At 49.2% G+C, this 220,514-nt stretch overlaps 4 protein-coding genes and 2 non-coding genes across 9 annotated transcripts in view; 3 read left to right on the plus strand and 3 right to left on the minus strand.

Annotated features, from left to right (window-relative positions):
* HAPLN3 (hyaluronan and proteoglycan link protein 3) overlaps positions 1 to 2,703 on the minus strand; it is a 9,418-nt gene extending 6,715 nt beyond the window's left edge. For 2 of the 3 annotated variants that reach the window (XM_001521584.5, XM_029064680.2), the window contains exon 1: positions 2,495 to 2,703. The gene's annotated coding sequence lies outside the window, so the exon portion shown is untranslated. The remainder of the gene's footprint in view (positions 1 to 2,494) is intronic. The other variant, XM_029064679.2, reaches the window with a different exon arrangement.
* A 6,791-nt stretch (positions 2,704 to 9,494) lies between these two features.
* MFGE8 (milk fat globule EGF and factor V/VIII domain containing) lies at positions 9,495 to 30,032 on the minus strand. 2 transcript variants are annotated; one of them, XM_029065839.1, is made up of 10 exons: positions 29,748 to 30,032; positions 27,089 to 27,211; positions 26,382 to 26,513; positions 23,071 to 23,184; positions 22,675 to 22,856; positions 19,482 to 19,637; positions 18,086 to 18,230; positions 12,071 to 12,273; positions 11,278 to 11,433; positions 9,495 to 11,135 (listed from the first exon to the last, which is right to left on the minus strand). In XM_029065839.1, the coding sequence occupies exons 1-10, from the start codon at positions 29,860 to 29,862 to the stop codon at positions 10,992 to 10,994; spliced, it is 1,470 nt and encodes a 489-aa protein (XP_028921672.1). In that variant the 5' UTR covers positions 29,863 to 30,032; the 3' UTR covers positions 9,495 to 10,991. The 2 variants fall into 2 exon arrangements, with proteins under 2 accessions (XP_028921672.1, XP_028921673.1); XM_029065840.1 differs by having other exon boundaries at positions 12,071 to 12,255; positions 29,748 to 30,031.
* A 51,025-nt stretch (positions 30,033 to 81,057) lies between these two features.
* On the plus strand, positions 81,058 to 191,035 carry ABHD2 (abhydrolase domain containing 2, acylglycerol lipase). Its single transcript, XM_029064839.2, has 11 exons — positions 81,058 to 81,158; positions 107,654 to 107,735; positions 111,895 to 112,095; positions 154,999 to 155,174; positions 159,087 to 159,254; positions 169,665 to 169,848; positions 177,438 to 177,530; positions 180,224 to 180,334; positions 182,014 to 182,083; positions 183,446 to 183,530; positions 185,371 to 191,035. Exons 3-11 carry the CDS (start codon positions 111,902 to 111,904, stop codon positions 185,565 to 185,567), a joined length of 1,278 nt encoding a protein of 425 aa, XP_028920672.1. The 5' UTR covers positions 81,058 to 81,158; positions 107,654 to 107,735; positions 111,895 to 111,901; the 3' UTR covers positions 185,568 to 191,035.
* LOC114812361 lies at positions 98,643 to 98,780 on the plus strand. The gene has a single exon (XR_003760017.1). It is a non-coding gene; the product is annotated as a small nucleolar RNA SNORA7 (small nucleolar RNA).
* Positions 191,036 to 196,825: 5,790 nt separating the features above from the next.
* RLBP1 (retinaldehyde binding protein 1) lies at positions 196,826 to 209,037 on the minus strand. Its single transcript, XM_029066469.2, has 7 exons — positions 209,026 to 209,037; positions 208,365 to 208,493; positions 207,816 to 208,020; positions 203,515 to 203,693; positions 201,637 to 201,795; positions 197,862 to 197,972; positions 196,826 to 197,293 (listed from the first exon to the last, which is right to left on the minus strand). Exons 1-7 carry the CDS (start codon positions 209,035 to 209,037, stop codon positions 197,135 to 197,137), a joined length of 954 nt encoding a protein of 317 aa, XP_028922302.1. The 3' UTR covers positions 196,826 to 197,134.
* Positions 200,771 to 200,908, plus strand: LOC114812518. Its single transcript, XR_003760168.1, has one exon. It is a non-coding gene; the product is annotated as a small nucleolar RNA SNORA7 (small nucleolar RNA).
* Positions 209,038 to 220,514: the final 11,477 nt, after the last annotated feature.

A 220,514-nucleotide genomic window follows, 5' to 3' on the forward strand; every position in this document is an offset into this window, starting at 1 on the left:
GTGCTGAGGGGAGGGGAAGGGAGAGGGGGAGAAGCGGTATTAAGCGCTTGGAAGAGTACAACACAACAGAGGCGGTAGACCCGTCCACCGCCCACTGGGAAGCAGCGTGCCCGAGTGGATAGCGCACGGGCCCGGGTGTCAGAAGGTCATGGGTTCTAATCCCGACGCCACCACTTGTCTGCCGTGTGACCTTGGACGAGTGTCTGGTCCCTCATCTGTAAACCGCGGGTTAAGACTGTGAGTCGATGAGGGACAGGGACTGTGTCCAACCCGAGTCGCTTCTATTCCCCCCACCACCCCCCCCGCAGCGTTTAATACAGTGGCTGGCACGCGGTAAGCGCTGAATATACGCGGATATAATAATAATAATAATGTTGGTACTTGTTAAGCGCTTACTATGTGCAGACCACTGTTCTAAGCGCTGGGGTAGACACGGGGGAATCAGGTTGTCCCACGTGGGGCTCCCAGTCTTCATCCCCATTTTACAGATGAGGGAACTGAGGCACAGAGAAGTAATACTGTTGGTATTTGTTAAGCGCTTACTATGTGCCGAGCACTGTTCTAAGCGCTGGGGGAGATGCAGGGTCATCAGGTTGTCCCACGTGAGGCTCACAGTGAATCCCCATTTTACAGATGAGGGAAGTGAAGCCCAGAGGAAGTGCAGTGACTCGCCCACAGTCACACAGCTGACAAGTGGCAGAGGCGGGATTCGAACTCATGACCTCTGCCTCCCCAGCCCGCGGCTCTTTCCACTGGGCCACGCTGCTTCTCCGTGGCCCGGGCGTGGCAGGCTAGAGGTGCCACGGGGTTGCCCCGGGTTTCCAGGATGGATTCGGGCTTGGGGACCCGGGCCCCAAAGGGGATCCCCGAGGGGCGCTCGCTGCCCCCGGGGACCCCCGGACCCCGAAGCAGCGGCCGTCCGGGTCCCCCTTGGCACCAGCAGAGGGCGCTGTGCCCCCGCCGTGCCTCGCCCCCTCCTCCTGCCAACCCCGGGCTTCCTTAGGGATTTTTGCCCCTGCTCAGACCAGGTTCACGAGCTCTTTGTGCAGCCCCTCCGCCCGGGGGAGCTGGGGAAGTTCGTTGGGGTTATTGATGAGGGTTCTATCGTGCTCGCCCCAGCGCTTAGTCCAGTGCTCTGCACGCAGTAAGCGCTCCCTAAATGGAATGACTGGGGTTGGAGAGCCGCCCGGGCTGTGGTCCGGCTGCAGGCAGGGGTCCCGGGCTGCAGACCCCAGCCGGGGGCCGCAAAGGGACTCCTTTCGTCCGCTGGAGTAATAATAATAATAATGATGTCGGTATTTGTTAAGCGCTTACTATGTGCAGAGCGCTGTTCCAAGAGCTGGGGGAGATACAGGGTCATCAGGTTGTCCCACGTGAGGCTCACGGTTAATCCCCATTTTACAGATGAGGGAACCGAGGCACAGAGAAGTGAAGTGACTTGCCCACAGTCACACAGCTGACAAAGGGCAGAGCCGGGAGTAGCCGAACCCGCGCCCACGCCTGCCTGAAGATGGTCGTTTTAGCGCTGGAGTGCCAGTCCTGCTCCGTGCCCTCCCACCCGGGCACCTGGAGGGCACCTGACGGGGGGGAGGGGGGGTCGAGGTCTGTCCAGTCAGACCGGGCCTCCTCGAGCTCCCTGTCCAGCCTGGCTCAGGAGCCGAGGTAACCCAAGCTCTGAGGTGGTCTCCAGGCGTCCTCTCCCCACCCCGGTGGGGAGAAAACAAGGCTGAGGTTGGCACGGGAGAGCCTCGCCCGACTCTGTGCCCTAGATCCTGCTCAGGGCACCCTCCTGGATAGCAGAGGCCCCCGACCCCCTCCCCCAAGCCAAAACCCCCAGCCCCCTGGCCCAGCCTCCAGACCTCTGACCCTCTGCCCAGAACCCAGAATACCGATAATAAGAATAATCGCGTGCTTACTATGTGCCAGGCACTGTACTAAGCGCTGGAGTGGTACCAGCAGATCGGATGGGGCACAGTCCCTGTCCCTCGTGGGGCTCACGCTCTCAGACCCCGTTTTACAGTTGAGGCGACTGAGGCCCGGAGAAGTGAAGTGGCTTGCCTAAGGTCATACAGCGGACAAGGTACAGAGCTGGGATTAGAATCCAGGCCCTTGTGGCTTTTCCCGGACCCCAGATCCCTACCCTGTCCCTCTGCTCAGCCCCTCACCTCAGACCCCAGACCCCTGTCCGGACCTTAGACCCTGTCCTTCTGCCCGACGCCCAGACCTCCATCCCAGACCCTAAACGCCCTGTCCCTCTGCCCGGTCCCCAGCCCCCGCACCCCCAACTTCAGAGCCCGGCCCTCTGACTGACCCCCAGCTTCCAGTCCCCTTTGACCTTTATCCCAGCTTCAGCAAGCTCCGGATCCCTGTGCCCGAATACCCTCCGTCTGTCTTAATCCCCCCCAGCCCCTCGCCTGGAACTGGCCCCTGTCCAGGGTCCCAGACCAGAATGGGGAGCCCCCAAAAGTCCAGCGGGACCCAGCCCCCTTCTTACCAGGCCGGCGGGCAGGCTGGTGTGCGAGCCGGATGCTCCGAGGCTCGACCCGGCTCAGTGGATGAGGCTGGACCGCTACTCGGAGATGTGTTTTGGGCTCTCGAATGACCAGAGAGGAAACAGCCCGGGACAAACGACGGCCCTCCTGGGCCAGCCTCTTAAAGGGACACACGCCCCTTTCCCAGACCCTGCACAGAGCCACAGAGCCACCCGTGGGAAAGTTTCGGGGAGCCTGGAGTCTGGAGGAGCCTGAGGGTCCCACTGAGACTTCCCCCTTGAGGGGGGGGTGAGGGGGGAGAACCATCCTCTGCTACCTGAGCTAGAACTGGTTGGTTGTGGGGGGAGTGAGGGGGGCTTGGTCGAGACCCCTCGGAGCCAGGGAGTCTGAAGGATAGGTTACCTTGGAGGTTGGGTCTTGGGAGGCCCAAACCCCTGCATTTCTCCTCTGACCGAGTTATTTTAGGGCTTTATATCGGGGGAGATCTGGGACCTCGGGCAAGGGTCCAGGGTCAGGGTGAGGGTTGGGGGTCCTGGAGAAAGTCAGAGAGGAGGGGGGCAAAAGGGGCCGATATGAAGCGAGGGGCCGTGAAGCATTTAAATAATAATAATAATGTTGGTATTTGTTAAGTGCTTACTATGTGCAGAGCACTGTTCTAAGTGCTGGGGTAGATGCAGGGTAATCAGGTTGTCCCGTGTGAGGCTCACACTATTAATCCCCATTTTACAGATGAATGTGTGGTGGGGCAAAGAGGGTGGGGTTCGGGGTGGGGGTATTCATGCCCTCTTGGATGGCTCCGGTGATCCCCGGGACGGGAGTCTCTATCCACCCCCGGTTCTCTGTCCCCTGCCTATTTCCAAGGGCAGGAGGAGGAGAGTGAGGAGAGACTGTGTGTTTCCTGACCTTCTGACCCTTCCCCTCTGGCCCCAGGGTTGGGGTGGGGGGTGGAAGGGGGCTGGTAAAAGAAGCAACCTGGGTAGGATTTGTTGTTCCCGGCTAAGGAAATGAGCCAGCCCAGAGCAGGGCCTGGCTCCAGGGGAGACGGGAAAGCAAACATGTCTGTCAAAATAGAGTCATCCTGCAGGCCTCTGGGCCCTGTGGGCCCGGGCGCTGGGGCTGGGGGAGGCAGGGGACACGCATGCTACTTGTCATGGGCAACCACATCTTTGGGGATGTGATCACCGCTTCCCCTGCTGCTATAACGACAGCAGGCACAGAAGGGAGGGGGAACTGGGGTGGTATCGGGCATCACTTAATTTCTCAATCACCTTATCTGGAAAATGGAGATTAAGAATGTGAGCCCCATGTGGGACATGGACTGTGTCCAATGAGATAAACTTGTATTTACTCCAGCGCTTAGAACAGTGCCTAGGACATTGTAAGCGCTTAACAAATATCAATTTTTTTTAAAAAACCCTCCTTCCTTTAACAGTCCCCTGGCCACTGCTGGTGCTGCTGTTACGCATTTGGGTTGGAGAGTCGGGTGAGAAAGGGCACTGGAAACAAAAAAAAGACCTCATGCACTTTCCAATAATAAATCAATCAGTGGTATTTACTTTCTGCTTACTATGTGCAGAGCACTGTACTAAACACTTTGAAGAGTGCAGTAGGACAGAATTAACAGAATGTTCCGGTCCATAACAACAAGTCCCATCGCCCACCACCTAATCCCTGTCTCCCCCCTGGGCTGGGGACACCGAGGGAGTACCACTAGGACCCCTTCCGATTCAGCCCGAAATATAGGTAGAAGACCAGATCTCAAAGTGGCATCGGTGCTTTTGACACTAAAGAAATATGCTTTACAACCCTGGCTTCCCTGACGCCGTCTTTTCCTGGTTCTCACTGACTGTTCATTCTCGATCTCTTTCGTGGACTCCTCTTCGGCCTCCCAGCCCATAACTGTGGGTCTCCCTCAAAGTTCAGCTCTCCATCTACATCCACTCCCTTGGAGAACCCTTTCACTCCCTCGGCTTCAACTACCATCTCTAGGCAGACGATTTCCAAATTAACCTCTCCAGCCGTGATCTCTCTCCTTCTCTGCGGTCTCGTATTTCCTCCTGCCTTTAGGACATCTCTACTTGGATGTCCTACCAACTCCTCAAACTTGTCCTGTCTTGTGCTGTTGAGTCATCCCCTACCCATAGCGACACCATGGACACATCTCTCCCAGAACACCCCACCTCCATCTGCAATTGTTCTGGTACTCTTTCCGTAGAGTTTTCTTGGAAACAATATGGAAGTCGTTTACCACTGTCTCCTTCCACGCCGTAAACTTGAGTCTCCGCCCTCAACTCTCTCCCATGCCACCTCTGCCCGGCACAGGGGAATCTTGACTTGCAGCAGATTGCCTTCCACTCTCAAGCCACTGCCCGAGCTAGGAATGGAATGGGTATGCTTCTGTTTGACTCTCCTTCCCATAATCGAGAATGATAAGAGTACTGAAAACTCTCCAGGTGTGACTCTGAGAGGGAAACACCTCACATTACTCTTGTCCAAAAGAGAACTCCTCATGTTCCTACTCAAATCCTGTCCTCTCGCTACCTTAGCCATTTAATGTAGATGAGAACTTCCTCTCTATCTCACAAACCTTGGCATTTTCCTTGACTCGTCTCTCTCTCATTCAACCCATATATTCAATTTGCCTTGAAATCCTGCCAGTTCTACCTTCCTAATATCGCCAAAATCTGCCCTTTCCATTCCATCCGAACTGCTACCATGCTGATCCAAACACTTATTCTATCCCTTCATTGACCTCCCTGCCTTCCATCTTTCCCCACTCTAATCCATACTTCACTCTGCTGCCCAGATCATTTTTCTAAAAAAAATATTAAGTCCATATCTCCCCGCCTTAAGAATCTCCAGTCCACTCATTCAAGAATTCAATTCACGCCTCAAGAAGCTCCAGTGGTTACCCATCCACCTCCGTTTCCCACAGGAACTCCTTTCTATCCACTTGAGATTAATCATTCAGCTCGCACTCTCCTCCCTAACCTTGCTGATTTCCTACTATAACTTCGCTCCTCTAGCACCAGTTTGCTCACTGTGCCTTGATCTTTTCTATCTCACTGCAGACCCTTTTCTCACATCCTCCCATATACACCAGACCACCACAGTCCCCACCTGTAAAGCCTTATTAAAATCACATCTCCTTCAAGAGTCCTTTCCAATGAAACCCTCTTTTCCCTAACTTCCTTTCTTTTCCGCATCGACTATTCACTAGGATCTGTACACTCTGAGCACTTGATATTCACCCTATCTTCAGCTCCACAGCACTTATTTACGTACCTGGAATTCATTTATTTATATTCACATCTGTCTCGCCTTCTAGACTGTAGGCTGCTTGTGTGCAGGGAACATGTCTAAACATGTCTACCAACTCTGCTGCATTGTACTCTCCTAAGGGTTTAGTACGGCGCTCTGAACAAAGTTAGCGTTCAATAAATACCACTGATTAATTGCCACCGATATGCAAGTAACGTGCAGTAAGAGTTTAGGGAGGTTGAATCCCACAGTGGCGGGGTGGGTGGTTTATGGTATCTGTTAAGCGCTTACTATGTGCCAGGCACTTTACTAAGCACTGGGATAGATACAAGTTAATCCCATTGGACAAAGTCCATGTCCCACATGGGGCTCACAGTCTCAATTCCCATTTTACAGAGGAGGTAAATTAGATACTGAGAAGTTAGGGGACTTGTCCAAGGTCCCAATGCAGGCAAGTTCAGGAGGCAGGATTAATAATAACAGTAATAGTAATTATTATTATGGTATTTGTTAAGCACTTACTGTATGCCAGGCACTGTGCTAAGTGGCGGAGTGGATACAAGCAAATTGGGTTAGACACAATCCCTGTCCCATGTGAGGCTCACAGTCTCAATCCCCATTTTACAGATGAGGTAACTGAGGTAAAGAGAAGTGAAGTGACTTGGCCAAGGTCAGCTGGCAGACAAGTGGCAGAGCCAGATTTAGAACCCAGGTCCTCTGACTCCCAGGTCTGTGTTCTTTCCACTAGGCCACGCTGTAGGCCTGGGGGTGGGATATCAAAGTTCTGAAGGGTTACCTGGGAATTCTCAGGTTCCTATGTTAGAGGGACCTCTCAGTTGCCAAGTCCACTACCCATAATGTTCTGCTTTTATGTCATACACATCCCCATTGATGAATTTCACCAATGGTGGCATCTTCTTGGAGGGTGAAGAACAGTCCTATGTGACACCCTGTGATCTCCCAGTTCTTCTTCACCTTGGCTGCTGACCCACCAAATCATAATAATAATAATAATAATAATGTTGGTATTTGTTAAGCGCTTACTATGTGCCGAGCACTGTTCTAAGCGCTGGGGTAGACATAGGGGAATCAGGTTGTCCCACGTGGGGCTCACAGTCTTAATCCCCATTTTACAGATGAGGGAACTGAGGCACAGAGAAGTTAAGTGACTTGCCCACAGTCACACAGCCGGCAAGTGGCAGAGCTGGGATTCGAACTCATGAGCCCTGACTCCAAAGCCCGTGCTCTTTCCACTGAGCCACGCTGCTTCTCAAAGCCTTTACTGGTTCAGCCCAGGCCAGGACTCTCTCAGACAGCGGCACCAGGATGCTCTGTTACGTTGTACTCTCCCAAGCACTTACTACAGTCCTCTGCACATGGGAAGTGCTCAGTAAATACCACTGATGGATTGTCTGAACACCCATCCTCACGGCTAAGAATGAGCTATCCAACACCATAACTTTGCTCTCTCCATCCCTGACTCTGTTTCTAGCAACCCATCAGGAAGCGTTCATCTGCGGATCTAGTTAAGCCACTTGCTTTAACCGCTCGTTTAAGGGTAAGTCACTTAACTGTCTGTGACTCAATTTCCTCATTCAATCTATGGTATTTATTGAGCACTTACTGTGTGCAGAGCACGGTACTAAGAGTTTGGGAGACTACAGTGCAATAGAGTAGGTAGATGGACCCCTTTCCACAAGGAGTTTACAGACTAGAGATTTCCACATCTGTAAAATGGCTACTCAGTACCTGTTCTTCCTCCTAGTTAGGCTGTGAGCCCTGTCTGGGATACAGATTGGGTCTGATCTGATTCTCTTGCATCTACCCCTGTGCTCAGCACAGTGCCTGGCACACAGTAAGCACTAAACACCACTTATTATTATTATTATAGCATTATGTAAATACCTTTATACTCCACCACTTCTCCTATCTGTAATTTATTTTAATGCCTGCCTCCCAGCTCTAGTCGTAAGTTCGCTGTCTGTACTGGTACTCTCTCAAGCCCTTAGTACATACAGTGCACAGTTTAAGCATTTAATAAATATCACTGCTTGCTTGATTGATTAACTGATTAAAGAGACAGGAAGTTTGATCTCCCACTCCTTCCCAACCTCCTACCTTCTTCTCACCCTCCACCAGCCAGAGGGGACCCAGGAGGCTACAGCTGGGAGGGAGAGATGCCGACAAAAGCCAGAGGGATGGAGAGACTCCGACAGAGGCTGGAGAGATGGAGAGATGCCAACAGAGGCCGGGAGGGTGGAGACACGTGGCAGAGAATGGAAGGGTGGAGAGACATTGAGGCTGGAGGGATGGAGAGATGTTGGCAGAGACCGGAGGGGTGGAGAAACGTCGGCAGAAGCCAGAGGGGTGGAGAGACACCGACAAAGCCGGAGGGATGGAGAGGCGGAATGACCTGCGGCCTAGTGGGAGCTGGAATTCTTACATCGCCTCACCCCAGGCATTGGGAGGAAAAAGCTGGACCAGCCTCAGCTCAGAGAGGGTGCCCGGGGGCAAAGCTCCTGCTTCCCTGCCCTCACCCCCACACCAGCTGGTCTCTGGGGCAGGAAGCCTCGAGGGGGGCTTCGCTGGGTGGCCCCTCCTTACGTGGGAGCCGAGAGGTCAAACACCAGGCTCTTCCTGGAACCACTTCCAACTCCCTCCAGTTCTCACACCACATCCCTCCATAAAATCACCATTCTCCCAGCCCCCCTTGGGTCTCTCAGATCCCTCAACCCAATAAAATGGGAAGGCAACTGGAGAGTGATTCTGGGGACGTTCATTCATTCATTCAGGGAGGAATGGTTATCCTTAGACCAGACAGCCATTTTCTCGGGGAAATTTGGCCATTCTGAATGTGGGGAAAGCGGCCTGGCCTGTTCCACTTGGGGTCTAATCTGCATCCGGCCCCAGCCCCAGTGTGTGACCCACATGGAAATCTTTCCGGGTGACCACCCTGAGCACATAAAAGGAACCATCCACCCTACATTTCTCACCTGCCCCAAGACACCCTCCTCACACCCTCCTCCACACCCTCCCAACTCCACCTGTTTCCAGCCTGAATCCTGTGTGTGTATGTGGGGTCGACCAGGGGAAGGGGAGAGAAATAAGGCAGCAGGAGCATCTGACCCCAACCCTTCACCCCCAGATCTCCAGCAGAGGGAAAACCAAGCAGCTTTGCCCTCACTTCACTCTCCTTTCACCCCTGTTCTGCTGGCCATTCCTTTTCCTGAGGGTGTTCCCCAGAAGCAGTAGGGCCCTAGGATGGAGGTGTTGAGTGAGAGAATAATCGCTGTGAGCTCTGATGGAAGCAAACATCTCCAATGGGATGATGGGTCTGCAGCGTGTAAGCTGACCCCTAGGACTCTGCCCTCTCCTCTCCCGCAGCCTCCTTTAGCTTCTCCACAATGCAAATAACGAGGCGGCAGCTGGGACAGCACCTGGACCGGATTCTTCGAGGGCCGAAAGAAGAGCAAAGGTCTGCGGACTACAGTTGCCCTCCCCGACTACCCTTCGGTTGGCAGTTCCTCCCTTTCGCTTACCCCAACCCACCTCTAGACTGGAAGCACCATATTGGCAGGGAACGTGTTCAACCAGCTCTGAAACCTTTCCAAGAGCTCAGTACAGTGCTATGCGCACAGTAAGGACTCCAAAAATACAACTGATTGACTAAATGACCCTGAAGCAGTGTGGGAGCTAGGGCCCCTCCTCCAGCTCCTCCTGAAAAAAACATGACCACAGGACTCAAAGTCAATAGTATAAATATATTTGAGAAGCCGCCTCCTCCACCTTCCAGCCCCTGGTGCTAGGGTGGCCAGGCAGACCAGCAGGGAGCTGCGGGGATGGTGATGGTGGTGCGGGGGGGTCCTCAAGAACCTTCCCCGCCACCTGCAGCCTGCGGCGTAGGAGAGGACTCGGACCCAGCTGTCCAAGGGGATGGGGTCTCTGCCTCCTTTACTGAGCCCGAGGGGTCCCTCACAACCCTCCTTGCTCTGCTCCAGGGCCTCCCCCCAGGACACCACAAGTGGCCGGGCCTTGGCGTCTCCCCGTTGCGGGGAGGGCGGGAGCCCCATCCACTCAGGCGACAGTCAGGGTCTCCCGGAGCAATGGTGGCCAGCAGCCAGCTGCGCTGACCCCTCCCCTTCCCGCTCCTGCCCATCCCACTTCACCCCGTGCAGCGGACAGGTCCGGAGAGGGCCTGGCTGGCACCTATCAGCACTGACAGCTACTACACATTCTTTCCAGGGTTGAGGAGGGGGCGAGGCATTAAGTGGCGGCGGAGGGGGGAGAACAGAGGGCCTCCCACTCCAATGCAGAAACTGACCATCTCACCCCCCTGATTCTAGTTTGAGGAATTCAGGGGGTGTCAGTGGGAGGGGCAGAAGGGAAGCAGGCTGTGTGTAGCGGGGGGTGATGGGCACCAGAGTTTACTACCTATTTCCCACTGCCACCCTCCTCTGTCTCCCAAATCTGGGAAGCAATAGGGCTTAATGGATAGGGACAGGCGTTGGGAGTCAGAAGGACCCGGGTTCTAATCCCCCTCTGCCACTTGTCTATTGTGTGACTTTGGGTATTTCACTTGTCTCTGCCTCAGTTGTCTCATCTGTAAAAAGGGGATTAAGACTGTGAACCGCAGGTGGGACTCAGACTGTGTCCAACCTGATTACCTTCTACTACACCAGCGCCTAGAATGGTGCCTGGCACATAGGCACTTAACAAATTCCACTCATTATCAAGCCCAATCTCCTGGCACCTGCCTTCCTCCTCCGACTCTTCAGCTGCACGGGTACAGGCTCTCCTCTTCCGGACCCCTGCGGCCCTTGGAAGTGATGGTCGGAGGGCCTCCCCGTGGCTGAGAGTAAGCAGGGGGTGAAGGGGAAGGGCTATAAAGGCCCCCAACTAGAGGGGCAGCCTAAAGTAAGACTGCTGTGTGAGCGGGCTCGGAGACTAAGCAGGGCCGGGGGGTGGGGGAGACTCCTCTTCTATGGGAAAGTGGGGGGATAGGGCTGAGCCCCCGCCTTCTCTACAACCAGGCATCACCCCTCCGGTCCCGATCTGTCCCCTGCCTCTCTCTGAGCAGCAGGGCGGGTGCGTGGCAACAGCGGGTATGCAGTGGCGGGGCGGGGGGAAGGATGCGTGAGAAGGGCAGCTGTGACCGAGGTCCCTCCCGCCGTCTCTTCCCGACGGTGCAGCCCGGCGGTCTGTCTTTCCCACGGCGGTGGGCGGGCGGGGGGGTGGCGTCTACTCGTCGCAGCCCAGTAACTCCACCCGGAGGGTGATGCGATCGTGCCAGGCGGTGGGCAGGATGCGGACAAACCGGGCATAGAAGGGCTGGTCGAACACATTCTTCTTGTGCGAGTTGTTGTCTGAGTTTCCGTGGAAAATCTACGGGGGAGATGGATGGTTAGGGCAGCTCCCAGACGCCCCCACCCAGGCCTGGGCAGCAGCTATCCCCACCCATCCGCACTCCCTCTGGTGGGGGGGGTGGTCCCGGCTCGGGGCACGGGGCAAGGGGAGCACAAACAACCTTAGTGTCTTTGGTGATGCTGTCCTGGTACTCGGTCCAGGTCTTCCCATCGTCACTGTGAGCCACACGATACGCCGCCACGTACTGGATGTGGCCAAAGTCACGGGCCCCCTGGGTGATGATGCCCGTCACCTGCTTCCGGGTGCCCAAGTCAATCTGCAAGAGAAACCAAGGTAAATCCCTCTGCTGCTCGCGTGGGTGTGTCCTGTCTCTCTCTTCCTTCCTCCCTAGACTAGGGCGGCCTCCAATACCTCCCCAAAAATGTCAGAGACCGTATCAGCAGTAGTATTCCAGAAGCTGCAGGGTGGGATGCCAGCCCCTCTCCCAGTGGACAACCCTGCTCCCCTAAAGAGCCGGGTCCATGAGGCATCCGCTTAAAAGTCCCCTGACCCTCAGGCTACTGCCGTCACTAGGCACCCCAACTCACAGTCCCCATGGCAACGCAATGGCAAAAACACGTCCTCCCCATCTCCATGGGGATGTGTCTTTCTCCTGGCAGTCCCCCTCTGTCCTGCCCCCCAATCCTCCCTGTATGATCTCGGGCCCCATCCTGTTTGGATCACAAATTAACGGGTTCTGGCTGGATGCTTCCCGCCTCCCCCAGGGAGTCCCCACCGACTCTCTGTCCACATCTGCGGTTCTGCATCCCCTGCAACGGGAGCAGGGAACCAGGCATCCCCATCCCCTGGGATCCCTGGACGGAGCGGAGGACGCAGGGGCCGGGGGAGCCCCTGACCCCCGCTCTGGAGTCGGGCGGACTCCGGGTTGGAGGAGGGGGCGGGCCACGACACACCTGCAACCATTCCGTGGCCTCGTTGCCCTTGGCTGCCCAGGCATTGGATTTGCCCTTCTTGTCCAGGCGTGCAAAGTAGGGGTGCCAGCTGAAAGCATCCAGGCCCCATGTCTTATAGGTGCTGGAGGCCGTGATCTGCTTGTCACGGATGAGGTGGGACTTCATGCCCAGCGGCTCAGAGCAACCTGCCGTGTTGAAATAGGCTGTAACACAATGGGGGACACACACACACAGAGGTAGTAGGAGAGAAACCCCCTGCAGGAACAACTGGGCCAAGGATGGTGGGGGGCAGCAGAAGCACTGACCACCCCCCTGCCCGGTTTTCCAGCCGGAGGCCTCCAGTTCACTCATTCATTCAAACGTATTTATTGAGCACTTACTGTGTGCAGACCACTGTACTTAGCGCTTGGGAGACTACAATCCAACAATAAACAGACACACAAAGCGCTTACAGTCTAGAAGGGGGGAAACGGGCATTAATATAAATAAATTAATTACAGATACGAATATAAACGCTGTGGGGCTGGGAGGGGGAGAAGAACAAAGGAGCAAGTCAGGGCGAAACAGAAGGGAGTGGGAGAAGAGAAAAGGGAGGGCCTAGGGAAGGCCTCCCGGAGGAGATATGCCTTCAATGAGGCCTTGAAGCGGGAGAGAGTAATTTTCTGTCGGATTTGAGGAGGGAGGGCATTCCAGGCCAGAGGCAGGATGTGGGCGAGGGGTCGGCAGTGAGATAGATGAGGTTGAGGCATAGTGAGAAGCTTAGCATTAGAAGAGTGAGGTGTGCGGGCTGGGCTGTAGTAGGAGAGTAGCGGCCCCTTTGGGGCCAGAGCCCTTATTCAAAAATAAAAACATGCTGCCCCAAAATAAAAACAGGCTGTTCAAAGGTACAGACACATTCATTCATTCAATCGTATTTATTGAGTGCTTACTGTGTGCAGAGCTCTATACTAAGCGCTTGGAAAGTACAGTTCAGCAACAGATAGAAACAATCCCTACCCAACGACGGGCTCACACATGCACACATACACTTAAGCACACACTCACCTCCTCACCACCCAGACACCAACATATACATAGGTCCAAGAACAAACACCCAACCTCTCACACTCTCACCCTCTTTCTCTCTCTCTGTCTCTCTGTCGGTCTCTCTCTCATAACTGTGGCATTTGTTAAGGGCTTACTCTGTGCCAGGCACTGTTCTAAGTGCTGGGGTGGATACAAGCATATCGTGTTTGGATACCATCCCTGTCCCAAGAGGGCCTCAAAATCTCAATCCCCATTTTACAGATGAGGTAACTGAGGACCGAAGAAGTGAAGCGACCTGCCCAAAGTCACAGAGCGGACAAGCGGCGAACTGGGATTAGAACCCACGATCTCTCTCTCTTTTTCTCTCTCTCTCTCTCTCTTATCCACCCAGCCACACAGAGATCGGAAGAGGAATGCTAAGGATGAGGCATCTGCCGGGCCCATTCCACTGGGCAGGGGAATCCAGTTCACGATTCCAACCATCCCTTCTGCTGTGAGATTTTCCAGGACTCTGGCCTCCTCTAGGATCCTCCTCTCCTTCTCCAACCCTACCACCCTCCATTTCCATTCCCCTGCCAAAGCCCAATGATTACCTGTTAGGGGTACAGGATATCAAACACTCAGAGACCACAGATCCTCATGTGGAAATGTAGCTAGGACTGGGCTGGAGCTGATCACCCCAGAGCAACAATGGCTGAGGACTGGCGCCTTGTACCCTGTTGACACCCTGTAGAGGCCTACCCAGATTGAGCCCCCCCTTTTCCTCTCCTCTTCCTCCCCTCCGCATCGCCCCTACTCCCTCCCTCTGCTCTGCCCCCCTCGCCGCCCCACAGCTCTGGTGTATATATGTACGTTTTTATTATTCTATTCATTTTATCAATGATAAGTATATATGTATTTATTTATATTGATGATATTGATGCCTATCTATTTGTTTTGTTGTCTGTCTCCCCCCTTCTAAACTGTGAGTCCATTGTTGGGTAGGGATAGTCCCTATCTGTTGCCAAATTGTACATTCCAAGCGTTTAGTAATAATAATAATAATAATGTTGGTATTTGTTAAGCGCTTACTATGTGCAGGGCACTGTTCTAAGCGCTGGGGTAGATACAGGGTAATCAGGTTGTCCCACGTGAGGTTCACAGTTAATCCCCATTTTACAGATGAGGTAACTGAGGCACAGAGAAGTGAAGTGACTCGCCCACAGTCGCACAGCTGACAAGTGGCAGAGCCGGGAGTTGAACCCATGACCTCTGACTCCGAAGCCCAGGCTCTTTCCACTGAGCCACGCTGCTTCCCCAGTGCTCTGTACACAGTGCTCTGCACACAGTAAGCACTCAATAAATATGATTGAATGAAGGAAGGAAGGAAGGAATGACAGTGCTGGGGAAGTCAGCAGAGGCGCAGAGACTCCAGGCAGGAGAACAAGAAGAACATCTGTTTCTGGGCTAGGCCCAGTTATGATGAGATTTCCCAGGGGAGGCTCTGAAAAACTGGACTGATAAGGAAGTAGTGTGGCCTAGTGGAGAAAGCATGGGCCTGGGAGTCAGAGGACCGTTTTTTAATGGTATTTTTTAATTTATTCAAGTCAGTCTTATTTAATGAGCGCTTACTGTGCACAGAGCACTGTACTAAGCGCTTGGAAAAGTACACTACAACAATAAATGGCTTTACTAAGTACCCGGCACTGTAGATACAAGATAATCAGGTTGGACACAGTCCGTGTCCCACGTGGGGCTCGCAGTCTTAGTCCCCACTTTACAGATGAGGTAACTGAGGCACAAAGAAGTGAAGGGACTTGCCTAAGGTCACACAGCATTCAAGTGGAGGAGCCCGGATTAAAACTCAGGTCCTTCTGACTCACAGGCCTGTGCTCTGTCATCTAGGCCATGCTGTTTCTCACACCTGGGTGACTAAAATCCCAGCTCTGCCAGTTGCCTGCTGCGTGACCTTGAGCAAGTCACTTCACTTCTCTGGGCCTCAGTATTTTCACCTGTAAAATGGGGATTCAAAACCTGTTGTCCCTGCTACTTAGATTGTAACATGGGTCAGGAACTGTGTCCAATCCGATTAACTTGTGAGAAGCGGCATGGCTTAGTGGAAAGAGCACGGGCTTCAGAGTCAGAGGATGTGGGTTCTAATCCTGACTCCGCCACTTGTCTGCTGTGTGACCTTGGGCAAGCCACCTAACTTCTCTGGGCCTGAGTTATGTGAGCCCCACGAAAGACAACCTTGTATCAACCCTAGCGCTTAGAATAGTGCTTGGCACTGTTAGTAAGCTCTTGACAAATACAATTATTATTGTTATTAACAGTTCTCGACATGTAGTAAGCACTTAAGAAACATAATTAAAAAAAAACACCGGCAGGCAAGGACCCAGCCTACAATCGCCACTTCTCTGCTGCGTGACCTTGGGGAACTCACTTAATTTTCTCTGGGCCTCAATCATCTCATCTGTAAAACGGCACTTAGGACAGTACTCGGTGCTTAGATCAGTGCTTGGCACATAGTAAGCGCTTAACAAATACTCTCATTATTATAAAATGGGGATTAAATCCTCCCTCCAGTTTAGACTGTGAGCCCTGTGTAATAATGTTGGTATTTGTTGGTATTTGTTAAGCGCTTACTATGTGCAGAGCACTGTTCTAAGCGCTGGGGTAGACAGGGGAACCAGGTTGTCCCACGTGGGGCTCACAGTCTTCATCCTCATTTTACAGATGAGGGAACTGAGGCACAGAGGAAGTGAAGTGACTTGCCCACAGTCACACAGCTGACAAGTGGCAGAGCTGGGATTCGAACCTATGACCTCTGACTCCAAAGCCCGTGCTCTTTCCACTGAGCCACGCTGCTTCTCAAAACTGTGCCCACCTGATTATCTTGTATCTAGCCCCGTGCTGAATACAGTGCCCGGCACATAGAAGCAGCATGGTTCGGTGCAGAGAGCCCGGGCTCGGGAGTCAGAGGTCATGGGTTCTAATCCCGACTCCACCGCTAGTCAGCTGTGTGACCCCGGGCAAGATACTTAACTTCTCTGTTTCTCAGTGACCTCATCTGTAAAATGGAGATGAAGACTGTGAGTCTTATGTGGGACAACCTGATGACCTTGTATCTACCCCAGCGCTTAGAACAGTGCTTGGCACATAGTAAGCGCTTAACAAATACTAACATCATTATTATTATTACTATTATAATTATTATTGTCAAGCGCCTAACAAATACCATTAAAAAAACAAGTCCCTGAGCGGGGCCCGCAGGGACAATGCTGCGGTGCCCCTGCTAGCCAGACGGTGGCGCTGTAGACACCGGCGGAGGGAAAAGGCCCAGAAAAGGGCAAAGAGGGAATTCTCGGGCAGAGGTTTTTCCCTAGATAATAATAATAATAATGTTGGTATTTATTAAGCGCTTACTATGTGCAGGGCACTGTTCTAAGATGATGATGATGATGGTATTCGTTAAGAGACCCAAGGCTGTGTGGGCGAGGTGGGACTCTGGCCAGATGACCAGATGTCCCTCACCAAAACAATGGTGGTGGCATAGTCTCCGGGGTGGGGGCCGGTGGAGGGAAAGATTTTCTGACCCAAGATCCCGCAGTTCTAAGAATCATGGCAGATGGCAAGGGGCTGGGTGTGGGTGGAGTTCACTGCTCCATTATTATTTTATTCTGTTAATGAGATGTACATCGCCTTGATTCTATTTATTTGCTATTGTTTTAATGAGATGTTCATCCCCTTGATTCTGTTTATTGCTATTGTTCTTGTCTGTCCGTCTCCTCCGTTTAGACTGTAAGCCCGTCAAAGGGCAGGGACTGTATCCATTACCGATGTGTACATTCCAAGCGCTTAGTACAGTGCTCTGCACCTAGTAGGCGCTCAATAAATACTATTGAATGAATAAATACTATTGAATGAATTGCTGGGAGGGAACCTGTCTGTCTACCAACCCTGGAGCATCATACTCTCCCGAGCGCTGTGTACTATGTTCTGCACACAGTAAGTGCTCGATAAATACCACCGATTGATTGGAGGAAGAGGAGCACAGGCCTGGGAGTCAGAAGGACCCTGGTTCTAGTCCTGTCTCTGCCACTTGTCTGTTGGGTGACCCTGGGCGAGCCACTTCACTCCTCTGGGTCTCAGTCACCTCATCTGTAAAACGAGGGTTGACCGTGGGACATGGCTACGTCCAACCTAATTGACTTGTTTCTACCCCAGCGCTTAGTAGTGTTTGGCACATAGGAAGCGCTTAATGAGTACCATGTATTAAAAAAAAAAAAGAAAAGGGCAGAGATGCAGGTCTGCTTTAAACCCCCAAGCTCACTGATATTCTGTGGCAGCGCCAGATGTCACGTGTGCACACCCCCAACCCGGCCACCCACCCCGTTTCGAATCCCAGCCCTGCCACTTGTCAGCTGTGTGACTGTGGGCGAGTCACTGCACTTCCTCTGGGCCTCACTTCCCTCGTCTGTAAAATGGGGATTAACTGTGAGCCTCACGTGGGACATCCTGATTCCCGTGTCTACCCCAGTGCTTAGAACAGTGCTCGGCACATAGTAAGCGCTTAACAAATACCAACATTATTATTATTGCCCCACAGGAGGGAAATTCCTAATAATCGCTGTTTCTTCCTTTGCTTCTTAGAAAGCTCGGGGCACTGCGAAGGTGCAAACAGCATGGCCTGGTGGACATAGCACGGGCCTGGGAGTAGGAGGACCTGAGTTCTTATCCCAGATCTGCCACTTGCCTGCTGTGTGACCTTGGGCAAGTCACTTCACTTCTCTGAGCCTCAGTTACTTCATCTGTAAAATGAGGATTGACCATGAGCCCCACGTGGGACGGGGACTGTGTCCAACCCGATTACCTTGTATATTACCCCAGTGCTTAATACAGTGCCTGGCACCAAGAGAGCAGCTAACAAATAACCAACTGAAGCAGCGGACTCGAGCCAGTCCCCTTCCCCGTGCTTCCCCTTGCCCCGCCCCATCCGGTGAAACTCACCGTTCATCTCGCAGCCATAGAGCTCAAAGCGGAGGGTGCAGCCCCGGCGGCAGGCCAGGGGATGAATCCGCACGTATTGCGCCACGATGGGTGGCTCGAACAGGTTTTGCTTCCACCCATTGTTGTCCACATTCCCCACAAAGACCTGGAGGGCCACAAGCAAGGTCGATAAGGTCGGGGAGAGGGGCCGGGGCAGTGACGGCACTAGGCCTTGCCGGGAAACACGTCCAGAGGTGACTGAGACCCTGGAGTCCAGGAGAGCCGGGGGCTCCCATGAGGGGAAAGGAAATCCAGTGGGGAGGCCCTGTCTACCATTTTTCAGCTCTTTGTTAAGCGCTTACTATGTGCCGGGCCCTGTACTAAGCGCTGGGGTAGATACAAGCTAATCGCGTAGGACAATGTCCCTGTCCCATATAGGGCTCACAATCTTAATCCTCATTTTACAGATGAGGTAACTGAGGCACAGAAAATTTAAGTGATGTCTACCTTGGTGCCTCTCTCCCTCAGACCCCCTGAACTTCAAGATCCATTGTGGCATTTCTTTTGTTTGGACACATCTTCTGTGCTTTACTACTCCCTCCACCTGTAATATATTTTACGTCTGTCCCTCCAACCAGGCTGTAAAGCTGTCTGAGGGCAGGGATCAGGTCTTCAACTTCTGTACTCTCCCGAGGGCTTTACAGAGTGCTCCACACCCAGTTCGCCCACAACCGGTTCGCACTCAATAAAAGCTACTGATTGTCTCCAACTTCCACAAGGTCTGAATGTGCCTTGAGGATCAGAGGTCAAGAAAGCAACAAGCCACTCATTACTGAACTGGCCTCCTCACTAGCTGCCCCGCTGATCCCAAAATGTATTTAGCCCTCTTCCCTGGGCAGTTGCCCCTCTAATAATATTGGTATTTGTTAAGCGCTTACTATATGCAGAGCACTGTTCTAAGCGCTGGGGTAGATACAGGGTAATAAGGTTGCCCCACGTGAGGCTCATAGTTAATCCCCATTTTACAGATGGTGTAACTGAGGCACAGAGCAGTTAAGCGACTTGCCCACAGTCACACAGCTGACAAGTGGCAGAGCCGGGATTCGGACCCATGACCTCTGACTCCCAAGCCCGGGCTCTTTCCACTGAGCCATGCTGCTTCTCTAGACTGTAAGCTCATTTATGGACATGGAATGTGACTGCTAATTCTCTTATATTGCACTCTCCCAAGCGCTTAGAACGGTGGTCTGCACAGAGTAAGTGCTCAATAAATACCAGTGATTGATTAATTGCCTCTCTTGTGCCCTCCTCCTCCTCAGGGCAGGAAACCGACTCAACCCCATAGCAGTGACCCAGTGTCCCCCCAAAGTCCCACCTTCCTCCACCAGTCATCCCACCATCCCTCCCCCGTACTCACCTTGTCTCTCTTCTCCTCTGGGTCCCGGATGAAGGCAAAGTCATGTCCATCCAAGCTATACGCCACCCTGAAGGTCCGCAGATACTCGGCGCTGCCCGCCCGGCTGGCACCCTGGGTCACGATGCCTGTCACCCGGGTCTTCCTCAGTAGGTTCACCTAGAGTTGGCGGGGAGGGCGGGGGCAATGCTGAGCTGGGAGAGGGTCTCAAAGGGGATCCCTCTCCCTCCAGGTAGCCCACTGCATGGCACCCTCCACTGCGGGGACTTTGGGCATTGGGAACTGAGGCCAAAGTGCCGCCCACCCGTGCCGTTGCATATCGGGTCGGCAACCATCTGAAACAGCCCATATGGTCTAATGGTTAGAGCACGGGCCTGGAAGTCAGAAGGTCCTGGGTTTTAATCCCAGCTCCTCCACTTGTCTGTCTTGGTAAATCACTTCTCTGGGCCTCAGTTACCTCATCTGTAAAATGGGGATTAAGACTGTGAGCCCTAAGTGGGACAGCCTGATTACTCTGTATCTATCCCAGTGCTTAGAACAGCGCTTGGCACATAGGAAGCACTTAACAAATACTATTATTATTATTTGGAATGTGGACTATGTCCAACATGATTGCCTTGTATCTACCCTAGCGTTTAGTATAGTGCCTGATACAGAGTAAGCGCTTAACAAATATTTTTTAAAAAATTACATGCTTCCTGTGTCATGGTTTGCCCCTTCATTGGCCACCATCCCGATTCAAATTCCTAGCCTTGACTACCTCATCAGCCTAGTCACAAGTCTCCTTTCTCCCACTGGGCCTCTCTTCAGTCTATACCCTTTCCAGATCATCTTTCTAAAACCCGGTTTGGCCAAATCACCCCAGTTGCACATAAAAAGCAGCGAACAAATAGCCAAGGGAAGCAGCAGCCCCAAGCCAAGTCCCTTCCCCGGGCCTCCCCTCGGCCCATCCCGTTCGGAAAACTCACCGTTCATCTCGCAGCCTTAGCCCTCACTCCACTCCTGAAAACCTTTCCCGTCTACCCACTCCTCTCTGTGACACACCAAGCTTCCAGACCACTGCTTTCAGGGCTCTCTGCTAGTCTCTCCTCCTTAGCTTTTGGCGCTCTTCAACCACTACCTCTCTGCTCATGCTCTTGGCTCCCCCCAGACCCACTGTTTTGTTGCATCCCCTTTAATAATAATAATAATAATAATAATCATAATGGTATTTGTAAAGTGCTTACTATTTGACAGGCACTGTACTAAGCAATGGGGTGGATACAAGCAAATTGTGTTGGACACAGTCCCCGTCTCACTTGGGGCTCACAGTCTCAATCCTCATTTTACAGATGAGGTAACTGAGGCCCTGAGAAACGAAGTGAACTTGTCCAAGTTCACCCAAAAGACAAGTGGAGGTCACCAGGATTAGAACCCGTGACCTGCTGACTCCCAGGCCCATGCTCTATCCACTCCATCATGCTCGTTTTGTACTCTCCCTAGCTCTTACTACAGTGCTCGGCACAGAGCAAGTGCTCAATAAATACCACTGAATGATCGATTGACCCTCCCATCTCCAGTAATTGCTCATGCTCTTCTCTCTGTCCAGAATTCCTTTCCACCTTCACATCAACCAGAACCCAGCTCTCCCTACCGCCCAGTGCTTAGAACAGTGCTTGGCACATAGTAAGCGCTCAACAAATACCATCATTACTATCCAACACCTCCTGAAACCCTACCTTCTGCAGGTGACAATCCCCACTAATTTCCACCGCCCCGATAATGTCATTCCAAAGGCCAGCCTTAATAATAATGTAATAATAATTATTATTATTTATTAAGCTCTCACCATGCGTCAAGCACTGTTCTAAGTTAATCAGATCGGACAGTGTCGCTGTCCACATGGGATTCACAGTCTAAGTAGGAGGGAGACCAGGCCTTCAAACCCTATTTTACACAGAGGCAGAGAGAAGCGAATTGACTTGCCCAAGTTAAGTGGCAAATTGGAAAGCCAGGATTAGAAATCAGGTCCTCTGACTCGCAGGCTCGTGCTCTTTCCACTAAGCTACACTGCTTCCCTTAACCCCTAATATCACTGTACATAGATTGTAAGCTTCCCCCACTGGATTATAAACTCCTTGAGGGAGCAACTCTACTGTATTTTTCCCTTCCAACCATTTGGTACAGTGCTCGGCACACAGTCAGCACTCAATAAATTCCATTGATTCCTCGATTGCTTTGTGCTTTGTTTATTCAATCATTTGTTCATTTGCCCATATTCTTTCTATATTCTCACATCAGCCCCTACTCTCTGTTTACAATCTGTCTGCCTGTCCCTCTCATTAGCTTGCAGGCTTTTCAGACAAAGGAAGGACTGAGACTTTCGCTTCTATTGTACTCGGCCAAGTCCTTAGCACACTGCTTTGCACACAGGAGGTTGATCTGTCCACATTAATGAATTAGGGATTCAGAATTGGCTGGCTGATCCATGGATCTGACCCAGGATGACACTGCTCCCGGTCGGAAAGTACAAGGCTGGCAGAGCGCACTTCCATCCTTCTGGCCCATCCAGACTGGAGGGTAAACTGGATTAAGCCTAGTTTTTCCTAGTTTTCCCCAGGACCTTCCCCATGGTCTTCCATATGGGGCCCCCGGTCCCACGGTTCATCTCCATGGCTGATCTTCACCTTTCCCAGCCCCAGGCCCGATGGTTCACCTCCATGGTCGATTCTGACCTTCCCCAGCCCCGGGCCCCACAGTTCATTTCCAGGGTTGATCCTCTAGACTGTGAGCTCGTTTGGGGAAGAAATGTGTCTGTTTGTTGTTATATCTTACTCTCCCAAGAGGTTAGTACAGTGTTTTGTACACAGTAAGCGCTCAATAAATACGATTGAATGAATGAATGAATGAATCCGACCTTCCCTAGCCCCGGGCCCCCGAGTTTATCACCATGGCTGATCCTGACCTTCCCCAGCCCCAGGCCCCACAGTTGACCTCCAGGGTCCATCCTGCCCTTCCCCAGCGCCAGGTCCCATGGTTCATCTTCATGGCCGATCCTGACCACTCTGGAAGTCTCCCTGAGCTTCCTTAGCCCAAACCTCATGACTGATACGTTTGCAGTTCCCCCGATCCAGCTTTCCTTCCACTTTCACCCCACTAACCCAACACAAACCACATGCCCGAGAGACCAGGTGACATCCACCGCCCTGCCCGCTACCTGGATCCAGGACTTCTTGTCGTAGTTGCCAGCGGTCCAGGCGTTGACGATGCCCTTGCCGTTGAGCCGAGCCAGCTCTGGGCCCCAGCGCTGCAGCCCCAGGAACCCGAAGTGCACGGACGAAGCCGAGATCTGGGCATCCGCGATGGCCCCTGTCTCCATGCCCAGTGGTGCAGCACAGCCTGGGCAGGGAGGAAGAGGACAGCGAGATGACAGGTGGTGAGGGGAGCCAAGGGCATAGGGGTTCACCCATCCCAGGCCCCTCCCACCAACCCAGCCTTACTTCAGCCCCGCCTTCCCTGCCCCACCAACCCACCAAGACCAGGGGGTCTGCCAGGACAGTGTAGGCCTTGTGGTGGCGGGGGGCGGGGAGGGGCACACTAGCCTGGCACTCACGGAACTTGCAGGTCTTGCCCAAGAACGGAGAGCGGCACTTGCAGGCGTAGTCACCTTCCAGGTCGAGGCAGGTGCCGCCGTTCAGGCAGGGCTTCGACGAGCACTCGTTCTCATCTGGGGAGACAGGTGGGTGGGAGAGGAGAGGATGGGCCACTCTCCTGGCCCCGACGATGCAGAGCCGGGCCCTGCTGCCTGCAGGCTTGCCACCTCAAGCCTAACTGGACCCATGGCATCGCCAACAGAGTCTGGGCCTTTATCCCCAGTGGACAGTCTAGTCCCAGACCAGGCCAAGGTCAGCATCAGAGCCACTCCGTAAGCGTAGGGAACCGTGCACCCGAAGGGTGGGCAGGGAACCTATCTTCCAACTCTGTTGTATTGTACCGTCCCAAGTGCTTACTCCGCACACAGTAAGCGCTCAATAAATAGCATTGATTGATTGACTAAAGAAGAGCCCCCATTTGCAGTCCTGGGCTGGCCCAGATTTCAGCCAACTTCCTGTGGGGACTGCTTTTCAACCTTGTTTGCTGCCTGGCCAGCTCAGTGGGAAGAATGCCAGTGGCCCAGACCAGGGTCAGCTGACGTGAAATCCATGTTTTCCTCTTCCCCCTGGGAGGGCCAGGGAGCTGATGTTCCTGGGGGAAGGGGATGGAAGGAAATTGCCTCGAAGCTTGGGGCACTAAGGGACTGGCTTGGAGGGATCTGGGGGTAGGGGGCAATCAGGCCCTACTCTGCGGGAGACAGGGCAGGAACAGAAATCAGACTGAATGATCAAAGGTCTGAGAAACTCTGGAAAGCCATTGGCTGGAAGGGGAAAATCCTGTTCACCTGACCTGAGAACAGAGAGCTTGAGTCCCCAAATCTTAGGGATGTGTTAGAGGGAGGAAGGACCAGGAAAGCTTAAAGCACAGAAAACTGTGAAGGGGTGGAATCCGTGGGATCAGAGACAACTTGGGAAAACGATTGTTATGTTTGACAATGGCCAAGTCTTCTTTCCAGAAATAGAGCCATAACTGGCCATTAGCAGTAATTTATGTAAAATATCCCTCAGGGATGTCAAGGCAAATGTCACCAGAAACCTCAGTTTACATCCGGCACGCTATCTCTCTAGGGCATGTGGTCAGGACTAGGGCTGACCCCTCTATGGAGAAAAATCCAAAAGCATCCAGGGAAGGGAGAGAGAACAGGAAGGGAGAGAGAACGGACAACACTGCTTAGTGGAGAGGGCACGGACCTGGGATTCAGGAGACCTGGGTTCTAATCTCTTCTCCGCCAGTTGCCTGAGGCATTCCTTAGGAAATGTCACTTAATTTAGCTGTGCCTCAATTTCCTTGTTGGTAAAATGGGGATTAAATACCAGTTCTCCCTCTCTCTTACTCTGCTGAGCCTCAAATGGGGCAGGGACTGTGGTCGACCTATTATCTTGTGCTTAGCATATACTAAACGCTTAACAAATACCATGGTGAGTATAGAGATGGTCTCCTCTTTGTTCTGAACGGGAGGTGGGGGAGTGGGCCGGTGGATCCTTATGGGAAGCAGCATGGCCTAGTGGATAGAGCCCGGGCCTGGGAGTCAGAAGGACCTGGGCTCTCATCCTCCATCATTTGTCTGCTGTGACCTTGGGCAAGTCTCTTCACTTATCTGTGCCTCAATTCCCTCATCTGTAAAACGGGGTTAAGACTGTAAACCTATGGGAGATAGGGACTGTGACCAGCCCGATTAGTTTATGTCTACCCCAATGCTTAGTACAGTGCCTGGCACATAGTAAGCACTTAACAAATACCACATTAGTTATTATTATTCTGGTGGCACAGTCTTTATCTACAGAGCCTGAATGAAGTACATCACTTTACTGATTGGGAGAACATCTGTGTATTCTAGCTCACGGATTAGTCACTTGGCTTACTTTAAGGTTTTTCTTTTACACGATCTGTGGTTTATAATGTTTTCTTGGCACGCTAGCATGCTAACCTCTCTGAAAGCTCCTGGAGAGCCAGGGCTATATTTTTTACTTCTAGCATACTCTCCCATGTACCAAGCGTAATGAACACTCAATAAACACTATTAAAAATGTATTGTTATTCTTTCCCATTGTTACATCACCCCATTTTAGTGATTATAGAACTGAACACATTTCCTGGATTTTTTAGGTGCTTATCCTCACACACCAAAATGCCCTCAGGCAGGGTTCTGGGCGGGAGGGGCGTTGGGGGGAAAAGGGGGAGTGGTGCTTGCCTAGGGGGAGATGAAGGATCTTTCTAAAACTCATTTTCTCCTCAGTTGATAGCATTTATTGAGATCTTACTGTGTAAGATCTTACTATGTAGAGAAATGATCTGTGCTCACAAAACAATCCCACTGAATGTTTTTAGTGGTATTTAAGTGCTTACTATATACCAGTGTACCAGGCACTGTACTAAGCATTAGAGTAGATACAAAATAATCAAGTTGGACATAGACCCCGTCTCACATGGGACTCAGAGTCTTAATCCCCATTTTACAGATGAGGTAACTGAGGCCCAGAGAAGTGAAATGACTTGCCCAAGGTCACACAGCAGACAAGTGGAGGAGCCAGGCTTAGAACCCAAGTCTTTCTGACTTCCAGACCCGTGCCCTATTATTCACTAGGCCAAGCTGCTTCTCAAGCTGGATCTTACATATGGGCCCTGGGACTTTATCATGGCCTGGCCCCGGGCGGACCAGACTCTAGGCTGGGGCCAGCCTGGGACAGAATGTCCGTCCACCATGAGGGCAAGGAGAACTCATCTCCAAGCTAGCACTCCCTTCCCCTCCCCACCTTGGCCCAGGCTTCTCCTCCCACAAAGCTGCGCTTGGAGCAGCCCGGAGCTCTGCCAGGCCCCGGTCCTTGACCTGGATTTATGACCCTCTTGGGACCTGCGAGGGCTAGAATTTGTTTTCTGTTCCCCCTCCCGGTAGAAAAAATTCCAGGAAGATTAACCCCTAACGTGTGTCTTCTAGCCTCCCACAGGAGGTTTGGGTTGAGCTACACTTGCCGGCCATCTGCATTACCATGGCGATCCACCTGGACGGTGGGCCCGGGACCCCGGCCTTGGGTCTTGGGGAAAATTAAGCTCGGGGGGTGGGGGGTGATCATGGGGAATGGGGCTAGGCGGAGACCCTGGGGCTGCAGCTCCTCAGAGAGCTAAGGGGTGTTAAAATAATTCTGCGGGCTTTGTGTCTCCACCATCCACTCCTAAGGGCAGGGCGAAGACCTCAGCCTCACCACCCTCAAACCCGCGCCATGCCTGGGGCCCCTGTAGTCTTGCTGCCCCCTTCCCGCCCTGAGTACTCACTCTCCTGGCAATGAATTCCCTTGTAGCCAACCGGGCACTTGCAGAAATACTGGGCAAAGACATCCCCACGGTGGGAGTCGGTCAGCACTTCGCACTCGCCGTTGTTGAGACACGGGTTCGGAAAGCAGGGTCCTGCCCAGGGGCACGGAGGAGATGGGGAGAGAACAGAGAAAGCATGCATGGTTATGGGGGAGCCGGGGAGCAGCTCAGGGGATCTCCTCCACCCTCCTCCACGGACCCCATCCGTCGATACAGGGGTCGAATTCGACGGGCCCCCAGGAACCGGCTAACAGCCCAGCTTAGAGCGAGGTCAGCCGGGATAGAGGCCCAGAGCAGAACAGCAGCTGGAGCGGAGATTTCCTGGGGTGAGGGGCAGGATCGGAACCCAGCACCACTCACGGCTCCCCCTAGCCCCGGCCACCCCGGAGGACACTGCCCGGAGCTGGGCCGGGCATTCTCGGTATCCAAGAGCGCCCCTCCCCAGCTGACCGCTCATGCTCCTGCCGCTCATCTGGGCTCCAGAAGGAGAGACTTCTGGCCTCCTCCCTCACTCCCAATGGCCTCTTCGGGGTTCAGCTGAGAGGGGCTACCGCGGGGGGCAAGGAGGACATCGGCTCCCCACCCACCCCCCAACCCAGAACAGATCAGCCTGCCTCCTTAGCGGAGAGCTCAGCTCCCGGAGTGCCCAGCTGCCCGCGGCAGACTACCTCTCTCCGTCTCGTTGCAGACTGTGCCGGTGAAGCCTTCGGGGCAGATGCAGAAGAACGGGGAGCCGTTGACTTCCGAGAGGCAGGTGCCGCCATTCTGACACAAGTTGGACTCGCAAACATCTAAATCAGTGGTAATCAATCAATCAGCGGTATTTACTGAGCGCTTAGTCTGTGCCGAGCCCTGTTCTAAGCCCTTGAGAGAATTAGCTGCCACGTTCCCTGGTCATAATGAACTTCAAGTCTACAGGGGGAGATAGACATTAATATGAATAAAACAGACATAAATATGAGTAAAGAGGGAGGGCGGCAAGGGGCACAAAACCCAAACTTCCCCAGAAAGCAAAGGTTCTTCCCTTCCCCCTCAATCCAAGGAAAAGATTTCCCCCCATGCTAGGGGGTCTTCACCTCTCCCCCTCCCATCTCCAAAGCCCCCTGCCCCTTTCCACCGCACTAGCAAACATGGGACTCCCTGTAGCTAATGTGACTAAGCAGATAAGGAGACCAATTGCAGTTCCTGGGTAATAACGATAACAGTAATCATAATAATAATTGTGGCACTTACTATGTGCCAAGCACTGAGGCAGGTACAACATAATCAGGTCGGTCCCTGCCCCACTTGAGCTCCCATCTAAGGGGGAGGGAGTACAGGTAATTCATCCCCATTTGACAGATGAGAAACCCTGAGGCATAGATCAGCTAAGTAACACCCCCCTCCAAGGCCTGGCAGCTCTGGATCGAACCCACTCCAGGCGGCCCTACTTAAACAGTGCTTGGTCTGGGGATGTTGAGGGAGGGGGGTCGGGGGGCCAGGGAAGCCCACCCCATCTGTGTCTCCAAAGCCTTGGGCTCCTCCCAACACATGTTCAGGCCATGTCACCCTGCTCTGAGCTGCTGAGCCACAAGGGAATCTGAGGAGCCAACCCTGGCAGTGCCAAGGTGCCGGGTAGAGCACGGGGCTCACCACGTCGCTTTAGTTTAATAAGACATTAGTCACCGGTCTTTAAATAGCAGGGCTGCCCATGGCTAATCCCATTTTCCAACTCTCCAGAAGTCTAGGGAGGCCGGGCCAGCAGATGGACTGGGTGAAACAGAGGCTTCTGGGATGAAGCCTGTGTCTGAACCTGCCCTGACATGAACACCTCTTCCTGACGAACCTTGTCCCGGAGCCAAAGACCTGCCCGGGCAGACTCTCCTGCACCTTCTCGGAGAGGAAGGAAAGAAAGTGAAAGCAAGTGAAGCTTCCTGAGCGAGGCCTTTAGGGTCGCCCACCTACAAGGGGTTGCCAGGGGTCACCTGGGACAGACCCCTGCCTCCAGCCGGCCTCCTGGGTCTCAGATCCTCGGTGAAGGATGGGACCCAGTCCCGCAGCCCCGCCTGAGTGCAGGCCGCCTTCTCTGACCGGGCCACACATGGTCGAGGTTTCATCTCTCCCCAAGGGTGAAGTCTTCGGGAGTTCCAGAGGGACCAAGGATGGCCCATATATGCCTAAAAACTGTCCTAGGTTCATACTCTGATTTAGCTCAGTCTCTGGAAGGAAGGGAGGGGAGGGTGGGAGAGGGATCCCCTTCTTCCCCTCACCTCCATCTCATCGTGCTTCTTCCCAGGCACCTGAGCTGAGACAAAAACCAAGTCTCCGGGCTAAGGGAAGATGGACCGTGCCCTTGCAAGGAAAGGGGACACCTGCCCACAGGCCTGACCCGAGTCTCTACCCCATTCTTGCTCGGTCAGTGCCGGTCATTTCCTGAAGAGTTTGGGCCAGCAGCCATGGTGAGGCCAAGTGGCTTCACGGTCACCCTGTTTCCCGTGGCCAGTGCCCTTTGAGATCCCATCCCTCTCTGCCCCACCCTGTGCCTGTCTACCAACTTTATTACATTCCCAAGTGCTTAGTTCATTCATTCATTCATTCGTTCATATTTACTGAGCGCTTACTGTGCACAGAGCACTGTACTAAGCGCTTGGGAGAGTACAACCCAGCAACAGTCACTTTCCCTGCCCACAACGGGCTTACAGTCTAGACTGGAGGAGACAGACATCAACACAAATAAATAAAATCCCAGGTATGTACATAAGTGCTGTGGGGCTGGGAGGTGGGAAGAGCAAAGACAGCAAGTCAGGGCGACGCATACACTGCTCTGCACACAGTAAGCGCTCAGTTAAGTAGGGATGACGGACTGATTGACCCTCTTGGCCCCAGACCTCTCCCCTTGCCCCACACTGTTCCCATACCCAGAGAGGGAAGTGGGATCCCTACAATCCGGGAATCGGTTCTCCCGCCTGCCAGCCGTGCACGGAGTTCCTGTCTTCTCGGAGGGGAAATAGGGCGGAGGAGGAGCAGCAGTAGCAGCAATTGTGCAGTTACTCCCCAAGTAATAATAATAATAATAATAATAGTATTTGATAAAAGTTTACTATATGCAAAGCAAAATCCCTCTGCTGCCTACGGACGGGATCGGGGAAAGACAGGAGGAAGTAGAGAAGTGGGTGACAGGAGGGGGTCCTTATCCTCTGGTGGGTAGCAGCTGGGACAGATCCCAACAGGAGAGCAGGAGGGGGCCCCTGGAGAGCTCCAAAAGGCCCCAAAGCAGAAGACCTCAGGGTCTGGGGGGAGAAGAGAGGTCTGAAAAGGACAGTGGGTGAAGGGAGCAGGCAAACTCACCTGGGGAAGCAAGGGCCACCGCCAGACAAGCAGCCAAGGTCCAGGCCCGGGCCCAGGCCCAGGTCCAGCCTGAGGTCCAGCCCCCGAGCGCCTGGCCTAGGCTGTGGTCCTTCATGCTGCCAGTCCCAGAGAGCACCACTCTCGCCTGGACTCTAGTGGGATGCAGCCAGGTCCGGTGGTAGGCTAGCCCTGGGCGCCCGTGCCCTGTTTTGACTCCTCCGGAGTCGGAATGAGTCAGACGGCTGCTACCGCCCTGGGTCCTGAATGCTCCCTCCTTTTCCTTCTCCTTCTCCTCCTCCCTCCGGCCCGGCCCCTGCCTCCGCCCACCCCTTCTCCTCCCTCCTCCCTGAGTCCCTCCCCGCTGGCCAAGCTGGGCAGCTGGATCCCCACGTGCTCGGGGAGGGGGTGGCCAATGGCTGCCCGGAGCTCAGGGGGCTGCACTGTCGGGGGAAGGGGTTGCAGCGGGTGCCAAGGGCTACAGCGTGCACCCGGCTACTGTGTTCACTGGGCTGCATGCCCTGAGCTGCATCACGCCCTGAACTGCACTGTACTGGGAGCTGTAATGAGAGCTGGAACTGCAGCATACTCTGGGCTGCAGTGCGCACTGGGGCCAAACCATGCTGGGGCCTGCTACGTACCTTGAGCCACAGCTCTGCACTTTGCACCGGCCCTACGACAGGCACAGGGTTGCCCCGGGCGCTGGGCCGCAGCGTGAGTGGGTACCGGCTGGCAATGACTCCGTCCCCGAGGCTAAGGTGCAGGCAAGGAGGAAGGTCTGACGGGGGGAAATCTAGCTGTTCTCCAAGAAATAGGGTTGGGAAACTCTTTGCCACTCTTCGGTCCGAACCTGGGCCGCAGCCCCCTGCCCGCTGCCTCTCTGTCCTGGGCCTCTCCCTAAACTAACCTTGCTGGTAGCCTGGATCCCTCTCTGCCCTGCTTCTCTTTGCCACCCACAACCGCACCCCCTGACAACCCAGCCCCAACACCTTGCCCTGACTCATTCTCTGTCCCGAGTGGCTATTTCTGGTCCACCCCCATCCTAGAGAAGTAGCATAGCGTAGTGGATAGAGCACGGGGCTGGGAGTCAGAAAGTCATGGCTTCTAATCCCCGCTCGGCCACTTGTCTGCTGTGTGAACCTGGGCAAATCACTTCATTTCTCTGTGCCTAAGCTACCTCATCTGTAAAATGGGAAAATGGGAATTGAGACTGTGAGCCCCACATGGGACAGGGACTGTGTCCAAGTTGATTACCTTCTATCCATCCCAGTGCTCGGTACAGTGCCTGACACATAGTAATTGCTTAACAAATACCATTATTATTATTATGTGATATCACTTGCTGACATTGGGCATCATCTTATGGTAATGGTGTCACACATGCTATCTGAAATTTCCCCTGTATTCCCCCTATCCATAATCTATTTTCAAGTTGTCTCCCGCTGGAGACTGTAAGCCCCTTGCGAGCAGGGAATCTGCCTACCAACTCTTTTGTATTGCCCGCTCCCACACTCTTAGTACAGTGCTCAGCACACACTCAAATACCATTGATTGATTGATTCATACACCTAATTTTGCAGAAGTAAGCCGGAGGCCACTGGTACCAATATTGGTTCCCCAGTGACCCTCCAATTTTTTCTAAAGCCTTTGTGTTCCCTTCCCAGATCCCTCCAGAAGCAAGGACCACTTCACTTCAGTGCTGCAGGATTCACAGGCAGAATTTGGGGTGGAGGGAAACTGAAAAGCCTGTAAAATAAAAGTACCAGACAGAAAGACATTCTGTATCCCATCCAGACTGGGAACAGAGCAGTTGAAAACTTGGCAACTGGCCACCCTAAAATAAAAATAGCGGACATAAAGGCATTCAGTACCCCATCCAGACTGGGGACAGACCATTTGAAAACTGAGCAACTTGCCACCCTAACAATATACCAGAATCTTCCACTTCTGAGAGATTACTAACTGGGTGAAAGTTGTAATTTAGACTGTGAGTCCATTGTTGGGTAGGGATTGTCTCTATCTGTTGCCGAATTGTACTTTCCAAGTGCTTTGTACAGTGTTCTGCACACAAATAAATTCAATACAATTGAATGAAATGAATACATTTTAATGTCTGTATCCCCCATACACTCCTTATGGACAAGGATCATGTCTACCAACTCTATTGAACTTTCTCAAGTGCTTAGTACAGTGCTCCGCACGTATGTAAGCTCACTGTGGGCAGGGAACGTGTCTGTTTATTGTTATATTGTACTCTCCCAAGCGCTTAGTATAGCACTCTGCACACAGTTAGTGCTCAATAAATACGATTCAATGAATTAAATGAATAAGCGCTCAATAAATACCATTGACTGAACAAAGCAGAATCATTCGCTCCCGTGGCTTCAACTACCACCTCTATGCAGATGATACCCAAATCTACCTCTCCACCTCTGATCTCTCTCTTTCTCTGTAGTCTCTCATTTTCTCCTGCCTTCAAGACATCTCTACGTGGATGTCCTCCCGTCACATCAAGCTTAACATGTCCAAAACAGAACTCCTTATCTTCCCACCCAAACCCTGCCCTACCCCTGACTTTTCCCTTCACTATAGATGGCACCACCATCCTTCCTGTCTCACAAACCCCATACCTGGATGTTATCCTTGACTCCTCTCTCTCATTCAACCCACATATTCAATCCATCGCTAAATCCCGCCGGTCCCAGCTTCACAACATCGCTTCGATCCGCCCTTTCCGCTCCAACTAAACTGCTACCATGCTAATACAATCATTTAGCTATTCCCCCCTGAATTACTGCATCAGTCGCCCAGCCTCCTATCTCTCCCCACTCCAGTCCATAGTTCACTTGGCTGCCCGGATCATTTTTCTACAAAAACATTCAGGACAAGCCACCCCACTCCTCAAAAAACTTTCAGTGGTTGCCCATCCACCTCAACACCCTTGTCTTTAAAGCATTCAGTCATCTTGCCTCCTCCTACTGCACCTTGCTACTCTCCTACCAAAACCCAGACTGCACACTTCGCTCCCCTAATGCTAACCTTCTCACTGTGCCTCTATCTCATCTATCTCACCGCCAACCCCTCGACCATGTCTTGCCGCTGGCCTGGAACACAATCCCTCCTCAAATCTAACAGACAATTACTCTTTCCCCACCTTCAAAGCCTTATTGAGGGCACATCCCTTCCAAGAGGCCTTCCTGACTAAGCCCACCTTTCCTCTTCCCCCTCTCCCTTTTGTGTCACCCTGACTTGCTCCCTCTGTTCAACCTCCCTCCTAGCCCCACAGCACTTTTGTACATATCTGTAATTTATTCATTTATATAACTATCTGTCTCCCCGCCTGTACTGTAAGCTCGTTGTGGGCAGGGAGCATATCTGTTTATTGTTGTTTTATACTCTCCCAAGCTCTTAATACAATACTCTGCTCACAGTAAGCACTCAATAAATACCATTGAGTGAATGGATGAATGAATAAATACCACTGATTGATTGATACACCACAATACAGTGCAGATTATAGTTGTCATACCTGCCCACAAAGAGCTTACCATCTACGGTAAACTAAACTGCCTTCAGTTTACAGGATGCCACTTGGTCAGGCACGCTTGAATGCTGACCACTGGGACATTGAGAAAGTCATTCATTCATTCAATCATATTTATTGAGTGCTTACTCTGCACAGAGCACTAAACTAGGTGCTTGGGAAAGTACAGTATAACAATAAGTGCCAAGAGACAGCACCTATAGGGGCTATCTGGATTTAGAGAAGCTTCTGCTCCTCAACCCACCTCCCCAAAGTCTGTCCTCAAGCCTCTGGCCCAGGAATTTTCTGATAAGTTGTTCAGTATAAGTGTAAGATGTTAAGGTGTTCGGTCTGGCTTTTTTCATTTTTAAGTAGTATTTGTTAAATCCTTACTATGTTCTAGGCACTCTTCTGAGCATTGGGGTAGATATAAAATAATTGTATTGAACATCTTCCCTGCCCCACATAGGACTCCCAGCCTTAATCAGTATTTTCCAGATGTAGCAGCTGAGGCCCAGAGGAAGTGCAGTGACTTGCCCAAGGTCACACAGTCTACAAGTGGCAGAACTAGGATTAGAACTCAGCTCCTTCTGATTCTATCATGGTGGGAGATGGGTTAAGGGCTGGGTCTTGAAGCTCAGAGCAACTCAGCTGCAATGCCTGAGATTAAATGATTAAAACTCAAAAGCTGCAGCTTCAAAGCCCAGGAAGGGACAGAGACAGAATGGGGGTTGGGGTAGGGAAGAGAGGAAAGGAGGTTGCAAAATTAAACTCTGGAAGGAATGGAGCCTGTGCTCTATCCACCAGACCATACTCCCTCTCAGTTGTCATGCTTGTTCCATTAACATCCTCCATGCCCGTGATCATTAGATGGTTAAAGTCCTTGGGGAACAGGGTTGGTGTTGTGTACTTGTGTGTGTCCCAGGCCCAGACCCACAGTACACACTGACTCTGTTGACAGTGATCTGTCTTCCTCTTCCTCAAGATCCTGGGTCAGCCCAGCCTCATCACCCCTCTGGAAGGGTAAGGGCCACCCACCTAGAGGCAGGATCCAGGTCCTGTCTGGACTGCAGTTGCCATACAAGGTTGATCTAGAAGTCCCCTTGTTCCAGGGTTCAGCTCAGAAGGGGGAAGCCACAGGAATGTCCAGTCTGAGTCAGGCTCTGGGCGGATCCCCCAGGACACCAAGCAGTACCTGAAGAATGTGATGTTCGGGGGCAAATAATAATAATAATAATGTTGGTATTTGTTAAGCGCTTCCTATGTGCAGAACACTGTTCTAAGCGCTGGGGTAGATACAAGGTAATCAGGTTGTCCCACGTGAGGCTCACAGTCTTAATGCCCATTTTACAGATGAGGTCACTGAGGCACAGAGAAGTGAAGTGACTTGCCCACAGTCACATAGCTGCCAAGTGGCAGAGCCGGGATTCGAACCCATGAACTCTGACTCCCAAGCCCGGCCTCTTTCCACTGAACCACACTGCTTCTCAAACACTTGGGATGTACAACAGAAGCACATATCAAACAAGTCCCCAGCCGACAAGGAGCCTCCGCTTTAGTGAAAAAGCTGACACTGGAATGGAATTCATTCATCCAATCATATTTATTCAGAGCTTACGGTGTGCAGATCACTGTACTAACAGCTTGGAATGCAAGCTCTTTATATCCCTGCCTCCAACAGCTCATGCCAGATTTTGCTCCTGCTTGCCATTCAATCGATGGTAGCAGAGGCCCCGGGAAAAAGCAGCCTGGCCATGAAAATGCGCTTTCAGCCCATGTCTGCCAGGGCCAAAGGGAAAGCCAGTCCCAGACCCTAGGGAGGTTGGTCTGCAGCTAAAAACAACTTGGGAAGAAACACAGCTTTTCTGTTTACTTCAGCTATGCACAGGGAGGACTAGAAGTGGCTGGGGGAAGGGATACCTTAGTGGCTCAGTTGGATCCCGACTCTGTCACTTGCCTGCTCTATGACCTTGGGCAAGTCACTTAACTTATCTGTGCCTCAGTTACCTCATCTACAAAATGGGGAGTAAGACTGTGAGTCCCATGTGGGACCAGGACTTTTTGTCCAACCTGGTTACCTTGTATCTACCCCAGTCCTTAGAACAGTGCTTGGCATGTAGTAAGCGCTTAACAAACACCATAATCCAGTGCTTAAAACAGTGCTCAGAACTTAGAACAGTGTTTGGCACATAGTAAGTGCTTAACAAATACCATCATCATCAAAAACAATAATAATAACGATGATAATAATAATAGTATTTGTTCAGGTCTTACTAAACACTGGGGTAGATACAAGATAACCACATTCCTCATGGGGCTCACAGTCTGTTTTGAGGAAACTAAGGCCCAGAGAAGTTAAGTAACTTGCTCAAGGTCAAACAGCAGACAAGTGGCAAAGCCAGGACTAGAACCCAGGTCCTCTGACTCCCAGGCCTGTGCTCTTATCCACTAAACCACCCACCGCTTCTCTATAAATCCCTCTTCTGGGGCTTCACCACAACAAATATTTGGCACCTATTTCTTGAACCCCATTCCTTCCAGAGTTCAATCTTGTAACCTTCTTTCCTCTCTTCCCTACCCCAACCCCCATTCTGTCTGTGTCCCTTCCTGGGCTTTGAAGCTGCAGCTTTTGAGTTTTAATCATTTAATCTCAGGCATTGCGCCTGAGTTGCTCTGAGCTTCAGGACCCAGCCCTTAACCCCTCTCCCACCATGAGGACTCAGACAGCCCATCTGCAAAATGGGCCAAGCAGGACCTGTTTATTCCAGCAGGTAGAAGGGGAGAATAAATCGCGGAAATGCTTTTTGCAAATATAAGGCCCATCTCACCCAGAGTCTGATTTGAAAACTCTTAACAAGGTGGGAGTCTGGAGAGGGGAGGGTTAATAAAAGCGGTCAGCGGGACATCTGCTGGTGGGAGGAAGGGGAGAATTTGGGTTGGGGGGAGGGGGGAGCGGGGGGAGCCCGGATTCTCTGTCAACATGAAAGGAAGGGGCCGGGCAGGCTGAGGAATGTCACAGCCGGCAGCTGAGAAGGTGGGGATGCAGGGGGGAGGGTGAAAAAGAAAAATATTTTCCAGGTGAGTGGAAAAGACTGGAGGTAACACCCTCTGGCTACTCTGTACTCTGCAAACAGTGAGTGTTCAATAAGTTCAAGTGATTGATTGATGGATGGTTGGTCCCCAGCTCTCTCCCCTCTTTCTCTCCCTTCCATTCCCTCTAGCTGGAATGGGATGGAATTAAGTATGTTGACTGACTGACTGCAACTGCAAAGAAGGATCTCAATCGTTCAAATTTATTGAGCACCTACAGTGTGCACAGCACTATACTAAGCGCTTGGAAGAGGACAAGAGAACAGAGTTGGTAGATACATTCCCAATCCACAAGATGTTTACAGTCTAGAGCTGCAGACAGACTTTAATATGTCTTATCTTCCCACCCAATCCCTGTCCTCCCCCTAACTTTCCCATTAATGTAGATGACTCCACCATCCTTCCTGCCTCATAAAGCCATAACCTTGGTGTTATCCTTGACTCCTCTCTCTCATTCAATCGACATATTCAATCCATCGCTAAATCCTGTCGGTCCCACCTTCACAACATCGCTTCGATCCGCCCTTTCCACTCCAACTGAACTGCTACCATGTTAATACAATCACTCATCCTATCCCCCCGGATTAACTGCATCATTCTCCTTGCTGACCTCCCAGCCTCCTGCCTCTCCCCACTCCAGGCCATACTTCATTCGGCTGCCCGGATTATTTTTCTACAGAAACATTCCGGACATGTCACCCCACTCCTCAAAAACCTCCACACCATTGTCTTTAAAGCATTCAATCACCTTGCCTCCTCCTACTAAACCTTGCTACTCTCCTACCACCACCCAGCCCACACACTTCACTCCTCTAAGGCTAACCTTCTCGCTGTGCCTCAATCTCATCTATCTTGCTGCCATACCCTCACCTGTGTCCTGCCTCTGGCCTGGAACAACCTCCCTCCTCAAATCTGCCAGACAATTAGTCACCCTAGCTTCAAAGCCTTATTGAAGGCACATCTCCAGGAGACTTTCCCTGGCTAAGCGGGCCCCCCATTCCTCTTCTCCCACTCCCTTCTGCCTCGCCCTGACTTGCTCCCTCTGTTCTTCCCCCTCCCAGCCCCACAGCACTTATGTACACATCTGTAATTTATTTATTTGTATTGCTGTCTCTCTCCCCATCTGTAGATTGTAAACTCATTGTGGGCAGGGAATGAGTCTGTTTATTGTTGTAATGTACTCTCCCAAGCGCTTAGTACAGTGCTCTGTGCACAGTATTCACTCAATAAATGTGATTGATTGAACTGAGTGAAAGAATGAATAATAATAAGTATTATTATGGTATTTGTTAAGCACTTACTATGTGCCAAGCACTGCTCTAAGCACTGAGGAATGTACAAGATAATCAGGTTGTCCCATATGGGGCTCACAGTCTTAATCACCATTTTACAGATGGGGTAACTGAGGCCCAGAAAAGTGAAGTTGACTTCCCCAAGCTCACACAGCAGACAAGTGGCAGAGCCGGGACTAGAACCCATGACCTTCTGACTCCCAGGCCTGTGTTCTATCCACTAGGCCAGGCTGCTTCTCAGCATATGTAAATAAATTAGGGATAGGTACACAATTGTTGGGGGGATGGCTAAGGGAGGGGTCATTAATGGGTGCAAATCCAAGTGCAAGGGTCACATAGAAGGGAGTGGGAGAAGAGGAAATGAGAGCTTAGTCAGGGAAGGTCTTTTGGGGGAAATGTACTTTTAATAAGGCTTTGAAAGTGGGGAGGGTGGTTGTCTACCCAATAAGAAGGGGAAGAAAGTTCCAGGCCAGAGACAGGATGTGGGCTAGGAGTCCGTGGCAAGATAGAGGAAATCGAGGTACAGTGAGTATGTTGGCAGAAGAGGAGCAAATTGTATAGGCTGGGTTGTAGTAGGAAATCAGGGTGGTAAGGTAGGAAGGGGCAAACTGATTGAGTGCTTTAAAGTCTATGGTAATAATAATAATGTTGGTATTTGTTAAGCGCTTACTATGTGCCGAGCACTGTTCTAAGCGCTGGGGTAGACATAGGGGAATCAGGTTGTCCCAGGTGGGGCTCACAGTCTTAATCCCCATTTTACAGATGAGGGAACTGAGGCACAGAGAAGTTAAGTGACTTGCCCACAGTCACACAGCTGACAAGTGGCAGAGCTGGGATTCGAACTCATGAGCCCTGACTCCAAAGCCCGTGCTCTTTCCACTGAGCCACGCTGCTTCTCTAAAGGAGTTTCCGTTTGATGCGTTAGTGGATGGGCAACACTGGAAGTTCTTGAGGAGTGGGGAAAGATGGACTGAAGAGATCAATAGAAAAAATGATCCAGGAAGCAGAGCGAAGAATGGACTGAAGTGGGGAGAGACAGGAAGAGGGGAGGTCAGGAAGGGGGCTGATGCAATACTCAAAGTGGGATAGGACAAGTGTTTAGATTAACGTGGTAGCATTTTGGATGGAGAGGAAAAGGCAGATTTTAGCGATGTGGTAAAAGTAGAACAGACAGGGTTTGGTGACAGATTGAATATGTGAGTAGAATGAAAGAGATAAGTCGAGGATAATGTCAGGCTTGTGAGACAGGGAGGATGGCGGTGCTGTTTACAGAGATGGGGAAAGTCAGTGGGGAGGACAGGGCCTGGATGGGAACATGAGGAGTTCTGTTTTGGACATGTTGAGCTGTCGGCAGAAAGACTTGCCAAGTAGTGATGTCCTCAAGGCAGAAGGAAATGCGAGACTACAGAGAATGAGAGGGATCAGGGCTGGAGTTGGAGATTTGGGAATCCTCTGCATAAAGTTGGTAGTTAGAGCATGGGAGGGAATTATTAGACTGTAAGCCCGTCAAACGGCAGGGACTGTCTCTATCTGTTGCCGACTTGTTCATTCCAAGCGCTTAGTACAGTGCTCTGCACATAGTAAGCGCTCAATAAATACTATTGAATGAATGGATGAACCAGGAGAGAAGAGTGAGAGAAGTTAAAGTTTCCAGGAGAAGGACGTGGTCAATGGTGTCAAGCATCTAAGCATCAAGTACTAAGCATCAAGCGCTTAGTACAGTGCTCAGCACATGATAAGCGCTCAATAAATACTATTGAATGAATGAATTAATATGAGAGTGGATAGGCGGGAGCGAGTGCCTATTTTCAAGTGCCACCTCCTCGAAGCTCCACCCCCTCTCCCACCTTGGGATTGGAATCCAGCTCTTCTGAGTCTCAGATCTGAATTCTGGGCTAGGTGCTGTTCTGTGCTTTTCCTCATTAGCATATAGTGGTGAATATCCCCATCTGTCACGTAGGAGATGGGCATTCAATTCCCTGATGGGAAGTAGCAATTATTTCCCTCTAGACTCTAAGCTCATTGTGGGCAGCGAATGTGTCTGTCAACTCTGTTAAATTGTACTCTCTCAAGTGCTAAATGCAGTGCTGTGCACATAGTAAGCATTCGATAAATACCACTGATGGATTGATTGGGGTGCTAAAACACTGAGAAAGACAGGACAAGGTAAATAGCACTTTGCTTGAGCCATTCCCAGCCCCTCTCAGACCCCCCAAGCCACGTTCCGGCCTACCCCTTTATAGGGCTATTTAAGGTGCAGCTTGTTAATCCACAGATGCAGGGGTTTGGGGGCTTTTTTTTAATGGTATTTGTTAAGCGCTTAGTATATACTAGGCTCTGTACTAAGCATTGGCGTACATACAAGCTAATCAAGTTGGACACAATCCATGTCCCACCTGGGGCTCACAGTCTTAACTCCGATTTTACAATTGAGGTATCTGAGGCACAGAGAAGTGACTTGCTCAAGGTCACACAACAGGCAAGGGATGGAGCTGGGATTAGAACCCAGGTCCTCCTGACTCCCAAACTTGTGCTCTACCCACTAGGCCAAACTGCTTCTCAGATGGATGGATACTTCACCCAACCATAATAGCATCCTCTGCAAATTAAGTCAAGTCCCGTCTAGCCCAATATGGGCCTGACCCAGATGCCCTGTCTTGGGGGGGTAGCAGAGGGAGAGGCAGCAGGGGAGGGACTGTGACCAGGCAACCTGGGCCAGGATGAGCCTTGAACCTAGAGTCAGAAAGGGGCTCAGCTCTACAGGAGACCAGTATCTACCCCAGTGCCTGGCACCTAGTGAGCATTTAACAAATATTACCTAAAAAAAATGTCGGGCTTGCAAACTAACCCTCCCAAGTGCAGACTGGGGACTAATCCCATCACATAATCCCCAAACTGATCAGAAGCATGGGGAGGCAAATGGGAAAGGAGAACCCAATAGGGTGTTGTGGCTAGAGCACGGGTTTGAGAGTCGAAAGGTCATGGGTTCTAATCCCAGCTCTGCCACTTGTCTGCTATGTGACCCTGGGCAAGTCACTTCACTTCCCTGTGCCTCAGTCGCCTCATTGGTAAAATGGGGATTGAGATGGTGAGCCCCACATGGGACAGGGACTGGGTCCAACCTGATTTGCTTGTATCCACCCCAGCGCTTAGTACAGCGCCTGGAACAAAGTAAGCGCTGAAGAAATACCATAAAAAAAAACACTGGCCAGAAGACTTGGATTGCCCACCTCCCCCACGACCCCAATCCACAGTGTTCACTAAGCGCTTACTGTTCGCAGGGCAGTGCCGGCTGTGTAAGGGTGCTGAAAGGGTGCCAGCTTCCCAGGAGATCTTTCCCTCTGAACCACTAATGAGAGTGAGTAAATGAGTGTGAGAGAGGCAGCAACGGGGCCCTTCGGGAGGGAAAACGAGAAATGAAATTTCCTAATTAATCGGGCTGGTTGGCCCCAGAGCACTAACGGATCACTGTGGGAGCCCCAGAAAGGCCGGGAATCCCAGGCCTGGCCATAGAAGGTCTCTTCCAGGCCAGCAATTAGCTCCAGGCTGGGAGTGGAGGTCCATTCAAACAGGAGGGGTAGCTGTTCCCCCTGGCAGGGGCCAGCAACAACTGCCCACCTCCTGTCAGGGGCACAGAAAGGAGCCCTGAAAGCAAGGACTTGAGAGGGAAATGCCAACTGGATGGAATTGGATGGGCTGGCTTCTGGACTTGGCATGACCAGAGGCCTTTGTTTCCCTTGTTTCAAAAGGAGAGACCAAGCTGCCCAGCTTCTGCCAGTCATGGGGGAGCGGAACAAAGTTCTCTTTCTCCAGGGTCCCAAACGGGTGCCAGTCTCAGGCTTTACTGCCTAGCCAGCTTTGGGCCACCTTTCCCGGGCACTGGGTGACCCATGACCAAATCTTACCCTGGGCCACTCTAAGAGCAGAGGCCCAAATCCCACCCTTTGCCAGTCCCACTCGCCTGCACTACTGATTTAAATGGAAGCTTTGGGGCGTCTCCTCCCATCCTCCCCCTGCATCCCCCATCTCCGGATCTCAGTTTCCCCCTCTGAAAAGCAAAGGGGATGAATACTACCCCCATTCCCAGGGAACTGGGAATGGTGGGGAAATGGGCAAGGAATCGTTCAGAGGAAGCGAGCACAGAACGAAAAGCATCCAGAGCTCCAAGAGAAGTGTCAAATGAGGTTGTTTGTCTGGAATCACCCAACGGCTGAGAACCTACGGCCTGGGCAGGAGGGACCTACCAGGTCTAGTTTTCTTGTCCCTAACACCAGGGCTACCCAAGGCCCTCGGGAGCCCAGTCAGCAGCAGATCCAGGGTTCCCCGTTCAATCTCCTCCTTCCACACTCCAGGGCCACCTTTCCAAAGCCCACCACCAGCTCCAGACCCAGCCCTTACCCCACTCAAGCAGTCGAAAGGGCCCTGTCATTCTTCCCAAGACCCAACCTCTTCAGAGTTTTTGACTGGGGTCTAGAGCTGGAGCAGACAAGGCTGCCTATTTCCAAGACCTGCTGGAGCCACCCGGTTTTGAGGATTATTATTATTAATAAGAATATTGTACTCATTAAATGATCCCTATGTGTCAAGCACTGCTCTAAGCCCTGGGGTAGATACAAGTTAATCAGATTGGACAAATTCCCCACCCCACAGGGGCTCACAGTCTAAGTAGGAGGGAGAAAGGGCATGGAATCTGTTCATTCATTCATTCAGTTGTATTTATTGAGTGCTTACAATGCCTGAATCTTTATGGAAGTGTATCTTATCTTCATCTCAGTCAAAAGCAAGAGAGACAGGTCTGGGAAGGCTGTGGTTGATTGCAGTGTAAAGAAAATCCATTAGAACAAAATAATTGGGTGCAGATCACTTCATTGAGCACTTGGGAAAGTACAATGCAATACTACAATACTATTATAAACACACATTCCCTGCCCACAGCAAGCTTACACTCTAAAAGGGGGAGACAGGAATTAATATAAATAAAGAAATTATAGATATGTACATAAGTGAAATGGGGCTGGGAGGGTGGATGAATGAAAGGAGCAAGTCAAGGCGATGCAGAAGGGAGAGGGAGAAGAGGAAAGGAGGGCTTAGCCAGGAAAGGCCTCCTGGAAGAGATGTGCCTTCAGTAAGCCTTTGAAGCTGGGGACAGTAATTGTCTGCCAAATTAGAGGAGGAGGGATGTTCTAAGCCAGAGACAAGACATGGGCAAGAGGTCAGTGGTAAGGTAGACAAGACTGAGGTACAGTGAAAAGGCTAGTTTTAGAGGCACAAAGTGTGTGGGCTGGGTTGTAGTAGAAGAGTAGCGAGGTGAGGTAGGAGACAATAATGACTGAGTGCTTTAAAGCCAATGGTGAGGAGTTTTTGTTTGATGCGGAGGTAGATGAGCAACAATTGGGAGTTGTCTGAGGTGTGGGGAAAGAAGAAAATGAATGTAGAAAAACATCTGGGCAACAAAGTGAAGAATGGACTGAAATAATAATGCTGGTATTTGTTAAGCGCTTACTATGTGCTGAGCACTGTTCTAAGCGCTGGGGTAGACACAGGGGAATCAGGTTGTCCCACGTGGGGCTCACAGTCTTAATCCCCATTTTACAGATGAGGGAACTGAGGCACAGAGAAGTTAAGTGACTCGCCCACAGTCACACAGCCGACAAGTGGCAGAGCTGGGATTCGAACTCATGAGCCTTGACTCCAAAGCCCGTGCTCTTTCCACTGAGCCACGCTGCTTCTCAGTGTGAAATGGAGTGAGACAGCAGACAAGGAGGTCAACAAGAAGACTGGTACAGTAATCAAGGCAGGATATGATAAGTGATTGGATTGGTGTGGAAGCAGTTTGGATGAAGAGAAAAGGATGGATTTTAACGGCCATGAAGGTGGAACTGACAGGATTTAGTGATGGATTGAATTTGTGGGCTGAATGAGAGAGAGTCAAGGATAACGCCAAGTTTACAGGCTTGTGAGAGAGGAAGAATGGTGGGGCCATCTACAATGATGGGAAAGTTAGAGGGAGGACAGGGTTTTAGTGGGAAGATAAGAAGTTCAGCTTTAGACACATTTAGTTTGAGGTGACGGGAGGACATCCAAATAGAGATGTTTTGAAGGCAAGAGGAAATGCGAGACTGCAGAGAGGGAGTGAGATCAGTGCTGGAGATGTAGATTTGGGTATCATCCACAGAGAGGTGGTAGTTGAAGCGATGGGACCAAATGAGTTCTCCAAGGAAGTGGGTGTAGATGAAGAATAGAAGGTGACCCAGTACTGAACCTTGAGGAACTCCTCCCCTCCCCTGGTTAGGAAGTGGGAGACAGAGGAGGAACCAGTGAAAGAGACTGAGAATAAGCTGCCAGAGAGATAAGAGGGAAACCAGGAAAGGATAGTGTCAGTGAAGTCAAGGTTGGATAATGTTTCCAGGAGAAGGGGCTGGTTGACAGTGTCAAAGGCAGCTGAGTGGTCAAGGAGGATTAGAATGGAGTAGAGGCCATTGGATTTCGCAAGAAGGAGATCATTGGTGATCTTTGAGAGGGTGATTTCTGTGGAGCGAAGGGGACAAAAACCAGATTAGAGGGGGTCAAGGAGAGAAATGGAGGAGAGGAACTTGAGACAGCAGATGTAGACGACTTGCTCAAGGAGTTTGGAGAGGAATGGTAGGAGGGAGATCCGGCGATAACTAAAGGGAGCCGTTGGGCCAAGAGAGTGGTGGTTTTTTTAGGATGGGGAGATGTGGGCCTGTTTGAAAGCACTGAGGAAGAAGCCACTAGAGAGTGAACAGCTGAAGATGGCAGTTAGGGAGGGAAAAAGAGAGGGAGCAAGTGTTTTGATAAGGTGTGAAGGAATGGAGTTGGATGCACAAGAGGAAGAAGTGGATTTTGAGAGAAGGCAGGAGATCTCCTCTAGTGATATTGCTGGGAAAGATGGGAAAGTTGAAGAAAGGGCAGGATACGGGAGGGACTGGTGAGAAGTCATCAGAGATTTTAGGAGATCATGCCTAATAATGTCAATTTTCTCAATAAAATAGGTGGCCGGGTCACTGGGGCAAGGGATGGGAGAGGCAGGGAGTTTGAGGAGGGAGCTAAATGTCTGGAACAACTGGCAAGGGCATTGGGTATGGGTGTCAGTAAGGATGGAGAAATAATTTTGCTAGGCAGAGGAGAGGGCAGAGTTAAAGCATGCAAGGATAAACTAGAAGTGGATAAAGTCAGTCTGATATCTAGATTTCCTCCAGCAGTACTCTGAAGCTAGTGCACTAGAGGAAAGGAGGCAGGCTGTGGAGGTGATCCAGGGCTGAGAGTTAATGGTACAAGGTAGATGAAGGGTTAAGGGAGCGAGTGAGTTGAATTCTATAGAGAGGGTAGTGAGAGTGTCTATTTGGTCATCAAGGGAAGGTAGTTTGGGTATGGAGGCTAAATAGGGCATGATGGGTTGACAAATTGGATACAGTCAAAAGATCACAGATCTTTGTAGAGGAACAGCACAGATTTGTGGGGAGGAGGTGAAGAAGAGAGAAGGCAGGTGAGAAGGTTGTGGTCAGAAAAAGATTTCAGTGAGACTTCCGAGATGTGCAGTGGCTAGAGATGATGAGATCGAGTGTGTGTCCAAGTTGATGAGTAGGTGAGGTGGGGAGGAGTAGGAGGTCAGTGGAGTTGAGTGATACAAGGCGGGCGACGGAAGGGTCATTAGGCACATCTATGTGGATCAATGTAGGCATGTTAGAAAGAGAGAAGGAATGTGAAAAAGTGATCAAAATGGTTAAAAAAGTTGGAGTTGGGACCTGGGAGCCAGCAGAATCCACGTTTTCCAGATTTATGGTATTTTTTTAAACAGTATTTGTTAAGTGCTTACTATGTATCAGGCACTGTACTAAGTGCTTGGGTAGATACAAGATAATGAGGTTGGATCCAGTCCCTGTTCTACATGGGACTCACAGTCTTAATCCTCATTTTACAGATGGGGTAACTGAGGCACTGAGAAGTGAATTGACTTGCCCAAGGTCACACAGCGGACAAGTGACAGGGCCAGGATTAGAATCCAGGTCCTCTGACTACCAGGTCCATGCGCTTTGCAATAGGCCACGCTGCGTCTCAGGCGGCATCCAGATTCTCCACAAAGGATGTTTAGATACTCCTGGATAAGGCTGTGACCAAGAAGAGCGACTGCAGGCACCCTGCCCAGGTCTTGGCTAGCTCACTGACCAAAATCCCCCCAGAAATTCCCCTCCTGGGGTCTGGCTATCCATTTTCCCATGCTGTCCCTTCTCCAGACCTCATAGACTTGGACTCAGATCTTTGTTGCCCAGGACATCCTGATATGGGAGAGGACTTGGAGATGGGTGTGAGGATCTGGGACCTGGACCGGGAACCCCCCAACCCTCTGGGGGTCCTGGGCCTCATCAGAATTCATGTTTCTTCCCCTCTCCAACCACAAAGAAGGGAATATGTAGAGATCTAGACGGTTACTCAACACACTGGCAACTTTATCCTTGGGACAGGCCTGACTCTTTCTTTCCCCCCTGGGGTTACGTGTGTGAGTGTGCTATTCACTCAAACACAAAAAGACCCTCTTTGCCGGTTTTAAAAAATCCATTGTAATTGAATTCACAGTTTCCTCCCTTGGGTCAAAAATACCTGGAATCGCACATCCACTCTCTCTCCCTCTCCCCCCGCAACATCCCAAAACCGGGTTTTCTGGGGCCTTGAGGACAATGGCACTCTTTCTCATACTGCCCACAGGGCAGGGAAGGGAAAACTTGCTTTCTCCATGATGGTAAATGTGGTGGTGGGGCTTCAGTGGTTGTAACCCCACTTCCAGCCGTTCAGTTTGATTCCAGAGTACTTTGTCTTTGACTCAAGGACAGAGAAGCGTCAGCAGGGATTTTGTTTTGTTTTTTAATTGTATTTGTTAAGCACTTTCTAAGTGCAGGAAATGTACTAAGTGCTGGGATAGATACAAAGTACTCCCACTCCCTTATTCCCTCTCATTTGAGGCCTGCCAGGTGGGAGGTTTCAGGGAATAAAGGGACACCAAAATTTCTTCCAAATTTTCTAAGATTCCCAGTCTTAAACCCCTTTTTTCTTGGGTGGCACTGGCTTCACTCTGGTTTTACTTTAATTCCAGTTAGGGAAGTAGTGTGTCCTAGTGGAAAGATCCCGGACCTGGGAATCAGAGGACATGGATTCTAACCCTGGCAAATCACCTTGGACAAGTAACTTAACTTCTCTGTGCCTCAGTTACCTCCTCTGTAAAATGGGGATTAAGATTCGGAGTCCCATGTGAGATGTGGACTGTGTTCAACTGGATTAGCTTGTATATATCTCAGCGCTTAGTACAGTGCTTGGTATATTCATTCATTCATTCAATCATATTTATTGAGTGCTTTCTATGTGCAAAGCACTGCACTAAGTGAATGGGAGAATACAATGTAACAACAAACAGACACATTCCCTGCCCACAACGAATATACGGTAAGCACTTTACAACTACCATTAAAAAAAAAACCCAAAAATCTCAGTAAGAGAACTAAGGTTCTGACTATTTTCCTCATATGATGTCCACATTTCTACCAGCTATTTGTGAATCAATCAACTGTGTTTATTGAGTACTTACTGTGTGTGGGCAGAGCACTTGGGAGAGTACAGCATAACAGATTTGGTAGACATGTCCACTGCCCAAACCCAGGATGGACCAAGCCCAGTTTCCCTCAGGGTAGCCTCTCCATCCTTCTAGGTCTCTGCCCATTAGGAGAACAAAGTACAATGGGAAATGGAACAGAAAAGGCAGCAGGAATTTTCTGTCTGGGGCTCACTGGCACCTTGGCACAAGGCAAGCATAAACCTTTTGTAACAGGGCAGTCCTGCCACCTCCTCTGCTTACTCCTGGTCCCTTTTTGTTTGTTTGTTTGTTTACATGGCATTTGTTAAGCTCTTACTATGTGCCAGGCACTGTACTAAGTATTGGGGTAGATACAAAGTTGTAGGTTGGACACAGTCCCTGCCCTGCTTGGGACTCACAGCCTTAATCCCCATTTTACAGATGAGGTAACTGAGGCCCAGAGAAGGGAAATGATTTGCCCAAGGTCACACAGCAGACACGTGGCAGAGCGGGGATTAGAACCCAGGTCATTTTGACTCCCAGGCTGCTTCCGCACACTAGCCAGAAAAGAGACCCTGTTTATTTTCTGCAGTTCATCCCAAGCACCTCCAGAGAGTCAGTTCATTTTGAAGAAGATTTAGAGGGAGATGGAGGGTGGCCTGGCTTAGCCGAAAGAGTGGGAGTCAGAGGAACTGGGTTCTAATTCTGCCTCCACTAATAATAATGTTGGTATTTGTTAAGCGCTTACTATGTGCAGAGCACTGTTCTAAGCGCTGGGGTAGACACAGGGGAATCAGGTTGTCCCACGTGGGGCTCACAGTCTTAATCCCCATTTTACAGATGAGGGAACTGAGGCACAGAGAAGTTAAGTGACTTGCCCACAGTCACACAGCTGACAAGTGGCAGAGCTGGGATTCGAACTCATGAGCCCTGACTCCAAAGCCCGTGCTCTTTCCACTGCGCCGCACTCCTTACCTGCTCTGTGACCTTGGGCAAGTCACTTCATTTCTCTTCCTCTGAAGAATGGGGATTAAATGGCTATCCTCCCTCCTCCTTAGACTCTGTGCCCATAGGGAACAGGGACTGTGCCCAATCTGGTTATCTAGTGTCTAACCCAGTGTCTTGTACAGTGCTTGGCACATAGCAAGTACTTAACAAATCATTAGTATTATTACTGTTGTTGGGTGGGTACCAAGGACCCAGTAGTGACCAATTCCAGGGGGATGGGTTACAGCCTCCCAATTTCCAGTGGGATCCAGTAATGACTATAAACTTGCTGTGGGCAGGGAACTTGTCTACCAATTCTGGGTTTTGTTATTCTTAATGGTATCTGTTAAGCACTTGTTATGTGTCAGGCACTGTACTACACGCTGGGGTTGATACAAGCTAGTCAGGTTGGACACAGTCTCTGTGCCACATAGAGCGTACAGTCTTAATCCCCATTTTACAACTGAGGTAAGTGAGGCACAGAGAAACCAAGTGAGTTGCCCAAAGTCACATAAAAGACTAGTGACGGAGCTGGGATTAGAACCCAGGTTCCTTCTGACTCCCAGGCCGGTGCTCTATCCACTAGGCCATGCCACTTCTCTAATCGTAATATTGTTAAGCACTTACTATGTGCCAGGCACTGTACTAAGCTCTGGGGTGGAAATATGTAAATTGGGTTGGACACAATCCCTGTCCCACGTGGGGCTCACAGTCTCAATTCCCATTTTCCAGATGAGGTAACTGAGGTCCAGAAAAGTGAAGTGATTTGCCCAAGGCCACACAGTAGACAAGTGGCAGAGCCAGCATTAGAACCCATGACCTTCTGACTCCCAGACCCGTGCTCTATCCACTACGCCATGCTCCAAGCTGCTTCTCTACATGGTTATATTGAACTCTCCCAAGTACTTAGTAGAAAAGCAGTGTGGCTTAGTGGGACGAGCACGGGCTTGGGAGTCAGAAGGTCATGGGTTCTAATGCTGGCTCTGCCACTTATCAGCTGTGTGACTTTGGGCAAGTCACTTCACTTCTCTGTGCCTCAGTTACCTCATCTGGAAAATGGGGATTAAGACTGTGAACTCCATGTGGAACAGGGACTGGGTCCAACCTCAGGTGGGACAACCTGATTATCTTATATGTACCCAGTGCTTAGAACAGTGCTTGGAAATAGTAAGCACTTTACAAATTCCATCATTTTTTTTGCAGTGCTCTGCACAGAGTAAGCACTCAATTGATATGATTGATGAGGAAACTCTAGAGCATCCGAGGATACCGAGTACATCGTGGTGACACTAGAATGTGTGGCATTGGGGAGCCAGGATAATGCTAAGAGGTTCTAACTGGAGTTGAGACGGTGCAGTAACAGCCTCCCTCCAAAACACATTCTGTGGAGCCCTAAAGGAGAGGCTGCCATGACTTCTGGCTTGTTTGCAAGAATGTCCCTCCCAGGGGATTTTCTCCCTGGGGCAGAACGTCCTCCGCTCACCTCCCTCCGCTTCCATCTGGCTTTGTCTCCTCCTACAACAGTAGCAGGAGAACTTTGTGAAGAATAACAAGCAGTGGGGCTCCCAGCATGGACTTGGGAGTCAGATGACCTGTGTTCTAATCCCAGCTCCTTCAAATGTTTGCTGTGTGACCTTAAGCAAGTCACTTAACTTCTTTGTGCTTCAGTTCCTCAACTACAAAATACAACAATTTTGTTTACTACTACCACTAATTTTAAAAACAAAATATCCTCCCCTCCCAGTGTACTTATTTTTCTTATGGTATTTGTTAATCACTTGTCTTGTCTTATGCCATCTGGTCATCTCCGACCCATAGCGATGCCGTGGACACATCTCTTCCAGGACACCCCACCTCCACCTGCAATAGTTCTGGTAGTGTATACATAGAGTTTTCTTGGTCAAAATCCAGAAATGGTTTACCGTTGCCTCGTTCCGCACAGTAAACTTGAGTCTCTGCCCTCGATTCTCTCCCATGCTGCTGCTGCCCAGCACGGGTGAGTTTTGACTTGTAGCAGATTGCCTTCCACTTGCTAGCCACTGCCCAAGCTAGGAATCGAATGGATAGGCCTCTACTTGACTCTACCTCCCATAGTCAAGACTCATAGAGTACCGGAAACTCTCCACGTGCAATCCTGAGAGGGGGTTGAGCACTTACTATGCATCAAACACTGTTCTAAGCGCTGGGGCCGATACAAGTTAATCAGGTTGGACACGGTCGCAGCCAGACAAGGCTCATGGTCTAAGTAGGAGGGAGAACAGGTATTGAATCCCCATTTTCCAGATGAGGGAACTGAGGTACAGAGAAGCCAAGTGACTTGCCCAGGATCACATAGCAGGCAAGGAACAAGTTCAGGATTAGTATTCAAGTCCTCTGACTCCCAGGTTTGTGTTCTTTCCGCTAGACCACACCATTTCCCAGTACAATACTTTGATGCTAGATTCCCAGCAAGGACTGAGCAAGGTGCTTCTGAAAGGGGCTTTAAAGACCCCCAAATTGCATCTTTGTGACCTGTTAGCTCTTCAACATCCATCTTCCCATCCCAAGCCATCCCCCTGCAAGGCCCCCACCCCCTTTGGGAGCCACTCCCCATCATCATCAATCAGTTGTATTTATCGAGGGCTCACTCTGTGCAGAGCACTTTTCAGGAGAGACAGGAGGCAGGGAAGTCACCAAGGACCTCCCTCTTTAGACTGTAAACTCGTTAGGAGCAGAGAACATGTCTACCGACTGTTGTAGTGTACTCTCCCAAGTGCATAGTACAGTGCTCTGACACAGTAGGTGCTTAATAGATACCATTGGTGATGATGATGAAGAAGGCTAATGCATAAATTGAGGGGAGATAGAATAAGTGCATTTGGCTACTGTGTCCTGGCAGCAGCACTCTCAATCAATCAATCAATTGTATTTATTAAGCATTTATTGCAGAGCACTGTACTAAGCACTTAGGAGAGTGCACTCTAGCAGTATAACAGACACATTCTCTGCCCCCAACGAGCTTAGAGCTTTGGCCAGGTGGACACACTAAGGCCTAGCCTGGGGCCTTGCTCGGGGCCAGTCTGCCTACCTATCAACTGGGGGAAAAACTCAGGAGTCCTGAATCCTTGACAGCAGTCTCCAGCAGCCAAAGCTGCCAGCCTCTCACCAAAAGCACCAGAGCAGGGGACTGAAAGGAGTGATCCAGACTCTTTTGCATATTGTTGCCCTTCCACTTTATAGGTTTTTCATTAAGCCACATAATCCCCAGAACTCTCCCCACCCCAGCAGACTGTTCAGTGTCCTACTAGGCCAGTCCAGCTGAGTAAACCTCTGGTGCCATTCTGCCTGGATGCTCAAGGTCTGGAACTCCTATAATTCTCTCCCCATCCCTCCCAGATGGTAAAACCAGGGAGGTCTCTCGAGGTCTCATGGCCCCTGCTCAGATGTCTCTCCAAGTTATTCTTCCTCAAAGAAAAGGGCTGGGCTCCCATCCCCCACCAGGGGCAACAGGATAAATGAAATTCCTAATCTGCGTGACCTCTGACCTGGCTCTTAACCCTTCATACTCTAATTGAGACCAAGCTCTCTCCTCCAGAATGAGAATTTCCAGAAACCCTACTGCAGGGAGGGGAGGGGAAGGGAAAAGAGGAAGTCGGGGGTCAGGGAAGAGACCTGGGAAAGATTAGATGAAACTCCAGATGGGATTGTCATTGGCAGGGCAGTGGCCTTAAAGGAGAAACTGCACTGGGAATGGTCTGGCCAGACCCTGTCCCACCCCCTACCCCACCCCCTATTCCAGCCCCAGCCCCAAGACCCTTCCGATCGGGATGAGGCTGCGGCCTTGGAATCCAAGTTCAAGTCCTTTCTGTCAGCAACAGCTCAGGACTCAGAGGGGAAGGGAGGAATGACCAACAGTCCCAGAGAGAGTTAGGGTATTTCTGAAACAGCTCAGCACAGGCTGAATCCAGACCACGCCCGCTCAATCCTGGCTACAGATCCTCATCAGATGGTCAGTCAGTCAGTCAGTCTGTCAGATAATAGTATTTGCTGAGTGCTTACTGTGTACAGAGCACTGTACTAAGTGCTTGGGAGAGTATAATATGACAATATAGCAAACATATTCCTAACAGTCTAGAGCTGACAGTCTAGAGGTCAATAATATAAATAAAATTACAGATATGTACTTAAGTGTTGTGGGGCTGGGAGCGGGGACTTGTCTGCTCTGTGACCTTGGGAAAGTCAATTCACTTCTCTGGGCCTCAGTTTCCTCATCCGTAAAATGGGGATCAAAACTGTGAGCCCCATGTGGGACAGGGACTGTGTCCAACCAGATTTGCTTGTATCTACTCCAGAGCTTAGTTCAGTGCCTGGCACACAGTAAGCACTTCACAAATACCAGAAGTATTATTATTATTATTATTATAAAGGGAGCAAGTCAAGGTGATGCAGAAGTGAATGGGAGAAGAGGAAAGGAGGGCTTGGTCAGAGAAGGCCACTTGGAGGTGATGTACCTTTAATAAGGCTTCAGTAATGCCATCTGTGGTCACCCGGCCCCGGCTACAAATCCAGTTCTACAAATCCTCAAACGGTGTGGCCTAGTAGAAAGAGTACAGGCCTGGGAGTCAGAGGACCTAGTTTCTAATCCTGTTTCTGTCAGTTACCTGTCTTCCTGTTTGCGTTTATATCCCCAGCCAAGTCTATCCAGGGACTGGATCCTCGTGGACCAGGAGAGTGTCTATCAACTGTTATTCTGTACTCTTCCAAGCATTTAGTTCAGTGCTCTACACACAGTAAGCCCTCAAGAAATGCTGATGGATTAGTTCTCCTTCTGAGGAGATGCCCATATGCACAGTTATCCTGGAGCTGTCGGGAATGGTAACCCTAACAGCCCTGCTGGATGAAACTTCCACGTATGTGAGGTTGGCAACTCTAGTCAATGTGATATGGCCCTCCTGGCCTGGATCCCCAAAGGGAGAAAATGATGGGATGAGGGGATGATGGCAGTAGCCAAAGATTAGGGGGCTTTTCATGCCCAACCAAACCCAATCGTTTGGTTTGGAACCAGCTCAACATGGCTTGGACCCCTGGGACCCAGCCCCGACAAAACACCAGCTTGGGGAAGAGTGAGTAACTTGCAGTGGGGAAGAGGGACAACACCAGTTTCCTTCAAATTTATGGGTTCTCCTTTCCTCACCACACTGCTAGCAGTGCCTCTGGGTCACTAGATATTTGCAACAAGCAAAAACCACAGTATTTCCTAGCTCAACGGACCACGCTAGGGACCGGAAGGAGAAGAGTCATCCCTGTGGTTCAGATTCCTGCCCCCGGGATTCCTTTGGTCCCAAAAGTTTCCGAACAACAGGCAGGCCAAGCATGGGATCACGAGAGCTGCCACCTCATTGCGTGGGTACTGGTCTAAAACTGCTGTGAACCACACGAAGAAGATACATCTTTCGAAGAGACCAGTAGATCTCGCTGTTCTCCAGCAGGTCGACCAAAGTGATTCGATTCTGGAATGCCACCCCCTGGGCAGGTATTCCTAGATTCCCCCATGGCCCCCCATGAGAAGCAGCACGGTCTAGTGGATAGAGCACAGACCTGGGTCAGAAAGACCTGGGTTCTAATCACAGTTCTGACACCTGCTAGCTGGGTGGCCTTGGCCAAGTCTTCATTTCACTTCTTTGAGCCTCCGTTACTTCATCTGTAAAATGGGGATTAAGACATGAGCACCATACAAGACAGAGACTGTGCCCAACCTGATTAGCTTGTATCTGCCCCAGTGCTTAGTACAGTGCCTGGTGCATATAAGCGCTTAACGAAAATCATTTTTAAAAAAATGACCTTCCCTTCTGGCTCTTAGGATTCCCCGCCTTTCATGCCCTGTTCCTGGCTATTCCCACCTATTCTGCTCCCACCCACCCCCCTTTTAAGCCCCCCCAGGATGTCTGTATGGGTCCCAACAAATGTTGCACCCATAAATTCCCTGCCCCCTTAGACAACATCCCGCTAACACTTCCTCCCCACTTCCCCGGAGGACTGTAGACAATCCTGGCTCTGGGCCGTAGAAGTAGTCATAGTTATCAAGTGTTTACTGTGTGAAAATTACTGTACTAAGCATTAGGAGAAAATATACACATGGGAATTAAATGTGTTCTCTGTCCCTCGAGGGGCTCACAATCTCCCAGGAAGACTGTTTTTCTCTAAGAGAGTTAAGTAAGTCTATGGTGGGCTGTGGAGAAGGGAGAAACATTCTGCTGTGATACAGGCAGCCAACTGCCCCCACCCTCCCTTTCTTATCCCATGGGGTGTCACACACACCAGAATGATCCTCTAGGGTGCAGGGCCTGGGACAACTGCCCCTTTGGTCCTGCCCTAGGGCTGGTTCTGTTGCCACCCTGTGCATTCTCTCCAGGGTTCTGATCACAGCCTCCCACGAAGTCATTTGAAGAACAGGCATCAGGCCTGGCTACTCCTGCTCTCCTTCACAAGCCATGTCTGTTTGCCAGCTGCTACCTCAGGCCACGGGCAAATGCCACTGCTGGGTCAGACACAGCTAAGTATTCCGTCTGGGACGCTTGGCAGAGTCGTGGAAATAGAGTTCGTTCAAGTTCCTCTGAGACAAACATCCTGAGCATTAAGACCTTGACCTCTCAGCCGCCTGCGACATTATTGACCACCCCCTTCTCCTCGGAATGCAGCCAGCCCTTGGTTTTGCAGACACAGTACTCTCTTGGTTCTCCTCCTAGTTTTCTTTGTCTATCTCATTCGCCGGCTCTTCCTCCTCTCACTCCCTAACAGTGGGCATTCCACAAGGCTATTATAGCTTCCCTCCTTTTTTTACTTTATCCTCACTTTTTTGGGGAGTTCATCCATTCACGTGGTTTCAGCTACATTCTCTAAATGGACAGCTCTAAATTCTCCCCTCTAGTGCCTGTTATTCCATTTCGCATTTCCTCTTGCCCCAAGGATATCACTGCTCAACACAGACAAAACTGAACTTCTCTTATTCCCTCAAAAACCCTCCCCTCATCCAACTTTCCCTTCTTCATAAAATACCTGTTCTCCCTCCTTCTTAGACTGGGGTCCCCAGGTGGGACAGGGACTATGTCCTACCTGATTATTTTGTATCTAACTCAGCATTTAGTACAGTGCTTGACATATAGTAAATGTGCTTGGCACATAGTAAGCGCTTAACAAATACCATCATTATTATTTTAGTAAATGCTAGCAGATAGCACCAGAGGTATAACAGATCTGTGTGTGTGTGTGTGTGTGTGTGTGTGCGCGTGTGTGTGTGTGTGTGTGTGTATAAATAACACCATCTCCTCCCTGTCTCAGAAGTCTATAGATGGTGTGTTCCTCAGCTCCTCACTGTCTTTCAGCTTCCACATTCAGTAATCTGCTAAACCATGTTGGTTCTCCCTCCAAGATTTTTCCTGGATCCACCCCTTCTCAAACGGGTACCACACTGATTTAAGCACTCAATTTGTAATGATTCTCCCTCCCCTTTAGGCTGTGTCAGGGACTATGTCTGACCTGATTTTCTTGAATCTACTCCAGTGCTTAGTACAATGTTTGGCACTTAGCAAGGGCTTAACAAGTACCAATATTATTATTAATCAGACCACCTTACCAACTTCCTCAGGCTTCAGGTCTCTTCCACCTCACTACAGATCATACTCCACACTGCTGCCCAGATCATCTTTCTGAAATGTCACTCCACACACTTAACAATAATAATATTAATTATGGTATTTGCTAAGAGCTTTCTATGTTGGGGTGAACACAAGCAAATTGGGTTGGACATAGTCCTACTTGAAGCTCACAGTCTCAATCCCTATTTTACAGATGGAAGTTACTCATGTCTCTTCACTCCTCAAAAGCCTCCAAATGGCTGCTCATCTCTCTCCACAGCAGACAAAAATTATTTCCCATTGACTTCCAGGCCTTCCACTGACGTTGTCCGTTTTACGTATCAGCTCTCTTCATCCACTGCTCGCTAGGTTGCTCTCTGCTGCTACTAAGCTCATTTCCTAACTGAAATAATAATAATAACAATTATAATAATAAATCAACCAGTGATATATATCGAGTGCTTATTGTACCGAGAACTTGAGAGAGTACAATACAACAGAATTGGAAGACACATTCCCTATTTTTATTCAGTGCTTATTATGTGCCGAGTCCCGTATTAATAAAAGTAGATACAGGTTAATCAGGCCAGACACAGTCCCCGTCCCACAGGAGGCTAGCAGCTTAAGTAGGTAGGAGAACAGGTACTTAATCTCCATTAAGTAAGAAAAGCTGGGACATCTTCAGCACTTGGATGTAATAATGATAACAGTTATAATAATAATCATCATTTTTGGTAAGGTCCTTGTGTGCTGGGATCATTTCTACTAACTCTGTTGAATTGTACTTTTCTAAATACAGAGTTAGTGCTCAGTATATACCACTGATCGATGGATTGATTAAGCACTCACTATATGCCAAACACTGTACTGCACACTGGGATGGATAGAAGATAATCAGGTGGGATGCAGTCCATATCCCACATGAGGCTCACAGTCTAAGGTATATGTTTCTTCAATTGTGCATTTATTTATTAGGATTCCACTTCTTGAATTTTTATTTCTGCTTACTCCATTAGAGAGTATAAGCTCCATGTGGGCAGGGGTACACGGGATATACTTTCCCCAGAGTTTAATACAATCCATTTCACTCAGTGGGGCTCTATAAATATCATTATAACATCTCTTGCTGTTTCTTCTGCTACTACTACCACCAATAGCCCGATTGGAGATTTGAGTCCATTATCTGATTCAGAGTCCCGTCTCTCTTATGACTGTCTGGGGGTCAATTCCCTTTGCCCCTTTCCACGGAGACACTGAGACCAGCCCGTCTCTTTTTCACTCCCAAATGGATCAGGGGCGCCCCTGGAAACCCAGAGTAGCAGATCCCTCCCCCTGGGGCCAGGGACATTTCACTGTCCACAGGGCCAACCAGTCCAGCAAGGGGAGGAAGGAAGCAAATCGATTGACCTTCTAGAATGCAGAATTTCAGCCTCGTCAATAAAACTCACTGGGGTTTTTTACCGATTTCAAGAAGTGCCCACAGAAAGCCAGTTTAGCAGATTCCTCCCCCTGGTGCCCAGTCATTTCACTGTCCAAAGGACCAACCAATGTAGCCGGGGGGAGGAAAGAAGCAAATGGATAGACTTTCTAGAATGCGGAATTTCAGCCTGGTCAGTAAAGCTCGGAGGGGATTTTTACTGTTTTCAAGAGGTCAGTATTTACTGCAACCGTACTAGGATCCAATGCTCCAAACTTCAATAATGCATTCCTCGGGTCTCTTCTGACTTACCAAAGCCTTAGAAGTGGAGGCATACAACAGTTTAAGCATGCTGGGCCTTGATTTACACCATCTGTGAAGCAGTATGACTTAGTGATTAGAGCACGGACCTGGGATTCAGAAGGACCTGCGTTCTAATACCAGCTCCGCCAATTTGAACCGTAGGCAAGTCTCTTCCCTTCTCTGGGCCTCAGTTCCCATCTGTAAAATGGGGATTAAGACTATGAGCCCCATGTGGGACATGGATTGTGCCCAACCTGATTAGCTTGTATCTACCCCAGTGCTTACTACAGTCCCTGGCCTACGAAAGAGCTTAACAAATTTCGTAAAAAGGGCTTCCCTCCTTCTGGGCTTAGAGACCCCCTAAGGAAAAAATCGTTGCTCATTGGTGTAACTTGGTGATTTCCTGATGGGGAGCTCCCTCTAGTGCCCTGCTAGGACTTTGTCTTGGCTCTCACCTGAGAAAAACCTTGTCGTCCAGTAAGTAAGTCACCATCCCACTTCCTTGACCCAACTTGACCATGGCCAACTCTCAACCTAGGTCTGACCAGCTCCTACCCGGTTTAGGTAAAAGATCCCTGGAGAAGTTGGATCATCTTCATGCCCATTGGTCTCAAGCTCCTAGGTTTAGACATTTGGGACATTTCTGGGGGTGTTGCTTTAGAGTGCTTGGAAAAGGAGGGGATAGACCTGTTGTCATCATCAGCGTGGCTTAGTGGAAAGAGCAGGGGCTTGGGAGTGAGAAGTCGTGGATCCTGGCTCCGCTACTTATCAGCTTTGTGATTTGGGGCAAGACACTTGACTTCTCTGTGCCTCAGTTCCCTCATCTGTAAAATGGGGATTAAACTGTAAGCCCCATTTGGGACAACCTGATTAGCTTGTATCAACCCCAGCGCTTAGAACAGTGCTTGGCACATAAGTAAGAACTTAACAAATACCATCAACATCGTCATCATCATTATTATTATTATTATCATCAATGGTAAATATTAAGTACTTACTGTGTGCTGGGCACTGTACTAGGCACTTGGGAGAGTACAATACCAAAGAGTTGGTAGGTGTATTCCCTATCTACAAGTTTAAAGTCTAGACTCCTTTCAGAAGGTGCAGGATTCAGAATATGCCAGGTTCTTTGCCAATCAGATAGAAGTTGCAGCCCCTTCACTCCTCTCCCCTGGAAGAGAATCTTGGGAGGCCACATGTACCCACCCCCCCAGTGGGCCCTGGCTTCCCTTTGGGAGTGGCCTGAAGCAGCGTGGCTTAGTGGAAAGAGCAGGGGCTTGGGAGTCAGAGCTCATGGTTTCTAATCCCGATTCTGCCACTTGTCTGCTGTGTGACCTTGGGCAAGTCACTTAACTTCTCTGTGCCTCAGTTCCCTTATCTGTAAAATGGGGATGAAGACGGTGAAGCTCATGTGGGACAACCTGATTACCCTGTATCTACTCCAGTGCTTAGAACAGTGCTCTGCAAAGAGTAAGTGCTTAACAAATACCAACATTGTTATTATTATTATTGTTACCTGGACACCTGACACCAATGCCCAGTGCCTCTCCTGTTGATCTCTGCCTAGGTTGTAAGCTTGTTTTGGGCAGGTGTTGTGTTTGCTAATTCTGTTGCACTGTTCTCTCACAAGCATTTAGTAATAATGATAGTATAGGCATTTGTTAAGCGCTTACTATGAGCAAAGCACTGTTCTAAGCACTGGGCAGGATACAAGGTGATCAGGTTGTCCCACGTGGGGCTCACAGTTTTAATCCCCATTTTACAGATGAGGTAACTGAGGTACAGAGAAGTTAAGTGACTTGCCCAAAGTCACACAGCTGACAGGTGGCAGAGATGGGATTTGAACCCATGATCTCAGACTCCCCAGCCCATTCTCTTTCCACTGAGCCATGCTGCTTCTCTACTACAATGCGCTGCACATAATAATAATAATGATAATGATTATGGTATGTGTAAGCAGTTACTAGGTGCCAAGCACTGTTCTAAGCTTTGGAATAGATAAAAGTTAAATAGGTTGGACACAGTCCCTGTCCCACATGAGGCTCACACATTTTCCAGATGAGGTAACTGAGGCTCAGAGAAGTGAAATGACTTGCCCAAGGTCATACAGCAGACATGTGGTGCAGTCGGAATTAGAACTCAGGTTCTTCTGACTCCCAGGCCCATCCAATAAAATACCATTGATTGACTGATTAACTGACTAATTTCACTGGAGACATCCTCATCCATGACACATTCCAATCTTCTACAAAAAGAGCAATGAAGAGATCCTCTAAAAATTTGATCAGCCAATCAGTCAATCCGTCAATGTTATTGCTTGAGCACTTACTGTGTGGAGATTACTGTATTAAGTGCTTTTTTGAAGGACAGTACAACAGAGTTAGTAGACACATTCCTTGACCACCAAGAGCTTAGAGTCTAGAGCAGGAGACAGACATTGAAGTGAATTATGAATACACATAAAAGTGGTGTAGGACTGAGCATGGGGCAAATATCAAGTGCTTGAAGGGTGTAGATCCAAGTGCATAGGCGAAGCAGAAATGAGAGGGGAAAAGGGAAATGAGGGATTAGTTGTAGAGGGCTTCATGGAGATGTGATCTGAGAATGGCTTTAAGGGTGGGAGAGTGGTGGTTTTGTCATATATGAAGGAGGAAGGAGTTCCAGGCCAAAGGGAGCATGTGGGCAAAGGATCAGCAGGGAGATAAATAAGCTAGAGGTACAAAGAGTAGGTTGGCATTAGAGGAATGAAGTCTGTGGACTGAATTGTAGGAGGAAATCAGTGAGGTAAGGTAGGAGGGGAAGAAGTGATTGAGCACTTTAAAGTGGATGGTAAGGAGTTTTTGTTTGATGAGGAGGTGGGTGGGCAATCATTAGAGGTTCTTGAGAATGGGGAGATGTGGATTGAATGGTTTTAAAGAAATATGATTCAGGCAGCAGAATGAAGTATGGTTGGGAGTGGGGAGAGACAGGAGGGAGGGAAGCTGATGCAGTAATTAAGGTAGGGTGTAAGTGCTTAGATCAGCCTTGTGGATGTTTGGATAGAGAGGAAAGGGAGATTTAAGCAATGTTGTGAAGGGAGAACTGACAGGATTTAGAAATAGATAGAATAGGTGGGTTCAGTAAGAGAGATGAGTTGAGGATTATTCCAAGATTATAGGCTTGTGGGATGGGGATGATGGTGGTGTTGTCTAGTGATGGGAAAGACAGATGGAGGACAAGATTTGTGGGAAAAGATGAGGGGTTTTGTTTTGGACATTATTATTATTATGGAACTTAAGTGCTTACTATGCACCAAGCCCTGTACTAAGCACTGGAGTAGAAACAAGATAAATCATTTGGCCAGGAACCTTGGTTCCTGTTCCCCATGGAGCTCACAGTCTAAGTAGAAAGGAGTAGGATATAATCCCCATTTTATATATGGGGAAACTGAGGCACAGAGAAGTGAAGTGACTTGCCCAAGTCCACACAACAGACAAGTGGTGGAGCTGAGACTAGAACCCAGGTCCTCTGACTTCCAGGTCTGTGTTCTTTCCACTAGACATCTTGCCTGGCTAAGCCCTCTCCTCCTCTTTTCCCACTCCCTTTCGTGTCACCCTGAGTTGCTCCCTTCATTCATCCTCCCTCCCATCCCCACAGCACAAATGTATATATCTGTTATTTATTTATTTATTCATGCATTTACTCATTATGTATTTTAATATCTATCTCCCCCCAGACTGTGAGCTCACTGAGGGCAGGGAACCTGTCTGTTTGTTGTTGCATTGTACTCTCCCAAGAGCTTAGTACAATGCTTTGTACAAAGTAAGTACTCAATGAATACCATCGAATGAATGAATGCTTCTCTGACCTTTTAGATCTGATGTGTTAGCAGGACATCCAAGTAGAGATGTCCTGAAAGCAGGAGGCTGCAGAGAAGGAGAGAGGTCGGGCCTGGAGAGATAGATTTGGGAATCATCAGCATAGAGTTGAGACCATGGGAGTAAAAGAGTTCTTCAAGGAGGTAGGTGTAGATGGGGAACTGAGCCTTGAGGAACTCCTACTGTTAGAGGGTGGGAGGCAGAGGAGAAGTCTGAAAAAGAGGCTAAGATAGAAGGAGCACCAGGAGAGGACAGTGCCAGTGAAGCCAAGCTTAGATAATGTTCCCAGGAGAAGGGGGTGGTCCATAGTGTCAAAGGCAGCTAAGAGGTTAAGGAGAATTAGGATGGTGTAGAGACCAATGAAGTTGGCAAGAAAGAGGTCACTGGTGACCTAAGAAAGGGTAGTTTCCATGGAGCAAAGGGGGCAGAAAACATATTGGAGATGGTCAAGATAAAAATTGGATGAAAAGAAGTGGAGGCAGCAGATTTCAACTCACTCAAAGAGTTTGGAGGGAAATAGTAGGAGGGAACAATGGAGTGTCTTTAGAATTGAGGATAAATGACCATGTTTGAAAGCACTGAGAAAGAAGCCTTTGGTAAGGGAATGGTTGAAGATGACAGTCAAGGAGAGGAGAAGGGAAGGGCCAAGTGTTCTGGTAAGATGAGAAGGCATGGGGTCAGAGGTGCAGATGGAGGGAGTAGATTTTGAATGGTGGAGAGAGATCTCTTGAGATTCTGCCGGGAAAGATGGAGAGTAGAAGAGAGAACAGGAGGAGGGTGGGACTGGAGGAGGGGGAGACTGGAGAGAAGCAGGGGAGGTTTTAGGGAGGTCGCGCCAGATGATTTCAATTTTATCAATAAAGTACATGGCCAGGTCAGTAGGAGCAACAGATCGGGGAGGCCAGAGGACAGGGGTTTGAGGAGGGATTTAAACTTTTGAAACAACTGGCATAGGCAGTGGACATGGGTTTCAGTAAGGATGGAGAAATAATGCTGGGTGGAGGAGAAGCCAGAGTTAAAGCAGGTGAGGATAAGTCTGAAACTGAACGAGGTTGGCCTGGTGTTTAGATTTCTGACAACTGGGTTCTGCGGTTCCTGAAGAGGAGGGGAGGAAGCCGACTTGGAGAAGCAGCGCGGAAAGTGGAAAGTGCGCGGGCTTTGGAGTCAGAGGTCATGGGTTCGAATCCTGACTCTGCCACTTGTCAGCTGTGTGACTGTGGGTGAGTCACTTCACTTCTCCGTGCCTCAGTTACCTCATCTGGAAAATGGGGATTAAGACTGTGAGCCCCGTGTGGGACAACCTGATTCCCCTGTGTCTACCCCAGTGCTTAGAACAGTGCTCGGCACATAGTAAGCGCTTAACAAATACCAACATTATTATCATTATTACTTGTGCAGTTGATACAGGGCTGTGGGTATGTGGTACGAATGGGAAGAGGGACAGGAGAGTGAGGGACCTGGGTGGTTATTAATGTTCAATTACTGAGACCAGAACAAGCCGCAGGTCCTGGAAATGTTCAGGAAATTGAATAAATTGATTCAAATGAAGAGCTACTGGGGTGACTGCCCCCTGGTGGCCCCAAAAGGAACAGCTCAAGGGGAAAAGTGGCTAATCAAAAACAATTGCCCCTATTTGGGGGCGGTTTTCAGGGTACATAAAGAGAGGAAATCAATCTAGATCCTAGGGAGAGTATGGAAAACTGTGATCTTGGCTCCAAAATCTCCTTCCTGCGAAGCAGAAATAAGTTCTAAGGCAAGCAAGACCTTCACGCCTTAGAATGGATTAGTCCTAGGATGGCCTTGTTTTAAAAAATGGAATTTATAAAGCGCTAGTACTGTGTGCCAGGCACTGTACTAACTTCTGATTATGAATTATGAATATATATATAAAAGTGCTGTAGGCCTGAAGGTAATCATATGGGGCTCGGAGGTTTAATCCTCATTTTACAGAGGAGGTGACTGAGGCACACAGATGTTAAGTGACTTGCCTAACGTCACACTGCAGACAAGAGGCAGAGCAGGGATTAGAACCCAGGTCCTTCTGCCTTGCGAGCCCGCGTTCTATCCACCAGTCCATTCGGCTAGTTTCTAGGTGGGCTGGTCCCTGTTTGGGATATATAACTTTATTTCCGGGATTTTATTTTTTTAAATCCCAGACATCCTCCATCTTGGTCTCTGCCATCAAGTTTCAGTGTTCAAAAGTGGTGCCCATGTTTCCAGGAAGCAAGAGGAAAAGGCAATAATAATAAATAATGTTGGTATTTGTTAAGCGCTTACTATGTGCAGAGCACTGTTCTAAGCGCTGGGGTAGACACAGGGGAATCAGGTTGCCCCATGTGGGGCTCACAGTCTTAATCCCCATTTTACAGATGAGGGAACTGAGGCACAGAGAAGTTAAGTGACTTGCCCACAGTCACACAGCTGACAAGTGGCAGAGCTGGGATTCGAACTCATGAGCCCTGACTCCAAAGCCCGTGCTCTTTCCACTGCGCCACGCTGCTTCTCCAAGTAAGTAACTGCGATACTGGTAAGTACTTATCATGTGTCAAGATCAGACAACGTGGGGCTCCCAGTTTTAATCCCCACTTTCTAGATGAAGAAACTGAGGCACCATCTAAGAAGGTACTGGAGCAGGCTGTGGGAAATAGATGTAAAGTCCCCAGGAGAAATGCTCTAGGTTCAAGTGGCTTTGGGTAGACTTCTGCTAAATGATGAGTACGACACCATTTTGCTGCACTGTGCGTTGTGACACGTATGACCTCCCATGTCTGTATAAGACATGGGTATCACATGTCTGGCACAATACATGTGATAGCATGCTCCTCACCTTGCCCAGCACCTGCAAGAGCCATCAGTGGTCATCTTGATGAGTCCCTGCTCTCAGATTGTCCCTGATTCTAATCCAGAAGCAAAAGTTAATGAGGGAAAGTTATGGGGGTGACCTCAAACTTGACACGTCTAAAACAAAACTCCTTATCTTCCCACCCAAACCCTGTCCTCCCCCTCACTTTTCCATCACTGTAGACGGCACCACCATCCTTCCTGTCTCACAAACCCTAACCTTGGCATTATCCCTAACTCCTCTCTCTCATTCAACCCACATACTCAATCCATCACTAAATCCTGTCCAATTTTCACAGCATCACTAAAATCCAGCCTTTCCTCTCCATCCAAACTGCTACCTAGTTAATCCAAACACTTACTCTATCCCATCTTGATTACTGTATCAGCCCCCTTGCTGATCTCCCAGTCTCCTGTCTCTCTCCGCTCCAGTCCATACTTTGCTCTTCTGCCCAGATCATTTTCCTACAAAAGCATAGCGGCCATGTTTCCCCCCTCCTCAAGATCCTCCAGGGGTTGCCCATCCACCTCGGCATCAGACAGAAACTCCTCACCATTGGCTTTAAAGAGCTCGATCTCCTTGTCCCCTCCTACCTCCCCTCACTTTGCTCCTCTAATGCCAACCTTCTATCCCGCCCATGTCCCGCCTCTGGCCTAGAATGTCCTTCCTCCTCAAATCTGACAGGCAATTACTCTCCCCTGCTAGAGTGCTTTCCTGACGAAGCCCTCTTTTCCTTTTCTTCGGCTCCCTTCTGCGTTGCTCTGACTTGCTCTCTTTATTCATCCCCACTCCCAGACACACAGCACTATTGTACATATCTGTAATTTATTTATTTATATTAATGTGTGTCTCCCCTCTAGACTGCAAGCACATTGTGGGCAGGGAATATGTCTGCTTTTTTGTTATACTGTACCTTCCCAAGCGCTTAGTACAATGCTCTTCACACAGCAAGTGCTCAATAAATACAACTGACTGATTGACAGAACTCTCAAATCAATCAATCAAACAATGGAATTTATTGAGCCCTTTTTTAATGATATTTTGTAAGTGCTTACTCTATGCCAGGCAACATACCAAGCTCTGGGATAACTTTAAAATAATCCATTTGAACACAGTCCATTTCCCACATAGGGCTCACGGTCTTAATCCCCATTGTACAGATGAGGTAACTGAGGCATAGAGAAGTTAAGTGATTTGTCCAAGGTCACACAGCAGTCAAGTAGCAGAGCCTGTGATGGAGACAGGATTAGAACACAGGTCCTCTGATTCCCCGGTTCATACTCTGGCCGACAGGCTACTAGGCCATGTTGCTTCTCAAGTATCGGCTGGGGAGGGGAGAGACTGAAAGCAGGCAGGTCAGCAAGGACCCTGTATTCCCTACAACCCAGTCAAATCTCTGAGCCCTAGACAATACTGAGAGCGATGGGAAGCCAAAGGGAAATTTTCTTTCCATCTGTGACTGCATCCAGAGGCTGAGTCTCCCTTGGGCTCCCTGTTTCCGGATCTTGCAGCAGTGTGGCACAGTGGAAAGAGCACAGGTCTAGGAGTTATAGGACCTGCGTTCTAATCCTGCCTCTGCCACTTGTCAGCCATGTGACTTTGGATAAGTTATTTCACTTCTTCGTGCCTCAGTTTCTTCATCTGAAAAATGGGGATTCAATACCTGTTCTCCCTTCTATTTAGACGGAGACCCCCATATGGGACTTAATTATCAGTGCTTAGTACAGTGCTTGGCACATGGTAAGTGCTTTACAAATACCCCTATTATTATCATCTTGACAGTTTCCTTATGTCAATCATCACCAGGGAAGCTGAAAACCCAAAGCAGCAACAGAAGGTTTTCAAAAGCTGTTTCTATTAGACTGTAAACTACTTGGGGGCAGGGATCATGTCTACTCATTCTGTCTTACGCTCCTAATCGTTTAGGTCAGTGCTCCCAACACAGGTAGGAGCTCAGTAAATACCATCAATTTTCTGCACCGCCTTCACATAGCCACAGACAATCACTATGAGAAGCGGCGTAGCCGAGTGGAAAGAGCTCAGGCCTGTGAGTCAGAGGAATTGGATTCTAATCCCGCCTCTGCCAACTGCTTGCTGTGCGACCTTGGGCAAGACACTTTATTTATCTGTGCCTTGGTTTCCTCATCTGTAAAAAGGGAATTTGATACCTGTTCTCCTGCCTACTTAGACTGTGAGCCCCTTGTGAGACAGGGGCCATGTCCAGCCTGATTATCTTGTATCTATTCCAGTGCTAAGAACAGTCCTTGATAGTGCCTAACAAATGCTACAATAATAATAATACTAACAGTAATGATCACTAGATTATAACACCCCTCTCAGGATCGCCCCTGGAGAGTTTCCATTACTCCACCACTCTTGATTACGGGAGGGAGAGTCAAGCAGAGGCCTACCCATTCCATTCCTACCTCGGGTAGTGGCTAACAAGTGGAAGTCAAAACTCACCTGGGCTGGGCAGCAGTGGCGTGGGAGAGAGTCGAGGGCCGAGACTCAAGTTTACTGAGCAGGAGAGGGCAATGGTAAACCACTTCCATTTTTTACCAAGAAAACTCAGTGGATACACTACCTGAGCGACTGCAGGTGGAGAGTGAGGTGTTCCGGGAGAGGTGTGTCCATGGAGTTGCTATGGGTCAGAGATGACTTGACAGCATAAGACAAGACAAGATTGGAATATCCTCAAGGGAGATATAGTAGGACCTAACTTCTAATCACAACTCTGCCACTTCTCTGCTGAATGACCTTGCATGGCCTAGTGGAGAGAGCAATGGGAGTCAGAGGACCTGGGTTCTAATCCTGGCCCCGCCACTTGTTAGCTCCACCACCTTGGGCAAGTCACTAACTTTTCTGTGCCTCAGTTACCTTCCCTGTAAAATGGGGTTTAAGATTGTGAGCCCCAGTTGGGGCAGGGACAGTGCCCAACTCGATTTGCTTGTATTCAACCCAGCGCTTAGTACAGTGCCTGGCACGTAGTATGTGCTTAACAAACACCATTATTAGTATTATTAAGGTACTTAGCTTCTCTGTGTTTCAGTTGCCTCAGCTGTAAAATGGGATTAAGACTGTGAGCTCCACACGGGACAGGGACTGTGTCCAACCGGATTATCGTGTATCCACCCCAGTGCTTAGTACAGTATCTGGCACAGAGTAAGCACTTAACAAATACCAAGAAAGAAAAGACATAATCTCACAGACACAGCTGCTCAGTGGTTAGTTAGTGGGACTTGCCAGAATCCCCGGACGTGGGTCAGGGGTCCCCAGACGCTGCTCTCCTTACGCCAACAGACCAGTGTGGCATAAGCTCTCAGAGCAGGCCTGAATCTGGTTGGAGGATGTTCTGGCTTAGGTGGGGACACTTTAGACGAGGTGGCCGAGACATGAGATGTGTCAAGCTCTGTGCTGAGTGCTGGTATAGATACAAGCTAATCAAGTCGGACACAGTCCCCGTCCCACATGAGGCTCACAGTCTAAATATGAGGAAGCGCAGGTATTGAATCCCCATTTTACAGTTGAGAAAACTGAAACACAGAGAAGTGAACTGACTTGTCAGCTGTGTGACTTTGGGCAAGTCACTTCACTTCTCGGTGCCTCAGTTCCCTCATCTGTAAAATGGGGATGAAGACTGTGAGCCCCACGTGGGACAACCTGATTCCCCTGTGTCTACCCCAGCGCTTAGAACAGTGCTCGGCACATAGTAAGCGCTTAACAAATACCAACATTATTATTATTATTATTAACTGACTTGCCCAAGATCCCCCAACGGACGAGTGGTGGAGCTAGGATTAGAACCCGGGTCCTCTGACTCCCAGGCCATGCTCTTTCCATTAGGCCATGCTGCTTCCTATGTGAAAAGCCCGAACTGTTGTCCTTTGTGTATGGTTTGGTGTGTGTCCCTTGGTGTGGTTGCCAGGAGAACGTCCCCTTCGCCCTCCCTCCCTCCCTTACTCGACCGCCTCACGTGAAGCCTCACTTTGATCATCCTCGTCGATGGTATTTAGTGAGTGCTTACTGTGTGCAGAACACTGTACTGAGTGCTTAGGGGAATACAATGCAACGACATTAGTAGACACTTTCCTTGGCCACAGCAAGCTTAGAGTCAAGAGAGACCCCTCTCCTGGGCTGAAGAGGAGACCTGTGAGGTGATGCAGGTTGGGGAAACAACAAGGCAGCTTCGATTCAGGTGAGGGTCTTGCAAGGAGGGACTCTGACCTGATGATCTTGTATCTACCCTAGCATTTAGCCCAGTGCTTGGCACGGCGTAAGCCCTTGATGGATGCTACCGTTCTTATTCCATTTATCATTAGACTGCTTTCCCCACATCCACCTGTCTGACCTAAATATTTTCCTTCTGCTCCAACCCACTCAACCACCCTGCCCCTCCCCCCTCCCCCTGCCTTCCAGTTGCTCCCTCCTCAGGCCAGCATAGAGCGTGGAGTCCCTTCCCAGAGAAGCAGCGTGGCATAGACCACGAGCCTGGGAGTCAGTAGGTCCTGGGTTCTAATTCCATCTCCGCCACTTGCCTGCTGTGTGACAGGCAAATCACTTCACTTCTCTGGGCCTCAGTTACCTCATGGGTAAAATGGGGATCAAGACTGTTGCCCCATGTGGGACAGGGACTGTGTCTAACCTCATTTGCTTCTATCCACCCCAGTGCTTAGTACAGTGTGTGGCACAGCGTCAACGCTTAAAAAATACTATAATTGTTATTGTTATTATTTTTATTATTCTGGCCGAAGAGCCAGGCTCAGACCCCTCCCAAGGAATCCAAGACTTCTATGGAAAGAACCGCTTAATTCCTGGCACTGAGAGCCCTCAGTACCCAAAGATTGAGGGCAGGAATGTGAAGCTTGTTTTTAATTCTGAGGCTTTTCAGTTTATCATTTCGCTTCTGTGTCCGCACACCGAGTTCCCGTTCTCATGGTGACCCAGACCGTCTGAATTAGTCATCTGTCCAGAGCGGCTGTACTTTGGAAAATGCAGCTGGATTCTTTGGAGATTACAGCACTTGGGGAGTTTTCCCGACAAATAAACAGAGTGAGGAATGGGCTTGAGATCTGAGAGGGGATTTTTCTGCTGTGATTTACCAGGACAATGTGCAGTAGGATAAACAATATTAGGGGGTCTCTGATGTCTTTCAGGATCACCCCGCCTTTCCACCCACCTATGGGGCGTAGGTTATTCCCCATAGAGTATGTCTAGACATGGCAACAAGCTTTGGCTACATGGGCTCTATGAAGAGTCTATTTCTTTGGATAAGTAGGACCCCAGACTGAATTTTGATTAGAGCAAATGGCTGGGACTGAGAAGAAGGGGCATGGGATGAGTTGGGTTCAACTTTAACTTATCCCCATCTCTCGCATTTCCCACCGCATCAGTTTCTCAGATTGGAGCTGCTATCTACTTTGTCCGTCGGAGGGAGGTTTCCAGGGCCTGTTTTGAGAGGCTTAGATGATCCGCACGCCCAACTTGAAGGGTCAGGAGTAGTCTTTTATCCTGGGGTTTGAATGCCGGAAGAGCCAAGCTCAGAAGTGATCACTGTCCAAGAGCGTTTTGGCTACCCATTTTCAAATAGCAAAGAGCACAAGAAGCAGCATGGTGTAGTGGATAGAGCACAGGCCTGGGAGTCAGAAAGACCTGGGTTCAAATCCTGGCTCTGCCACTTTCTCTGCTATATGACCTTGGGCAAGTCACTTCACTTCTCTGGGCCTCAGTTACCTCGTCTGTAAAATGGGGATGAAGACTGCAAGCCCCATGTGAGCCCATTGTGGGCAGGGGTCACCTCTATTTGTTGGTGAATTGAACTTCCCAAGCACTTAGTACAGTGCTCTGCACAAAGTAAGCGCTCAATAAATATGATTGAATGAATGAAAGACAGGAACTATGTCCAACTCGATTAGTTAGTATCTGCCCTGGTGATTAGCAAAATGCCTGGCTCATAGTAAGCACTTACCAATACCATTAAAAAAAAGGAACAAAGCTTGCCCAGGAGACACCATACAGGGATGTGCATTCTCCCCATTTTTAGTGCTTACTATGTATCAAGAACTATTCTGAGCCCCGGGATAGATACAATTTAATCAGGTTAGACATAATGCCTATCCCACATAGGGTACACAGTCTAAGTAGAGGGGAGAATTGGTATTGAATACCCATTTTACAGTTGAAGAAAGTGAGACACAGAGAAGTAAAGTGACGTGCCCATGGTCACACAGAAGGCAAATGGTGTAACTAGGATTAGAACTCAAAATGTCTAATTCCCAGCCCCTTGTTGCACCTCCTTGTCAACAAGAAGCTGGTTTATCTGGAGACATAATAATAATAATTAGGGAATTTGTTAAGTTCTTACTATGTGCTAAACGCTCTGATGTACTAAGCTCTGGAGGTAGATATAGAATTATCAGGCCAGACACAGTCCCTGTCCCACATGGGGCTCAGAGTCTAATAAGGGGGAGAGAGAACAGGTATCAAATCTCCATTTTACAAATGAAGGAACTGAGCCACGGAGACTTGCCCAAGGTCACACAGCAGACAAGTATCGGTGCCGGGATTAGAACCCAAGTCCTCTGACTCCCAGTTCCGTGCTGTATCCTCTAGGCCACGCATGAAGCAGAATCTGTCAACATCTTTAAGGCCCATAAAGAGGTCAGAAACTTGCCACTGTGGAAACTGCAACGTGAGACTAGAGGATCAAGGGTTGCCAAGTCATGAGTTGGGAGGGGCCACTAGGAAGTTAAGTGGCTTGCCCAAGGTCACTCAGCAGCTAAGTGGCCAGAGCTGGGTTTAGAATCCAGGTCTTCTGCCTCCCAACCCTGTGCTCTTTCCACTAGGCCATGCTGCTTTCAGGTTGGTAACGAGCTTAGGCATCAAATCTTTAGACCTTGCTCATTCCTGGATAGCTCTATGGTACATTCCATTTTGCTCTGAATTATCATCCTATACATTTCTTTAGTATTTTCTATGTTTTCCAAACACTAACTTGGAAATCGCTGCGGCCAACAATGTTTAAGTATGGGTGGAACATAGAAAAATGCTATTTCAACTATACTGCTAGAAAATTTTTCTAAAACATCTTTCTGGACATGTCTCCCCCCAGTGAAAAACCCCCAAGGTACTGCCCATTTCTCTCCACCTCAAGCAGAAACTCCTGACAACTGGCTTCAGGTCATTCTATTAGCAATTTCCCGACTAACGGATCTAATTTTTTTCTCCCATTACAACCCAGCTCACACTCTTTGTTTCCCTCAAAATGAACTCCTAGGTGTGCCTTGTCCTTGCCCCTCCTATAGCTGATCTATTTCTCACCCCCTTCTCCCTGCCTGGAAGTCCCCTTCCTCCCCACCCCCCCACCCCACCCAGCCCCTCTTCATATCAGCCAGTCCACAGCTCTTCCCATCTTCAAAGTCCTTCTGAAATCTCCAGGAGGCCTTCCCCAATTATTCCCAGGTCATAGCCCTTTGTCCTTCTGTCTGTAAGTTATTTTGTCTGGCTTCCCTGCTAGTTTGTAAGTTCCTCATGGGCAGGGAATATGTCTACTTGCTCTATTTTACTCTCCCAAGGAGCACTGTGACCTAGCGGAAAGACCATGGGCCTGGGAGTCAGAGGACCTGGATTCTAATCCCAGTTCTCCCACTTGTCTGCTATGTGACCTTGGGAAAGTCACTTAACTTCTTTGCCGATTCCCTCATCTGCAAAATGGGAGTTCAATACCTTTTCTCCCTTCCCCTTAGACTGTGAGCCCCACGTGGGACCTGATTATCTTATATTTATTCCAGTGCTTAGTACAGTGTTTGGCACATAATAAGCATTTAACAAATACCATTATTATTATTCCCAAGCATTTAATACAGTGTTGTAAACACTGTAGATGCTTAATATTATTGATAAATAGAAAATATTTCTAGTAAAAACTCATGAAGGCCGAGATAGTAGCAGGATAGGCACCTAAGAAGTTTTGGTTTTTTTAATGGTATTTCATAAGCATATTCCAGACACTGTGCTAAGCACTGGGATGGATACGAGATCATCAGGCTGAAGACAGCCCATGTTCCGCATTCCACATGGGGCTCACAATCTTAATCCCCATTTTACAGTTAAGGGAACTGAGGCACAGAGAAATGAAATGAAATTCACACAGGAGACAAGGGGTGGTGCCAGGATTAGAACCCAAGTCCTCTGACTCCCAGGTCCATGCTCTATCCACTAGGTCATGCATGAAGAAGAATCTGTCAACATCTTTAAGGCCCATAAAGTGGTCAGAAACTTGCCACTGTGGAAATTGCAACGTGAGACTAGAGGATCAAGGGTTGCCAAATCATGAGTCAGGAGGGGCCCCTAAATAGTAAGCTCCTTGAGGGCAAGGATCAAATCTACGATTTGATTGCATTATATTCTCCCAAGCGCTCAGTACAGTGAGCACTGAATGACTATCATCATTTGAGCCAAACTGGAGGTTATCTCTTAGCTCTGTACCTCCCTTGCCTCCCAGCAATGCCCAGTAAGGCCAGAAGGAATTTCAGATGAGTCTGCCAATTCTGCTTCAGGAATCAGCTAGAGTTAGAATTATCCCAGGATGTGAAGCAGGTTGAAATGAGGATTCAATCCCTGTTCTCCCTCTCACTTAGGCTGTGGGCCTGATTATCTTGTATCTACTCCAGGGCTTAGTACAGTGCTTGGCACATAGTAAGCTTTTAGAAAATACCACAATAATAATTATGATTATTACCGTCATCATCATCATGGGGAAAAATTAGAGGGGGACTGATAGAGACCGCTTGGAGAAAGAAACCTCTCTTGCTTTCAGTTTCCTCCTCGTTTATTTTTATGGTATTTATTAAGCGCTTACTACATGCCAGGAACTGTACGAAGCGCTGGGGTACATATAACTTTATTAGGTTTGACCGAGTCCTTGTCTCACACGGGGCTCACGGTCTTAACTCCCATTTTACAGAGGTGGTAACTGAGGCCCAGAGAAGCAAAATGACTTGCCCAAGGTCACAGAGAAGATAAGTGGCAAGCTGGGATTAGAAGCCAGGCTCTTCTGAGTCCCAGGCCTGTGCTCTAGCCATTAGACCATGCTGCTACTCATTCTGGGTCTTTGGCACTACTAGGTTTTGGGTGACAGAGCATCCTCCCGTGTCCCTGTCCGGGATGCCTAGGTAAAATTCCCTTCAGTGGGAAGAAGGATTCTTGGAATGGCGAGATCCTCTGGATTCCACTGCCCCACAACCCCTTCCATGGCTCTGAGTCAGGTTTGCAAGCTGCTCTCCACCCATCCTCACTTATCCGGCTCCCTCTGTCTCCCAACACAAACAGTGGAAGTCCTGACTGAGATTGGGCCGGAGCTGTTTTCAAAGCATCTGTTCAGCCATGAGTAAGGCAAAGAAGCAGCCCCATTTAAAGTCCCAGTGACAAGGAAATTACAGCTCAGGATCCAAAGGACAAAACAAAACAAAAAACCCCAGATAAATACAAACTCTGGGAAACCGCAACCCATTTTAAAAAATCAAAGTTTCGGAGTCATTTGAGTTTTCTCTGAGTTCTGGAGAAGTGTCTTCTCTAGCAGAAGCTGAAATCTCAGCAGAGACAAGGAAAAAAGATGCACAGGTCTTTTTGAATTAGAAGAGCAAGTTTTTAATGACAGGTTTGTAAAAAACCAGACAGGCAAACCCAGATCTGCTGCGGACCCCACCCCTAACAGTAGGAGCAAGGCTGGGCTACCAGCTCACTCCCTATTATGTTTCCACTCTTTTCTCCCAATAATCAATCATTCAGTTGTACCAATTGAGAAGCAGGATAGGCTAGTGGATAGAACAGGGGCCCAGGAGTCAGAAGGACCTGGGTTCTAATCCCGCTGGGTCACTTGTCTGCTGTGTGGCCTTTGGCAACTCACTTCACTTCTCTGGGCCTCATTTACCTCATCTGTAAAATGGGGATTAAGACTATGAACCCCATAAGGGACATGGGCTGTGTTCAACCTGATTAATTTGTGACTACCCTAGCCCTTAATAACAGTCCCTGGCACATAGTAAGCTCTTAGCAAATACCATTAAAAAAAGAACTTATCAAGTGTTTATGGTGTGCAGAGCACTGTACTAAACTCTTAGGAAAGTTCAGAACAATGCAGTGCATGGACATGTTCCTTGTCCCCAGGGTGCTTATAGTCTAGAGGGAGAGACAAACATGAAAATGAATTATGGATAGGTACATAAGTGCTGGGGGCCCGAGGGAGGGGTGAAGAAAGGTTGCGAATCCAAGTACAAGAGTGCCGCAGAAGGGAGAGGGAATAGGGGAAACGAGAGCTTAGTCAGGGAAGGCCTCGTGGGGGAGATGGGATTTTAATAAGGCTTTGAAGGTAAGGCGTGTCACAGTCTGTCGGTTATGAAGAGCGAGAGAGTTCCAGGCCAGAGGCAGGATGTGGGCGAGGAGTCAGCGGCGAGATAGACGAGTTACGGCTCCGCCACTTGTCAGCTGTGTGACTTTGGACAAGTCACTTAACTTCTCGGTCCCTTAATTACCTCATCTGTAAAATGAGGATTAAGACTGTGAGCCCTCTGCGTGGGATGAGCTGATTACCTGGTATCTACCCCAGCGCTTAGAGCAGTGCTTGGCACATAGTAAGCGCTTAACAGATAGCATCATTGTTATTATTATTTTTATTGAAACGAGTTTCTCTTTGATGAGGAGGTGGATGGACAATCGCTGGAGGTTCTTGAGGAGTGGGGAAGGATGGACTGAATTTTTTTACAGAAAAATGATCCGAGCAGCAGAGTGAAGTATGGACTAGACTGGGGAGAGACAAGAGGCGGGGAAATCAGGAAGGAGGCTGATGAGGTAGTCAAGGCAGGGTAGGATAAGTGCTTGATTCAGAGGGGTAGCCGTTTGAATGGAGAGGAAAGCGTGGATTTTAGTGATGTGATTTGGTGACAGATTCATTCATTCATTCATTCATTCATTCAATAGTATTTATTGAGCGCTTTCTATGTGCACAGCACTGTACTAAGCACTTGGAATATACAATTCGGCAACAGATAGAGACAATCCCTGCCCAATGACGGGCTCACAGTCTAAATGGGGGAGACAGACAGCAAAGCAAAACAGAACAAAACAAAAACAAGCAACAGCATCAAGATAAATAGAATCAAGGGGATGTACACCTCATTAACAAAATAAGTAGCGTAATAAATAATATATACAAATGAGTACAGTGCTGAGGGGGGAAAGGGAGAGCAGCAGAGGGTGGGGGGATATGGAATGAAGGGCACCGGGGATGTTTGGGCTGTCTCTCCCTCTAGACTATAAGCTCATCATGGGCAGGGAAACTGTCTTACTAATTCTGTTGCACTGGACCCTCCCAAGCGCCTAGTATGGTGCTCTGCACATAATAAGAGTTCAATAAAGATGACTGATTGATTGACTGATTGGGTGGGACCACTCCATGGATTTGGCTTGTTCTGAGACTGCACTAGACCTGGGATATGTCTCTACGGCAAGAGGGGGTAGAATCTGGTCCCCTTACAGGAGGGAAGGTGGCAGTCAAGTCGTCAGGTGCTGGGGTAACCAAGGAATGGTCAGAGATGGGGAGGGGAGCAGAGAAGCCACCACGGCTGTCACTGTCCTCTGCTGCTACAACCAGCAGGACTCCACCAGCACCAGTGGACGTGGCGGTCAACAGCGGAGTGGTGGAAGAGTAGGGGAGAGGGTATTCCATGGCGTAGTGAGAAGCGACGTGGCCGTAAGTGGACAGAGCACTGATCTGGGAGTCAGAAGATCACGGGTTCTAGTCCTAGCTCTGCCACCTGTCTGTTGTGTGACCTTGGGCAAGTCTCTTCACTTCTCCGGGCCTCAGTTACCTCAACTGTAAAATGGGGTGTGAGATTGTGAGCCCCAGGTGGGAAGCGACTGTGCCCAACCCGATCTGCTTATATCCACCCCAATGCTTAGTACAGTGCCTGGCACATGGAAAGCACTGAACAAATATCACAATTACTACTCCTTTTCTTTTTTCTTCTGCAACAGCAGCCACCACTGTCAATTCCTTCTCCAGTTCAAACTGGCCCTACAAAGGGGCTGGGTTTTTGGGGTTTTTATGGTACTTGTTAAGCACTTACTATGTGCCGGGCACTGTCCTAAGCGCTGGGGTAGATAAAAGGTAATGAGAGTGACACAGTTCATGTGCTTCCAGTGCTAATCCCCATTTTACAGATGAAGTTCTGTTCTTGGGAGTTTCCAGTCGAGCGGGAAACGCATTATTGTAGCCCGGCCAGAAGCTGTTGCGAAACCAAGGAAGTCGCCGTGTCAATGGCGGGGTAAGAGACGGACAGGGAACGTGTCTGCTACCTCTATTGTACTGTACTCTCCCAAGTGCTTGGCATAGTGTTCTGCACGTAGTGAGTGCTCAGTAAATACCACTGATTGATTAGATGAGGGAAAAGGCTGGGCACCCTCTCCACCTCCTCTTTCCCTGTGGCTGTCGTTGCCACGGTCTGAAGTGAATGGTGGGAAGGAACTTGCAAAGTCATGACCATGTTGTCTCTTTGGTGATCTCTGATCACTTTACACCAAGGGCAGAATAAAGGGAGAAGATCAGTGCAACCCCAACTCCCCCCCCAAACATAAATAGCCCCCGGAAAGGGGGGCTATTTATACATTCAGTATATTTATTGAGCCCTGACTGTGTGCAGAGCTTGGGAGAGTACAATAGAACAATAAACAGCACATTCTCTGCCACAACACAATGAGCTTACAGTCTAGGGAGAGAGACAGACATTATTATAAATAAATTATGGATAAGTACATAATGTAGTGGCTTTTGTATCTCCACTGCCTAACCCCTAAAGGCTGGCATCTTCTCAAACTAAGGCCAACCTAGGACAAGTCTGCACTTGGACAGATGAAGGGCCAAATACGCTGGCATCCCTGGCCTCCTCCCATCTCACCTGGCTGGGATCCCCAACCCTAATTCATCCATTCGGTGGTCTGTATTAAGCGTTTTTCTATGTGCATAGCACTGGTATGAAGCACTTGGGGGGACTACAAGCGTGGCTCAGTGGAAAGAGCACGGGCTTGGGAGTTGGAGGTCATGGGTTCTAATCCCGGCTCCGCCGCTTGTCAGCTGTGTGACTTTGGGCAAGTCACTTCACTTCTCTGTGGATCAGTTCCCTCATCTGTAAAATGGGGATTAAGACTGTGAGCCCCACGTGGGACAACCTGCTCAGAACAGTGCTTAGAACAGTGCTTTGGACATAGTAAGTGCTTAAAGAATACCGTCATTATTACTACACTACAACAGAGTTGGCAGACACATTCCCTGTCTGAAATGAGTTTAGTCACCCCTTATCTCCCTTCTGCCCCCACCATTTTTTTAGAATCTCTGGCCCTTCCCTTACCTTTTGTCGTCTCTGCCCCTACCTGCCCCATCTAGATCCTAACAATCGTAATACCTGTGGAATTTGTTGAGTGCTCACTATATGCAAACCCAAGCACTGAGAGAGATACAAAATAACGAGGTTGAACACAGTCCCTGTCACATGTGGCGCTCAACAGCCTTAAGAGGAAAGGAGAGCAGATATTTAACACTCAATTTACAGAAGAGGAAACTGAGGCACACAGCTGGCAACAGGGGCAGCTGGGATTTGAAGCTAGGACTCTCAGGCCTGGGCTCTTTTCCTTAGGTTATGCTGTAGTCCCTTCTCCTCCTTTTATTTTTTCTTTTTTAATGGTATTTGTTAAGCACTTACTATGTGCTCATTCATTCATTCATTCGTTCGTATTTATTGAGCAGTTTATGCAGAGCACTGTACTAAGCACTTGGAAAGTACAATTCAGCAATAAGGAGAGACAGCCCCTGCCCACACCGGGTTTACAGTCTAGAAGGGGAAAGACAGACATCAAAACAAGTAAACAGACAGTATAAATAAATAGAATTATAGATATATACACGTCAAAACAAATAAAGAGCCTGTGCCGGTCCCTGTCCCACATGGGGCTCACAGACTTAATCCCCATATTACAGATGAGGTAACTGAGGCCCAGATAAGTGAAGTGACTTGCCCAAGGTCACACAGCAGACAAGCAGCAGAGCGGGGATTAGAACCCACAACCTGTGACTCCCAATTCCAGGCTCTTTCCAACAAGCCTCGCTGCATTTTACAGATGAGGTTAGTGAGGTACAGAGAAGTTCAGTGACTTAATAATAATGATAATTATGGTATTTGCTAAGCGCTTCCTACGTGCCGAGCACTGCTCTAAGCGCTGGGGTAGATGCATGGTCTCTCTATCACCCACCCGACACGTGGCAGTGAGGTTGTCCCCCGTGGGGCCCACAGTCTTAATCCCCATTTTACAGAGGAGGGAAGTGAGGCCCAGAGCCACGCCCATTATTGGGTTAGAGCAGCAGCGTGGCTCAGTGGAAAGAGTCCGGGCTTGGGAGTCAGAGGTCATGGGTTCAAATCCCGGGTCTGCTACTTGTCAGCTGGGGGACCGTGGGCAAGTAAAATGGTGATTAAGACTGTGAACCTCACATGGGGCAACCCCATTACCCTGTATCTATCCCAGCGCTTAGAACAGTGCTCTGCACATAGAAAACGCTTAACAAATATCAACATTATTATTGTCTCTATCTGTTGCCGAATTGTACATTGCAAGCGCTTAGTACAGTGCTCTGCACATGGTAAACGCTTAACAAATATCAACATTATTATTGTCTCCATCTGTTGCCAAATTGCCACTTGTCAGCTGTGTGACTGTGGGAAAAGTCACTTAACTTCTCTGTGCCTCAGTTACCTCATCTGTAAAATGGGGATTAACTGGGAGCCTCACGTGGGACAACCTGATGACCCTGTATCTACCCCAGTGCTTAGAACAGTGCTCTGCACATAGTAAGCGCTTAACAAATACCAGCATTATTATTATTATTATTATTAAGCACTTAACAAATACCAAGATTATTATTATTGTCTCTGTTGCCAAATTGTTTATTCCAAGCACTTAGTACAGTGCTCTGCATATAGTAAGTGCTTAACAAATACCAACATTATTATTACTATTATTGTCTCTGTTGCCGAATTGTCCATTCCAAGCACTTAGTACAGTGCTCTGCACATAGTAAGCGCTTAACAAATAGGCAACTTCTCTGTGCCTCAGTTACCTCATCTGTCAAATGGGTATTAACTGTGAGCCTCACGTGGGACATCCTGATTACCTTGTATCTACCCCAGCACTTAGAACAGTGCTCTGCACATAGTAAGTGCTTAACAAATTATTATTCCAAGCGCTTAGTACAGTGCTCTGCACATAGTAAGTGCTTTACAAATGCCAACATTATTATTATTATTGTCTCTATCTGTTGCCAAATTGTACATTCCAAGCGCTTAGTACAGTGTTCTGCACATAGTAAGCGCTTTACCAATATCAACATTATTATTATTATTGTCTCTATCTGTTGCCGAATTGTCCATTCCAAGCGCTTAGTACACTGCTCTGCACATAGTAAGCGCTTAACAAATACCACCATTATTATTACTATTATTGTCTCTGTTGCCGAATTGTCCACTGCTCTGCATAGAGTAAGAGCTTAACAAATATCAACATTATTATTGTCTCTATCTGTTGCCGAATTGTACATTCCAAGCGCTTAGTACAGTGCTGTGCACATAGTAAGCGCTCAATAAAAACGAATGAATGAATGAATGAATAGTAAGCGCTCAACAAAAACGAACGAATGAATAGTAAGCGCTCAATAAAAAGGAATGAATGAATGAATAGTAAGCGCTTAATAAAAACGAATGAATGAATAGCAAGCGCTCAATAAATACGAACGAACGAATGAATGAATGAATAGTAAGCGCTCAATAAAAACGAACGAATGAATGAATGAATAGCAAGCGCTCAATAAAAAGGAATGAATGAATGAATAGTAAGTGCTCAATAAAAAGCAAGGAAGGAAGGAAGGAATAGTTAGCGCTCAATAAAAGGAATGAATGAATGAATAGTTAGCGCTCAATAAAAAGGAATGAATGAATGAATAGTAAGCGCTCAATAAAAACGAACGAATGAATAGTAAGCGCTCAATAAATACGAACGAACGAATGAATGAATGAATAGTAAGCGCTCAATAAAAACGAACGAATGAATGAATGAATAGCAAGCGCTCAATAAAAAGGAATGAATGAATGAATGAATAGTAAGTGCTCAATAAAAAGGAAGGAAGGAAGGAAGGAAGGAAGGAAGGAAGGAAGGAAGGAAGGAAGGAAGGAAGGAAGGAAGGAAGGAAGGAAGGAATAGTTAGCGCTCAATAAAAGGAATGAATAGTTAGCGCTCAATAAAAAGGAATGAATGAATGAATGAATAGTAAGCGCTCAATAAAAAGGAATGAATGAATAGTAAGCACTCGATAAAAGGGATGAATGAATGACTAGTAAGCGCTCAGTAAACATGATTGACTGAACGAAGCGGCTGGCCCGAGGTGTCAGAGCAGACCAGCGGGTGGGTCGGGATTCGAACCCAGATCCTGGGCCTCCCCAGCGGGCGCCGCGGGGCCTTCTGGGGCCGCTGTGTCCCGGCCGCCCCCCCCCCCCCCCCCCCCCCGCGGGCCCCGCCCCCCCCCCCGCCGCGGCGCAGCTGTCAATCAGGCCTCCCGGGCGCCCCGCCCCCCCAGAGGTCCGGAGCGACGGGCGGCTGCGTCGGCCAATCGGAAGGCGCGGACCAGCGGGAGGCGGCCAATGGGCGGGCGCGCGGCGGTCGCTAGGGGCGTGTCGTCCGTTGCCAGGGAGGGGCCGGCGGCGGGAGCGGGAGCGGGACCGGCTCGGGGTTCCGGCGGCCAGTGCCAACGGAGTCGCCGGCCGCGGCGGAGGAGCCGCATTCGCACCCAGAGCCCGAGCCGGGGGAAGGAGCGGGTAAGGCCGGCCGCATCCCAGCCCCACCACGCCCAGCGTCCCGCTCCCCGGCCTCCTCCTCCTCCCGCCGGCCTCCCGGCTTGACACCTCCCCCCGGCTACGGGAGACCCACGGTGTCCGGGTTTTGGGGCGGGGGTCAGGGCGAACCCCTTCCCAGCCGGCCCACCGAGAGCCTCTTTCTAATAATCGTGATGCGAATGCTGTTTAGCGCTTACTACGTGCCAGGCGCTGTGATAAGCGCTGGGGGAGAGACGGGGTCATCAGGCCGGACGCAGCCCCCGTCCCACGTGGGGCTCCCGGTCTCCATCCCCATTCTACAGATGAGGGAGCGCAGAGAGGTGAAGTGACTGGCCCCAGGTCACCCAGCAGAGGGGGGTCGGACGCGGCATTCGAACCCACGACCCCCGACTCCCGGGCCCCGGGCTCTTGCCACTAGGCCCTGGGGCGGTGGGGGATGCATCTGGGCAGGGGGTGAATCGGATGGGGGCTCCCTTGCCGGGCAGGGGTGCAGCCTGCCCGGGCCCGGCAGTCAAAGAGTCTGGGTTCGAATCCCGCCTTTGTGACCTTGGACAAGTGGCTTCGCTTCCCTGGGGCTCGGTGACCTCGTCTGTCCAATGGGGATGAAGACCGCCCGCCCCGTGTGGGACAGGGACTAGACCCAAGCTGACAACCTTGCACCTTCCCCAGCCCTCAGTCCAGTGCCTGGCGCGTAGTCGGTGCTTAATAAATACCATGAAAAGAAAAAGGGGTGATGGCCGCGGATTCGGATTGCACTCCCCAAATAGGGGTGCCTTAGCCATTAGGACGTGTCTTCTATTATTTCCACCCCCCGCACACACACCAGTCTCCATCTTTCCATGGGGGGGGGGGGGTGGCCCTTCCCTCCTCCCTTCTAGTGAAGCACCCTAGGGCCTCCAGGTGAATCCTAACCCAGGTTCCCCCCCTCGGATCTCTAGAGATGTATTTTACAGCCCTGAGGTTGTCGGGTTTAATACGATGTGCCCACTGGGGCCCTCTGAGCTCTTGTGCCATTTCATTTAAACTAAATTAAAGATCCAAGGGTTCAGAAGACAAACCAGATTCTCTCCCGCCCCCCACCCCTCCACCCTTAAACCCTGTCTTCTCTCTGAGCGCAGGGAGATGCCTCATACTGTCCTGTGTTGTGAAGGTCAGCGGGCTTTGGGACTGTCAGACAGAGCGAGGGCGTGAATCTTGAAGCATCTGTTGTCTGTTCTTCCTCTCTGCTGCTTCAGGATGAATGACCCTGCAGAAAACCAACCCCGATTTACATTGTGAACTTTTTCGCGGGTGCTGGCTAGAAGACATCCCATTTTCTGCCCGTTAATCCCCTAACTCTCCCCCCATTCACTTCAGCAAGGGGGTTTTGTTGTTGTTGTTGTTGTTCCCATCCTTTGGCGTCCCTCTCCATCCTCCGTAACCTCCTTCTCTTTCCGTCAGTGCCTCTTCCCTGGTTTTCTCCACACGTTAAACGTTTTCTGGTTGTATTTCTGCTTTTGATTTTGGATGTGTCAGCGTCCTTCCGAGGCAGATTTAATCTTTCGTATAAATGGGATTCTTTATTCACTTGGATCATACCCCAGATTCCATCTAATTTAGAACCAAAAGCAAATGTAGAGGGTGGTGGGAAGAACAAGGCCTATTCAAACCCCTCTAAGTTCACCTTGGCCCTGAACCTTTTTTATGGTATTTGTCAGTGCTTACCATGTGCCAGGCACTGTGCTAAGGGCTGGGGTAGTTGCAAGGTTGCCAGGTGGGACACCGAGTCCCTGGCCCACGTGGTCTTAATCCCCATTTTACAGATGAGATAACTGAGGCACCCAGAAGTGAAGTGACCTGCCCAAGGTCACACGGCAGACAAGTGGTAGAGCCAGGATTAGAACCCAGGTCCTTCCGACTCCCAGGCCCCTGGCTCTATCCATTAGGTCATGCTGCTTCACTGATGCTGCCGTTTATGGAGACTTCTTGTCGGTTGTCAATATGATGCCATTCGAATCTAAATCGATGAGACTTTTGAGATTAATTCCGTTCACTCGGTCGTAAATATTGAGGGCTTGCTGTGTGCAAAGCACTGTACTAAGCGCTTGGATTTCATGAGGTGTTTAGTGCAGTGTCTGGCCCACAGTAAGCCCTGAACAAGTACCACGGTTATTATTATGAGACCTGTACTGAATGCTTTCCAGAAGACCACTGCATTCAAAGGTCACACGCGCAGGGGTGAAATAAGCCATTCTCTGTGTGCCTGACTCAGAGGGTGATTGACCTGATGATTACTGCTCCGTCGAGGTCTGAGCATTCAGATACTTCTCGGTATTTGTCCCTTTGCTTTACAAGGGATCGGTATGCTAGATCAGATAGCTGGGGCAGCCAAATTTTATTTCCCTATTTTTCAAGGGGGTGAAACGTTCCTTCCCTTCCCCTTTTCTAGCGTCGGTACTTTGCTTTTGCAAGCATAGCTGCTTGAGATTCATTGCGTTCATCGGTTTCCTTTAAACAGGATGAAGCCTGTTGTTTTTTTGACTTCCTACCGCACCCCCTGTCAGATGGGGTTTTTTCCATGCATTGAGATACCTGCATTTGAGCAACAGCTAAACGTTATCATTTTCCCCGGATCGGCACGCTCCTTTGCTCCGGCTCTTAGAGGCTGGTTTTCGTTTATCATTCCTTGCCTCAGCCATTTTGGGATCTTTATAGCTTTTAGCGTCCTTCACCTGTTAACGAGCTGACTTCCAGCTGATGTCTTAGTGAACATCTTCCCCTTTTCATTTACTCTTTTGGCTTTTCGGCCCGGTCCGCCCCACCCCACCTTCCACCTGTGCGTTCCGGCAAGGCCCAGAAACAACCTCTCGGTCGAACCAAGGCTGTCCTACTCTCTCTCATCCAAGGTAAAGGCAGATTCCATCTTCAATCCATCAGTCAGTGGTAATGAGCGTTTACCCCGTGCAGAGCCCTATACTAAGCGCTTGGGAGAGTGCGTTACAACAGAGTTAGCCGACATGCTCCTTTTGGCAGTCCTGTGGGGCGAGGATGTTGAGAATTTCACCCTTGCAAAGTTTCCTCTGTGGTTTATTGCAGGACTACCTGGTCCTTTTCGTATTGTGCTGTCCGGTCTCAGCCATCCTTGAGCATTTGGGTGTGTCGGAGACGACAGGTGTCCTCCTGTTGGTTCCTCTCATCCGTAGTCTTTGCCAACTTCAGGGCGAGGTGCGGAATTTAGAGCAATCTCTAAAAAGGTTGCTCTTTGGAGAATCATCCTATCTAGTGCGAGAAGCTGCGTGTCCTTTTGGATAAAGCACAGGGCTGGAAAGCAGAAGGACCTGGGTTCGTTCATTCATTCATTCAACTGTATTTATTGAGCGCTTGCTTATGTGCAGAACACCGTCCTAAGCGCTTGGAACGTACAGTTCGGCAACAGACAGAGAGAATCCCTGCCCAACAACGGGCTCATAGTCTAAACAGGGGAGACAGACAACAAAACAAAACAGAACAAAACAAAACAAGTAGTCTGGCATCAATATTATCAAAATAAATAGAATCATGGATATATAAACATGACAAATAAATAGAGCAATAAATAATATATACAAATATGCACAAGTGCTGTAGGGGGGAAAGGGGAAAGAACAGAGGGAGGGATGAGGGGGAATGGGGAGGGGAGGAGAGGGAAAGGGAGGGCTCAGTCTGGGATGGCCTCCAGGAGGAGGTGAGCTCTCGTAGGGCTTTAAAAAGGAGGAGAGAGTTCGGCGGATGTCCGCTGCTTATCTGATGTAGGACCTTGGGCAAGTCACTTCCCTTCTCTGGCCTCAGTTACCTCATCTGTAAAATGGGAATTAAGACTGTGAGCCTAATGTGGGATAGGGACTGTGTCCCACCCAATTACCTTGTATCTACCAGTGCCTAGTACAGTGCCTGACACATAGTAAGTGCTTAATTACCATTTAAAAAAAAAAGTCTATCCCAATCTAATCTTGGAGCTAATGGATGTGGTGTAGCCCTTTCATTTTCATTTTGGTTATTGACTCGTGACCTGAACCTGCTTGATGTACAATTTTAGGAAAGTTACCCCTGCCTCAGTTTCCCTAATAGCGAGGTCCTTATGGCTCATTTATGACGCCCTGAGCATTTTCACATCTTAGACTTTAAGGCGCAGTGTTTCAAAGAAAGCATAGGGATGGACCAAGCTGACTCACAGCCTCCGCTCAGGTTCTGGGCTAGCTGGCTAGCATGACCCAGCTGGGTGCAGTGTTTGCATAAAATAGCAGCTGGCAGGGTGCTCATTATATCTTCTGCCTCCCTGGTAAAACAGCTGAGAGGTAAACAACTCGTTAGGGATGGGCACCTCAGGCTTTTATCCCCCTGCGTGTGGGTTTTCTTTTCTTGACCCTGAGTGAAGGCTAACTCCAAAGGTAGCTTTTGTCTGGTGGCATTGATGTTTATGAAACTGATAACCCTAGAGGTGTCTGTTCAACGGATCCGGGCGTCCACTGAATCCATGTCCTGTGGGCTGGGCTGCCTATTTTGGGGTGAGCGTCATCTCGACGCCCTCCCCCGCAACCCATTGCATTTAGGGAGCCTCTTCCAGTTGAGGGTCCCGAAGTGCTTTGATATACAGTGACAGGTGTTTTTCCCTCTTGAATTGAAGGGAAGCTTGAAAAAAAATTCAGCCGCCAGTTTCAAGAAGCCACTCCGCCAGTGGTTGTGGGTAAGCCAGCTGCCAACAGTTATCAATCAGTTAATCACCAGTATTTATCCAGAGCTTTCTTTGTGCAGAACACTGTACTAAGTGCCCGGGAGAGTCCAGTAGAACAGAGTTGGTAGACCTGTTCCCTGCTCACAAATGAGCTTCCAGTCTAGAGGGAGAGAGTCTACCTGGGAGTTATTGAGGATCCTTCCTCAACCCCAAAGCGATGTTGACGTGCTCCAGCATCATTTGAGGACTTGGGGCAACCTTAGGTCAACTTGTTCATGCCTGTAGAATTCCTCCCCTTGGAGCAGAGAGGTGATGTGCCCAGGGACATGTGGTAATTGGGAGTCAAAGACCAATCCATCCCCCAGAACTCCCAACTGCTTCAGAAAGGATTGCCACCCTTTGTCTCTGGAAAATGTCCAGAACTCTCATCCTCTCTCTCCTCTCCCCTCCACTCCCCAAACATATACACCTTGGGTCATCTCCCAGTCCTTATCAGCCAGGATGTTCTTTTCGGTGTGTAGCCCAAATCCCCATTCCCCCTTGACCTGATTTCAGCGACCCACGTGTCTTTTTCTGCTGTGCTTTCCTCTGCCCATTCTTTAACTTAATTTTCCAGCCATTAAGTGGAGAGATGGATGTACCCCCTGGACCGTGAGTTCATTATGGGCAGGGAACATGTCCGCTAATTGTGTTGTAGCCTCCTAAGCGCTTAGTACAGTGCTGTGAACATAGTATGCACTCAAATACCATCGATCGATGGATGTACCACTCGTGTGCTTATCCCAGTTATTTCACATGTCATCCCGTTGCCCAAGAACGCAGAGCTGAATAGCCTGCCAACTGCTCACCTCTACAGCTGCTTTCGGCGATGGTCTGTGCTTCCTTACAGGACAGAACATCCTCTCTTCCTCCGAAGTGATTCCCCTACTGTGTAATATCTGAGACTCCAGGCCCCCAGGGGTGGGGGGTGGGGGACAGGCAGGGGCAGAGATTTGGGGGTTGATTCTGAATCCACTGGAATTAAGCCAGGCCCCTTCAGGCACTGTTCTTGCTTTGATTCCTTTGATGTGTACTTCAGTTTATTAAATGAGCTTCCTGGTTCAGTAATGCTATGTCACAGTTTAAACTGTTCAAAAGAGACTATATTTTGATAGAGGTGAAACCTGGGCAACTGCATCATTTGATTTTATAAATTAAAATGGTTTCCCACTGTTCCTCCTTTATGCTGCCGGTAGAGCCTCTTCGATCAATCGGTTGGTGATATTTATTGAGCGCTTACTGTGTGCGAAGCATTGGACTAAGCACTAACTAGGGAGAGTACAGTATAATATAGAGAAGCAGCATGGCTCAGTGGAAAGAGCACGGGCTTGGGAGTCAGAGGTCATGAGTTCAAATCCCGGATCTGCCACGTCAGCTGTGTGACTGTGGGCAAGTCACTTAACTTCTCTGTGCCTCAGTTACCTCATCTGTAAAATGGGGATTAACTGGGAGCCTCACGTGGGACAACCTGATGACCCTGTATCTACCCCAGCGCTTAGAACAGTGCTCAGCACATAGTAAGCACTTAACAAATACCAACATTATTATTATTATTACTATAATGGAGTTGGACCTGATCCCTGCCCTCAAGAAGGGTACAGTCTAGCGGATGAGTTTACCATCTCTTCCTTTTCCCTTACGCACTGAATTGCATTTTCCTGGCTTTGAATCGGCAGTCTGAGCTCAGTATCATCACTGTATAATAACGGAGAAGGTGTATATTTGGGGTCATAGAATGTCACAGATTTTAACCCTGCCCAAAGCAAAATGTGGTGGTCCCAGCTCAAGGAAGATGTGGATTGTTTCCAAACTGTTAACAGCACCGGGAGTAAGATGTGAAGATATTGGCTAGTTGTAAATGAGGATTTTCAAGCCCTCACATCTCCTTGTTCCATGGCAGTTTGGGGCAAAGAATTCATTGCTTCTCGGTCTACAAGTACACAAGCTTACTACCAGTCTTTTAGCAGTACGGGCACACGGGCTTGGGAGTTAGAGGTTGTGAGTTCTAATGCCAGCTCCGCCCCTTGTCAGCTGGGTGACTGCGCAAGTCCCTTAACTTTTCAATGCCTCAGTTACCTCATCTGTAAAATGGGGATTAAGACTGTGAGCCCCACATGGGACAACCCGATAACCTTGTATCTAACAAAGTGCTTGGCACATAGTAAGAGCTTAACAAATAACATCATTATTAATTATTTAGATCCTACCGGCTAAATTAAGGGCCTGGTCATGCTACTTAAGTTGAAGATTTTTCCCTTGCCAAATAAGGGATAGCATGGAAGAAGTCTCCAAATAAGGGGATAACATTCTTGACAATTTTCTGTTTTGAAAATATTTTCCCTATCGATTAACACTTTTTTTAATTGTTTCCTTGATGAGCAAAGTTCAGAACATCTGAGAGACATCATCTTTGCCTGCAAAGAGCTTTTGCATCTTGCCTTCTTCGATAAAAGATAATTATTTCTGGATGGCTGTCAGAGTTGGCCTTTTCCACATATGGGGGAGTCTGGTTTGCCAGTAGTAGTTGGGGTAGGTAGAAATTCACATGTCAAGAGATCGACCCACCTTCTCTCAAAATCTGTTCCCTCCACCTGCACCTCTGACCCCATCCCTTTGCACCTAATCGAAGCACTTGCCTCCTCTCTTCTTCCCTCCCTGACTGCCGTCTTCACCCATTCACTTTCCAATGGCTTCTTACCCACTGTTTTCAAATACACTCATGTTTCCCCCATCCTAAAAAACACTCTCCTTTGACTACTCGGCTTCCTCCCTTTTTGCTCCATCTTCCTCCTCCCATTCCTCTCCAAAGGCCTTGAGTGAGTTGTCTGCGCCCGCTGCCCCCACTGCCTTTCCTCCAATTCTATTCTTGAGCCTGTCTGGTTTCCACCCACTTCATTCCACAGAAACTACTCTCTCTAAGATCACCAGTGACCATCTCCTTGCCAAATCCTGCAGCCTCTACTATGTCCTAATCCTCCTCGACCTCTCAGCTGCCTTCCGTACTGCGGACCTCGCCCTTCTCTTTGAAACACTATCCACCTTGACTTGACTGACACCTTGACTGACACTGTCCTCTCCTGGTTCTCCTCCTGTCTCTCTGGTTGCTTCTTGGCGGTCTCTTTTTCCGACTTGTCTTCTGCCTGCCCTCCTCTAACAGTGGGTGTCCCTCAGTGCTCAATCCTTCTATTCTCTGTCTACACCCACTTCCTTGGAAAACTAATGCCCTCCCACAGCTTCAACCACCATCTCTACACTGAGTCTTCATTTTACCTCTGCAGTTCTGACCTCTTCCTGCCTTCAGGACATCTCTACCGGGATGTCCCGCTGACATTTCAAAACTAAACATGTTCAAAACAGAATCCCTCATCTTCCCACTCAAACTCTGTCCTCCCTCTGACTTTGCCATCACTGTAGGCAGCAAAATTACCTTCCCTATCTCACAAGTCCGTAACCTTGGCATTATCCTCGACTCATCTCTTTCATTCAGCCCACATATCCAATCTGTCACCATCACAACATCGGTAAAATCCAGCCTTTCCTTTCCATCCAAACTGCCACCTCCCTGATCCGAGCACTTATCACATGCCGCTTTGACTGCTGTATCAGCCTCCTGGTTGACCTCCCTGCCTCCTGTCTCTCCCCTCTCTATTCCACGCTTCACTCTGTTGCTTTGATCATTTCTCTAAAAAAAAAAAAAACATTCAGTCCAAGTCTCTCCACTCCTTAAGAACCTCCAGTTTTTGCCCATCTGCCTCCGTATCAAACAAAAACTCCTTACCATCGGCTTTCAAGCACTCAATCAGCTCGCCCCCTCCTGCGTCACCTCACTACTCTCCTACTAAAGCCCAGCCACTTCTCTAACAGCATCTTACTCACCGTGCCTTAATCTAGTCTCTCACCTCCAATTCCTTGCCCGCATTTCCTTCGGGCCTGGAACTCTCCCACCCCCTATTTTATATGACAGACCCCCCACTCTCCCCACCTCCAAACCCTTATTAAAATCACATCTCCTCCAAGAGGGCTTCCCTGATTATGCCCTCTTTTCTCCTACTCTCTCTCCCTTGGATCTGTACCCTTTAAGTTCACGATATTCACCGTCCCCCACCACCATTAGCCCCACAGCACTTAAGTACATATCCATAATTTATTTATATTAATGTCTGACTCCCGCTTTGGACTGTAAGCTCCTAATGGGCCGGGAACGTGTTGATCTACTCTTTTGTACCCTTGGCCCCCCCACCCCCCGCCAAACACTTAGTACAGCACTCTCCACACAGTAAGCGCTCAACTACTGATTGATTGACGTCTGTGCTGGAGTCCTCTAGTTATTCACTGAGATCTACTCCATACCCTTTTATATTCAGAAATGTGAGTGTTATTTTTACATTTTTGTTCTGTGACGGCTCCGTCTTTGAGATCAGGCTGACATTTTAGAACTATCTGATCCGTGGGTCCCCTTCTGCTCAGCTGTATTTTTCCTTCTTCCAGGGAAAGCCGTTGCGATCAACCAGAGATGCAGTATCTTTGCTTAGTCGGGCAGATAAACAACTCTGCTTGATTTGGCCTGTGAACTCAAATGATGTTCCAAACACTGGGATTTCAAAAAAAGTCCTTCCAACCACACATTTTGTGTTCTGTTAAATTTTTGTTAATTGCTGCCATGCAAGCCTAGCACTAACTGATTTCCAACATGTGTCTTCTCGCCTCTACAAGAGCTGCCATATGCCAGTGCATCAATCCTTCTATCTGGACGGCTTGGGGCTTGGGAGGAGATGTCAGTTCTCTTGATCCTTACCTCAATCCCACTTCCCGTGACCTTGGACGGTCACATGCTCTAGATGATCCATCCGAAAACGGAAAATGCATTCTGATTTTACTAATCCCTGGAACCACCATTTAACCTGCCTGCAAAGCTGTCTGTACGCTGTGTTCTTAAGGTTTCAGCATGTTATTAGACTATGTTTATGGTATTCCCCCTTTTTTTCTTAATCCTCTCCGCTGGTTCAGACCAGATGGCTAGAATTTTCTGCTTAGGCAATAGGCACTGCTCTTCCATGGGTAAATTTTAGATAGGGGAGTCAGTTGGCAGGCATAGGGAAGTATCCCTATTGATGCCCAGTGTCAGAGGACTGTTCAGGGCTGTATTTTGCTTTCTGTAATACTGCCTTTGGTTAGATGGCTGATGCCTATTAGCCACAGACGGCCTCAGAAGGAAATGAGCTTTAAGCCTCCCAGTCAGTCCACAGATATTTGAGGTCCATTGCCTGGAGGGTGAAGTACTAAGCCCTTGAGGTAAAGATTAGATACAGTCTCTGCCCTTGATATGTTTTCAGGGTGCATTAATAAGGGGAGCAAGACCGATAAACATACAATCAACCTAAACTGTGTCTGGTTGAACAGAATAGTTGCAAGGGCTTTGTGGCATTTTGAGAGGACAGTGGTGCTAGCTTTAAGATCTTCTCCCTCGCCCTCCTTCCCAGCCTCTCCAAAGGTAGGGTTGAGGAGAGTGGGTAGTCAGGTGATGAGGACGAAGCCCCGGGTGAGAAATACAAAGTAAGCAGCAGAATTCAGAAGGGTTGGTAAGGGCTAGAAGGAATTCTGAGTCTTCCTCCTGCATCCCCACCAAACTATCTGTGTAATCAGCTGAAGTGTCATGGGGTTTCCTAGTGATATACTTGGGTGTGTCTCCTAATCTTGTGCCCTCATTGGCTTCTGCTGCCCAAGACAGTCAATCTTTTTAACCTCCTGGGGGGGAGGAGAGTTCCTTGGCCTTTAGGTGAGCCTCTGAAGCAAATTCATTACCAGGGTGAAAGAGCTGTTGAAAAATTCTCATCTCCATCTCTTCTGGAAGAGGTCTTTCTTTGCAGCAACAGGATGCAGAGGTCTCAGGTTCTCTGTAAGGGACTCTTCTGGGACAACATAACTCAAGAATCCCGATATTGGCCTCATGGGAAGCAACATGGCCTAGTGGATAGAGCACAGACCTGGGAGTCAGAAGGACCTGGTTTCTAATCCCGGCTCTGCCACTTGTTTGCTGTATGAATTTGGGAAAGTCATTTCACTTCTCTGGGCCTCAGTTCCCTCATCTGTAAATTGAGGATCAATCCTGTGAGCCCCGTAAGGGACAGGGACTGTGTCCAATCTGATTATCTTGTATCTACCCCAGCGCTTAGTACAGTGCCTGGCAAATAGTGCCAACAACTACCATTAAAAAAAAATCAGACTTCCACCAGGGTTTTGAAAATTATTCAGTGTGGTCACATTCCACGCAGGGTTTAACACAACCTAAAGAGTTGCTTTTCAAGTAGTATCAATCAGTCATATTTGCTGAGCACCTACTGTGTGTAGAGCTTTTGGGAGAATACGGTAAAAACAGTAGACAAGATCATGGCCATCAAAAGGCTTTCCATCTAAAGGAGTTGGGCACTAAAATTATAGAAAGGTGAAGGTAATAGAGTGTAAAGAGAGGTACAGAAGTGCTGCAGGAGTGGTGGAGGGTGGGGGAGGTGAGTACTCAAGTGCTTAGGTGGTATGGAAGTGCTGAAGTGGCATTTAGAGAGATGAGAAGTGAATCGGAAAAGGCCCCCTGGAGATGTCATTTCAGAAGGACTTTGAAAGGAGTTGGGGAGCATTGAAAGGGCGGGGGGAGCAGTGATCTGCCGGATGTGATGGGGGATGAAGTTCAAGATGGTCACAGAGGGTGTGAGCAAGAGGTGGGCAGCCGGAGAGATGGGAATGAGGCCCGAATTGTGCAAGCTGGGAGGCAGTAGGACAAGAGTGGATAAGTAGACGGGAGAGACCTTATATGAGGCCCTTAAATCCAGTATTCAGGAGTTTCTGCTGCTTTGGAGCGGAAGATTTGAGGATTGGGGAAACATTTGCAGAAAAAAAAAACACTGTGGACAGCAATGTGAAGTATGGACTTGAGAGGGGAAAGACCGGAGGCGGGGTGGTCTGAAAGAAGGCCGAGGCAATAATCAGGCCCGACTAGGACACGTGCTCAGACCAGCGTGTGGAAAGTTTGGATAGAGGGGAAGGGAAGGATTCTGGGAGTGTTGTAGAGGAGGAGCCAACCAGATTTGGTGACGAGTGAATGTGAGATTTGAAAGAGAGGGAGAATGCAAGGATAATGCTGAGTTTTGGGGCTTGAGAGACAGTGAAGATGGTGGGGTCGTCAACCATTCATTCATTCAATCGACTTTATTGAGTGCTTTCTGTGTGCAAAGTGCTGTACTGAGCGTTTGGGAAAATCCTGTCTCTCCCATTTCAGTCTGTACTCTGCTGCCCGGATTATCTTTCTACAGAAACGCTCTGGGCATGTCACCCCCCTCCTCAAAAATCTCCAATGGTTGCCTATCAATTTTCTTATCAAGCAAAAACTCTGCACTGTTGGCTTCAAAGCTCTCCCTCCCCTTGCCCCCTCCTACTTCACCTCCCTTCTCTCCGTCTGCAGCCCAACCCGCACACTCCACTCCTCTGCCGCTAACCTCCTCCCTGTGCCTCGTTCTCGCCTGCCCCGCCGTCGACCCCTGGCCACGTCCTACCTCTGGCCTGGAATGCCCTCCCTCCTCACATCTGCCAAACTAGCTCATTTTTCCCCTTCAAAGCCCTGTGAAAGCTCACCTCCTCCAAGAGGCCTTCCCAGGCTGAATCCCCTTTTCCTCTGCTCCTCCTCCCCTCCCATCTTCCCTACTCCCTCCCTCTGCTCTACCCCTTTCCCTGCCCCACAGCACTTGTGTATATATGTACGTATTTATTATTCCATTTATTAATGATGTGTCTGTATCTATAATTCTATTTATTTTGATGCTACTGATGCCTGTCTGTTTTGTTGTCTGTCTCCCCCTTTCTAGACTGTGAGCCCATTGTTGGGTAGGGATTGTCTCTGTTGCCGAATTGTTCTTTCCAAGCACTTACTACAGTGCTCTGCACTCAGTAAGTGCTCAATAAATATGATTGAATGAATGACAAATAGACAACAAATAGACACATTCCCCGCCCACAACGAGCTTAGAGTCTAGAGGTGAGCAATGGTGCGAGAAGTAGGTGGAGTGGATTTAGGAGGGAAAGTGAGGAGTTTACTTTTGGGCAAATTGAGCCTGAGATGCCAGCAGGATATCCCGAGAAGCAGTGTGGCCTCGTGGATAGACCCCGGAAGTTGGAATCAGGAAGACCTCTGATCTATTCCTGGCTCCACCACTTGTCCGCTGCTTGGGCAAGTCACTTCACTTCTCTCATCTGTCAGTTCCCTCTTCTGTAAAATGGGGATTAAGACTGTGAGCCCTGTGAGATCGGGACTGTACCCACCCTGGTTAGCGTGTATCTGCCCCAGCACTTAATACAGTGACCGACACATAGTAAGCACTTAACAAATACCATTAAAGAATGTAAGGATAGCCTGGATGCAGGAGGAAATAGGGTGAAACGCACTTGGATCTTTATTGCTGAATTGTACTTTCCAAGCGCTCAGTACAGTGCTCTGCACGCAGTAAGCGCTCAATAAATATGAATGAATGAATGGACTTGGATCTGTATCGTTGAAGCACTTGGTATTTGCCCCACCCTCAGCTCCACAGAACTTATGTACACATCAATAATTTATACATATTAATGTTTGTTGCTATTGTTCTTGTCTGTCCGTCTCCCCCGTTTAGACCGTAAGCCCGTCAAAGGGCAGGGACTGTCTCTGTTACCGATTTGTACATTCCAAGCCCTTAGTACAGTGCTCTGCACATAGTAAGCGCTCAATAAATACTATTGAATGAATGAATGAATAAGCTCGTGGTGGGCAGCAAACAAACATGTCTACCAACACTGTTGTATTCCCCTTAGCCCTTAGTAGTACAGCGCTCTGGTCACAAGAAGCGCTCAGTAAATAGCATTGATTGATGTGAGATTTGCAGAAAAAGATAGCGGGTGGGGTGAGCAAGGGAGATTTGAGAGCCATTGCTGTAGAAGGGGTGGTTGAAGCTGAGGGAGCAGACGACCTCCCCAAGAGGTTGGATGTAGATTGAAAAGAGAAGGGGACAGGGAACAAAACTCTAAGGGACATCCACAAGCAGAGAAAGTAGTAGTCATGCTCCTTCTCCTACTGTTCCCCTCACAATATACATAATAGCTGTGGTATTTGTCCAACGCTTACTATGTGCCACGCACTGTACTGAGCGCTGAGGTAGATAAAAGATAATCCGGTCTCACATGGGGCTCACAGTCTGAGTAGGAGGGAGAAAAGGTGTTAAATACCGATTTTTCAGATGAGAGAGCTGAGGCACAGAGAAGTGAAGTGACTTGCCCAGCAGATATGTGGCAGAGTCAGGATGAGAATCCAGGTCCTCTGACTCCCAGGCCTGGGCGTCTTTCCATTAGGCCACACTGCTTCCCTGGGACTTTGCCACTTCTTCCTCTTGGACTTTGGTGCATTTTGACTTCACTGCTGGGAGTAGGGTAGCTGAAATGAAGCATGAAGATAAGGGACTTAATCCCCGAGATCCTGGCCGGGGTCACCACCAGTGCTTTTAAGAGCTCGTGTGTAGGGCGCTAAACCTTATGTTTAATTAGTAGTGGGTTTGATTTAGAGGAATTTCTGCCCCGAGAGTGGTGCTAAAATAGGAAAATGGGAATATTTCTGGGTTTTAGGACCCTGGAGGGGCTGGGCAGCTGGTGGTGAAATGCATTTTCTTCAGCCTGAGTTTAGAACAGATTGTATGTGCTTCTTTGAACGCTGTCGGTGTGATGTGAAAATGGCAGATGTCAAAGCACGTCTGACATCGCTTAAGATGGGCCGCGGGGATTCAAGTGGCAAAACTCATGCTTCCCATATTCTCAGTCTTGCAACAGCCTGTTAGATGGATTAGCCTTACTAACCTGGAACAGGTCCCCTTCTGGGTATAAATCAGTGGTATTTGAGGGCCTACTGTGTGCACCAAGGACAATAGAATTAGTAGGCATGATCCCTGTCCTCCAAGGAGTTTACAGTGTAGCAGGGAAGAGTTGGCTGGAAAGAGGAACTTAAAATTACAGAGAGGAAGAACTAATCAAGTATAAAGATATGTACCTATGTGCTTAGGGCTTGATGCATTCTTAAGGGTTAGGTGGTGTGGCAAGTCTGATGGGGCACTTGGGGAGATAAAGTGGGGAAGATTAGAGATTAATTAGGGAAGGCTTCTTGGAGGTGGTGTGATTTCAGAAAGACTTTAAAGATAAGGGGAGCTGTTGTCTGTGGGGACATATAGGGGAAGAGTGTGAGCAAGAAGTCAGCTGCAGGAGAAATGAGCGTAAACACGATGACTAGGTAAGCTCGGAGAGGACCAAAGATACAAGCAGGGGTGTAGCGAGAGAAGAGAGTGGTTGTGAGACACAGCATGGCCGTCATGTTTTTGGCCACAGACTGAATATGGAGGCCTGAAAGAGAGGGAGAGGTCAAGAATCATGCCAGGGTTTCGGGGTTTGTGGTAGTGCTGTCAACTGAGGTGGGAAAGATAGGTGGAGAGGATTTGGCAGAGAAGATGAGTTCAGATTTGATTCACTCTGTCTCATTTTTATAAATGATGTTTGTAAAGCACTACCCGAGTGCCAGGCACTATACTAGGCACTGGGTAGATACAAGCTAATCAGTTTGGATGCAGGCCCTGTCCCACATGGGACTCATGGCTTCCATTTTACAGATGAGGTGACTGTTAACAGAGAAGTTAACCGACACTTGCCCAAGATCATACAGCAGACAAGTGGCAGAGCCGGGATGAGAACCCATGTCCTTCTGACACCAGGCCTGGGCTCCAGCCACTAGGTTCTGCTGCTTCTCATTTTCTAAGATCCTCAGAGATAAGGAATTTAAAGCCCTGTATCAGTTCTCTCGAGCACCACCACGTTCTGGACTATGATGATTTCATGTTTATCGAGCTTCTGGAGTGGGTTGTACAGATTTAACTATTAGAGCCCACGGTCCAGAGCCTTCTCTAGAATGAAAACTCATTACGGGCGTTGAATGTGTCTACCGACTCTTGTATTCTCCCAAGTGCTGTGTAGAGTGCTCTGCACACAGCGCTCTATAAATGCCATTAATGATGATGTGTCATAGAGCAGTGGTGGAAATATACTGTAGGTGACAGGATGTGGTCTTGGTGCTTCTGGAGCTTAAAGAGAGCTTAGAATAAGCTTCCAGGCAAAGGAAGTCTTGTGGCAAGTTCTGAAGGAAAGAAGGGAAGGAGGTGACTTCATGGTTTGTTGGAACCGTGGAACGAGAGGAAAATTTGCCTTCAGGGAGGAGTTTTTGTTTTTCTTTACTTTGGAAGAGATCATCATTTAGCAGTGAACAAAGACAAAAATCATGTGCGGTGTTGATTTTGTGGCACAACCTTAGAGCTCTTGAAACTTATGGGAAGCATTCCTCTATGCCCTGCCCTTCAGGACTTGGGAAAAATCTATCCCGAGAGCATTCCTAAGAGGAACTGACAAACGTTTAGGACCAAATCCCATGTTCTTAACGTTGTAAAGTTCTCAACAAATGAGCCATGTGGTATCGAAATGTTGATTTAACTGAGTAATCTCAAACCCTTTACAGAAGCATCAAGTCAGAGCTGGCATTGTTCTCATTTCTGAGGCCGAGCCAGTGATGTAGCCCTCCCTCCCCTGGTCCTCGTGTTCCATACACGGCCTCCCCAGCAGTTTTCCTACTCGCTGCCCAACTGGCTGCCGTAAACAAATAACACTTCCGATCAGGCTGGAGTCAGGGACTCGGATTGAGCTCCCCTGGATGTTCCAAAGGGTGCCAGCCGTAGTGCGGTAATAACAATAATTAATAATGGTAATTGTGGTATTTAAGTGCTTACTATGTGCCAGGCACTGTACTAAGAGCTGGAGTGGACACAAGTAAATCATGTTGGACCAGGCCCGGTCCCACATGGGGCCCACAGTGTCAATCCCCAGTTTATAGATGAGGTAACTGAGACCCAGAGAAGTAAATAAGCTTGCCCAAGGCCACACAGCAGACAAATGGCAGAGCTGGGAGTAGAACCCATGACCCTCCAAATCCCAGGCCCACGCTGTATCCACTGTGCCATCAGTGCAGTCAGACTGTCCGAGAGTGAGAAAGGGGCTAGTCTGGAAGGATTCCGGGACCCTCACCCATCCCCACCATCACTACCCTCAGCTCCCTTGAAAATGCCACTGGCCCTGCCCACCTGGTCATCCCAGTTGCTGATTTTTTGTGAAGTCAAGAGAGGGGACTTCTGGAAGCACCAACTTTCAGAATTGGCAGGAAGAACACCCACATACCTTTGTCCTCATAAATAATATACATTCTGCTTCTTTCTACTTTACCTACAAGTCATTTGAGGAGCCGAACTGTTTCTAGCCATCTGATTCTATTTGGAAATTTGGTTCCATTAAATGTCCTTTTTCTCTTAATGGTATTTGTTAAGTGCTTACTATGTGCCAGGCACTGTACTAATCACTGGGGGTAGATACAGGATAATCAGGTTGGACACAGTCCCTGTCCTACATAGGGCTCACAAGTCTTAATTCCCTTTTTGCAGGCGAAGGAACTGAGGCCCAGAGAAGTGAAGTGATTTGCCCAAGGTCACACTGCAGACAAGTGTCAGAGCCCATATTAGAACCCAGGTTCTACTGACTCCCAGACCTGTGCTCTTTCCATTAGACCACACTGCTTCTCTTCTGACAATTTGTGCCAGTGCAACAGCTCTCTATAACAGTTTTTTGGGAGACTACTGCCTTAAGAGCCCCTCTCAGGGTCACACCTGGAGAGTTTCCAGTACCCTACCAGTCTTGGCTATGGGAGAGAGAGTCAAGCGGAGGCCTACCCATTCCATTCCTAGCTTGGGCAGTGGCTAGCGAGTGGAAGGCAATCTGCTACAAGTCAAAACTCACCCGTGCTGGGCAGCAGTGGCATGGGAGAGAGTCGAGGTCGGAGACTCGAGTTTACTGTGCGGAAGGCAGCAATGGTAAACCACTTCCATATTTATACCAAAAAGACTCTACGGATCCACTACCGGAATGATTACAGATGGAGAGCGGGGCATTCTGGGAGAGATGTGTCTGGGGTGTTGCTATGGGTCGGAAACAACTGGACGGGATAAGACAAGGCAACACTTCCTTAAGATGGTGGTTCAGACTGAAAACTTGTTCTCCAATTCTTGTGCAGGCTCAGAAGGGAAGTGCAAAACAGATGATGACTGCTTTTTGAACACTTCCTCATCTTAGCCCCAAGATCAAAGTAACCTTGTTGGGGTTCATTCAATAGTATTTATTGAGCGCTTACTATGTGCAGAGCACTGTACTAAGCGCTTGGAATGAACAAGTCGGCAACAGATAGAGACAGTCCCTGCCGTTTGACGGGCTTAGAGTCTAACAGTGTTGTCAGTGGAAAGTAAAATTTGAAATTGATCAGGCCAGCCTCATGTAGGCATTGGACAAAGGCGGTAAATAGCCTTAGCCTGTTCAACTTTGCCAGCTGGTCTTATCTCCAGAAATCTAGTGGCTTGAGTGTTTTCTGGTTGGGCATTGATGGTATCTTAAAATGGTGGCAAAATTTTTAGGAGCTAGTGGTGCCTTGCTCTCTGTGAAAACTGTACTCCTTTAGTGGTTAGAGAAAATCGGTTACGTTGGATCAGGAATATTTTTGTGTGTGAATTGGTATGTAAATGTACACTGACCAGTTACCAACTTCGAGTAAAGACATTGCAGTTCTTAATATGATTTACCAAGAGACCATTTTTTTCCTAAGCTGTGCTGTGGTCCTTATCATTCTAGAAACCAGTTACCTGCTTAGAAAATTACAGATATTTTTGGAAGAAAACACTGATTCTCTTTTTCCACCCAAGGAGAAGGAATGGTTTCCTTGTGGTAGAGAACAAATTCGCTTAAATGTAGAAGATGACAGGCGCTCTCTCTCCTCTCCAAGGCACTTGGTCTGTGGTAAGATTGTCAGCCTGAGAAGCTTCGTCCTCTATTTCGGTTGTGATGTGTAAGAGTGCTCAATTAAGTGCATTTTTTAGACCAGTGACTCAGTTTTCAAGATATATTTTTAGGTTGCTGTCTTTCCCAGGCAAGTTTGTGGGTTAGTGATAATTCTGGTCACTTAAATGTGGGGACACCACTGCCCTGAAGAAGCTACGTCCCGTCTTTGACCGTGTATGGGATGTCGAGTGACAGATCGAGCGCTTGTTGGGTGTGAGTGTGAGCCTTCATGGCTGCAGGGATGAACACAGTTAAATCAGATTGTTACTCCGTGGGTAAATTTGCACAACTCATACAAGTTCTTGCCCAGGTCAGAGTTACCACACTTTGTAAAGCTGAAAAGGAAGCAAAAGCAACTCCAGGTTATTTTTCTCAGTAAATTAATTCTTCATGCTTCTCCCCTCTCCTTCACTCCCCCATACCACCCCCTCACCGCCCAACTTCAGTATCCTCATTTCAAAACTGAGCTTGCTTCACATTGAAAGTTGAAAAACAGTTTATTCTCTAAAGGTTTTCATTTTTCAAACTGCTCTTTGGAAGTTTTCCACCAGTTGGAGCCCCATCTTTATATGTAGTGAACTGCTGAACAGAAACTGTCCACCGAATAATAGCAATAGCCTTCTCTCCTGACCCAGGTATATTGGAAGCAGGGCTGGCCCTGTCGTTGGCAGGTTATTCCCGAACAAACCGTTCCCATCGCAGTTGTTTCCATTTCCCAGATCGTGTGTATTTTGTTTCATTGGACTGCTTTGAAGAAATTAGTCAAGCAGACATTGCATTGGTAGGAGGAACCTCTGGCCTAAACCAACAAAGAGGAAGGGGTTGGGGGTGGGGGTGTTAGGTAAAAACGGTACAAGGAAATACTGTCAGGTTTTGGCAGAGCGTCTGCCGGAGAATCAAATCCTTTCAACACTGTGCGTGAGGTACGAATGGGCCAAAAAGAAATCTAATTAATGGCACTGGGCACACAGTTCTTGACAGGCAGGTACACACCCTGGAACGTATTCTGTCAGCAAGTATGGAGGCACTCCCAACCCCAAAGGCAGTGACTCAGAAAAGAGAAAAACCGGGAGCTGTGGGACTCTCTGAGCAGTCTTCTTCCGGTCTTCATTCGCCACCCCTTTTTTCATGGGGACGTTCGCCTGCTGTAATAATCGTGGTATTTGTTAAGTGCTTACTATGTGCCAGGGCCTGTACTAAGTGTTGGGGTGGGTACAAGCAAATCACAGTCCCTGTCCCACGTGGCGCTCACAAATCTTAATTACCGTTTTGCAGGTGAAATAACTGAGGCCCAGAGAAGTGGAGTAATTTGCCCAAGGTCACACAGCAAAGAGGCGGGGCCACGATGAGAACTCATGACCTTCTGACTCTCAGGCCCGTGCTCTATTTACTCTGCCATGCTGCTTCTCTGTGTTAGCGTCCACAATCCCGTAGCCGCAGCGGCCTCCTCACCCAGGGGGTAGTACCTCCCCAGCTCCCAAAAGGGAAAGGAGCAAGATTTGATTCCATTTCCCCTATCCGTGAGTATCCTTCCTCTCTCTAGGATTTTGCCTCTAGACTGTAAGCTTGTTGTGAGCAGGGAACGTATCTATCAACTGTTACGTTGAACTCTCCCAAGCGCTCTGGACACAGCAAGGGCTCAATGAATACCACTGATTGAGTAAATACGATTGATTGGTCTAGGGCAAAGCACTTTTGGTTCAAGTCATAACCGAGCAGATTGTGGGAGTAGTTCAGGAAAACAGAGAGGAGAGAGTGGCCTGCTGTTCCCCTTCGAACCCCTCCCTTTCCCCCCTGTTTGATCAGGACTGAAAGGAAGGGTTAGTGGTCAGATGGACTCCCAAAGCCAGGGATACAATGGCACCAGCTTCAATAGCAACTGTTAGATGATCGGACTGTGTTATAGGCAGGTTCCCTCTGTGGGGTTCGGGCAAGCTGTCAGTAGGAGTGAAGGACACTGAGGCATGCTTCTCCCAGAATCCTCTTGTCAAGGTCAGTCTGGCTCTGTTCCGATCTCACAGTAGATACATCACTGCCCAGAGCCAACAGTAACTGCCTGGATGGAAGAAAAAATAGGTTCCTTGACTATTACCACGGGTGTTTTCTAGATTAATAATACACCTAGTGGATGTGTATTTCAGGATTAGTTTTGGCTGGAGCTGGCGCTGGAATTGAAGACTGTATTAACTGATCTGCGCTGGTCAGAGAGATGATCTGCCATGTTGGTTTATATCTATTTTAGAATCGAGGGGAGTTGAGTGCAACCTAATTGAAAAGTGTGTTGAAGGAAGAAGTCTCCATTTTTCTGAGACGTAGCGAATTTGACTTGTAACCCTACAGAAGAGTTTTCAGTTGGGGTTCCCAGTTTTGTGGTACAAATGATTAAAAATACAATTTTTTAGCACCAATCAATCAATGGTATCTATTCACTGCTTACTGAGTGCAGAGCACTGTACTAAGCGCTTGGGAGAGTGCAGTGCAACCGAATTGGTAGTCACGTTCCCTGCGCCGCTAGGAGTTTATGTAATGTCGAGTGGAGGACATGTCAGAAGAAATTATGGCAATGTACACAAGGAGCTGAGGGTGGGGTGAATATCAAGTGCTTACAGGGAGCAGCTCCAAGTGCATAGGTAAGGCAGAGGAAGAGGGAGATGGGGAAATGAGAGCTTAGTTGGAGAGGACCTTTCAAAGGAGAAGAAATTTTCGTAGGGCTTTGATAGTGGGGAGGGTGGTGGTCTGTCAGATGTGAAAGGGAAGGAAGTTCTTGACCAGAGGGGCACCTGGGCAAGGAGTTAGCGGCGAGATAGATGAGACCCAGGTACAGTGAATAGATTGTCATTAGAGGAGCAAAGTGTGTGGGCTGGGTTGTAGTAGGAAATCAGCATGCAATACATTAAAACAAATTACTAATCCAGGCAAACACCCCTCTGAAGAGGGAAGTAAATGACTAGGTAAACTTAGTGGTAGTAAAATTAAGTCAGTATTGCTGTCTGTTCACATACACTCTTGTTTCCCCTGACTGTGTAGGTCAGCGGCTGTTTTCCGATGTTGATTTTGGAGAATTTTCTAGGACTCTGTGTTTGCAGATGGCTGCTCGGAGAGCTAGGTACCTGGGAGACCTGGGCCATTTGTGGGAGACCAGTCATAAAGACCACTGACCTTTATTTTCTTCTCGTGAACTTAAGGCTGTATGGCTTTCCTGAAGGTGGAGAAGTGAAGGGAAGCATCGTAAGCTGAAAAATGTGACGAGATGACGTTAAAAAATGGTAGTAATAGTGTTTATTAAATGCTTCTTGTCTGCAGAGCGCAGTACTAAGTGCTGGGAAAGAGTACATAGGTGGGAATTAGACAAACCCTGTCCCTTGTGGGCCTCACAGTCCAGTCAAAGGCTGGAAAAATAAGGATCCTTAGTAAAGGAGATCAATCAATCAGTGGTATTTATTGAGTGCTTACTATGTGCAGAGCGCTATACTAAATTCATTCAGTCATATTAATTGAGCACTTACTGTGTGCAGGGTGCTTGGAAAGTACAATTCAGCAACAAATAAAGACAATCTCTACCCAGCAATGGACTCACAATCTAGAAGAGAGTACAGTGCAACAGAGTGAGCAGACATGTTCCCTGCCCATAATGAGCTTACAGTCTAGAGGTGAGAGCAACCGAATCTAAAAGGGAAGGGACACAAAAGAAAGATGTAGCCAATAATGGGGGAAGATACCCCAATCCTCACACCTCCGGTTGCATTCCAGGAAAGAGATGTGGGCCATGTATATCCTGGTTTTTCTAGGGAATTGGTGGAGCACGTACTGATTGGCAGGTGATGAGTCTTGAAACGGACGATCGTGGATGTCAAGAGCAATGGTCACACTGTTCCTCCGAACATCTTTAGGCATCATTGTGGGAAACAAAATATAGATCTGGTGAGCCAGTGGTCTGACTCACCAAGGTCAATTCCTGCAGACTTGTAGTCTAAACCTCATCTGGTCAGTATCACCTCCAGATCAGTTGTGCAGTGGGCTGATTGGGAAAATCTGTAGGAATTTGAGGATATGAGAGCCAAGTACAATAAGCAGCAGCATTAAAGGCAGAGTGTTTATTATGACCAAAACAAAACAAAATAAACTGAGGACCAAGGAAACAAATTCAACTCATCTGTGCTTCAGAATCTTATCCAGAACAGATATGTAAATAGCTTTCAAACTGATGTAGATGTTCACACCATTGGATTGAAATTACAAACTGGATAAGTTGTCATAGTATTTATTATTGTAATTATCATTATTATTATTACTGGATAAAGGATCATAAGCACAGAAAAAGAACCAGCAATCAGTTTGGATGTAATTCAAGGGAATTTGGTTTTACCTCCATTAAAATTGGGCCATTGGCATACAGGCGTGAAGGGTCGGATGGTGTTTTTATGTGTTTTTGACAGCTAAATTAGGTGGCGAAAGCAGCAGTGAAGACAGAAATAATCGGGAAGTCGTTAGGTTAGGAAAAAAGTAACCAATCAATAGTATTTGAGAGCTTACTGTGTGCAGAGCACTGTGTGCTTGGGAGAGTGTAATACAACAGAGTTGGTAGTCATAATCCATGCCCAGAATGAGCTTGCGGTTCAGAGGGTGAAGCCAAATGCAAAGGTAATTCATCTGGGTCAGTGTCCAGAGCACTAATATTTGGTGGCAGGGAGAATTTGAAATAAAGTGGAGGCCCAAAGCTTCCAAAAGCTCTCCAGTGCCAAGGAGCTAATGTGACTTTGGGTCTGAGTACAGAGACCTCACAGATAAAAGCAGACACTTATGATTCCTGGCACTTTGGCCACTCAGGTTTTTTAAAAATGTTGAAGGAGATCCCTTTGGAGGTTTTCAGACTCCACAGTGACAGCCTGACTAGCAGACTATGAGATCCGTCAAGTTCCAAGTGTTCCCAAACCCTTCCCGCATCTGCCCGTGGTGTTGTCATGTGGCATCTGTCGACAGTGAGGATTAGGAGGCCGAAGAAAGTACGATGCCAATGCGGAGAGTGTGCTAAGGGTCAAATTTTCAATCTTAAAGACACCATAGTCCTTCAGCCTGATGGACATATTTTTTCCAGGCCCTGCCACGTTTCTCTCCTTTTCTCAGCTTAGTCCATGCTAGTTTGTGTGCCTGGCTTTTTAAAAAAGAGGCAAAATCTTGTTGGGTTTTTTTAATGGTGTTTTAAGTACTTAGTTCTGGAGTAGATAACAAGATTATTAGTTTGAACACAGTCCATGCCCCACATGGCACTTAGTCTTAATTCCCATTTTACAGATGAGGGAAATGAGGCCCAGAGAAGTGAAGTGGTTTGCCCAAGGTCACAAACTAGACAAGTCTCAGAGCTGGGATTAGGACCCAGGTCATTCTGGCTCCCAGCCCCATGCTCTCTCCTCTAGACCAAGCTGCTTCCCAGTCTTACCACATATTCATCCCTCTGACCTCAGTACCAATTCCAAATAGTCAAACAGTTGCAGATGCAGTATCCCATTTCTCTTCCTCAGTTTAGCAGCAATACAGTACAGAGTTCATAGGTGGATGATTTGGGGCCCACAGGCAGGTTCTATTACATATTATAGCATCTTTATATTTATTATTGTCCATCTCCTCCTCTAGACTCTAAGCTTATTGTGGACAGGGAAAGTGACCACCAACTCCATTGTATCGTACTCTCCCAAGCATGTAGTTCAGTGCTCTGCACCCAGAAAGTGCTCAATAAATACCTTTGATTGATTGATTGATTGATAGACTTTAAGCTCATCGTGAGCAGGGAACGTGTCTACCAACTCTGCTGTACTCTCTCAAATGCACAGCGCTGTGCTCCGCACACAGAAAGCCCTCGGTAAATACCATTGATGATGATCCCTAGGTGCCTTGCCAGTGTAATTCTTCCTGAGCGTGATGAAAATTATAGGGAGTACACGGGGTGGTTAGTAAGGGTACCCTTTCTAGGAGTCCCCCTAGCTGCTCACTCGGCTGATACATGGAATGATTAAAGACCTGAATTGTATATGTCATTGACGCTCACTAAAGTGAGCACCATAGTTTTTAAGTCCATCTTCCAGTGTGTATATGGGCGAGAGGGCTCATTGTGTATATGAAAGCGTCAAGGATATTGATAGAATTGGGAGACGCTGGCGCACGCATCAGGAATTTTGGCCAGTTCACCTTGCTGCTCCCTCCTGAGAAATAGCAAATGAGTCCCGTGAGAGTGACAGGTCAGGAGAGCATTGGGGAGGAGCGGCCAAGGGTCTCCGGAGAAACTGGACGAGGGAAGCCAGCGGGGAAGACCGGCAGAGCTGGACTCCGCACTCTGGGACGTCTCACCCAACTTCTGAGCTCTCCTGGGACCTGCTCTCTTCAGTTGGTTGTCCACAGCCTTGACTCTCGGGGTCCTCCCTTTCATCATCGGTCAGGGTCTTTAAACTCTTTTAGAAAATGCTTTTCAGTTTCTGAACCCCGGGGATCTCCAGATTTTAGAAGTGCAACTGAGAGTAGCAGCAGCAGCATCTAGGACATTAACGCTTGTTCTTATCTGATCCCTTGCCCTGGGAGGTGCCCAAGCAAGCTTAGCATCGGTAGTCATTAAGATAAGGTTAATCATAACAAGAAGAGTAACTTGTGTTATGCAGTCCTTCCTAATAAGCACCTCAAGGCACTTCAAGGTCCTCTTAACATCCTTGAGTAATCCAAAATGGGCAAGGAGCAGTATTATTCCAAGTTCTTTCCCCCCTTCCACCCACCCGTGCAAAATGAGTTAATTGAGCCTCAATTAATTCAAGGGACTTGTCCAAGATCACCTAACAGCTATGTGGTTGGAGCTTGATTCCCTCTTCAGAACTCTGTCTCCTATCGGAAATGTCTCATTCATTCTGTTTCTCTCAATATTGTGGAGGACCAAATATGGCTCTTAGGTTGCCTCCTACCACTGGTCTAGCAAAGTAAAAAAAAAAAAATGAAATCTTTTGAATGCCATCATGGCGTCACAACCAGTGTGTCCTAGTGGAAAGAGCATGGGCTGGAGTCAGAGAGCCTCGGTTCTAGACCCAGCTCTGCCACTTACCTGCTGTTTGACCTTGGACAAGTCACTTAACTTCTTTCTGCCTCAGTTCCCTCATCTGCAAAATGGGGAGTCAATGCCCGTTTTCCCTTCTACATAGATTATGAGCCCATGTGGGACCTGATTATCTCTTATCTACCCCAGTGCTTAGTACAGTGCCGGGCACATAGAGCTAACAAATGCCACAATTATTATTATTATTCTCTGTTTATTAGCATGTATATGGGTTGTAATTTTTTGCGGAAATAACATGTATATGATAACCGTCATAATGATTTAATTTGGGGTATTGAAGACACTACATAGTTTATGTGTGCAGTCCTCAATGGCTTCCTAAAACTCGCTAAGTGACCCCAGCATAAATAATCGCCCAGCCCTGCTCAAGATGGTGTTGGGTTGTATTAGGGGGGAACTTGGCAGTTTCTGAACTGAAGATTCCTCCTTCTTTATCAGGATAGGTGTGACGGGCTGGATCAGGAACTGTTGCCCATCGGCAATCAATCGCGCAGCGATGCCTATCAGTGAATTCACAAAGGCTTTGATGGAGGAGATCTATTAGAGCTGGCTATGTCTCGTCGGGGCTACAAGCAAGCTAATCGACACCATTTTCCTCTCCCCTCCAGGATCTCGGGTGTGGATTGATGATGCTGCATGTCTCCTTTCCTGGGTCCATCTTAATGCCATCTCTCTGCCTTTTAGGAGCGTCTGACCAGGAAGCTTGACCTGGACCGCCCTTTGGACCTGACTGAGTGTTTTCGGTAGCAGGAAACCGGTGACACAGGTGAGCTGGGAAAATATTTTTCTTTTCCTTTCATTCCCAGGTTAGTGAGGCAGAAAGGAAGGGACTGTAACCCCCTATGATTGTCTGTTATTTCGCACTGAAAGTAGAGCAAGGTCATCAAGACCTGGCAGAAGCCTGGACTTTGTCCAGGTGGTTTCATTCATTCAGTCATATTTATTGAGCACTTACCATGTGCAGAGCACTGTACTAAGTGCTTGGGAGAGTACAGTACAACAGTAAAACATGTTCCCTTCCCACAATGAGCTTACAGTCTAGAGGAGCTTGTGTTCAGGGCAAACCTGGTTTATATTGATTTTTATAGGAGACAAGTGCTGTTCGTAGGCAGGAGCTTCTAGGTGCTAAGCTCTCTGTGGGCAGGGAACATGTCTACCAACTCTTTTGTACTCTTCCAAGCACTTAGTACAGTGCTCCGCACGCAGTAAGCGCTCAGTAAAAATCGATGATTTTAAGACAGAAGTGTTTTGACAAGTATACTTGTTTCACTCCAGCTCCAAGACAAGGATTGCTTCTCCCAAAACTGTTATGTGAGTCATATTTACTGGGTACTTAATGTGTGCAGAGCACTGTACTAAGCACTTGGGAGAGTACAGTAGAACAATATAGCACACATTCCCTGCCCACACTGAGCTTACAGTCTAGGGGGAAAACAGACATTAATATGAATAAATAAAATTACAGATATGTACATAGGTGCTGTGGGGCTGGAAGGGGAGCTGAATAAAGGGAGCAAGTCCGGGTGACGCAGAAGGGAGTGGGAGAAGAGGAAAGGAGGGTTAGTCAAGGAAGGCCTCTTGGAGGAGATATGCCACATTTGGACCCCCTCTCTGCTTTCCATAGAGCTTTAACCCAACTTCTCAGACTCTTTCCCTGTGTCTCCACACAACCGGCTTCCTCCTCCTTCCCAGGCTAGAGAGGAGAACAAGGTCTCTTTCAACAATCATTCTTAGCCTTGTTCCACCAATCTCATTTCTCCAATTTGACTTTTGGTTATCGCAACCTTTTCTGGTTTTCGAAGCGTTGACCCACAGCAAACCCCCAGAGTGAAGCTCACCCCCAGCTTCCTTTATGAATCCAAACGTTTCAATTTCTCCTAATGGACATGCTTCCTATCTTTCATTACCAATACAGAGGTACATTTCTGAGGCCCAAACCCCTCACTTCCCTCTGACCCTCTGCCTTCTTTGTGGGCCACAGACAAAGTGCTTTTTACAAAAAGTTAAAGCCTGTTAAAAACCTCTGCTCTTCAAACAGAGGGACAGAGGTGGGAGCTCTATTAACTCACCACAAACCTTCCTACTATCTCTGCTGCCGAGAGGGATCTCTGAATGATCTTTTTCTCCAGCCATCTAAACATAAAAATCTTCGTTTTGCACAACATCTTCAGTACAGGCTCATTGCGGGCAGGGAACGTGTCTACCAACTCTGTCATTTTGTACTCTCCCAAGTGCTTAGTACAGTGCTCTGCACATATCAGTCCCTCCATAAATACCACTGATTGATCGATGTTGTTAAATCTTTCCTAACTACCTGGCTTGGGTGGACCGGTTACTGTTCGTATTTTTCACTGGAGAGCCAACACAAGTGAGAAATCCAGCTTGAAATCTTATCAACTTTTAAGTAAACTCCTAAAAGGAATGGGATCAAATAACTCGGTTATCTTATAACAGTCACTAGATAGCCAGAGCCCTGATGGGATCAGTCTTGTCTCTGGGACATAATACCCACTGAAGTGTGAAGCAGTTTCAAGTCCTAAGCATTTTCACTGGGAAAGCCATTTCCCTTTTAAGAAGCCGAGGTAACAGAAAATAATAGTAATAATAATATTTTTTGGTATTTGTTAAGCACTTACTATGTATCTGTCGCTGTTCTAAGCATTAGGGTTGATACAAGTCAGGTCAGACATGGGGATCCCTACTCCACATGGGGATCACAGTCAAAGTAGGAGGGAGAATAGGGATTGAATCCCCATTTTACAGATGAGGTAACCGAGGAACATAGAAGTTAATTGACTTGTCCAGATTCACACAACAGGCACGTGGTGGAGCCAAGATTAGAACCCAGATCGTCTGACTCCCAGGACCTTGCCCTTTCCTCTAGACTATGCTGCTCTTTGAACCTCACTTCAGATGGAGAGGTTTGGAACAGAAGGAGAGTCTCTTGTATTATTCTCCAATCATTGGGAGGGAGTTAAGATTTGATTTGCAGACAGAAAGACATCCTGAGAGTCTCCATTCAGGAGGGTTGAACAAGGCTTGTATTCTGAATATAGTTGACAGCTTTTACCTTGCCAATTCAGTTCTGCCCCAAGACTATTTGTTTAGTTGTTTTGACTGATTTTCCTGGCTGTTCTGGAAGCCTCTGAGTGAAAACACATCTTGTTTTTGGTTTGTTTCTTTGTTTTTATGATATTTAAGTGCTTACAATGTGCCAGGCATTGTACTAAGCACTGGGGTAGATACAAGCTAATTAGGATGGACACAGTCTATGTCCCAAATGGGGTTCAGAGTCTTAATCCCCATTTTACAGATGAGGGAACTGAGGACCAAAGAAGTGAAGTGATTTGTTCAAGGTCACACAGCAGACAAATGGCAGAGCCAGGATTAGAACCCAAGTCCTTCTGACTTCCAGGCCCGTGTCCTTTGCACTAGGCCATGCTACTTCTCTTTTTTGAGGGAAACTCACATGTATTATTGTTGCTGCAACCCGATTTCTATCTGGAACAGCGTGGTATTGAAATCTTGAAATCCTACATCCTCCTGTTCATTACCCAGTGTTCTCATCATCAGTTCTTTGAAAGGATGAACTCTCCCCTAGACCTAGACTGATAGAGAAGGTCACTAAACCCAGGGACCTAACTGCTTCAGCTCTGAGTCATGCCAGACTCCCTCCCTCTGTTGGCCGACCGGTGGGTGGGCTTTCTTCCCCTGCAGTCCTCGGGTATGGCGTGACATTCTTTTCTTTCTGACCACCAGGAAGAAAGATGTCATCTTTTCAGATAGGGCAAACACCGCTTCAGAAAACCAGGTTGTTGAGGGATTACTAATGGCAGGGTTGCAGGCTTCTGTTTTTATGGTCTCCTAGCTCTCGGGTTTCATTCTACCAATCATTAATAGCCTTGATTAATGCTTACAATATGCCACTCCCGGTAGGAAGCACTGAAAAGAATAGTGATTCAGACCCAGTCTTTGGCCCATAGTTGGGCTCACAGTCTAGTAGAGGAGGAGGACAGACACTTAAGGGGACAAAATGGCAGGCTACCTGTTGGCCCAGATTCACAGACACCAGTCACCAGTGTCTTTTGATGGAGAGTGCCTTCCCCCTTGTCCTCCACTTCCAGAAAAACCCGCCTCAGCTTCACCCTACCTTCTCAAATCCCAGAGTTAGGACACAAAATGACCCAGGGAGTCTGAACATCTCCCAAAAGAGCAAGAAGAACCACCGGTAGAGGAAATGACCAGGGAATGAATTTCCTCAGCCTGTTTCTCCGGTTCCTCTGGGAAACGGAGGATTTGCTGCGTTTTGGGGAATATGTCTCTTACATTGTACTCCCCCAAGCACTTAGTACAGCCCTCTGCTTGATAAATACGATTGATTGATTGATTGATTGACTGAATTCAGCCTTTGCAAATGGCAGTGTAGCTGGGAAAATGGAAGTGTACACATCCATGCATTTGGGGTGAGAAGTGTTTGTATTTTGCCGACTGTGAGTGAGAACCAAATTGCTCCTTCTGCCTGCTACCCTTCTAGATGTGTTCACCTTCTCTAAAATGCGCTTGTAATGTTCCTGGCGGGACAGCTGCCCAGGCGATGACGTCCGGGGCGTGCTCAGGAGAAAAAAACCCCTTCATGGCTCATCCGGCAGAACTCAGGGCTGTTGGGAAAGCTGACTGCAGAGCAGGTGGTTGAGGCTCTTGGAATTCCAACTGTGCTTTGGCCAAGCTCTGATTCTTCTGCGGGGGCGATGGTCTCGTATTGCCTCGCTGGCACTACTCTTAGTCACTAGAAATTCTCCCCCACCCTCCCGCCCCAGCCCCCATGCTCCCGTCACGGGAATGGAAGCAGATCTCCTCCCCGACAGGCTGGGAACTCTACATTTGTTCTCATCCACTCTTGTACTCGTCTCCCTTATCTCCTTCAGGGGCAAGATGGATCAAGTGCTGGAGACCACCGAGCTGCCTGCCGTGTTCGATGGGGTGAAGCTAGCGGCTGTTGCTGCTGTCCTCTACGTGATCGTCCGCTGCCTGAATCTGAAGAGCCCAACGGCCCCGCCGGACCTCTATTTCCAGGACTCGGGGCTCTCCCGCTTCCTGCTCAAATCCTGTCCTCTGCTGACCAAAGAGTGAGTTGACCGTCGTCCTCTGTTGTTAAACTGTTTGGCTTTTTCCTGCCACAAAGGGTCGTGTTTTGTATTTAAATGAGTGAATATGGCCCGCCGATCAGGCGACCATGTTAAGTTGAGGGCCCTTTTGGTGATATCTGCTCTGATCCTGTTGGGTGAGAGGGCCGCAATGAGCTGGATGTGACAGATAAACATTTTCACAGCCCAGTCCTCTGCCATGGCATGGTAGTAGAAGTCCCATCAGGAAAGGGTTTATTCATTCACCGAGGGCCGTTTCGGTAGTAGGATGGGGGAGGTCAGTGCCTTGGGAATGAGAGAATCCAGAATGACCCTTCCCGAAAGGCACCCGGCAATACTTTGAGAAGCCGCAGTAAAACCCTGCCAGGTTTCGAGCCATTTGTCAAATGTCCCATTTCCATTTCCCTTCAGGTGAAGCCATCATAAATATTGAGCGGAGACGTATTTTAATGAGGAGAAAGCAGGGGCTTGATAAGTGTTGGCCAGCTATTTTATGGGAGAATGCATCACACTTCCTCCATTAGTTAATAAAGGCATTTCTTTCAATTCAGGAAGGGTTGGTAGCCCATCAAACTGTGACCAGCTTCTGTGGCGGGGCCAAGAGGAAATGCTCTCATGTTGTTTCGCAATGGGAGCGTGAGGTTTAAGGAGAGCTGCAGTTGCTCCAAGGCTAAGCCCTGGGAACCACCAGCGCATTCCAGAGAATTTTGGGGGCCCTTCCAGCGTCACATTTCAGAGAGTTTTGAAGACCCTTCCAGCTTCCCACGCCTCTGGCCACGCTCCCCTGCTCACCCCCACCTCAGCTCAGAAGCGGTGACATTGTGGTGAGAGACCGGAACAAGTGAAAGCACTGTGGATCCCAGCAGCCCCAGAGGCAGTACGCACTTGGCTTCTCTCCTCTGTGACCTTTTTTTTTTTTAATGGTATTTGTTAAGTGCTTACAATGTGCCAGGCACTGTACTAAGTGGTGGCATTAGGTACAAGGTAATCAGGTAAGACACAGTCTATGTTCCATATGGGGCTCACAGTATTGTCATTTCACAGATGAGGTGAAGTGATTTGTCCAAGGTCACACAGATAAGTGGCCAGAGGCGGGATTAGAACTCAGATCTCCTGCCTCCCAGGTCCATACTCTATCCATTAGGCCATGCTGCTTCTCCCAACTGTAACAAGACAAAGAAAAGTTCAGAAAGCAAGGCAGCCTAAACTCTCACTGCCATGTCAAGGTTTCAGGAAGTGAGCAGTGAAAATAGCTTAGAAAAGAAGTGCTAGAAGGCTCCTTTCCCAAGGGCCAAACTTCTATTCTGGCCCTGTGTCTCCCTATTTTGTATTTCCTGGCTGTCAGGAATCGGAGGCATGGAGAATGAGAATAGCCTGGTGGTTAAGCCCCAAAGCAGTCAGCTGGGCAATGAGGGCTATTTTCTACTTTCCCGTGCGGTGAAAGAAGATGTGAGCATGTTGCCTCGATGCCCTTATGGCTTTGTAATTGGCTTATGGGATGGTTTCATTCCTGGAAGATTTTCTTAATCTGTTTCTGCCGATGGCAGCCTCGTTAATTTTCTCTCCGGCAGAAAGCAGGAGGAGTTGAGCAGTTGGGTCAAAAAAAATTCAGACAGTGCTTCTGGCTCCAGACCTCTGTGCCTTCTCTTTTTGGAGAGTGTATATTTAAAGCACATGTTTGAACAGCCAACTGAATACACATTGGCCTCTGCCTTGTCTCTACAGGATTCCCTCCGCTAATGCTTAGCAAAGTAAATGGTGAAAATATTCCTCTAGAAAATTAGTTTTGAGGGACAAGACTCAAGCTCTCCAGGGCCGCTAGGACTGGTACGAGGAAGTCAGCGAGCTGACCATGAGATTCCGAGAGGGAAAGAGATTGTGTATATGTGCACGGGCTTGTGTCGGTGGTTCCTTCTCAGAAATAATAGCCCCTCTCGGGGGTTTCTTTCTCCCGAAGCATCGACAGATCACAATGTAGAGATCGCCAATTACTGGTTTCACTATGCACTATGGTCAGAGCTGTTTCTTTTACTTGCAGTTCCCACTCAGGCGAAACTTATATCTGATTAAGCTAGCCCGTTTTTCTTTCAGTCCACGCTTTCTGCCTGTGGGATTTCTGTGCCCCTAGAACATCAGGGTTAGAGGTTCATGGTCAGTCCCTGCACTCAGCACCTTAGTTCCAGGCCTTGTCTTCTCATGGAGAGACTCCAGGACCTTCACCCTCCAAAATGACTTCCGGGGAGCGATAGAGCCAGGAATTATTCAATACCCGTTCTCCTTCCTACTTTGACTGCGAGCCCTGTGTGGGACGGTAACGGTCTGACCTGATTGTCTTGTATCTACCCCTGCTCCCCAGCTAAAGTGCTTGGCACAGTAGCGTCGTGGATAGAGCATGGGCCTGGGAGTCAGAAGGTCATGGATTCTGATCCTGGCTCTGCCACTTGATTGCGGTGTGGCCTTGGGCAAGTCACTTGATTTCCCTGTGCCTCAGTTACCTCATCTGTGAAAGGGGGATTGAGACCATGAACCCCATGTGGGACAGGGATGTGTCTGACCTGATTTGCTTGTATCCACCCCAGTGCTTAGTACAGTGCCCGGTGCATAATAAGCACTTAATAAATGCCACAATTATTATTACTACAGGACTAGACAAGTGCTGAACAAATAGCACAGTTATTCTTACCATCTATCCCCCTAGACTGTAAGATCATTTTGAGCAGGGAGCTTGTCTACTATCTCAGCTATGTTGTACTCTCCCAAGCACTTAGTACAGTGTTCTGCGCACGGTAAGCGCTCGATAAATACGATTGATCGATTGATCTAATGTCAGCGGTGTCATTGAGACTATGGGACTCTGCTCTATGGGACGTAAGACAAGTGCCTAGTGGAATGACTCTCAGAACTGGCAAGGCTAGTCAGATCTGGGTTGGGAGATGGGCAAGAATTCGGACTTCCAATGCTGAGCAGAGCATATATCTGGGAAATTGGAGCCTGGATTTACACAGCAGCCTGACTTGGGCCGAGTGTCAAGTGTTTCCTGTTGAACATGGGGCCTGTTGCCTCCTCTCCTACCACAGAAATGATCCAGAGCCAGAACACCCACAGTGCTAACATTTTGAGCACTCGCTCAAGTCCCCACCTCATCTTACTTGCAAGGGAGAGCAGGGGGGGGCTGAAGAAACCCAGCTTCCTTCCACCCACGTGACTCCCCTTTCCAAAGAAAAGCCTCAGAAACAAATGTATTTAACGCTCTGCAAATTGATATGCAGATCAATGCAGATTTCCAACAAAGTATTCACTCATGACTAATTAGAGGAGGCTGTTGGGAAGCTGCTGGTGCCCAAACTCCAGGGAAACATTGCATGAGGTTACTAATTGTTCTGAGTGTATAGGAAGCTGATTAGGACACTCTCTTTTTAAGGATTTCTCCTTCTTTCTTTCCTCTCTTAAAAACACAAAGCATTAAGGGCCACCATTTCTTCCCTTTCCCGCGGCACATTGGCATAAGGACTGGCAACTGAAATTAGCCCTGGATGATGCGGGGTGGCGTTGACCTTCACCTGCCCAACCACCCGCTCCCCTCACCCTGACTTTCCCTTCTCAGTAGACAACCCCAAGCCATCCTCCCTTTCTCCCAAGTCCGAAACCATGGCAGGATCCACTCTCATTCAGTCACCCTGACTTTCCCATCATTGTAGACAACGCTGCCATCCTCTCTGTCTCCCAAGCCCATAATCGTGGCATAATCGTCAACTCATGAATCTTTCAACCACCTTGGCTTTTCCTTCACTTTAGACAGCACCATCACTCTCCCTGTCTTACAAGTCCATAACCGTGGCATTTTCCTCTACTCAGCTCTCTGATTCTCTTTCACCCGATTCAGTCTGTCATCAGATTCTCTCAGTTCTCCCTTCACAGCATCCCTAGAATCTGTTTTTTCCTCTTCTTCCAATTTGCTACCACAGTGAACCAAGCTCTTGTCATATCCTCCGGACCGTAAGCTCATCTCTAGACTGTAAGCTCACTGTGGGACAGGAATGGGTCGACCAACTCTGTAGTAGTAAACTCTCCCAAGCGCTTAGAACAGTCCTCTGCATATAGTAAACCTTTCATAAATATCATTGATTGATTGATTAACATGCTGCCGTGACGGTAGCATCAGCTTCCTCGCTGACCTCCCTGCCTCCTGTCTCTTCCCCACTCCAGTTCATACTTCACTTCCCGGATCATTTTTCTAAAAAATAGTTCAGGTCATGTCTCCCGAATCCTCAAAAACCTTCAGTTATTAATATTATTGTTGCTTGATATCTGTTAAGTGCTTATTTATATCAAGTACTGTTCTAAATGCTAGGGTAGATATAAGTTAATCAGGTTAGACACAGTCAAATATTTATTGAGCACTTACTGTGTGCAGAGCACAGAACTAGGCCCTTGGGAGAGTACAGAACAACAATATGACAGATACAGTCCCTGCTCACAATGAACTTACAGTCCAGAGCAGGAAACAGACATAAATATAAATAAGTAAATTACAGATATGTACATAAGTGCTCTGGGACTGGAAGCGGGGATGAATAAAGGAAGCAAGTCAGAGTGACGCAGACGGGAGTGGAAGAAAAGGAAAAGAGGGCTTAGGCAAGTCCTCAGTCTCTGTCCCACATGGGGCTCCCAATCTAAGTAAGAGGGAGATGAGGAAACTGAGGCCTAGAAAAGTTAAATCATTTGCCCATGGTCACACAGAAGGCAAGTGGCAGAAGCAGGATTAGATCCCAGGTCCCCTGACTCTCAGGCCCAAGCTCTTTCCATGAGGTCATGCTGATCCTCAGTTGTTGCCCATCCACCTTTGCATCAAACAAAATCCTTACCATTGAATTTAAAGCCCTCAGTTCTCTCCCTCCTAAGCTTACTTTGCGGATCTCCTACTACAACCCAGCCTGTACAATACGCTCCTCTAACACCAATCCACACTTTGTATCTCGAGCTTTGTCTATCTTGCCTCTGCCTCCTTGTCTGTATTCCTCCTCTGGCCTGGAGCTCCCTACCCTTTGGTATATGACAGAGCACCTCTCTCCCCACCCTCAAAACCCTCCTAAAAATCACATCTCCAAGAGCCCTTCCCTAAATCCTCATTTCCTCTACTCATACTCCCTCTGCATCATCTAGGCATTTGGATTTGTACCCCTTAAACACTTGATATTCACCCCACTATCTGCATATCCGTATAGTACATATCCCTATACTTTGATATTTCCTTTCTCATTTATTTTAATGTCCGTCTCCCCATCTAGATGTTCTTCTCCTTGGGGAGAGATCATGTTTACCAATTCACTTATGTTGTATTCTCCCAAGCCCATAATACAGTGCTCTTGACCCAGTAAGCACTCAATAAATACCAGTGATTGATTGATTGGTATGGCGATGCTATCTGAAACAGAGTATGCCTCAATTTTCTTGGCTCACATCCCCATCCAAAGAACATCCTTAGGCTCTTCAACAATTAGGGTCCAAAGAATCGCATCCAGAGAGGGCCTCAGAGATACTGGCCAATGAGCATTGAGCATCTTTGGGGGCCAGGTTTGAGACTAGGTGGTAATCTTCTTGTGGGAATCTACCTACACTGTGCGCTGGAGATGTCTTCAAGAACAGCTGTTTGCTGTAGCTTAAGCCTTTGAGGCATGATTGAGCAGTCAAACTGCCAACTCCCCCGAGACTGAGAACCTGTTTCCATGCGGAATATATCCAAAACTGACTCCCCTTTTTACAAACCTTTGGGGGTGGTTACAATTCCGGCAATTTCCAACAAGATTTTCCCACACCTGTAGAGCAGTTTGCCCAAGAACTTTCAGGTAGTACATCTCCAAAATACAGGAAGGGGTACATAGTATTTTTCCCAATTTGGAGATGTCAGCCAGCCAGTGATATTTACTGAGCACTTACTCTGTGCAGAGCACTGCATTAAGTGCTTGGGAATGTAGAGCACAGCAGAGTTGCTAGACATGTTCTCTGCCCAACAAGGAGGTTTCAGATTAGAGGAGATGGAGAATGAACTTCCTCAAGGCCAGAGACAGTGGCAGAGCCACAGTGAGGAACATTGACTTCTTGGCTCCCTCCCCATGCAGTGCACTCTGGTTAATGTTTGTCCCAAGCCAGTCAGGGTCATCTCATTTGCCCACTGATTTTCAAAGCTCGGGGAGGAAATCTCTGATATAGAGAGAAATGTGTGCCTTGGCTCCTCCCCTGGAGCCAAGATCACAGGAGATTTATTTTGGGCCCTGGACTGACTGAATCTGATGCCAAAGTCAATAAGGCCAGGCACTGCAAGTATTGTCCCCATTCTCTCTCCCCTCCCCCCGCAACCCTTCCTCCATGCAGGTGGCTATCACTGTCAAAGGCATCACCTTGAAAAACAGGAAAGGGAAGACTAGTGAGGGAGAAATTATCTGTGTGTGAACGATCTTGCTTTTCCAGGTATAAGGCTGATTAGCTCATTCACTAGAAAGCTGTTGCTGTTTTTCAAAACCATGCATTAATGAAAAACCAGTCATAATGGGCTGTGAACTAAAGTAAAAATATGTATCAGTTTGCATTCTTCACTTGTCTTCTCTCCCAGGGTGTATGCAGGAAGGCATTCTTAAATGCTTACTTTTAATTTTCTTGAAGCAAATGCAAAAACCTACTTTCATATGGCACTTTTCATATGGAAATGGAAGTTATTAGCGAACCATTTGCTGATAGGAGGGAGAGGAGGAGGAGTTAGGCTAAATGGGATTTTACATATCCCCCTACCCATTAAAAATGAGTCAGTGTTTGCCCAATAGTTTCTCTTTTTTTGGAGTGTAATGTCCATAAATGTTCTTGAATTTAAAAGGGCTCGGAACCTCTTAGCTGCCTTGAGCTTTTCAGAGCGTTTTATGAAGGTAACCTAATAATGAGTACGCTGGAAAGGTCAGAATGATCTAATGCAGGCAGGTCCTAGTCCTCAATACCTGTTGTCTTCATGAAGGAAGGGAAAGATATTAGAATGCAAGAGAAGCCATTCCTGGGTCAGGTCAGGGGCCTATCCACCCTACGGTTTGGTCTCCAGCAGTGCCAAGCACGATGCTTGGCGGAATCACTTGCTGGTTGATCTGAGCACCTATCCTCATGGGTCAGGTCCCTCGGCTGTCACCATTAACTTTCCCCTCTTCCTCCCAAACTTTATAAAAGGTGCTGGTACTGTAAGTGGACCAATGGTTCTTCTGGCCCAGTAGTCCATGTCTGACATTGGCACTTGGAAAAACCCGGAGGAGCCTTCTTCTGACGATTACCCTCCTGGTCGCAGAGCTAAGCGCTCATCGTCCCCAGTGCCTATTCTGTGCTGATGGAACTGCTACCACTGTGCCATTTTGGAGGTTCCGGGGTGCTCCGCGTGGAGCCCCACTGTGTCAGAGGCTGCCACGGAGCAGCAATCCTCTCAGCCTCTAACGCGGAGCCAAGCTGCTCAGCAATATTGGAGGAGATTTGGAGAGAGACCCCGGGCCACATTCTTGTTTTACTTTGGGTCGGGCCTGACGGAAAGAGGAGAGAGGAAGTCAGGTGTGCCCTGGGCTTCTGCATGTGAGCAAGGCATTTGGAGACAAGGTCACTCCCCAAGGGAGGGACAACATAGGCACCATCAAAGCTGCGACATGGCTCTGAGGATTTTCTTCTACAAAACGACTGGGACTGATGAAGAGCTCATTTGCTTCGACTACCCTGTGGAATTGTACCACATCTCCATTTTAATGCTTTTGTCTTTGAGTTTCTTTTCTTGAATATGTTCGTTCTACGAACAGTCGTTAATAATATCTAAGTTATTATTTACTGGAGTTACAGAGGTAGAAGTTCAAGTCATAGGCTTTAGGGAGTTTTGCAACCTCTGGGGGATCACACTAAAGTGTCAAAGTGTCGTAATGTGATTTCCTCTTGTTCAGCTACAGCTAAAAACCCCACCACCCTCAGGCAGAGGCGGTAGGGAGGACCTAGGACAAATTGGTTGGTTACTGAAGTGTTGGAACTGAAACCAAGTGGAGGTAGGTTGGAAAAACTTCCTAGAAGAGGTGAATCTTAAACAGGGTTTTGAAGATGGGGAGAGAGCCAGTTTGGGGAAGAAGAGCAGGAAGAATTATGTCATACTCACAAGCACTTAATATATCTGTAATTTATTAAGGTCTGCCTCTCCCTCTAGAACGAAAGCTCCTTGTGGGCCCGGAAAGTGTCTGCCAACTCTGTTGTATTGTACTCTCCAAAGTGCTTAATACAGTGCTCTACATATAGTAAGCACTCAAGAAATACCACTGATGGATTGACTGATTGCTCTACACACAGTAAGCACTCGGTAAATGCCATTGATTGATTCGAGGCAAGAGGAGTGGTTGAGAAATGAGAGGACAGACAAAGTGAGCATAAGACAGACACCACCGGGAGATTTGCGTGGTTAAAACAGATCACTCCAGTTGACGCAGTCGACGTGCAGGAGAGCGAGTCTAAGATCCGATGTTTTAAGTTGATGCAGAGGGCAGTGCAGAACCCCTGCAGAGTTTTGAGAAGTCGAGGGGCTCGATCCAAGGCACAGTAGACATGCTGTATCCCTGCTGCTCAAGAGACTCATGCTTGTCTTCACAAACCAGCTGCTGGCTTGGATCATTGGAAAGAGTTTGATATTATTGTTGCTGGAGAACCTGACAGATACCTGAGACTGGTAGGTGGATTTCCATGTAGAATGTAACCGGAGCCCACAGCTAGTTAGTTGCAGTGAACAGTACACCTCTCCCTCTGAGCACTTTTCTTTAAGCCCTTTTCAGTCTGCAGCTTGGGGACAAAATGACAGAAATCCAAGACTTCCCCTTGGGCTGACCTGTTTCCCCCCTCTCCCATGGTTTCAGCACTCCATCTTTCTCCTCCCCCCAACAGTTCACTAGCCTGGTACATCTCCCTAATGGAAATAGTACATGGATATTAATTAGCACATACCTTTCACTGCCTGTTAGCCAAAGAGCCTGCCTTCCTAGCAACTGTCATGACAGTAATGTCTGAATTGTTTGTTTTTTTTTTGTGCCAGGCACTGTACTAAGTGCTGGGGTAAGTATGAGCTAATCAGTTTGAACACAGTCCATATCCATATGGGGCTCACAGTCTTAATCCCCATTTTACAGATGAGGGAATTGAGGCACAGAGAAGTGAAGCGACTTGCTGAAAAGTCACACAGCAGACAACTGGTGGAACTGGGATTAGAAACTAAGTCCTTCTGACTCCCAAGCCCAGGCTCTATCCGCTAGGCCACTCTGCTTCTCTGTTCATAGTTCTTCGGCCTTATGGATGTCGGGAGAACCTTTTATCATTAAATTTCAATTCCCAATCGCTTCCGAGAAGGCAGAGGCTCAGTTCTTCCCCTCTTTCTCCCTCCAGCCTCACACAACTAGCCTTTCCCTTCCCCACCTCCCCTGCCCGCCCATCTGGCCTTTCCTCCTATTGGTGGTACCCCCTTTCAGATCAATTCATATCCCAGACGGGTCTTTGGATTGGGAATGTGCTACATGGATTGTGTGCTTCTGGCCTGGGAGAGGACTGTGCTTTTTCTAGCACTCAATAATTCACAGTTCATTTTAATAATGAATTGGGGGCCATCTTCTCAAGCCTTGTCAGTCTTAGATTGTGAGGCCCCCGGGGGACAGGGACCATGTCTGATTCCCATCTGTGTGTTCTCTCCCAGCACTTAGTACAGGGCTCTGCACCCCATAAGCACTTATTAAATACTACTATGAAGAATGCAGGAAAATGTTTGCATCTTTGTTTTGTCTTGTAATATGCAGAATTGTTCTGCAAGCAGGTTGAGGAGAAAGATTAATCCAGATAATGACAAGTTCATTCTTGTTTCTCTTTCTCTCGCTCTCTCCACCTCCATCCAACGTGGTCTCTGTCTCCAAATTTTTTGAGAGGAGTTTAAAACCTTTGAAGTGTTTCATTGATAATGGGGAGAAATAAATTACATTTCTTAATATCCCTTTGGCCACAAAAGCATTTCAAATCAGATTAACTCAAGCCTCTTTTTTTCCCTTCATCTATGTTTATAGTTCATGCTGTCTGCTAAGGCTTTGACCTTTCCTCTATAAAATATTCATCACTCTGACTCTTTCACCTCATCTTCTGAAATGGTTGCATTTCTTTGTCAATGTTGTAGATGTATTGACTTGGAGGCCTGAGGTAAGATATTAAAAATTGATAAGGCAGCCTTGGAAGTACAATGTGATTGATTATGCAGACACCAGAACTCATCAGGAACTTACCTAGGTAGTTAGGTATGATATTTGGTAAGTGCTTACTATGTGCAAAGCACTGTACTAAGCGCTGGGGTGAATAAAGCAAATTGTAGAGAGCCATGTTGATAGGCCTTCAATAACAATAATCATAATAGTGGTATTTGTTAAGCTCTTACTATATGCCAAGGACTGCACTAAGTGCTGGGATAGATACAAGTTAGGTCCCACGTGGGACTCGCAGTCTAAGTAGGAGGGAGGACAGGTACTGAATCTCCATTTTACAGGTGAAGAAACTGAGGCCCAAAGAAATATTGAAACTTGCTAGTCACACAGCAGGAAAGTGGTGGAGCTGGGATTAGAATCAAGGTCCTCCAACTCCCAGACTTTTAAAAACCAAACTTGACAGAGACCAAGCATGAGTGTTTGAGTTGTCTTGTGGTTCTCTGGCTTCAGTTCAACTGGCTTTCCTCTGGATTCAACAGAAACCATGGGCCTATTATTCAGGAGACAGCCCAAGAAGTAAAGAACATTGCACTAATTTATGCATGAAATGGATCAATCTAAACAGTCATACTGGTCTAAAGGCTTCTGCTCCCTTAGATTGGGAGATCATGTCCAAACTTTTTTTTAACGCTGTCAGCTCTTACTGTGCGCCAGGCACTGGACTAAGTACTGGGCCAGACACAAGCTAATCAAATTGGATAGTCCATAGCCCATATGGGGCTCACAGTTGTAATCCCCATTTTACAGATGAGGTAACTGAGGCCCAGAGAAGTGGTAGAGCCGGGATTAAAACCAGGTCCTTTTGACTCATAGGCCCATGTTCTATCCACTAGGGCAAGATGTGTCACACAATCTGATTATTTTGTATCCGCCCTAGTGTTTAGACCAGGGTTTACCACACAATAAGCGCTCCATAAATACCATCAATGGTGGCATTCCTGTCTCAGAATGTACACACTTCTAAATGAATGGTGTCATGTACACTCTTCTAATGGAATTGTATTTGAACAGGAGTCAGGATGGTGCCTAGGAACCATCCGCAGGACTTTATGTCTTTGTCCCCGCTCATGTCTTCCATCTTGTTCTCTTTCATCCTTCCTTCCTTCCCCACCTCTCTGTCCATCTCCTCAGCACGATCTAGCGAACTACAGCGTGTCTCTCTTCCTCTCAGCTTTCCTCATCCATAGCAATGTCCTGGAAGCCTACAGTTGACCGGGCACTGTCTTTGACACTTGGGAATGGGCAGTAGAAATGAACAATGCAGTCCCTGCCTTCAAGGAGCTCAATAAATCAGAAAGCCATCCTAAGGGCTTAAGAGAGTACAGCAGAGTTGATAGACATGATCCCTGCCCTAAAGGAGCCTACAATCTAGTGGAGGAGACAGACATTAAAATAAATCATAGATAGGAGACACAGCAAAGTATAAGGATTTAAGTGCTTTCGGGTTGGGGGGTGTATCAAAGTGCATGGGGGGACGGACCCAAAGTGTGTTGGCGATGCAGAAGGGAGATGGAAGAAGGTGACGAGATGAGAGGTTAATCAGGGAAGACTTCATGGAAGAGAGATGATTTTAGTAGCAGCACTTTCTATGTGCCAGACACTGTCCTAAATGCTGGGGTAGGTACAAGATCGGACATCAAGGTCGGCTAATCAAGCGTTTAGTACGACACTCTGAGCACAGTAAGTGCTCGATAAATGCCATTGGTTGATTGGACACCCGTGCCCAACATTATTCTCACAGCCTAAGGGGGAGGGGATGGATAGTGAATGCCCATTTTACAGATGAGAAAACTTGGGCACAGAAATGTTAAGTGATTTGCCAAGGCAAGTGGCAGAGCCGGTACTCGAATCCAGGTCCTCCACCTCGCAGGCCTGGGCTCTTTCCTCTAAGCTACCCTGCTTCCCGCGGGGGCTCGGAAGATGCCCTCCTCCACTGCCCTCCACTTCCAGGTCCTTAAAGAGCCGAAGGTCCAATGGGCGTGCCCACCTACTAGCCTTCGGCTGGCCCTGGCCTCAGCTTCACCCTGACTTGGGCGACTCACTGATGCTTGGCATCTTAGCCTCTCCCGTCCCTCGGACTCGCCCCTTAGGCCGGCCCAGTCTCAGAGCTCAGCCAGCCGGCTCCAGAAGTTTGGCCCTTGGGCATAGCCACTCAGCCCTCCCCGCCCCCAGACTCAGAGGCCGGACCCGTCCTAGCTGTCAGGGGCTCAGTGCCCCAACCCGTTCCAGCCCTGGACCATGGCCCACCGCGGGGCTCTGCCTCGGCCTGTGCTTCGCTTGTCCTGCCGGGAGAGCGACTTTCAGCAAGCACGATTGCCCCAATGAAATCCATGTCTAAGAGTGGGTGGTGGCGGGGGTGGACGGGACGTCTTGGCCCTGCCAGCAGTCTGAAACCAATCCTTTTTGGCTCGTACGTGTTTTGCTCCATTGGGTAGCCTGTGTATTGGGCCAGCCCAGCCAATACCAAACGAAAGCTGCTGCTTAATGTTAATTCCAGCTCCAATCTTGACCTGCCTTGTTAGCTCTCTTAGAGGAAGGAGCAGGCTGCCAACTAGATCATTCCTCCTTTAACAAGATGGAGAAAGAGATTCCCCTTGCAAGACACTCAGTACAGTACTCCTCATGATTCTGTTCTCTCGTCAGTGCAGCATCCTTTCCAAAATCCAAATCAGTCCATAAGTGGTATTTATTGAGCGCTCTCTGTGTGCAGAGCAACTTTTCGGAGAGTACGAAAGAGTTGGTAGACACATTCCCTGCCCACAGAGAGCTTGCACTGAAGACATTATCCCAAACGAGGATTTTTATGTTCAGATGGCTGGAGAAAAAGACCATACGGAGATCCCTCTCTGCAGTTGCGGTAGGAAGGTCTGGGGCGAGCTAATAGACCTCCCGCCTCTGCCCCTCTGTTTGCAGAGCGGAGATATTGAGCAGGTTTTAATTTTTATGGAGAGCACTGAAATGCTGAAGATCTCCTGGGTAAATGAAGGAGCCCCCTCTCTCCTCTGGTCGCTCTGCACAGAAGTCACAAATTATGGGACTCCTGAGTCACAACAGTTACTCTGTTGACAAAAATCGAAACCGTCAGGCGTAAATTCCCTCCTGCTCCGACGTCCACTCTTTCGTCCTTCTCGGCCGTGTCTCGAAATCTCCCATCTGCTTTCAAAAACAACTCCCTCCATGTGCCTCCATCCCCACCTCTTCTCTCTCTCCAAAACTACTCTTGCAACCAATCAATCAATCAATCAGTGGAATTTATATAAAGCATTATTCTTCTTCCCTCTCTGATTGCCATGTTCAATCTCTCATGTTTCTCCTCTTCTAAAAAATGAAATCTTCTTTAGATCCCACTACCATTGCCCTATCCCCCTCCTCCTTTCATTGTCCAAACTACTGTAATGTTTTATATATATACTTAGTGTCTTTCCTTCCTCTCCTCCAACTTCCCTTTCTTTTTCCCCAACAGTATTTGTTAAGCACTTGCTATGTGCCAGGCACTGTACTAACTGCTAAGGTAGATACAAGCCGATAAGATTGGACACAATCCATGATCCACATGGGACTAACAGTCTTCATTCCCATTTTACAGATGAGGGAATTGAGGCACAGAGAAGTTAAGTAACTTGCCCAAGGTCACATAGCATACAGATGGCAGAAATGTAATTGGAACTCAGATTTTCTGACTCCCAAGCCCTTGTTCTTTCCACTAGGCCTCACTGCTCCCTTTTTGACCCTCTACAATCTGGTTTTCACCTGCTTCATTGCACTGAGACCGCTCTCTTGAAGGTCACCAATGACCTCCTTCTTGTCAAATCTCATGAACTCCACTCTGTCCTAATCTTATAGTAATGAATAATTATGGTATTTGTTAAGCGCTTATGTGTCATGCACTGTTATAAGCCCTGGGGTAGATACAAGTTAATCAGTTTGGACACAGTACCTATCCCACATGGGGCTCAGTCTATGAAGGAGAGAGAACAGTATTGAATCCCGCTTTTACAGTTGACGAAACCGCCTCCCAAAGAATTGAAGTGACTTGTCCAAGGTCACACAGCAGGCAAGTGGTAGATTGAGATTAGAACCCAGGTCCTCTGACTCCCAGGTCTGTGCTCTTCCCACTGGGCTGTGCTGCTTCTTGAGATGTTAACATCTTCCTCCACATCGCAGCTGCTTTTGACAGTGCACCTCTCCCTTCTTTTGTTCATTCATTCAATAGTATTTATTGAGCGCTTACTATGTGCAGAGCATTGTACTAAGCGCTTGGGATGAACAAGTTGCCAACAGATAAAGACAGTCCCTGCCGTTTGACGGGCTTACAGTCTAATCGGGGGAGATGGACAGACAAGAACAATGGCAATAAATAGAGTCGAGGGGAAGAACATCTCGTAAAAACAATGGCAACTAAATAGAATCAAGGCGATGTACAATTCATTAACAAAATAAATAGGGTAATGAAAATATATACAGTTGAGCAGACGACTACAGTGCTGTGGGGATGGGGAGGGAGAGGTGGAGGAGCAGAGGGAAAAGGGGAAAAAGAGGGTTTAGCTGCGGAGAGGTAAAGGGGGGATGGCAGAGGGAGTAGAGGGAGAAGAGGAGCTCAGTCTGGGAAGGCCTCTTGGAGGAGGTGAGTTTTAAGTAGGGTTTTGAAGAGGGAAAGAGAATCAGTTTGGCGGAGGTGAGGAGGGAGGGCGTTCCGGGACCGCGGGAGGACGTGACCTGGGGGTTGACGGCGGGATGGGCAAGACCGAGGGATGGTGAGGAGGTGGGCGGCAGAGGAGCGGAGCGTGCGGGGTGGGCGGTAGAAAGAGAGAAGGGAGGAGAGGTAGGAAGGGCCAAGGTGATGGAGAGCCTTGAAGCCTAGAGTGAGGAGTTTTTGTTTGGAGCGGAGGTTGATAGGCAACCACTGGAGTTGTTTAAGAAGGGGAGTGACATGCCCAGATCGTTTCTGCAGGAAGATGAGCCGGGCAGCGGAGTGAAGAATAGACTGGAGCGGGGCGAGAGAGGAGGGAGGGAGGTCAGAGAGAAGGCTGACACAGTAGTCTAGCCGGGATATAACGAGAGCCCGTAACAGTAAGGTAGCCGTTTGGGTGGAGAGGAAAGGGCGGATCTTGGCGATATTGTAGAGGTGAAACCGGCAGTCTCGGTAACGGATAGGATGTGTGGGGTGAACGAGAGAGACGAGTCAAGGATGACACCAAGATTGCGGGCCCGAGAGACGGGAAGGATGGTCGTGCCATCCACGGTGATAGAGAAGTCTGGGAGAGGACCGGGTTTGGGAGGGAAGATGAGGAGCTCAGTCTTGCTCATGTTGAGTTTTAGGTGGCGGGCCGACATCCAGGTGGAGACGTCCTGGAGGCAGGAGGAGATGCGAGCCCGAAGGGAGGGGGAGAGAACAGGGGCGGAGATGTAGATCTGCATGTCATCTGCGTAGAGATGGTAGTCAAAGCCGTGAGAGCGAATGAGTTCACCGAGGGAGTGAGTGTAAATGGAGAACAGAAGAGGGCCAAGAACTGACCCTTGAGGAACTCCAACAGTTAAAGGATGGGAGGGGGAGGAGGCTCCAGCGAAGGAGACCGAGAATGACCGGCCAGAGAGGTAAGAGGAGAACCGGGAGAGGACAGAGTCCGTGAAGCCAAGGTGAGATAAGGTATGGAGGAGGGGGGGATGGTCGACAGTGTCAAAGGCAGCAGAGAGGTCAAGGAGGATCAGAATGGAGTAGAAGCCATTGGATTTGGCAAGAAGGAGGTCATGGGTGACCTTAGAGAGAGCAGTCTCGGTAGAGTGGAGGGGACGGAAGCCAGATTGGAGGGCGTCTAGGAGAGAATGGGAGTTAAGGAATTCTAAGCATCGATTGTAGACGACTCGTTCTAGGATTTTGGAAAGGAAGGGTAGTAGGGAGATAGGGCGATAACTGGAGGGGGACGTGGGGTCAAGAGCGGGAAACACTACCTAACGTTGGGCTTCTCCTGATTCTTCTCTTACCTTTCCTGGGATCCTTCTCAATCTCCTTCACTGGCTCTTCCTCTCCCTCCCACCCCCTAACTGTGGCTGGCCCTCAAGTCTCTTTTCAGGTCCCCTTCTCCTCTCACTTTATGTTCATTCCTTTTGAAGCTCATCCACTTCCGTGGCTTCAGCTATCACGGTTTTTGTTTTTTTTGGGGTACGCGTTTTTGTTTTTAATAGCTTACAGTCTAGAGGGGAAGACAAGCATTAATATAAATAAATAATGTATAATTTATAATTTAAATATATGTACAGAGTATGTACATCGGAAGAACCTCCCAACTGTGGACCCCTGATCCCCACGTCTCACATTCTTTGTTCCTCCTAAACTGAGCTCCACACTGTCCCTCTCCCATCGCTGACCTCTTGCTCACATCCTTCCACCTATCTGGAACTTCCCCTCCCTTCATCCTGACCCACCACACAGCTCTCCCTGTCTTTAAAGCCCCTTCTGAAACCCCTGAACAACCTCTCATTTCACCACCTTATATCCCAGCTGCCACTTAAGCCCTTAAAGGATTCACAACCATGTAGCACTTGTGTACCTAATTTATATGCTCATTTACTTCCTTCTGTATGTAGCTGATGTAAAGATATGGCTCCCTGTTCCTAGATTATAAAACCCTTTGAGGGCAGGGATCATTTCTATTAATTCTGTTGTACCCTTCCAAGTCCTCAGTACGGTACTAAATACACAATAGAAATTCAGTAAATCTACTGAGTGATCGAGTCCCAAACCCTGTCCATCAAACAGTGGTATTTATTGAGCACTTACTGTATGCGGAGCAAAGTACTAAGCACTTAGGCGAGCACAACAGAATAGAAAAGGTGGACACGAGCCCTACCCAACTGGAGCTTTCAGTCTAGATGGGGAGACAGACATTCACATAAATTACAGATCGATATGTACATAATTGCTGTGGGGGTGAGGTGCAAATCGAAGTGCTTAAGGGTTACAGATTCAAGCACGAAGGCAAACCAGAAAGGAGGGCAAATAGGGGAAGAGAGGGCTTAGTCAGGAAGGGCCTCTTGGAAGGGATGTGATTTGCCTAGGGCTTTGAAAGGGGTTTGGGTCAGATATGAGTGATCTGCTACTTCCAGGCCAGAGGGAGGACTTGGGCAAGGAGTCGGTGGCGCGAAAGACGAGATCGAGGTACAGAGAGCAGGTTGGCATTAGGAGTGAAGTGTATGGACTGGGTAAGGTTAAAAGGAGATGAGCTGATTGTATGTCTTAAAGAAGATGGTAAGGAGCTTCTGTTTGATGTAGACAGGGCTGGGCTTTATGACTTTTTTTTTCCCTTTAAAAGAAGGCGATTCTAATTCTTGCTTTGCAAAAGGTGCCTGTCTCTGGCTGCTGTAGCCTGGTTCAGCCTCAGAACCCCCCTAGGAGTTTAGGTCCTCTCCAGACAGACTTAAGAAAAAATGCTAAGCTTCTACCGGCCTAGCCAGGGGCCCTCCAGAAACCAGCCAACCCTCCCAGACCCAGCTCGGGTCTAAACCAGCTGTGGAAATAAGAAAGCCAGTCCCATTTGCTCCTGCGCTTAGCAGAAGGTTAGATCGTTCCTCAGTGCTGTGGGGTAACTTCATCATCATCCTCAATAGTGTGCTTGGGACCAAGCAGGATATATGAGATGCAGCATGGTGTAGCGGATAGAGCACGGGCCCGGGAGTCAGAAGATCATGGGTTCTAGTCCTGTCTCTGCCACTTGTCTGCCGGGTGACCTTGGTAAAGTCACTTGACTTCTCTGTGCCTCAGTTACCTCATCTGTAAAATGCAGATAGAGACTGTGAGCCCCATATGGGACAGGGACTGTGTCCAACCCGATTTGCTTGTATCCACCTCGGTGTTTAATACAGTGCCTGGCACATAGTAAGCGCTTAACAAGTGTCATAATTATTATTATTTAAATGTGGCCCTTGCCCTTGAGGTGCTTTCCATCTGATTGGGTGATACGGGACCGAGAGAACTGGCAGAACGCAGGCCTGGAAGAAATGATTTGAATTGGGCTGTTGAGGCCAGGCCCTAAAATGGGAGTTGTTTTCAAGAATCAGGCTCTAAGATCAGAATAGCTTCAGTGATTGAATGCTTAATCCCGGAAAACGCATTTTACTTCATAATTCAGGGGAAAATATGTGTCACCCCTGGAGTCTCTGGCTCTGACTGATACCGACAGTGCTTCAAAGAGAAACAAATTGACTGTGACATTTTCTAGATTCTAAGTCCAAGTCTGTGGCCCGAGCCCAGGAATCTTCCTTGCAGATCTTAATGGGACAGGAATGACTAGGCCATGCACAAGTTCTTTGGGTGCTATCAGTCATCCTGAGCTGGCTGCCAGTAGTTCTGTATCAGTGACACATTATGGGAATGTGTCAGATATTGCAGCTAGTAATGAACCACCCTAGATCTCTTCTGGTGTGTCAGCCTCTAATCATAAAGGTTGATATGCTGTGGGTGTGGGTGGAAGTAAGACATATGGGTTATTTACTGAGGTGGTCACCTAGCGAAAAGGAAAATTGCAGCATTGAACACTCCTTGCTCCTCCTCCTTCCACTCCCTCCTCCAGTCCCCCTAGACTCCAACGTCTGTGAAAATTGCCTATTGACTTATCAGAACAAAAGGTCACCGAGAGGCAAAAGAAGGCTGAGTGCTGTCCAGGCTTTTACTGTATCGGCTGCCTCGTTGACCTCCTTGCCTCCTGTCTCTCTCCTCTCCAGTCCTTACTTCTCTCAGCTACCCATATCATCTTTCTAAAAATTAAGTTCAGTCCCCATTTCTGCACTGCTCCGAAAACCTCCACCGGTTGCCCATCCACCCCATGTCTACCAGAAACTCCTTATCATTGGCTTTCTCTCCCTCCTACCTTATCTCATTCATTTCCTACTACAACCCAGCTTGCACACTTTGCTCCTCTAACCTCAGCCTCCTCACTGTACCTCGAGCTCATCTGTCGTGTCACCAACCTCTTGCCCTCGTCCTCCCTCTGGCCTGGAACTCCCCCTTCATATCTGAAATGCCACTGTTCTCCCCCATCTTCAGAGCCTTACTAAAATCATATCTGAGAGGCATTCCCTGACTAAGCCTTTATTGAATAATAATTGTGGTCTATATTAAGCACTTATTATGTCAAGCACCACATTAAGCACTGGCGTAGATAGAAGATAATAGATCCCACGTGAAGCTCAGTCTAAGTGGGAGAACAGGTATTGAATCGCCATTTTGCAGAAGAAGAAACTGAGGCATAAAGAAGTTAAGTGACTTGCCCAAGGTCACAAAGCAGACTTGCAGCAGAGCTGGAATTAAAATCCAGACCCGTGCTTTTTCCACTACACCACACTGCTTCCCATTTGCTCATTTCCTGTCTTCACACTCTCTTCTGCATCACCAACGCTCACGGGTCTGCTCCACTTAACCCCTTTACTGTTTACCCCACTCCCGACCCCACAGCACTAATGTACATGTTCTTACATTGCATCCCCTATCTGTCATTTATTTGAATGTCTATCTTCCCCTTTAGTCTGTAAGCTCCTTGTGTTCAGGGATCATTTCTTCTAACTCTTTTGAATCATACTCTCTGAAGGGCTTAGTGCAATAAGCCCTCAATAAATACCATTGATAGATTGAATTCCCCCACAGATCTTAACTTCTTATATACCCTGTAAAGTTTCAATTATGACTGTCTTAATTTAGGGGTTAACACCCGCATAAACCTGCTGAACTTTTCCTTGTTTATTTTAGGACACCAGGTCTTGTCTTGGCCTGGTGCTCCCAGCCAGAGGGCTAAAGCTTGGAATTCTTAGAGTGTATAGAAAAGCCACGTAAGTGTTTATTCCACTTAAAAATCTGCCAAATGTCATGTGATAGCTCAATTATTTATTTTGACTCCTCTCTAGTAGTAAATATATTTGTTACATTAAATTATATTTATATTTATATTACACATCCATTACAGTGTTAAACACTTTATGAACAGGGAAAATCATCTCTTTATTCTGCTATCCCAAGTGTCTCGTCCACTGTACACCAAATGAGTGCTCAATAAATGTTAGTACTACTGTTGATGATGCCTGCAGGGCCAGGACCATCGTCTGGACCTGTGAGGCTTTCTGAATTTTTGCAACCTAAAAATTCAGAAGCCTTAAGGTTTCCTTTTACCATAACTAGTCTCTCCTCACTTGCCTAGATGATGATGATGAAGTCTCCCAAGAAAAAACACAGAACAGCAGGGAGGTAGCAGCTTGGCCTAGTGGATAGAGTGCAGGCTTGGAAGGCGGAGGGACCTGGGTTCTAATTCTGGTTCCACCACTCATCTGTTGTGTGATCTTGGACAAGTCACTTCATTCATTCATTCATTGTCATATTTATTGAGCACTTACTGTGTGCAGAGCACTGTACTAAGCACTTGGAAAGTACAATACAGGAATAGAGACAGTCCCTGCCCACAATGGGCTCACTTCACTTCTCTGTGCCTCATCTGTGAAATTGGGATTAAAACCGTGAGCCCCATGCAGGACATGGAATGTGTCCACCCTGATTAGCTTGTATCCCTCCAGCGCTTAATGTACACACACACACACACACACACACACACACACGCACGCACAGAAAGTAGCAAGGCCTAGAGGATAGAGCACAGAATTGGGCATCAGGGACCCAGGTTCTAGTCCCGGTTCTACCATTTGCCTGCCCAGGGACATTGAACAAGTCACTTAACTTCTCTGCATCTCTTTTTACTCCATCTGTAAAATGGGGATTCAATATATGTTCTCCCTCCTTCTTAGACTGTGAGTTCCTATGGGGCAAGGACAGCGTCCATTCTGATTATCTCGTATGAGCCCCTGCCCTTCTTGATGCGGTGGGTGGCATAGAGCAAGTGCTTAATGGATACCCTCCAAAAACAGAAAGGCGAACCTCCGTGCTGAGACTTTTAGATCCGAGAACATGAGTGACGGAACTAAGTAGAGTGTTTAGTGGTTGAGGCAGTGGTGTTCACATCCCTGCCATTCGGGTTCCCACTGGGGCACGGAGTGCAGTGAGTGAGTGGGTAGGCAGGGGCACAGCCCAATGCAAAGTGCACCCATAGGAGTTTCTTGTGGGCAGGATCCATGCGCAGCCAGAGTGGCCAGCAGCATAGCACTGGGGCAGCCACTGCAGTCTTCTCCACCCACATTAGCCAGCTGCTTTTTTTTCAGGATTCCTACTGTGTCTCTCCACCTCCTGGGACCCCCTAGGTGGTTTTTGGTTCAAAATCTTCAGCACTGATGGCAAAGCCCCAGCCAACCTTCCCTCACTTGCAGAATCAGGACTAGAATCCAGGCCGCCCGATTCCTAAAGGTGTGGACTCTTTTATGTGGACCCATGGGTTAAACTGCCTTGGAACCACCCCCAGTTTTGAGGGTGCAGAACTCGATGTCCTTTTGGAAACAGTATAGCCTAGTGGATAGACACGGACTTGGAAGTCAGAGAACCTGGATTCTAATCCTGGCTCTGCCGCTCGTCTGCTGGGTAACCATGGGCAAGTCACTTCACTTCTCTGGGCCGCAGTTTCCTCATCTGCAAAAAGGGGATTCAAAAACCGTTCTCCCTCCTACTTCAATTGTGAACCCCAAATGGGACTTGATTATCTTGTATCTAGTCCAGCACTTAGTGCAGTGTGTGGCACAGAGCAATCACTTAACAAATACTATTATTAGTATCCTCATCATCCTCTGAGGATGATGCAAGACAGCTTTCCATCTCATTTGGCCAAAGACTAGACTGTAAGCTTGTTGTGGGCAGGGAAAGTGTCCGCCAACTCTGTTGTTCCAGCCCAAGCTCCTAGGACATAGTAAGCACTAAATAAATACCACTGATTGATTGAGTACACATCTTATCAAAAGAGAATCCCAAAGAAGTCATGTTGGAAACCTATCATCTACTAGTATCTATCTTGAACAATAACAACAACAGTAATAAATGATGGTATTTGTTAAGCACTCACTATGTGCCAGACACTGTACTAAGTGCTGGAATAGATACAAGATATTAGGGTCAGTCAAGGTCCCTGTCCCACATAGGACTCCCCGTCTTAATCCCTATTTTACAGTTGAGGCCCAGAGAAGTGAAGTGACTTGCCCAAGGTCACACAGCAGACACGTGGTGGAGCTAAGATTAGAACCCAGGTCCTCTCACTCCCCCAGCCCATGCTCTTTCCACTAGGCCACGAAATAAGGTAACCTTCATTGGAATTTGAATCGATAAGTTTCAACACTAAATGGTTTTTATATCTGATCCTCAGTTCTCTGAATATAATTTTTCCTCTTTCCTTACTGCCCTTTTGGTCAGCCGGAATAATGGAATCGAGTTGGGCCGTGACCACAACAGACTCTTGTCCTACAGAACGGCTAGGAGTTGGCTCAAGGCATTCCGGGGGCTGTGGAGCTTATCAGATGGGCAGCTGGAGAAGAGGTTGAGGAGGGTAAAGTTGCTTACATTGGGAGGAAATAATTTGTTTGCACTGTTTGAGAGCCACAGGAGAGAGATGTGTCAGCAAATCACATTTCCACCTCATTAGTGGCTTCTGTTTCTTGGTGCCATATTTCTTCCATTAGAAGCTGAAATGCAAACCATGGGCCTCTTCCTTTGAATTACACCTCAAGACCATCACCTCCTGAGAAATTATCCCTGATTAGCCCTACCCAATCCCCAACACTTCTCATATAATTATCGTGTTTGCATATACATAGTTGAGTTGTTTGTGTGTTTGTCTTGTCTCCCCTATTAAATGATCACTGCCTGGATGTTGCAAGTGGCATTTCCCTTTTTTTTCCTTTAACTGTGGGCCTGCAATACCTGGCAAAGGGCCATGCATCCTCAATGCTCAATAAATACTTTGAGTAGAAAATGCAGGCCTGCACCGGATATTATTGCTAAATGCAAGGTGGCTTTGTTGTTCCTGTCAGTCCTTGAATTATCCCTGCTAGCTAAGGGAGGAGGTCAGCATGGATCAATAAAATCCACAGGGTGTGGAAAATTCATATTCTAGCCATTATTTAGAACATCCTTCTGTATTAGTCCTTTCATCAGAGCTCTTGGAAAGGAGTAATAATAATAATAATGATTTTTTTGTTAAGCGCTTACTATGTGCCAAGCACCATTCTAAGCGCTGGGGTAGATCCAAAGCAATCAGGTTGTCCCACATGGGGCTCGCGGTCATAATCCCCATTTTACAGATAAGAGAACTGAGGCAAAGAGAAGTTAAGTGACTTGCCCAAGGTCACACAGCAAACAAGTGGCAGAGCTAGGATTAGAACCCATTACCTTTAAATCCTAAGCCCGTACTCTTTTCACTAAGCCACACTGCTTCTCTAAAGTTGCCTGATATGAGTATTCCCTCTCCCTTGTTTACCCCCTTCTCCTGATGTCTTTTGAATGTTTATTTTTTTATTTATTTATTTTTTGCAGATGTGGGTGGGTATTTGTTATGTGCTTACCATGTGCCAGGCACTTTACTAAACTCTGGGGTAGATTCAAGATAATCAGGTTGGACACAGTCCATGTACCACCTGGGGTTTACAGTCATAATCCCAATTTCACAGATGAGGTAACTGAGGCAAAGAGAAGTAAAGTGATTTGCCCAAGGTCACACAGCAGATGAGTGGTAGAGCTGGGATTAGAATCTAGGTCCTCTGACATCCAGGGCTGAGCTCTATCCACTAGACGACAATGCTTCTGTAAATGGAAGGAGGAAACCAGGGGCTAGGCTAATCCATAACTGGATGGAGAATCCCTGAATAATAGAGAATTTACTCTTTTGGTAGAGAGTGTTGCCAAACCAAGCACGTGTCACCAAGACGACCTCAGGCTGCATACTACAGGAACACCAAGTTAAAGAGTAACAAACACATTCTGAATAAGTAGCATGAAAGAGTGGAAAGAGCTCAGGCCTGGAATTCAGAAGACCTGGGTTCTAATCCCAGCTCCACCTCTCATCTGCTGCATTACCTTGGGCAAGACACTTCATTTTTCTGCACCTCAGTTACCTCATCTGTGAAATTGGGATTAAATCCTACTCCCTCCTACCTAGACTGTAAACCCCATGTGGGACAGGGACTGTGTCCAACGCAATCACCCTATATCTACCCCAGTGCTTAGAATAGCACTGGGCACATAGTAATGATAATAGTAATGATGGTATTTGTCAAGCGCTTACTATGTGTCAAGCACTGTTCTAAGCACTAGGGTAGATACAAGCTAACCAGATTGGATACAGTCCCTATCTCATGTCTAAAACTGAGCTCCTTATCTTCCCTCCCAGACCCTATCTTCTCCCTGACTTCCCTGTCACTGTGCATGGCACTACCATCCTTCGTCTCACAGGCCCGCAACCTTGGTGTCATCCTTGACTCAGCTCTCTCATTCACCCCACACATCCAATCCGTCACCAACACCTGCCGGTCTCACCTTTACAATATCGCCAAGATCCGCCCTTTCCTCTCCATCCAAACGGTGATCGTGCCGGTACAAGCTCTCATAATATCCCGACTGGATTATTGTGTCAGCCTCCTCTCTGATCTCCCTTCCTCCTGTCTCTCCCCACTCCAGTCTATTCTTCATTCCGTTGCCCAGATCATCTTCCTACAGAAACGCTCTGGGCATGTCACTCCCCTCCTCAAAAACCTCCAGTGATTGCGAATCAACCTCCGCACGAAACAAAAGCTCCTCACTCTGGGCTTCAAAGTTCTTCATCACCTTGCCCCCTCCTACCTCACCTCCCTTCTCTCTTTCTACTTCCCACCCCGTACACTCCGCTTCTCTGCCACTAACCTGCTCACAGTCCCTCGTTCGCGCCTGTCCCGCCGTCGACCCCTGGTCCCGTCCTACCGCTGTCCTGGAATGCCCTCCCTCCTCACGTCAGCCAAACTAACTCTTTTCCCCTCTTCAAAGCCCTACTGAGAGCTCACCTCCTCCAAGAGGCCTTCCCAGACTGAGCCACCCCTTTTCTCTCTGCACCCCCTCCACCCTCCCTTCCTCCCCCTTCCCCCTCCCTCTCCTCAGCTGAGCCCCCTTTCCCTCTGCTCCCCCTCCCCTCCCCCCGCCCTCTACTCCTTCCCCTTCCCCTCCCCTCAGCACTGTGCTCATTTGTATATATTATGTATTACCCTATTTATTTTGTTAATGAGGTGTACATCCCCTTGATTCTATTTATCTTGATGATGTTGTCTTGATTTTGTTTTGTTTTGTTTTGCTCTGCTGTCTGTCTCCCCCGATTAGACTGTGAGCCCGTCATTAGGCAGGGATTGTCTCTATCTGTTGCCGAATTGTACATTCCAAGCGTTTAGTACAGTGTTCTGCAAATAGTAGTGCTCAATAAATACTATTGAATGAATGAATGAATAGCCCACATGGGGCTTACAGTCTTAATTCCCACTTTACAGGTGAAGTAACTGAGGCAAAGAGAAGTGAAGTGATTTGCCCAAGGTCACACAGCACACAAGTGGCAGAGCCGGGATTAGAACCCATGTCCTTCTGAATTGCATGCCTGTGCTCTCTTCACTAGGCCACGTTGCTTCGCTAGTAAACCCTTAACAAATATATTTAAAAACAAATTAAATTGGGGAGGACTGTCTGGTTAGTAGTAGTAGAATAGTAGTAACAGTATTTATTAAGCAAGTGCTGGGTGCAGATTACTGCAGCACTAGGAAGGAGTATACAGGTGTTAGTCCCCCCGGGCCGATGCATGCCCGCAGAGAGGAAGGCAGTTGAAGCGAAGCTTCCATAAAACTAGAATTATAACACCTCTGCCTGTAGTAAAGAAAATATGCTTCTTTGAGAGACTGGCTTCTTTTTAGAGGCAAAGGTTTGGCTTGCTTTGATCTAACCAAAAGGAGTTCCCTGGCTTAATAGAAAGAGCACGGCCCTGGGAGCCAGAGGAGCTAGGTTCTAATCCCGACTCTGCCACTGCCTGCTACGTGACCTTGGACAAGTCACTGAGCTTCTCTGTGCCTCAGTATCCTAAAGCATCCCCTGTCGACTGTAAGCTCACCGTGTGCCGGAAACGTCATCTAGCAGTTCTGTTATACTGTACTCTCCCAAGTGCTTAGCAGAGATTGATCATGATGACTGAGAAGCAGCATGGCCTAGTGGCAAGAGCACGGGCTTGGGAGTCAGAGGTGGTGGGTTCTAATCCCGGCTCCACCGCTTGTCTGTGTGACCTTGGGCAAGTTGTTTAACTTCTCTGTGCCTCAGTTACCTCATCTGTAAAATGGGGATCAAGACTGTGAGTCCCACGTGGGACAAGCTGATTACCTTGTATCTACCCAGCGCTTTGAACACTGCTTGGCACATAGTAAGCACTTAACAGATACTACTACTATAACAAATACTATAATTATTACTGTGGAAGCAGCGTGGCTCAGTGGAAAGAGCCCAGGCTTGGGAGTCAGAGGTCGTGGGTTCTAATTCCGCCTCTGCCGCTTGCCAGCTCTGTGACTTGGGGCAAGTCACTTCTCTGTGCCCCAGTTATCTCATCTGTAAAATGGGGATTAAAACTGTGAGACCTACGTGGGACAAACTGATCACCTTGTATCCCCCCCAGCGCTTAGAACAGTGCTTTGCACATAGTAAGCACTTACCAAATACCACTACTATTATTATTATTATTATTAAGCACCTACTGTGTACCAAGCACTGGGGTCACTACAAGCAAATCAAGTTGGATGCAGTCCCTGCCCCACGTGGAGCTCCCATTTTATAGATGAGGGACGTGAGGCACAGAGAAGTCAAGTGATTTATCTGTCCCGAGGTCACTCAGCAGACAACAGTGCTTGGCATATAGAAAACGCATAACAATAATAATAATTATTATGCGGTGAAGCTCAATAAATATGATTAAGGGTGTTCTTTCTCACTCTTGTACTGCAAACCCCATATGGAACACACTGTGTCTGACCTGATGACCTTGAATCTACCTCAGCACTTATTATAGTGCTTGGCACTTAGTAAGTGCTGCACTAAAGCTGCAATTATTTTTATTAACCCTTGCAGGGGTAGAATCATATGTGCCAGCCTTAGTTACGCTGAGTTGTGATTAGCCTTTGTTGAAGTTAATTGATATTTGCACAGGGCTTTATGACACTGACTCCCTACTTACACGTCACTAAGTACTTGGACTCTCATACCCGCTGCTGCACTTATGCACATATCTTTATCTTTTATTACTTCCCCCTCCCTGTAATCATTCTGGTGTCTGTCTCCTCCAGATTGTAAACTCCAAGCTCAGAGTTCGTATCTGCTAACTCTATTGTACTCTCCCAAATGCACTGCCCACAGTAAGGGCTCAGTAGAGATCATCAATTGTCATATTCCATTGAATATTCATTGGCAACTATCCAGTGGAGTTCTGCTAGCACATTTTGTTTTATTTTTAGTGGTATTTGCTAGCATTTACTATGGCAGGCACTGTACTAATGCCGGGATCGATAGAAACTAATCAGGTTCGATATAGTCCGTGTCCCATGTGGAGCTCACAATCTTAATCCCCATTTTATAGATGAGATAACTGAGGCACAGAGAAGTGAAGTGACTTACCCAAGGTCACCCAGCAGACAAGTGGCCCTTCTGACTCTCAGGCCCGTGCTCTATCCACTGGGCCACATTGCGGGATCACTTTGCTTCACTCAAGCTGTAGTTAGATACTTAAGTTTCATTTTTCTAGAATACTTAAAATTAGTTTCTCTTAGCAAGAGTATGTAGAGTAATTGAAGCTGAGCATCTATAGTAAACCCCGTGGCTGTATTTATTAATCATTTTTGTTTAATAACATGAACTTCATGCTCTGTAGGCCATAGAGACAGCTGATGGCCCACGGATCATTAAGCCTGATATTTCAGGGGCCCAGTTTCACAGCGCGGCTCAGTGGAAAGAGCCGGGGCTTGGGAGTCAGAGGTCATGGGTTCTAATCCCGGCTCCGCCACTTGTCAGCTGTGTGACTTTGGGCAAGTCACTTAACTTCTCAGGGCCTCAGTTCCCTCAACTGTAAAATGGAGATGAAGACTGTGAACCTCACGTGGGACAACCTGGTCACCTTGTATCCCCCTCAGCGTTGCCATTATTATTCAAGCTCCTAGTACAGTGCTCTGTACATAGTAAATTCATTCATTCATTCAATAGTATTTATTGCGCGCTTACTATGTGCAGAGCACTGTACTAAGCGCTTGGAATGTACAAATCGGCCACAGATAGGGACAGTCCCTGCCCACTGATGGGCTTACAGTCTAATCGGAGGAGACAGACAGTAAATGCTCAATAAATACTACTGAATGAATAAGCTGGAACGAGGGAATTTGGGCCTATAATTTTTTCGAAAATCATTCTGGTTTTGGCCAGATGGGACCGTCTCCACCTAGCAGTAAATAGCCTCTAAATCAATCAGTCAATCATTGGTATTTATTGAGTGCTTACTATGTGCAAAGCACTGTACTAAGCAATTAGGAGAGTACAATGCAACAATACAACAATAGTACATCTAACATTTCCCCTGGATTATGCCATGCGGCCAGAAGCAGTCCTTCTGGAGGCATCATCATCGATGGTATTTATTGAGCACTTATTGGGTGCAGAGCTCTTGGGAGAGTGCAGTCCCACAGAGTTGGTAGACACGTTTTCAGCCTACAATGAGGATCCAGTCTAGAGGTCGTGGTGTTAGCACAAGTAACAGCCTCTCACTCCAGCTCTTTCTGCCTCCCGACCCTGCTCTTCTACCTACTCCCATCTTGGGCCTCGCTGCCCAGAATCCTTTGCTACCAGTACCCCGAAGGAGTAGCTATTGTTTGGACAGGGGCGCCGGCCAATCAGGAGGATGTGCTTTTAAATCACAACAGCATAGAAGGAGCTTATGGCTCTATACTCTAAGCTCGTCGTGGGCAGGAAATGTGTCTGTGATGTCGTTACTCTTAAGGTATTATGTTGTATTCTCCCAAGCACTTAGTACAGTGCTCTGCACACAGTAAGGACTCAATAAATATGGTTGATTGATTGACAGGAGCAGTAGTATGAAATCTACCTCCAGGTATATGATCTCACAAGGGAGTTGTCGGGATGGATGGTACTTCAGATCTCCAGAATACAGTGCCACACCCTCATGTCATACCATCAAGCTCCATCCTTGTAGTCTTCCTGGAGCCTGAAGTGGGAAGAGAGAGAGGAGGCTGGCAGGGAGCTTACAAGAGGACACCAGCCAGTGCTTGGATTTTGGCCCTTCAGGCTGCAATTCTCTCAATCACTTGCACGGAATAAAGTGCAAAATATTTTCAGAATCACAGAGCCTCAAGTTCTGTCAGGGACCTGGGCAAATCGGGACAGTTGGTAACCTCAGCTAGCATCAAGGCCATGGACACCCGGAGAATTCATTAAAATCTTTCCCTCACAGATGTGGGTACTTTTACCTTAGGTCCGTTGGAGCAGAAAGAAGCATTTTCTCTGTGTCGCAACTTCCATGGGCCTGGCCTTGCCATTTAGACTTAGAAAGAGCTCAGCAGAATAGCTAGCAACAGCACTGAGAACGGAAGTCTGGCAGCTGCAAAGACGTCCATGCCTTAGGCCAAAAGCTGCTGTTTTCACAGCGCATCCCTGATCAGGCTCACACTTGTTTTCCGTTGTCTGGAAAGCTGACCATTTTGTTTTCTGCTCTCTGGGAGCAGGACTACGTTGCTGGCTTTCAGAATATTAATTGTTACATATGCTGAAAGCTGCTATCAGACATTTTGTGGGGCCGTAGTGTTAGAATTGCCTAAGGTCTGTCCTTGGGAGGTGGGCCCGATTTCAAAGGGGGTATAGAAGACATAGTCCCCCTGAGACCATATCCCCTCAATTTATGACACAGAATTTTATTTTTTATGGTATTTTACGCGCTTACTATATGCCAAGCGTGTTCTAAACTCGGGGTAGATGCATGTTAATTAGGTCGGACATAGTCCCTGCCTGCATGGAGTGGAGTCTAAGTAGGAGGGAGAACAGGGATTGAATCCCCATTTTATAGTTGAGAAAAATGAGGCACAGAAAAGTAAAGTGACTTGCCCAAGGTCACACAACAAGTAATTGGCAGAGCAGAGACTAGAACCCAGATCGTTGGACTCACAACCCCGTGTTTTTTTCATTAGGCCATGCTGTTTCCCAGAATTTTCTGGGCCTAAGTATTAGTAGTAAAATTTGGGTACCTTTTTTAAGAAGTCTCCCCCCCCCCCCCCCCAATGAGAGTTGACCTTCAAGGGGGCCCTGAGGCAAGCCTAACCCAAGAATAGACCTGCCTTTACCTCTGTGTCATCCCCTTCTCCCCTCTGCCTACCCAGTGTGCAGACATTGACTGATTCTGGGTTTTAGGGTACTGAAAAGGTGGAGCTTCTAGATCTCGGCCATGAACTTGGGCCACTCCAAGGTCTGAGGAAAGGTTGGCATCTCTTGCAAAAGGCAAGAAGCTTTTGTAAAAAATGATCTGTCAAGACCCAATCTGACCTTCAGGGTAGATCATCCAAAACTGGAGGGAAGGAGCCGGAATCGGTGAGATCTGGTTTGTTCTCTACCCCCCGTGAGCACTTAATAAAAGAGGAAAGGTGTCCAGTGATGCAGTGGAAATTGAGCTAAGGAGGGTAACTGGGGCACAGAGAAGTGAGATGACTTGCCTAAGGTCACACAGCGAACAATCAATCAGTGGTATTTATTGAGCACTTACTATGTGCAGAGCACTGTACTAAGCTCTTGGGAGAGTACAGTAAAACAGAATTAGCAGACACGTTCCCTGCGCATAATGAGTTTACACGTGGCAAAGCCAGGATTAGAACCCAGGTCCTTCTGACTACCGGCCCTTTGCTCTAACCAGTAGGCCACACTGTTGCTTTCTTTCTGGGAAATACCTTCTTGGGCCCAGTGAACTTTATTCTCTTTTAGGGAGAAGTGCAGAACCAGGCTTGGATTTATGAGGGCTTGGAGCAGAAGATAGGAAACAAAAGAGGTCTCATTCTGGGTAACATAGCCAGAGAAGTTGAGAAAGGGGATCACCAGTGAAAATAGTTAAAGGGCCTGGGTTCCCTGGGGGAATTCTAAGCAATAAGATATTTGATGAAATTCTAGGAAGTAGTTTTCATTGTGGGTAGAGAATATGTCTGTTACACAGTGAGCACTAAATAAATATAGATGACGGAAGTAGTTGACCCTGTCGAACACTACTTAGATGCCAGGTGCCTCACTCACTGCTACACCTTCAAAGTTCCATATCTGAAGACTGGAAACAAATCCCTCACTGAAAAGAAAGCTCACCAGATTAATTCCTTCTTACTTAAAGAAATGCCTACCCTCTTTTTCTGACAGAGAATTTTGGGGCCCAAATCAATCCATCAGTGGTATGTATGGAGCGCTTACTGTGGACAGAGCACTGTACTTAAGTGCTAGGGAGAGTCCATATAATGAAGTCGGTAGACACATTCCCTGCCCACAACAAGCTTCCAATCTAGAGGGGGAGAAGGGAATGAAGGACTGTTGGGCCGGCCCAGTCTTGATGGACATTCTCCCCAGTGAGGAAATGGGCAGAGCCCTGTCTCTGAAGACTCACTGGAGGGCAAACTGCCCTCATTAGCCTGACTTTGAAACACAGTCGCTAATAGTTTGAGCACTGTGCTGTTTGCAGGCCACTGAACGGTATACCTGTTGTGGGGAAGAGCCAAAAAAGGATGAAAGGAGGTCCTTCTCTTGAAGAGTTTATAATATAAGGGGAGCAGAATAATCTAGCAGTTGAAGACCAGATTAAACTAAAAACATGAACATTCAGTTCACTTTAAAAGCACAAGGGCCAGGGGCCTAGTGGGAAGAACACGGGCCTGGGAGTCAGAAGTCCTGGGTTTGAATCTAGGCTCTTTTTATTCCTAAAACTCGTCAAGAGCTTACATTGCGCAAAGCACTGTAGTGAGTCCTTGGGGAAAGGTAGGAGAATATTGAATCAGATATGGGCCCTGGCTTCCCAGGGGCACTCAATCTAAAAAGAGGGGGGAGGAACAACTGAATAAATCAGTTAAAAATGCAAAAAAAAACAAATCATCACAAGTTCTAATTGGATAGATGGTGCGAAAGGAAACCACAGCTATACACAGGCTTTGATAAAGGAGTGATCCAATTTACAGGAAAAGCTGAGTTGAAGGCCAAGTATTTGGTGCTGAATTGTACTTCCCAAGGGCTAAGTACAGTGCTCTGCACATAGTAAGCGCTCCATAAATACGACTGAATGAACAAGTACAGTAATCCAGGCCTAAGGTATCCGTGGGAATTGAGAGGAAGAGTCTAATACTGATTGAGGTCTTGGTGATGGATTATATAAAGAAGGTGAAAAGCAGTGTGCTCTAGTGGAAAGAGCCCAGGACTGGGAGTCAGAAGGACCTGGGTTCTAGTTCCAGCTCTGCCACTTGTCTTCTCTGTGAATTTGGGCAAGTCACTCCACTACTCGGTGCCTCAGTTCCCTCATCTGAAAAATGGGGATTAAGACAATGAACCCCAACTGGGACTCAGACTATGATCAACCCAATTAGCTCATATCTACCCTGGTGCTTAGTACGGTGCCTGGCACATAGTAAGCACTTAATAAGTACCATTAAAAAAGTGGTGAATGAAAGAGGGGAGTCCAAGATAACTGCAAGATCTTGAGGGAGGAGGCAGGTGCTTTTAACACTGATGAGTCACTTCACTTCTGTGCCTCAGTTACCTCAGTTATCTAAAATGGGGATTAAGACTTTGAGCCCCATGTGGGACATGGACTGTGTCCAACCTGATTACCCTGTATCTACCCCAGCGCTTAGAACAGTGCCCAGTGCGTAGCACTTGACAAATGCTGTTTTAAAAAAAAAAGTGATGGCTGGAGGATTGGTAAGGTGTCATGGTAGCAGTGGGACATCCAGGAAACAATGACCTGAGAGTAGAGCTGTCCACATGGAGTTGGGAGTCAAAGCTTTGCAGATTGGTGTGTACCCCAGAAGAGTGAGGGGGGGAGCCACCAACGGCCAAGGAACCTCAGACTGAAGAGAGTGGTCTCTTTTTGGCAGGAATGACTCCTGTTGGATGTTTTCCAACAAGGAACGGTGGTATTTGTTAAACACTCACAATGGGCCAAGCAGTGACGTAGCTACGAGATCATCAGATCGGACACAGTCCCTGAAGAGTATCTGTATTTTCCCAGTCCAGGCAAAACTGGGCCACTTTGGTCTTCCAGACATTCATGGTTCATTCCAAATCGTCCCATGTACAGCTGGTTGGGTGACAGCCACCTGTTCAGCGCTTCTGTTTCCAAAGGCCCCAAAATTGCCATTGCACAGTCAAAGAACCTACACCTTCACAAAGCTCTTTGTTTATGAAAAAGCCTAAAGAGCAGGAAGAAGAGCAGGCTGTATTCTCCCCACAGTCTGGGAATCCCAAGGAGAGACAGGGGGAGCAGCTTTGAGTCTCAGATCACCTACCTGATCCAGGGAACAGGGATAGGGTTAGGAATAAATCCCAGGCCTCCCGACTGTCACGGCAGACTTTGAGCCTTTAGAGGACAGGGATTGCATCTTCCTCTTCTTCTGTATGATCTCCATGCATCTAGGACAGTACTCTATTCTCAGATATTTTGATGAGGCTGTGTTTTCCCCATGTCCATCCTTGGCAGAAGTAGCTGTAACTAGCACAAGCACGTAAAATCATCACTCTCTAGTCTTCCAGGCAAGGCATTCATTCAGCCAACAAATGCCTATTGAGCACACAGAGTGTGGAAAGTTGGGCTCCAGCTTTCCTTATCAGACAGCCTATCCTTTTGTCACTCCAGCTCCTCTAGCTTTGGGGGATGCAGTTTTTAGAAAGAGTACTTAGAAGAGAGTAGCGCTATTGGCCCAAGGCAAAATGTGTTTCACACCCTGTTCCCGGCTGTGGATTATCCCTTATATAATGGATTTCAGATTTGGGTTTGGAGGGAACTCTTTCCTCCGTGCCCTGAAGCAGGATTCTAGACAGTGGGTAAATTCAGATAGAAAAGAGGATTTTGTTGTGGTTATTAGCATTCAAAAGTCATGTGGTTAATCTGAGTCATTTCAATGTGTGTGTGTGTGTGTGAGAGAGAGAGAGAGAGAATGTGGCAAGTGGCAACAGAATTGAGTTTTGCTATTCCTCTCGTTTCTGGCTCCAGGCCACCACTCAGCTATGGCTTCTCTCCTGGTTCCATATGAGAACTAATTGCAGAGACCGACAATCCAAGTTGTTGAAACGTCTCTCAAGCGGTTGGAGGGAGCTCGCAAATGGCAAGCATCCAGCTCCCATCGATGTTAATCAGCTAGAAAAGAAATGCAATTATTGGCTTCCAAAGCTCTTCAGAAAGCTACAGATAAAACAATCGAATTTCTCAAGTACATTAAGGGCCATTTACGTGGCTACAGATCAGGCATCATTTTATTGACTCCATTATAGGCTCATCTCCTTCTGAGAGCCTCTTCTCGACAACTTTTCTAATGCTTACTGTTCTGTCTTACTGGAATGTAAGAGAAGCAACATGGCGATAGTGGATAAAGCACGGGCCTAGGAGGACCTGGGTTCTATTGCTGGCTCTGTCACTCCTCTTCTGTGTGACCTTGGGCCAGTCACTCAACAACTCAGTACCTCTGTTTCCTTACCTGTAAAATGGGAATTCAATACTTATTCTCCCTTCCCCTTAAACTGGTAACCCCAGGTGGGACAGAGACTCTGTCCAAATTGATTCTCTTGTATCCACCTCAGAACTCTGTATGATGCTTGACACGTAGTAATTACTCAAGAATGATGGCATTATTATTATCATTTTTAATAGTAATAATGATTAAAAAATGACTGGAGCCAAACTTTTCCTGATAACACATTTTGCTTCTACCCAGTTGCCTTAGTTTGGTAGGAGAAAGTCACCAGGGATTCAGGGCCAAGCTGAGGGCCAAGATTCAGGGAGAGGAGTGCTTCATTCAGTGGTATTTATTGAACATTTACTGTGCACAGAGAGAGCCCTGTACTAAGTGCTTGGAAGAGGACAGTAGAACAGAGTTGGTAGATATGTTCCCTGTCCACAAGGAGCTTAGAGTCTGGAGTTGTTCCTGGCAAGAATGGAATTACCTGGAGATCAGTATTGTACTGCCAACCTGACGTGACCGCCTCTTGTCCGGTGTTTGTCCATGGCATAGATCGCCTTCAGTGCAGAACTCATTCAATTCAATCGCATCTAATGAGCGTTTACTATGTGCAAAGCACTGTACTAAGCGCTTGGGAGAGTACAGTAGAACAACAAACAGACACATTCCTGTCCCCACCAAGCTGACGGTCTAGAGGGTGAGACAGACATTAATCTAAATAAATAGATAAATAAATTACAAATATATACATATGTGCTGTGGGGATGGGAGGGAGGAGCAAGAAAGAGCGGCATAGAAGGGAGTGAGAAAAGAGAAGAAGGGGGCTTAATCAGGGAAGGCTTCTTGGAGGAGATGGGCCTTCAATAAGGTTTTGAATTGGGGGAGAGCAATTATCTGACTGATATGAGGAGGGAGGGTGTTCCAGGTCAGAGGGAGGATCGTGGACACAAGGTCGGCAGCGAGATAGATGAGATCGAGGTTCAGTGAGGTTAGCGTTAGAATGTGCGGAGGATGACTATGGTTTCAAAAGAGAAGGCTTGGCAGTTCGGCACCCCCTCCCCCCCCCCCCCCCTGCCCGCCGCTACAAGACCCCGAGGGCTTTAAACTGCAGCAGTCGGCACCCCAAGTCCAACCTCCTTCCAGACTGCCGAGCCAAACCAGGGAGAACCCCTGCCACCCTCCCCCATGCCCCCCGGGACCCTCCTGCCCACTCTGTCCAGGTGGGGCCTGCAGCAGCCAGAGACCTCTAGAAAGGTGAGGATGCTGGGAAAAGTGGGTTGTGATTGGACTGGGGATGAGCTGGGTGGCAGCACCCTGAAGCCCTGATCGTTCCACTCCTCTGGGGCTGCTGAAAACTCTGCGTCTCCTCTTTTAGGCTGTTTTTCTATTTACATCAGTCCGTTATTTTAAACTCCTTCCCACCGTTGTCTTAGACTGGGACAGCTCAGAACTGCCTTATTTAATTCCCATCCATCTGTGGATTTTTTTTTCCTCTCAGCCACTAGTAATCAATCCATTAATGGTATTTGTTGAGCGCTTACTATGTGCAGAGCTCTGTACTAAGCACTTGGGTGAATCCAATACTACAGAATTAGCAGAGGCATTCCTTGCCCAAGACAAGTTTACAGTCCAGTAGAATGCTCTACACATAATAGGCGCTTAATAAATGTCATTATTACTTCTACTACTGCCGCACTTCCAGCACCTGTGAAGTCCAGACCTTCATCACTGTTGCAAAACCCAGGGGGCAAAGGCCCATCCCTGAACTGGGATCCCGTTGTAATGTAAACAGCCCTTTCCCCCAGTCACTGACTTGTTCAACAAATCTTTTAGATTTACATTCAGGTCCTGAGTCTGGACTTCCAAGCTCCCCATCTCTTCTGTTCTCCTCTCACTTCAAGGGCTTGAGGGCGATTTTGTTTGGGTTTTCTCCCACGAGGATGACCGATGATTCCATTTACCTGTAATCTCCATCACTGTGATTTACCATGTTTCCGAATATTTAATTCCAAGGCTTTTTAGAGGTGGCAGCTACAGATCACTCTGGTTTAGCCCTTTTGCCAAAAAAGAAGTCTTTTAAGGGTTAGGAGCTCAATAAGGCCGTTGGCTTATCAGAAATAAGGAAGGTGAGCTGAATAATTTAAGATATCTTGCAAACCATTGCAGTTTGCTTCTCATGTCAAGTTTCCTTATTCCCTCATCTTCACAAAGACAATGGGAAAAAGTCTCAGAAAAATCTTCCCTCATCACTGTGGATTTGGAGTTACACCTCTTTATTCTTGCCCCACCAAGGAAATGTGCAAAATGAGCCCTGCTTGTCTCAAAATTCAGAACCCCACTAAAAGCCCTGCTGGAGACTGATTTTCCATTTGATTAGAGATCTCCTTTAAAGCTTGGGCTGATCATTCCACTCAATACACTCTTCTTTAAGACTGCAGAGGGCCTGCCACTAGGGATTAATCAATCAACTGATCAACCAGTGGTATTTATTGAGCATGTATTGTGGGCAAAGCACTGTACTAAGCGCTTGGGAGAGTACAACAGAGTTGGCAGATACTTTCCCTGCCCACAAAGAGCTTTCAGGATGGAAGTGGAGATTACCAAGCCCAGTGTGAACCTTTGGGGTGATTCATTTCTTTGCCAAAATTCGAATGATGGACTCTGGCCACCTCTTCCAGTCAAGGATTATATGTTGTTTACTTTGTGTATGTATGTGTGAAGTTTGGGGTTTTTTTTAATGGTATTTGTTAAGCACTTACTATCTGCAACGGGCACTATGGTAAAGTGCTGGGGTAGATACAGACTAATCACGTTAGACATGGTCCATGTCATACATGAGGGGCACAATCTTAATCCCCATTTTACAGGTGAGGTAAATGAGGCCCAGAGAAGTGAAGTAACTTGCCCAGGGTCACCCAGCAGACAAGTGGTGGAGCCGGAATTAGAGAACCCAGGTCTTTCTGATTCCCAGGCCCATACTCTATCCATTAGGCCATGCTGTTTCTCTTTGTGTTCAGTCATTCAATCAATCATGTTTATTGAGCGCTTACTGTGTGCAGAGCACAATTCTAAGTGCTTGGGAGAGCACAATAAAACAGACACATTTCTTGCCCACACCAAGCTTACTGTCTAGGGGGATGAGCTTAAAGTCTAGAGGGAGTTCACAGCATTCTCACAAAACGAGAAAGGAGCAATTGTTCTTCTCCCAAGTTCCCAGGTGAAGAATCCAGAACGCAAAGTGGAGAATCACCAATTGGCTTTTCTCCCGGCCTCCAGAACCTGAGTGGAAAGGCTAAAGAATCCTTCCTTTTGCTGGTTTACTAATGGGTGATGTCCTGCCACCGACCACACCTAACCCAAGGGTTGAAATTGAATAAATCCATCAGTAGTCTTCCGGGGTCAGAACAGGTCTCGGGGCCATTAGCCAGAAGGAAACGCAACCCCTTCTCCCTCCCTCAGCCCTCTATGTACAAAAAAAAGAAAGAAAGAAGCAAAGCACCAAGAAAACAGGATTGCTTAATAGGTGGCCTCCCTAGCAATGTCAGGAGGAAGTGTGTGGGAGAGTAGTTTTCCACCTCCTCCCACCCCGCCCCGTCTCCCAAGGCAGTGTGGTTAAGAATCATATCTCCACAGTTTCTAAACGTTGCGTGAGCTACTCTAAACTCACTGAGGACCACCACAGGTTCTAGAAAGAGCAGGCAGGTTTGTTTCACTCAAATTCATCACAGTTCAGTCTCTTCTTGTACTCAGACCTAGATGGTTTTTTCTTTTTTCTGGTTTCTGAATGGACTGTTTTGCCTAGAGAGGTGAGAATAAAGGCTGTAACCCTCAAGTCCTTTCCAGAACCCATTACTGGGGAAAAGGGCAGGTCTGTTGTGTGTCAGTGAAGCCCCGTGATGCTTCATTAACTGGGCTTTGGCAGGAGCGCCATCAGGTTAGGTGACAGATCAGCTTTCTTCTCCCTTCCCCTCTCCTCTCCCAACCGCAGCTGGATTTTCTGACTTTATATGTTATCCTGGAGGTGGGAAGACTGTTTATGTTGATGCTCAAACTCAGTCTACATGCCTAATGATTTGGGTTCAGGGTTTCTATTTTCTTCAAGTGTCTCTGTCTCCTATTTATGTTTAGAAAACAAAGAAAGGATAACTCTGAAATGGCGTCTTGTCATTATTATTATTATCTAATATTATGATTTAAACATTTAACTAATACCACTATCATTATCGTCAACAATAATAATACTAGTAATAACAATAGTGGTATTAGTTAAATGCTTACTGTGTTCCAACACTAAACTAAACCCTGGGATAAATGCAAGATAATCAGTCGGGGCCCTGTCCAACATGGGATTACAGTCAAAGTAAAAGGGAGCACAGGTCTTGAATCCCCATTTTACAGGTGAGGAAACTGAGGTCCGGGGAAGTTAAGTGACTTGCCCAAGGTCACATAGCAGCCAAGTGGCACAGCCAGGATTAAAACCCAAGTCTTCTGACTCAGGTTAATTTCTTTCTCCCTCACTTTGATTTGCCTAGAGAGGCTGGGTGAGAACTGGTTTAGTTTACTGGCAAGAGTTGAATCATTTTTACGTCTGTTTTTCCAGAAGCTTTTTTCCAAGTCCTTGGGGAGAAAAAAAAAGTTTAAATTCTATATTTCAACGATCCAACCCTCAAGACGAATAACTCCCAGGAGACAAATTAGTCAAGAGATGTTTTGGTCCCGATCAAAAAGCTGACCTCTCCTTCCTTCATTTTAAACTTGGGGAAATGTTAGTGCTGAGAATTAGTCAAGAGCACATATCTCCCCGATATTGTGCCCTCTACATCCAACTGGAAAAATCTCTTGATTCTGAAGGGACTGAGACCTTCTACAAATCACAGTCCTTTCACCCCAGTCTCCCCAGCTAGGTTGATCCAATACCGTACCTGGATGAAAGTCTGCCAAGGTACCCTATGATCATTAAACAGGGTGTTCTCTTCTTCAAAGCCCCATGGAGAATAATGCTCACACTGGGAGTGATGCCATCCTCCATTTGGAAAGAGTATCACGAATGACAGGCAGGGAACTGAAAATGTTTATGGCTCTATGTGCCAGGAAAAAAAAGTTTTATTTTGGAATCGTGGCCAAATGTCAGGTTAGGGAATTGTTATTGTTGAGCCCTGGTCTCCTGCAGAGAGAAAAACAACTTGTCTCCACTCCCTCCTCTCCTTTAATGGTATTTGTTAAATACTGACTATGTGCCGGGCACTGTACTAAACACTGGGGTAGATACAGGATAATCAGAAGTCCGTGTCCCACGAGGGGCTCACACTCTTGATCCCCGTTTTACAGATGAGATAACCGAGGTACAGAGAAGTGAAGTGACTTGTCCAGGGTCACACAGCAGACAAGCGGCATCAGTGGGATTAGAACCCAGGTCCTTCTGACTCCCAGGCCTGTGCTCTCCCCATTAGGCCATGCTGCTTCTCCCTTGCTTTCCATTTGAAGCAAACCCATGCCAGTGGAGAGTACTCCCTGGGCACCGCAACTTTCCTGCCCCTCGGTTCTGCCACCCCCCAGCGTGCCTTTCAGTCTGTCAGCCTCCCTTCCCACTTTAGCTGGGCCCAGAGTGGATTTCTGGTGACCGCCCCAGACTAATTTAGAAAAATTACAGATGTCCTATAATTGGAACCTTCCTGAACACATTGGTCAGCCTACTTTGCTTCGACCTCCTAGACGCTCTAATTCATTTTCTGTGTGTGGATATGTACTTGTGGGTTGGAGAATGCTTGCTTCGTGCCCAGTGTGGGTCCCACAGAGGACACAGACCTGAGATAGAGGTGTTGCGGAGTGCTGGGATGAGCGGTATCCCATCGATTCCTCCTCCTTTTCTTTCCCCAGGCCATCAAGGTCACCAAGAAGGGACAAAACAGTCCGTAAATCGGATTTAGGGTTCTGATATCCCAGTTTCAACCAAAATCAAAATTCTGTATTCCTCTTCCATCAAGGAAAACTCACACTGTAGTCCACCCGCTTTTAGACATATTCTAATATTTCCACATGATTAGAATACTAAAACTGCATCTTTAAAATGTTTCCTCTGTTCTCCTGGCTTTCAGTTTCCCTGCTTCAATCCTCCCTGTAGCAGCTGTTTGGGGCAGGGAACCAACTCTTTTGTAGCATACTCTCCCAAGCACTTAGAACAGTGCTTTTCACACAATAAGCACTGTGCTCCTTGCTTTGCACTTGGGGAAGCAGCATGGCCTAGTGGGTAGTACCCAGGCCTGGGATTCAGAAGGACCTGGTTTCTCATCCTACCTCCTCCACCTGCCTGCTGTGTGACCTTGCGCAGATCTCTTGGCTTCTCTGTGCCTCACTTCCTTCTCCTGTAAAATGGGGATTAAGACCGAACTTCACGTGATACCTGATTAATTTGTATCAACCCCAGCACTTAGTACAGTGCCTAGCACATAGTAAGCATCTGATTGATTTGTATCGACCCCAACACTTAGTAAAGTGCCTAGCACATAGTAAGTATTTTAAAAATACCATTAAAAAAGCCCTCGATAAATACCAATGATTGCCGTGCACATGCCTACAAACATTTCTTGACATCACATCCTGCTCTGTCCAGCTGGATGCACACTGTCCGAAAAACTTTCCCTAATCCCCTTGTAGTGTTCTCGCCAAAATTCCTAGTGAAAACATAGTCTGTGGAAGACCTGGACCTCTGGTCAACCTCTTTTTAAGGCATATTGGCTCCTCACTCCTGGCTGGAATTGCCCCTTACCACAGTTTCTAGCCTCCTCTCTAACAAGTTCCATTTCTCCCCATGGATATCAAATGACATCATAAAGCTGAATACAGGAGAATCTACTTTTTTCCTTCTCTTTTCTCCTCTATGATTCCATAAGCCAGCCTATAAGAAGGAGTAAGGGGTGCTGGGAGAAACCTTGCCCTGGAGGAGTCTGGGAGAGTAAGGGAGCCAAAACCCTCCTTCCTGCCTCTTGTCCCCAAAGCTGACCTAATAATAAAAATAATTACGATATTTCTTAAGCACTTACTATGTGTCAAGAGCTGTTTTAGGCTCTGGGGAAGATACAGGATGATCAGGTCAGACACAGTCCCTGTCCCACACGGGGCTCACAGTCTAAGTAGGAGGGAGAACAGGTGTTGAATTTCCATTTCACAGATGAGGTAACTGAGGCACAGAAAAGTGACTTGGACAAGGTCACACAGCAAGCATGTTTTGGAGCCCGAATTAGAACCCAGATTCTCTGACTCCCAGGCCTGGCCTCTTTCCACTAAGCGATCCTGCTCCTCCCCTGCCACCCCACATCGTAATGCTCATCCCTCCCGCTGTTACTGCTCTTCCCCACCTTGTCCCCTTCCACGCTGCCCAGATTTCAGGGGCCCCTAGATTTTAATATAACCTGCCCCTTATCGTGATTCCTTCCAGAATTACAGCCGAAGAGAAGCTGCAGTTCTAACTCCTTTGGGATTTAAAGTTGTGCAGGGTTTGGGGATCAATGGCCTGTAGGGAGAAGCATTGGGAAAAAATGGCTAACAGCATGCAAGGGAACTGTTGATTGGACCCCATTGGGCAACTTCAGTGCCAAATCCTCCTGTTCTAATGAGTATTTGGTTGTCTGCAGCATAACTTTTTCAAAGTATCTAAGAGCCCAAAGAAAGGAAATGCCATTATTACAGTGCTTTGGGGGTTTTTTTGTAACTTCGCTCAAATGGGGTACGTCTTCGGACTTTGGAGTATGAATAGACAGGACAGGAAAGAACCAAATTGCGAGCCCCTTTTTAATAGGTGCCAAGCACAAGAGATGATGAGAGCTTACCTGATGTTTCAGTAGGGTCACCTCTTTCACTTAGATTTTTCTCAGATCTTCCAGGGAAAAGACTACTCTTCTCGAAGACCTATCACATTGGGTTAAAAAGATGAAACTCTCTTCTCAGTGCCTTTCTCGTCTCTTCTTAGGTACATCCCCCCGTTGATTTGGGGCAAGAGCGGGCACATCCAGACGGCGTTGTACGGGAAGATGGGACGAGTTAGGTCCCCTCATCCTTATGGCCTGCGCAAGTTCATCACCATGTCAGATGGAGCCACGTCCACTTTTGACCTTTTCGAGCCCCTGGCGGAGCACTGCATTGGAGGTGGGTCCCGGGAAGATGACTGTGTAATGTCTCGAGAGCTTTTAAAGTGTAAATAAGGCACTTGGAATCCGCAGCACGTTTTTTGTTTTTCCATTTGCTCGGCACATAGTAAGCGCTTAACAAATACCGCAATTATTCTTCTCTCATTTGGTCCGTACAACATGCTTGAGAGATGAGAAGAGGCAGGTATGATGCAGTGGTATTTTAGTCGTATTAATTGTGCACTTACTGTGTGCAAAGCACTGTGCTAAGCACTTGGGAGAGTATAATATAACAACAGACACAATCCTGCCCACAACGAGTTCACAGTCTAGAAGGACAGACATTCATATAAATAAATAAATTACAGAGATATACATTTGTACTATGGGGTTGGGAGGGAGGATGAATGAAGGAGCAAGTAAGAGCGGCGCAGAAGGGAATGGGAGAAGAGGAGGGCTTAGTCAGGGAAGGCTTCTTGGAGGAGATGTGCCTTGAATAAGGCTCACTCTGATTTGACAGGTGAAGAAAATGAAGCCCATAAAGGTTAAGTGACTTCTCGGAGGTCGCACAGCTGGCCAGTTGCAAAGCAGGAATAGTATTTATTAAGTCATACTGAGTGCAGAGCACCGTAGTTGCGCACTAGGAGAGAGTACATAGGTGGGATTTAGGCATGGTCTGTCCCCCTCCGTGGATTGACAATCTAAGAGAGCTTTGATTCCTAACCCACACTACTCATCATCCTTAAATATACATTACAGTGGCTTCTCTGGGGCTGGGAGTCCAAAACCTGTGATTATGAAGGGTTACTCTTGACCTCTGAGTGTATTTTAAGGAAGCTAATAGATGTTAACGGAATTTTGTATTTGCAAAAGGCTCTCTGACCACTTAAGCTCTTCAAAAAAAAAAGTAATATGTGAATCCAAAAACAAGAAATGATCGAAACCCTGATGGCTACAAGCGGGAGAACAGTCAGGGTCCTTAATGGTCCAGTAGGTTTTGCAAGTAAATGAGCAAATTGATACCGGGCCGTGTGACTTCTTAAAAGTGCTGTCATTGCAGTCATCAGTTGTCTATTGATCGGAGCAGCACCACCCGTGTAGCTTATCCTAGAGCTGGTAGGACATTCTCAGGTTTCTCTAGGACTCTGTCTATCCTTCAGTCAGAGAACAGGGCAGGAAGCGGGAGCCCTAGGCTTCTCCCAAGCTGTGTCTCACCCTCTCTCTGACCACTTGTTAGTCACTTCCTGGATTGCCAGCCCAGTCGATAGTATAACAAGAGTCCTGCCCTAAGGGCTTATGGATGTTTATGGCTAAGCAGGGAACATGGTGTCTCTGGTGTTAGAAGCCCGGAAAAATGGCTGCAGGATCTGTATCCGTGATGTTACCTGCCCTTTATGGAGTCTTTAAAGGCTTTAAAATTGATCTTCTGGCCCACAGTGTAGGTTTTGTTGGACATCAGAAGACAGCCTTTGAAGCTGAGCTAGTGGGGTTAAAAGGGAAGCAGTGACCTAGCAGAAAGGGTACAGGCCTGGGACTCAGAGGACCTGGGTTTTACTCCTGGCCCTGTCATATCCCCGCTGTGTGACCTTGGACAAGTCACTTCAATCAGTTGTATTTATTGAGCACCTAGTATGTGCAGAGCACTGTACTAAGTGCTTGGGAGAGTACAATACAACAGATTTGGTAGACATGTTCCCTTCCCACAATGAGCTAAAAGTTTAGAGGGGGATACAGACATTAATACTAATAAATAAATTCAGATATGTACAAAAGTGCTGTGGGGCTGAGGGAGGGATGCAAATCCAAGCACAGGGTTGACGCAAAGGGAGTAGGAGAAGAGGAAATGAGGGCTTAGTTGGGGAAGACATCTTGGAGGAGATGTGCTTTTAATAGGTTGTCACAATTTCTCTCTGCCTCAGTTTCCTCATCTGTAAAATGGCGATCAAACACATGTTCTCCCTCCCTCTTGGAGGACAAGGTTTAGGTGGGAAGATGAGAAGATTTTTTTTTTTTACATATGTTAAGTTGGCGGTGTCAGCGGGACGTCAAGTAGAGATATTCTAAAGGCAGGGGGAAATGTTTGACTGCAGGGAAGGAGAGAGATAGGGCTGCCGAGGCAGATTTGGGAATCATCTGCGTAGAGATGGTGGTTGAAGCCGTGGGCGTGGATGAGGTCTCCAAGGGAATAGGCGTAGATGGAGAATAGAAGAGGACCCAGAACTGAGCCTTGAGATAGATACCCCATGCACAGGTAGAGGGTGGGAGTCAGAGGAGGAGACTGAGAAAGAGCAGTTAGAGAACTATGAGGAGAACCAAGAGAGGACAGTGTCCGTGAGGCCCGGGGTAGATAATGTTTCCAGGAGAAGGGAGTGGTCCATGTTGTCGAAGGCAGCAGAAAGGTCAAGGAGGGTGAGGATGGTAATGGTTCTGCCCTAAGGGTGAGGATGGTAATGGCCCTGCCCTATTAACTTCTTGCCTCGGGGGTTAAGACAGGCCACCTGGCATTCCACAGATAATGACTGATGGAGACCATCTTGGTCTGTCTGTACTCTAGTTTGGTCAGATTGAGTCCCGTTTGCTGTTTTGTAAACTCCCACTTCAGTTTGGTAGTCACGGAAGGCATTCAGAACGTACTAATGACAGTGATTAACTATTAATGTCAATGATTTAGGGGCCACAGGCAGAAAACAGAAAACCCCTTTGTATGTATGTACCCTGTAGGGTACAGCTCAGGACCTCGTATTTCAGAAGGACTCAGAAAATATTGTTGGTGGAAAATGACAGAAAATACAATATGTATTTTTTATGGTATTTGTTAAGTGCTTCCTACATGCCAGGCTCTGTACCGAGCGCTGGGAAAGATACAAGCTTGGATGTACTCCGTGTACTATGTGGGACTCTCAGTCTTAATCTCCATTTTATAGCTGAGGTAACTGAGGCACAGAGAAGTGAAGTGATTTGCCCATGGTCACCCAGAAGGCTAATGGTGGAGCAGGGTTTAGAACCCATTCAGCCCATGCTCTATCCGCTCTCATGACTTCCGGTCACCTAATGTTCTTATTATTGCTGTGGTCATTACCTTTAATGAAAAGAAAGTTTATACTTAGTTTCTTCATGGCAGAAGTTTCCAATTATGTATTTTCAAGCAGCCTGACATTTCACTGGCTTGTTTCAGTACACAATTAGCATGACAGGTTTTCCTCCTGGTAGCGCGGCCTTTGCTTCCTGCTCCACTAGAAATTGTTGTTCAATTGAAGCTTTTTGGATTTCTGGAAAAATAATGTAAGCGGAGGGACAGAGGAGTGAGAGCCGTGCTTAGTTTGAATCTCTGCTTAGCCACATTCCGGCATGTTCTCAGGAATGGCAATGTCTTGGGAGGACGAAGCTTTGAAGATTCAAGAAGTGCCTTAAGAGAAGCCACTCTCAATGAATTTTGGATGCGGTATTTGCCGATCGGTTATTTCACTTCAGTTTTGAAAAACCAAACGTTAGCTGATGAATAAAGGGCAGGGTTTTCTTCACAAAGTGCCTGTAAATCTCCTGAGAGAGTCACGGGCTTGAATAACCCAGAAAACTCCCACTAGGGCAGTTAACCCCGAAGGCTGAAAGCATAAATCGCCTCCAGGCCTCAGTTGCCTTGTCTCGAAATCTACTGCCTCGAGTGTGAGCCCTGAGTGGGCAGGGACGGTACTTCATTTGAGGATCTTGCTTCTATCCTGGCACTTAGCCCATTAGCCCACTTAACGCATTGAAAGGGCTTAATAAATACCTCTGTTATCATTATTATTCATATTATCTCAGATTGGGATTAAAGGACTGTTGAGATTACTGGTATCTCTGGCTCGTACTGGACCAAATGGCATCAGATTTATTTCCGTGTAAAGTCCCCTGGCTCATCTTACCTCTGTATTTTTCCTCCCTCAACACGTAGATGACGTCACGATGGTCATCTGTCCTGGAATTGCCAACCACAGTGAGAAGCAGTACATCCGCACCTTTGTGGACTACGCCCAGAAAAATGGCTACCGGTGTGCCGTGCTGAACCACCTGGGAGCACTGCCCAACATCGAGTTGACGTCTCCACGCATGTTCACTTACGGTACGCGGGTCCGGTGCTTTCAGCTGCGTCTCACGCTCCATCTTCTCCCTCGCTCTGGCTGTGCCCTGCCCTTGCCTCACAGTGGCTCAGCTAGGCCTCAGAGTTCATGCATCTGTTACCTATCTCTTCTCCTCTGGGAAACTTCAGCTGCAAAATGGAAACCTGTAGGACAGTCTGATTCCTTACATTGGTTCCAGTTGTATTTTGATCCTCCCCGGTCTGAGCCATAAGCCTTTTAACATGTTTTTAAAGTAGCGTGTAAACCCCCCTCTCTCTAAAGATGATTATCCTGATGGATTCCTGTGGATCAGTTGTCCGTCTCATCATCCTCATCATCACCACTAGTGTTTATTAGAAGGGTACTCTATATTAAGCTCTGTACTTAGCCCCGGGGAAGAATACAAATCAGGTGACAAAGATGGAGAGCTCACAAGCTGAGGGGAGAAATCCCTCGCTTCGATTGAGCGCCTACTTGTGTGCAGATCACTGGGATGGGAAGGTTAGGGAGGGGAGAGCATTTGGAAGGAATGATGAGTTGCATTTTGGGGAGATAATGAGCTGGAGGTGTCAGCAGGACATCCATGTAGAGATTCATAGAGAGAAATCCACTGTTCAGAAATTCCAGATGACTTTCAGTAACATCAGTATGAATTGAGCTCTCACTGAAGGCAACGCACTGGGCTAGGAACTTGGGAACATACAGCAGAAAGAAAAATCCTAGCCGTTCCCCTCCAGGTAATTAGACAATCTAACGGAGGAGGCAGGTAGACACAAATTGTAAATATGCCTCAGGATTAAGGAGAAAAACAGAGGTCACAACTGATAAAAGAAGACAGATAGTGACTGCGTATATGGAAGAAGTACACCAGCCCTAAGGTGAGTTGGAAGGACATTTCCAGAGAGATGGGCATTAATTAGAGAAGGCCTCCTGCAGGAGGTGGCTCTGAGAAGGACTCCAGAGCTGGGGAGGGGGTGGTTTGGTGTATTTTGGAGCAGAGGATTTTCCGTGTGGAGGGCGGAGCAGGCATCTGGGTCGGAGAAAGGAGAGTTGGGAGCGAGGTACAGTTAGGAGAGCTTCGGAGGAGCAGAGAGTGTCAGCTGGCAAATCTGCAAGCAGATCCCTGGTATCTATGCTGGAGCCCTAGAACCTATAGAGGGTAAATTGGCCCAAAAAGGCAACAACCCATCCCAATCCACCTTCTCCGGCCATCGTATCTCACTCTGCACAATTAAGTATTCTCCAACTGATGGTTATCCAGAGCTGCAGCACTTGGGGCTCCCCCAGAAGTAGGGGAGTTTATGCTCCTCAGCTTCCTTCTCGTAACTCCGAGCCTTGCAGCTGAGAGGCAATTCATTGCCCTCTTAGCTGCCCCGAGCCACACACATGCAGAGACACCTTTGACTAAACAGGACAGCTGGGACCTACTGTCAACAGTGGAAAGAGGAGAAGACACTCCTGCCCTTGAGCAAAATAACTTCCTGGGCAGAGTAATTCTTCTCCCGTTGTAGACGCCTGTTCAGTATCTTTAGAGAAAAAACATCCTGCTGGGCATTTCTGAACCCTTTTTACCTTATTCAGAGTGGAACAATTCATCTTACAGTTTTCTTTCTGCGTGACAGCAGGAGAAGCATTTTGAAGGCTTTGGAAGCTTGAGTGTGTGCTGAATATCATTTTAGAGTAAGTTTCTTGTCTGTGGGATGAAGGGGAGGAAATGAGTCCTGTCTGATTTTGATCTGGTGTGAGGCAGGTCTGAAAAGGCTTAAGAACACCTCAGAACTCTGCCACTGAACAGGCTAAGATAGGCTGAATAGTAACCCAAGACTTTAGGACCAAAACTGCTCTCCTGTCTACCAGTCAGCCGGGTATACAGACGGTTAGGCAAATCTGCCTGACAGTGAATAATTATTTCTTCCAAATGACTGTGGATTTCTCCCATCCTTTTTTTTCATGGAGAAATTTGGAAAAGAGGGAAGAGGTAATGATCTGAGCAAGATAGGGACTGGGTCCGACCTGATTAATTTGCGTCCACCCCGGCGCTTAGAACAAGGCTTGACACATAGTAAGCACTCAACAAATACCCTAATAATAATCATCTGTCTCTATCATGGCACTGAAATTGCAGAACTATTCTATTGGATCCTAAGGCTTTCTTCCCCCTAAAATTCTTGCTAATAATGTGCTAATCCAGAAGGACCTGGGTTGTAATCCCAGCTCCACCACTTGATTGCTGTGTGACCTTGGGCAAGCCACTTCACTTCCCAATTACCTCAGTTGTATAATGGGGATTAAGACTGTGAGCCTCATGTGGGACATGGACTGCGCCCAACTTGATTAGTTTGTATCTTCTCCAGTGCTTAGTACAGTGCCTGGCACATAGTGGGAGCTTAACAATTATATGTTTTTTAGAAACATGAAATTTAGCCCTGCTCCAAATACCAGAACCAGATCTGAAATTCCACTGACTACTAGTTTCTGGGTCAGGCTACAGAAGACCTCATTTCCTGGCTCACTCCTTTGTTCTGTGTCCAGAGACAGTTTTGAAACCCTCACCCCTTTGCTAGCGACTGACTGAGATCTATCAGCCAAGTTTCTCTGAGATTTGTCCCAGTTATTGTGGCTGGGATGGAGGACAATTGCTGGTGGGTTTTAGACCCTGCCCAACCTGCAGTGAGTCATCAGGACTAAAAATAAAATATTAAGCGGTTGGGGTGACTAACAGGCCTACTGCAATGAAACATACCAAAACAGCCACTAAAGCACTGATGATAGGAATTGCATTGAGATCAGTTCGGGGGCAAAATTTGCCGTGGTTTGGGGATGGGAAGGGTCACTGGCCCTTGGAAAGAGGGGTTGGTCGATCGATGGCCATAATTTTAACATTGAGGGAGGTTGTTGTAATCATTCAAGCATTGAAAGGGCCACTGGCTTTAATTGGAACAGTGTGGCACGGGAGGCCCGTTGGCTTAATTTATCTTGTTTTTATAACCTTGCACAATGTTTGGAATGTTCAGCATTTCCTACCGGTGGCCCCACAAAGGCCTAGTAAAATAAAGAATGCCGTCTGCTCCCTGGTGCCAAAACACCCTGTCCAGGCAGCCCCGCGTGCCTATTGAGGGCTGAGCGGAACTGACCTGCTGCCCCCTAGGCCGAGGTAATCTACTGGACCCTGGAGCGATCCAGCCAGATCACTTGGGCTTTTTGGCACCGTGTTTCCAAGGTTGTCTTCGGGAGTCGGGACCCCAGCCTGGCTGGCCGCGACTTATAGCGGGATGTCCCAGGCTTTGATTTAGGTCTGGAGTTCAGGGGCTGGAAATCAAGATCTGTCCCCAGCAGGTTTTCTCCTCCTCTGAATAAAAATGCGACAATCACAAGGGGATTCCTGGACTTGCTGCATCCTCTGCAGTGCCTATTTCCCATTGAATCATCCCTGTTGCGAAAAAATATGAGGTGGCTGTGCAGCACTCAAATGGCAACAGTGGAAGCCTCTAAATTTCTCAAAGCGTGCTCCCACCCTTCCCTTCCAGGCCCTAATAGCTGCCAGTCGAGGTCCGGCATACCGGTGGTTTCAGCCTCCCGTTGAACCAAGAATTAGGCAGGGTAATTGGGTAAATTGAGGTAAATGTCCCAGGTAGGGTGGATGGAGCATTTGTGGGGGCTCTGAGCCTGCTTTCTCTGGCTTGGATAGTGGGTTTTCTGTCCTGAGAAAGGAGCAGGGTACCAGGGAGAAAAGATCTCCTGAAGACAGGTGCTCCATCTGAGAAAGGAATCATGCCCATAAAGATCTGTAGAGAGAAAATCTCCCAAGCGCTTAGTACAGTGCTCTGCACACACTAAGTGCGCAATAAATACGATTGAATGAATAAATGATCAAAAATTGTGAGAAACAGCGTGGCCTAGTGGATAGAGCACAGACTTGGGAGCCAGAAGGTCCTGGGTTCTAATTTCGGCTCCACCATTTGACTGCTGTGTGTCCTTAGGCAAGTCACATCACTTCTCCATGCCCCAGTTCCCTCATCTTTAAAATGGGGATTGAGGGTCTGAGCCCCAAGTGGGACAGAGACTGTGTCCAACCTGATTAGCTTGAAACTACCCCAGTGCTTAAAACAGTGCTTGACACATAGTGGCAAATTAGTAGCACTTAATACTTAAAATTCTTAAATTTTAAAATACTTAAAATTCCATTGTTCTTATTACTATCATTATCATTGTTATTATTATTCTAATCCAGGCTCCCCAAGTTGTCTGTTGTGTGACCTTGGGCAGGTCACTTCACTGCCTCAGTTTCCTCATCTGTAAAACGAGGATTAAGGCTGTGAACCCCAAGTGGGACACGGACGGTGTCCAACTCGATTAACTTGTCCCACTGCAGCTCTTAGTATGGTGCCTGGCACATAGCAAGCGTTTAACGAATACCATAAAAAAGCACCACGCTGCTTTGCTGTCTCAAGAGTAAATCCTAGTGAGCCCTCAGTTAGCACCTGAGCCGTTAGAATCGATTCTTAGAGGTGACGTCGTTGGGCTGGCCTGAACTTTGGCTTCCCCTAAAAGCCACGATCAGAGCCGTGGCGGCTCCACTGGCATGCATGCCCGGGGCTGCCGTAGGCGCGTGCTGTTTGGGCCTCTACGGCCACATTTCCCCTGATGAATCAGTCTTGCAGCAGCATCTCCGTATCTCCTAGAAATGACCCAAGAATGAATCAAAACATTTGTCCTCTGGGAACAATGGAGGCGGCCAGCACTCCTACCCCAACCTGAGTCCAGGAAGGATACCAGTTTAAAGGCCTGGCCAGTTTAGTCACTTGGATCATCACTTCCTCCTCCTCCTCCTTCCCCGCCCCTTTCTTGCCCCCACCCACAAGGAGCACGGATGTCACGTGATCCAAATCCCCTTTGCTTTCCTCCATCCCTGAATTTCAAGCCACCTGGCCCTCTTCATTCCATTTAGGGGAAAATGCCTGTTCAAACAAAGTGGTTCTTAAGCAGACTTCGCCCGAGGCTCGGCCGGAAATCTCCTAGCGGGGGCATTAGGCTCCACGAGGCCGGTGCCTTTCCGTTGGAGCTTCAAAGGTGAACCGGTAATAATAATCATCAATCCCTCCAACCAGGGCTGCCCCAGTTTTACACTGTTTCATTCATTCATTCAGTCGTATTTATTGAGCACTCACTGTGTGCAGAGCACTGTACCAAGTGCTTGGGAGAGTACAATTCAACAATAAACGGAAACATTCCATGCCTGCACAAGCTTACAGTCTTGGCAGGGGAGACAGATGTTAATATAAATTAATAAATAACAGATATGTACATAAGTGCTGTGGGGCTGGGAGAGGGGAAGTACAAAGGGAGCAAGACAGGGCAACAGAGAAGGGAGAAGAGGATGGGGGGCTTAGTCAGGGAAGGCCTCTTGGAGGAGGTGTGCCTTCTACACTCTTCTACTGTAGACAGCGGCAATGCCGTCAGCTTTACTGACTCCCTGAAGGCGTAACTGTGTAGAACCTCGTTAAGAGTCTCTGTCTTGTAGAAGGGCAGCTTCCCGCAGAGCTTGTTTGGCATTAAGATGTGCTAATAGTTGACCCAAGCCAGGGATCGGGTTCCACCCTTCTGGGCCGTGGGCGCCCGGTCCAGAAGCCCTCTGTGCCAGGCTGGGCCGTAACGGCTTACAGGGAGGGAATCTGGGAGGGAACGTCTCTCCAGCAGCTGGTCTCTGAGCTCCGTCGGGTCACTGTCTTCCCTGCTCCTGACCCTGGCGCTTGGCAGTGCCTTTATGACAGTGTGCCAGGGCCTGAGAGGATGGTGGTGTGAATCTGGGTATCGTTCCAACTGCCTCCCAAAGCGCCGCCTTGGAAAATTGCCCCTGAGCAGGGCCTCAGATCCGGTTCTGCTCACCTCTTCAGTGGCATCTACACTCCTGCCACACACGCTCAATCATTAACACCGGTCTGAGCAAACTCGGGCTGGATCCAATTCAGCCACCGCCCGGGTCCCTCTTGTAATGAGGCACCATCAACAGAGCAGTGGAGGCCTCACCTCTAGGGCATGAGTAATTGTGATGGTGAAAATCACCTTCAGATGTTTTGGTGGCACATAGATTAGATTTAATAGATTTAAACATAGATTTAAAGGACTTTAAAGCATGTATTTTTTTTTATTGTTGGGTTCTCGGGAAGCACCTCTTGGGGAAATTGAACACCATCCAAGTATTCCAGTTCAGGCTGGACAGTAATGAGCTGGGAACGAATTCCCACAGAGTGTTGGGCCTGGGGAGCAGTTTAGAGAACTTGCCGGGTTTGCATGATGATGAGGCCGGACCACTCCCCAAGTGGAAAGCTGAGCCAGACCCCCGCCCCTCCCCCCGGCTTCTTCCCCCACTCTGAGAGCTGCAGCCTCTGCGCGCAGCCTGCCAGGACAGATGAAACCGGACAGGGATGCCTATCAGGCCCTCCAGATTGCCCAGTCTTTCCCTCTGCCCCAGCTTCTTGGGTCCTGATTGGAGAAGCCCTCGGGGGTTTGAGCCGAGCGGTCCGGGAAAGCTCTTTGACGCAAGGCTTTTAAAACGGTCAAAAGAGGTTACAAAGCATGGCTTTGGTCTGGTTTGAACCTTGAAGACATAAGCGAAGCCCCCTCCCCTCCTTCCTGCTGCTACGGCATTTCCCAGCCTTTCTACCCCGTAGCCACCCAGGAGAGGCAGTTGCATCCAAGGCCTGGGAGAGCCTTCCCCACTGAAGCCTGAGTTCCCTGGAGATTTGGACCTTCCTAAAGGTTTCTTGTCTCACAACAACAATAATAATAATAATTGTGCTACCTTTTAAGCACTTTCTATGTTTCAAGCACTGTTCTAAGTGCTAGGACAATTGAAAGGTAACCGTGTTGGACGTAGTCCCTGCCCCACATGGGCCTCAGAGTCTTAAGTAGGAGGGAGAACAGGGATTGAATCCCCGTTTTCCAGAGGAAACTGAGACTCAGAGAAGCAAAGTGTCTTGCCTATGGTCGCACAGCAGGCAGCTGGTGGAGCTGGAATTCGAACCCAGGTCTTCCGACTTGAAGGTCCATGCTTTTCCACTAGACCCCACTGCCCCTTCAGTTTATAGAATGGGCCATCTTTTCTTTTATTAAAAAGACAGCTGTGTGATTTTAGGCAAGTCACTTAACTTCTCTGTGCCTCAGTCATCTCATCTGTAAAATGGGGATTAAGACTGTGAGCCTCATGTGGGTCTACCTGATAACCTTGTATCTTACCCAGTGCTTAGAACAGTGCTTGGCACGTAGTAAGCGCTTAACAAATACCATCATCATCATCGAGAACCGGACCAGGGCTCAAGGAGCCACCGTGCCCCAGGGAGCTCCGGAGGCCGCTCCTGCTCAGAGCAGCCTTGCTACTCCCACCTGATACCCAGGAACTCCTACCACTGTCCACCCCAGGAGCTGAGAGCTGGAGGAGGCCAGTCTTCCCAACTGCCAGACCACTGGGAAGCTGGGATTTCCCTCCTAACTCCCTCCTAGCGTTGTTCACCTATTTGTGTCCATTAGCTTATATTTCTTGTATTTTTACACACTCCCATTATCTCAAAGTATTTATCCCTTTCTCCTCCTCCTGCCCCCAATTGTAAGTCCCATGCTTTCATTCATTCATTCAATCATATTACTGTGTGCAGAGCACTGTACTAAGCGTTTGGGAGAATACGATACAATGAGCCACAATGAGTGTAGTGCTGGGACCCTGGTATATACTTTTTGGGGGTCTGTCTCCATGCTTAGCCCAGTGCCTGGCACATGGCAGGCGCGTCATACCACAGCCAACTAAAGAATTTAGGCTCAACTCACCTCCAGGCAGGTACTGAAATTTTAGAGTTGCAAAAGCCAGCCAGCCATCATCACTGAGAAACGCTGGAGACAGTGTCTTTCATTCAGGGCTAACAAAAGAGCGCTGGGCCTGCCGGCCAAACTATAGGGGCTGAGCCTTTCTGGACTTCAAGAGAACTGCATAGGGACCCTTGGTTCTTGCTAACCAGGGTTCTTTGAAGGCCAATAGGTCATTGGATTAACCTTAAAGAGGCCACAGCCCTTTTATGATTCTACCCTTTCTCGGGAATGTTTGTTTTTTTAAAAAATTTCAGGGTCTAGGTGAGTCTTATGTGTCAGTACCTGGCCATATCAGGCTGGGTGTGGCAGTCGCCAGGGTGGGGAAGACAGGTGCTCTGTAAAATAAGAAGAATAAATAGTAATTATGGTACTTGTTAAGCGCTTACTACATGTCAAGCACTGTTCTAAACTCTGGGGTAGAAACAAGAAGTAAATCAGGTCGGATGCAGTCCCTGTCCCACATAGGGCTCACAATCTTAATCCCCATTTTACAGATGGGAGAACTGAGGCCCAAAGAAGTGAAGTGATTTGCCCAAGGTCACACAACAGACATGTGGCAGAGCTGGGATTAGAACCCAGGTCCTTCAGACTACCAGGCCCATGATCTATCCACTGAACCACATTGCTCTCTCAGATGGAAGGTGTGTCAGGACTGGAACTGGGAAGCAGCATGGCTCAGTGGAAAAGAGCCTGGGCTTCGGAGTCAGAGGTCATGAGTTCGACTCCCGGCTCTGCCACTTGTCAGCTGTGTGACTGTGGGCAAGTCACTTAACTTCTCTGTGCCTCAGTTCCCTCATCTGTAAAATGGGGATTAACTGTGAGCCTCACGTGGGACAACCTGATTACCCTGCATCTACCCCAGCGCTTAGAACAGTGCTCTACACATAGTAAGCGCTTAACAAATACCAACAAATACCAACATTAACTCCCTGCTAAGAGGCAAGACTTGCTTTCAGATTCAGAAATGAGTACTTGAGAGAGGGAGGGTGAGGCCAAGGGGCCGGGCTTTAAAAACCAAAGGCTTACCTTTCCCCAACATTCTCCTCCCATGCCCAGAGGATCAGCCACCCAGATGGGAGGCATTAAAGCCAGGTAGCCGGAGGTTTTCGGATCCAAGGAGACAAACGGTTACTTTCTCCCTGCTGTTCAATAGTCTTAAACATTTCCCGTGGCAAGGTGCTGAGTGCATGCAGCACTCAGGGTGGGGGGTGTAGAAAGGAAACCTATTAGCCTCTAAAGGTGCTTTTCCCCTCGACACCCAGCCAGTAGTCTGCTTTACCCGTGGATGAGCTGTTTAACTGGCTCAATTAGGTTAAATTCCTGAGCCGGTGCCAATGCCAGCAGCCTGTATTTCCGTCATAAATCAGTAGCTTTATTAGGTTCACCCGCTCTCTCTCCCTACCTCAAATCTCCTTGTGTTCATTTATTTGCCCTTCCGACTGAGGAAGCTGGGAACTGGGGTGGGAGAATGGGTTATTCTTCCCTCCAGGGTCTGGCCTTCAGCCTGCTCAAGGTAGAGAAATAACACCGTGCAGTTGACCACCTTATGGGGGAACTTGAGCTTCAATTTGATGTCATTCCTCCTGGGAAGGACTGGTCCCAACCACTTCATTCATTCAATCGTATGTATTGAGCCCTTACTGTGTGCAGAGCACTCTACTAAGCGCTTGGAAACTACACTTCGGCAACATTTAGAGACAATCCCTACCTAACAATGGGCCACTTGTTTCCATTCCCATGGGCGTTAGTGAGCCGGTCTTCCTCCCTCCGATGTTCTCTCCCCTCCCCGTCTGCTGCGTCCCAGAGAGAATCTTGGACCAATTGGATAATAATAATAGTAATAATAACATTCGTGGTATGAGTTAAGCTCTTACTTCGTGCCAGGCACTATACTAAGCACTGGGGTAGATACAAGTTCACGGAGTTGGTCACAGACCCTGTCCCACATAGGGCTCACAGTCTTAATCCCCATTTTATAGATGGGTAACTGAGGTGCAGAGAAGTGAAGTGACTGGCCCTAGATCACACAGCAGACAAGTCCCAAGGCTTGTTCCCTCTGCGTCCAAGCTCTCTGCTGTCCCTGCTCCTGTTGACTTCTTGCACATAATCGTTGGGCTTTGTAGTTTTCTTAACATTATGAGTCGCCGTCTAGGACAGCTGAGCATCTCAGTGTGTGTCTGAGGTACAATCTGCAGGGTTTCTGCCTCAGCTGTGTGAGTGGGTGTCAGAGTGGGGCTTGTGACCCAGTCAAGCTTTCTGGGTGGCGGGGACAGGCGAGTCAGGGAGACTCACCCCAACCCATTCGAAAAAAGAGCAGCATGCAAGTCGACACTGGAACCACCCAGTCTGCCTTGCCTATTCAAAGATGACGACCCTGACGGCGAGGCTTCACCTCTGAATGTAAATTCACCTGAGCTCCCAAGCCAAAATTTTGGCCCTCAGAGTGAGATCCGGGCGGCTACACCAGATTCGGTCGTCCAGTCCTCAGAGTTGTATTCCTTGCCCCTCCAGTCCACCTGGGATAATCATCTGGTCTGGCGTTCCCCTTGCAGGCTGTACCTGGGAATTTGGAGCCATGGTGAGCCACATCAAGAAGACCTACCCCCAGACACAGCTCATTGTGGTGGGCTTCAGCCTGGGAGGGAACATCGTCTGCAAATACCTGGGCGAGACCCAAGCCAATCAGGAGAGGGTCCTGTGCTGCGTCAGCATGTGCCAAGGTTATAGCGCGCTGCGGTGAGTATGCTCTCTTAATAATAATCATAATAATGGTATTTGTTAAGGGCTTACTATATGCCAGGCACTACGTTCGAGATGGAGCCAATTCAGGCCGCGTCATCACTGTGTTTGTTCCTTGTTCAAGCCGGCCAGGGTGAATCTCTGGTGACTCCCACGGGCCCTGGCCCTGGCCTGTGTGGGGACAGATCGGTTGTGGCGTGCCTGACGCTGGCCACAGCTTGGCCTCAGACACTCCAGAGCCCACCCCCAGGCCCTGTGCCAATCCTCGGTTGACCAGGCAACCGGCAGCGCTCGGGGACTTTGGCAGGCAAGCCTCGGTCTCTGTCCACTCTTGGCACCACTGTGGGCAGACAGTGTCCATGCCTCATCCATTTATTCCTTCAGACAAGACAGGGCCTAAGCCATTCCCCATAAATGGGTGCCTCTCCCATGACTCGTCGTGGTATTTGTTAAGCACTCACTATGTGCCAAACAGCGTACTGAGCACTGAGGGAGTTGGCCTATAAACAGATTGGTCATAGGCCTTGCCCTACAGAGGGCTCACAGTCTAAGAGAAGGAGAACAGACTTTCTCCATTTTACAGATGAGATTGAGGCCCAGAGAGGTTCAGTGACTTGCCCAAGGTCACAAAGCAGGAATATGGTGGAGCCAGGCCTAAAACCGGAGTCTCCTAACTTCCAGGACAGGGCTCTTTCCACTAGGCCCTGCTGCTTCCTATTTCTTTAACTCCTCCCAAAATGACATGCCACCAAATCCCTGCAGAATCCATCCTAGTGTCCAGCCACCCTCACTAATCAAAATCCCTCCTGCTACAGTTTAGATCCATTTCCTCCTCTTCTGCCCTCAGTCAGTGGTATTTATTGAGTGCGTACTGTGTGCAGAGCACTGTACTGAGCACTTGAGAGAGATAGAGCAGAGTTGGTAGGCACGTTCCCTGCCCACAAGGTGCCGCAGTCCCTCGGGGAAACGGAGGACCCATCTCTTCTCTCCTTTCAGAAGAATGCAGCACTGGTGTTCATCTTCTCAGTGCTGTCCAGGGTGACCGGCCCAGCACAATGTCTAACTGCCCGGCTGGGTGGTTTGTAAATCCAGCTCTGTGGTGGCCATTGGGGAGCCGTTAACCTCTGAACGATGTCAGCGGTGGTGCGGGCGGTTGCCTTGACACCTTAGAGGCTGTGGAGCTTTGCATTCTTCCATCCAGAAGCTTTTCTTAAGTGCTAGTTCACAGGCCTGGAATGAAAATAGCATTTTTCTGGTGGGTCCCCGCCTCTAACGGAGGACTCTGTAAGAAGAGAATGTTGTTTTTCTTCTGCTTCCTTTGGGAACATTTCTAGGCCCGCCCGCCTGAGGGTAGAATAGGTAGCTGCAAAAGAAATCTCTCTCAAGCCCTCCTATAACCTGAGAGTCTGCTTCAAGGCCAGGTTCTGGACTCCCCTTCCTTCTCTCTCCCAGTGCTTAAGCATGTTGGCAGGAAGCAGGCTGGAGACAGGATCAGTCAGTCAGCGGTACTTATTGAGCGCTTACTCTGTGCAGTGTACCATACTAAGTGCTTAGGAGAGTATCATATGACAGAGTAGGGGGACACGGTCCCGGCCCACAAGGAGTTTGCACTCCAGAGGGGGAGGCATGCCCTTCCCACCTCCCAACTCCAAAACACTATGTACAAATCTGTAATTTTATGTATTTGTATCTATGTCCGTCTCCCCCGCTCGAGAGTGTGAGCTCATTGCAGGCAGAGAATGTCACTGTTTACTGTTGTACTTTTCCAAGCGCTTAGTACAGTGCTCTGCACACAGTAAGTGCTCAATAAATACGATTGAATGAATGGATGGATAAATGAATAGATTATGGATATGTGCAGAGTGGTATGAGAGTCCCACGGTGCCTTGCCCGCTCTGATACCGCCTCATAGCCCGGACTTTGGACAAGTCCCTGAATCACCTGGCCCCCTTTTCATCATCTGTAGGACCAGGCTCCTTATAGCCCTTTCCTAAAGCGAGGCGTCGGGCGTCCTGTTGTTTTCAGAAGCTAAGCGAATCTCTACCCGAGAAACTCCCCCTAGCCGAAGGTGTCCAGCCAGCTTCTCTAAAGGGCACCCTGCGGGAAGGGAAACAGATTCTCATTCTGCTTCAATAGCCCCATCTACTGTCGGTCCACTTCGGGCTGGGAAGGGCCTGGCTGCATTTGGGTGTCTGACTCCGTGGCCCGAGACCGTGCTCTGTGAATCCGGGGCGCAGTCGTCCAAAAAGGATTTGGCCAGCAGGGAAATGCCGCCCCTTTAAAGTCCCCGAAGTGTGCTGCCTGCTCCGGCCCCGGGAGCTAAATAAGTACGTATTTACAGGTTCCCAGCTCTGGTTTTTCTTCCTGTTGTGAGCTGGCAGCCCTTGTAAATGGACATTTTGACACCTTTCCCCCCTTTCCTCCTTGCCTCCTTGCCATGGGCCGTCCACAACAGAAGGTGGAGGCTGTCTGGAGCAGCCCACACCTGATTAAGGAGGTTCAGTTCCGTGCCTGTCTGACCTAGGTCGATGGCATCGGGGTCAAGGGCAAACAAGTTTGGAAGCCTGCCCCACGTTACGTTTGGGCAGCCCCCCGGAGGAATAAAAGGTGGTTCACGGCTATTTCTTACCTCGTTCAACCTCATGTCGGCTCTGCAAGGAGCAGCGTAGCCTGGTGGAAGGAGCCCAGGCCCGGGAGTCAGAATCTGGGTTCTGACCCCAGATAGGCTACTCGTCTGCTGTGTATGGTCTTGGGCAAATCACCTCACGTCTCTGTGCCTCGATTTCTCAACTGTAAAATGAGGATTAAGACTGTGAGTCCCATGTGGGACAGGGACTGCATCCAACCTGAATAGCTTGTATCTACCCCAGCAGTAGGAACAGCGCTTGACACACGGTAATATAGGTATCGTGGTCTATCACCTAGAGCACAACAGGGTCCGAGTCACCCAGGTCACCAAGTGATGGGTGATTTGACTGAGATCCTGATGAGGGACCGGGAACGGGAAACCGTGTCCAACCTGGTTACCACGTATCTACCCTGACGCGTAGTATGGTGCTTGGCACGTAGTAAACGCTTAACAAATACCACCATTATTACCACTAATTGTGGTGGTGGTAGTAACGGTCAGCATCGGTCAAACCAGGATGCGGGTCTCTCAACTCTTAGATCAACTAATCAATAGTATTTATTACAGATCACTGGGCTTCTGCAACATTATTAAGTGGAAAGCTCTTGTTTTTCTTCCCACCCTGTCTTGGCAGATCAGGAAAGTGACCCTGACTTGGGCCAGATTACGAATTTCCTCTCCCCACTCTGGTGTCTTTCTGGTTCCAGGCTTGCGTTTATTTACTATGACTTTTCAGATCTTTTCGGAATGTGCTTGTGCGTGTGTATTTTTTTGAGGGGGGCAGGGAGGGGAGGGAGGATTCTGTTTAGGTCAGAGAGGCCCATACAACTGAGGCGAGTCCTCCCCTTTGCCTCGCGGTGCATCGGCCCTCCACCATCACCTCTGCAGTGATTCCCACCCCCTGGCCCATACCCCATTAGTGCACCCTACCCCGGCAGAAAACAAGCAAAACCTTGAGAGGGTGCCAAGCTGCCTGCTCACTGGAGTCAGCAAACTAGTGGTTAGTTAGAGCATGATCTCACATTTTATGATCTGTAAACCGGGGAAAGAGCAACATAAATTCCCGAAAACCAGGTGGGGACTCTCTCTGCATAAACAGCTCTGCCAGAGCCCGGGGAGGGTGTGTGAGGAAGGCCCTCCAGTTTAATAGGATGTTAGAGATCGTGCAACGGCTGAGACTCCGCTTCAGGGGCTTCACCCCCTTGGCAGAAGGAGAGCGTGGTTAGAGACCAGTTAGAGAAGCATTGTGGCCTCATTCAATCATTCATTCAGTCGTATTTATTGAGCTCTTCCTGTGTGCAGAGCACTGTACTAAACGCTTGGAAAGGACAGTTCGGCAACTGATAGAGACAATCCCTATCCCCAATCTCTAGCTTTCCATTCCATTGACCTACCTTCCTACTACTCCCTGCCTCCTTTCTGCGGCTTCCCATCAAACCGCAGGCTGGCTGCTGCTGGCTGTGGAGCCGGCGTGGAGCCGGCGTTCCGTTCATTAACTAAGCTCACTACTTGGCTTCATCTTAACTACCTTTTTTCCCACCCAGTCCGACCATGAAACATTTCATTAACCCCTCCACGAAGCTGAGTCATTTCCAAGGACAGGACTATATCAATCAGTCAATCGATCAATAATTGAGTGCGCTTGGGGGAGTACAATTCAACAGTCAGTAGACGTGTTCCCTGCCCACAAAGAGCTCACAGTCTAGAGAAGGAGACAGACATTACTCTAAATAAATAAGTATGGATAGGTATATAAGGGCTGTAGGGTTATTTACCTCCATTATAAATGGAGACGCAGCATGGTCTAGTGAAGAGAGCACAGATCTGGGAGTTAGAAGGACCTGGGTTCTAATCCCAGCTCCTCCACATGTCTGTTGTCTGTCCTTGGGCAAGGCGGTTCACTTCTCTGGGCCTCGGTTCCCTCATCTGTAAAATGGGGATTAAGATCATGAACCCCTTGTGGGACATAGACCGTGTCCAACCTGATTAGCTCGTATCTACACTAGCGCTTAATCTAGTCCCTTGGCACATAGTAAGTGCATAATAAGTACCATTAAAAAAAAAGTGTCAGCAATGAGAGGGAAACCAATGAAGCCTTAGCTTGATGGGTCAGGCTGTAGAGCAGAGTGATGGGGCTTATGTCATCCATATGGGGTTGCTTGGGTAGAGGTCAGAGTGGGTCAATAAAAAAAAGTTTCTGTCCATCAGTCAGATCTGTGTGCCCTTTGGGTCAAAAGGAAGGTGCCCCTAGTGTGTTCTAAGTTGCAGAGGTGCTACAGCACTGGTGATCTTTAACCAACATTGCACTGTCTGTTCCTCCTGTTTCATCCCGGCTCAGAGCATTTCTAGTCCTGCCGGGCACCCCCCACCCCGACCCCTCGCGGGGGCAGTCACATTCTCAACCACCAGCTGTAGAAAGCAGCATTTCTTTCAAGCACTTCACAGCTCATTAAGTCTGGAAAACTCGTTTCATTTTTCATCCCGGTTGCTCCTCGTTTTCCCCGTCCTTTGCCAGAGAAAGTCTCGAGGCCCTCCCAAGAAATGGGAGGCAGCTTTGGAAAAATGACTTCTCTAGCTCCCGAGGGCTGGAGAGGCTCAGCAGATCACGTGCCTCGCTTAGAGAGCGGGAGGGTGAAACGTGAATTCCTCAGGGATTCGGGATGGAAATATTTGGCACCCAGTATTTCTGGGAGATGCCAAATTAGGCTACTGACTAGCATAAATCATCCACCATCTGGCTCTTAGAATGCTGTCCCTCCTGCTGTCACCCTCTGCCAGGGTGACAGAGGGTACTTTACAAGTGGTGACTCAGGAGCGCCCAGGCAGACCCATTTTGGCGGGGAACACGTCTACCTGCTCTGTTATATTGTACTCTCTCAAGCACTTAGTCCAGTGCTCTGCACATAGTAAGCACTCAATAAATACAATTCATTGATTGATTAATTTGACCCTTAAAAAGAAACATCCCACATCCTGAAAGTGAACAGTTTGACTCTGTTAACTCGGGCTCCGTGAGGAGCCTCCCGGTTTTGGTTTTTGCTGGCGGATGAGGGCCGTGAGCGGGAAGGAGAGGGCCGGGCCTCCCGGGAAGTCAGGAAACAGCTGGGACTGGCCTGTCGGAATTACTGTTCAGTCTTGGCTATCAGAAGGCCTAGAGAAGCAGTGTGGCCTAGTGGATAGAGCCTGCACCTGGAAGTCAGGAGGACCTGGGTTCTAATCCCGGCTCTGCCACTTGTCTGCTGTGTGACCTCGGGCAAGTCACTTCGCTTCTCTGGGTCTCAGTTACCTCATCTGTAAAATTGGTATTATGGCTCCAAGCCCCATGTGGGACAGGGACTGCATCCAGCCTAATTAGCATATATCTACCCCGTTGCTTATTGCAGTGCCTGGCACATGATAAGCACTTATCAAATTCCATTAAAAAAAAAACAAAAAAACTGGTAGCCCAGGGATCTACAGTAGGGAAGAGTGGCAGTTCCCCTTTTTCATCCTGGTATGATCTAACAGATGCCCCACTAGTCATGGCTAGAGGGTAGTCTTTGATTGTTTTGAACTGCTTTCATTTTCCCCCCACCCATTGACAAGAAAATCAGCAGACCCAGGTTCTGTCCAGCCCATAATTCTGCCACCATTCGTGGCCCCAAAGGGCAGTTGAAGGGATTGTTTTATGGTTGCTCTCTTGGACAACCATCTGCCGCAGGACTCTGGATGTGCTTCCTGTTGTCTCAAATTTGTCCATAAAGTATTGTTATTATTATTACCTTAGCATTATTGCATTCCTTAAACGCTTACTTTCTGTCAAGCACTGTTCTGAGCACTGGGAAAGATACAAGTTAATCAGGTTGGACACAGTCCCTGTCCCAACAGGGGCTCACAGTCTTAGGAGGGAGACAGGTAAATCGAATCCCCATTTTGCTGTTGAGAAAACAGAGGCACATACAAATGAATCCTTATTTATGTGGCTAAATCCCTCTCGAATGAATTGATATTTTGTGACCATCTCCGGGAGTCACGGTATATTCCAGAGCCAGTCGGAGGAGGTATTTCTTTGATTTGGGAAGCATCTAGGGTGTAAAAATCTAAAATGTAAGGCACCATCCTCACCAATAGCATTTATTAAGCTCCTCCCGTGTGCCAAACTTCATACTGAGCTTTGGAAGTAAAAGACACCCAGCCTGGTTCTGTCCTCAAGGACCTTACAGACCGATTGTTAGAGGAGGGAAAAAACATTTGTTTTTCCCTACCTCTGTCATGACCGGGGGATGTTTTGTTCTGCAAACCCCTTCTTTATCTCCCGTCTGGTTGAGATTAAGCACCGAAAGCTTACTTGTAAGGCCAACTTGAGGTGAGCCACATATAAAGAAAGCATCAAGGTGGCATTCATAACTCTGACTCTGGCATCACCTACTTGTTTTTTTCTGATGGGAATAAGCGGAGGTGGGAGCCCGATGAGTGCTGCTGAAAAGCAAAATTTCTGGCCCTCCTGAGAGCCATCCTTAGTGGGGTTACTCCCCTTTAATGTAGGGGTGAAGCTCATGATTCTGTACACTCGTGGGCAGGGAACGTGTCCTCCAACTCTGTTATACTGTACTCTCCAAAGCGCTCAGTACAGTGTGCTCTGTACACAGTCTGCGCTCAGTAAATTCATTCAATCCTATTTATTAAGCACCTCCTGTGTGCAGAGCACTGTACTAAGCACTTGGGAAAATACAATACAGCAATAAAGAGTGACAATCCCTGCCCACAAGGAGCCCACAGTCTAGAGGATGCCACTGATTGATTCACTGATTGATTGATTGATTCTGGACCTTCCTGTGTGTGAGCCATTTCTTCCCAGAGACAAAGCAATGCCTGAAATGCTTACTGCTGCCTGTTGAAGCAGGTCATTACGGCAAAGAGGGCCTCAGACTTGTTTCCTTGCTCTTCTTTCTTCCTGACCATTTGAGTTTCTGTTTAGGGCTCAGGAAACCTTCATGCAGTGGGACCAGTGTCGGAGATTTTACAACTTCCTCATGGCCGACAACTTGAAGAAGATCATCCTCACTCACAGGTACCGTAGCCTTAGCTGTACTCCCGGGGAAACCGACGCTTATTTTCCCCTCGGGGTTTTCCGGAGCTTAAACAAGAGTCGGACCCCGATTGCCCCAGCCTCTGAGGGACACAACGTGGGCTTTCTAGAGGTGGAGAACCAGGTTGGAAAACCCAGGAGCCCTGTGGGAAAGGTCTCTGGGAGCCCGGGGCTCAGCTCACCAGGCCATGGCAAGACAGAAGAATACCTAAGGCACATTACTGGCTGGGCCCACCTACACCCTTCCACATAGGGATAAACCAGTCAGCAATGCCGTCATTTCCATGATAGACCATTAGGCCATCCAGTCCAGACCCTCGCCTCCAACAAGGACGTGGCAACTAAAGGAATCATGTGATGGCTACCTTGGGGACATCCATCCTCATAGTTAGGTTGGACCATCCAACAGCCCTCCCGTTTCCCTCTATCCCCCTCCCTATCTGTCCCTCTAATGACCCATTATGAACCTTCCACCTGTGACTCCCTAGACCGCCCCCCCCAAAACCCATGGATAGTTCCTCTCGCTGCTCAGCTTCCTGCACTAATGCTCAGCTTCTCCCAGCCCACATTGTGTACAAGACGTTTCCCGTAGTTTGTTTTGGATGCACCCTCTCCCCTGGGGATAGATTTGGTTCGAGCCCCTACCAGCACACGGTTTTGCACGCCACCCAGCTTTGCATGAAAAATCCACCCCATCTTACAGAGCGTGGGCAGAGCTGGGCTGGCTTCCAAAAGAGATGCAACCAGCCCCTTGAAAACCGTTGTCTCCCAGATAGCTGAGCCCGGGAAGGCCCATCCCTCTGTGTTCCCAGTCTTCCTGCTCTTGTTTGCTCAGATGCATGCTTCTAGATTCCTCCCCCTGACTCCAGAAGGTTGCTCTGTTTTCTTTCCTCCTTTTGAGCATGCTCAGTAAACACAGGATGGAAACAACCAGATTTTGCTCCCAGAGCGTCATCTGGTAAACCACTGGTGAATACCAGGTCTCACTCTTACGTCCGCTGAGTTGCCTTCAACTTTAGAATGCCCTCTTGCCTGGGGAACTAGAGAATAACATTTTAGCAGTTCTTTTCAGAACTCTTCCGGGAGAGTTAACCCACAGCTAGAGTGAAGAATGTGTGTGCTGGAGATGGTTGCCGGCTCCGCTGTCAATTTCCCGATAGCTGAGTTCATTTCTTTGTACTTCAAAACCTCGGAGCCGTCGTGAGCCTGTGCTAAAATAGCACCCCTTGGCTAAAAACTTAGTCCTCTGCTGTGGCAGAGCCAGTTCTCCCGCTCCTGTGGCCCCTCTCTAAATCATCATATCGTGTTCACGCATCATCATTAATGAAAAGTGGCGTTGCTTAGTGGATAGAGCATGGGCCTGGGAGTTCAGAGGTACCTGGGTTCTAATCCCGGCTCCGCCACTTGTCTGCTATGTGACCTTGGGCAAGTCACTTCTCTGGGCCTCGGTTAACTCATCTGTGAAATGGGAATGAAGACTGGGAGCCCCGTGTGGGACAGGGACTGTGTCCAACCTGATTAACTTGTATCTACCCCAGCGCTTAGTATAGTGCCTGACACGTCATAAGCGCTTAATAAATATCATGTAAAAAAAAATGGATTTAGAAACAGTTTCCCGCCCACCCTGGGTGTGAACTCCTACTTGAGTTTTTGTTGCAAATTTTGTAATCCCTTTGCCCTTTGGAAAGCAGGCAGGCTACGCAGGGGGCCAAATGCTGATGGATCTAAACGTATGTTACTTTTTAAGCCAGTTTCTGGCTCTATGTAAAGATCGGAAATCTATTCCAGAAAACCAAATATTTGAACAATTGAACCAAACCCTAAAATCTGAATTGTACTGCAGCTGGCAGAGATTCCCCATAAAGAATGGATTTTTTTTCCAGAAGGGGCAGCCAGAGAAGTCGGTTCCAGGCTCCCAGGTGGTTTGGGAGGGTGTCAAAATATTTAGTTTCCACAATGTATCTTTTCTGCTCCGGAGGAGGCCCTTCCACGTTGTGATTTAGAGCGGCTGCGAGTGGCAGTTACTCCGGCCCGCCTTGGCCCGGCTTCTCATCCGTCGCCCGCCCATCGGGCCGGCCGGGGGGGTTCGCCTTTTGTTCAGCCGCAGCTGCCCTCCCCGGGGGTGATGTGGCCATCTGGCTGACGTTTCCCAGGGCTGTTTCCTTGGGAAGATGTGGCTAATTTCCTCGTTGGCTGAGATAACCACTGCTGTCCCGATGATGGACAAACAGCTTACTCGGCTCCCGAAGGGGCGACCGAAGCCGACTTCCGTGGAGGGGCGACGGGCCACCCCACAGCGCCCGCCCGGGCAGCCTGCCAGTCCCGAGTGTCCCCGGTGTGGGGGCTCCCCTTCTCCAGAAGGAAAAGGTGCCAGGGAATCAGTAGGGTCTCCGGAGTGCAGCACTTCAGTCTGCCAGGACCCCCTCTGCCTGCCACACAGAAAGCATCTTCATCCCACAACAGGCCTTTGGGGGTTCTCGGTTTACACACCCCTGCACCGTGGTTCCGAAGCGAACAATCCAGTCACCAGGCAGCAGAGGGTGGAAGGGATGCATTTCCAACTTTCCCATTTGTGTTTTGACAGACTTGCTCTTTAGGCAAGGTGGTGGCCCCACGCCATGCAGCTCGTTTGATTTTCCTCCTCAGACCCGCTCCCTCTTCTGCTCCTCTTTTAGGCAGGTTCTATTTGGAGATAATGTCAAGAAGCCCCAGAGCCTAGAAGATACGGACTTGAGTAGGCTATACACCGCAACATCCCTCATGCAGATCGACGACAACGTGATGAGGTACGTCTGAGAGCGCGGCTTGCCTCCTCCTCCTGCTGCCAGGGTTTGCCTCGGGCGGGGAGGGCAAGGTGGATTTCCGCCTTCAGTTCCCACAGTCCCCCGCGACCACATCCTGAACAACGCTAGTTGACGGCCCGGTACCGAACAGCTTCTAGAAGTTATCTGAGGCCAGAGAGCGGTTAGCCGATCCCAACAGAGAGAGAGAGGCCTGGCACTCCAGTGAGCCCAGGGATGGAGGGTTTTTTTACCGGGAGTGGCAGAAAAATAGGGTCAATTTTCTGTCACTCACATATGCGCACCTGTGAACACTTGGGAAGTTTTGTTCACAACCTTCACCAACTCTTCCTACTCAGTCAATGGTATTTATTAAGCTGGTACCGTGTGCAGAGCACTGTACTAAACGCTTGGGTGAGTACAGTGCAACAGAGTCCGTAGGCGTACTCCCTGCCCACAAGGACCTGACTATGTTTAGATCCTGAAAGAGAGGGTTCATTATTCGCTCCTTAAAGGAGAGCTTTCGAATGAATTCCGATGATTCTAACCTCAGATGTCTCCCTCTCGGGTCCCTCACCCACCAGAGCTGCAGAGAATCTAGTCGGGGCGGTTAATGCTTATCAGATACGGCCAAGCCTTTCTCCAGACTCTCACAGGGGAGCGGGACTACCAGGAGAACAACATCCTAGATAGCTCACTGTGGGCAAGGATTGTGTCTTTTGATTGTTGTATCGTACTCTGCCAAGCACTTAGTATGGTGCTTTGCACACAGTAAGCACTCAATAAATGTGATTGAATGAACGAATGAATAGCTGGCTCCCCTCACCACTCCGGGTAGTGTGATGGGATTCTGAGGGGATTGACGGGTCTGGAGCAGGCCTGCCTTTGAGGAGGCGGGTGTGGGGGGAGGTGGGATGGTCAGACCCCTCGGTTTCCTCAGTGTCCTTGGCCCTGGAATGAAGCTGACCTCTTAGGTGCAGGTCCCAACTGGTCCAAACTGACCACCATGAGGAAGTGAGGGAACAGACGCCATTTACTTCAGCATTTTTATGGTATTTTTTAGGTGCTTACTATCTGCCAGGCACTGTACTGAGCACTGGGATAGATACAAGATAACCAGGGTGGACGTAGCCCATGTCCCACTTGGGGCTCTTGGTCTTAATCCGTATTTTACAGATGAGGAAATTGAGGCCCAGAGAAGTGAAGTGACTTGTCCAAGGTCACACAGCAGATAGGCAGTGGAGCCCAGGTCTTCTGACTCCAAGGCCCGTGCTCTATCCATTAGGCAACATTGCTTTTTTGCATTCTCCCCCCACGGCATTGGGGCCATGGTACTGGCGCTTTGCCAGATAGCTTTCTCGGGACTCCTCCGTGGGAGAATGATCAAGACAACTGTCTGCTTCATCACAACGCACAGTCATCTAACTAGAAGTCCATCTGACCTTTCCTGACATTCCTGGGAAGAGACTTGTCCAAGAGCCCCTGTGAATTTCCTAGACCGCGGGACGATGTTCGACATCTTGCTTCCCAGAACCCAAACAGATGGTCTTGATTGAAATCTGACAGAGATGTCACCTCTGATGACATGTGTGTTTGGGTGTGGAGGCAGGATAGAACAGAGCCAGCATTCAGCCCACATTGTCTGTTCCCGATTTGCGTTTCCTTTCGATCTCCGTGTGTTGCAGGAAGTTTCACGGCTACACTTCCCTGAAAGAATACTACGAGGAGGAGAGCTGCATGCGGTATTTGCACAGGGTGAGTGGCTAGAACAGAGATTCCTCGGAGCAGAGTGTCAGCTCTGCCCAGGAAAGGCCGTGTCATCCAACTCTGCCGCTCTTGGCCAGTCACACCCACCCAATCTAGCCCCCGGATCCATCAACCGATCAAAGATATTTATTGAACAATTTACTGTGTGCGGAGCACTGTACTAAGCGATTAGGAAAGTATAATATAAAAGAAGAAGAACTGCAGTATCTAAGTACTTACTGTGTGCTAGGCACTGTATTAAGCACAGGGGTGGATACAAGCAAATTGAGTGTCAAATCAGGGACTAGAACCCAGGTCCTTCTGAATCCTACCCACTCTACCCACTAGACCACAGTACTTCTCCAGAAGCAGTTGTTCCTCCAGAAGAACTACTGATCTGCAGGATAACTCCGGCCCACAGAAGTTTCCAGTCTACAGGGCGAGACAGATATTAAAATAAATTACAGAGAGGGGAGGCAGCAGAATAAAACAATACGGATATGTGTATAAGGGCTTTGGGGCGGGAGCGAGTGACGAGGTGCTTAAGGGATACACAGCCAAGTGCATAGGCGACAGAGAGAGGAGGGCGGAGAGGGGAAATCTGGGCTTAACCAGAGAAGGCCTCGTGGTGGAGATGTGATTTTTAGGAGGGTAGAGCGGTAAACCCAAAATGTTAAAGCCCATCGCATATACCACTGCCTGTCACCCGCGTGGGTGCCGATGTGATGATTGTCCAAGGAGGGCGTTTTAGCCAGGAAAAGGAAGGGCTATAGGGTGATTCGGTAACCATCTCCAGGATTATGAAAAAGATTTTCAGGAGAGTGTTGAGCAGTTGGTAGCATATCCAAAAAGAACCAAAGAGGAAACCAATTTAATAGCAGCAAGAGAGAGTTAGGTTAGAAATAAACGAAAACGTCTTGACGGGCGAGGTGGTAAAACCCTGACCAGTGTTCCTTAAGAAAAGCATCTTCCCACCTGGAGCAGGAGACTGGACCAGATGACCCTTTGCGGTCCCTTCCACATTTCTGTTTGTATAATTCAATGCTAATGACCTCCTCTAGTCGTTCTCCTTTCCCTACAATGGCATCGCCAGTGTTCCTGGTGGAATCCAATCCAGCGCATTAAATGCTTAAGTTAATTCCGGCAGCAGAACCCCAGGGTCCACGAGGACCCCCGGGACCCAGCTGGGCCCATACGCCCGCCTGAAACAGCAGCTGTATAACAAGCTCATCGATGGTCCCGTTTGCTTTGTCAGAAAATAAACAAGAGGCCAATTCCCTGAGTGGCCTTTGACAACTAAAGCATCAGTAGTGTGTGAGAACTGAGTCAGTAACCATGTTTCCCCCCGCAACTCTTTCTTCCCCGGCACAGATCTACGTCCCACTCATGCTGGTTAACGCGGCCGATGACCCCTTGGTGCACGAGAGCCTCTTGTCGATCCCCAAAGCGCTTTCAGGTGAGTGCCAAATTGGTCGGGCTTCTTCCTGGCCCAGTTTATTCCGCCGGATCCTTTCTGTGCCTCGGAAAGTCGCGCCTTTGATCTGACGGCCCGGGAGGACTGGCGGGCCCCGCCACCCACAGGAACAGCCGGAAGAAGGAGTGTGAACCACTGTTCATTCAGTCATTGGATCATATTTATTGAGCGCTTACTGTGTGCAGTGCACTGTACTAAGCGCTTAAGGATTGTGGCTGTTATTGAGACTGCTTCCTACTGCGGGCTGTTATAGTCGGGCAAATGCCAGGGAGACCTCCAACCCGATTTCCTCATGTCCACCCCAGCACTTAGTAGAGTGCCTGGTGCATAGTGAGCGCTTAACGACAAACACCACAATTATTATCCTGCACCTTTGAGGGTCTCACAGAGCCCCACCTGAGATGGGTCCGTTACTTCTAGTGCCGACTGAACTGAGAGCAGACGCGCTTTGCCCCTTCAAAGTCCGACGACTTTGACAGAAACTACGTTGCAACACTGGGGTCCCTCTGCCAGCGCAAGGCGTGGACTTGTGAAACGGCCATTTCTCTTTTCTTTTTTAAATGATATCTGTTAATGATGGTGGTATTTGTTAAGCGCTTACTATGTGCAGAGCACTGTTCTAAGCGCTGGGGTAGACACAGGGGAATCAGGTTGTCCCACCTGGGGCTCACAGACTTCATCCCCATTTTACAGATGAGGTAACTGAGGCACAGAGAAGTGAAGCGACTTGCCCACAGTCAGCTGGCAAATGGCAGAGCCGGGATTTGAACTCATGACCTCTGACTCCAAAGCCCGGGCTCTTTCCACTGAGCCACGCTGCTTCTCTATAAGTTAAGCACTTACTATGTGCCGGGCACTGTACTAAGTCTTGGCGTAGACATGAGGAAATCGGGTTGGACACTGTCCATGTCCTACGTGCGGCTCACAGTCTTAATCCCCATTTTTCAGATGAGGCAACTGAGACACGGAGAAGTTACAAGTCCTGCTCAAGGTCACACAGCAGTCAGTTGGTGGAGCTGAGATTAGAACCCAAATCCTCATGACTCCCGGGCCCATGCTCTTTCCTCTATGCCATGCTGCTTCTCTGTGCTGTGGGTCTTCCCTCCAGTCCTGGGAACCGGTTCCCTCCGGGGATAGGTTTCCCCTTGTGATCTGAGTACGGAAGAGAAAGAGACCTTCCTAGAGCAGGGCACCCGAGCCCACCTAATAGCCGGCGGCCTGCCCAAGAGGCTGAGAATGGATGTGCATACTTGCAGGTGCATATTGGGGAATGAAAGGTTTTCAGTGGCAGGAAGAAGGACTCCCCTCAGGGCCACCCTTAATTGTCACTCCAGCAAAACCTTCCTAACAGCTCTGAAGAATGGGCCGTGGAAGTCCCGAGCTTCTCAGCGCTTGGAACGGTTTTTGGCACATAGTAGGCGCTTAACAAATACCATCATTATTATTGAGTCATTCAATCAGTAGATCAGTGGCATTCATTCATTCAGCCGTATTTATTGATAGTGTGTGCAGAGCACTGTACTAAGTGCTTGGGGGAGTACAATATAACAGTTGGTAGCCACGTTCCCTGCCCACAGTGAGCTTCCAGGCTAAAGGGCTAGAAGGAATAAAATACCTTCTGGAAGGGACTGACGAAGCAGGCCTGGAACTCTACTGCCCTGGCAGTCTGGACTGCTCCCTACCAGACGGGGGGTGGCCACGGAGTGAGGCATCTGTCCCCTGGCCACATCTGCCCCTAACAAGCCAGTGCCTCCCCTAACCCCAAAAGGAGGTGGCCGAAGTCCAAGCCCTGAACGGGTCTTTTCCTTTTTCCCTGCTGCAGAGAAACGGGAGAACGTCATGTTTGTGCTGCCTCTCCATGGGGGTCACCTGGGCTTCTTCGAAGGGGCGGTGCTGTTTCCGGAACCCCTGACCTGGATGGATAAGTTGGTGGTGCAGTACGCCGACGCCATCTGCCAGTGGGAACGCAGCAAGTCCCAGTGCTCTGACACGGAGCAAGTGGAGGCCGACCAGGAGTGATGCCCCAACGGACTCTCTGGTTCGCTCCGGCACCCCCACCCACCCCCTCTCCTGGAACACCGCCTCCTCCTCTCCCTCCTCCTCCTCCTCCTCCTCCTCTCCCTCCTCCTCCTCCTCTCCTCCCTTCCCTGCCGTTTCAGGCTTCCCCATGGTCTGACCGCACTGTGTTGGAGCTGGGGAGCCGGCAGCAGAAAGTCTGCTTGACGTGAGCGTCTCGCACAGGGTGGGTGGGTGGCACCCAGGGTGTCTAGGGCTCTTTACGCTTGGGTTGCTGGTTTTCCTCGGCACGTCGCGGTGGCGAGCGGCGGGGTGTCCGCCTGCCTAGCTCCTTCATCTGTTACCTTAAAGCCAACTGTCATTTAATTTCCCGGAAAACGCCCGGTAGTGGTGTCCTTGCTTTGCCAATCAAGAATCCTCCTGAGGACCTTGCAGGTTATGTCTTAAAGCTTCACGTCAACCTTCAAAGGGCCTCCCGGTTTCTCCCCTAGGCTGAGGGGGAAACCCAGGTCAGTTTGGATAGGGCATCTCGCTGGGTGTGAGTGCCTGGGAGGGGAAACTCCAAATGTGGAGGAGGAACTCCCCTCGAAGTTTGAGCCAAATGCCATTCTTACATGACCACCCGCTCTCCCCAAGGGGTCGGATCCTACTGGCACGATTTGTCCTTAGGCGGGGTAGAAGCCTCTCCCATCTGAAGCACAGTTTTCTGAGCCCGGCTGACAGTGGCAACACGGTCCGGCCGGGTCTCAGCTCTGTGTTCCGGCCGTTCGGGCTTTCCTGGTCCCTCCGGGTTCGGTGAAGCCTCCCAGCCCCACCTCGACTTTTCCGTCTTGTAAGGGCCCGTCAGGCTGTCGGTTGTCTGGATGTTATCGTTTGCCTCGTTTGTTTCTCATTCCATGGGAGATTTCCTCCGGCCCCCGGATCACAGCTGTGCTTTCCCCGGGTGTCTATACAACAGGCTCCGGTTCCTGTGGGGCCCCAGGGTGGGATTTGAAGAAGGAAAACGAAGCCGCTGGCCCTGCTGATGAAAAGCCACATTCTCTTTCCAAGTGCCATTCTGACAAGGGCCCTAACAAATCCTAGTTCTGACCTTTGCCTGGAAGCGGTCAGGAAGGATGCCTCAAAGTCTCAACCTTCCCAATGCCCCCCCACCCCAGGATCCCCAATACTCCTGTTCCCCGGTTGAGTGAAGGGTACCGTGGTACCAAAGCCCACCACTGTCCCATCAAAGCCAGTGACCCCTCCCCCCTCATCCCCCACAGTCGCCGTGAGGAGGACTTCAGACTTTATTTCCACCCTCTCCCTCCCACCGACTCAGGGCAGGCTGGAATAAGGCAAAGGTGAAATCCGAAAACTCATCCAGAGAGGGCTCTTCCCGATGGAGCTGGGAGAAAGAATCAATAGGTGGTATTTATTGAGCACTTAACTGTGTGTCAAGCACTGTAGTAGGCGCTCGAAGGCGTGCTCCCGCTGCCGGCCCCTGCCCCCTCCCCTTGTTAAAAACTACAAATAGCTGTAGCCTAAAGCAAGTCTCACACCACTCCTTCCCGGGTTATGGTCGGTTCCCTTCCCTCCTAGCATCAATTAGCACTTTATTGCATTAGCCTGGTGCTTTAGGAATTAGACACTTTAATTGGGCTTTTTTAAACGCTTCCTTTCTTCCTCCTTTTCCCATCTCCCCTCCTCCCCTAACTACTCACATGCACACACGGGATCTCCAGGACACGTGCACACATGGGATCCCCGGGACGTTCATAGATGTGTCGCCTCTAGGTCCTCTCACCGTTTCACTCGTCAGTGGACCGAAGCAATAATGAACTCCAGTTAAGGTGGCCAGATGAGGAAGTAGAAGACTCATTTCATCGGCCTCAGGCCGGACCTGCCGACCTGTCCCGAACACATTCTTTAGGAGGAAAGATGGGGTTCCTTTTGCTTCCTGGACACAGGGAGACAGTCACGGGCCCCCATCTCCCACAGCTTCCTCGCTGTCTCTTGTTTCTTATCAAGCCTTCTCCACTGGCCTCTGGGGGGGATGACAGGCTGGTGTGCCAGTCTCCCTAGACTTTTTCAGGACCCCTCCAGACCCCAAACCTGCAAAATCTTCAGGATCCGGGCCTCCGCTGAAATCTTGTGGGCGGTGAGAACCCCGTCGGGGCTCACATTTCCGATTTAGATCGAGTGGGAGCAACCCGGACCCTTGGTACGGGGCCCAATCTCTCCAGCTAAGAGGTGACGATGTGGATGTGGCATTCAGTCTTAGCTTGTTCTGCCCTGAATGAACACCGGGGAAGGGGATTAATTTAGATAAACAGACACTTTCCCATCAAGCGCTGAGTAACAGCAGGCAGCAGCCCCTTCTCCGTAGATTTTCCCTGACGTCCTAGGCCCCCCGGTCTGTTTTTCTTGGAGGCGGTCTTCCCGGAGGACTCTGTGAGCCCTGGCCCCCTCCAGCTAGGATGCCAGTAGATAGCTCGGGGGGTGGGCAGCGGGTTTTCTCTGACCTCGCGCCGCCTCCCGTCAGCAGGTGAATCCAGATGGAAAGGCAGAAAAATCCCTGTTCCTTGTGGCTTTCCCTACCTGTTGGTCCTGAAATATACCAAATATTAAGGAACATCATTTTTCCCACGTGTTCCTGGCGCCTCCCCCAGCAGAATAGAGACATGGCCCAGCCCAGGGCAAGAACGAACCTGAAAGTATCACAGCCTTAGAAACTCATTGGCAGGGCGAAGCGTTCACATCCTATTTAGGGCCCTCGTTGTGCAAGTGGTGAAGGCCACCGGGATGAAGTGGTGAGATGCAGCAGTAGATGGAATCACTGCTCCCTCCTTGCCCACTGAAAATACGCGACGGAGTCCGTCCAGGAGCTGATTTTGGGCCTGGGTGGTATGGGAGCAGACTGGGGTGGGGTCGAAGGCAGGGGGATGGCATTTAGGGGGCGATCTGTCCTCCCTGGAGCACGTTAAGAGAGCCGGCCTAATTCCCTGCTGCACTTTAAGGTGGAGTGCAGAGACGGGGCAGGAGGAATGTGCTGTGAGTGTGCTGAGTGCTCTGCCGATCGTCGGCTCTGCCCTCCCTCGTCTTCAGTTGCCTCACTTCAGACCAAGACCATCCCCAAGGGGCCGGGAGAGGAGAGCAAGGCCTTACCGGTAAAGACCCAGGTCCTCCAACAAAGTGGGACTAAGAGGCTCCCTCAGCCGTGGCCGGAGGGGTTTGTGGCCTACGCTGGTGCCTTCTTGGGGTCGGGGAAGAGACAGGCCTGTCATCTTCGGGGATGTAAGCCCGGTGGGAATCTGGACAACCTAGGTGGCTCATCCTAGCTGCTCCCCATTTTACTTTCCAAGAAGGAAGCTTTTGTAGCCTTCATTAGACATAATTCTTTCCTTGGCCCAGACAACCAGTTCCCATTTGACTCGCTTGAGAGAAACGGTATCCACATTATCGTCTGGGTTTACAGGTGTGGGTGAATGTGTGAAGGGTGAACGCGTGCTCGTATTCTCTCTGACTCTGTCTCTCTGTGTGTCTCTTTCTCTGAAGCATTAATTCTAACTTCATACCAGTATAGAAGTATCTTTGCTAAGTCTTGATTCTTCAGCAGGGCAAACGTTATTTAATGCAAAATCAATTCTGGATTTTATCATCTCAATCGAGGACACCTTTCATTAAATCACAGAGCTTACCCTGGCACTACAAAAAGTACCCGGGTCTTTACCTCCCCGTAACTCACAAAAGCGATGGAACAGAACCCCAAGGGGCCAAGAATTTCCCAGGATCCTCCAAGTCCATTAAAGCAGTTCCCCCCACCCAGTGCAAGGGGTCCCAGGCCAGCTAAACCCATCAACCATCAATCTAATAAGTCCTCGCTACATGGATCTGCCACAGAGCCATCTTGGCTCCAGGCAGCATCTGCTTTTCACAGCAGCTGGGGTTGGGCTGGACTTCTGGAGAGAATCTCTAAGATTGGTCCCGGCAGGGGAAAGGAGAAGTGTGGGAAGGGTCTTCCTGCCCACTTCAGGGCCTCCGCCATCCAAGCGGAAAAAAAAATAGCTTCCAGAACCAGGTGGCCTTTCCGTTGCCAAATTGCATCGGAAAGGAAGGTGGATGAGCCAGCGTTAAAAGAGGTGAGGAGAGTCAGGAGGCGGTCCATCGAGGGCAAAAATGGTGCCCTCGGGCCGGCGTGGCTTCTACCCTTGGGGACCCTGGATCTCTGAAATGGCCTGCTGCTTCTCCTCCAAGTAAGGCTTGGATGGCCATCCCCCTGGGATGGGGACCAGCCAGCCCTTACCAGGGAAATCACTGGGGCCGCCTCATCTAGGGAGCACCCCACCCCCCCATAACCCCCATCCTCCCTCCCCCTTCCTCAGGCTGCGATTTCCTGATCGGTGTGTGGGTGAGTGAGTTTGTGTGTGTGTGTGTGTGTGTATGAAGCTTTTGTTCCTTCTGAATGGGCTTACTGAACTCCTAACGGGGTAGTGAGTTCCCAAAGAGACTCCCAGAGGTCTTTCGATGGTTCCCCAGAAATAGCAGTAAGGGCCTTCCCCCCCAGACCTCGGCCTTGGCTGGGTGGCAGCCGCTGAGTTGGGCCGAAAGCCCACCGTTGCCTTGCCAGCCGGTCGAGGGCCAAGCTAAACGGTTGAAAGCTGGACCCGCGGGGGCCTCGCCCACTCCGGGGCCCGGTCCCTGGCCGCACCTCTCAAGAAATGGCAGCCAGCAGGTCCGGGAAGCTGAGAAGCCCAGTGAGGGCCTGCTCACCGCCAGCCTCCCCCAAAGTTGACTTGCGGTCATGACCAATTGGTGATTTCTCTCGGGTTCAGCCCAGAACCGTTTGGTTGTTCCCAAAGCACAGTTCCAAGCAAACGTCCACGATCCCCTCCCCGGCCAAGTTCCAGACGACGGGGTATTCCCCGCTGCCTCAGGAAGACCTTCACTGTACCTGAGTTCTTTGACTTCTGCCACTGCAGCTGCCTTAGTGAAGCTGGGGGTCGGGGGAGGGGGGCGGGCGGGAAGAGCGTACCCTGTCTCAGTTGAACTCCTGTTCAACTTCCGTTCTCGTTTTGGCAAATTTGCTTCTGTCACTTTCACATTCCTGATGAACTGGTTCTTCTTTTGGAAATTTAAAAAGCCTCCCTGGGGAAGAAAAAAAAAAAAACACTCAGTTTTTCGTTTGTGAACTGAAAACCTTCCAGCTGCTGTTCTTAATGGGGAAACGCAAGACCCTTCAGCTCCGCGGGGTTTAAGACTTGCAACTAGCAATGCAATTTTTCTAAATCTGCTGATTGTTTACCTTGAAACCAAGTTATACGAAGCAATGGCGTCCTCGGTCTCTTAATTTTCCTGTGTTAGTTTTTGTTCTCTTTTGATTCTGTGTGGTGGGAAACAAAGATTATTGCAGACAAAAACTGTAAATTTTGTTATCTTTGATTCAGTGGAATTTCTTTACTTAAAAAATTAAAATAAAGAATGAAATCCATTCAGCCTTGGAGTGTGTAAGTCTGTTTTGCCCTTTCTGTGGATTCCATCTAGGGCCGGGGCCCAAAAAGCCAAGACTTCATTTCCTTGTGCTCTGAAGGAGCATGTGTTCTCAAGGCCAGCTGCTATGCAAGCCCTCTAAGCCCCTCCTCTCCCTCCACCCCCAGACTTATGACACTTGTTAAGTGCTTACTATGTGCTAAGTACTGTACTAAGTAAGCTCTGAGGTAGATAAAAGATGGTCTGGTTAGACACAGTCGCTGTCCTGCACAGGGCTCACCGTCTAGGTAGGAGGGAGTAGAATTGAATCCCCATTTTTCAGATGAAGAAAGTGAGGCACGGAAAAGTTAAGTGACTTGCCCAAGGTCACACAGCAGATGAATGGTAGAGTCAGGATTGGAATCCAGGTCCTATGACACCAGGGCCCTTGCTCTTACCACTTGGCCACATAAATGCATTTGGGTCTTCCCCGCGTGCTATCCCCTACGGCAGCAGGATTGATTTTTAGAACCCACGCCGTGGGGAAAGGGGACTGGCAAGCCTCCAGTTGATGTTAATTGAGATTTTACTCCAGTCTGGCAAATGGCAATCCACAAAACGTTTTTATCAGCCCTCCCGTACCCCAGCAGCTAAAGCAGCTCACTATGAATAAGTCATTTATTATTATTATTGGAGAAGCAGCGTGGCTCAGTGGAAAGAGCCTGGGCTTCGGAGTCAGAGGTCACGAGTTCGACTCCCGGCTCTGCCGCTTGTCAGCTGTGTGACTGTGGGCAAGTCACTTAACTTCTCTGTGCCTCAGTTCCCTCATCTGTAAAATGGGGATTAAAGTGGGTGAGCCCCACCTGGGACAACCTGATTACCCCGTATCTCCCCCAGCGCTTAGAACAGTGGTCGGCACCTAGTAAGCACTTAACAACTACCAACGTTCTCATTTATTGTTACCGGGGCAGGGGTCGGGGTGAGGCGGTTGTTCCGTAACGGCATCATTTGAAGACATGAGTGTAGAAATTGTACAGGTCTCATTTTACTCTCCTCAGCGTAGCATGCTCTGCACACAGTTAGTGCTCACTGAATGTCGTCGATGGAATGATCGATGGCAGAAATGCCCATCCTTCAGCAGGCCTCTCTCTCCAGGTCCTTTGGAGGGATTGGGTCCTCGGGCCACTGGCTTGGCCCAGGAACTAGCCCGGTGCTGTTGTCCTCTCTCTTACTTGCCAACGATATGTCTTTATGAGGTGGGAGCCCTTGGGAGGAGGAGGAGGAGGAGGGCGAAGACGAGGAGGAAATGAAGGGGCAGTTGAGGAGATTTCTCTCACCAGGCCTAAGAACCCCAGTGAGATTAAAGCCATGTCCATCCTCACCAGCAAATCTACCACAGCCCTGGACTCTGATCCAAGGGAAATGACCCCCAGCAGCCTCCCGCAGGGAGGAGGGCGGCCACACGAAAGGGACCAGAGCTCAGCAGGTCGGTCAGGATCAGGTCCGCCCCTCCGACCTCCGGCCCGGACGGAGTCCGCTGAGGTCAGAGGGCACGGAGCGGGGATCGCGTCCGGCCCTGGGCCCCGGTCCGAATCGGAGAGGCCTCGTGAAAGCCAGCGTGAGGCCAGGGCACAAGCACTTGGAGGAGAGATTTCATTCGGCCCCTCCCGTCTCCGGCACCGCGGAAGCTTCCGCTTGTGGTTCCAGCTGCTACTCCACAGCCTGGCCCCAGCGTTTCCAGTTTGGTTCAGGATGGCCCAGGCTCCGGTGTCCCCTTCACCCACGAGCCACTGAATGTGGAACAAGGACCTGGGAGTCAGAAGGACCGGGGTTCCGATCCCGCCTCCGCCACCTGTCTGCCGTGTGACCTTGGGCAAGTCACTTCACTTTTCTGGACCTCAGTTTCGTCTTATGTAAAATGGGGATTAAGACCGTGAGCCCCAGGTGGGACATGGACCGTATAGAAGTAGTAGATCCTGTCAAGGATCTCCTGAGTCCCGATGGATCGCGAACTCCTTGAGGGCGAGGATCAGGATCTTTACTCCTTTTACGTGTTCCCAAGCTCATTGGACAGTGCTCTGCCCACAGTGGGCCCCACGAGACAGTATTCCGCCCACATTGGACATTCAGAGCAGCGCTCTTCGCTTGCTGGTTGCCCAGCCCAGTTCTCTACCTTTGCCAAGCACCCGGAAGAGCGCACTGCCTGCAACGGGCCCCCGAGAGAGGATTCTGCCCACATTGGACGTTCGGCACAGTGCCTTTCACAGGCTGGGCACCCACTACGGTGCTCTGCATGCAAAGGACACTTAAAACACCCCATTTTGTTGTGACGCGGAAGGTGCCTGCTTGGAAAGGCCCCTAAGGAGGAAAACTCTTCCTTTGGTGCCGACCATGTCTCATGCTGCACTTGTGCGTGTGAACCATTTCTTCCAGCATCCCGAGCTGTCTACCGCCAACCTCACGTGTCCAACGAATATCCCCTCGACCCCTAAGAATGTTCTGGTAGAAAAAGCAGAGCAGCAAGCTGTCTGACATACTGATCCCTTCAGGGAGTTTTAGCAGTCTACTGAGAGAAGCTTTCTTTATGGCATGGGCAGGCCCAACTCTCTCCCTTTGGACCTTTCCCAACTCATTATCGCCACTGCAGCGGACTCCGGTGATGTCCAAATTGGAAAGGTTTTGTTTCAGACCTAAATTAGGGAATACCGACAGATAATGCCAGCTCGAATTGAATCCAGTTGTAAGACCCAAGTGGATTTTTCTAAAAATACTTAATTTTGCATTGTGACATTTTGACTGAAATTTTTGGCCATAGTGTGGGTTGCTCCCCACTTCCTTTGGCCCAAACTCTCCAGAAGCTATCATCAGGTAGTATTCTAAAACACACAATTTTCCCGTGGCCCCATCTTGGGCCCAGCAACGATTTGCTATTTGCCTTCACGCAAGTCACTTAAAACTCTCTGTGGATCAGTTTCTCCGTACATCAGAGGGACTTTTTCATACTCAGAGGGGCACGGAACGTTTATGAAAGTGCTGTGAGATTTTGTTGTTGGTAATAGTATTTAGTAACAGTAAGCCAGGAATGATAACTCTATGTGTATTGCTATTGTTTTTTGTCTGTCTCCCCCGATTAGACTGTGAGCCCGTCATTGGGCGGGGATTGTCTCTATCTGTTGCCGAATTGTACATTTCAAGCGCTTAGTACATAGTAATCGCTCAATAAATACTATTGAATGAATGGAGTGATTCTCAAGGCATCAGAGTCTGTAGGAGTGGAGCTGTTAGTCCTTTGGGAGGGGGTTAGTACAGTGCCAAGCGCTCAGTATGGTCCTCTACACACAGCAAAACACTCAATAAATGCCCCCGAATGGTCGATCGATTAATTGAGGGGCAGAACCTCCGGGCCAAAGCAGGTCTTGAGCCCATGAGCAACTCCAGCTTGGGTCAGGCTGCCCCATGGCCCATCCAGCCAAGGGCATCCCTGACGGTGGTCCCAGGAGCGCAGGGGAACCATGTGGCAGGATTCTTCCTGGAGAGCCATCCTCCAGGTTCCAGGAAGTTACCCAACTCCTCCTGAATCTGCTGGGGTGCCCAGCTTCCGGAGAGGATGCTATTTTTCCCTGTGCTCATCCCCTCAAACTTTAACGGATGCCCCTTACCCTGGGGCTGTGGCACATGGAGAACAGCAAAGCGTGATGGCCCAGTGAAAAGAGCACGAGTCTGCGAGTCGGGGGACTTGGGTTCTTGTCTCAGCTCTGCCACTCGCCTACTGCATGACCCTGGGCAAGTCGTTCCACTTCTCTATGTCTCAGTTTCCTCATCTGTCAAATGGGGATACTGGCCCTCCTTCCTACTTAGACCGTGAGGCCTGTGCGGGACAGGGGCTGTGTCCTACCTGATTAACTTGTATCTACCCCAGTGCTTAGAGCAGTGTTCGGCACATAGTAAGTGCTTAACAAATATTATTATTATCATTTTGGCCACATCCTCCATCCCCTCCTAAGACGTCAACGCTGTCCTTTCTCGATTTGCACCTTTCCAGACTGTCAAGCTCCCAGGCCGAGACAGGAAGTGACCAATCAACAGGTCCCACGGGAGGTCCAGTCAGGGCAGCAGATGCCCGGACGAGCCCGCTGAGCCTACCTTTCCCAGCCGGCCCCCTCTACTAGCAAGTGGCGTTGGCCGGAAGGGAGGCCTGGGGGATAACCAGGCCAGTGTGGCTAACATTGCGGGGGCCCCCGGTCCCGGGGCTGCCCGTCGATCGGCGGCCCCTCTTCCCAGCCCGGGCTCTTCCCTCAAGAGCCTCTGAGAGGGCCCCCGGCCGGCATCCTGTTTGGTTTGAGTGGGAGCCAGGGCTACTCTGAAAGGCCCCTTGTACGAGTCTGCCCCACTCCTGGCTCCCACCCCCGCACAGGGTGGCCTTGTCCCCGGCGGCAGGGAGGATGGGTTCATGCCAAGGGCTGGGGCAGGCCACAGATACAGCAAAATCAAGATGGCTCCCGGGGGTCTGGGGCCCAAGACCAAAAGGAGGGGAACCCAGCCCCCCCCCGCCGCCCGGCCATTCCCCGCGACATCCGGCTCCCAGTCCAGAGCCAGTGGAGTGTTTCTTGGCCCGGCCACCCCTTCCCTGTCATGGGCCCCTCCGTTCCCCTCCCACATCTAAGCTCCTTGTGAAGGCATGTGCCCCGGCCCCCTCTGCTCCCTCAGGGGCCGGGGCCCTTGGGAGAGCCCAGGCAGTCCCGGACAGGTTCTAGAGCCGAAGTGCTTCCACTCCTGCGGGGGAAGCCGACTGCTCCAACGGTGCGTCGGCTCACTCGGGCCCAGCTTCCTGGGGTCCTGGATAGGAGACCTCAGAGAGGCAGAGGCTGGAACTGCCTAGGGGGTTTGCTCCCACCGTTCCACGAAAGCCGCTTCACCCCTGGATCCCGGGATCACAGTGTTCCCCGACCACCGGCCTGGGCCAGGCCATTGCAGTCCTGGGCCTTCCTCTTGGGAGCCCACGCGGGGCCAGTGCCACAGTCACGCCTCCTGCCTGTTGGTCTCCTTCCCCTTAGGCCTCCTGCCCTTCAGGCCTCCTGCCCCTCAGAACTCCTGCCTTCCAGGCTTCCAACCCCACGGGCCTCCTACCACCCCCAGGCCTTCTACTCCCGGGCCTCCTGCCCCACAGGCCTCCTGCCCACCCAGGCATCCAGTCTCCAGTCCCTGGCCTCCTGCCCCCACCCCCCCCGGCCTCCTGCCCCCAGCCCCTGGCCTCTCCTCTCTCAGATATCACTCTGTGAAGGTGGAGGCTGGAGCCACAGCTGGAGCGAGGCCCACTGTCAGTGTCGCGTGACCAGCTCTGGAGGTATACTTGGAAGTCCGGTGGAGGGAACAGGGAAATGCTTCTTCTGGGCTGAAGTAGCAGAGTTCCTCGGGTCCATCCCGCCCCTTTCCGGGCTGCACCTCTTTCCATCGAACGCCCAGTAGTCCCAAACTCCCTCCTTCCATTGCCCCCATCCCCACCCCAGCTCCCCGACTCAGCGCAAACCATCTCCAGGGCCAAATGGCCTTTTATTGTTGTAAGCGGCCACCATGGTCTTGGCCACCAGGCAGGGTCACCGAGGGAGGACTACAGTGGCAGCAGGCACCTAGCCAGGCACTTAGCAAGCTCACCCACCGGCCACCCTCTGGAATGGAAGCTCCCTGTGGGCAGGGCAAGTCTACCGCCTCTGTTGTTTTGTACTCTTCCAAGTGCTTAATACAGTGCTCTGCACACAGTAAGTCCTCAATAAATACTATTGATTGACTGATTGACTGATTAATCCACGGTCCTCCTTCCCCTACCCCGGCCCCTCCCGTCCCAGCTCCTGCTTCAGCTTGCATTTCGTGCCCGAATGCTTATCCAATGTGTGGGAATTTAGAAACCACACCAGTCCGACCCGGGGGAACATTCCCTTACCCAACTTCGGGGTTTCCCAGAGCAGCTTTGGGACTGCCAGCTTGGGGTATTTGAGGGGACCCCGGCCCAGACCCCACCCCTGGTGCCAGGAGGATGGTGACGAAGCTGAAACTCCAGGAGCCGGGGCGGGGCTGGGGACAGGAGAGGTGTGGCAAGGGAGGGGGTCAGGGTGTGAGGGGGAGCCTTGTCAGAGGGCCGTGTCCTCGGCCTCGGGGTGGGGGCCGAAGAGCAGCTCGGCCGTGACTCTCCCGTCGTACTTGGGCCGGCTCCCGCCGAAGTCGGCCGGCAGAATGTCCGCATCGATCTCCTGGAAGAAATCTCCCAGCTCGTCTCCATGGATGAAAACCTGGGGTGGGGACAGGAGGGTCTCACAGCTGGGCCGAGAGGCTCTCGGGACCTGGAGAGCTGGGCGGGCGCCAGGCACTGGGCATCGGGCACCGGAGCGGCGGGGCAAGGGGTCAGCGGGGCTGGGGGCTCAGGGGTCCGGGAGGCCGTCGGGCTCCTCCCTCCAGCAGGACCCAACCCTTTCTCCTGACTCAGTCTCTGGGCCGGCCTAATCCCGGGACCGGGACCTGGCTCCTTCTAGCGCCCAGGGTAGCAACTTTACTGCGTCCCCCTCCCCGAACCCCAATTCTGGCATACGACCAGGCCACTCGCTTCGGAATCAAACTGGCTCCGGGACCACTGCTGCCAGGAGCTCGGTCTTTGGGGGATTGGATAGAAGGCGGGAAACCGTTCTGCTCTTTCAAGCCCCTTCTTGGGCCTTCCGCACTAACCCCAAGGGACCCGGCCTGAGGCCTCATCGTGGTCCCCCTGGGCTGGGCACAGCCCGTGCCCACTCCGCACCGGCCCCCGTTCCCCTCCCGGTGCCCACACCCTACTCAGCACCCCCTCCCCGGTCAGCCCTGCCTCACCCGCTCCAACAATTTGTTCTTCAGGAAGGGCTTGACCACGCTGTAGGTAGTGGTGAAGTACCACGGCTGGTGGATGAAGTGGATGGCTTTGAACCGGGCCGGGAACGAGTCCTGCAGAGGGGCGGTGGGGGGTTGGGGAAAGGAGACGGTGAGCCGGGAATGGAGGCTGCAGGTGGAACTGGATTATTGCAGAGGCTTATGGGGCTTCAATCAATCAATCAATTTATTGAGCGCTTCCTTGGATATATTAAGCTCTTGGCAAAGTACACGCAATAGAGTCGTTAGATACATTCCCTGCCCACGGCAAGTTTACAGTCTAGAGGACTTCACCTTGGGCCCCAGGATCAAAAAAGCCTATGGGGACTCAGAAGCCCCACCCTCTCCCCGTTTCATTACTGTTATAAAATAATAATAATAACTGCGGTATTCGTTAAGTGCTCACTATGTGCCAACCACTGTACTAAGCGCCGGAGTAGATACAAGATAATCAGGCTCCGCATCCGGCTCACAGTCTAAGTGGGAGACCAGATATTGAATCTCCATTTCACAGATGAGGGAACTGTAGCATCGAAGAGTGAAGGGACTTGTCGCACACCAGACAAGTGGCGGAGTCAGGATCAGAACCCAGGTCCTCTGACTCCCAGGCCCGTGCTCCTTCCGTTTGGCCGTGCTGCTTCTCTATAATGAAGTCCCACTATCACCCAGCCTTCCCCCCAACCCTCCCACCTCCTGCCTACACTTCCCAGCCCCCCCCATGCCCTTTGCTGCCACTGCCGCCATCTTCCAGCCTCAAGGTGCCCACATGGGCAACTCCCTGCTTCCCGCTGCCTTCTGCCCTCACGGCCTGAGCCACCGCCACCAGAACAGAACCATTTATTTCTATTAATCTTTAATCTGTAAAATCACTGTGGGCAGGGAATGTGTCTGTTTATTGTTACACCCTAATCTCCCATTCACACAGTTTGCGCTCAGTAAATACAACCGACTCACTGATTAACCATGCTTCAGCCACAGGTGCCTGGGCCAGGGCTGACGACCGTGGTAATAATGTTGGTATTCGTTAAGCGCTCACTATGTGCAGAGCACTGTTGTAAGCGCTGGGGTAGATACAGGGTCATCAGGCTGTCCCACGTGAGGCTCACGGTTAATCCCCATTTTGCAGATGAGGTCACTGAGGCACAGAGAAGTCAAGTGACTTGCCCACAGTCACACAGCTGACAAGTGGCAGAGCCGGGCTTCGAACCCATGACCCCAGACTCCCAAGTCCGGGCTCTTTCCACTGAGCCACGCCGCTTCTCTGCGCTAAGGCAGAAGCAGCATGGAGTGGCGGCTAGAGCACGGGCCTGGGAGTCAGAACGTCATGGGTTCTAATCCCGATTTCCCCTCTTGGCTGCTGTGTGACCTTGGGCTTCTGTGCCTCAGTTACCTCATCTGTACAATGGGGATTGAGACCATGAGCCCCAAGGCTCACCCGGGGGAGGGAAGCTCCGTCCTCTGACCGTCTTTAAATGCCACGAACCACCCCGATCTCTCCGAGATTTCTTAAAGACTTCCTGAGAAGCAGCGGGGCCTAGTGGAAAGACCATGGGCCTGGGAGTCGGAGGACCTGAGTTCTAATCCCGGCTCCGCCACTTGTCTGCTGTGTGACCTTAGGCAGGTCGCTTAAACTTTCTATGCCTCAGTTCCCTCATCTGTAAAATGGGGATTAAATACCTGTTCTTCCTCCTACTTAGGCTATGAGCCCCTTGTGGGACCTGATGATTTTGTATCTACACAAGTGCTTACTACAGTGTTTGGCACATAGTAATTATTATTATCATTATTATTATTATTATTGAAGCCCCTTCCAGCCCTGAGATTTTCTGCATCAGCTTTGCCCTACTCCACCTCGGACCCTCAAGAAGCAGTGTGGCCAAGCAGATAAAGTATGGGCCTGGGAGTCAGAGGACCTGGGTTCTAATCCCGGCTCCACCACGTGCCCGGTATGTGAATTTGGATAAATCACTTCACTTCTTTGTGCCTCAGTTCCCTCATCTGAAAAATGATGCTTCAATACCTTTTTTCCCTCCTACTTTGAATGTGGGCCCCATATGTGACCTGATTAACTTGTATCTGCCCCAGGCCTAAGAAGAGCGCTAAACAGAAGCAGCAGGGTGTAGTGGATAGAGCACGGGCTTGGGAGTCAGAATGTCATGGGTTCTAGTTCCGGCTCTGCCACTGTCCGCTGTGTGACCTTGGGCAGCAGCGTGGCTCAGTGGAAAGAGCCCGGGCTTGGGAGTCAGAGGTCATGGGTTCGTATCCCAGCTCTTCCACTTGTCAGCTGTGTGACTATGGGCAAGTCGCTTAACTTCTCTGTGCCTCAGTTACCTCATCTGTAAAATGGGGGTGAAGACTGTGAGCCTCACGTGGGACAAACTGATGACCCTGTATCTCCCCCAGCGCTTAAAACAGTGCTCTGCACATAGTAAGCGCTTAACAAATACCAACGTTATTATTATTTACTTCTCTGTACCTCAGTTACCTCATCTTTAAACGGGGATTGAGGCTGTGAACCCCATGTGAGACAGGACTGTGTCCGACCTGATTTCCTTTTATCTACCCCAGCGCTTTGTACAGTTCCTGGCACATAGTAAGCGCTTAACAAATACCACAGTTAGTATTAGTATTATTATTATTAACACACAGTAAGCATAAATATCATAATAAATATAATATAAAATCTAAATATCATAAAACAAAAACCATAGACTCTGAGTCCCGTTTGGGACGCAGTGCCCGTCCTAGTTAACTTGTACCTGTCCTAGTGCTTAGAACAGTGCTTGACACATTGTAAATGTTTAATAAATGTCATAAAAAAAAGAAACTCAGCGACTGTGTCTGGCCTAATTAACTTCTATCTACCCCCATGCTAGCTCTCAGGGTCGCACCGGGAGAGTTTCCAGTACTCTACCAGTCTCAACTACGGGAGGGAGAGTCAAGCAGAGGCCTAACCCTTCCATTCCTAGCTTGGCCAGTGGCTAGAGAGTGGAAGGCCATCTGCTACAAGTCAAAACTCACCCGTGCTGGGCAGCAGCGAAACGGGAGAGAATCCAGGGCGGAGACTCGAGTTTACTGCGCGGAAGGCGGCAGTGATGAATCGCTTCTGTATTTTTACCGAGAAAACTCTATGGATACACTTCCAGAACGATTGCAGATGGAGAGCAAGGCGTCCTGGGAGAGACGTGTCCATGGTGTCGCTAAGGGTCGGAAGCGACTCGTTGGCATAAGACAAGACATGACCCCAGTGCTTAGAACAGTGCTTGACACCTAGTAAGCACTTAACAAATGCCATAAAAAACAATCTTAGATTTTGAGTCCCGTGTCTGAGCTCTCTAGACTTTTAGCTCATCTGTGAGCAGGGGCTGTCTGTCATATTGTTATATTCTACTCTCCCAAGCGCTTAGTACAGGGCTCTGCACACAGCAAGTACTCAATAAATACAATTGATTGATTCTCTTGTAACACTCTACGGGTCCGCTATCAGAACGATTGCAGATGGAGGTGGGGCATTCTGCGAGAGATGTGTCCATGGCCTCACTGTGGGTCAGAGACGACTCGACAGCATAAGACAAGACCTCAGTGCTTGACACATAGTAAGCGCTTCACACTTTCCTCAGTTATTATACAGGCTCCGGCCCAGTTTGGGTCACTCCAGGCTGGCTGTGGAGAGGGAGCGGGGTAAGGTGGGGTTGGGGGGAGCGGGCCGGAGGGAGAGAGAGAGCACGTCGGCTATCACCTGGAGCATATCTACCATCTTCCTCAGCTCTGAGGGTCTGATGCCGGCCGCCTGCTGCATGGTGAAGCCCTTGAAGTTCTCGACGATGCAGAAGCCGTTAATCTGGGTCTCCTCACTGTCCAACAGCCTTTCCAGAAGGACGCAGTACGCCCGCAGAATCTGAGGTGGGCGCACCGACCGCTGGACCCGGGGTAGAGTCTGGGCCTCCGCGCCCTGGCCAACCGGCGGTGTCCCCTCCAGGGGATTGGGGGAAGCAGGGAGGGGGTGCTGATGTCCCGCTCGTGCCCACCCCACCCCTGCCTCCACCCAGCCAGTGATAGCATTCGAAAAAGGGCAGCAGGGAGGAATGTCTGGACGGGAGTAGGGTGACTGGCCCCAGAAAGAGGGTGCCAATGCCTTGGAGGCCTCCCTTTCTCTCTGGGCCCAGGAACACAGTACCCACACGGGCAGAATTTCCACCCCGGGACCGAGGTTTGAGCTCTTCCTCTCTGTGCCTCTGACCCAGGAGTGAGCAGTGATCTCTCCCTGGGGAACTCCAGCCACGCACCCCACCCCGGGCCCCTGGAAGCCCTGGGACATCTGGGGCCCCTAACACTGTAACTCCTGGGACCTCAGTCATTACAGGGCCAGATTCAGAGTCTCAGGAGAGGCCCGCAGGAGTCAGCCCAAAGCCCCCACACCCACCTGAGCACAAAAACACTCCCGACACCCAAGCACCCACCATGTATCCAACACACACCGAGCACGCACTCAACATGCATCCAAAACACACCCAGCACACACCCAGTACGTACCAAGCACCCCCCCAGCACACACCCAGTACACAGCCCGCACGCCCCCAGCACACGAGGAAGGATGGAGAGCGAAAGGATGAGGAAGAGGAGGAGGAGGAGGAGGGGGATGGAGCAGGAGAAGGTGGAGGATGGAAGAGGAGGAGGAGATGACAGGTGGGCAGTCTCTCCTCTATTTCTCTGCCACTGCTGCTGTTGCTGTCGCTGTCTATCCCCTCTGATGCCCAACAGCCTCCCGTGGAGTGAACCCCACCACGCTATGAGATTTGGTTTGGTTCCATAGATGTTGTCCTGACCACCACCACCCCACCCCGTCAGCACGACCCCTTCTGCAGCTGTCAGTCTCTGTTAAAAATGGCTCTGACAGGGCCCCAGAGCGAAGCTAGAACCAGTCACCCTCTGGGGAAGTGGATAAGGGGTATATTACATCCTTAGCACCTTCCGACCCACCTCAGCTTCAACGATCAGAGCCTTCACCTGGGTCTCCTTCTCCTCACCCCATCCATCCCTTAGGGTCAATCCAAAGAACCGTCTTATACCGCTGCCTCACTCCACCCAAGAGTTGGCTGCACTTCACCTATCTTCAGCTGGAAAGGAGCTGGGACGGTCTGGGGTTTGAGAGGTGCCAGGGCTCAAACCGTCTAAATGGGTTTTGGGGAAAGTAAGCCAAGGTGGTCTTTGGAAGGCCAGATGACTCAACCTCAGATTAGCATATTTTAGACACATCGTCAGGAGAACTAATTCTCTGGATAAGATACTCGCGCAAAGTAAAGTCCAGGGAAAAAGTGGAAGAGGAAGACCGGCAGCTAGATGGACAGAAACCATAACAACGATAACGGAAGAACCGTCGGCAAGGTTACGGATTATGGCAAAGGGTAGGACGTTCTGGAAAAAATACATCCACAGAGTCGCCGCGAATTGGAAACGACTCAGTGGCGTTTGATAATAATAACAGAGCTCAAACTGAAGAATAGGGTCAGACCACTGGAGCCTGACAGGGGGAAGGAGTGGCTGGCCCTGAGCTTGGGGGAGGGAGGACGGGGAAGCGGGTGGAAGGGCGAGGTAGGAAGGGGCCGCCACAACCGACCTCATCAAAGGTGATGTCCTCACAGTCCCAGTTCTCGATATTGAAGAGCAGCACGACCCGGCCGTGCTTGTCTCGGTCAGGCAGGACTCCGGGGTAGCCGGCCTCGATGGTGCTGCGCACCGCCTCGGGGGTCAGGTTGTCGAAGAGCTCGGGGTACTGCTTCCTGAAGTTCACGTAGCCTGGGGGGCATCGGGAGAGGAAGGGAAGCGTCCGGCGAGCTTTAACTCTACTCTCTACCCTCGCACTACTTGGGGGGTCCCCCCGGGAGCTCAGAGAGTTACAAAAGGCACCTGGACTCTGGCCGCTCAAGGCCCCTGGGTCAGGGGGCGGTGGTCAGGACCACCGGGCCCAGTGGCTAAAGCGGATCATGGTCTTACAACTCCTCTCTCAAGAGGCTCTGGGGGCCGAAGACACTCCAGTCCTCAGGCCCAGTTTCACCCCTGCAGCGGCGGTTGTTCTGGGCTAGACGAGCTCTGCAGTGGACAGACCGGAGGAAGTGGAGGGTATGGAAGGCAGAAAAGGGGCCCCGGCCAATCGGCTGGCTCATGGGACAGATTCCCTGGGAGCTGGACACCTCGAGATGGTTCCCAGCCCTCCACGTGCCTCCCAATTCCAAGGAAACCGGAAGCAACTGCTTAAGTGCCACTCAGTAAGCAACGGGATCAGCAAGGTGGCACTGGTGAAGGAATTGAGCATTTGCTTGTTCCGTTTGCAGATGACCCTGAGCCGGGCAGGATCGTTAAGTAACATGGAAGGCAGAAATAAGATCCAAAGTAAATCTGACAGTTTAGAGAAGCAGCGTGGCTCAGTGGAAAGAGCCTAGGTTCGGGGGTCAGGGGTCATGGGTTCGAATTCCGGATCTGCCACTTGTCAGCTGGGTGACTGTCACTTCACTTCCCTGTGCCTCAGTTACCTCATCTGTAAAATGGGGATTAACTGTGAGCCTCACGTGGGACGACCTGATTACCCTGCATCTACCCCAGTGCTTAGAACAGTGCTTTGCACACAGTAAGCGCTTAACAAATACCAACATTAATATTATTATTATCATTTCACCCAACTCCTGAGCTGGGAACTCCCGAGCCGAAAACGGCTGAGCTGGAAACTGCTGAGCTGAGGGCCCGTGAGCTGGGATGCCCTGAGCTAATGATAATAATAATTATTATGATATTTGTTAAGCACCTACCATGAGGTAGGCACTTTTCTAAATGCTGGGGTAGCTACAAGGTAATCGGGTAAACAGAGAAGCAGCGTGGCTCAGTGGAAAGAGCCCGGGCTTTGGAGTCAGAGGTCATGGGTTCGAATCCCGGCTCGGCCGCTTGTCAGCTGTGTGACTTTGGGCAAGTCACTTAACTTCTGGGTGCCTCAGTTACCTCATCTGGAAAAGGGAGATTGAGACAGTGAGCTCCACGTGAGACAACCTGATGTTGGTATTTGATGATGATGTTGGTATTTGTTAAGCGCTTACTAGGCGCCGAGCACTGTTCTAAGCGCTGGGGTAGACGCAGGGGAATCAGGTTGTCCCACGTGGGGCTCACAGTCTTAATCCTCATTTTACAGATGAGGTAACTGAGGCACGGAGAAGGTAAGCGGCCTGCCCAAGGTCACAAAGTGACGAGTGGAGGAGCTGGGGTTAGAACCCACGTCCTTTGATTCCCAAGCTCATGCTCTTGCCACTAAGGCACGCCGCTTCTCTGAGCTGGGAACTCCTGAGCTGGGCGTCACCCTAGCTGGGGACCCTTGAGCTGGAGACTCCTGAGCTGGAGGATCCTGAGCCGGAGACCCCTGAGCTGGAGACCCCTTAACTAGGAACCGCTGAGCGGGGGACCCCTGAGTTGGAAACTCCCAAGCTGGGAATCCCTGAGCCGACTGACCGGGCTTCCCAGAGAACATCACTGCCACCGCGTGGTCTTTCAGAACGGCTGCTGACCGGCTCACCGCTGACCCCAGGGGACAGACCCCCTTAGCAGGTTGTGAGCCCCCCCCCCTACCCTCACCTCCCCGCTCAGGGACCGGGTTTAATGCCCCCGTGGGTTCTCTTTCCCAGTGCTTAGTACAGTGCTCAGCACACAGTAAGCATCCGATAAATACTACTACTGCTATTTCTAGCTGCGTGGCCTAGTGGTGAGAGCACAGGCTTGGGAGTCAGAGGATGCGGGTTCCAGTCCCGTCTCCGCCACCTGTCTGCTGTGTGAGCTTTGGCAAGGCGCTTCACTTCTCTGTGCCTCAGTTATCACGTCTGTAAAATGGGGTTGAAGACTGTAAGCCCCACAGTTGGTATTTGTTAAGCGCTTACTATGTGCCAAGCACTGTTCTAAGCGCTGGGGTAGATACAAGCGAATCAGGTTGTCCCATGTGGGGCTCACAGTCTTCATCCCCATTATACAGATGAGATAACTGAGGCACAGACTGTCTTGCCCAAGGTCACACAGCAGATATGAGGCAGAGCCAGGATCAGAACCCAGGCCCTCTGACTCCCAGGCCCGTACTCCTTCCACTCTGCCACACTGCTCCTCAAAACCATAAACTACCAAACTCAAATCTTTTTAAAAGAGATCACTGCTAGCAGCGTGTTCTTAAACAAAACTAGAGAAGTGTCTTATCACCCCAAGACAGTTGCAAACTGCGAGGCTCATTTTGGAAATAATTTTGTCCAAAGAAAAAAAGACCTAGCAAAATGGAGTGGACAACCTGATTACCTTGTATCTACTTAGAGCCATGCTTGGCACATAGTAAGTGCTTAACAAATACTATAATTATTATTATTATTATTATTACTACCCCGGCTGTAGCACTGGGGATCTGTCCTAAGATTCAGGGGCTTGTGGGGAGGGTCGGGGAAGGCTGCAGACCCCGCTTCCCCTGTCATTCAAGGAGGATAATCATCGTAACTACAGTGGTATTTTTAAGCACTTTCTGTATGCCAGGTGCTGGGGTAAATTCATTGCAGTCAGACGGGGCTCAGAGCCGAAGGAGGAGCAGGCATTGAGTCCACACTGTACAGATTAGGAAGTTGGGGCCCAGAGGGGTTAAAGGACTCCCTCAAGGGCACCCAGCGGGCAGGTGGAGGAGCCAGGATTGAAATGAAGGTGCTCCGATTCTGGATCCACCGCTCTTCTCCCGGGGCCACGCTGCTTGAGCCTTCTACCGTGGGCCACTGGAGGGGCACGGCGGGCAAGGAGAGAGAGAACAGCTGGGGCTTTCGGAAGGTCCAGCCCCATCCATGTGGCTGTGGTCCAGCCGGCTCTTCCCACCATCCTGGTGTCACAGCTGGAGACGACATCCCCGTCGTTCACGGCTGATCAGGCTCATGGGTGTCTGTCTTTCCGGAGATAGACCCCTCCCCTGGCAGTATTTATTCAATCACACTCACTGAGCGCTTACTGTGTGCAGAGCACTGTACTAAGCACTTGGGAAAGTACAATACAACAATTAATAGTGACATTCCCTGCCCACAGTGGTATCCAGTTGCCCAGGCTGGTCAAGGCCTGTGCCCTGTACACTTTATTCTTTTTTATTTTAAATGGCATTGCTTACGCTATTGTTCTCGTCTGTCCGTCTCCCCCGATTAGACTGTAAGCCCGTCAGAGGGCAGGACTGTCTCTATCTGTTACCGATTTGTACATTCCAAGCGCTCAGTACAGTGCTCTGCACCTAATAAGCACTCAATAAATACTACTGAATATGTGCCAGACACTGTACTAAATGCTGAGGTACAGTCAAGACAATCAGATTAGACAAAGTCCATGATCCACATGGGGCTCACAGTCTTACTCCTCATTTTACTGATGAGGTAACCGAGGTATAGAGAAGTGAAGCGACTTGCCCAAAGTCACACAGCAAGTGGTGGAGCTGAGATTAGAACGCAGGTCCTGCTGACTCCCAGGCCCGTGCTCTGGCCACTAGGCCAAGCTGACTTCTCTATTTATTAGTTCTTGCTCAGTATACTCCTTGGGGCCCCGGGGGTGGGGAACTGAAGTCTACGGAGTACCTGGAAGAGCCGAATTTACGGGTGAGGGAAGGGGAGAGCCACAGAGTGAGGGGTGCTATTTTCATAAACCAGTCATCACCCTGAATGTATTTTTCCAACGTGATCTCCTCCTCATTTACTTGATTTCACCCTCCCATCTCTGGGAAGCAGGTGTTTTCCCCCGTTCTCCGGAAGGGGAAACCGAGGCCCTGAGAGGTTTAGGGATTCCACACGGTCTCCCACGCTCTTTCCACTAGACTGCACTGCTTGCAGGGTAGCGTGGGAGCTGAGCCTTAACCATCTGGCCCTGACCCTCCTCCTACCCCCTCACCTGTGAGCAGCTCGTAGGCCCGGCCGACGTCAAACTTGCGGGCGCGGATGAAGCGGAGGAAAAAGGCACCGTCCTTGTCCCGAACCTTCTCCGCCACCTCCCGGCCCATGTCCTGCTCCCCGCCGGCCCGCTCCCGCACCAGCTCCTGCAGCTTCCGCACCGCCTCGGCCCGGGACTCTTCCGTCTCGTTCAGCTCGTCCTTGGCCTGGAGAGAAGCGGGCCGGCGGCAGGGCAGGGAGGGCAGGGAGAACGGGGAGAGTTGGAAGGACAGGGAGGGCGGGGAAGGCAGGGAGAGCAGGGCCCTGGAATCCTGGAGCCACCTACCTAAGGCTCGTCGGACTCAGTGCAGCCTGAGACCACCCACCCCAGCCCAGATCTGTCCTAGGGGACGTGCCAGGCCCGCTGCCAACAGGAGCCAGGCCAGAAACTACCCCCAGAGTGAAGAGGTTAAGGCAACACAAGTCTCAGTCGTCTTGACTATCCTCCCCACCGCTCCTCCCTCCCCGCCCGGCAGCCCCTCAACCTCCCCTCCCCCGGCCGAGCGCTGACCTTCTGCCTGGTGTGAGGGGGCACTTGCCAGCCCTCGCCGAAGACCGGCCCGTGGTCCCGGGGAGTCAGCCGTTCCAGCCGGGCTCGCAGCCTGCCCTCCTCCTCGGAGACCTGGCGGAACGTGCCCACCTGCCCGGGACGGGAGACCACCAAGGGGTAAGAGGAGGGGAGGGAAGGGGTCCAGCCCCTCATCAGCCTGGGAACTCAGAGCTGAGCTTTTTCCCGCAGGCCCCACCCCTACCCCAACCCAGGGCACCCCTGCCTCTCATCCCTTCCCTTCCTGGGGGTTTAACCCCATTTTGGCCCACTCTGTGACTTTGGACAATTACTTCACCCCCACCCCCCCCCCGGGCTTCCGTTTCTTCATCTGTTAAATGGGGATAAGCTATTGGCTCTCCCTCCCCCTTAGACTGTGAGAATCACTCGGGGAGCTGGAACGGGGGCTGTGTCTGATTTGATTCTCTTGTGCCTATCCCAGCGCTTAACGCAGGGGAAGCGCTTGACAAACGGTGACCTCGTCGTTATGGGCAGGAAGTCCCTCCTGCCCCAACCCACCCAACCCACCCCTACCCAGCTGAACCCGGGGAGGTCAGATCTGGGCCCTCTCCCTCTCACCCCCTCCGTCAGGGGGCCGGGGAGGTGGAGGAGGGAGTGGTCTCACCCCTGCTGACATGCTGCTTGCTCTGCTCCTGCTGGGCCCTCAGGTCAGCCCCTCCAGGAGGACGAGAAATCAGACCTGCAGGCACAATCCAAAAAAAGACCCGAGCTGCTGGTTCTCAGAGACCGTAGACTAATGAGCTTAGCGTTCTGGACATGGTGTCCTGTCTGTCCTGAGATGCCCGCCTGCCCAGTTCTGGTCCTTCCCATCAGCACCCCCAACCCTCTGCCCCACTTAGCCTGGCAGGGATCGATCAGTCAGACAACGGTATTTATTGAGCCCTTATTTTGTGCAGAGTACCGTACTAAGCTCGAGGGAAAGTACAGTAAGACAGAGTTGATAGACACGTTCCCTGCCCGCAAGGAGTTTCCAGTCTAGAGGGATAATAATAATAATAATGTTGGCATTTGTTAAGCGCTTACTATGTGCCGAGCACTGTTCTAAGCGCTGGGGTAGATACAGGGTCATCAGGTTGTCCCACGTGAGGCTCACAGTTCATCCCCATTTTCCAGATGAGGGACCTGAGGCACAGAGAAGTGAAGTGACTTGCCCACAGTCACACAGCTGACAAGTGGCAGAGCCGGGATTCGAACCCATGACCTCTGACTCCTAAGCCCGGGCTCTTGCCACTGAGCCACACGGGGAGGCCACTGGCAGCCCTTTAGAGGGCCAGGCGAGCTACAAGAGACCACATGAAAACCGGGCTGTCTGGTGAGGACCTTCACTGCTGTGTGACTTTGGGCAGGTCACTTCCTTCTCTGTACCTCCGTTACCTCCTCTGTCAAATGGGAACTAAATCCTCCGCCTCAGACTGTGAGCCCCATGTGGGGCAGGGATTGCGTCTGACACGATTAGCTTGTTATCTACTCCAGTGCTTAGTACAGGGCTTGGCACCTAGTAAGCGCTTAAGAAATACCACTAAAAAAACCCGTTGGACGAATGACCCACCTCGACCCCAGATCAGACGGCCCCAGTTCCAGATCGGGCTCCCTTTCATTCCATCGTATTTATCGAGCGCTTACTCTGTGCAAAGCACTCCCACGCTGTGGCACCCGCCCCCAACCCCACTGCCCACAGCTCCAGCAGAGCCCACTCCTGCCCGGCCCCACCCGGGGCTCCTCTCAGCCATTTTAGCAGCCACTGACTCAGTAACCACCGATCAATCTCCTGAGCACTGGAAGGCACTGTAAAGAGCACGACACTAGGTGCCTACTGTTCACAGGGCACTGTACTATGTACTAACTGTGTGCAGGGCACTATAGTGAACACCCCTATTCCCCTCTCCTGTCCTCCATCCCTGCCTCCCTCTCCTGATCCCAACGTCTGCCCTCCCACCAGCTTGGAAACTCTACCAGCTCGGTTCCACCTGGGCATGCCCCCTCACCCTCCCCGGCGGCCCCCCTGCCTCTACCCGCCCCTAGCTCGGGGTCAGAGGGGTCTGGGGTTGGAAGGGTCTGGCCGACTCACCCAGCCGACGCTCTTGCCCGTCCCGGAGTGCGGCAGAGTGGTGGGGCTGGGTCGGGTTGGGGTCGGGCTGGGGTGTGGGCTGGCGGGGCTGGAGCCGGGCTGCTGCCGGGCTGGGGGCCCTCCGAGGAGCCGGGCAGAGGGCTTTGTGCAGTCACCAGGTTGAGATTAGCCCAGTCACAAGGAATTACTCCCAGTTGCCTTCCCAGGAGACGTGCCAAAAGTGACCAACAGAGAGACCCTTCTGAGCTAGCAGGGGACGGGGTGGGTGCAGGCCCCATCTCTGTGGGCAGACCAGAGCCAAGGCTCCAGCCTTGTGGGCAGGCCAGAGCCATGGCTCCATTTCCACGATCAGCCCAGAGCAAAGTTTCAATCCCTGTAGACGGGCCAGAAGATTAGGATGAGGCTCATATGGCCGCAACCAAGTCCTCAGTTTCCCCTTCTGGAGAGGCAGGGGCACAGGCAGAGACCTGAAGCTGCTAGAGGTGATGGGCAGAGATGCAGTGTCGCCTGGTGGATAGAACATGGAGTCGGAGGATCTGGGTTCTAATCCCTGTTCTGCCACTTACCCACCATGTAACTTTGACCAAGTCACTTTCTGTGCCTCAGTCACCTCATCTGCAAAGTGGGGATTCAATAGCTGTTCTCCCTCCTATTTAGACTATGATCCCCGTGTGGGACCTGACGATCTTCTTACCTATCCCATTCTTTAGTACGGTGCTCAGAACATAGTAAGTGCTTAACAAATACCACGATTATTATAATAAAGAAAGAAAGCTCCTATTCCCTCTGAGGAACTCAGCTGGCCCTTACCCAATCGCCACCAGACAACAATGATCAGGTCAACTATAGTCCCTCCCCTAAAGGGGCTCACAGTCTAAGTAGGAGGGAGATTAGATATTGAATCTCCATTTTTTCGGATGAGGGACCCGAGCCACAGAGAAGTTAAGTGACTTGCCCAAGGTCACACAGCAGGTAAGTAAGAGAGGCAGAAGAAACCTGGCTGCCTCGGGACCACCCGTGGCTGGCCTTCTCTAAGGGGGTAGAGTTCATCCCCTCTCTCAGGCCTGCACTCCTTGTAGGTGGGGGAGGAAGGCTAGAATCAGAGATAGGAAGGACTTCCGGAAGGATGGGAGGAGATGTTTGGGATCTTCTGCCACCCCCAGGTTCGGCGCACAGTACCAGGACTTTGTCACACCTGCTCAGGTTGTTGATGATGGTGGGGAAAAGGAGAAGAGGAGGAGGAGGAGGAGGAGGAGGAGCAGGGGAAAGAGGAAAGAAGAAAAGAGAAGGAGGGGAGGAAAAAGAGGAGGAGGAGTGGGAGGAGGAGGAGGAGGAGGAGTGGGAGAAGGAAGAGAAGGAGGAAGAGAGGAAAAATAGGAGGAGGAGGATACTGAGGAAGAGGAGGGGAGGAAGAGGAGGAGGAAGAGGAACAGGAAGAGGAGGAACAGGAGGAGGAACAGGAAGAAGACATCAATGAGTGGGATAAAGATGAACTGGGGTGAAGGAATGTTTTCTGGAACCCAAAATGCCGTGTATCGGAAGAGACGTTTTTCCAAGGAGATAGTGGCTCACTGCCTTCCCACTCAGAATCCCCTTGGCTTCCCTCCTTCCTAATAGACCCGGCTCAGAGCCAGACCTTTCGGTGAGCTCCACCCCCCGAACAATGGTGCCACTGTCACCGAAGGGTGACCTTGTTAACCGGGACATGAGGAGGACAAGGCCAGCCTCTGTGTGTGTATCTCTGAGTGTGTGTGCGTGCGTGCGTGGGCGTGCGTGCATGCATAAATGTGTTTGTGCAAACAATACGTGCATGCCGGCACGTGTATGCGTGTGCGTGCACGTCCTTTAGAGCAGCGTCTCCCACGCTTCCATCCCTGCCTCCTCCGGAAGCCCCACGGGAGAAGTGATAAGAGCCAAGGTATGGCTACGGACTGAGGGGATGGAGAGACTTTTTCAGCTGGTCATCTGGAGACTCGTGGCAATGTCTAGATCTGGGAGGCTCCCTGGGCTCTCAGGGAGGACCAGGTGTCCCAGCTCCAGCCAGGTTCATTGGTCCAAGGCCTCAGTTTCCCCTTTTGGAAATGGGTTCTTATCCCTGTTCCACCACTTGTCTGCTGCGTAGCCTTGGGCGAGTCACTTCACTTCTCTGGGCCTCAGTTACTTCAGCTGTAAAATGGGGATTAAGAGCACGAGCCCCCATGCGGGACGAAGTCTGTGTCCAACCCAGTTTGCTTGTCTCCAGACCCCAGCGCTGAGTACAGTGCCTGGGACATAGTAAGCACTTAACAAATGCTACAATTATCATCATCATTATTATTATTTTTACCTAACCCCTCCTAATGGCGGGGAAGAGGAGAAGAGGAGGAGGAGGAAGAAGAGGAGCAGGGGAAAGAGGAAAGAAGAAAAGAGAAGGAGGAGGAGGGTAGCAAAAAAGAGGAGTAGGAGTGGGAGAAGGAGGAGGAGGAGTGGGAGAAGGAAGAGAAGGAGGCAGAGATCTGAGGCATAAGAGATGATGGCTAAAGCCTCCAAAGGTGCTCGGGGCAGGGGAACAGAGAATGGCTCTTTGGGATTGACCCCAGCTCAGGGTAGTGAATCAGTCAATCGGTCGATGGATTTTTTTAAGCACTTACTGTATACAGGGTCCTGTACAAGTGCTTAGGAGAGTACAGTACCACAAAGTAAGTAAAGCTGATCCCTGTGTACAAGGATCTTAAGGCCCCAAGCACTCACCAGAGACTGGTGGGATTCTGAGTAGATCCACATTCCAGTGAATCACATTGGGTTGCCAGAGTGAAAGTCAAGGGTGGAGAGAGGGAAGTTGCGGGGTCTCAGCGGGTCTCAGAAGGTCCACACTTACCCAAGGAGGTTGCTAGCACCCGGATCCTCCAAGGGCCTTGGTATGGCCGTTTGAAAGGAGCCTGGGGCTGGATGGGTTTGGGGTGCTCCTGCTTGCTGACGTCCTTATGCCCCTCAGCCCTGAGGTGATCGAGGGATGGGGTGGGCGGAGGGGAGGAGGGCACGGCAAGCCATGGAACAGGGGGTTTAGGAGGGGGAGATCATGTGACCGGAGTTGGGAATCCAAACCACTTGGGATTCCCAAAGTTGGCCAGGGTTTCTTCCCAGTCTTTCCCACCAGGACCATTTCAGGGCATGGGGAGGGGTTAGTGCAAGCTACCCCGGAACTCCTCTTCTAGGGGAGAAAAGAGGGAGAGGGGAATGTCTGGCAGGAGTTGAGTGTGGGTGTTCAACTCCCGGAATGGGGCTCAGTGGAAAGTTCACAGGCCCTGGGAGTTGGAGAACTGGGTTTGTGTCAGTTGTTATCCTCTCCCAAGCACTTAGTACAGTGCTCTGCACACAGAAAGTGCTCAATAAATACCACTGATTGATTGACTGACTGGATTCTAATTGCGGCTTTGCCGCTCGCCCGCTTTATGACAAATCATTTCGCTTCTCCGTGCTTCAGTTTCTATAACTGCAAAATGGAAATTAAACCCTTCTCCCTCTTCCTGAGTCTTAAGCGGGTTGGGGGCTGTTTATGACCTGAGTATCTTGTACCTGGTACAATGCTTGACACATAATAAGTGCTCAACAAATGCCATCATTCTTGGACTCGGAGTTACCACGTGAGAGAGCCCTGCTGGCCCCGGACAGGGGAGCATTTTCCTTTCGGAATTCAGGTAGGTGTTTGGGTCTCCAAGTGGCGCTAGGAACGGCACCACAAACCTATGGAGAAGTTGACTACACCCAATCATTGGCAGGAGGACAACCTATTAATCAATCAGTCAACAATATTTATTGAGCAATTACTGTATGCTGGGAACAGTATAAAGGATTTGGGAGAGTACAGTATAACATGGTTGTTTGACACTTTCCCTGTCCACAACGAGCTTAAATCCTAGAGGGGGAGACAGACGTTAATATAAATCAATAATCACAAGTATGTACATAAAGGACGCAAAACCAAGCGCGAGGGTGATGCAGAAGGGAGTGGGAGAAAAGGAAAGGAGGGCTTAGTCAGGGAAGGCCTCTTGGAAGTGATGTAGTTTTAATAATGCTCTGAAAATGGGGAGAGTGATCATCTGTCACTCAAGAAGTGCTGCTTCTTGGGGAAGCAGCGTGGCTCAGTGGAAAGAGCCCATGCTTTGGAGTCCGCGGTCATGGGTTCGAATCCCGGCTCTGCCACTTGTCAGCTGTGTGACTGTGGGCAAGTCACTTCACTTCTCTGTGCCTCAGTTACCTCATCTGTAAAATGGGGATTCACTGTGAGCCTCATGAGGGACAACCTGGTTACCCTGTATCTACCCCAGCGCTTAGAACAGTGCTCTGCACATAGTAAGCGCTTAACAAATACCAACATTATTATTACCTGTCATATGTGAAGCAGGGGGAGTCCCAGGCCAGAGGCCGGGAATGGGCAAGAGGTAGGTAGCAAGATAGACAAGATTGAGATGCAGTGGGTGGGTCGGCATTAGAGGAGCAAAGTGTGCACCTGGGTCGTAGTAGGAGAGTGGCGAGGTGAGGTAAGAGGAGATGAGCTGACTGAGTGCTTTAAAGAGGATGGTAAGGAGTTCCTGTTGGTTGCGGAGTTGGATGGGCAACCGCTGGAGGTTCTTGAGGAGGGAGGAAACATGGACTGAATGGTTTTGTAGGGGAAAAAAACCAACTAGTAACAATCGTCCCTTTTTGTGAATTTAAATCAAGGTTTCCGGCCACCAAAAAACTGAGAAAGATCCTGGGAGTCACGCAAGAAGTGGAGTGGAGGTCAAGGGAGTAGAGAGGGCTGGGTGCCGGGGGCGGGGGGTTGTGCCCTAAACCAAACTGCCCTGCAGGCAATAAGGGGCCTGGTTCCTTCTGCCCCACACACCACTGCAGCCTGTCTGGGCATGGCATGTCTCTGGGAGGATCCCAAGAGAGGTCTGGGAGTCAGACGACCTCGGTTCTAACTTTGGCTCCACCACTCATCTGCTGTGTGACCTTAGGCAAGTTACTTTCCTTCTCTGTGTCTTAGCGTCTTCATCTGTGAGCCCCATGTGGGACAGCGTCCAGGTCCAACCTGATGATCTTGTATCTACACCAGCGCTTGGCACATAGTAAGCACTTAAATACTGCAGTAATAACAATGACAATTATTACTATCGATCAGTGGTACTTACTGCGTGCTTGCTTTTTCCTTCTCCTGGAAATATTATCCAACCTCGGCTTCACTAACACTGTCCTCTCCCGGTTCTCCTTCTACCTCTCTGGCCGCTCATTCTCCGTCTCTTTTGCTTCTCCTCCCCTCAACTCTGGGTGTCCCTGAAGGTTCAGTTCTGGGTCCCCTTCTATTCCCCATCTACACCCACTCCCTTGAAGAATTCTTTCATTCACACGACTTCAACAACCACCTCTATGAGGATGACACCCCAATCTGCATCTCCAGCCCTGATCTCTCTCCCTCTCTGCAGTCTCGCGTTTGCTCCTGCCTTCAAGACATCTCTACTAGGATGTCCTCCCACCACCTCAAATTTAATATAGCTAAAACTGAATTTCTTATCTTCCCACCCAAACCCTGTCCTCCCCCTGACTTTCCCATCACTGTAGATGGCAGCACCAGCCTTCCTATCTCAAAAGACTGGAACCTTGGTGTTAGTCTTGATTTCTCTCTCTCTCATTCAACCCACATATTCAAGCCATCACTAAATCCTGTCAGTTCTACCTTCACAGCACTGCTAAAATCCATCCCTTCCTCTCCATCCAAACTGCTACTCTGTTAATGCAAGCACTTATAATAATGTCGGTGTTTGTTAAGCGCTTACTATGTGCCGAGCACTGTTCTAAGCGCTGGGGTAGACACAGGGGAATCAGGTTGTCCCATGTGGGGCTCACAGTCTTAATCCCCATTTTACAGATGAGGTAACTGAGGCATCGAGAAGTTAAGCGACTTGCCCAAAGTCACACAGCCGACAAGTGGCCGAGCCGGGATTCGAACCCATGACCTCTGGCTCCAAAGCCCGTGCTCTTTCCACCGAGCCACCCTGCTTCTCTACAAGCCTCCTTGCTGACCTCCCGGCCTCCTGTCTCTCCCCACTCCAGGCCATACTCCACTCTGCTTCCCGGACTATTTTCCTACAAAAACATTCAGACCATGTTTCCTCATTCCTCAAGAAACTCCAGTGGTTGCCCATCCACCTCCGTATCAAAGAAAAACTCCTCACTATTGGCTTTGAAACACTCAATCACCTTGCCCACTGCGACCTCCTACTACAAACCAGCCAACACACTCTGCTCCCCTAATGCTAATCTTCTCACCGTACCTCGATCTCATCTTTCTTGCTGCCGACCTCCTGCCCACATCCTGCCTCTGGCTTGAAACCCCCTCCCTCCTCATATCAGAAAGACAATTGCCCTCCCTGCCTTCAAAGCCTTATTAAAGACACATCCCCTCCAAGGGACCGTCCCTAAACCCTCCTTTCACATTCTCCCACTCCCTTCTGCTTCTCCCTAACTTGCTCCCCTTATTCATCCATCCCCCCTCCCAGCCCCACAGCACTATGTACATTTCTGTAATTTATTTCTATCAATGTCTCTCTCCCCCTCTAGACTGTAAGCTCATTCTGGCCAGCGAATGTGTCTGTTTATTGTTATATTTTGTGTGCTTGAAGCCCACACACTTCACTCCTCTAATGCCAAACTATTGGCTATACCTCGATCCCATCTATCGCACCACCGACCTCTTGCCTGTGTCCTGCCTCCGGCCTTGAATGTCTTCCCACTTCAAATCCGACACGCATTCTCCCCAGCTTCAGAGCCTTTTTAAGGCACAGCTCCTCAAAGTGTCCTTCCCTGACTAAGCCCTGCTTTCCTCTTCTCCCTCTCCCTTCTGTGTCACCCTGATCTGCTCCCATTATTTACCCCCACCGCTCAGCCCCACAGCACTTACGTACCGATCCAAAATGGATTTATTTATTTCTGTCTACCTCCCAGCCCGGGCTATAAGTTTACTGTGGGCAGGGAATGTGTCTGTTATATTGGTATATTGTACTCTCTCCGAGAGCTTAGTACAGTTCCCTACACACAGTAAGTGATCAATAAACACGACTTATTGACTGATTGATTGATAGATGGTCAGGGAAGGACTTTTGGAGATGTGCCTTCAATAAGGCTTTGGAGGTGGGGAGATTGATCTCTGTCACCCTGACTAGCTCCCTTTGCTCTTATCCCTTCTCCCCGCCCCACGGGACCTATGTATATATTGATTCTATTTATTGGTATTGTTCTTGTCTGTCCGTCTCCCCCGATTAGACTGTAAACCCGTCAGAGGGCAGGGACTGTCTCTATCTGTTACCGATTTGTACATTCCAAGCGCTGAGTACAGTGCTCTGCACATAGTAAGCGCTCAATAAATACTATTGAATGAATGAATATATCTGTCATTTTATTTATTTATATTGATGTCTTTTTATTCGTCTTGATGTTTGTCTCCCCCCATCTAGACTGTGAGCTCCTTCTGCTCAGGGATCATCTCTGTTTATTGCTGTACTGTACTTTCCCAAGTGCTTAGTATAGTGTTCTGCACACAGTAAGCGTTCAAGAAATTCGATTGAATGAGTGAATGAATGATCATCTGTTGGATATAATATAATAATAATGTTGGTATTTGTAAAGCGCTTACTATGTGCAGAGCACTGTTCTAAGCACTGGGGGAGATACAGGGTGATCAGATTGTCCCATGTGGGGCTCACAGTTTTAATCCCCATTTTATAGATGAGGGAACTGAGGCACAGAGAAGTTAAGTGACTTGCCCACAGTCACACAGCTGACAAGTGGGAGAGCAAGGATTCGAACCCATGACCTCTGACTCCAAAGCCCGGGCTCTTTCCACTGAGCCACGGATATGAGGAGGAGCAGCATGACGTAGATAGACCCCAGACCTGAGAGTCAGAAGATCATTTGTTCTAATCCCTGCTCCCCCACCCATTTGCTGTGTGACCTTGGGCAAGCCACTTCACTTCTCTGTGCCTCAGTTGCCTCATCTGTAAATGGGAATTAAGACTGTGAGCCCCATGTGGTACAAGCACTGTGCCCAACCCGACGTGCTTGTATCCACCTCAGTGCTTAGTACAGTGCCTGGCTCATAGTAAGCGCTTAACAAATACCACAATTATTATCCTTAATGTTATTATCAGGGACTAAGCCCCCCGGCTTGGGGCCGGGGTCGGGAGATCGGGAGGCTGTGAGCTCGTTGTGGGCAGGGAATGTCACTGTTTATTGTCGTATCATACTTTCCCAAGTGCTTAGTACAGTGCTCTGCACATAGTCAACTCTTCTACTCCCACCTCTGCCACTTGTCCACTGTGTGACTTTGGGCGCTGAATCTCTTAACTTCTCTGTCCCTCAGTTACCTCATCTGGAAAATGGGGATTAAAACTGCGAGCCCCACGTGGGACAACCTGATCACCTTGTATCTACCCCAGTGCTTAGAACAGTGCTTGGCACATGGTAAGCACTTAACAAATGCCATCATTATTATTATTAAGTACAATTGAATGAAGGAAGGAATACATTGTTTATTGTTGTATTGTACTTTCAACTCCCTAGTCAGTAAACTGTCCTTAGTCAGTAAGCTTAATAATAACTTTATAACTTTCCCAAGCGCTTAGTTCAGTGCTCTGCACACGGTAAGCTCTTAATAAATATGAATGAATGAATGAATGACAGAATGAATGAAGGACAGAATGAAGGACAGAATGTATGACAAAATGAATGAGAGAAGCAGCATGGCTAAGTGGAAAGAGCACGGGCTTGGGAGTCAGAGGTCATGGGTTCTAATCCCAGCTCCACCGCTTATTAGATGTATGACTTTGGGCAAGTCACTTCATTTCTCTGTGCTTCAGTGACCTCATCTGGAAAATGGACATTAAGACTGTGCACCCCATGTGGGACAACCTGATTACCTTGTATCCCAACCCCAGTGCTTCCCCTGTGTTTACCCCAGTGCTTAGAACAGTGCTCTGCACATAGTAAGCGCTTAACAAATACCAACATTATTATTATTATTAGAAGAGTGCTTGGCACATAGTAAGTGCTTAACAAATGCCATCATCATCATCATTATTATTATGACAGAATGAATGGATGAATGACAGAATGAATGAACAAATGAATGAATGAATGAATGGACGAATGAATGACAAAACGAATGGATGACTGAATGGATGAATGATAGAATGAATGACTAAATGACTGAATGGAACAATGAATAACAGAACGAATGACTGAATGGATGGATGGATGAATGACAGGTCGAATGAATGAATGACAGAATGCATGAATGACAGGTCGAATGAATGAATGAACGGATGACTGGATGAATGACAGAATGACAGAATGAATGAATGAGTGAATTAATGAATTAATGAACGAATGGCAGAACAAATGACAGAACGAATGACTGAATGGATGAATGATTGAATGACAGAATGCATGACATCGAATGCATGAATGAATGAACGAATGACTGAATGGATAGATGGATGAATGAATGAATGTACGAATGAATGACAGAATGAATGAATGAACGAAAGAACGAACGAATGAACGACAGAATGAATGAATGAATGCACGAATGAATGAATGAATGAACGAATGAGTGAATGAACGAAAGAATGAATGAACGAATGCACCAATGAATGACAGAATGAATGAATGACAGAATGAATGAATGAACGAAAGAATGAATGAATGTACGAATGAATGACAGAATGAATGAATGAACGAAAGAAAGAAAGAATGAATGAATGACAGAATGAATTAATGAATGAACGAACGAATGAATGAATGAACGAAAGAATGAATGAATGTACGAATGAATGACAGAATGAGTGAATGAACGATTGAATGAATGAATGAATGTACGCATGGATGATAGAACGAATGAACGAATGACTGAATGCACCACAGAATGCGTGAATGAATGAAAGAAGGAATGACAGAACGAACGAACGAACGAATCTATGACCGAATGAATGAATGAACAAGTGACTGAC

The sequence above is a fragment of the Ornithorhynchus anatinus genome, chromosome 5, assembly GCF_004115215.2.
Source record: "Ornithorhynchus anatinus isolate Pmale09 chromosome 5, mOrnAna1.pri.v4, whole genome shotgun sequence".
Taxonomy (NCBI): Eukaryota; Metazoa; Chordata; class Mammalia; order Monotremata; family Ornithorhynchidae; genus Ornithorhynchus; species Ornithorhynchus anatinus.

Excerpts from the sequence above, each read along its gene's own strand:
- MFGE8 (XM_029065839.1), bottom strand. The coding sequence starts at position 29,862 with ATGAAGGACCACAGCCTAGGCCAGGCGCTCGGGGGCTGGACCTCAGGC. Across the intron at positions 12,274-18,085 it reads CTATGGCTGCGAGATGAACG|CCTATTTCAACACGGCAGGT; the intron begins GTGAGTTTCACC and ends ATTGTGTTACAG. Across the intron at positions 11,434-12,070 it reads AGGCCACGGAATGGTTGCAG|ATTGACTTGGGCACCCGGAA; the intron begins GTGTGTCGTGGC and ends TTTCTCTTGCAG.
- ABHD2 (XM_029064839.2), top strand. The coding sequence starts at position 111,902 with ATGGATCAAGTGCTGGAGACCACCGAGCTGCCTGCCGTGTTCGATGGG. Across the intron at positions 177,531-180,223 it reads AAGATCATCCTCACTCACAG|GCAGGTTCTATTTGGAGATA; the intron begins GTACCGTAGCCT and ends CTCCTCTTTTAG. Across the intron at positions 183,531-185,370 it reads GATCCCCAAAGCGCTTTCAG|AGAAACGGGAGAACGTCATG; the intron begins GTGAGTGCCAAA and ends TCCCTGCTGCAG.
- RLBP1 (XM_029066469.2), bottom strand. Across the intron at positions 208,021-208,364 it reads CCCCTCACACCAGGCAGAAG|GCCAAGGACGAGCTGAACGA; the intron begins GTCAGCGCTCGG and ends GCTTCTCTCCAG. Across the intron at positions 201,796-203,514 it reads AGGACATCACCTTTGATGAG|ATTCTGCGGGCGTACTGCGT; the intron begins GTCGGTTGTGGC and ends CGCCCACCTCAG.